The sequence below is a fragment of the Salvelinus namaycush genome, chromosome 1, assembly GCF_016432855.1.
Source record: "Salvelinus namaycush isolate Seneca chromosome 1, SaNama_1.0, whole genome shotgun sequence".
NCBI lineage: Eukaryota > Metazoa > Chordata > Actinopteri > Salmoniformes > Salmonidae > Salvelinus > Salvelinus namaycush.
The window spans coordinates 60,590,172-60,871,504 of record NC_052307.1 but is presented as its reverse complement, the minus strand read 5'-3'; the positions used below and the strand labels follow the sequence as shown (position 1 = coordinate 60,871,504).

The window sequence follows — 281,333 nt, the reverse complement described above, 5'->3', positions numbered from 1 at the left end:
ATGTCTCTGGGTGGGCCAGATTTACAGCAGTGGACCCAAGTCAGTCCAATGACAGAGCATTCTCAGCCCATCAGATTTACCGTCTGCACACTGCTCAACCCCTCATTATTATGGCCAATGAAGAAGCTGTATCAAAGAGAGCAAGCCCTCGTTGTAATGAACAACAAACATGTAACATCCTGGTATTGTTTTCCTTTTAAGGTTATTGATGATGAGAGTTCAACAACCTTCATTTGTTCCATAGATGATCTGGACATAAGGAGAATGGAGCTGTTGTCAGCGATTGGGTGCAGAGATGTAGCGGAGTCAGGCGCAGGACACAGTTTAGAGTAAAACAACTGAGTTTACTCAATAAAACAAACACGCAATATTCCAACAAGGAAAATACAAAACTAACACCTACAACAAATCACTAAGACACCAACAATCACGGACAGAACAGAAAGGTATGCCAGAGGGTTAAATAAGGAACATGATATGGGAATTGAAACCAGGTGTGTGTAATACAGACAAAACAAAACGAAAATGAAACATGGATCGGTGGTGACTAGAAAGCCGGTGACATCGACCGCCGAACACCACCCTAACAAGGAGAGGGGCCGACTTCGGCGGAAGTCGTGACAGCTGTTCTATACACAGTGCATTCGGAAAGTATTCAGACCCTGTAGGAGTAAATGAGACACATGGATAACATATAAAGGCATAGGACAGCTGAATATTAAAAAACAGACCACATGAAGAGAAGAGACACATAGTCTGCTGATTCCACTAGAGATACACATACCAGAGAAATATGCGCTTAGGGCACCTGGACACACTAGACATATAGTCTGCTGATTTCATTAAGAGACACACATACCAGAGAAATATGCGCCTAGGGCAATTGGACACACTAAGGATAGGGGAGAACAGAACAAAGAGTAGATTGACACAGTAATGAAAGGGAGAGACACATGGTCTGCTGACCTGACACACTAATGATAAAAAGACCCATAGTCAGCTCCTTCTAAAAAGAAGGCTTATAGGATAGAATCTGCTGATTCCAATAAAGGCAGAACAAAGAGTACATTGACACATTAATGAAAGGAAGAGACACAGAATTTGCTGACACACTAAGATAGAGGGTCCGGCCACCATTATAAACTAATTGAAAGCAGATATGGGCGTTATTGGGCGTGAACAAGCAGGAAGCCTGAACTAAAAGATAATGGTGACGAATGACTTAAGGGAAAACTTCATTTGCATGTGGGATGGACATAAACGCTATGTGTGTATAAATATAAGAGCCAGGGCTCTGGGAAAGTGTGTGTTCCGCGGGACATTCCAGCTTGCTATACAATTGTATTAAAAGCATGTTTGATTTCACAAGTTCTTGTCAGCGTTATATTTGAACCGATTGTCCACGACATAATTTGGCGAGCTTAGCCAGGAGGGACAGGGACTGCGGAATGGCGTTCAGGGCTGGAGATAGTTTCTTTGGACAATCTTGCAAACACTATGGCCACAACTATGAAAAGGTAAGCTTGTTCTTACATAGTTGAAATGTTTGTATGGATTGCTTCAGAGATCCTGTCTCAGCGAGAGGGGCGCCATGTAAGTCTCTCTTTCAAATTTCCTAAAAAGAAACCAGTAAATACTAAAGAACTTTTGAATTCAATGAATTTGCATGTATGTGTGATTTGGGGAATTGTATTAAATATAAATGTATGCGCATGTATAGAGACTGAGTGAATAGGCGCTGTGAACTTTGCTTGTGTTGGGTGTTTAGCGGAGCATGCGCTCGTTCTGTGGGTCGTTCGAATGTGTAGCTTAAATAATGCGGTTGTTTGCGCTATCTGGCTGAGATGGTTGGCTATAATGTGGGACAGCCCATACGGTCAAAACAGATAATGTAGGTAGAAAATCCTGTGATACCTCTTCAATAAAATTAGTAGAAGGAATGCTTGGACAGGTTACTTATGAATAACGGCTCTAAAAATAATAGAGAACTGCATAAATAAGTAGTTAGGAAGCCACGATACCGCTCTTTAAAAAAGGAACATTTTTAAAGAGGTCTGCTTGGGTGGGATATTCACGGCAGAAGAATCTGTGGGTGAATATTTAGTAAATAAATATTTCATGGCTACCGCCCCAGAACGGGGGACTGAACGGATGAATATTTAGAAGGCAGGAAGAACGTTAGCCCGATTGTGCGGCGTTCAACTGCAAGCGAAATCCTACGAATAAGAAACGCTCCGTCTAGCTAAACGGGGGTTTGTAATTCAGTAGGTCACGCCACGATATTGCTCTAATATAAAATAGAGATCAGTACGGGGTGGGTGAATATGATATGAAGACAGGCTGATCCGATTAGACAGTAGTCTCGTCATATTGTAGAAATCCTAGCAGTCTAAGGCTTATGTAGAGGAAGTGAATTAGGTCAATAAAGAAAGACTGTAAGTTGTTTTGAGGTAAAAACAAAGGGATTGAATGAACGGATGAAAAATAAAAGGATGAATGAAAATGATTATAAGAAATGAGTAGATCTGTGTAAAAATAGAACATTAGGAAGAAAGAAAGGACAGGCTGTGTGTGTGTAGGCAGAACGTCCAGAAGAGGGAGCGCGCAGCCCTCCTGTGACAGAGTAAAGAGTTAAAGAAGGGTGCCGTTAACTGCTATTAGGCAGAGGGAACGAAGTTAAGAAACATCGAAGTAAAATAAGTTATAAGCAAGGATAAAAACAATGATGTGATAAAGTGGTAAGAGACCGCGGTAAAAATAACAAAAAGGTGTCAAAACAAATAATAAATAAAAATACTTAAAAAGGCGTTAACCGAATAGTATAAATACGGATAGAGCAGTGGGTAACAAAAGAGAAAACAGAATCGCCAATAAACTGAAATTGTACTATAACGTTAAAACGAATCTAGGTTAGCTAAGATAAAGAGTGATAACTAGGTAAAATCCAGGACACATTAAGAATTCATAAACAGTGTACACGGAGTAAGGGGAAAAAACAGGCGCTAGTCACTCTGTGGTCACAGAAACTACGGTCTAAAAATAGTCTGAAGGACAGAGAGGGGTGTAAAAAATACTGAGGCTTGCCTCACTAGTAAATTGACCATAGGATCAAACAATAAGAATATAGAGAAGAGGTAAGAAAGTATAGACAAAATAAATAAATAAAGGTAAAAGTAAGACGTTAGATAGAGATCTTAACGGAGCGGGCAGTGGTCCCGTGTGGCTCAGTTGGTAGAGCATGGCGCTTGCAACGCCAGGGTTGTGGGTTCAATTCCCACGGGGGGACCAGGATGAATATGTATGAACTTTCCAATTTGTAAGTCGCTCTGGATAAGAGCGTCTGCTAAATGACTTAAATGTAATGTAAATGTAATCTTAAAAATTGATTAGAACTGTAATAACAGAACAAACCAAACAAATAAAATGAATAAATAATGATATCTGTAAAGGGAAAAACACAGTGATATTTGAAGTACTGTACTAGAATAAGACATTAAGTCATCTGTAGTATTCAGAAATAATGTCTGTACTATATAGAGTAGGCTTTGATAAGAGAAATTAAGTGATGTGACAAATGAATTATTAATTGGAAAGGGGATTAGCTCTACCTCGGAAAAATAGTAAATAAAAGGTGTATAATACATGGGAGTATTTAGGAAAAATAAATAAATAAATAGTGGCATGAAAACAAAATGACTGTTTCCATAGCATAGAGAGATGAGGGATTTTTTTTAAAGCCATGGAGTCACTGAAAGAAGCGCACATTAGTTCTACCGAATTCGGATTGAATATGAAAAAACTGGATAATAGGGGACGCCATTACCCGGTAACATTCTATCATCAGAAAATACATTACGATAAAAGACAAATGTGGTTCCACTTGTCCTCGTAGACGTGCGGGTGATTAGCAGAACTATTGACAATATCTAAGAACAAATAAGAATATAGCTCCCTGTTTTGGATATGGGTATAGCGGGTATGGGGAAAATTAGTGTAAGGTGACACTAGAACTTAGTGCAATAGCAGGAAATGTCGCTCTACAAGAGTTTGTATCCTTGTCAAAATAACAAACAACTAATTGGTTTGAGGTTAGTAGGTATGGAATTTTCACTTGGCGGTGTATAGTCTCTGATTGATCAATGAGTGGTTCATAGAGATTACAGTTTATATGTGATGGAAAAAGTATTAGATCATGTTTTTACCTAACTTCTAGTAGAGTACCGATGGAATTTTAATTATTAGACATTCTATACCACAATTCTCTGGAACTGTTAAAGACGTTTATAGAATAAAATCTATGTATAAGTAATACTATTGTTTTGCTGATTAAAAGGTAACATTGTGAATATTAACGATATGTACACTTTCTTTTCCAGAAAGAATAAGAAAAAAAAAAAAGGGTTTTAATCTTCTCTGGTCAAAATGTCATTGGAGACTGCATTACTGTGGAAAGCAGTTAATTAAAGTCAGCCTCTTTAAAAAAAAAAATATCTGGATAAGGCTAAAAAATGGAGTTCTGGATAAGTGAGTCCAGTCCCTTTGTGTTATTGGCCTATGGTTCACTAGTAAGTACACCATATACTGGGAATGAATATGCATTAGTAGATTTATTGAAAGGGTATTTCCCAATTCAGTTTCAAATTGGGTATGCAGAAGGATGGAAATGTTTTTTGAAAAATGTATTTAAGGTGTTTCTAAAGAAAGGGGAGTGGAAACATTTGAATGGTGTCAAAATGCCCTGAATCCTAAGAATTTCCTGTGAAAGACTGATCACCTTCACTAGAAATTGTTGGAACAGGTGGGATTTAATTATAAAATAATTAAGAAACACCAGACTCAATTCAAAGTGTATAATTACCTTGAAAAAATATCAGTTCCCTGGGGTTATGGTCTTTGGGTAAATACACAAATGTGCTTTGTTCACTCTGCATATGAAAAGTGATGAAAGTTACTCCAAAGGGTTTATTGGAGTGTGGGTCTCTGTGAGGGTTATGTTGATAGATACATCATCTGTAATTCATCTGAGAGATCACCAGTAGAATAAGGGAGTTATCATGGAAGGTGACGTCAGAATGCTTTAAGGCATGGGAGAGAATATCACCACAAGTGGGTGTGGAGCTCAAACCCACCCTAACCGACTGAATAGTGAGGGACAACTGTGTCTGATGACCTGTGAACTGTATCTAAAAATAGACATGCTGAAATTATATTTGTTGGGAGAATAATGACTTAGAGGAATTGGGGTACTGACCTTTTATTACCAGGCCACTCATGAGAGAAAAACTGAGACAAAAGGGCTATTGGAAAATAGATAATACTGGTATTTAAAGTGTTTAGTATAAATGTTAATTATTAAAGGGATGTTGTGTATTGAATAGATAAGGTCAAATTTGAGTTAAAGTAAACACTAAGGACTGTTATCCTGAATATTGGGTTGGAAAATGTATTTAAAAAAGAACTGTTTAGTTATTTGGATATAGAACTGTTTAAATTTAATAGGCCTAAGAAAGCTCTGGAAACTAATCCTGAGACAAGGAGGTTGACAAAACTTACAGAATATTAGATAAGGTTTTTTGTTTCTTTTGTTTTATAATGTCATTGGAATTGTAATGATAAAAATGTTATAATATAATTGAATAAAAAGGTAGTCTGTTGTGCGATGATACCCAATGATGAAGAAGAAAGAGACCAACAATAACATTGGCATAGAATTACACGGATGGACATTTTCCCCAGGTTTAATTACATTACAAATAGTGGTAATTTATTGCAAATGAGTAGTTATTATAATTTCTTTTTCTCTTTTTCTCGTTTGGTCAATTTATTTTTGTTTTGAGGAACATAAGGTTGTGTATATGTTCCTGAGGAGGGACTGATACTGATATAAATGATATATAAATTGACTTAAGAATGTTTTAAGTATGTATCAAACAATGGCTGTTATGGGTTAGGGGATATGAGGGGGCTCATAAATGAAGGTAATGGTAGTGAAGGGGTGTTATTTCTAGAAACTATGTATAAAAATAGAGATAATTCACAGAAAAGGAAAGACAGCTGGCTGTGTAAAATATAGGGACAATTCTAAAGTAAATAGAACAATTCACATACCTAAAGTATGGTAAAAATAATAAGTGGTGGCATTTTGAACACTAGAGCAAAAGTTTAAGAAACTTATGACTTAGTTTTGATAGGATTGGATATTAATCCAACTGGAAGACACTTGACTGATTACATGTTATTGTACAGCAGTTGCTGTAGGGACCATCATTTGACTATCATTATGAATATTTCTGTGGCAGGAGGCCAGGTATTTGAGGCAGAATGTTTACATAGGGCTGTTATTAAAAATTAAGATTTAGTGATCTTGCTATAAGAAGAAAGTCTGTTGTCAGGAAATAACCCATGTGTTAGTGTGTATGTCCTCAGGAAAAAAAAACAGCCAGAAATGGAAGGGCTTGGGCTGCATTCTGGAGACTGAGTGTACATCAAGATACACCAGGCTGGTGGTATACTTCTTACAACACTGCAGTGGTAAAGATCTTCATGTCTCTCTTTGATGGGTGCATAAGTCTCACAAGAAGTGAGGTCCAGCTGAATAATGGGTGAGCTTGAAAACACCATGACAGAGGACGTGGAATCAGAGAGAGAGAGAGAGAGACTAGATTCCACTATAGACATACTGGGTTGAGTTTGGGGGCTACTTGTTTCATTTTTTAATGCATCATGTGAAAAAGAATAGATGATATGATATTATACTCTAAACAAACATGTTAAAGGAATTGATGTGAAAGCATATACAGTGTTGAATTACGTCAAGAAGAGATAATGTTGATTAAGGTTATGCACATGATTATCAGTTGAAATGGAGCAGATGGGAAACGAAGTAAAAAATGACATGATTTGGGAACACCTCTCAGAACCTGGGGCCAAAAGGGGAAGACTGGGTGGAAGCATGAGGAAGCTTTTTAGGGCTTTTATTTTTGTGGAGTCCAGCAGAAAAGTATCCTGGAGGCATAGAGTCAGGTGAAGAGAGAGTGGGAATTGTCATGGTCTCAGATTTCAGTTTTCATGAATATATTTATGCATAACACATAACATTGTCAATACTGTTATGCTTTGTCTGTTGTTTTCCAAGTCTTATGTTTAGGAAACAAGAAGGAGAGGGGTTCGTCAGCTTCAGCTGGAATGTCAGTTTGTTGTGTGATGAGTGATGGAAGTAAGAGGATGTATGGTGCAATCATAGAACAGAGGCCATAAGTCTCTAAGTATGAATGCCTCACAGAAAGAAGGCAGAAACCTGAACCAGGACGAGAGGTTCCGCGTCTGATGATCCAAGGGGACCAGAAGGACCTCTCCCAGTGACACCAGGAGATCTAGTCCACGTTCGAGTGTTCCGGAGGAAGTGGGATCCACCGAGGAGAGAAGGACCCTATGAGGTGGCCAAAGCAACAAGAACGGCCGTCCAAGTGAAAGGAAGCCAGACGTGGTACCATCTGAACCACTGCACCTGAGTCCCAACAGAGAGAAGGACACAACCATATAGAGATGAGGACACAGAGGATGCTGATTCACCAGGAGGGAGCCCGGAGGGAGCAGGAGCAGCGGAAACGATTGATTCACCAGGGAGGAGCCAAGAAAACAGCAAATCAAGTGAAAGCCAAAATGTGACAGGTGCACCGACTAATGCACCCAGAAGAGGAGGAGAGGCCTCACAAGGAACAGAATGAGAACATTTCTTCCCTAAAATTGAAACCCTTCCAGATGGAAGCTAAGTCCTGCCTGAGGAGGGAGCCTCAGGTGAAGAAAGAGGAGGAAAAGTCCCGCAAGCTGAAGAAAATTGGGATTTCCCCACAATTGACTTTTCCTTTACAGACAATTGAAGTTAGAACAACAAAAGAATAATGACATTGACATAACAGAAGTAACAGTGAATGCTAGTATAGAAACAACAGACTCACGCACAATCAAGACGTATGGTGGAAGCAGGAAGAGAAGAAAGGAATCAGCCGAACAATCCAAAAAGACTGACAAGGTTAGAATCTCTGTTCCACCTCAAAACAGAAGCAGGAGAACTGAAGTCTATCTCAATCATAAGGAACAAACCCTTACCGGAGATGGCACTCTGTGGATGGACACATCACCAAACAAAGGGACAAGTCGTTTGGGATCCGAAAGGATGTGACCTGACATTAATCAAAGAAAAAGACGAGAGGGTGCTCATCATGAATCAGATTGAACCAGTTGAAGGTGAATAATTAATAGTTGAAATAACAAGAACAACAGTGACCGAAGGGAGTAGCACCACGGTCATTAAGATTGATCCTACCCCTGCACTTGAACAGGAAGAACCTGTGACAACAACAAGGGTGGCGGCTGCTGTGACGACCACAGTAGCTACCACTAAGATGACATCGACCTCCCTTACCAAGCAGACCACCGTACCCACAAAGCAACCTGAGACATCAGAGTCAGGATAATTTTTTACTGACATTTGGAACTTTCTGATAAACTCTAATGATCTACCTCAAGATAAGAACATTGAAAAAGCGACAGAATTAGATATATCAGAACCACTCAAGGACACCACACGAGAAGAAGTAGTGAAGAAGGAGTGATACGAATGGGCTAAGTATACGGCAAACAAACACAGAATGGACAATTGTATTTTGTGTAGAAAATCACCTTTGTCTGATCTTTTAATAGTCTCTGAACCAGCATCATTTAAAAACTGTGTAAGTTGGAAAAATGACCATTGTACCAATAGAAAGTATTCTATTTCCTTGTGTGACATAAAATGTAGGATTGCTCTGGGTAAGCATTAGGGGTAAAACTATGTTGAATGAGACCATGCTGGGAGACAATGATTGTGCTGCCTATAACATTAGAACTGAATTAACTGTACCTCAATTAGACAGAGGTACCGTGGTTAAAGGAAAATATGAATGTTTTTACAGACACCACACCGAAGGAATTGATGTAGGAAACACCACTGTAGAAGTGATACTATTTGGGTGTTAGAGAATGTGGGAGTTCGTAAAAGTAATGATAAAGGGTTGATTATGAATAGAAAAGAGTTGTGTGGTCACATAACTCAGGTTGCGCCATCTCTTACTATGTTGAAAAATCAAGACAGAGGTATTGCTGATTGTTCTTTACACACATCTCTTACTATGTTGAAAAATCAAGACAGAGGTATTGCTGATTGTTCTTTACACACATCTCTTACTATGTTGAATGTATTGTCTGATGGATGGATTGGTGTTTGTGCCTTAGTTAGAGCAATTAAATAGGTTACTATTATTAAATCACCCCATGATGACTATGTAAAACCTAGAGTTAAAAGGGCTTATGAGAAGGATCCTGAGGTATACCTTAATGCAATTGGACTGCTTAGAGGTGTACCTCGGGATTTCAAGGCCAGAGATGAGGTTAAATCAGGATTTGAATCTATATTCTTGTGGATAACACCAAATAAGAACTTAGAGTGGATTAATTATATATACTATAACCAACAGAGATTCATTAACTATACTGACTCGGCTCTAACGGCGTTGGGGGAACAGGTACAGGCTACCAGTAAAATGACTTGGCAAAATAGACAGGCTCTCAATTGGCTCTTAGCGGAGAAGGGTGGAGTTTGTGTCATGTTTGGGGATGACTGTTGCACCTTTATTCCCAATATTGCTATGGCCAAACTCAAAGGATTACGAGCAGAAGTAAAGGCTAATGCTGGTTTAGACTCTCATGTAGGCGATTGGTTGGACCTAGCGTTAGGAAAGTGGGGAGCCATGTTTGCTAGGATGGCCATCATGTTGGGAGGAGGGTTATTGGCTCTGGGTATTGCATTTTGTTGTGTTATACCCCTGGTAAAGTCAATTGTGGTTCAGACAACAGTTAAACAGATGTCTGTAAGGAGAGATGACCCTCCTGTGGTGATTGATCCTGTACCGGGTAGCCCAGGCAAGTATACTAATAAGTATGGAAAGCCTTGTAATGCGGTTGGAGGACCTCTTGACTGCCCCTTTGGTAACCCTAACTGTCTCTATGAAGTGATTGGGGGAGGGTGGTCATGCGTGTCACGATTTTCATAAGGATGGTTTCCATGTATATGTTCAATTACCCAGTTCAGATGAATGTTTACTTATACATGTTCACAAAAAGTGTCATTTGCGTCACAATTGCAAGTGGTGTACAAAAATTCATGAGGATGGTCATAACCATCACCCAGAACCTTTTTTCTGTGCCAAGTGTTAAAGAGGAGATTGTCTTATTTGTAAGGATGAGGACTGTGCTCCTAGATAATGGGGTTTTAGCATTTTTATTTTGCCTAATGCTTTGTGTTCTTTGTATGTTTCTTTGAATTTTTAGATATATATATTGATGAATATATATATTTTCTTTTAATTAAAGTTAGTTTTGCCTTCTAAAAATAGGATCATTTTACAAAAACATGTTAGGTGACAGAGGGTATTCCGGTTACAAGTGTATATGGACCATGTCTTTAATCATCTAACAAAGGTTGGTAGGTGTCTGCAAGGGAGGATAATGTTGAAATGTTTGGTCTAGTTAGGTTTTCTTTAATGTTTCTGATTGGATCTTTTACTCCTATTTCACATTAACAAATTGGAGATGTTTGGTCCAGTTGGTTTATATGTTTTACTTTGTTTGTTTATTTTCTTGTCCATCATAGGTATTCTCATTTACCATTCCAAAGTCATATTTGCATAATATATGTGGCTAATTAGCCCCAGAGGAGGGAATTTGTAGGAGTAAATGAGACACATGGATAACATATAAAGGCATAGGACAGCTGAATATTAAAAAACAGACCACATGAAGAGAAGAGACACATAGTCTGCTGATTCCACTAGAGATACACATACCAGAGAAATATGCGCTTAGGGCACCTGGACACACTAGACATATAGTCTGCTGATTTCATTAAGAGACACACATACCAGAGAAATATGTGCCTAGGGCAATTGGACACACTAAGGATAGGGGAGAACAGAACAAAGAGTAGATTGACACAGTAATGAAAGGGAGAGACACATGGTCTGCTGACCTGACACACTAATGATAAAAAGACCCATAGTCAGCTCCTTCTAAAAAGAAGGCTTATAGGATAGAATCTGCTGATTCCAATAAAGGCAGAACAAAGAGTACATTGACACATTAATGAAAGGAAGAGACACAGAATTTGCTGACACACTAAGATAGAGGGTCCGGCCACCATTATAAACTAATTGAAAGCAGATATGGGCGTTATTGGGCGTGAACAAGCAGGAAGCCTGAACTAAAAGATAATGGTGACGAATGACTTAAGGGAAAACTTCATTTGCATGTGGGATGGACATAAACGCTATGTGTGTATAAATATAAGAGCCAGGGCTCTGGGAAAGTGTGTGTTCCGCGGGACATTCCAGCTTGCTATACAATTGTATTAAAAGCATGTTTGATTTCACAAGTTCTTGTCAGCGTTATATTTGAACCGATTGTCCACGACAACCCCTTGACTTTTTCCACATTTTGTTACGTTACAGCCTTATTCTAAAATGGATGAGAACGTTTTTTCCACTCATCAATCTACACACAATACCCCATAATGACAAAGTAAAAACAGGTTTTTAGAAATTTTACATTTACATAAATATTCAGACCCTTTACGCAGCACTATTTGGGGAGTTCTCCAATTCTTTTCAGCAGATATTCTCAAGCTCTGTCAGATTGGATGGGGAGGGTCGCTGCACAGCTATTTTCAGGTCTCTCCAGAGATGTTCGATCTGGTTCAAGTCCGGGCTCTGGCTGGGCCACTGAAGGACATTCAGAGACTTGTCCCGAAGCCACTCCTGCGTTGTCTTGCTGTGTGCTTAGGGTCGTTGTCCTGTTGGAAGGTGAACGATGGCCCCAGTCTGAGGTCCGGAGCGCTCTGGAGCAGGTTTTCATCAAGGATCTCTCTGTACTTTTAAACCTGTTTTTGCTTTGTCATTATGGGGTATTGTGTGTAGATTGATCAGGAACATGATTGATTTAATCCGCACTCTACGTCCCTGGTTAATCAGAATATACTGTTGTTTACAAGACATTTCAGCATTTAGGTGGGTAAGATAAAACAGGACACCCCTGTTTACACAATAGTTACACCTTACACTTCACACCAGCATTGTGTGAAGCCGTTATGAACTCGTTTGTCCTGAGTCTGCACAACTCTGCCAGGACCTAGGATCAAGGGAGACACTCAAGTTTTTTAGTACTATATCTCTTGACACATTGATGAAAATAATCATGGCATCTAAACCTTCAAGCTGCATACTGGATCCTATTCCAACTAAACTACTGAAAGAGCTGCTTCCTGTGCTTGGCCCTCCTATGTTGAACATAATAAACGACTCCCTATCCACCGGATGTGTACCAAACTCACTAAAAGTAGCAGTAATAAAGTCTCTCTTGAAAAAGCTAAACCTTGACTCAGAAAATATAAAAAACTATTGGCCTATATCGAATCTCCCATTCCTCTCAAAAAAACAAAAAAAAGCTGTTGCACGGCAACTCACTGCCTTCCTGAAGACAAACAATGTATATGAAACGCTTTCTACTTTTAAACTCAGACAAAACAGAGATGCTTGTTCTTGGTCCCAAGAAACAGAGATCTTCTGTTGAATCTGACAATTGATCTTGATGGTTGTACAGTCTTCTCAAATAAAACTGTGAAGGACCTCGGTGTTACTCTGGACCCTGATCTCTCTTTTGACGAACATATCAAGACTGTTTCAAGGACAGCTTTTTTCCATCTACGTAACATTGCAAAAATCAGGAACTTTCTGTCCAGAAATGATGCAGAAAAATGAAAAATACATGCTTTTGTCCCTACTAGATGAGATTCCTGCAATGCTCTACTTTCCGGCTACCCGGATTAAAGCACTAAATAAACTTCAGTTAGTGCTAAACACGGCTGCTAGAATCTTGACTAGAACCCCAAAACAATATCATATTACTCCAGTGCTAGCCTCTAAACTGGCTTCCTGTTAAGGCAAGGGCTGATTTCAAGGTTTTACTGCTAACCTACAAAGCATTACATGGGCTTGCTCCTACCTATCTTTCCGATTTGGTCCTGCCGTACATACCTACACGTACGCTACGGTCACAAGACACAGGCCTCCTTACTGTCCCTAGAATTTCTAAGCAAACAGCTGGAGGCAGGGCTTTCTCCTGTGGAGCTCCATTTTTATGGAATGGTCTGCCTACCCATGTGAGAGACGCAGACTCGGTTGTTATTGAAGACTCATCTCTTCAGTAGGTCCTATGATTGAGTGTAGTCTGGCCCAGGAGTGTGAAGGGGAACGGAAAGGCACTGGAGCAACGAACCGCCCTTGCTGTCTCTGCCTGGCCGGGTCCCCTCTCTCCACTGGGATTCTCTGCCTCTAACCCTATTACAGGGGCTGAGTCACTGGCTTACTGGTGCTCTTCCATGCTGTCCCTAGGAGGGGTGCGTCACTTGAGTGGGTTGAGTCACTGACGTGATCTTCTTGTCCGGGTTGGCACCCCCCCTTGGGTTGTGCCGTGGCGGAGATCTTTGTGGGCCTTACTCGGCCTTGTCACAGGATGGTAAGTTGGTGGTTGAAGATATCCCTCTAGTGGTGTGGGGGCTATGCTTTGGCAAAGTGGGTGTGGTTATATCCTGCCTGTTTGGCCCTGTCCGGGGGTATCGTCGGATGGGGCCACAGTGTCTCCCGACCCCTCCTGTCTCAGCCTCCAGTATTTATGCTGCAGTAGTTTATGTGTCGGGGGGCTAGGGTCAGTCTGTTATATCTGGAGTATTTCTCCTGTCTTATCCGGTGTCCTGTGTGAATTTAAGTATGCTCTCTCTAATTCTCTCTCTCTTTCTCTCTCTTTCTTTTTCTCTTTCTCTCTTTCTCTCTTTCTTTCTCTCTCTCGGAGGACCTGAGCCCTAGGACCATGCATCAGGACTACCTGGCCTGATGACTCCTCTCTGTCCCCAGTCCACCTGGCCGTGCTGCTGCTCCAGTTTCAACTGTTCTGCCTGCGGCCATGGAACCCTGACCTGTTCACCGGACGTGCTACCTGTCCCAGACCTGCTGTTTTCAACTCTCTAGAGACAGCAGGAGCGGTAGAGATACTCTGAATGATCGGCTATGAAAAGCCACTGTGATTATTATTATTTGACCCTGCTGGTCATCTATGAAAATTTGAACATCTTGGCCATGTTCTGTTATAATCTCCACCCAGCACAGCCAGAAGAGAACTGGCCAACCCTCATAGCCTGGTTCCTCTCTAGGTTTTTTCTTAGGTTTTGGCCTTTCCTAGGGAGTTTTTCCTAGCCACCGTGCTTCTACACCTGCATTGCTTGCTGTTTGGGGTTTTAGGCTGGGTTTCTGTACAGCACTTTGTGACATCAGCTGATGTAAGAAGGGCTTTATAAATACATTTGATTGATTGATTGATTATGAGGTTCCACCAAATGGGTCTCCCCCAAAACGAGCCAGTTCATTTTACAAACGGATCCATAGTTAATTATGTTAAAGCAAGAATCCTTAGTGGCTTCATCAATTTTTGGACTTAAATTAATGATATATATATACCCATGAATTTTTGAAGAATATAAATTATAAATGCATCCTGAACTGTTATACCCAATCAGCACCTAAAATATAAGCTTGTTTTACTCCAATGTTTGTAAACAACATAATTTTAAACAAACAATGTACTGCCTCAAAACATGGTTAAAACTATACATTTGATTTGGATGGTCAGTCCTTCCATCCATAGCTCTATCTATGCAATTGAGAGTGGTTACATTTCTCCAGCTCCATCCCTTTTTCTGAGGGGCAAAACAGGGGCGGGTAAGACGCTTTGTTATTGTTCTCACTCTCTCTCTCCCCTTCCCCCTCTCCCTGTGACAGGGAAGTCTACTGCCCTCATTTCCAGTAACACTTGGCATGTTCTTCAACTCAGTAATAACCCTGTTTCTTTGTGTATTTAGAGCTATACCTTGAAACTGAAGTAAAACAAGAAGTCTGAAAGCGCACACCTTGGTAGTATCTGTGTGACAACGCTTCTCTCACTCAAAATGTTCTTAGGTTGACAGTTTGTTCTTTGGATGAAATCCCACTACTCAATGGCCAAGAGAATGTGTTCGATCTGATTTGCTATGTTTGTTTTTCCTGGGTCTAATCTCCATAAGCTTCCTGGAAGACCAGAGCCTGTTTTCTCTCAAGGTCTGAATGGTGTCCAGTCAGGAATTCTCCTTTACATTAGAGGCCTGATTCAGTCACTCTCCTTCCCCTACTTTCTGCTTCTGTGTTAACCTTCCTTTCTGGATATCATACTGAGATGTCCAACATCTTGTGAAAGTAATCCTTTATGAAGTTCATTATATGTGATGGATTTCAACTTCTGGAAAGGTACAAGAGACAGCTGGTTGGAATACATCCCTGTCAGAGGGTGTAGGCATGCATAAAACATATTCCTGCTGATAGATCATATTTCCCACTCACTGAGCACACACTGGTTGAATCAACTCTGTTTCCACATCATTTCAATGAAATGACGTTGAACCAATGTGGAATAGACATTGAATCGACATCTGTGCCCAGTGGGTAGGCTTTAATAGACATTTAGAGGCAGTGCTTTCTCTGGGTGAATTATAGTTTAGCAAGACTGCTTGGTATTCTGTTTTTCAAACCGTAGCAACAAGGCCCTTGGGAGAAATACTCTCTGCTCTTTCTGAATTACATAACAGGTTCTTATCAAACTGCCCCAATATTTTAAACGCTTGAGTGCTTGTGAGTAAAGGCCTGACCACAAAAGGAAAGCTTTGACCATTTCAGATGCCATGATGTACTAATGCTTTGACACAAAGCAGAATGAAAACATCACAGCCCATAACAAAAACATATCCCAGCTGAAGAACTAACGTAGATACCTGTTATATTTGTGTAAAACACTTTTAAGCTCAAATGGAAGGAAAACACATGCTGTATGGGTTTTCATCCAGCACTACCTCCAATTATACTCGTTCAGGACCATGGACAGCTCCTAATCACATGTCTTATGTTTCAGTAAAACCTCAAATGAAAAACAACATTTCCTGATTAGATTTGCCTTTTGACAAAGAACAGGCATGGAGTTAATGAGATATACTGCTGATTATAGGATCTCTCTCTAACCTAGCTAAAATCTCTCTCTCCCCCTCTCTCCCACCGCTCTTTCTCTCTCTCTCTTTTCCTCTCCCTCTCTCTCCCCCATTCTCTCTCTTTCTCTCTCTCTCCCCCCGCTCTCCCCCGCTCTCTTCATAATGTAGATCTGTGTGTCGGGAAATATGTAGATGGCTAGCCGCGTCTAATTTCTCTGTGATGCTGGGGTTTTGGCAGGGCTGTAGTCGAGCCCTCTGGGTTATCAGTGGACCTCATCCTTACACTCGTTTAACCAAGCCCACGCTGGAGAACAGCCAGCATGCTAGGCTGTCAAGGCACTAGATTAGAATGCAAAACTGGAAGCTCTCCTATAGTGTGAGTCAATCAGTTGAACATATTCTCATTGTCAGTCAGTCACCCAGCCAGACAGTTTATTAGGTACAACCATCTAGTACCGGGTCAGACCCCCTTTGCCACCAGAGCAACCAGAATTCTTCGGGGCATTCTACAAGGTGTCGGAAACATTCCACAGGGATATTGGTCCATGATGACCCGATGGCATCACGCCATTGCTGCAGATTGGACGGCGGTACATTCATGCTGCGAACAGCCCGTTCCATCTCATCCCAAAGATGCTCTTTTGGGTTGAGGTTTGGGGACTGCGCAGGTCACTCAAGTAAACTGAACTCGCTGTCATGTTCCAGGCAATGTTTTCAACTCTTCAATTGTCCAATGTTTGTGATTACGTGCCCACTGGAGCCGCTTCATCTTGTTTTTAGCTGTTAGAAGTGGGCCCGGTGTGGTCGTCTGTTGCAATAGCCTGTCCGTGACAAGGATCAACGAGTTGCGCATTCTGAGGTGCCGTTCTGAACACCACTGTTGTACAGCACTGTTATTTGTCTGTTCGTGGCCCGCCTGTTAGCTTGCATGATTCTTGCCATTCTCCTTCAACCTTTCTCATCAAAGAGATGTTTTCACCCTCAGGACTGCCGCTGACTGGATGTTTTTTGTTTGTTGCATCATTCTCGGTAAACCCTAGACACTGTAGTGCATGAAAAGCCCAGGAGGGCGGCCGTGCTGTACATAAAAAAACTGTCTGGTGACTTGTACAGTATAGTCTAGTCACTCAACATATTACGGCCTGTCAGTGTCAGATGAGTTATGGGAGGCAGCATGCAGAGGTATGTATGACAGTGTGGATGTGCACACATTGACTCAGAGGAAAGTAAGGTTGGGGAAGGGCAAGGGGTTGATGGGATGTGTGGATGGAGGGACAGTGAGGACAGGTGATTTGTCAGTGTTTGTCAGTACGACTAATCAAAGAATTGCTGCTGTAGCACTGTCGTGTTGCGCCGCTGCAGTCCCACCCTGCAACCAGGCAGTCCATTACCTGAAGTGCTTGGTTCCTATAGTGGAGCGTTTCAGCTGCATGTGAAGGTATTGATTGCCCCTCGTCCATTACCTGCAGAGGTACGACCATTTCATAGCTTTCCTGGGTGTTGTAATGTTGCTGGGGTCAGTGAATATATTCTTACAGTGTTTGTGTTTGTGTGTGCAGGTACAGTATGTGCGTGTTGAGATCACCTGCTCTCATCAATGTCTGTCTGATGTGATGAACATGGTATCACTACAGTAAATACACAATTTGAAATGCATTAGTGTTTATTATTACTGCCAGACTCATTAACACTACATCACTCACAGGAGTCTGCTGAAGGGAGGAACGGAGCAAATGGAATGGCATCAAGCACATGGAAACCATGATGTATTTGATACCATTCCACTGATTCCGCTCCAGCCATTACCACGAGCCTGTGCTCCCCAATGAAGGTGCCACCAACCTCCTGTGACACCACTGTCTGTTACTAATGGCACCATGAGTGGAACATATTGGGATCCTTGTATTCATGCTGACTCACTCACAGCTAGAGTGAGTAAGATTTAGAAATCTGTTCATTTCACACAGCAAATAAACTTGAAACTCGACACTTGAAACATTCTGCCATATACATCCAGGTAAGCAATAATGAACAGCCCCTAAAGAAGACAGATAGACCAGCCTCATCATTAATGTGCCATGGTCCTAGTTGATAGTGGCCTGTATTTCACCCAGGGAGAGTTGGATGGATGGTGGGGCTGAGCGGGCCTGGGGGACACCTGCAGGGGGGACGGAACTCTCCATAACCTGATGACTGGTGCTCCGCAGGGCCCTTCTTTACCGCTCAGCCTCAGCCTATAGACATAAAACTGCACCTGCCTTGAAGCACAGCCCACAAATCCCCCTGGGATCGATGGGAGCAGCCCGTCCCTGATCCTCTGTCATCAGGGAACCTGATTTAGAGGAGGTAGCCTCCTTGGGGACCGGAGCCTGTCTTACACAATGTACATGGACCTTAGGTCCCATGCAGCCATCAAATGCAGTGAAGGTGAATTCTGGAAATCCGCTGGATTTAAACATGTAACTAATTGTAAAATATTGTATGTTTTTTTTTTCTCTAGCAAATTAGGGTCTTTGCGTTATACTGGTAAAGGGACAAAAGAGTAAAGGAAGCTTTAATTAACTCTCACAGGTGGAATGGAGCAAAGTGGCCCAGCGGTCTCTCATGCCTCACTCTCACGTACATAGGCCACATCAGGCTGACAGGCCAAGGAGAGAGATTCATTAAGAATCATTAAACTCATTTGGGATAGCCTAATGATGGTTCCTGATTCAGCACATGCATTTCAAGGACATTGACATTGTCAATGAGAAAATGTTCATTATCAATGCAGTCATGCATAAGAAGGACGTTGAACACTAATCACTTATGCAGCATTATTTTAATTCAAGGAATGTTTCATTAATAGATCAAATTTTATGTTGAATAAAATAGAGTATTGTTGTTAACTGCGAGCTGCTACAGTAGTAAACTGATCAGATGATGAGGTGCCTGAAGCTATATGTGGGATAGCCTATTTCCTTTCATTTTCTCTCCAGATGATCTCATTGTTTTCTAAATTTTGTTTATGCTGCTAGTCATGCTAAAACCTTGTGCTTTGTATCACAAAACAACAAACGCCAGAGTCTGGTTGTCATACAAATTCTTTAGAAATGTTTTGTCTTTGTTTTGTTGAAACGCCAAACTGTTTTAGGCCTACTCAACTTTAAACGCTGTTCCTTGCCAAGCACCAGTCTGGGTACCAGACTTTTTAGCTAACATTCCACTACTTATACTACAGAGTTGGCCACAAGGAATGTTAGCTAAAAAGACGGGTACCCAAGCTAGCGAAGCGACGATCCAATTATCGTTTATCCATAGTTTGCGTTCCTTTTTGTTGGTTTCCCTCGTTTAGGGGTGTTTTCAGATTCTCTTGGAAATGCTCAAGTTTATGCATATGTCTTTGTTTTAATAAATGTGTATGTTAAAAATGTAAATGTATTGACCATTGTTGTATGAATTGAGCAATAGTACTATATCATTGTTTATGCAAATTATAGTTGAGGTGTTAATGCAGCCAGGTCACCACCAGATCTAATGCAGTATTCAACATTCGTCCAGGTCCCCAGGACGTTGGGAGATACCTTCAATACCAGCCACTAGGGGCAACCGTGAACGCTATTACCAAGTAGGCTTGATGTAAGCCGCGAGTTCCGGCTCTGAGGATTGCAAGTTCAATCCCAGTGCTAGGCACTCATTTTTAAGCCGCGAGCCAGCTCCGAGGATCGGAGGTTCAATCCCAGTGCTAGGCGTTCATTTTAGTTTTTTTGTTTTAACCCTAAGTCAAACCTTAACCCTTACCTTAACCATTTGGAATGAATGCCTAAACTTAACCATCAAAACTCAACGTTTATGGACAAACGTTGAATACTGCAGTCAAACCGTGCATGAGATCTTGTTGATTTATGGCTTATGGCAGGTAGGGCAGGTCTTTTTTAAGATGCCCATTCTCCTCATTCATGAAGAGCTGTTTGTCTAGATAACATGTCGTTACTATAACTCTGCCATATATTCAGTCTGTATGTAGCCTCGCTACTTTTATAGCCTCGCTACTGTATATAGCCTGTCTTTTTACTGTTGTTTTATTTCTTTACCTACCTATTGTTCACCTAATACCTTTTTTTGCACTATTGGTTAGAGACTGTAAGTAAGCATTTCACTGTAAGGTGAAACACCTGTTGTATTCAGCGCACGTGACAAATAAACTTTGATTTGAGATGTGTGAGTTTATTGATACTTCATCAGTTAAAGATGCATTTAGCCTTTTTTTCACTCAAGGTATTATTGCCATTGGCCAACTCTTTATTATTTCTGCAAGTGACGTATTTTCACAATTTAGACCATTTTTAAAAAAGCAAAAAAAAATCAGCATGTGTAAAGACCTATTTTGTAAATACAACTCTGGATCTTGTCTTCTCGTCACCTCCACTGTTAAATACGCTAAATTCCCAATTTTTTTGCCTTGACCCGCCGACACTCACTCAACTGTTGTTGCTTCAGACTTACTAGGATGCTGGGTCCTCTAGGGGTATTCATGAAGCTCGGAATACCTTGGAATACCTATATTACTGACATTTACGGTATGTTATTGAGCGGAATATGTGTTTTACTACTGTTGTCACCCTCTGGCTGTCCATGCGTGACTGTTTGTGTGTAAATGTGTGTGTGAGAGTGACTGTGTGTGTGTTTATGCTTGTACATGCATGTACGTGTGTGATTAATTACCTGTTCTGAATGGGACAGAGGCAGATAGAGCTCTTCATTGCTTAACCTCAGCTGTCTGAGGACGAAGACATTGCTTTGATGATAGAAGAAATCACAGGCTATTGGCCTACCCATAACATCACAAGGTTTGCAGTTCTTTAACTTAGTTTATTTAGACAGTGTATGAAGATGAAGTTGACAGAGAAATCAGGAGGAAGGCCTTCACAGGGCATGTTGCTAATTATGATGGAGTTCAAAACACTGTGTGGATCTAAGCAAAAAAGGTCTAAATGAGGTATGAGCCTGGGGCCAGAGTGGGGTCACACTTTACCCCCTCCCTAGCAAACACAGATGATTAAACTAATTGTATTCTAAACTTAAGATCATGTTTAGTTGATTATTGTTGTGTTAGCTGGGGCTTGGACAAAAGTGTGACACCAATCAGACCCACAAGGACTGGAGTTGCCCATCTCTGGTCTAAATCATCGGGATGTAGGACACAGCACATTATCAGGGTTGGATAATGGCATAGCTGGAAACATCTGGGATGCTTGGGTGAATTTGGTCCATGCTGTATATGTGTGACTGTTGTGGTTGTTGCCCTAATCGAACCCAGGCAGATCCCAGTGGAATCATCTGTCTGGGGGGGACAGGACTGATGCCAAACAGAGATTAGATACATCTGGAGGAAAACATATACTATCAATCATACACTCCAGGAATGGATGTATACTATTACTGAAGTGTTAGCAGGTGGTCTGGAGAACCGACGTTGCCTGAAGAAATGATATGCACCGCTGCACTTTATCTACTACCACAGAGCTACATTTCATCACTGACAACACAACCTAGAGGAATAGGAGTCATTATAATGTGGGATGGATCTGGCCTCCACAGTGTGTTTGGGTGAACCTTGACATAAAGCTTTAAAACACAAAACCAAGGCTTGGCAGATCGTTGGTGTGCTTGGCAAAGGAATATTGCTTTACGAAGATCAAGATTGGGTTTTACGAAGTGCTGCTAACCCTTAATTGGGTTTTGGTTGTATTTGCACTTTCTCACCCACCATTATTCATGTTCCTGTGATGGAGAGAGAACAAAGAGTTGTGTAGAACAGTATCGGACAACTGCAACTGGAGTCAGCTCTTAATCCGTTTCATGGGGATCTATGAAAATAACTGTAAAAATATATTTCAATTTATATTTTTATCATGTTTGAGGGCAGACCCAGATGCAGACAGAGTCAAAGTAACAAAAGTTTATTACTCTAACAGGGGGCAGGAAAAACGACAGGTCAAGGGCAGGCAGAGGTCGGTAATCCAGATCAGAATCCAAAAGGTACAGAACGGCAGGCAGTCTCAGGGTCAGGGCAGGCAGAGGTCAATAATCCAGTGTGAATTGACAAGGTACAGAACCAGGGCAGGCAGAATGGTCAAAACTGTGAAAACAGAAACTATAAACAGACAGGAGCAAGGGGAAAAATGCTGGTAGGCTTGACGAACAAAACAAACTGCAACAGACAAACAAAGAACACAGGTATAAACACACTGGGGATAATGGGGAAGATGGGCGACACCTGGAAGGGAGTGCAGACAAGCACAAAGACAGGTGAAATAGATCAGGTTGTGACAACTTTACTGAAGTACATATGCAGAATAATAGATGCTCTCCTATAATTTTCTACAGTGCATTTTAATGACTGCACTCAACTTCTAGGTAGCACTACACCAGTTGAGAGAACACAGGTACTTACGATGAAGTTGGGTGAACTGGTCAAAGTCATTATCACAGTGTTATGTTACAAACAGATGGGTCTGGGTATTTCTATATCCCCATAGGAACTCTGGACCACTGGACCAAGAATCTGGAGTAACACAAACCTTAATTGAACTGAAACATAGATTGTAATATTCCCCCATGACTGACCCACAGCAGCTGTCAATGATGCAACAGTATCTTTTTATCTACTTGTTTACAGTTAACAAGGGAGTGTGGTTAGTAGGAATCTATCCCTGACATCCTCTGGACAGTGTTTCATCATCTTTGTGATTCAATTTGGTGTCCATGTTACCCTTCCCCAGGGAGGTGTGATTGGAGAGGTGAGGCCCTCTGTTAGCCACAGTGAGGGGAAGACCGCAGGCAAAGCCTTCTTTAGTTATCTCATCAGTACAGACTGGGTTGGCTACACTATGTGAGTGATAGCTGTGGATCTGGACTGACCACTAATGATGTATGCCAGAGAGAATCAACTAACCATACAAAGCATGTCATGGGGTTTGGTTTTCCCCTAAACAACCACAGTCACCAACAACAACAAATGCAACGAGTTTCTCCTTCCATGTCCTGTGAGTCATTATCCCAGGCTTGATGCTAATGTTGGCTGTTTACTCTCAAGTGCAGGTGGAAGTCATTCTCTCTATATTTAATTGCATATGGTACATGCCCTTGTACCTCAATTTATTGCTTTGATTCACTTCCCCATTTAATTCAGCTCACGTCCATTTATTCTTCCAATATGGAGACATTTGCCTCAATGAATACTAATTCTGCTAGCCTCGATTCATTATAGGTTGGAGACATTTCCTCCATAAAATCTGTTTTTAATGTCCTCTGTCCCTCCCACGATTTCTTGAAAGTTCTAATATTTTATCCTGTGCTTATTGATCTGTCTGTGACATGGAATACAAAAATCCCAGTGTTGGCTCTTGACCAGAGATGGGCCAGGGCTTCAGCAGCAGTCTCCTTGGCTTGGGTCATGATGTGTTGGATGCCTGTCATCTCCTAACCTGCTAGGTCCTCCTGCCAATCAAGAGGTGAATTACCTGCTGGTTTGCTGATGTGGAGGACATCCAAGTCTATGTGGTTGTCTAATGTAAATAACAAGGGTCCGTCTGGAAGCAATGGAGCCATTTGGCCAGACATTACTCAAAATAATAATGTTATGAAATACCTGATGGCTTGACTATGTTTTTATCCATGTTGTGTTTACCCAACTAAAGACAAAAGTTTCCAGTTTTTTAACAAAAATGCCGCAATGAGAAGGTCTTAGGATGAACCAAATGATGAACCACATTGACTGAGGCATTCAACCATACCAAAAGAAGCAAAGTACAAGAGTACAAAAGAACCATACAGTAAGCAATACATATCAGAGCACATGCTGTATGCAATGAGAGAACAGTGAGAGACCATAACCATGAATCATCAGTACCGGTGATGAATGTTCTCCAGTGAGAGACTGACGGCCTGAGGTCACTAAATCTACTCTGTTCCACTTTGAGGATTGTCGTGTCTGTGACTATCATTAAATGTGAAGACTGTTATTTTATCAAATCAATTCTCTACGTGTAATTATTATTACTTGATTAAACTAATCATGTAAACTTTAATTAACTAGGAAGTCGGGGCACCACGGAAAAATTGAGTTTATAGAGTCTCTATTTCCCGAATCGACTCTTCAGATATTTTCATATCTTATCAAAACAGTCGGTTATTAATGAATTATTATTACCTCATCAGTTCACATTACTGAACGTCACAAAACCCTTGGATATCTGCACGAACCTTAGCCTAAATGATGAATCAGCGATATGCAAATTGGCTTAATTATTTATTTACTAACCACCTAAATAATCACAAAAATACATAACAAACAAACGTAGATATTTGGGTTACTACATGATACAAAGAAAAAGTCCTTAGCGGACGAAGCCGACAAAGGAAAGGGGTGGGGACTGAGAAAGAGCAGGAAAGACTAAAAGGATTCACGACACACAGGTGATAATTATATTCACTGAAATGCTAATCCTTTGCACATGAACGGCCGCTCATTCGAGAATAATTGCAATGTATATATTTACGCCCGTATGTTGTTGTCTTCTCTGTTGGAATCGCCGGTCCGTCTGCTGGAGAGTCAGTTCATCAGAGAGTCTCTGGTTAACTTCCCCAGAAGTCACAATGTCCTTCATGGTTGTAGCTTTCTCTGCGGATCTGGATAGTGTCTTTTGTAATGGATACCTCAGACCTACAGATGGTCGTTGCATAGAATATATGCTTCCGCGGTTGTCGGTATTCTCGTACTAGACTTGCGTAATTTCCAGCTGCCGACTAGTAATTATACGTCTAGGATTTGCTCTTATTCTGTAGTGATCGATAGTCTCAGAGTTTAACCTGTTTGGGCTGCAGCCCGACACCGGTACACTTATGACAACATCCAGCTCAAGTGCAGGGCGCGAAATTCAAAAGATATTTTTTTTTAAATATTTAACTTTTACACATTAACAAGTCCAAGACACCAGATGAAAGGTACACATCTTGTGAATCAAGCCAACATGTCCGATTTTTAAAATGTTTTACAGGGCAGACACAATATGTAAATCTATTAGCTAACCACGTTAGCAAAAGACACCACTATTCTTACTCCATCAGTTTATTACTCCATCAGTAGCTATCACAAATTCGACCAAATAAAGATATAAATAGCCACTAACCAAGAAACAACTTCATCAGATGACAGTCTGATAACATATTTATTGTATAGCATATGTTTTGTTCGAAAAATTTGCATATTTCAGGTATAAATCATAGTTTACATTTCAGCTACAATCAGAAATTGCACCGAAAGCAGCCATAATATTTACAGACACCAACGTCAAATACCTAATTACTCATCATAAAACATTTCTGAAAAATACATAGTGTACAGCAATTGAAAGACAGGCATCTTGTGATTCCAGACAATATTTCCGATTTATTAAATGTTTTACAGCGAAAACAAAATGTAGCGCTATATTAGCGTAGCCACAATAGCCAGAAACACTTGGGCGCCCACGACCAGTTCACATGCACGACAGATATTAGAAATAGCATCATAAAATGTTTCTTACTTTTGGTGATCTTCCGTCAGAATGTTGGACAAGGTGTCCTTTGTCCAGAACAGTCGTTGTTTTGATCTGGAACGGCAAATATCCCTCTTCATTTAGCATGGGCACTTGCCAAGTGGCACGGATCACTCCAACGTCAACAAAGTCAGAGAACGGAACACGGCAAAACTCCCGAAAAAATTTCAATAATCTGATTAAACTATATAGAAAAAACATACGTTACGATGATATGGTCACATGTATCAAATAAAATCCGAGCCGGAGATAGTTGTCGTCCATAACGGCAGCAAAACAGAAGGCAATCCCACTGTCCAAGTCGCGTGCTTCAGAGTACCGGAAATGACGGTCACGTCATACAAAGAGCTTGTATTCCAATTCAGATGAAGATAAACACAAAATGTCTTCTCTCACAGCCTCTTGACACCCAGAGGAAGGCGTATGAAGTGTACGTAGACTCTTACGTATCATGACCATGTATAGGCAGGAAGTTGAACAGAGCATATATTTCTGACATTCCACTTCCTGGTCAGGAAAAGTGCTGCAGAATGAGTTCTGTTTCACTCAGAGAAATAATTCAAACGGTTTTAGAAACTAGAGAGTGTTTTCTATCCAATAGTAATAATAATATGCATATTGTACGAGCAAGAATTGAGTACGAGGCCGTTTGAAATGGGCACTATTTAACTGGCTACTCAATACTGCCCCTTGCAGCCATAACAGGTTAACCATTTCCAGCCGTGTAGCCAAAACTACAGCTGTATGGTCTCCGTGGCCTATAGAGTTGTAGTTCTTAACCATTTCAACATGTAGCGTCAGCTCTATATTTTCTGGTATAATGATTTATAGAATTGTAACCATTCCAACTTGGGGACCCCGTCCCGCCATTCTCTGACTTAATGTAAATTTTGTAGGAAGTGGTTTTCTACTCTGTGGAAAAAGGGGCGGTTCTATGACGCCTAATGTGATGTCTGGGCTCAAGGGGATTGTGGCCACTGAATAGTCAAACTTTATATGAAAATCCATATTCTCATTTAGAAGGTTAACATCACATTACATCCTTTCACAAATAGTTTCATGTTTAATCACATACGTTTCACAATACTTAAATGTAAACCTGGCAGCTGGGAAATGTACACTTTAAGAAATACAGATGTGTGTTTCCTGTCCTTCATGAGATCACCAAATGAAACACACTCGACATTACTGTCCCTTAAGTGTCCACGGACCATTCCCACATTCTCAAAAATAGAAATATTGTTCAATTATTCTAACTTTTGATGTCCAAGGGTCTCTCTGTGTTCCGCAGTTTACACTCCATTCTCGAACACTACAGAACATAGGGGCAGCGTATTTTATGACCGACCATAAAACAGTTGACTTCCCACTCTCCCCCTGAGAGAAAGCACGCTGTAGAGCGGATCCACTGTAACCTGATCCTTCAGATCGTCACAGGAGAGTTATGACAGTCCCCCTCTGGTGGATGCGACTTGGAAGGATTCTGCAAGTTGCAAACCAACATAAAAATAACTACCATGTGATGTTCTGGTTGTGGATCATCGTTGCAGTCCCCCTCTGGTCGATGCAGGTCGATGCCTGGAGGTCAGTAAGAATTGATGTCGACCTCAAGACATATATTAAGGGGACCTGTAGTAGTTTTACTACACGTCAATGCGTCTTACACTATTGTAGCGGTGATATGTATGATGTTATCAACGGAGGAGCTAACCTCACGATGGAAGTACTCTCTAAGCACTGAACCAGTCGTACTCGGTGTGATTATAGTTCATGACTTCTAATAACTTTCCTCCTGAATGGAGGGTTCTATTTATTAGTGGCATGTGTGTTAACCATCAGAAGAGTGTTCTGGAGATTCCCTTACACGTGTTGTAATCTGAGTGACTACTAACTCCTCTGTCGCTGTTATCAATAGCAATTTGATTTGTGAGGTCTCTAATCCTCTTACTGATTGTTGCTGGACTGACTGTGCTGGCATTGGTACTGGTACTCTAGGGGATCCGTTATCCTACTGATTTCTTCTGAAATATTATCCTACCGGAACACATGATTAGAGAATTTTACTAGTTGTCTTGTAGTTGAACCTATACATGGCAAGGCGTCACTATTTTTGACATTTGTTTTGGAGGTGGAACGACCAGTGTGGTACACCTCAGTAATATCTTAGATGTGTTCTAAGATTATCCCTGTCTAGGGGCATGTCTGCTCCTCACTGTTCTCATAGGGGAGTTTATAACTACATTTGTTTTCTGCCCTGGCGACCTCGTACGGTGTTGCATGTAGTCTCGACCCCCCCCCACCAGCGTCAGTCACCACAGCATCTGCGTGTGGCAACCTCTTCAGTACCTGCGAACTGAGACAAGGATATCGGTCTGTGATATCGCAAAGTGTTTCACCAGTGGGAGTCATCGGGTCAGTTGTGGGACTGGCACCATTAGTGTCATTGTAAGGGGTGACAGTCCCCCACAAAGCGGAAGATGTATCATCGGAAGCAGAGTACACTCTGCGCTTCAATGATTTACTTGCTGAGACTGCCGCAATGCTTACGGAAGTGTACGAAGGGCAGCCTCCCTATAGAAGTTCATCTCAACTACAGATTTGCACGACTGCAAGGAGGAGGGAAGTTGCTCATTCAGACTGCTGGCTCGAAAATCATGAAATAAATGGTCAATCAGGTTTGCTGATTGAATGTGTTGAGATATCGTAATATTTCCTTGGATCGGATTCTGCACCAAGAGGTTTCAAAACGTCTTTTTCCAAGGGGGTAGTTTCGACAAATACTCCTCTTGGATGACTGCGTTGCAGCTAGCGTTAGGGGGAGACAGTGTGGTCGGTGGGGAAGGCGCTGTGACCTGTGATCATACATGGTTGGTTTTCCAATCCATCAGTGGGAGTAACCGATCCATCAAGTTTGCTCAGAGTAGCAGGGGTTCAGATTCGAGGCTGGTAACATACACAGGGTGAACGAGCGATACGTCCTGGAAGTGTAGTTTCAGCATGACTCTCAATGTGAGAAGCGAGGTAGTCTGAGCGAAACCTCAAAGTGTAGTGTCGCATTGTTCCACTTTTAACCAACGTTTAGTTGGCTTCAAAGTCCTTTTGAGATCACCGAACAATGTTTGAGAGATGAGCGATATTTTCGCACCCGAATCATTTAGGGCATGACAAGTTAAGCAGTCCTCCAGGTATGGCCGTTTAGAGTTGCATTTAGTGGACATATTCCCCACAAAGTGGTTGTGTGGTTGTTCACAACGACGTGATGCGCAATTTCTGTTCAAGGTGAAGGCAGATCAACTTTTTGGATTTTGAGTTGGCTTGGCTTTAGCGAAGCTTTTGACCTTTTTCTTCGCAACCTTTGTTTCAGAGTCTTTAGACAAAGCCTGTGGGCTTGTTTCTTGATTGAGTGGGCCTTAGATATGGTCTTGCGGGAGAAATTAGATTTTCAATGTCCTTGCTAAGGGTGTTAATTCCTGCGGACCTGGTGTCTGGAAATTCCCTGTCTAGTCCTTGTGACTTATCTTTTACCCTTTTCTGAATTTTTTCTCACTTTAGTTCTTCACATAGTGGAACTCCTAGAGAACAGCATTTCACTGTAAGGTCTACACCTGTTGTATTCAGCGCATGTGACAAATAAACTTTGATTTGACTAATATCTATCCTACCCAGCCTTTCTAAGGTCTTTGAAAGGCAAATTAACAAACTTGGCTTACTGACCATTTCGAATCACACCGTACCTTCTCCGCTATGCAATCTGGTTTCAGAGCTGGTCATGGGTGCACCTCAGCTACGCTCAAGGTCCTAAACGATATCATAACCGCCATCGATAAGAGACATTACTGTGCAGCCGTATTCATCGACCTGGCCAAGGCTTTCGACTCTGTCAATCACCACATTCTTATCGGCAGACTCAACAGCCTTGGTTTCTTAAATGACTGCCTCGCCTGGTTCACAAACTACTTCTCTGATCGAGTTCAGTGTGTCAAATCGGAGGGCCTGTTGTCCGGACCTCTGGCAGTCTCTATGGGGGTGCCACAGGGTTCAATTCTCGGGCCGACTCTCTTCTCTGTATACATCAATGATGTCGCTCTTGCTGCTGGTGATTCTCTGATCCACTGCTGCTGGTGATTTTCTGATCTACGCAGACAACACCATTCTGTATACTTCTGGCCCTTCTTTGGACATTGTATTAACTAACCTCCAGACGAGTTTCAATGCCATACAACTCTCCTTCCGTGGCCTCTAACTGCTCTTAAATGCAAGTAAAACTAAATGCATGCTCTTCAACCGATTGCTTCCCGCCCCTGCCCGCCCATACAGCATCACTACTCTGGACGGTTCTGACTTAGAATATGTGGACCACTACAAATACCTAGGTGTCTGGCTAGACTGTAAACATTTCCTTCCAGACTCACATTAAGCATCTCCAATCCAAAATTAAATCCTATTTCGCAACAAAGCATCCTTCACTCATGCTGCCAAACATACCCACGTAATACTGACCATCTTACCGATCCTCGACTTTGGCAATGTCATCTACAAAATAGCCTCCAACACTCTACTCAACAAAATGGATGCAGTCTATCACAGTGCCATCCGTTTTGTCACCAAAGCCCCATATACTACCCACCACTGCGACCTGTACGCTCTCGTTGGCTGGCCCTCGCTTCATACTCGTCGCCAAACCCACTGGCTCCAGCTCTTCTACAAGTCTTTGCTAGGTAAAGCCCCGCCTTATCTGCCTTATCTCAGCTCACTGGTCACCATAACAGCACCCACCCGTAGCACACGCTCCAGCAGGTATATCTCACTGGTCACCCCCAAAGCCAATTCCTCCTTTGGCCGCCTTTCCTTCCAGTTCTCTGCTGCCAATGACTGGAACGAACTGCAAAAATCACTGAAGCTGGAGACTCATATCTCCCTCACTAGCTTTAAGCACCAGCTGTCAGAGCAGCTCACAGATCACTGCACCTGTACATAGCCCATCTGTAAATAGCCCATCCAACTACCTCATCCCAATACTGTATTTATTTATTTATCTTGCTCCTTTGCACTCCAGTATCTCTACTTGCACATTCATCTTCTGCACATCTATTCACTCCAGTGTTTAACTGGTGTATTGTAATTACTTTGCCACCATGGCCTATGTATTGCCTTACCTCCCTTATCTTACCTCATTTGCACACACTGTATATAGACTTTTTCTACTGTATTATTGACTGTATGTTTGTTTATTCCATGTGTAACTCTGTGTTGTTGTATGTGTCCAACTGCTTTGCTTTATCTTGGCCAGGTCGCAGTTGTAAATGAGAACTTATTCTCAACTAGCCTACCTGGTTAAATAAAGTAGAAATTAAAAAAAAAAAAAAAAAAAAAAGTTAGTTTTCAAACGCAGTTCCATAGCTAGCAGGATTTTTCCCTTTTCTGCATTTGTCATTAGTTTTCCGGTTCTCTCCACCTGTCCCTTTATGTCTACCATTTCCTGCTCGTGCTTCAGTTGTGCACTGCGGTATTGGACCGATGCCTATCGTGGAATGCAAGACATCAGGGCTAAACTGGACAGAACCTTTACGCCCGATGGTTGAGACCTGCGCCCGATGGTTGATTTTGGAGAGCATTTTTCGCGATTTCTACTGTTTTTCCGCTAATGGCATAGTTAGGGTTGGTATCGCAGCTGAGGTCAGAGATCAATCATTTTGTGGGTTGATTTGAGGGTTCACTAATTAACGGGGGAGTGGGGACCACCCTCTGATAGCTTGCACATTATTACAACATTTGAGAGGAGAAAAAGGTTCCTATTTTTCCAAAGTTTGGTTTTGGATTTTTTGGAAGCTGCAAAGACTATTTTAATCTATTTATAGACGTTAATGAACCATCAGTACTGTATCAGTAATGTGGGTGTTGGACGTGAATGAATTTGCAAAAGCAAATTGACTTGATTAATCAATTATAAAAATTAATCATACTTGTATAGGCAACTGGGAATTAAACTTGAATTAACCTGAGAAGTTGGTTCATCTAGGTTAATATGGGAAAGTTTAAAATGTCTTATTTAATTGGAAGAACCTGAAAAGGTATGTTCAACAATTTAACTTATTATATTGAATGAGACGATGATATCCAATCAATTGAGATTGTCTGGATTATCATAAGTGTAACCAGTAGAGCAAATGTTATGGTACATTCACCACTAGGTTCACTTATCCCAAAGGCAGAAGCCACATGGGATTCCCGTGAAGGCGGGACTTCCGTCAGTACTGGGGGTTTGTACTGAATGAGCTTGGCAAAAGCAAATTTTACTGATAAATCAATGTCAATGATAAATCAAACCTGTATAAGCTATTTGGGAATTAAACTTTAATTAACCTGACAGCCTTGTTGATCTAGGTTAAAATGGAAAAGTTAAAATTGTCTCATTTGTAGAAACCAATCACTTTGGATATTATCTAAAAGGTCCACCTGAAAAGATTTGTTAGACAATTTTAACTTCTTAGTTAAAATTAAGTGACATCAGTTTAAATTGGTTGGATAACATACAGTGTACCCCTTTTCAATAGACGTGAGCATATGGTCGATGTCACATAGAACTAATTATTATTATTTTAAATTATATAACTGCCGATTCTTCACCACGAGGGGTCACTGATCGCAGAAAGCTGAAAGCAAACGGAAGTAAAGAGAGGCGGGACTTCCGTCGCCCAAAGCGGTGGAATTTCAATATGACACAGAAAAAAACAAAATGGCTGCTCAACTTTGTTAGCTCTAGCATCTCGTGCAAGGAAATTCTACTTTGTACACTTTCAAGCATAACATAGGATCCCCTTAAACAAGGGAGTAGTTTAATCACATACGTTTCACAATATTTAAACGTGACAGCTGGGAAATGTACACTTTAAGAGATACAGTTATGTGTGTTTGTTGGCCTTCATGAGATCACCAAATGATCTCTGTGTTCCACAGTTTACATTCCAATCTCGAACACTACAGAGCATAGGAGCAGCGTATTTTATGACCAACCATAAAACAGTCGACTTCCCGCTCTATGAGAGAGAACACGCTGTAGAGCGGACCCACTGTAACCTGATCCTTCAGAGTGTCACAGGAGAGTTATGACAGGATTTTTCAGGGCCAAGCTGACGAGTCCGTCTTATCATTTTTGACAGCGTCCGTGTTCCATAGTCCTTTGCCCTGTCTGTGTGCTGGGTGGAGAGGTGTCGTACTGCTAAGCAGTAGAGGTAAATTGTATGCGTCACACAGCTCTCTGGGCTCCAGATGGTGAAGTGATGCCCCCAGGACTCACAAGACCCACATGACTGGCCTCTCCTCCTCACATCCTCCACTGAGATCTGAATTATATGTGGAAAATACTATCTGCCACATATCGTTTCCCAGCATATTCACCATATGTTCCTGCCAATCCCTGTTGCAAGGCCCTCAACACCATACCGACACACTTAGACACTCTCTCACCAATGCAATAACACAATAACACTAACTAAAAAATACTCACACAGCTTTCTTTTTAAATGTTTTTCGGTTCAAGTCAGTGGCTTTGTTTCAAACATTTGTCAGCAAGGCTGTTCACTTGGAAATGGAAATCCAAAACAAAAGTTATCATGAAATGACTCTTTGTGCAGGCCTAATGATACATTAATTTGGGCTGCAACACAGGGGATTTCACTTCCCCGAAGAACACGTCCCTTACAGTTTTGAAACTGCAGTAAAAGTGCAGTAACTGCAGTCGACTGTGGTATTTTGGACTACAATCTTTTTTCAGAAGGGATGAAACACTGGTGATCTGGTGTATAATGAAAAGTAAGGCTTAGCGAGGCGCCGACAGAGATGGCCGCCTCGCTTCGCGTTCCAAGGAAACTATGCAGTATTTTGTTTTTTTACGTGTTATTTCTTACATTGGTACCACAGGTAATCTTAGGTTTTATTACATACAGTCGGGAGGAACTACTGAATATAAGAGCAACGTCAACTCACCATCATTACGACCAGGAATATGACTTTCCCGAAGCGGATCCTGTGTTTTGCCTTCCACCCAGGACAATGGATCTGATCCCAGCCGGGGAACCGAAACAACGACGCCGTAAAAGGGGCAAACGAAGTGGTCTTCTGGTCAGGCTCCGGAGATGGGCACATCGCGCACCACTCCCTAGCATACTACTCACCAATGTCCAGTCTCTTGACAACAAGGTTGATGAAATCCGAGCAAGGGTTGCCTTCCAGAGAGACATCAGAGACTGTAACGTTCTTTGCTTCACGGAAACATGGCTCACTCGAGAGACGCTAACGGAGTCGGTGCAGCCAGCTGGTTTCTTCACACATCGCGCCGACAGAAACAAGCATCTTTCTGGTAAGAAGAGGGGCGGGGGGGTATGCCTTATGATTAACGAGACGTGGTGTGATCATAACAACATACAGGAACTCAAGTCCTTCTGTTCACCTGACTTAGAATTCCTCACAATCAAATGTCGACCGCATTATCTACCAAGGGAATTCTCTTCGACTATAATCACAGCCGTATATATTCCCCCCCAAGCAGACACATCGATGGCCCTGAACGAACTTTATCTGACTCTATGTAAACTGGAAACAACACATCCTGAGGCTGCATTCATTGTAGCCGGGGATTTTAACAAGGCTAATCTGAAAACAAAACTCCCTAAATTCTATCAGCATATCGATTGTGCTACCAGGGCTGGTAAAACCCTGGATCATTGTTATTCTAACTTCCGCGACGCATATAAGGCCCTCCCCCGCCCTCCTTTCGGAAAAGCTGACCACGACTCCATTTTGTTGCTTCCAGCCTACAAACAGAAACTTAAACAAGAAGCTCCCGCGCTCAGGTCTGTTCAACGCTGGTCCGACCAATCTGATTCCACGCTTCAAGACTGCTTCGATCACGTGGATTGGGACATGTTCCGCATTGCGTCCAACAACAACATTGACGAATACGCTGATTCGGTGAGCGAGTTCATTAGAAAGTGCAGCTGCGACGTTATACTCACAGCAATGATTAAAACATTCCCAAACCAGAAACCGTGGATTGATGGCAGCATTGCGCGAACCACTGCTTTTAACCAGGGCAAGGTGACCGGAAACATGACCGAATACAAACAGTGTAGCTATTCCCTCTGCAAGGCAATCAAACAAGCTAAGTGCCAGTATAGAGACAAGGTAGAGTCGCAATTCAACAGCTCATACACAAGAGGTATGTGGCAGGGTCTACAGTCAATCACGGATTACAAAAAGAAAACCAGCCCCGTCACGGACAAGGATGTCTTGCTCCCAGACAGACTAAATAACTTTTTTGCTCGCTTTGAGGACAATACAGTGCCACTGACACGGCCCGCTACCAAAACCTGCGGGCTCTCCTTCACTGCAGTCGAGGTGAGTAAAACATTTAAACGTGTTAACCCTCGCAAGACGGCATTCCCAGCCCCCTCCTCAGAGCATGCGCAGACCAGCTGGCTGGTGTGTTTACGGACATATTCAATCAATCCTTATCCCTGTCTGCTGTTCCCACATGCTTCAAGAGGGCCACCATTGTTCCTGTTCCCAAGAAAGCTAAGGTAACTGAGCTAAACGACTACCGCCCCGTAGCACTCACTTCTGTCATCATGAAGTGCTTTGAGAGACTAGTCAAGGACCATATCACCTCCACCCTACCTGACACCCTAGACCCACTCCAATTTGCTTATCGCCCCAATAGGTCTACAGACGACGCAATCGCAACCACACTGGACAAGAGGAATACCTATGTGAGAATGCTGTTCATCGACTACAGCTCAGCATTTAACACCATAGTACCCTCCAAACTCGTCATCAAGCTCGAGACCCTGGGTCTCGACCCCGCCCTGTGAAACTGGGTACTGGACTTCCTGACGGGCCGCCCCCAGGTGGTGAGGGTAGGTAACAACATCTTCACCCCGCTGATCCTCAACACTGGGGCCCCACAAGGGTGCGTTCTGAGCCCTCTCCTGTACTCCCTGTTCACCCACGACTGAGTGGCCATGCACGCCTCCAACTCAATCATCAAGTTTGCGGACGACACTACAGTGGTAGGCTTGATTACCAACAACGACGAGACGGCCTACAGGGAGGAGGTGAGGGCCCTCGGAGTGTGGTGTCAGGAAAATAACCTCACACTCAACGTCAACAAAACAAAAGAGATGATTGTGGACTTCAGGAAACAGCAGAGGGAGCACCCCCCTATCCACATCGACGGGACAGTAGTGGAGAGGGTAGTGAGGTCTGCACAACGCATCACTGGGGGCAAACTACCTGCCCTCCAGGACACCTACACCACCCGTTGTCACAGGAAGGCCATAAAGATCATCAAGGACAACAACCACCCGAGCCACTGCCTGTTCACCCCGCTATCATCCAGAAGGCGAGGTCAGTACAGGTGCATCAAAGCTGGGACCGAGAGACAGAGAGAAAAACAGCTTATATCTCAAGGCCATCAGACTGTTAAACAGCCACCACTAACATCGAGTGGCTGCTGCCAACATACTGACTCAACTCCAGCTCACTTTAATAATGGGAATTGATGGAAATTGATCAAAAATGTATCACTAGCCACTTTAAACAATGCCACTTAATATAATGTATATGTATATACTGTACTCTATATCATCTACTGCATCTTGCCATCTTTATGTAATACATGTATCACTAGCCACTTTAAACTATGCACTTTTATGTTTACGTACCCTACATTACTCATCTCATATGTATATACTGTACTCGATACCATCTACTGCATCTTGCCTATGCCGTTCTGTACCATCACTCATTCATATATCTTTATGTACATATTCTTTATCCCTTTACACTTGTGTGTATAAGGGAGTAGTTGTGGGATTGTTAGGTTAGATTACTCGTTGGTTATTACTGCATTGTCGGAACTAGAAGCACAAGCATTTCGCTACACTCGCATTAATATCAGCTAACCATGTGTATATGACAAATAAAATTTGATTTGATTTGATTTACAGTAAGTGAGGGACTTCTATTGCAATCTCCTGCCTTTTTATTGCTTCTTACTATACCTATTAAGCTGTACTGCAGCAGACTTTAACAATACCTTGATTGACAGAGGGAAAGGTTTACATGAAGTTTGATCTCAGGGTTGGCTCCTGTCTTGCTCTCTCCTCTCTGATGCTGTGAGTTTCCTGTGAGTTGGTGGAAAAGTGGCGATGTGCTTAAATGTCAGCTCCACAGTCATAACTCTCTGGCCAGGCCTGAGTAAGCACTCTCCTCTGTGCCTGCCTGCTCTTTTCATTTGCAGGTCTACTGCCTGGGGCCTAGCTGGGGCATGCAGGCTATGATTTAGATGATATTTGTGCTCTAAGCTAATTGATTTAGGATGGGCCTCCTTCCCCTATTGTCAGGCTATCAGGTCCTCTGTCTGGTCCTGTAAAACTGCATTAGCATATAACTGATTGATTGGCAACACCGTCCACACTCCTCTCTGTGCACTCCTATCCAGCAGCAGCCCATCCCTATAGCCGGGCCCAGTCGCCACTGCCCGGCAAGAGAGTAAATGGACTTTGGCTGGAATCTGATTAGGCAGCAGTTTACTTGGTTAGTGATAGAGGATCAGGAGCAGCAGGGAGAGCCCATTAAACAATGCTGATCCTTCGATAACCCTTATCCAAATAGAGCTGCAGAGCACAGTCCATTTATCCATTACACTGGTGGTGGCATCATGAAAAATGCATTATGCATGTTTTAACCAGTCTTTATACTCTGACATTGTATTAGGTGGGATAACAATAATATGTACATAAATCTTTGCTCTCTAGCTTACTGATGGACTCACCATACAGATTACTGATCTGTTTTTATTTGCCATGTACAAATAAAGGCTAGCTTACCAAAGCTATAAGCTAGCTAGCTCACCAACAGCTCTCCTTCAGCCCTGAAATGTTCAAATCAAATCAAATGTATTTATGAAGCCCTTCTTACATCAGCTGATATCTCAAAGTGCTGTACAGAAACCCAGCCTAAAACCCCAAACAGCAAGCAGAAAACTGCAGCTCTGAAGAGGTGTCTGGTGGTTGGCACCAGCTGTAGTGCCACTGCAGTTCAAGGTGACAGTCTTTAGTTATGTACTTTAACAGAGTAACAGTCCTCTGGGGGGCCATTTGGGGAAGCACTTAAGCCGACCGGGTGATACTTGGAATGATTAGTGGGTTTTTACTCTAATTGTATTTTTGTTGTTGCTATGCTTGTGTAATATCAGTGCCTTGAGTCATCTCTTTAAAACGTTATTTACCATTTTAATGCTCTGTGGATGATATTCTCAGTGCCAAATCACTGCAATAACTTTCTCATAGATAGATAGCATAGTACTTTAATTCTTATGTCCATCCAGAATTTTGTTGCCTGCGATGACTTTGAATAGTTGGGATGTAGCTTTTCTCTTTGTTGCCATTCATTATATGGTAGCCAGGTCTAACCCATGTATACTTTCCCAATAATAAGAAAAGGGGGATTCAGGTCAATGAAAAACGACTTATCTAGACAGAAGGCATAACTTACTTATAATCTGCTGTAAGCTGTTAAGGAGCATTTTGGTCCTAGACTTGGCTCTCCGGTACCGCTTGCCATGCGGTAGTAGAGAGAACAGTCTATGACTAGGGTGGCTGGATTCTTTGACAATTTTTTGGCCCTTCCTCTGACACTGTCTATTATATAGGTCTTGGATGGCAGGAAGCTTAGCCCCAGTGATGTACTGGGCCATATGCATTACTCTCTGTAGCGCCTTATGGTCAGATGCCGAGCAGTTGCCATACCAGGCGGTGATGCAACCGGTCAGGATGCTCTCGATGGTGCAGCTGTAGAACTTTTTGAGGATCTGGGGACCCGTGCCAAATCTTTTCAGTCTCCTGATGGGGAAAAGGTGTTGTCGTGCCCCCTTCACAACTGTCTTGGTGTGATTGGAGCATGATAGTTTGTTGTTGATGTGGACACCAAGGAACTTGAAACTCTCGACCGGCTCCACTTCAGCCCCGTCAATGTTAATGGGGGCCTGATCGGCCCGTGTTTTCCTGTAGTCCACAATCAGCTCCTTTGTCTTGCTCACATTGAGGGAAAGGTTGTTGTCCTGGCACCATACTGCCAGGTCTCTGACCTCCTCCCTATAGGCTGTCTCATCGTTGTTGGTGATCAGGCCTACCACTGTTGTGTCGTAAGCAAACTTAATGATGGTGTTGGAGTAGTGTTTGGCCACGCAGTCGTGGGTGAACAAGGAGTACAGAATGGGACTAACCACACACTCTTGAGGGGCCCCAGTGTTGAGTGTCAGAGTCGCAGATGTGTTGTTGCCTACTCTTACCACCCGGGGACGGCCCGTCAGGAAGTCCAGGATCCAGTTGCAGAGGGAGGTGTTTAGTCCCAGGGTCCTTAGCTTAGTGTTGAGCTTTGTGGGCACTATGGTGTTGAATGCTGAGCTGTAGTCAATGAACAGCATTCTCACATAGGTGTTCCTTTTATCCAGGTGGAGTGAGATTGAGATTGTGTCATCTGTGGGTCTGTTGGGGTAGTTGGGGTAGTATGCGAATTGGAGTGGGTATAGGGTTTCCCGGGATGATGGTGTTGATGTGAGCCATGACCAGCCTTTCAAAGCATTTCATGACTACCGACGTGAGTGCTACAGGGCAGTAATCATTTAGGCAGGATACCTTCGCTTTCTTGGGCAAAGGGACTATGGTGGTCTGCTTGAAACTTAGGTATTACAGACTCAGTCAGGGAGAGGTTGAAAATGTCTGTGAAGACACTTTCCTGTTGGTCCTAGCATGCTTTGAGTACACGTCCTGGGAATCTGTCTGGCCCAGCGGCTTTGTGAATGTTGACCTGTTTAAAGGTCTTGCTTACATCGTCTACGGAGAGCGTGATCACACAGTCGTTCGGAACAGCTGTTGCTCTCATGCATGCTTCAGTGTTGCTTGCCTCGAAGCGAGCATAAAAGGTATTTAGCTCGTCTGGTAGTCTCGAGTCACTGGGCAGCTCGTGGCTGGGTTTCCCTTTGTAGTCCGTAATAGTTTGCAAGCCCTGCCACATCCGACAAGCGTCAGAACCGGTGTAGTAGGATTCAATCTTAGTCCTGTATTGACACATTGCCTGTTTGATGGTTTGTCTGAGGGCGTAGTGGGATTTCTTATAAGCGTCCGGATTAGTGTCCCGCTCCTTGAAAGCGGTAGCTTTCACACACCCGCCCCTCGTCTTACCAGATGTAGCTGCTCTATCCTGCCGATGCACGGAAAACCCAGCCAGCTATATATTATCCGTGTCGTCGTTCAGCCACGTCTCGGTGAAACATAAGATATTACAGTTTTTAATGTCCCGTTGGTAGGATAGTCTTAATCATAGATCATCCAGTTTGTTTTCCAATGATTGCACGTTAGCCAATAGTATGGATGGTAGTGGAGGTTTACTCACTCGCCTACGAATTCTCACAAGGCCCCCCCACCTCCGCCCCCTTTTTCGCCATCTTTTCTTCACACGAATGACGGGGATTTGGTCCTGGTTTATCCAGTATATCCTTCGAGTCGGACTCGTTAAAGAAAAAATCTTTGTCCAGTTCGAGGTGAATAATCGCTGTTCTGATGTCCAGAAGCTATTTTCTGTCATATTATGTACAAATTTAGTTACAAACAATATGAAAAATCTAACAAAATAGCACAGTTGGTTAGGAGCCCGTAAAACGGCAGCCATTAGGTATCAGGTGAAGTGGATCCTGATTCAGAAGGTCGGGTACAGTACCATTACAGCTGGCTCTATATCTGTCACTGTTGGCCAAGTGATCTGGGTGTTTTCCTGAGACATGCTGAAAGCCTGATGATAATGGGTAGGTGGTTGAGCTCCTCTATGACCCTTGCTCTCTCACAAGCCTCTCTCATCCAGTTCTGGAGAGCTCATCACAAACACAGGGCGCTCCAAGGGACTCTGAGTGGATTTTGAGTGAGATACTTTGTGCTTTGAGTATAAGGGGACACACTGCACTCAGGTCAGACAGTACCATTGTGATACTCCCTGGAAAACAGTGGCAATTGTTACTGAGTAAATAAATAAATATAAAAACATACAAGGTACGTTGTCGTTGCATGGACAAGCAGCAGGTCATCTGGAGTTCCACACTCCACAGAGTGGCAGTTAGTGTTAGAATGTATTAGAAGTAGAACTAACGCCCTCAGGAGTCTACTATTTCAGGGCATGTCAGATCTCAGGAACACAAACTGGTTCTGTATTTACATAAGTAGGTGAAAGATATTCTCATGGTAAAAAAAGGTGTCTGGAATCCTGACAGTTCTGGGTCGTGTTCAACTATATTTCAAAATATTTTGAAGTCCCTGGGACAAGATATACAACAGAGGCTAAGGCAGTTAACCCACTGTTCCCCGGGCACCGAAGACGTGGATGTCGATTTAAGGCAGCCCCCCCGCACCTCTCTGATTCAGAGGGGTTGGGATAAATGTGGAAGACACATTTCAGTTGAATGCATTCAGTTGTACAACTGACTAGGTATCCTCCTTTCTCCTTCTCTTACAACCTGCATTGTTGTACTCACATATAATCACATTTACTGAGAAAAACCTTAACTCGCTCAAGGTCAGGTTTCTTGCCGAGTAACATGACAGCAAGACAGGCAGTGTCCATTCTGCCAACATGAGAGGCTGCATGCCTTCTCTCTAAATCATGCTAGTTCATTTCCATCAATCTTATTGCCTGGTGATGTACAGCCCTAATGAAGCCAGACAGCGCTGCCTGGTGGTGCTCCCGTACTGAGAGTAAGAAATTGAAAGCCTCTCTGTAAATGAGCTGCCATCTCTTTCACCAGACTGATGCACAGTACAGGCAGCAGCACCACGCCAAGCCTGGGATTTAGCAGGACACACTTGTGCCGTGTGTCCTGGATGCCGCTGCGTGCTCTCTCTTGGACTCTCCCTGGGAGACGTATTCTCACTGTTCCCCCAAAGAAAAATGGATATTGCTCCTTCTTGTTGTTGGGAATGGGGCTGCCTCCTGTGACAAACTGCTCTAGAATATGCAGTCAGCAGGACAGGCCACAGTAATTAAGACTGAAGTTTGAGGAATAGCCTTTGTGATCCACAGTCAGACCTCGAAACACCTCCGGTGATGAGAAATCATATCTTTCCCCCAAGGAGTTTAACTTTGTGTGATAGAACAGATTTTTTGTCTGAATGATGATCTTTAATCCTTTAGTTGTGGCAGATCCTGTTGATGAATACAGTCTCCTGAAGGTTGCACTGTAGACTCGATGTGCCAAATGGATGAACAGGGCAGTTTTTCCATGTTATAAATTCCACTTACTGAGACTGAGCCAGGTCATTAGCTGTTTATCAAGAACGATACTGGCACCTATTTCAAAAACAGCATTTTAGTTACTACACACAAGCGAAGGGAATTTGCGGTACCAAAAAGAGTAGGCCAGCAATAAGTGTGTTTTCATCCGTTTCTTATAGGCTGGTGGTGAGAAAAAGACCTGAGCAGGAATCGCAGGCCCTCAATAACATTTTTTTTTAAGCAAGCAGTACCGGGCTTTGTCATAAAAAATAATAAAGACCGTAAATGCTGGGGTTGTGATTTGCACGGCCTGTCCAGGCTGAAATGAGGAGACGAGTGTCTGTGTTTTAATGAACTTCTCTCTCTTCCGGTACGCACAGAAGCCCAGTATAAATCACCAGAGACAACACCAATCTGCCTCTTTATTAGAGCACACCACGCACACCCTTTGACAAACTACACGTCAGCTCCTCAGTCATAAAGAAAGACATTCATTTTCTTTTGTCTGCACTGACGGTCTCGCAATATAATATTTTTATATTTTCTGCTGGCTCGAATTGCCCTAAAAATGACATGCTGATCTGGAGATCTGCTGTTGTTGGGAAAGAGGTGAGAGCTTTATGTTACACACCACAGGAAAAATAATACATGAACAGCATATAAACCAACACAGTCATGCATATATTCTAACAATGAATGGTTCAGTGGTTTCATGGTGGTCACATGCAATTACGGTGTGCTCAGGAGAGGGAGAAATATTGCTATCATATAAGCGGTCTTTTAGTATAGGCTGGGTGGTGGTGGGTGGGGTGGGGCATTTTCTTTGCTGCTACAAATGTGATTAAGTGGGAAGAGGCAAAATGGATCATGTGAGGTGAAATGGCTTAAGCATGGTGTTATATTGGTCTTGTTTGGTTTAAGAACATTGTCGTCACAAGCCAAGCAGAGGAGTCCGATTCCTGAACAGTGGCCCTTACTCTGCGATCAATGGGGAGTAATTACATGGTAACAAGGAGTGAATATTATTGATTTGACCTGCAACTGAAAAGTCACCCCGTAACCACAGGTCAGCTCTAGGACTTGTCAGAGAAAGATGGGGTGAGAAAGGGATAGAGAGGGATAGAGTGCTGACCATGAGAATGAGAGACTAAGCACATGATGCCCCTGTGATACAATATAAAGATGTATTTATAACCTACAGATTTCAAATTTTATTGGTTCATGCATTGCAAAACTAGACAGAAAAATACCTTTGGCTTCACCTTCTGCAACAAATAATGTCACCTTTTCTTAAAATGTCATCCATGTACTGCCTATTTTCTAAATCGGTAGAAGACCATCACCCAACAATGACCCAATCCTCCTACATTTGTTTTGTTTAATTGTTTTTTGTTTGTTTTGTTTTTAAAACAACTTTGAGATTCTTCTTGTAATGAAAAGCACAATATGTATTCTTCTTCTTCTTATTATTATTATGTCTCTGGAAAGATCAGTCAAATGTGAAAGACAGGAAAGAAATCGATTATGACATAAGAGGAAAATTGTTCCATATACACTGAGCGTACAAATCATTAAAGACACCTCAGCTTTCCATGACATAGAAGGTATTGACGACCTCAAATACCACCAAAATAATGCATATTTTTGTAACCTTTTCCGACATCAATGAAGCCTTGCAGTACTTATTGTATATTGTGTCATAATATCAGGGTTCAGATGGACCTGCAAACTGTATTGTTAGGGGATCTGATAAACCACAATTAGACAATGGGAAATATCATTATACTCTTGGGTAATGTATTTATTTTTAGGGCAATATCTGTAAAAATGTTACAAATAGGGAGGTTCAAGACCTTCGTAAGACATTACAGTAAAATGGAGGGATGTATTGAGAAAATAGCAAATGGCATTATACTGGGAAAGGTGGGTTAATCTGTGGACATCGGAGGGTTGGATTTACAATGAGAATGAATGGTGGATTGGCCACTGTTGGTGAAAATCCAGCACTTGCAGGAAGAGGAAATTAGAAATATATGTATCATTATATGTACCGTACATGTGAGCGAAAATAGCTGTAAGTAGCAGAAGAAGTATTGCTGCTGGGCGGTAGGGTTGGTAGGGTTGGGAAAATACAAAAAATAAGGGGGATTAGAAATTATATAAACTATTACATTTATAAAACCCCAAATCTATCTGCAATATTAAAGCTGAGATTCTCTTGAAAGGTACCAATATTATTTTTGTGAATAGAGATGAAACTAAAGGAAAATACAAACCCCTACTTCAACTGACACATAAACCCATGTATAGTTCTGAGACCTGCTCAAAATGAATTATTATCTGACCAATATCCTCACCTCTTCAGCCCATTCATCTCTCTCTCACACACACATACACAGCTTTTTTAATGTGAATTCTCTGGACTTTCCCCCTAACTCCTAACCCTAAACCCTGAACCTTTAAGTCTAAAATATAATTTTAACAAATTCAGGACATGGATTTGATCTTGTTTTCCTACTTTTTCAGGACATTCTGGTGACTTGTCAGGAAATTCTGGTCCTGATAATGTAGAAAAACATGTACACACACGCCAAGGACCACTACCACCCCCATTCCCTTCCCAAAGCAACAAAAATAAATGATCCTGTGCACTGAGCTGGAATCGTGGCCTTTGCAGAGTCTCCTGAGTGACCTGCCAGAGGGGTCGTGGAGTTCAGGCAACCTTTACATACCTTCTGTTGTCCTCACTTGGTGTTCTGTGGTATAAGAATTGGGGCCTTATGTGGCTTTTGGATCCACAGACTTACCCACTGTTCACCTGGTTACCTAATGTCAGCACAATCAAAAGTCTTACCATGCTTGGGTAAACACACAGGTACTAAGTGTTAGAAAGTTTAACAGCTGAGAGATGTTAATCACAAAAGTGTAATGTTCAATTCAAAAATTGCTATTCCAATCAATAGGAAAGCACCACGGGAGTAGTAAGTAATGAAATGTAGGAATGGGACCAAGTGTGCTTATGCTAATTATTCATCCCCCGCCAGCCACATCCACTCCAAACCCATTCAGTCCCTCTCCAAATTAATCAAGATCAATTCAATCTGCCCAGTGATTTAGGTAGTGTGATTTTGGACACAATATGGCTAAGCTGTAATATATTTACGATAGGGTTGATGGTTATCTATGGATGGAAGCAACTTTGTAAATACATTACACACAATGTCACTAATGAACATACAGTATGTCAGCACACTCACACACAATCGAAGCCTATGATTCTCAATGACAAGTGACGCAGCACCAGTTCAGAGCAGACATGGGAGGTGCTGTTTTTAATAAGGCTTGCCTGCATTCAAGCCACTATTTCTGTGAATGATGCAACTGCAGTGTTGCCATAACCCCAATCACACAGCCATCCCTCACCGGCAGACACGAGGTTGTAGCTATTTCTAAAAATGCAATCTCCCTAAATCCCAATCTGCATCTGAGGATAAAGATGGATCATGGTGTCAATGAGCACTGACTCCAGACAGAAGAGGAGCCACAACAGGCTGGGGATAGTGGCATGTGGAGAACAACAATTCAGACAGCCTCTTCTCAGGGTCACCTCCATCCACTCCTGCCCCTCTGGAGAGAAAAAGAGGACTTGTCATCGTCCCCTTCAGCTGCTAATGACTAAAGCAGTGTGGAATGCCTTAGTTTTGTAGGCTTCCTGTGCATGTGATTTGGCAGGTATTTGTCAGAGGGCCTGCTCCTTCTCTAGTGATGGCCATTTGCCTTTCCTATTACAGGATCTTGAAAAATACAATTGGTAAATTTGAAGTTTATGGAATATAATGTTGGTGTCTACTACCATCTGGTGGCCAATATACTTTGCCACTAGTTCGGTAGTGGCAAAAATGAATGCCGAAGGACACTGAGTGTACAAAACATTAAGAACACCTGAATCCAGCTATGATTCCTTATTGATGTCACTTATTAAATCCACTTCAATCATTGTAGATGAAGGGGAGGAGACAGGTTAAATAAGGATTTTTAAGCCTTGAGACAATAAAGACATGGATTGTGTATGTGTGCAATTCAGAGGGTATGGTAGTAGAGGCCAGGCGCACCGGTTTGTGTCAAGAACTGCAATGCTGCTGGAGGTGCAACTCAATATTAGGAAGGTGTTCCTAATATTTTGTACACTCAGTGTTAGTTGCTGCTGAAAAGTGGAAAGCCCATCTTCCATAGGGGAACATAGCCTATATAATTTCAACGACTTTCAATGATTTTCTGAACTGAAATTTACATTTTATTAAATTAAGTAAACCCAAAACAGTTGGGTTATGTGGAAATCACCTTGGTCTAAATGTAACAGATCTCAGGGGTTTAGTCTGCTCATGACTGTTGCATGTGTCCTGCACTGCAGTGCTCATGTACTCACAGTTTCCGCCTGGGTAGTTGTTTGGGGTGAAGAAGGGCCACAAGTAAGTTTATTTCTCTTGAGCTGTAGGGCAGGCCTTGTGACAGTGTGATTGGAGCTGACAGCACTGCATTCTCCTCGTTCAGTCAGCTGCACTCGCTCATCTCTCGGTAACAGGCTTACTCCTCAGGGATTGCCTTGATTGCTTACTTTTAACGTTTGGCATGCTCAATGAATCCCATTCTGGTTGTCCAGTTGAATGAGGCATTTCTCATCTTCCTCTCCTCTGACTGGATCTCCCTCTGTTCAGCCTCATCTCCCCACACAGCTGCCATCCTTACAGATGAATTGATAGGGGCTCATTGCATCCTGATAGTTCCAAAGATTCCATCCATAAAAATAATAAAATGTAGTAATTTAGCAGACACTCTTATTCAGAGCAACTTACACGAGCAATTAGGGTTAAGTGCCTTGCTCAAGGGCACATTGAATGATTCAACCTAGTTCTTGTGGAATCCAACCAGCGACCTTTCAGTTACTGGCCAAATGCTCTTAACCGCTAGGCTACCTGCCGCCCCATCCAAATTTGCAGAAGACAATTCACATATCATATCACTTGCGCCTGTCACGAGCACATTTAGCATTATATTGACTGTAAGACATAATTAGCTGACGATCAGACTACCATCACCCAATAATTAAGTCCTGGTTCATCATTCTTTCACTGTCCATTTAAGTGAGGAGTTGGTGTCATGAGGAGTTGGTGTGACTAAATGGAGAATTACAATGCAGAGGATCAGAGTGTGTAATAATCATCAACACCAAAACCTGCGGGCTCTCCTTCACCGCAGCCAACTTGAGTCAAACATTTAAACGTGTTAACCCTCGCAAGGCTGCCGGCCCAGACTGCATCCCTAGCCGTGTCCTCAGAGCATGAGCAGACCAGCTGGCTGGTGTGTTTACGGACATATTCAATCAATTCCTATCCCAGTCTGCCGTTCCCACATGCTTCAAGAGGGCCACCAAGGTTCATGTTCCCAAGAAAGCTAAGGTAACTGAGCTAAATGACTATCACCCCGTAGCACTCACTTCCGTCATCAGGGCGGCAGCGTAGCCTAGTGGTTAGAGCGTTGGACTAGTAACCGAAAGGTTGCAAAATCGAATCCCCGAGCTGACAAGGTACAAATCTGTCGTTCTGCCCCTGAACAAGACTGTTAACCCACTTTTCCTAGGCCATCATTGAAAATAAGAATTTGTTCTTAACTGACTTGCCTAGTTAAATAAAGGTAAAATAGAAAAAAAACATGAAGTGCTTTGAGAGACTAGTCAAGGATCACATCACCTCCACCCTACCTGACACCCTGGACCCACTCCAATTTGCTTACCGCCCCAATAGATCCACAGACAAGACGATACTGCCCTAACCCGTCTGGACAAGAGGAATACCTATGTAAGAATGCTGTTCATCGATTACATCTCAGCATTTAACACCATAGTACCCTCCAAACTCGTCATTAAGCTCGAGACCCTGAGTCTCGATCTCACCCTGTGCAACTGGGTCCTGGACTTTCTGACGGTCCGCCCCCAGGTGGTGAGGGTAGGTAACAACATCTCCACCCCGCTGATCCTCAACACTGGGGCCCCACAAGGGTGTGTTCTCCGCCCTCTCATGTACTCCCTGTTCACCCATGACTGTGTGGCCATGCATGCCTCCAACTCAATCATCAAGTTTGCAGACACTACAGTGGTAGGCTTGATCACCAACAACGATGAGACGGCCTACAGGGAGGAGGTGAGGGCCCTCGGAGTGTGGTGTCAGGAAAATAACCTCTCACTCAACGTCAACAAAACAAAGGAGACTTCAGGAAACAGCAGAGGGAGCACCCCCCTATCCACATCGACGGGACAGTAGTGGAGAAAGTGGAAAGTTTTAAGTTCCTCGGCATACACATCACGGACAAACTGCAATGGTTCACCCATACAGACAGCGTGGTGAGAAGGCGCAGCAGCGCCTCTTCAACCTTAAGAGGCTGAAGAAATTTGGCTTGTCACCAAAAACACCCACAAACTTTTACAGATGCACAATCGAGAGCATCCTGTTGGGCTGTATCACCGCCTGGTATGGCAACTGCTCTGCCCACAACCGTAAGGCTCTCCAGAGGATAGTGAGGTCTGCACAACGCATCACCAGGGGCAAACTACCTGCCCTCCAGGACAACTACACCACCCGATGTCACAGGAAGGCCGCCAAAATGATCATCGACCACCTGAGCCACTGCCTGTTCACCCCACTATCATCCAGAAGGTGAGGTCAGTACAGGTGCATCAAAGCTGGACCGAGAGACTGAAAAACAGCTTCTATCTCAAGGCCATCAGACTGTTAAATAGCCATCACTAACATTGAGTGGCTGCTGCCAACATACTGACTCAAATCTCTAGCCACTTTAATCATTAAAAATTGGATGTAATAAATATATCGCTAGTCACTTTAAACAATGCCACTTTATATCATGTTTACATACCCTACATTACTCATCTCATATTCATATACTGTACTCTATACCATCTACTGCATCTTGCCTATGCCGTTCGGCCATCGCTCATCCATATATTTATATGTACATATTCTTATTAATTAATTTACACTTGTGTGTATAAGGTAGTTGTTGTGAAATTGTTAGATTACTTGTTAGATATTAATGCACGGTCGGAACTAGAAGCACAAGCATTTCGCTACACTCGCATTAACATCTGCTAACCATGTGTATGTGACCAATAAAATTTGATTTGACATCATAACGTTTTGTTAAGTTGAGAAGCTACTCTTTGAGTTCAGTTTATCCTTTGCTAAAGGAATAAACATTTAACTAAATATAGTAGTACACTTACATCTTCTGGTGCAAGGGCATAGCTACAATAATGTAGGAACAATCAGCTGTATGTAGGACAAAGTGTTTTCTCAACAACTCAGTCTTAAAAAAAAAGATGTCTAAAGGTGAATTAAAGACCCCCTAAAAAGTCAGACAGCTCTCTCATCAGCAAGCCAATCCAGTTAGTTTTCCATGGGTTTGCCTTGTCATCAATTACATTATGAATATGTTTTTTGGGCCTAAACTTCCACCTGGAAAAGGACTACCTTTGGCCAGCTACACGTTTACAATTCTAGTGACAATATGCTCCAGGTAAGACATTTACATTTACATTTAAGTCATTTAGCAGACGCTCTTATCCAGAGCGACTTACAAATTGGTGCATTCACCTTATGATATCCAGTGGAACAACCACTTTACAATAGTGCATCTAACTATTTTAAGGGGGGGGGGGGGGGGGTTAGAAGGATTACTTTATCCTATCCTAGGTATTCCTTAAAGAGGTGGGGTTTCAGGTGTCTCCGGAAGGTGGTGATTGACTCCGCTGTCCTGGCGTCGTGAGGGAGTTTGTTCCACCATTGGGGTGCCAGAGCAGCGAACAGTTTTGACTGGGCTGAGCGGGAACTGTACTTCCTCAGAGGTAGGGAGGCGAGCAGGCCAGAGGTGGATGAACGCAGTGCCCTTGTTTGGGTGTAGGGCCTGATCAGAGCCTGAAGGTACGGAGGTGCCGTTCCCCTCACAGCTCCGTAGGCAAGCACCATGGTCTTGTAGCGGATGCGAGCTTCAACTGGAAGCCAGTGGAGAGAGCGGAGGAGCGGGGTGACGTGAGAGAACTTGGGAAGGTTGAACACCAGACGGGCTGCGGTGTTCTGGATGAGTTGTAGGGGTTTAATGGCACAGGCAGGGAGCCCAGCCAACAGCGAGTTGCAGTAATCCAGACGGGAGATGACAAGTGCCTGGATTAGGACCTGCGCCGCTTCCTGTGTGAGGCTGGGTCGTACTCTGCGAATGTTGTAGAGCATGAACCTACAGGAACGGGTCACCGCCTTGATGTTAGTTGAGAACGACAGGGTGTTGTCCAGGATCACGCCAAGGTTCTTAGCACTCTGGGAGGAGGACACAATGGAGTTGTCAACCGTGATGGCGAGATCATGGAACGGGCAGTCCTTCCCCGGGAGGAAGAGCAGCTCCGTCTTGCCGAGGTTCAGCTTGAGGTGGTGATCCGTCATCCACACTGATATGTCTGCCAGACATGCAGAGATGCGATTCGCCACCTGGTTATCAGAAGGGGGAAAGGAGAAGATTAATTGTGTGTCATCTGCATAGCAATGATAGGAGAGACCATGTGAGGATATGAGGACTGTTTACTGTCACTCAGTCACCACACAGAAAGACTGCTGTGACCAAATGTTTCAAAGTTGTCTAAGTGATTTACTTATTTATATATTTTGGTGTTCTAACCTCCGCCCCTCAACTGAGCACGCGCTGGATGCTGGGATTCTGTACGCTCGGGAAAACGCCATCTTTAAACCCCAGAAGAAATCACAATTGAACGCCGGGGATCAACGACACACTGTGCCTGCGTTGGTTTACAATTTTGCGGGCATCATCATGATCAGTTTGTTGACCAGCGAAACAAATAAGCAACTAATTGAAAGAACTGTAAATACTCAACCAAGCCACATTGTATGGTCTTAAAATTGTACTTTCAGAAGGCTAACATCAACAACAATACTAGCTAGACGGAAAGACAACGGACGAGTAATCAAGGCGTTGTTATTGAGCTAGCTAACTGTTTGCTTGTTTCCATTGGTGGCTTGTTAGCTAGCTTGCTAACCTGTCTTGGAGGCGGTTTGACATATACATTACGTTGTTTTAAAAGGCTTGATTTGGGACTCGACTGCGTGGCTGCAGTTTTAGTCCCGACTTCACTCCTCCCCAGCGGCCCAGCCGGAGATGCGTGGAAGATGTCGGTTTCGGGGCTAAAGGCCGAACTGAAGTTTCTGGAGTCCATTTTTGATCCAAACCACGAACGATTCAGAATTATTGACTGGAAGCCGGATGAGCTAAACTGTCAGTTTAATGTGACTGGAGAAAAACTGTTGATTATACATTGCAACATTACGGTGAGTAGGGAAACGAGGCGACATGGCTAACTAACGTTAGTTGGCTGGCTAAGTACGTTAGCTAGCTAACGCGGTAACTTGTTACAGTAGGTTAGCTCAGAACACTCAGTGTTTTAGCCTGGCGGCGCGGGACAAGCGAACGGACAGATGGTTAAAGAAACACTCAGCAAATTATGGTCGGTCGAACGTTAGCCAGCTATCATTTAGCTATGCAATGTTTTTGTTTGTGACTTTTGTTTATACTTCTAACGTTAGTACGAGTCCCAATATTTGCATGTTAGCAATCTAGCTAACGGTAACTGACTTGTTTCTAATATAGTAACTTAGTATGAGTAAATATTTGCATATTACTATTGTAGGTTACGTACTTAACGTTAGCTAGCTAAAATACTGAGACAAGCAAGTCTGTTGATTTTAGCCAAAGAGTTCTGAAACTGGCATGCACATTATGTTAGGGCCTGGCCTAGGCTAGGCACGCTTTCTGCGTCACTGATGAACATTGTTAACGTTAGAAAATGCGGAAGTGTAGATAGCTAACGTTAGTTGATTGTCAAACAAGTTCGCTAGCTAACGTAGTGGTTGTTGTAATAGCATGCTTCATGGTCAACGCAATAAGGTCTAGCCCGTCAGTTGTCACTGATAACACTAAGTTAACTATACTCATGACGTCAGTAAATAATTGCTAGCTAACATGATTCAACAGCATCACTTGTCAAACAGCTTCTGGTCTTGTCAAAAGACCGTGGTCTGCCAGCACAGCTTTTAGCTGTATGCTGTTGGTTTGTATTTTTCAATTTGCTACATTCGTTTGACCAACATACTGATTGAATTCAGTGCTCTTAACGTTACTTGGCTAGTTAACTTTCTATAAGGAATGGGAAATGGCCACCATCACATTCATTTAGCTTCCGGTAATGTTAAGTAGTAATCAGATATTTATTTTGTTTCTAAAATGACTTGAGATTTCCTAGATTTATGATTCAGACACAAACCAATGTCACACTCCTGTTTCATTTCAATGTTATTGTTCCAAACAATTATTACATTTCTCAGCATTATAATGCAGATTTATTTTTGTTTGTTTTGTTTCTCTCATTCTCATTGAAACCCATGTATCACAGGAATCGTACCCCTCCACACCTCCAATCTGGTTTGTGGACTCTGATGACCCGAGCCTGACACAAGTGTTGGAGCGCCTGGAGGATGTCAGAAAGGGCAGCACCCTGGTAATATCTCAGCCCTACATCTAGTACAACTAACAGTTGATGGTGGAGTGTATTCTTCTGAACATTTTGTCCTTTTCGTCCTCATGCAAAAACAGCAGGTTACCTAAACTAGCAGTCCCTTTTAATGGGCAAGGCTGTAGCTCAGCAGGTGCATTCTCTGTGCATGATGTCACAACGCCGGCCTGCTGAGCCAAGCCATCAAACGAAGGGAGATTATTGTGGTGCTAAATCATTATTTGACTAATATTTCAATCCCAGCCTTTGATCTAGTATGTGAATGCTTTGGAAGGAGACTTCCCAGTGTTCAGATAATGAAACTGGATTATGACAATATTTTTGAAGTATTTGTTTACAATTACAATTTTGTCGTTTAGCATATGCTTGTATCCAAACTAAAACAACCATATTATAAGACATGAATAGTAATCAAATAAACGTCAACTAAGTGTTATACGGAGCAGGAGAAACTCATTTTTTGGCCTATCACATCTCTTCTAGTGACTAATTAACCATACCTGTATTGGTGTTGTTGAGTAAAGCAGTTCTGATAGGAGAGTTGAGTGACAGCTGGGTTATTTTATACTGCTGTTCCAACCTGTCTTGGAGGTTAAAGGGAGATGAATGTCAGACCAATTCAGGGAGGTACTCTGCTGCAGGACAGGTTCTCTGCCTGTTTCCTCTTGTCTTAGTTTCAGCTGTTAGGCAGCTGAGGTTTCTAAGTGTTTTGAAGTCACCCTCATGTCACTCAAACATCATAGGACAGCCCTCTGTCATGTTTGGTATGAGTGTCGAGCGTGCCTCTTTGTGGAACCGGAGGGATGGGTTTTCTTGACACACACTGTCACAGTTTCAGCAGGCCAAAGGACCTTGTCGTGTGAATTTTGAGATTAAATCAAACTTTTTGTTACCTGCTCTGAATGCAACATGTGTAGACCTTACCGTGAAATGCTTACTTACAAGCCCTTAACCAACAGTGCAGTTCAAGAAAGAGTTAAGAAAATATTTTAAAAATAAACTAAAGTTACACCAATAAAATAACAATAACGAGGCTGTATACAGGGGGTACCGGTACCGAGTCAATGTGCGGGGGTACAGGTTAGTCGAGGTAATTTGTACAGGGGTGAAGTGACTATGAATAGATAATTAACAGCGAGTAGCAGCATTGTAAAAAACAAATGGGGGGGGGTGTGTCAATGTAAATAATCCGGTGGACAGTTTTATGGCTTGGGGGTAGAAGCTGTTAAAGAGCCTTTGGTTCCTAGATCAGGTGCTCCGGAACCGCTTGCCGTGCAGTAGCAGAGAAAACGGTCTGACTTGAGTGACTGGAGTCTTTGACAATTTTGGGGGGTTTTCCTCGGACACCGCCTAGGATATTGGGCCTGGATGACAGGACGCTTGGCCCCAGTGACGTACTGGGCTGTACACACCACCTTCTCTAGTGCCTTATGGTCAGATTCCTGAGCAGTTACCGTACCAGGCGGTGATGCAACCGGTCAGGATGCTCTCGATGGTGCAGCTGTAGAACTTTTTGAGGATCTGGGGACCCGTGCCAAATCTTTTCAGTCTGCTGATGGGGAAAAGGTGTTGTCGTGCCCTCTTCACGACTGTCTTGGTGTGTTTCGACCATGATTGTTCATTGGTGATGTGGACCCCAAGGAACTTGCAAAACTCTCAACCCGAGCCACTACAGCCCCGTCGATGTTAATGGGGGGCCTGTTCGGCTCGCCTTTTCCTGTAGTCCACAATCAGCTCCTTTGTCTTGATCACATTGAGGGAAAGGTTGTTGTCCTGGCACCACACTGCCAGGTCTCTGACCTCCTCCCTATAGGCTGTCTCATCGTTGTTGGTGATCAGGCCTACCACTGTTGTTGTCAGCAAACATAATGATGGTGTTGGAGTCGTGTTTGGCCACACAGGGAGTACAGGAGGGGACTGAGCACACACACCTGAGGGGCCACAGTGTTAAGGATCAGCGTAGTAGACGTGTTGTTGCCTACCCTTACCACCTGGGGGCGGCCTGTCAGGAAGTCCAGGATCCAGTTGCAGAGGGAGGTGTTTAGTTCCAGGGTCCTTAGCTTAGTGATGCGCTTTGTGGGCACTATGGTGTTGAATGCTGAGCTGTAGTCAATGAACAGCATTCTCATATAGATTTTACTTTTGTTCAAGGGCAGTGTGGAGTGCTATTGAGATTGTCATCTGTGGGTCAGTTGGGGTAGTATGCGAATTGGAGTTTACCCTATGGTATCTGGGAGAATGCTGTTGAAGTGAGCCATGACCAGCCTCTCAAAGCACTTCATGGCTACATGAGTGCTAAGGGGCAGTAATCATTTAGGCGGGTTACCTTCGTTTTCTTAAGCACAGGGACTATGGTGGTCTGCTTGAAACATGTAGGTATTACAGACTCGGTCAGGGAGAGGTTGAAAATGTCAGTGAAGACATTTGCCAGTTGGTCCGCGCATGCTTTGAGTACACCTCCGCGTAATCTGTCTGGCCCAGCGGCTTTGTGAATGTTGACCTGTTTGAAGGTCTTGCTCACATCGGGTACTGAGAGCGTAATCACACAGTCATCCAGAACAGCTGGTGCTCTCATGCATGCCTCAGTGTTGCTTGCCTCGAAGCGAGCATAAAAGGCATTTAGCTCATCTGGTAGGCTCGCATCACTGGGCAGCTCGCGGCTGGGTTGTATTTGTAGTCCGTAAAGTTTTCAAGCCCTGCCACATCCTACGAGTGTCAGAGCCGGTGTAGTAGGATTCATTCTTAATCCTGTATTGACGCTTTGCTTGTTTGATGGTTTGTCTGAGGGCATAGCAGGATTTCTTACAAGTGTCCGGATTAGTGTCCCGCTCCTTGAAAGCGGCAGCTCTAGCCTTTAGCTCAATGCGGATGTTGCTAGGTAGTTAATTTAAACCGACTTATAGCAGTTTATTGCGATTTTCTGGGATTTCTTTGTCATGCGCTTTCACGAGTTGGACACCTCTCCAGTTGGTGGCTAACATTAGCGGCTATTTCGACCGGACAAGAGGACATCTTTCAACCCAAAGACGATTGTTCTGGAGAAAGGACACCTTGCCCAAGATTCTGATGGAAGCTCAGCTAATAGTAAGCAGTCTTTATGCTGTTAATTCGTACCTATGTTGACAAATGTTAAATAATAATTCCGCCATGAATTATGGGGCGGTCTCGCTTTAGCGCACGCTGTATTGCGCAGTAACGTTAATTTTAAAAATCTAACACAGCGATTGCATTAAGAACTAATTTATCTTTCATTTGCTGTCCAACTTGTATTTTTTAGTCAAGTTTATGAATAGTTTTCGATTAGAATAGGTGCCTTTCCCAAGATTTCTCCTGACATTTTCTTTGCAGCTTGGCTACTTTTCTCATTGTATAACCACGATTTGTGCCGCTAAATATGCACATTTTCGAACAAACTCTATATGCATTGTGTAATATGATGTTATAGGACTGTCATCTGAAGAATTCTGAGAAGGTTAGTGAAAAAATTAATATCTTTTGGTGGTTTATACGTAATGGCTATGTTTGGCTTGAATCAATGCTGTTGTGATGTTTGCTATTGTGGTATGCTAATATAACGCTATATTGTGTTTTCGCTGTAAAACACTTAGAAAATCTGAAATATTGTCTGGATTCACAAGATCTGTGTCTTTCAATTGCTGTACGCTGTGTATTTTTAAGAAATATTTTATGATGAGTAATTAGGTAATGCACGTTGCTCTCTGTAGTTATTCTAGTCGCTTTGGTGAGAGTTGTGATGGTGGCTGCAATGGTAAACTATGATTTATACCTGAAATATGCACATTTTTCTAACAAAACATATGCTATACAATAAATATGTTATCAGACTGTCATCTGATGAAGTTGTTTCTTGGTTAGTGGCTATTTATATCTTTATTTGGTCGAATTTGTGATAGCTACTGATGGAGTAAAAAACTGGTGGAGTAAAAAAAGTGGTGTCTTTTGCTAACGTGGTTAGCTAATAGATTTACATATTGTGTCTTCCCTGTAAAACATTTTAAAAATCAGAAATGATGGCTGGATTCACAAGATGTGTATCTTTCATCTGGTGTCTTGGACTTGTGATTTAATGATATTTAGATGCTAGTATTTACTTGTGACGCTATGCTAGGCTATGCTAGTAGCTTTTCTACTGATGGGGGTGCTCCCGGATCCGGGTTTGGGAGGTGTTAGAGGTTAACACCTATAACGAATAAAAACATGACCGGAGATATAGAACTGCTAAAACGAAAGCTTTTCAGGACGCCATTCTGATGTCCCTCTTGCGCCAGGCGCCCCGTTGAAAAGAACGGTACTTCCGTTCCATGAGCTTTTATAGTGCCCCAGATTGTGCAATCCACTCCATTCAAATTCTCACCGCTTACTGACATCTAGAGGAAGGCGTATGCAGTGCATGTAGCCCCATAGCTTACCTGGGGACTTATAAACTGACCCCAGAACAGGGACCTCGATTTCAGAAATCTCACTTCCTGACAGGAAATGTGCTGCAGAATGAGTTCTGTTTCACTCAGAGAAATAATTCAAACGGTTTTAGAAACTAGAGAGTGTTTTCTATCCAATAGTAATAATAATATGCATATTGTACGAGCAAGAATTGAGTAAGAGGCAGTTTAATTTGGGAACAAATTTTTACAAAGTCGAAATGGAGCCCCCCTATTGACAAAAGGTTTAAGCCCTTTTTCTACTTACCCAGAGTCGGATGAATTCATGGATACCATTTTTTTGTATCTCTGCATGCAGTTTGAAGGAAGTTGACCTGCTGACCTGTGTTAGTGCAAATGCTAGTTAGCAGTGGTTTGCGACGCTACCTTCAATTTCCTTCAAACTGCACATGAGCTCATCTGACTCTGGGTAAGTAGAATAAGTGCAAGATTTGGCAATTAAGCCCTATCCCTTTAAAGACCTGCTCTGACGACTAGCCTAAGTATTTTTTATACCTCTCTCTTTGGGCTGGATGTGTCAATGTGCAGTTCATACATGCATCATTTATGACAAGAATTACTGTCTTACCTCAATTAGCCTACATTTTGTGTCGTGGTGGTGGAGGTATCTTTGGGCCAGTCTTCAAAATCAAATCAAATTTTATTAGCCACATGCGCCGAATACAGTGAGATGCTTACTTACGAGCCCCTAACCAACAATGCAGTTTAAAAAATATACAGATAAGAATAAGAGATAAAAGTAACAAGTAATTAAAGAGCAGCAGCAAAATAACAATAGCGGGACTATGCACAGGGGGGTACCGGTACAGAGTCAATGTGCGGGGGCACCGTTTAGTTGAGGTAATATGTACATGTAGGTAGAGTTTTTAAAGTGACTATGCATAGATGATAACAACAGAGTAGCAGTGGTGTAAGAGGGGGGCAATGCAAATAGTCTGGGTAGCCATTTGATTACGTGTTCAGGAGTCTCATGGCTTATGGGTAAAAGCTGTTTAGAAGCTTTTTGGACCTAGACTTGGCGCTCCGGTACCGCTTGCTGTGCAGTAGCAGAGAGAACAGTTGCCATACCAGGCAGTGATGCAACCAGTCAGGATGCTCTCGATGGTGCAGCTGTAGAACCTTATGAGGTTCTGATGACCCATGCCAAATATTTTCAGTCTTCTGTTCAGTCTCCTGAGGGGGAGTAGGTTTTGTCGTGCCCTCTTCTTGCGAGCACGGGGTAGCCTAATCTTAGTTTTTTTAAATGACGATAGGCTATCGCTATCCTTTATCGATAACCCTTTTCAGACATAATGGAATGTGGTCCCTTGAAAGCGCTACAGCTTGTTTGTCTGTCTATTAGGGTAGGCTACACTACGGATTTTTAAATGCTGACACGAAACCTTTTCTGGAGATATGAATGGGCATTTTACTTGTCTGTAAAGGAATGAGGCTTCTGAAGTGGGACTAACATCCATTGCTAGGCAACCAGAACTATCAATTAAACAATCTTGAGCTGCTGCCTGCTTGGAGACCAATCTCTCCTAAAAAAGTACTTTAAGGTTTGTTAAATACCGTGACTTACCAAGACCTTTAGTAGAAATTAAACACCTCTATCAACCATACTATATAAAATCAAAACACAGCAGCCCATCAATCAGCGACGTTTGTTGTTAGGGAAAAAATGCAGAACATTTTATGCCGGAGCAGAATTTAACAGTCACATTTTACACATTTTCTGTAAAGGTACCAATTGTCGCTATTGCTATGTTACTGTAGCTGTGTTCTAAGTCTGTAAATGGTTGCAGTAGATAACTTCATTGCCTGGCCCTAGGAGTCATGCATATGTAATAGGGCTGTTATTCTGCATTGTAAATTGTGGAATATTTATGACTTTCTGATAACCAATAAGAAATAAATAATTGCAGTTTTTAAACGTTAAGGAAAATTGTCCATTTGTCACATACCTAGTGCACTTATATGCACATATGTGACACAGTACGCACCTTTCAGGAACCATTTGTTGCTTGTGAGCTCTACTTTGTGTATTCATCAGTCCTGGAGAATCTCTTTAAGATCAGCATTACAAGGTATATTTGTTGCAAACAGAGTGAGCAGTGGCACAAATGAGAGCCATGAGCACACAGCCACTGCCTGCTCCTCTCCCTACAATGCAGTGGCGCGATCCCTTCTATTTCAAATGGTGTCAACATTTTCATTCATTTTGGAGTAGAATGTATTTTTGAAAAGTCATCACAAGTGACCACTTTTATTGATTTTATTTAACCTTTATTTAAGTAGGCAAGTCAGTTAAGAACAAATTCTTATTTTACAATGATGCATAAACCCTCCCCTAACCCGGCCGACGCTGGGCCATTTGTGCGCCGCCCTATGAGACTCCCGATCACGTCCGGTTGTGATACAGTCCGTGATCGAACCTGCGTCTGTAGTAATGTTTCTAGCACAGATGCAGTGCCTTAGACCGCTGCGCCCTTCGAAGCCCTTCTCACAGTCGTTCTACCCGAAAAAATCTCTCGGGGGCATGCCCCCAGACTCCCCCAGCAAAGAGCAAGCCCCCGCACCCGCCCCCCCCATTTTACCACTGCTGAAAGAAATCCTAGGGGAAACACTGAGTTCTCTGTAGGCTATATCGGCTTATGTAACTACATTCTTTGACCCAGCCTACTTAATCACACTGCATGCTCTGTTTGTAGCCCACCAGATCTGCATTTTATAGTGCTCTTATCAGAGATATCTGTGGTGATTAGATTTTTCTCTGTTGCACCATGCATTATACAACATTTTCACCATGTACGGACCAGGCCTACATTCAGGAGAATACATTTCTTCTATAGCAATACTGAGAAGCTTGCAGAGGTACACATTTCTGCACTAAGTTACTGTTGCTAAGGTGTCTGACATTCCCTGACACAATCTTACCTTTCATGTTGTCTGTGAAGGTGTGCCGTGGTGAAGGTACAATGCAGTGAATAAGTATTTGCCCCCTTTCTGATTTTCTGTTTTTGCATGTTTTCTTACACTGAATGTTATTAGATCTTCAATTAAAACCTAATATAAGATCAAGGGAAGTTGTGTTCAAATAACAAAAACTTTATAATTATTTAATGCATTTATTCCACAGCCAATGCCCTGTGTGGAGAAATTATTTTTCCTCTTACAGAGTACCTGGTTGTTCCTCCTGCAATGACTGCCACCTTCTATGACTGCAACCAACAACTACAGGAAGCATTTGATCAGTCTCTCGCATCAAATTTTGCCCCACGCTTTCATGTAGAACTGCTTTAACTCAGTGACCTTTGTGGGTTTAAGTCTGCGCTTTGACTAGGCCATTCCAAAATGTACAATTTGTAGATTTCCATTTTTCTGGTGAAAACCAAACACTGCATTCCACAATAAGAACCTCATAACAATGATCAAGTGTGGTGGTAGTGTGTTGGTTTGGGGATACTTTGCTCCCTCAGGACCTGGATGACTTGCAATCATTGAAGGAACCATGAGTTTTGGTCTGTATCGGCGAATTCTAGAGGAGAATATCAGGCTGTCTGAGCATAAGCTGAAGTGCAGCTGGTTTATACAGCAAAACAATGATCAAATAAACGCAGTCAAGTCTACATCAGAATGGATGGAAAAAAAACATATTTGAAGTTTTGTAACGGCCTAGTCAAAGTCCAGATCTGAACCCGATTGAGATGTTATGGCAGGACCTGAAACGAGCAGTTCATGCTCAAACCCACATGTCGCTGAGTTAAATCAGTTTTGCATGGAGTGGGTGAAAATTACTCCACAGCGAAGTGAGAGACTGATCAACAACGACTACAGGAAGCGTTTGTTTGCAGTAATTGCAGCTAAAGGTGGCACAACCAGTTATTGAGTGTAAGGGGGAAGTTACTTTTTCACACGGGCATTGGGTGTTGCATAACTTTGTTTATTATATAAATTCAATAAGTATATTTTTTCGCTCGGGTTCCCTTTATCTAATATTAGGTTTTGGTTGAAGATCTGATAGCATTCGTTGTAAAAAATCAGAAAGGGGTCAAATCCTTTTTCACGGCAATGTATCTGTGACATGACTGTGTTGTGTTATCTAGTGCTGCTGCCTGTGCTCCCCAACTCAAACTGTGCCTGCTGGTACTGTCCCTCGGTCCCCCAGCTCCTGCAGCAGCTAAAGCGGCTCATCTGTGACCTCTGTCGGCTGTACAACCTGCCCCAGCACCCAGATGTAGAGATGCTGGACCAGCCCCTCCCTGCCGGCCCTGTAGGACAAGACCGAAAGGTAAGGCCCCACGCTTTCATGTAGAACTGCTTTAACTCAGCAACCTTTGTGGGTTTAAGTCTGCACTTTGACTAGGCCAATGTCCGCTCAAAATGTTTTCTGGTTTTCAAGTACTACTAGGCCTGTATATTTTTCTGTTGGAGGGCATTGAAGTAAAAAAATAACCATAGAGGCTTTTTCATGAAGACCATCTCCTTTCACATACCTGAAGTGAGTCATGTGCCTAATCCCTTTGTTTAATTTTATTGTCGAAGCTACCAAGGAGATTGTAGACACCTAGCTGATGAAAGGGTTTAAAAACCTGCATGAAGAACCTAATACAGTCCTGAAACCGTCCATCAGCACAGACATTAATGATTAGTGCAGAGTCCCGGGGATGGAATCAATAGACTCTTCCTGTGGGAGGGGACAGTGGGAGGTGCTAGCATAATTTACCTCGTAACCAATGAACACACAACCGTAGGCTACGGTTGTGGCAGGTAGCCTAGTGGTTAGAGCGTTGGACTAGTAACCCGACGGTTGCAAGATCGAATCCCCGAGCTGACAAGGTAAAAAAAAATCTGTTCTACCCCTGAACAAGGCAGTTAACCCACTGTTCTTAGCCGTAATTGAAAATAAGAATTTGTTCTTAACTGACTTGCCAAGTTAAATAAAGGAAAAAAAGTCTACTTAGGAATTAGAATGACTGAAGCAGAGGTTGAATGTTTAATAGTAGCAGCCTGTACAGTTGAGGAATGTTGTTTCTGACTACCCAGAAACTCAATTACTGGTTTTGCACATTTCGGAACATTCCTACAAATATCTCTACCATTTTTTTGTTAGACTATAGGCCTACATCTAACTTGCTAAAGCAATTGGCGTCACTGAGTATGGCATGTTAGGAATGAGATTGAACTGTCTGTGAACTCTTTCTGTTGTGTTTCTTTAGCATGGGGTCACAGACGAGGTCACGTCCGAAGAGGAGGAAGAAGAGGAAATGGGGGAGGTCCTTATCCCTTTTCAAATAAATGTCATTACATATAGCGCTGCACATTACCATGCTGATTTGAGCTGAGCCATGCTGGATGTCAAGCTCGACTAGATAGTCAATACCAATCACACATATTTGCATGTGTTAACTTGAAGTAAAACATGTCTTCTAATGCTCTTGTCGTTGTGCCAGCAGGACATTGAAGACCTGGACCACTATGAGATGAAAGAGGAGGAGCCAGTGGATGGGAAGAAGTCTGAGGATGACGGCATCGAGAAGGAGAACCTGGCCATCCTGGAGAAGATCCGCAAGAACCAGAGGCAGGACCACTTGAACGTAAGTGCTCATTCGGTAAGGTGACATTTTATACGCTTTTGGGGGATGCATGGGGAATATATCTGTCGTTAGGCCTAGAACAGTTTACTGGACCCAGCACTGTTACACTGGGATGTCTAGTGACCCTTTATGATATAGCCAATGTGCATGCATCTAACCAGTTTTTCAGGTGTTTCTGAATGGAATGTATTTTCCACTTATTTTCCATCAGTGTTTTAATCTGAGGGAATTTCTTACCAATGCAGTACACCCATATTATGCTGTTTAGGACTAAATGACAGTAATTAGTCATTCTGATAGTAATCATGTTATCTAACATTTACCCATGGCTCTCTTAATTGTTGCTTTAGAATACAGCTGTTTCCCCTAAGGTCTGAGAGCAGCTCTGAGAGACTTATAAATGAGACACTCTTCTCTCATCCTCCACAGTCCCTACTGCATTCAATGGCTCAGCTCTTCAAATCTATCATTATCGCAGATGAGAGCCTTGCTATGGAACCTGTGAAATTCTCCCCATATACTGTAGCGAACTGTATACTGCCAGTTAGTTCTGAAGCATTTTGTCTCTATGCTGATCAATAACTGTTCATTTCTAGGAGTTTGTAGACTTTTTATCTAAATGCAGAGCTATTAGCGTATTTGAGCTGGGCCTGTAAACATTTGATTTAATCTTTGCCGTCAGTGTCTATGTGCATTATTATCCCCAATCGTTGAATGTGCTGTATGTTTGAGTATCGGTGTATTACCCTGTGTGTATTGTGTGTTGCAGGGTGCGGTGTCTGGTTCAGTGCAGGCCTCAGACCGCCTCATGAAGGAGCTCCGGGAGATATACCGGTCCCAGAGTTACAAGATGGGTACGTACTTCACTGCGGCAGCACTAGAAAGCTCTTCAGATATGTTGCAATAAAAAAAAAAGACAGTTTGATTCCGATTGTCACTTACCAGACTATGCATTCTCTTCCAGGTATCTATTCAGTGGAGCTGGTCAATGACAGCCTGTATGAATGGCACGTCAAGCTGAGAACGTAAGTAACTAAAGAGGGTGGTTAAGACTGGAGGAAGTTAACAGGAAGGCTGGATCTCAGGATGAGGGTGGATAATGCCTTATCGCATTCACTGCTCTTTCGGAGTTGACAGTACTGTGTAATTCTAGCATGTGGCTGATGTATTATGATGCGCTCTATTTGCTCAACAGTGTAGATCCAGATAGTCCCCTGCACAGTGACCTGCAGGTTTTAAAGGAAAAGGAGGGAATGGATTACATTCTGCTAAACTTCTCATATAAAGTAAGTACCAATGCTGATACTAGAAAGCAAAGCCAGTTTGGTAGTGTTGGGTGTTCTCATTTTAATGCTATTTTGTTCTGTACCTGCAGGATAATTTCCCCTTTGATCCACCATTTGTACGAGTGGCTTCTCCTGTGCTGTCTGGAGGGTGAGTTCAGTTCACTGCGTATGAGGGGAATGGTTTTGTTATTTCTGCGGTGTTTCCACTCTGACGGAGTTGCTCCCCTCACTTAACCAGGAAGGGCGGTCTCTTCTGGTCTAGACATTGTCAGCAGCCAGTGAAAAGCTGAATGTTAGAAGTGGCAGTTTAGCTAAAAGGAGATCATCTGTGCTTGTGGATAAGAGATTTATTTTGGTGTTTTGATCACCTTTTATATCTACATATTCTAATATTTTTCTTTCACCTACTGTCTTTAAGTTATGTTCTTGGAGGGGGTGCCCTGTGCATGGAGCTTCTCACAAAACAGGTATGTTTTTATGCCACAATGTCAGTTCAAAACTTGTCCACTGTCATTTCACAGTGGAGGTAAATGCTAGTGCATTGATGATGTATCGCCACTTGATTTCAGGGCTGGAGCAGTGCCTATTCCATAGAGTCTGTAATCATGCAGATCAACGCCACTTTAGTCAAGGGAAAAGCCAGAGTGCAGTTTGGAGCCAATAAGGTAAGCATTGTTTGTTTAAGCGGGCAGAGAGCTTTGAAATGTGTTAACATGATGCATACAACAGGGTGTATTGACATGGATAAAGGGGTGAGCTGTGTGTGTGTGGTCAGCTGGTCCAAGCTGCTCTATGGAAATGAGGTATCTATAAGCCCCCAGCACTTCATTTAAACAGTACGTTGTTACTTAGCGCCGCTGGGACAGTGCGGCGCTTATGATCTCTTAATGCTGACACTTCACATCAGTCCACTTCATGCTGTCATTTCTCTCCCTCTTCTCTCAGCACATTCACACTAGTCTGGCTCTGGGATCCCAGTAGAATTCGGCGCAGACCAAATGACAGGGATATTTATAGACAAGCTGCAGTTTCAAGGAATCTTGGGCGCTGCTGTATGAGAATCTGTTCTTTAAAAGTTAGGATCTAACCTTGTACACCAAAGAAAGACTTGATACTCAGCTATGTTGATTTCAAATCTTGTCTAATGAAAGTGTTTATCATATCTGTCCTGAGGTTACTAAAGTTGGGTAGGTATGGTTAATAAAATGCTAGAAATGTACCTATTAATCAAAAACATAAGAATACCAATGTTTCTGTTACTGGGTTGATAGGACTCTGACTTTTCTTTTTTTTATAAGAGCCAGTTCCCCTCTGAAGCTGAATTTTATTACCCTCACACTGGAGAAAATAGTCCCAGCTCCCGGCTCTTCAGAGATTTTCCCCACACGGTTCGACACGCTATTTATTATGGTGCGATTAATGGTCACCCGCGGTGCGTGCAAACGTAGCATGACAACAGATCGAGCGGCAAAATTCTCTGGGGGAAGTTGATGGAAAGGCATCCACTGTGCAGTCAGACTTCATCAAACTAATTCACTTGTACGTGATGGTGCTTAGTCCTGAACCTTTACACTGCTTGGGGCATTCATAAGCACAAGTTTGATATAGGTGTTGTTTTTGTTTCAGAACCAATACAATCTTGCCAGAGCACAGCAGTCATACAAATCCCTGGTCCAGATCCATGAAAAGAATGGTGAGTGTTACCATGTCCAGTTACACATCTTGTATCATATTTTACCTTGAAATTACATCCCTCCATACATCAGTCAGTGGTTGGGGAAATTCAGTATATATACAAAGTATGTGGACACCCCTTTATATTAGTGGATTTGGCTATTTCAGCCACACCCGTTGTTGAAAGGTGTATAAAATCAAGTACGCAGCCATGCAATCTCCATAGACAAACTTTGTCAGTAGAATGGCCGTACTGAAGAGCTCTGTGGCTTTCCAACGTGGCACCGTTATAGGATGCCACCTTTCCAACAAGTCAGTTTGTCAAATGTCTTACCTGCTAGAGCTGCCCCAGTCAACTGTAAGTGCTGTTTTTGTGAAGTGGAAACGTCTAGGAGCAACAACGGCTCAGCCGCAAATTGTCATGCCACACAAGCTCACAGAACGGGACTGCCGAGTGCTGAAGTGCGTAGTGTGTTAACATTGTCTGTCCTCGGTTGCAACACTCACTACAGAGTTCCAAACTGCCTCTGGAAGCAACGTCAGTACAATAACTGTTCGTCAGGAGCTTCATGAAAAGGGTTTCCATGACCGAGCAACTGCACACAAGCCTAAGATCCCCGTGTGCAACGCCAAACGTCGGCTGGAGTGGTGTAAAGCTTGCCGCTATTGGACTCTGGAGTGATGAATCACACTTCCAACTGGCAGTTCGACGGACGACTCTGGTTTTGGTGGATGCCAGGAGAACGCTACCTGCCCGAATGCATAGTGTCAACTGTAAAGTTTAGGGAAGGAGGAATAATTGTCTGTCTGTTTTTCATGGTTCAGGCCCGTTAGTTCCAGTGAAGGGAAATCTTAAAGCTACAGCATACAATGACATGCTAGACGATTCTGCCTGATCTCACTAATGCTCTTGTGGCTGAACGGAAGCAAGTCCCAGCAGCTGTTCCAACATCTAGTGGAAAGCCTTACCAAAAGAGTGGAGGCTGTTACAGCAGCAAAGGGGGAACCAACTCCATATTAATGCCCATGATTTTGTTTTGCAAAATTTGACGAGCAGTGTCCACATACTTTTGGTCATGTAGTGTATTACAAGCTCCAAGAGGGTTTCATATGGCAGCTACAGTGATTTGTTCTTAGGTCAAGATAAAATGCATCCAACTCTTTGATCAATCCTACTGTCTAGGATGAACTGATTGTGTTTTGTTCAGTATAACTGAGTGTACTGTCTCTTGTCTGATCCTTGTAGGCTGGTACACTCCCCCTAAGGAGGATGGTTAAGAGGACCGTTGCCATGCCTCCACTGGGACCACATGTCTTAGGAGCAAACCCCCCCCCCCCCCTTACTTTTCTTTTCCCTCTCTAACTGGAGTTGGTTTCATTGGGAGTTTGATCCCCATTCTGTCACCATGAGAACCAGCCAACCAATGGTTAAAACCCCTCACTGACCAACCACCTCATCCACTTCGCAATAGGAGATCCACCCTCTCGCTATTTATCTTTCTCTCACTTGTGCAATCGCTCCCTCTGTGTTCTTCCTCTGTTACAATCTCACCTTTAATCCCCTGAGCATTGAATTAGCTCCATATCTTGTGCAACTCCCTTAAATCCTACTCTGGGCAAGCAAAGAATAGCTTACTTACTGCCTGTGATTTCGGGTCAAGGTTGAGGCATGGCTTTTGCTAGTGACTGAAGCTGTCCGTCAGTCGCGTGACTGGGGCTGAGATTCTCCGGCCACAGACTGGAACAGAGAATGACAGGTGACATTCCCCTTGTGACAGTGGAGGCTGGGATGGACAATGAAACACTGGTAGTGGGAATGAGCACCACCTCACTCCACATGGATGGCCTCTGTCATATCTGTGCTTGTGTATCTGTATATTGCCAAGATTCCTCCTTCTGGAATAACATGTCCTCCTAAAGCTAGCTTCCTTAAAAAACGCCTGGTCTACAAAAGCCAAAGGCCCTGAACGGAGAGAGGAGAGCTATAGACTCCGGACCAAGGTGGGACTGAGACGGCTAAATGGAGGATATCCTGTTGAGCACAAGAGGTGGAGGCCGTCTCCTCAGGCTGCTTTTGTAAATATGACCAGGCTTAGCAAAAGCAGGTTGGATTTAATCACTGTAATGTAGTTGAATTTAACTCCATGTAAAACTTGTAAAGTTGTATTTCTGAGACTTGATTTAATTGTTTTTAACGTAACATTGTGTGGGTTTTGGGGTTTGAGCGGGCGGAGACTGCGTTAGTATACCCCTGGCTATAGCAGGGGCATCAATTTCTCAAGGTGTATTTCAGACGTAGGATAAGAAAGCATTTGCTTCATGGATACTCTTGCAGAAGTTAAAAGGAATACCTTTTAAACCATGTTTTTATGTAAGCATAATGACTACTATTGTTTTTTGTTTTCCTGTATAAATTGAATTACTTTTGTTAGTGGTTTCATATGTTCAAGTGACACACCATTCCTTTTACTCAATGACAGTGGTGGTTTTTGGGCTTTCCAAATATGCTGGCTAATTTCCCCGGTGACCCAAACTTGATGAACCTTTCAGTAAGACTATGCACACAATCGTTAAGAGGTAATATGTACACACAATAATTTCAAAACGGCTCAGTGCAGTCCCCTGCTTAATTTGAATCCATCGCCTAACTAGCTTGTTCACACTCCCAGATCGCCCATCCATGCCTCATGGCTGCAGTGGACTTCACGTCCTACCACATGCTCAATAATAAAATATTTGTTGATTTAAAAAAATATATATATTTTCAGGTCTAACTGTAAGGTGTGTAGTAATGCCTTCAACAAAAGACTGAGCCCCACTCATTTCCATCCTTTGCCTCCCCTCTCTGGTACCTTGTTTTCTATCTGATTATTCACTTATGACCTGACCTCATGATCTTGGTTGTCAGTGATGGAAGGAACTTTTTCAGAGGAACCCCTGACTCATGACCATCCTCAGCACTGTCAAACCTGGAGCATGCCAAGTCTTAGCTATTTGAATAATATGCAGAATATTGTGTGACGCATTTGATTTAATGTTATTACACACATTAATGTTTTTTTTTTGTGGGTATTATCCACATTGTTAGAAGTATGTTGTCGCAAAAACCAGCATAGGAACCAGCTTGTTCCTAGTAAATATTCCGCTTTTTTTGTTCAATGCTGTAGGTCAGCCCAACACACTAACCTCATCCAGAACTCAGTCACCCTAATAATGGGCATATAATGTGTAATTAAGCTCCATCTACCTTGTATTTGTTGTAAAGTCAGCCACCCCACCTGTATAACAATGCATCACGTTCTGTCAAAATCAAAATGGTGGCACTGAATACTCATTTAGAGGTTTATTACTATTCACCCAATATGGTGACTGACTTTATTACCAAATATGTCTACTACACATGGATAACCGTTGATCTTTGTCATAGCCGTTAGATATTGGTACCAAGTGTGCCACACCTTTCCCACATGGCTGACCTCATTGTGAACATGCCCTGGCTAGAAACTCCCTCCCTGTGTTCTCTGGAGAAGCAAACTCAGGAATACATAGCTACTGCACACTTGACTTAGCAAGGGATTGCTTCACAAATGTCACAAGATGCAAGTTTTTTTTTTTTTTTTTTTTTTACGTTTACTTCCAAATGAGTTTCCCCTCCTATAATTACAGTAACCATTGGCTTGCGCGCTCTCCATTTGGCTTGTCTCTATCTTTTTAAAGTAGTCACTGGTAAGACTGTGGTAACAGGGTGGAGTGATGAGGTGGGAGGGACATGCTTGCACTGATATAGGCCCCATATATCTCATTCAATCCCTCAGATCAGTTTTGTGACGCAGAAAGGTGAACCAACGCTTTACCTCACCCATTTAAGCTCATTGTCTTGGGTCGTTGTTTCTAATCTAGGACATCATCGTGATCCTGTACGTCCTGGTTTTGTAGTGTTTTGCATGTAGATATCTTTCACTCTAGGGACTAGGGGGTGTGTGTGTGGGGACTGGACAGTTTTGATTTGTCAGGTTGGATCATTTATATTAGTTTGCAGAGGTCGGTAGATGCTGTCTGTAAACCCCATCTCTGGGAACAGATTATTTTTTATAGATTCATGTAGGACTGACTCACCAGATCAGGTTAGTTCTTAAGGATACCAATTTCAAAAAGGCTGTCCAACAGTTATGGGTGTCCCGCCCGTGTGTTAGAAGTATGAGATCTAAAACAAATGGACTACTATACTATTCTGTCCGCCCCAGAGCAGGACTCCAACTGTTACTGTTTAAATCCCTGTGCCATCAGAGCAGATGTCAAATGGGCTTTTAACTCCGTGGAAGGCCCCATGTCTGTTCTAATGTCAGGTGTGCAGTGAATTACAGCTCTTATACAGATCCAGACCAGTTGTCTGACTAACAACCCAGTGCGTTGGGAGATTTTGGTTTGAGACCTGAAACTAATTATTGGTTCCTTTTTTCTGGCTTCATTTTGTGATTGGCGATTGAGCGGGTTATAAAGTTATGCGCTGTTAGCATGCTTTGGTTTTATTTTGTTTTTCATTGCAAGGGTCATTTTGACCATGTACAGTAATTTGTAAACTTGCATCAAGTTTATGAATAAAGAATTTTATTAAATACTCCTGTGTACTATTTGATATGTGATACAGAGCTGTATAAATCTTATATAGGACCCTCTGCTTAACTGAAACCAGGAATGGTTCTCTAGCTCTAACCAGAAGGACAGAGGGGAATGGCTCCCTGAGTCCTAAAAGCAATGCTTTGCTCTTCCATTAGCAAATGTAAATCACACGATCTGGAACACTGATTTGGGTTTGGATGGCTAGTATGGCGATACCACTTCAGTAGATGGTGGTTTGATGACTTCAATACATATCAGGGATATCTGGTGCAGAAAATCCATACAAATAGTTTCACTGTTTATGTGTCTTCTCTCTGGGTGCAGCAGATTACCACTAGAGGGTGCTGGAACATTGTTACAGAAATTCATTGATACATCGCATTCTGATATTATTCAGACCCCCTTTTTCCACATCTTGTTTCGTTACAGCCTTATTCTAAAATGTATTAATTAGTCCCTCCTCCCCCATCTACACACAATACCCCATTTCAAAGCAAAAATACGTTTTCTGAAATTTTTGCAAAACACCCCATTTACGTATATTCTGACCCTTTACTCAGTACTTTGTTGAAGCAGCTTCGGCAGCGACTACAGCATCAACTCTTCTTGGGTATGACGCTACAATCTTGGCACACCTGTATTTGGGGAGTTTCTCCCATTTTTCTTCTCTGCAAATCCTCTCAAGCTCTGCCAGGTTGGCTGGGGAGTGTCGCTGTACAGCTATTTTCAGGTCTCCAGAGATGTTCGATCGGGTTCAAGTCTGGGCTCTGACTGCGGCACTCAAGGACATTGAGACTTGTCCCAAAGCCCCTCCTGTGTTGTTGTGGCTGTGTGCTTAGGGTTGTTGTGCTATTAGACTGGGGAGAAGGTTCACCTTCCGAGGTCTTGAGCACTCTGGATGGAGCAGGTTTTCACCAAGGATCTCCCTGTACTTGCTCCATTTATCTTTCCCTCGATCCTAACTAGTCTCCCAGTCCCTGCCGCTGAAGAACATCCCCACAGCATGATACTGCCACCACCATGCTTCACCGTAGGAATGGTGCCAGGTTTCCTCCAGACATGGCACTTGGCATTCAGGCCAAAGAGTTCAATCTTGGTTTTATCAGACCAGAGAATCTTGTTTCTCATGGTCTGAGGCCTTTAGGTGCCTTTTGGCGAACTCCAAGTGGGCGGTCGTGCCTTTATGATCGTGGCCAGAAAGCAGCCACTTAGTAAAAGGCCTAATTGGTGGAGTGCTGCAGTGATGGTTGTCCTTCTGGAAGGTTCTCCCATCTCCAGAAGAACTCTGGAGCTCTGTCAGAGTGACTATCGGGTTCTTGGTCACCTCACTGACCAAGGCCCTTCTCCCCCGAATGCTTAGTTTGGCCGGGCGGCCAGCTCTAGGAAGAGTCTCGGTGGTTCCAAACTTCTTCCATTTTAAGGATGGAGGCCACTGTGTTCTTGGGGACCTTCAATGCTGCAGAAATGTTTTGGCACTGTATATCTGTATTTTATCCATATGTTAAATTTGGAACATTCTCCCGCAGTAGCTGTTTTCATGATTTGATATTTTGACATGAATATGTCTGTTTGGCTCATATTCCCTCATCAATACTTTGGAGTCATACAGTGGTGGAGTGAGTTGGCAGGGTTTGAGCAATCCCATAGATGAATTCTGATGTAAAAGCCAAATGAATCCCTATGGGTTATTACGGGGAACATTGCTGTAGTCGTAGTAAAAACGCGGTTCTTTTTCTCAAAGACAGTCAAACAACATCCTGCCCTCTATACTGGTCGCTCTTCTCATCCCTGCATAAACAGTTATGGTTATAAGCCACTCAAAACAAGTACAGACATTGTGCATTTGGAAACAGAGGCACCGCTCACTTAAGTTCTACCCACATCGATCTCAGAGCATGCCAAAGACATTGAAACTACATTTTCCATTATAAAACATTGATAGCTTTAATCATATGTCTGGATAGTTTGTATGCAGGGCAAGCAATTCTCTGACTGAAATGAGGGAGGGTGGAAAGGAGGGCAAGACAGATGAGAAGTAGAGAGCTCCACGGTTCCCCTAGCAAGGCTAATTGCCTATTATTGAAATTTATTTTTGAGTCATTTTTTTTGTTGATCTGGAGTCTTGGCTGACTGCCCTCTGGCTGCAGTGGAGAAAACCTCATTACCTGACTCTGGCCATACTCTGTGGCTCCTCAGCCTGTCTCCCGGCTGCTTGCCCGGCTCCAGGTCTGACAGGCCAGTCTGGAGAGGGACAGCGAGGATGGCTTTGAGGGGGTGGAAGGAGAGTTTGTCACTGTGATTACCTCTACGGAGCCTATACTGAGACTGGGATAATGCTGGCTTTTCCTTCATCCCAAGGCCAAATCCTAGTACACACTGCAGTTTGCTTTGCACGCAGAATCCATTGTAGTTGATTGATAGCCTGAAGCTGAACAGTTGTCCATCAGAACTCGACATGCACCAGCAGCCTTCCATCAGCCAAATACACAAGCATCACCCGGAGTCAGGGACTATATCAAAGCCATAGTGAGGATTTCATCTGACATACTTGTACATGTTCTCTAACTCTAGTCTACTCACTGTTCAGCATCCTAACCCTACAGATTGTGCTGTCCACATGTTCCTCCAAATTGAGTCTGGAAAGAGATGCCTTCACAGGTTATCTGACTTCAGAAGCTGCCTGTGTTGAGCATTAATCATAAAACATTCTCCTCCTAGTATCACGCCCATGCTAATCTTTTATTAATTTATTTTTATTTAATCTTTAACTAGGCAAGGCAGTTAAGAACAAATTCTTATTTACAATGATGGCCTACCAAAAGGCCTCCTGCAGCGATGGGGGCTGGGATTAAACATAAAATACGAGTATAGGACAAAACACACGAGACACCACAACACTACATAAAGAGAGACATAAGACAACACAGCATGGTAGCAACACAATCAAGTGTAAAGTGTCTGGTTTGATGAACTATGAACCTGCTACAGTATATTGTGCACTAATATGCAGTGGTCTTGTGATATGTAAGATGGGCTCCCTGTTAGAATAAATTGGAGACACAAGCAGACAAAGGTCAGTTGTAATATCTTCTTCCTCTGAGGTGAAGCAACAGGGTTAATGAGCAAGGAGCCAATCACAGTGGCTCTGAGTGACCTGCTGCTGCAGTGGAAGAGCTGGGAACCAATCAGACACAGGCAGGTGTCACGATCATCCCCACATATCATACAGCCCCAGTTAACTGGAAGCATGTTCTAGTGCAAAAGCCTGAGGTATCTATAAAACAAATGTAACATTTCTTGACTAAACCATCCCTGTCACATAAAATGGGGATGGAGGAGAAAACAAGACAAGTGATGAGTTTAAGATGGCCAAAGGCAATGAATGTGGAATTTAATTGTACCTTGAATTGAAGTAAACTGTCAGAGATGATTTGGTCATTTGTCTTTATTCTCTGAATACCAAAGTCCCTGCAAGGTGGACATCTATAATCATTCACAGCCTAGGGCTGTATGCTGTATACCAGTGTGTTGTAATACTGCTAGTTGATTGACATGAAGATGATGCATTCGTTCAGAAGTATATCTATGTGCAAAATGCGTATTGTGTTTCTAGGGACAAGCACTTGAATTGTCGCATTGGATGGCATAAACTCATGTTTAGTCTGGTACATTTGTCCTGAGGGAATGGACCAGATTGTTTTAAATAAAGTTAAAGTCAGGTCAGCCTGACCTAACCAGGGAATGGTCTCTGCTTCTTTCTGTCACCAGGAGCACTGTACTAGCGCCTCAATGTCTCAATGCACCCCTGATGACAGACCCCCTCAAGGGCTTGGAAATAAATCCCAGGAGAATATTGGACAGATGCCTGGGACACAACGCTGAATTTCAATTGAATTGTAAAGCATGTCCTTTCTCTCTCTCTCTCTCAAACAGCGTAGGCTGTTTATATTCTCTATAATGGTGATGGTTTGGCCTGGAGAACACAGTGGGCTGCTTATTTTCAGTGATGAGAGGCAATGCTACAAAATGTGTGAGATTTATATTCATATTACATGCTTTCACACTACAAAGGAAGAGAGCTCATTTTATTTCATTGCAACTATTCAAATCAGCATTTTAGGGGCATGTAATTGCAGGCAGCACCGCAGTGAGAATGACCTTCACAAGCATTTTCCATGTTGCTTTTCATAAATTTACTTCAAATGTATTCACGGTCTGCCTTTCAGACTACCACAGAGTCACAATCAGGATATAGGATGCATATATTACAGTAAAAGGCCAGCCTGGCAATCCAATTCTTTCCGGCTTGAAGTCTTTGGTAAATATTAATGGTGCATCCGCCTGCATTTCACTCTGTCTTCTGGAAGTTTCAAAGTTATCATCACAGACTAGTAACCTTTCAGGGAATGTATCCAGCCAGAGACATATTGGTCCATTCTCTTTCCACTTCCCCTCCACAGAACAGAATGCAAAGTATCTTACTAATGATGAACTACTTGCCTGTTTTAACTGTCTAGCAATGCACATGTTTCACCTCAAGACCATGCAACATTTCCAGAAAGATCGGAAATTAACTAAAATAACAAAAACTGTTAATTTACCCAGATGACCGCACCATCATCTTGGGTGACATTTGGTTTCTCTGAGGTGGTCTTGCATGTCAGATCAGAGATAGAAGCTCAGTTTGTCACAGTGATGATGTGCCTCCTTGCACAGGCTTACATGGACCCTAAACTAAATGGATATCCATTATAGGGGGTTATGATTCATTCTTGATGCTTACTCAATATTGTGTGTGTGTGTGGCGTGGGGTGGGGGGGGGGGGCATTGTAGCAGAAAGTCCACCTCAGACCGAACAAGTTAATGGACAGTGAAATATATAAATTCATTACTGTAAGATGCTCTGGATAAGAGTGCCTGCTAAATGATTTTTTAAAATGTATTATTATTATCCTTGAACACTGTAAGTTACTGGCTGCACCATTGTTTGTATGAGAGAGCAGAATTCAGCCAGTGGGGAGTGAAGGTTATTTACCTCTGCTATAATGCATCAGTGCCCTGCCTTGCACTAGCACAGTGGTTCCCAAACTTTTTATAGTCCCGTACCCCTTCAAACATTCAACCTCCAGCTGTGTACCCCCTCTAGCACCAGGGTCAGCACACTCTCAACTGTTGTTTTTTGCCATCATTGTAAGCCTGCCACACAAACACTATACGATACATTTATTAAACATAAGAATGAGTGTGAGTTTTTGTCACAACCAGGCTCGTGGGAAGTGACAAAGAGCTCTTATAGAACCAGGGCACAAATAATAATATAATAATAATCAATAATTTTCCTCTTTATTTAGCCATCTTACCTATAAAACCTTATTTGTTCATCAAAAATGTTGAATAATTCACCACAGGTTAATGAGAAGGGTGTGCTTGAAAGGATAAACATAACTCTGCAATGTTGGGTTGTATTGGAGAGAGTCTCAGTCTTAAATCATTTTCCACACACTGTGCCTGTGCCTGTATTTAGTTTTCATGCTAGTGAGGGCCGAGAATCCACACTCACATAGGTACGTGGTTCCAGAAATCTGGCAGTGGCTTCTGATTATATTCAATTTTCACAGAACCGCTTGTTGCAATTTCGATGAGGCTCTCTTGTTCAGATATCAGTAAGTGGACTGGAGTCAGGGCATGAAAGGGATAATGAATCCAGTTGTTTGTGTCGTCCATTTTGGGAAAGTACTGTGCACCCAGCTCACTCAGGTGCTTCGCTATATCACATTTGACATTGTCTGTAAGCTTGAGTTCATTTGCACACAAAACATCATACAATGATGGAAAGACCTGTGTGTTGTCCTTGTTAATGCAGACAGAGAAGAGCTCCAACTTCATAGCCTCAATTTGTCCCGCACATTGAATATAGTGCGGAGAGTCCCTGTAATCCTAGATTCAGATCATTCAGGCGAGAAAAAATATCACCCAGATAGACCAGTCGTGTGAGAAACTCGTAAAGTAAAGAGAACTTTAAGCTTGTCTCTCAATTTAAAAAAACATGTCAATACTTTGCCCCTTGATAACCAGCGCACGTCTGTATGTTGTAAAAGCGTTACATGGTCGCTGCCCATATCATTGCATAGTGCAGAAAATACAATAGAGTTCAGGGGCCTTGCTTTAACAAAGTTAACCATTTTCACTGTAGTGTTCAAAACGCCTTTCAAGCTGTCAAGCATTCCCTTGGCAGCAAGTGCCTCTCGGTGGATGCTGCAGTGTACCCAAGTGGCGTCGGGAGCAACTGCTTGCACAAGCGTTACCACTCCACTACATCTCCCTGTCACGGCTTTTGCACCATCAGTACCGATAACAACACATCTTGACCACCAAAGTCCATTTGATGTCACAAAGCTGTCCAGTACTTTATAAATAACCTCTCATGTTGTCCTGGTTTCCAGTAGTTTGCAAAAGAGGATGTCTTCCTTAATTGACCCCATTAACGTAACGGACATATACCAGGAGCTATGCCAGGCCCGCCACTTCTGTTGACTCATCCAGCCTTAACACATATACAGTTGAAGTCGGAAGTTTACATACACTTAGGTTGGAGTCATTAAAACTTGTTTTTCAACCACTCCACAAATGTATTGTTAACAAACTATAGTTTTGGTAAATCGGTTAGGACATCTACTTTGTATATGACACAAGTAATTTTTCCAACAATTGTTTACAGACAGTTTATTTCACTTATAATTCACTGTTTCACAATTCCAGTGGGTCAGAAGTTTACATACATTAAGTTGACTGTGCCTTTAAACAGCTTGGAAAATTCCAGAAAATTGTCATGGCTTTAGAAGATTCTGATAGGCTAATTGACATCATTTGAGTCAATTGGAGGTGTACCTGTGGATGTTTTTCAAGGCCTCCCTTCAAACTCAGTGCCTTTTTGCTTGACATCATGGGAAAAACAAATGAAATCAGCCAAGACCTCAGAAAAAAATGTGTAGACCTCCACAAGTCTGGTTCATCCTTGGGAGCAATTTCCAAACGCCTGAAGGTACCACGTTCATCTGTACAAACAATAGCACACAAGTATAAACACCATGGGACCACACAGCCGTCATACCACTCAGGAAGGAGACGCGTTCTGTCTCATAGAGATGAACTTACTTTGGTGCAAAAAGTGCAAATCAATCCCAGAACAACAGCAAAGGACCTTGTGAAGATGCTGGAGGAAACGGGTACAAAAGTATCTATATCCACAGTAAAATGAGTCCTATATCGACATAACCTGATAGGCCGCTCAGCAAGGAAGTAGCCACTGCTCCAAAACCGCCATAAAAAAGCCAGACTATGGTTTGCAACTGCACATGAGGACAAAGATCGTACTTTTTGGAGAAATGTCCTCTGGTCTGATGAAACAAAAATAGAACTGTATGGCCATAATGACCATCGTTATGTTTGGAGGAAAAAGGGGGAGGCTTGCCAGCCGAAGAACACCATCCCAACCATGAAGCACGGTGGTTGCAGCATCCTGTTGTGGGGGTGCTTTGCTGCAGGAGGGACTGGTGCACTTTACAAAATAGATAATTTCTCCCTCATGATGCTATGTGGATATATTGACGCAACACCTCAAGACATCAGTCAGGAAGTTAAAGCTTGGTCGCAAATGGGTCTTCCAAAAGGACAATGACCCCAAGCATACTTCCAACGTTGTTGCAAAATGGCTTAAGGACAACAAAGTCAAGGTATTGGAGTGGCCATCACAAAGCCCTGACCTCAATCCTGTAGATAATGTGTGGGCAGAACTGAAAAAGCGTGTGCGAGCAAGGAGGCCTACAAACCTGACTCAGTTACACCAGCTCTGACAGGAGGAATGGGCCAAAATTCACCCAACTTATTGTGGGAAGCTTGTGGAAGGCTACCCGAATCGTTTGACCCAAGTTAAACAATTTAAAGGCAATGCTACCAAATAATAATTGAGTGTATGTAAACTTCTGACCCCTTGGGAATGTGATGAAAGAAATAAAAGCTGAAATAAATCATTCTCTCTACTATTATTCTGACATTTCATATTCTTAAAATAAAGTGGTGATCCTAACTGACCTAAGACAGGGAATTTTTACTAGGATTAAATGTCAGGAATTGTTAAAAACTGAGTTTAAATGTATTTGGCTAAGGTGTATGTAAACTTCCGACTTCAGCTGTAATTCACTGGCTTGTATGCGAAGCAGTAATTGTTTCAAAACATCTGCCATGTCACTGATGTGTCGTGAAACAGTGTTGTTTGATGAAGTCATTGTCTGTATAGTTTTTTTGGCCTTTTCCCCCTGCATTGTCCCAGCCATATCCGCGGCAGCAGGAAGAATTAAGTCCTTCACAATAGTATGGGGCTTGCCTGTCCTAGCCACTCGGTAGCTCACCATATAAGACACTTCTAGACCCTTTTTATTAATGGTATCTGTTGCTTTTATACATGTCTTACTACTCGAAAGTCATATTTTTTCTCGCTCAAAAAACTCTTGTGGCTTATTTTTAAAATTGTCATGTTTCGTTTCTAAATGTCTGCGCAAAAGTGAAGGTTTCCTGTGAGAGAGTAACGGTTAATGTGATTGGATGTTAATTATTTGACTCGGCTACCTGTATTTGACATTGTGTTGTTATTTCGCTGAACACTAGATGGTTTAATTTTATTTTTGGCAGTGAAACGAGGCTACTCATGCGAGGAAAAAATCCTCACCCAAATGTAGCCCCATTGAAAAATATTTTTCGTTTTGAAATTTTGTTTGAAAATGCGAAGTAAAATTTTTTTTTTTAAATAATATAATAATACTTTTATTTTTTATTTTTTAAATGTGAATCACATTTTTATTTGGCGTATCCCCGACGGTATTGCGCGTACCCCTGGGAATACATGCACTAGCAGATCAATGAGGAAAGCAAGGATCTCACTGAAACAGACCATCTATCGTATTGTGAATCTTAATGTGCCTAAACTACAGAGCAGAGTGATGGAACTGACTGATCGTCCTGACATTGATTTTAACTGGAGATACTGTCTCTTCTCTCACACAAAGCGCCTTGTGATAATTTGTAAGAGACAAGTAGTAACAAAAAAATGTCTTTCCTTCCAGATTAACACAAGAATTGTGTGCAATTTTTTTCTAAGGAACAGTTATTTAATGTTGTTTTTGTCTTATTTTATTAACTTTTCTATCCATGTTAGGTGATGATGAGAGAGTTTTTGAAGAAGTAAATTGAGGGACACTCAGAATGTGGAGTGACCTGGATCCTCTCCTCCCATTTAAGAGTGGTCTGGCCTCAGGTCTCAGCCAGCAGCCTGGTCCTAAGGGAGCACCCTCCCTGTGTTTCCCTAATGAAGGACAGCATCTGGACCCTGGGCTGCTTTATGGCTCTATCAGTTGGAGGCAACATAGGAGGGGAGGAGGAGGAGGAGGAAGCAGGTTGAGGTTGGAGGGTTGGTGGGGGTAGATGGAGCCCATAGGGTCTTTTTCTTCCTCTATTTTGAGAAGCAGCAGGAGAGAGATGAGGAGCAGGAGAGATGTTCATGTCTGCTGGCCGATTGCCTGAGGTGAGGTGCACTTCCAGGGCTGATGAATGGGATGGCTATATTGGTTAAATTGCCTCTGTCACCACCAGAGGGAAAAGGATATAAAAAAAAGAGGACTGCGGTATTCTCCATCATTTACAAAGATGAATGATATTTAAATTAGTGGATTACAGTGAAAAGAGGAAGACAGACATTTTGGACAGGAAGTAATGACTATTGTGACACATGAGACAGGTGTAACTGGCACAAAGGTGTTTATTTGCAATGAATACTAACTACTGAACAGCCTGGATTTCCTGGATCATATTATCTAGAAACCACCATTTATTTTCAGATACAGTTTTTTTATATGTAGGAAGTAATATAATAAAAGAAAACTAGAATCATAAATGTGTCATAAGTGTTACAGTATGGACACAAGGCTATGTGACATAACTGTTGACCAGGGATGAATGGCATATGTGCATTGGACACCCAGAGATACAGCACAGCACCGTAAAGGAAAGGACAAGGTAAAACAAAGCAAAGTTATCTTTCTTACTCTCTCTCCTCTCCGCAGTGAGATTCTTTTTTTAAAGGATCATTGTCTGTCTGGCTGAAGCCAGAGGGTAACAGCACTCTGGAGAGATAAGCCTGTGTGCCATCAGCAGGTTGCCTGTGATAAGCATCTTGACAGTGTCTGCAGGAACTTCCTGAGGAGGATACATGTGGTATTACAGAATGTCGGACAACCTCTGTTACCTGCAGATAAAGGCCCCATTCTATTCCTCCCATTCCGTCACACTGGCTGGCAGAAAAAGCAGTTTGACAGTCTTTCAATTAAGCCTGTTATCATTTCTCACAGCTAGAATGCTAGAGCGGGAGACCGATATGCTGAACGTTTATGCTGTACCATTTGTTATTGTACAGACTGTAGACACATAAGACATTCTTAGTATTTTCCATATCCAACATTATCGTGTTTTCAGTGACTGGTAATGCAATATGCCCACAACACAGAGAGAAGACATACATTACCTTGTGTTTCCTCCTGCACCCCAATTAAATGGAGATTCTCCAGGCTGTGTTAGTTAAGCATGAAATATGTTCCCATTAGATTGTTTCTCTGACAACCCAGCGGAGACACTTCATTTTCAAATACATATGAATTATGCCCCTAAATAGACGTGCTTTGAAGCCTTGGGCGAGATAAAAGGAGATGAGGCTGGGCCAACTTCCTAGAGCCAGGAGTCAGTCATCAAACTCAAGAGTTCATTTCGGTTCACAAAGGGGGTCCTCCTTCACTGGTGAAAGCAGTCGATAGAGCGTCGCTCCTCGAACAAGAACAATCCCATTAAAATCTCCAGCTGTCGAGTGCATCTCTTTGACATTAGCTAACTGGGTTGTCATGGAAACAGTGGCTTGTTAGGGATGCTAATGCTCAGAAGCCTGCTGGTTTTAACACCAAGGGGTATGTATGGTTATATCTATTCATCCCATTACATCCACCACCTACTGGAAGTAGAATCCTGAAAATAGTGTAACCGGGGACACCAATTATTAAGATAAGATGGCATATAACTGTATAATAGATGACACATTGCAAAATAAGCCATGCAATGTGTCTCACCACAAATCTCTTCAGCATCTGTGATACATTCACCACAGGACGCATAGAACTTTAAATAAAGGTCCCTGTGGCGTAAAGCTAACGCGTCTACTCTATTGCACATGTTACCGGACTGCCTTGGATGATTTCGCCATCTCTTTGATAGCATGACTTGTAGGCGGATTCGACAGCCCAGTGACTTGAAAATGTGTCATGACTGACAGATGGTATCGTGAGGATCAGGCACACATGCGTCAGAGTCATATACCATCCATCTATGGCTCTGACATGCATGACTTTTCTCCTGTCGCTTTTCCCTTAAGGCCATGCAAGGCTGCTGGTGAAGATGCATTTTTTGTCAGATGTCAAGGTGTGAAAATAGCACAGTTGAGTAACGGCAAGCAAATTCAAGGTGCTCTAACAGTGACACACGTTCTCACTCGTTATCCAGTACAATATGTGTGTGTGTTCATTCAACAATTCAGCCATTAGAATGCCTCCACCATTGCACAACTATTGCAACTTCAATCAACAAGACATTCCAAAAGCCACTTCCAAAATATCACTCAACAAGTAACAACTTCAACAGCTGTCTTTGGGAGAGGATGGAGCAAAGGTTATGGTAGATGTGGTGATGGTGAGGATGTGCAGTGTAGCCTTTCTTTCTGAGGAGAAGGAAGGAGAGAGGATGGAGAGATTGACTGCTTTTAGGGTGGATGGCTGCCTAGCTCGCGTCCCTGGATGGCCCCCATTGTGAGAGGAGAGGTGGAGGGCCTTCTTAACTCTATGGGATTGGTGTCCCCTCCGCGGGACGGTTGAGCTAACGTAAGCTAATGTGATTAGCATGAGGTTGTAAGTAACAGGAGCATTTTTCAAGGACATAGACATGTCTAACTGCACTGTCCAATTTACAGTAGCTATTACAGTGAAATAATACCATGCTATTGTTTGAGGAGAGAGCAAAGTTATGAACTTGAAAAGTTATTAATAAACCAATTATGCACATTTGGGCAGTCTTGATACAAAATGTTTAACAGATATACAATGGTTCATTGAATCAGTCTAAAACTTTGCACATACACTACTGCCATCTAGTGGCCAAAATCTAAATTTGTTTGGTCCCGGAATGATACATTATGGCCTTTCTCTTGCATTTCAAAGGTGATGGTACAAAAAAACACAAAAAAAACGTTTTTTTTCTTTGTATTATCTTTTACCAGATCTAATGTGTTATATTCTCCTACAGTAATTTACCATTTCCATAAACTTCAAAGTGTTTCCTTTCAAATGGTATCAAGAATATGCATATCCTTGCTTCAGGTCCTGCGCTACTTGCAGTTAGATTTGGGTATGTCATTTTAGGCAAAAATTGAAAAAAAGGGCAGATCCTTAAAGGTATCTTAACTTTTACGAGTATAAAAATTGGGTACTTTTTCCACCACTGGCGATTTACAACTTGATTTACAACTTGTTGATCAATCCAATCAAAGCTACTGTAGATATAACGTGATTTGACATTGTTATATGTGGCCAATGACCTTGAGCCTTCTTGGATGGGCACTTCTAATGTAATTCTATGGCAGCACCCAAGGGGCTCGAATTTTCGAAGTCTCCCCGTAGACTTGGCGGTGACGTAGTGTCCCCATGAATGACAGAACACTGAGCCAATCACGGTGAAATGCTCCGTATTTTCTGCTGGCTTGCCCCACCACCACAGAAAGCACTGAGCTAGGCTGAAACACCTGCATTTTGGAGTTACCTTACTCAAGAAAACAAAAAAGAGACCATGTTTGTATGCAGCTTTATTAACTCAATTATATCTTTTTTTACATTGTTTGCAAACTGATATGTGACACGTATTAATGCCAAAATAACATACAAAACAGGCATGCCCAAAAAAATGTGGGGCTCAATGCCCTGAATGACTGGTCGCCACTGGGTATAGATACAGGTTCTCAGTGATCCACTGCGTTCTGAGGTATAGATGAGGCTAAACGCTGTATCTACCTATGAGAGCACTTTGATTTGTGTCCAAACAGGCAGGCAGGCAGACGAGAGAGAGGAGAGACCAGCTCTGACACTAAATCACCTCCGCACCCACAGGGCTCTGTCGGAAGACAGATGAACTGCCAATCCTCGGACGGCAGAGGCAGGAATTAGCCTGCACTCAGCTAATTATACGAATCACTATGAGCGGGTCATTAAATATAGGATAAATCTAACATCATGTGCGTTACTGTGTCATCCATCAGGCTCCTGCCATCCCCTCTCCCTTCAGCAGGGTGGAACTCATGCAGATCCATCAGCCCAATGCATTGGAAACCATAGATTGTCCCATTTCACAACAATGGGGGAGGACGGGTTTTATAAGATGGCAGGGATGCCCTTGGTTCGTAGAGTTTGATACTTTGTGAGTTAAGCAGTAAATAATGGCCAGTAGCAGGCATTGAATGGATGTTTCTGGCTCACTCATTCATACAGTTTCCGAACTGCTGTAGCAGCCCACTTAATAGAAAGTTACTCAAGTAAAAGTGAAAGTCAGCCAGTAAATTACTACCTGAGTAAAATTCTAAAAGTATTTGGTTTTAAATATACGTAAGTATCAAAAGTAAATGTAATTGCTAAAATATACTTAAGTATCAAAAGTAAAAAGGATTTAAAATGTCTTACGTTAAGCAAAGCAGACGGCACCGTTTTCCTGTTTTCAAAATGTACAGATAGCCAGGGGCACACTCCAACACTCAGACATTATTACAGATAGCCAGGGGCACACTCCAACACTCAGACATTATTACAGATAGCCAGGGGCACACTACAACACTCAGACATTACTACAGATAGCCAGGAGCACTCTCCAACACTCAGACATTATTACAGATAGCCAGGGGCACACTCCAACACTCAGACATTATTACAGATAGCCAGGGTCACACTCCAACACTCAGACATTATTACAGATAGCCAGGGGCACACTCCAACACTCAGACATTATTACAGATAGCCAGGGGCACACTCCAACACTCAGACATTATTACAGATAGCCAGGGTCACACTCCAACACTCAGACATTATTACAGATAGCCAGGGGCACACTCCAACACTCAGACATTATTACAGATAGCCAGGGGCACACTCCAACACTCAGACATTATTACAGATAGCCAGGGGCACACTCCAACACTCAGACATTATTACAGATAGCCAGGGGCAAACTCCAACACTCAGACATTATTACAGATAGCCAGGGTCACACTCCAACACTCAGACATTATTACAGATAGCCAGGGGCACACTCCAACACTCAGACATTATTACAGATAGCCAGGGGCACACTCCAACACTCAGACATCATTACAGATAGCCAGGGGCACACTCCAACACTCAGACATTATTACAGATAGCCAGGGGCACACTCCAACACTCAGACATTATTACAGATAGCCAGGGGCACACTCCAACACTCAGACATTATTACAGATAGCCAGGGGCACACTCCAACACTCAGACATCATTACAGATAGCCAGGGGCACACTCCAACACTCAGACATTATTACAGATAGCCAGGGGCACACTCCAACACTCAGATATCATTACAGATAGCCAGGGGCACACTCCAACACTCAGACATTATTACAGATAGCCAGGGGCACACTCCAACACTCAGACATTATTACAGATAGCCAGGGGCACACTCCAACACTCAGACATTATTACAGATAGCCAGGGGCACACTCCAACACTCAGACATTATTACAGATAGCCAGGGGCACACTCCAACACTCAGACATTATTACAGATAGCCAGGGGCACACTCCAACACTCAGACATTATTACAGATAGCCAGGGGCACACTCCAACACTTAGACATTATTACAGATAGCCAGGGGCACACTCCAACACTCAGACATTATTACAGATAGCCAGGGGCACACTCCAACACTCAGACATTATTACAGATAGCCAGGGGCACACTCCAACACTGAGACATTATTACAGATAGCCAGGGGCACACTCCAACACTCAGACATTATTACAGATAGCCAGGGGCACACTCCAACACTGAGACATTATTACAGATAGCCAGGGGCACACTCCAACACTCAGACATTATTACAGATAGCCAGGGGCACACTCCAACACTCAGACATTATTACAGATAGCCAGGGGCACATTCCAACACTCAGACATTATTACAGATAGCCAGGGGCACACTCTAACACTCAGACATTATTACAGATAGCCAGGGGCACACTCCAACACTCAGACATCATTACAGATAGCCAGGGGCACACTCCAACACTCAGACATTATTACAGATAGCCAGGGGCACACTCCAACACTCAGACATTATTACAGATAGCCAGGGGCACACTCCAACACTCAGACATTATTACAGATAGCCAGGGGCACACTCCAACACTCAGACATTATTACAGATAGCCAGGGGCACACTCCAAACACTCAGACATTATTACAGATAGCCAGGGGCACACTCCAACACTCAGACATTATTACAGATAGCCAGGGGCACACTCCAACACTCAGACATTATTACAGATAGCCAGGGGCACACTCCAACACTCAGACATTATTACAGATAGCCAGGGGCACACTCCAACACTCAGACATTATTACAGATAGCCAGGGGCACACTCCAACACTCAGACATTATTACAGATAGCCAGGGTCACACTCCAACACTCAGACATTATTACAGATAGCCAGGGGCACACTCCAACACTCAGACATTATTACAGATAGCCAGGGGCACACTCCAACACTCAGACATTATTACAGATACCCAGGGGCACACTCCAACACTCAGACATTATTACAGATAGCCAGGGGCACACTCCAACACTCAGACATCATTACAGATAGCCAGGGGCACACTCCAACACTCAGACATTATTACAGATAGCCAGGGGCACACTCCAACACTCAGACATTATTACAGATAGCCAGGGGCACACTCCAACACTCAGACATTATTACAGATAGCCAGGGGCACACTCCAACACTCAGACATCATTACAGATAGCCAGGGGCACACTCCAACACTCAGACATTATTACAGATAGCCAGGGGCACACTCCAACACTCAGACATCATTACAGATAGCCAGGGGCACACTCCAACACTCAGACATTATTACAGATAGCCAGGGGCACACTCCAACACTCAGACATTATTACAGATAGCCAGGGGCACACTCCAACACTCAGACATTATTACAGATAGCCAGGGGCACACTCCAACACTCAGACATTATTACAGATAGCCAGGGGCACACTCCAACACTCAGACATTATTACAGATAGCCAGGGGCACACTCCAACACTCAGACATTATTACAGATAGCCAGGGGCACACTCCAACACTTAGACATTATTACAGATAGCCAGGGGCACACTCCAACACTCAGACATTATTACAGATAGCCAGGGGCACACTCCAACACTCAGACATTATTACAGATAGCCAGGGGCACACTCCAACACTGAGACATTATTACAGATAGCCAGGGGCACACTCCAACACTCAGACATTATTACAGATAGCCAGGGGCACACTCCAACACTGAGACATTATTACAGATAGCCAGGGGCACACTCCAACACTCAGACATTATTACAGATAGCCAGGGGCACACTCCAACACTCAGACATTATTACAGATAGCCAGGGGCAAACTCCAACACTCAGACATTATTACAGATAGCCAGGGGCACACTCTAACACTCAGACATTATTACAGATAGCCAGGGGCACACTCCAACACTCAGACATCATTACAGATAGCCAGGGGCACACTCCAACACTCAGACATTATTACAGATAGCCAGGGGCACACTCCAACACTCAGACATTATTACAGATAGCCAGGGGCACACTCCAACACTCAGACATTATTACAGATAGCCAGGGGCACACTCCAACACTCAGACATTATTACAGATAGCCAGGGGCACACTCCAAACACTCAGACATTATTACAGATAGCCAGGGGCACACTCCAACACTCAGACATTATTACAGATAGCCAGGGGCACACTCCAACACTCAGACATTATTACAGATAGCCAGGGGCACACTCCAACACTCAGACATTATTACAGATAGCCAGGGGCACACTCCAACACTCAGACATTATTACAGATAGCCAGGGGCACACTCCAACACTCAGACATTATTACAGATAGCCAGGGTCACACTCCAACACTCAGACATTATTACAGATAGCCAGGGGCACACTCCAACACTCAGACATTATTACAGATAGCCAGGGGCACACTCCAACACTCAGACATTATTACAGATACCCAGGGGCACACTCCAACACTCAGACATTATTACAGATAGCCAGGGGCACACTCCAACACTCAGACATCATTACAGATAGCCAGGGGCACACTCCAACACTCAGACATTATTACAGATAGCCAGGGGCACACTCCAACACTCAGACATTATTACAGATAGCCAGGGGCACACTCCAACACTTAGACATTATTACAGATAGCCAGGGGCACACTCCAACACTCAGACATTATTACAGATAGCCAGGGGCACACTCCAACACTTAGACATTATTACAGATAGCCAGGGGCACACTCCAACACTCAGACATTATTACAGATAGCCAGGGGCACACTCCAACACTCAGACATTATTACAGATAGCCAGGGGCACACTCCAACACTCAGACATTATTACAGATAGCCAGGGGCACACTCTAACACTCAGACATTATTACAGATAGCCAGGGGCACACTCCAACACTTAGACATTATTACAGATAGCCAGGGGCACACTCCAACACTCAGACATTATTACAGATAGCCAGGGGCACACTCCAACACTCAGACGTTATTACAGATAGCCAGGGGCACACTCCAACACTCAGACATTATTACAGATAGCCAGGGGCACACTCTAACACTCAGACATTATTACAGATAGCCAGGGGCACACTCCAACACTCAGACATCATTACAGATAGCCAGGGGCACACTCCAACACTCAGACATCATTACAGATAGCCAGGGGCACACTCCAACACTCAGCCATTATTACAGATAGCCAGGGGCACACTCCAACACTCAGACATTATTAACAGATAGCCAGGGGCACACTCCAACACTCAGACATTATTAACAGAAGATGCATTTGTGTTTAGTGAGTCCGCCAGACGAGAGGCAGTCGGAATGACCACGTGTTCTCTTGATAAGTGTGTGAATCTGATAATTTTCCTGTCCTGCTAAGCATTCAAAATATGAGTACTTTTGGTTTTCAGGGAAAATGTATGGTGTAAAAAGTATAATATATTCTTTAGTAATGTAGTGAAGTAAAAGTCAACAATATAAATAGTAAAGTAAAGTACAGATACCCCAAAAAATTACTTAAGTAGTACTTTAAACTATTTTTACTTAAGTACTTTACACCACTGGAAATCGTAAATTCAACAATGAGTGGTTTGGAAGGAATCAGTGGCTAACTGTGAGTTCAAGAACTCGGGAAAAACGAGCTTCGACTGGGAAAATACATTTTGAACTTTCATCCAACTCGGAATTGTAAATCGGGAACTCGGGCCTCTTTCTAGAACTACGACCTGAAGATCACTGACATCATCATGATTTGACCCTTTTTTCCCCAGAGTTCCCAGTTGTCTTGAAAGCACCATAAATCCAGAGAATGCCAGACTTTGATGACAAAATTTGCCCACAAAAGACTGCCGCGCTACCTTCCTGTTCAAGTGAGCACAGCACAACAAGGTGAGTCCAAAAATGTCTTCTATGCTGCTGGATAAATTATGTAATATGCCAGGGAGATATGTATACTGTAGCTAAGAAAGTAATACTAAGCGTATGTTGTGTAGTAAGCTGTTAGTAGCCCATGTGCCTCACCCTCGTAATTTGGTATATTTTCCCCTCTTAATTTCGCCTACTGTTCTGACGCACATGTAGCCTATAAACTGTTTTTGAGAAATGTAATCATTGAATATTGTAAGAGCTTTCATTGTCTGCTTATATGCCCCCTTTATTTATCCTACAGTTCTGACTTGGTGTACAGGGAGAACACTAAGAACTGCCCATGTTCTGAATTCTGTCGCTGTACATTTCAAAGGTGCTGAACAAATAGTTATATTGACTACGTCCGTCCTAGCTCGCTCATTAATGTCTTTATCAAAATTACAGATTGCCTCCTATCTGATTGTCGTCCCATTATGCCATAGTTTGTAAATCTCAATTGTCAGTAGAAACCACATTTGTTTAAGCAAGTCAGCCATATCAGCTATGTTTTTTTAAGGCAGTAACTGAGGCTGAATGAACTGTTTCGCTGCCAGATAAGGCTTCGCTGATAGCCAGGTGTAGCAGTGGTAATATCATTTCACAAGGCGAGACCCAGATGCAGACACCGGACGCAGATGGTTGGAGTCTAAGATGTTTAATAATCCAAAAAGGAGTAGGCAAGAGAATGGTCGTGGACAGGCAAATGGTCAAAACCAGTTCAGAGTCCAGGAGGTACAGAGTGGCAGACAGGCTCGAGGTCAAGGCAGGCAGAATGGTCAGGCAGGCGGGCACAGAGTCCAGAAACAGGCAAGGGTCAAAGCCGGGAGAATTGGCAGGAGAATGGGAAAAAACGCTGGTTGACTTGGAACATACAAGACGAACTGGCACAGCGAGACAGGAAACACAGGGATAAATACACTGGGGAAAACAAGCAACACCTGGAGGGGGTGGAGACAATAACAAGGACAGGTGAAACAGATCAGGGTGTGACAGATAAGGTTTTGGGACTGCTGTTGGGACTTATGTAGACCCTAACAGTTTGTGGGCACCGTTTGTCACCATTATAGTGCAATTCATGTATTGTTAAGTGTTGTGTGATGTAGTTGCTTTGCTGGCATGCATCCCACGTTTTTTTCCCCCCACCAAGATTTACATGCAAAAATCGTCACTGTCTATACCACAGGACCCACTGGGTCTATGTCAGTTTATGTTAGTCTGTGGTTTGATCTTTGACATCCAAACAGACAGAACCAGACAGGGCGTCTAGCGGTTAGAGCGTTGGGCCCGTAACAAAAAGGTCGTTAGTTTGAATACCTGAGCCGACAAGATGAAAAACCTGTCGATGTGTGACAATAAAACATAAAAAAATTAATTAATTACCACCTGACAGATCCAGCTTGTTGCCCACTATGGCTTGGTCGTTGATGTCTCACATCCTGGGTCATGCCCACTCTGACTGCTACCATTCCATCCATGATTCATCTGGAACTAGTTGCTTTTCCATCAAGAGCAGAGCAGGCCTGCTGGATATCTAGTGCTCAAAGCCCTGCACAACTGTTGCCTATGAGGAACAAGGACTTCTCTATGTCGTGGAGAGACGTGAGCGGTGTGTGGACAACATGCCTCAGACGTGTGTGTGCCCACCATCCCGCTGCCATCATGGCCTCCCTCTTGGCGTGGCAAGAAGTTGGAAGAGCAGAATGAGAGCCAGTCTAATGACTCGCCACTCTCCCCCCCCGCAGGTTGTGTTAATGACCAGTTCCTTCTTAAGTAGGCTATCTATATGCAACGTCTGGTCTAATGGATTTCCACATTATTTATTGATAATGTATTAATGTGCTGCACTGATGAGGAGAGTGTGCCACTGACACCACCATGCTGAATGACTGGTGTAGACAGAGATGTACAGAGGTGACTGGCTGAACATGTGTAACAGAGGTATAGGAAACCAGTTAGCAGACATAGTAAATGTCACACCCTGGCCTTAGTTATCTTTGTTTTCATTATTATTTTAGTTAGGTCAGGGTGTGACATGGTGAAGTATGTGTTTTTGTATTGTCTAGGGCAGGGGTGTCAAACTCATTCCACGGAGGGCCTAGTGTCTGCAGGTTTTTGGTTTTTCCTTAGGCCCTAGGCCCTAGACTCTAGGGTGTTGTTTGGTTTAGGGCACAGGTGTCAAACTCATTCCACGGAGGGCCGAGTGTCTGCGGGTTTTCGCTCCTCCCTTGTACTTGATTGATGAATTAACATCACTAATTAGTTAGGAACTCCCCACACCTGGTTGTCTAGGGCTTTATTGAAAGGAAAAACCAAAAACCTGCAGACACTAGGCCCTCCGTGGAATGAGTTTGACACCCCTGGTTTAGGGGGTTAAGTAGAGTAGATGGTTTAGTGTTCAGTGTAGGTGTCTAGGAAAGTCTATGGTTGCCTGAATTGGTTCTCAATTAGAGACAGCTGGTTATTGTTGTCTCTGATTGGGAGCCATATTTAAGGCAGCCATAGGCTTTAGCTGGTTGTGGGTAATTGTCTATGTCAGTGTGTAGTGGTCAGTGTCAGCACCATTTTGTTTATATAGCTTCACGGTCGTCAGTTTGTTGTTTTTGTTTCATTCGTTGCTCTTCTCAAATAAAAGAAGAATGTATTTCTCACACGCTGCGTTTTGGTCCTCTCTACAAAGTCAAGACGATCGTGACAGAATTACCCACCAAACCAGGACCAAGCAGCGTGAAAGGATGGAACAGCGCTTAGTGGAGGAATGGACCCGGGAAAAGGATGAGTGGAGAACAACCTGGGAAGAGATAGACAAGTGGGCGTGCGATCCAGAGAAAGTGCCGGAGCCTGCCTGGGATTCGCTGGAGCAGTGCGAGGAGGGTTACAGGATTATGGAGCTGGAGAAAGGAGCACGAAGGCGCGGTAGGAAGCCCTCGAGGAAACGCCAAAAATGTCTTGGGGAGGGGCTCATGGGGAGTGTGGCGAGTCCAGATAGGAGATCTGCGTCAACTTCCCGTGCTACCCGTGAGGACCCTAAGAAGGAACCTGAGCCAGTCGGGCTGATATTGGAGGTGAGCAATGGGAATGATACAGAGACTGTTAAGGATTTATTGGGGAGGTTGGAGGAGAGTGAAATGAGGGAGCTGCTGTGTTGGTGCGTGAGGCACAAAATCCACCCGACAGAACGTGTGCGGGAAGTGATGTTACCTGAGTCAGCTCTCCATGCTCGTCCTGAGGTGCGTGCTAACCGTCAGGGAATGACAGTCCCACGAACCAGGCCTCCTGTACGCCTCCCTAGTCCTGCACCTCCTGTAGCAGTTCCACGTGCTAACTCTCCTGTGGCAGCCCCTTGTACCAGTCCTCCAGTTCCGGCACCACGCACCAAGCCTTTTGTGCGTCTCCAGAGTCCAGTACGTCTTGTTTCTCCTCCCCGCACTAGCCCTGAGATGCGTGTCCCCAGCCCGGTACCACCAGTTCCGGCACCACGCACTAGGCCTAATGTGCGTCTCCAGGGTCCAGTATGCCCTGTTCCTCCTCCCCGCACTAGCCCTGAGATGCGTGTCCCCAGCCCGGTACCACCAGTTCCGGCACCACGCACTAGGCCTAATGTGCGTCTCCAGGGTCCAGTATGCCCTGTTCCTCCTCCCCGCACTAGCCCTGAGATGCGTGTCCCCAGCCCGGTACCACCAGTTCCGGCACCACGCACTAGGCCAAATGTGCGTCTCCAGGGTCCAGTATGCCCTGTTCATCCTCCCCGCACTAGCCCTGAGATGCGTGTCCCCAGCCCGGTACCACCAGTTCCGGCACCACGCACTAGGCCAAATGTGCGTCTCCAGGGTCCAGTATGCCCTGTTGTTGTTCCCCGCACTAGCCTGAAGGTGCGTGTCCTTAGCCCGGTGCCTCCAGTTCCGGCACCACGCACCAGGCCTACAGTGCGCCTCATCCGGCCAGAGCCATCCGTCTCCCCAGCGCCATCTGAGCCATCCGTCTCCCCAGCGCCGTCTGAGCCATCCGTCTCCCCAGCGCCATCTGAGCCATCCGTCTCCCCAGCGCCATCTGAGCCATCCGTCTCCCCAGCGCCATCTGAGCCATCCGTCTCCCCAGCGCCATCTGAGCCATCCGTCTCCCCAGCGCCATCTGAGCCATCCGTCTGCCCCGAGCCATTAGAGCCGCCCGTCTGTTCTGAGCCGTCAGCCAGCCATGAGCGTCCAGAGCCGTCAGCCAGCCATGAGCGTCCAGAGCCGTCAGCCAGCCATGAGCGTCCAGAGCCGTCAGCCAGCCATGAGCGTCCAGAGCCGTCAGCCAGCCATGAGCGTCCAGAGCCGTCAGCCAGCCATGAGCGTCCAGAGCCGTCAGCCAGCCATGAGCGTCCAGAGCCGTCAGCCAGCCATGAGCGTCCAGAGCCGTCAGCCAGCCATGAGCGTCCAGAGCCGTCAGCCAGCCATGAGCATCCAGAGCCGTCAGCCAGTCATGAGCTGCCCCTCAGCCCAGAGCTGCCATTTATCCAGAACTGCCCCTCAGTCCAGAGCTGTCTCTCTGTCCGGAGCTGCCCTTCAGTCCGGAGTTGCCCCTCTATCCTGAGCTACCTCTCTGTCCTGAGCTATCTCTCTGTCCTGAACTACCTTATCCCGGTGCTGCCCCTTGTCCCGGTGCTGCCCCTTATCTTAAGGTTACCATTTAAATTAAGTGGGTGTAAAATGAGGGTGGTCATTCTAAGGGGGAGACGTAAGCTGGAATTGACTATGGTGGGGTGGGGACCTCGCCCAGAGCCTGAGCCACCACCGTGGTCAGACGCCCACCCAGACCCTCCCCTAGACTTTATGCTGGTGCGCCCGGAGTTCGCACCTTAAGGGGGGGGTTATGTCACACCCTGGCCTTAGTTATCTTTGTTTTCATTATTATTTTAGTTAGGTCAGGGTGTGACATGGTGAAGTATGTGTTTTTGTATTGTCTAGGGTGTTGTTTGGTTTAGGGGGTTAAGTAGAGTAGATGGTTTAGTGTTCAGTGTAGGTGTCTAGGAAAGTCTATGGTTGCCTGAATTGGTTCTCAATTAGAGACAGCTGGTTATTGTTGTCTCTGATTGGGAGCCATATTTAAGGCAGCCATAGGCTTTAGCTGGTTGTGGGTAATTGTCTATGTCAGTGTGTAGTGGTCAGTGTCAGCACCATTTTGTTTATATAGCTTCACGGTCGTCAGTTTGTTGTTTTTGTTTCATTCGTTGCTCTTCTCAAATAAAAGAAGAATGTATTTCTCACACGCTGCGTTTTGGTCCTCTCTACAAAGTCAAGACGATCGTGACAGTAAAGTACTGTAGTAACTCTCTTTAAAACGTGCTGTAATCCCATCCTGGATATGGCTTTCTCTCTGATGTTGTTTTCAGCCATGGCTTTACTGTATACACAGTGTCGTTAATGCAGTTAGCTGTCAGCTCTTTCACCTTGAGGTTGCCCTCTGGACGCAGCATATGTCCCCCTGAAAGTAGAGCTTGGTTGTTGTGAGTGGAGCACCTACAGTATGAGCTTCTACTATGCAGCTTTCCCTCTCTCTCCTCCATCACATAGAGAACCTAATCCACTGGCCATGCACTCCATTTCCTGTCATGACCCATTCGGGCCGTGTGTGTGTGTGTGCGTGCGTGCGTGCGTGGACTGGGGGACACACACACACACACAGGAATGAATGGTAGTGGGAGGCACAGACAGTGAAAGCAGCTCTATCTAGATGACACTGATTATTATCCATGTTTACGCCATCCTGCACCCCTTCCCTCTCTCTCAGACCTGATATGTGGGGATAAGCGGTGAACAGAGATAAACGTATCCTGCTCCAGATTCGATTACAGCCATATTGTTTCATCTCCCCATTAAGTGTATTTGATTTCCAGGGGGTGGGGTACAGAGTGGGCCTGGGATGCGCTGTGGCAGCGATGGGGGCTAGGGGGCACCTCCGGTGGGCAGCAGTTATGCCTGGGAAGAGTGGTGAAGTGGGGAATGCTTACAAAATTACAGAGGGGACTTTGTTAAACCTCATTTGTGGAAGAGGTTCCAGTGTAATGCTCAGAGACCACTATTAATTCAGTGATCTGGCCTGTAGAGATAGGAGGATTACACCACCTAGCATGACAGTGACACACCACTGACAGAGAGGCTTTGTAGGATCGGCCCACTTATTAGGAGAATACTTTCCCTCGACAGTCCTCTGATGGTTGAGGTTAAGAGGGTCACTGTTTGGGTGTTAAGTGAAAATAGTACAGTACATGTAGGGAAACCCACCCATCACTTGTAGATGGTACAGGGCCTTCAGAAAGTATTCATACCCCTTGACTTTTCCCACATTTTGTTGTGTTACAGCCTGAATTTAAAATTAATTAAATTGAGATTTCTGTCACTGGTCTACACACAATACCCCATAATGTCAAATTGGAATGTTTTATGAAATTTGTACAAATTAAATAAAAATGAAAAGCTGAAATGTCTTGAGTCAAATAGGTATTCAACCCCTTTGTTATGGCAAGCCTAAAGTTCAGGAGTAAAAATTGTCTTAACAAGTCACATAATAAGTAGCATGGACTCAATCTGTGTGCTATAATAGTGTTTAACATGATTTTTGAATGACTACCTCATCTCTGTACCCCACACATACAGATAATTGTAAGGTCCCTCAGACCAGCAGTGAATTTCAAACACAGACTCAACCACAAAGACCAGGGAGGTTTTCCAATGCCTCGCAAAGACAGGCACCTATTGGTAGATGGGTAAAAATGTCAAAAATCAGACATTGAATATCCCTTTTAGCATGGTGAAGGTATTAATTACACTTTGGTTGGTGTATCAATGCACCCAGTCACAATAAAGATACAGGCGTCCGTTGTAACCATGTTGCCGGAGAGGAAGGAAACCGCTCAGGGATTTCACCATGAGGCCAATGGTGATTTTAAAACAGTTACAGAGTTTAATGGCTGTGATAGGTGGAAAACTGAGGATGGATCAACAACCTTGTAGTTACTCCACAATACTAACCTACCTGACAGAGTGAAAAGAAGGAAGCTTGTACAGAACTAAAATATTCTAAAACTTGCATCCTGTTTGCCACAAGGCACTAAAGTAATACTGCTAGAAAGAATTGAACAAAATTAAAACACACTCATTCTGGGCATCACTCAGGTTTTCATGTTCAATTTACTGAGCATCAAACAGACAAACTAGCAATATGTACTATCTTGTCAGTCATAAATGATCTTCTCTGTAATGGGAAGCTGGAGGGCGTTTTATGATTGATCTTTAAATACCTCGAGCAGGTCTCTTTCAGAGAGACATTTTGTTTGAGTTTACATTGTGGAGTATGGGAGGAAAAAAGAAAACATTGATTTGTTGTCAAATAGAATGAAGCATCATCAGACCTTTCAATCAGCAATATTTCAGGTGTCAGTTTGCATCATTGGGTCTGTGGAGTGTGTGTGTGTTCAGTGGAGAGAAAGGATTTTGAATAAATAAGGGCCATGGGACACACACACACACACACACACACACACACACACACACACACACACACACACACACACACACACACACACACACACACACACACACACACACACACACACACACACACACACACACACTGACGAGACGATGGGCAGCTCTGATATTCCAAACACAGGGCTCAAAGAGTGATGACTGGTCACAGCCCCACCAGCGCCGGCTGCACGCACAGGAAAATGGGTGCGAGTGTGTGTGAAAAGATCTATTAGTAGTTGTTTGTGTGGTCTGGCCTCACATGCTAACAACAAACATGGGTTCTTCATGTGAGAAGTGAGTGTATGTGCATGCAAGTTACATGGCGTGTATCATGTATGCCTTTGTGAGAGGGTGAGAAAAGGAAACTGTTTGTGTTGTGTAGACCAATCTCCCAGTGTTGCATTGTATATATATATGTGTCTTGTGTGTGTGGGCATGTGTGTGGGAATGTGTGGTAGATAAATATGGTTGATTAACAGAAAGCTCTCCCTCTCCTGGTGCAAAGGAGTGACCACTGCTATGTGTCCTCCCTCAGGTAGGCAGTGAGAGAGGAGAGAGCAGCTTGAGACAGGCCTATAGAGTAGAGCAGCAGAGGAAGATGGAGAGGGACCTGCTCTGTCTTTGGGATGGTGAGTTGACTTTGGGGCCCAGTGATTAAAGGAGACAGAAGGAAGCATACCTGTATATGTCATTTAACAAGGGTGTCAGATTATCGAACCCCAGATAATTGCTACCTTATTAATCTTAGAATAAGGTAGACAGAGCTAATTACACTGCACTTGAAGAAGAGTGACGCTGACCTCTGATGTTGCTTATGACATCATGCATGCAAGGGGATTTATATGTTCTAAATGGGCTTTTACGCCAGATGAAAAACCTGATGCCCTGACTGTTTAGTCAATTGCCAATTTCAAAGAGTCACATTCATGAGATTGCTAATAAAAAAGGAAGGACTTAATAAAAAAAGGAAAGGGTACAGAAGGCTGTGATGAATATATATCATTATTGATAGGCCCTGTCAAAGCATGCATTACATCACTCGTTATCCATTGGGTTGGCCATTATTCCACTGGACTGAATCAATGCAATGAAAGTCCTTTGTATGCCCTGCTTCTATTTGATATTGGTCAGTCCTCAGAAATACTGCATCACTTGTCTTGTTATAATGGGGAAATGTAACGTTTTGTGTTTAATTCATACTGTATGTCATTCTCTGCATCTATTATCCCTGTGGAAGCTGAGCCTCTGTTCTGTTCATATCTTCCCCTTGTCCCACTTTGTTGTGTGACATGACGCAATAACAATCTCTCAGAGCAGCCTGTGAGGATAATGACATTTCCATTTCCCCACCAGAAGAGCAGGAGTCAGATAAGGCATATTGGGGTTAGTATGGGCCACGGACCTGAAGATTTGATGGCTGTCTGGAGTGGCTCGTAATGAGACTGAAGCAGTCAAGGGGCGTGGATCCGTAATGGAGATGTGTGGGGACAACGGGAGGTAGTTGCACGGCACACAGGGGAAAAAGCAGGAAGCTACCTCTCAGTCATAACTTTCAGAGCCACCATCTCCCTGTAGTCAGGAGGATGATAAAATTGATTGCCCTCCTTGCAATATAATGGTAACAGTCACTTTGGGAAACACTTTGCTGCAGAACATCCAACTCTCCATGGTCCAAAATTGATTGTAAAACAGCAACCTGCTGACCTGTTGGTAATGGCTGGGTGTGCCTGCCTGGGTAGAAATGCTGACTCTGGAGGATAAGATAATTAAAACTATTAGGAGAACTGGCCACTGAATGACAAAAACCTTAAATTCGCTCAACTAAATCAACTGTTTACCCTTTTTTTCTAGCTGATACGCTTTTACACTGCTTATATTTCATACAGGTACTAGCATGCTAACCAGATCAATACAACGTAACTTATTTACATTGTTCCGGTGTTTGCTTGAAAGAATGGAAGAGGTTGGAGGATGGAGGTTGGAATAGGTTAGGGTCATTGAATGGGTCTACTCAACATGCAGAACATCCACCTATATGTAACATCCCACAGTGACACAGTCAGGTAGGTGCTGTCTGCAAACACATGCTGTACATGCAGGTGCAGTTGCTGTTCCTCCACCTGCCTAATATATTCTGTAAGACTTGTCTCCTTCACAGAGAAGGAACAAGGACACAGAGCCACACTCTTAGAAAAATGCTGCTATCCAGCAGCATACCACCCTGCAGCCCACTGCTGGCTTGCCTTTGAAGTTAAGCTAAGCAGCGTTGGTTCTGGTCGGTCCCTAGATGGAGGCAGTCTTTCCTCTGGTCTAAAAAATATATAAAAATTCCCTAGGGCAGTGATTGGGGACATTGCCCTGTGTAGGTTGCCGTCATTCGGATGGGATGTTACACGGGTGTCCTGACTCTGTGGTCACTAAAGCTCCCATGGCACTTGTTGTAAGAGTAGGGGTGTTAACCCTGGTGTCCTGGCTAATTCCCAATCTGGCCCTCATACCGTCATGGCCACCTAATCATCCCCAGCTTCCAATTAGCTCATTCATTCCACCTTCTCTCCCCTGTAATTATTCCTCAGGTTGTTGCTGTAAATGAGAGTGTGTTCTCAGTCAACTTACCTGGTAAAATAAGTTTTTTTAATTTTTTTAAAAGGGTTCTTCTGCTGTCCCTGTAGGAGAACATTTTGGTTCCATGTAGAACCCTTTCCACAGAGGGTTCTACAGTTTAAGTCGGAAGTTTACATACACCTTAGCCAAATACATTTAAACTCTGTTTTTAACCATTTCTGACATTTAATCCTAGTAAAAATGCCCTGTCTTAGGTCAGTTAGGATCACCACTTTATTTTAAGAATGTGAAATGTCAGAATAATAGTAGAGAGAATGACTTATTTCAGCTTTTATTTCTTTCATCACATTCCCAGTGGGTCAGAAGTGTACATACACTCAATTAGTATTTGGTAGCGTTGCCTTTAAATGGATTAATTTGGGTCAAACGTTTCGGGTAGCCTTCCACAAGCTTCCCACAATAAGTTGGGTGAATTTTGGCCCATTCCTCCTGGTGTAACTGAGTCAGGTTTGTAGGCCTCCTTGCACGCACACGCTTTTTCAGTTCTGCCCACAAATGTTCTATAGGATTGAGGTCAGGGCTTTGTGATGGCCACTCCAATACCTTGACTTTGTTGTCCTGAAGCCATTTTGCCACAACTTTGGAAGTATGCTTGGGGTCATTGTCCATTTGGAAGACCCATTTGCGGCCAAACTTTAACTTCCTGACCGATGTCTTGAGATGTTGCTTCAATATATCCACATAATTGTCCTCCCTCATGATGCCATCTATTTTGTGAAGTGCACCAGTCCCTCCTGCAGCAAAGCACCCCCACAACATGATGCTGCTATCCCCGTGCTTCAAGGTTGGGATGGTGTTCTTTGGCTGGCAAGCGTCCCCCTCCCCCTTTCCTCCAACATAACAATGGTCATTATGGCCAAACAGTTATATTTTTGTTTCATCAGACCAGAGGACATTTCTCCAAAAAGTACGATCTTTGTCCCCATGTGCAGTTGCAAACCGTAGTCTGGCTTTTTTATGGCGGTTTTGGAGCAGTGGCTTCCTCCTTGCTGAGCGGCCTTTCAGGTTATGTCAATATAGGACTCGTTTTACTGTGGATATAGATACTTTTGTACCTGTTTCCTCCAGCATCTTCACAAGGTCCTTTGCTGTTGTTCTGGGATTGATTTGCACTTTTTGCACCAAAGTTCATCTCTATGAGACAGAACGCGTCTCCTTCCTGAGCGGTATGACAGCTGCGTGGTCCCATGGTGTTTGTACTTGCGTACTATTGTTTGTACAGATGAACGTGGTACCTTCAGATGTTTGGAATTTGCTCCCAAGGACGAACCAGACTTGTGGAGGTATTGGATGATTTCTTTAGATTTTCCCATGATGTCAAGCAGAGACACTGAGTTTGAAGGTAGGCCTTGAAATACATCCCCAGGTACACCTCCAACTGACTCAAATTATGTCAATTAGCCTATCAGAATCTTCTAAATCTTCTAAAGAAATTTGCTGGAGTGGTTGAAAAAAAAGGTTTAATGACTTCAACCTAAGTGTATGTAAACTTCCGACTTCAACTGTATATGGAACCCAAAAGAGTTCTACCTGGAACCAAAAAGGGTTCTGCTATGGAGAAATCCACAGAACCCTTTTAGAACCCTTTTTTCTAAGAGTGTAGTTGCCAACACCAGATCTGAGACATACAAGCTGTGTGTCTAGCTCAGCCCTGGTGCCAGACCACCTGTGATTCTTCCCTATGTGGTTACAGAGACCAAAGAGAGACCAGTTCAAACAGAGGGATATGCCTCATGAAGGGCTTAGCCAGAATGTAATCTTTCTCCATCCACACACCTGCCAGGTACAAACAGTCTGCAGTCATGTATTTCAGTATTTATTCCATGTATTTTCATAGTAAGGGAATATAATATGCTTATTTTCCTCCTGGCTCCCCTGGCTGTGCCTGCCCACCTCGGCTCTCTTTCATACCCCTCTTCCCCCAGGACACAGAGAGATCCAGACTACAGCAGGCGTCTGCTCTTCTGACTGCACCACACCACACCACACCACACCACACCACCAACTGGATGTGAATGTGTGTGTGTATGTGTGTGCATGCGTGCATGCAAACTTCCAACCAACAGTGCCTCAGAGTTGTCTAAGCAAAGGGAGGGGAGGGGAGGAGAGGAGGGAAAGAGGGAAAGAGGGTGTGAGCGAGGAAACAGACTGATATAGGAGGGGAGATGGGAATGTCTGTGGAGAAGGTCATGCAATAAAACATGTCTGCCTGCATTTAGACACCACTCTGCACACCACTTTTCAAATGCCACAGACCGGAACTATCATGAGCAGGCAAGACAATGAGGAGTCACACAGAGGGATCAGCTAGCCCACGTGGTCTTGGGTGAGAGAGATACCAAACTAGACATGTCTCTAATGCCCTCCCTGTGATGTCTCATACTTACAATGCATACCACTCAAACACAGTGTGAATCTAATATCAGTGTCTCCTTTCGAGCTGGAAACAGTACACTGTCTATGTTTCTTATGAAACTGTGTTAACATTGTCACTCGCTTTGCTTAAAAACTTCTTGTCAATAGGGGGGCGCTGTTTTCACTTTGGAAAAAATCGTGCCCAAATTAAACTGCCTCGTACTCTATTCTAGATCATACAATATGCATATTATTATTACTATTGGATAGAAAACACTGTGAAGTTTTTAAAACTGTTTGAATTATATCTGTGAGTAAAACAGAACTCATTTGGCAGCAAACTTCCATACAGGAAGTGAAAAATCTGAAAACGAAGCTCTGTTTCAGGGCCTGCCTATTCAACTGGCTTTTATTTATCGATATGCATGCACTTCATACGCCTTCAACTAGATGTCAACAGGCAGTGGAAGGTGGAATGGGGTGTCTAGGTTGATCTGAGGTCGAATAAGAGCTTTTGGAGTGACAGGTCCGGTATTTTCTTTGTCTTCGAAGGCGCGCTGGGGAGCTCGACATTGTCTTCTGAAAAGCGTTTGGTATACACGGCGAATATCTCCGGCTCTGATTTTATTTGATATATATGATAATAACATCATAAAGCAGGTTTTTTCAACCGAGTTTTATCAGTTTATTCAACGTTTATTGGGACTTTTGGAGTTTTCCGTTCTTTGCGCCAAGAGAGGATGGGAATGTTAGCAACCTTGGCTAGCATTGTGGGGCGAATTCGACAGAAGAAATGGACATTCTAAAACCAAACAACGATTTATTCTGGACCAAGGACTCCTTGTACAACATTCTGATGGAAGCTCAGCAAAAGTAAGAAAATATTTATGATGTTATTTCGTATTTCTGTGTAAAATGTTGACTCCTATTCTCCGCCGTGTTGGTGAGTGCTGTCTCACAATAACGCAAGCTGTATGTTATGGTAAAGTTATTTTTTTAAATCTAACACAGCGGTTGCATTAAGAACCAGTGTATCTTTCATTTGCCATACAACAAGTATTTTTATGTAAAGTTTATGATGAGTTCTTTGGTCAGATTAGGTGAGTGTCCAAAATATCTCCGGAGATTCTGGTGAATCGTTGCTACGTATTCACAATGTATAACCAGGATTTGTAGCTATAAATATGCACATTTTCGAACAAAACATAAATGTATTGTATAACATGATGTTATAAGACTGTCATCTGATGAAGTTGTCCAAAGGTTAGTGATTAATTTTATATCTTTTGCTGGTTTTTGCGAAAGCTACCTTTGCGGTGAATAAATGCGTTTGTGTGTTTGGCTATTGTGGTAAGCTAATATAATTCTATATTGTGTTTTCGCTGTAAAACACTTAAAAAATCTGAAATATTGGCTGGATTCACAAGATGTTTATCTTTCATTTGCTGTACACCATGTATTTTTCATAAATGTTTTATGATGAGTATTTATGTATTTCACGTTGCTCTCTGTAATTATTCTGGCTGCTTTGGTGCTATTTTTGATGGTGGCTGCAATGTAAAACTATGATTTATACCTCAAATATGCACATTTTCGAACAAAACATAAATGTATTGTATAACATGTTATAAGACTGTCATCTGATGAAGTGGTTTCTTGGTTAGTGACTAATTTTATCTCTATTTTGTCGGTTTTGTGAAAGCTACCTATGCGGTGGAAACATGGTGAAAATATGCGGTTGTGTGTTTGGCTATTGTGGTTAGCTAATAGAAATACATATTGTGTTTTCGCTGTAAAACATTTTACAAATCGGAAATGATGGCTGGATTCACAAGATGTTTATCTTTCATTTGCTGTATTGGACTTGTGATTTCATGAAAATTATATTATATGATATCCCTGTCCCGTTAGGCTAGGCTATGCTAGTCAGCTTTTTTGATGAGGAGGATCCCGGATCCGGGAGAGAGAAGCGGTAGAGGTTAAAAACCTCCTCCTCAAATATCTATTTTCTGTTGTATTGTCTGTTGAAATGAGGAGGCATATAAAGCCCTGTGTCCTTGGCTGTCTGTACTGTAGTGTGGTGGTCTGTGAGGTATGAGGCAGAGTGTTACAGAGCAGGAGGCTTGTGTCAGCTTCACTTACCTCCCATCACCAGGTCTGGTAATTACACCTGGAATTGGGGGAACCAAGGTATTTACTCCCTCATACCCCAATTTCACCACACGCACGAGCGCACACACACAGACACACACACACACACACACACACACACACACACACACACACACACACACACACACACACACACACACACACACACACACACACACACACACACACACACACACACACACACACACCATCACCTCTTTATACTACCTCTGTTCTATTCCCGTTTTCTCATTTTCCCTCTCTCTCTTTCTATTTCCTGTGACTCCCTCTATGTATCCATTAGGTGTGACATTCCATTCAGCTTTTTAATCACCTCTCTCAGCTTTGTCCTTCTGGAGCCAAATCACTTCATAGACAAGGGTCATAAAGCCCATACGTGCCCCTGTCCAGGAATACCTGGCTGTCTGACGCACCCAGACAGAGGCAAGCATGCATAGATACACACACACTCACATACACACTTTAACATCTTACAACCAAACGAAATTCATGAACGTTGACGAAATCTCAACACATGCACACACATTGACAGTGAATCCCGTTGTTTCCATGATCCATCCATACTGTTTACAAGCTGACAATAGGCCTGTCTGTTCTCCACTTTTCAGCCTGGACAGCATGGCTGTTGTGACAACTGTCTCCCATCCCCATTGGCATATGTGTTCTTTAGACCTTAGAGTGTCTGACAGAAGTCACTAATGCAGAATGGCCAATATGGATGGCTTTCAGTATGAAGTGTCTCTGTGGTGCAATGGGGGGAGTCAAACATATGCATTTAAGTCTCAATCACACAACCCCTCCACCTCCATCATCCGCCCTCTGAGCTGAAGTGCTCCGTCAAGTCTGTGTTGGTGGAAATCACTCTCCTCTCACCAAAGGGGATGTCTTTGCCTGTCCTTGGAAGAGAGCAGTGAGCAGTCAGGGATGGAGGGAGGCGAGTGGAGGGCGGGAAGCAGGGGGCGTTGTGGGCTGTGGGAGAGGGGTGGGAGGGGGTCTGGGCTGTGCTTCAGGGACGGGGGCATTTGTATTCCTCTCTCGCCTGTGACAGGGTGGGGAAAGGTGGGGCGATGGCAGCGTGAGACGCAGCGGGGCTTTGGCAGGGCTCTGGAGGTGATGAAATCAAAGACACAATGCTACTGTGGTATCTCACTCCACATTTGCGTGAGGAAATTGTGCGTGTGTGTGTTTGCGTAGCAATGCACATGCCCCGCCCACCTGAGGGTCTGTCTTTTTCAGCCATCTATTTGCTGTATTTGAGCCAGTGGCGGTTGGCGAGGATTTTTTTTATGAGCATGGCCTTATTTCTATTACAACATAATGGATGACTGTCATTCATATTCCATTCACCCAGCTCAATGTAACATCAATAGGTTTAGGCTACTAAACCCTATACCCATCATGAGGTTGCTACAACCTAGCCTATGAATAACAGTTTACAACGTAGGTGCACAGGTAGAGAGAAAAATGTGAGTAATCAAGGTGACAGACAGTGACACATTCAATACCACCTTGCACACTCTTGCCTACATCTAGCTGGTTTAAGGTGTAATCATTAGTCCAACAGTTGCAAACAAGTTTCTATTAGACAAATTCAGGCATGTTAATCCGAGTTTCTTTCAATTTGCTTCCATTTAAGAAAATAATCTGCGAAATGAATATACCATAGCTAAATCAATACACCCCTGATCACATGCAAGTTCACTTTCATAGCAGCCATATACAAACAGCATGACCACTTTTCTCGTTGTATAATTCCTTCTTGCATGTATACAATCTCCTGCTCTCACATTTTCCATTCGCTTCTGGACTTCATTGCACAACAGATCAGCTGTCTGTGACCAGACGAAAAAACCTTTCCAAGCCAAACCTTCATATCATAACCGCTAACCACTACACACAGCCTACATTGTTGTCACCTTATTAGCTAACGCCATAGTCAACATAGCTACTAGAACTAAACCATTAATAAACCCGCTACAATCATGCAGTACAGTGGACAGCCAGCAAGCAGTTCAGCAGTTACACCGGTGGCAATAAATTAATAAAACAAAAAGCTTCCCTTGACTTGGAAGTGTTCCAGTGTTGGATAGCCATACGCAGCTAGCTAACATAGCATCCCTCTCTGTTTGAGCCAAGTGTTTGAGTAGGCTAAACTAGCTAGCTGCATTCGCTAGCTAAGTGAAGGTGAAACAAATTGAACAAAATATAGCTAGCTTTCTCTCTCTCGTGATTCTACTTAATTTTTAAAGAAATTAATTTGTTCAACACTGTTCAGCTATTGTCTTTCTCTCTTTGAGTCAACTAATTACCACATTTTATGCACTGCTGTGCTAACCATATGTAGCTTATGCTTTCAGTACTAGATTCATTCTCTAGATCCTTTGATTGGGTCGACAACATGTCAGTTCATACTACAAGAGCTCTGGTTGGAGGACGTGCTCCGGAAGTTGTCATAATTACTGTGTAAGTCTATGGAAGGTAGTGAGAACCATGAGCCTTTCTAGGTTTTATATTGAAGTCAAAATTGAAAAAAAATATCTGTCCTCCAGCTACACCATGATGCTACCCTACAGAGTGCTGTTGAGGCTACTGTAGACCTTCGTTGTAAAACAGTGTGTTTTAATCAATTATTTGGTGAATTTAATATATTTAGTATAGTTTTATCTAAAAAGGATACTTTTTGTAATGTTTCGTTGTTTAAATGTTTATAAAATTCACTGAGGAGCCTCCACTGGTTTGAGCGGTGCAAAATCCACTTGCCACTTAAAGCTCGCTGGATTGATTGCTTTAATTTTACTTTTGTGACTCTTTCATACTCTTGCTTGTGCCTGTCGTTTTCTCCCGTTAATATTACGACCGCGGAAATGTTAGTAATGACCTGTCAAACACACACCGGAAATGGCTGAAATGGGCTCAATTGGATACATTGGCTTTCCATTGCATTTACAAGAACGCTAAAGCTGGATTTAACGCACTGTTTCAACGCTCACGTCACAAGAAAGATCACTTTGTTTTGATGTGTGTTCATGTTTTGTGGAATTGAAAAAAGTAATAATTTAATACAATTGAACTGAATACAAATTAGATGCGCTGAAATGAAATCAACTTTATAAAATGAACACTCGGATGATAATAATATTATGTACGATCTTGCAAACAATGTAAAGTATGTTTAGATAGGTGTAATCTAGAGCCAAGCGTTTAGATTTTTTTTTATCTGAGGGTATCCTGCTATTGACACACTTGTTGAATTATCCAAGAGAACGTGACAACAACAGTAATTAATGAGGCAGTCTTGACAGCGCAATTGAGTGCTGGTAGGGTAGACAGAGCAAGTGTTTGGTGGTTGAAGCCTTGTTCACCCCATTATGTTAAATTATTTATATATGCAAATACACTGGTGTGTTTATGCAAACGAGGCTCATACAGTGCATTTGGAAAGTATTCAGACCCCTTGACTTTTTCCACATTTTGTTACGTTACAACCTTATTCTAAAATGGATTGAATAGTTTTTTTCCCTCATCAATCTACACATAATACCCCCTGATGACAAAGCAAAAACAGATTTTTAGAAATGTTTGCAAATGTATTAAAAATGTAAAACTGAAATATAAAATATTCAGACCTTTTACTCAGTACTTTGTTGAAGCACCTTTGGCAGTGATTACAGACGTGAGTCTTCTTGGGTATGACGATACCAGCTTGGCACACCTGTATTAGGGGAGTTTCTCCCATTCTTCTCTGCAGATCCTCTCAAGCTCTGTCAGGTTGGTTGGGGAGCGTCGCTGCACAGTTATTTTCAGGTCTTTCCAGAGATGTTAGATTGGGTTCAAGTCTGGACTCTGGCTGGGCCACTCAAGGACATTCAGAGACTCGTCCCGAAGCCATTCCTGCATTGTCTTGGCTGTGTACTTAGGGTCGCTGTCCTGTTGGAAGGTGAACCTTCGCTCCATTCTGAGGTCCTGAGTGCTCTGGAGAAGGTTTTCATCGAGGATCTCTCTGTACTTTGCTCCGTTCATCTATCCCTCGATCCTGACTAGTCTCCCAGTCCTTGCTGCTGAAAAACATCCCCACAGCATGATGCTGCCACCACCATGCTTCACTATAGGGATGGTGCCAGGTTTCCTCCAGATGTGACGCTTGGCATTCGGGCCAAAGAGTTCAATCTTGGTTTCATCAGACCAAATAATCTTTTTTCTCAAGGTCTGAGAGTCCTTCAGGTACCTTTCGGACAATTTCTTCGACCTCATGGCTTGGTTTTTACACTGTCAACTGTTAGACGTTATATAGACAGGTGTGTTCCTTTCCAAATCATGTCCAATCAATTGAATTTACCAAAGGTGGACTCCAGTCAAGTTGTAAAAAACATCTCAGGGATGATCAACAGAAACAGGATGCACCTGAAATCAATTTTGATTCTCATAGCAAAGGATCTGAAAAGGTATGTCAGTTTTTTGGGGTATTGTGATCAAATCAAATCAAAATTATTTATACAGCCCTTCTTACATCAGCTGATATCTCAAAGTGCTGTACAGAAACCCAGCCTAAAACCCCAAACAGCAAGCAATGCAGGTGTAGAAGCACGGTGGCTAGGAAAAACTCCCTAGAAAGCCCAAAACCTAGGAAGAAACCTAGAGAGGAACCAGGCTATGAGGGGTGGCCAGTCCTCTTCTGGCTGTGCTGGGTGGAGATTTAACAGAACATGGCCAAGATGTTCAAATGTTCATAAATGACCAGCATGGTCAAATAATAATAATCACAGTAGTTGTCGAGGGTGCAGCAAGTCAGCACCTCAGGAGTAAATGTCAGTTGGCTTTTCATAGCCGATCATTAAGAGTATCTCTACCGCTCCTGCGGTCTCTAGAGAGTTGAAAACAGCAGGTCTGGGACAGGTAGCACGTCCGGTGAACAGGTCAGGGTTCCATAGCTGCAGGCAGAACAGTTGAAGAATGTGATGAGAATTATTTTATTTTTTTGTTCATTTTAGAATAAGGCTGTAACGTAACAAATGTGGAACAAGTGAAGGGGTCTGAATACTTTCTGAATGCACTGTATAATTTTATTGATGTAAACACAATACATATATATATATAAAAATACCTAATACAATAATACATTTTTTATATGAGTGCATTCTAAAATGTTTTGTTGTTGACATTTTGCAACACATTTAATGCCTGAATTTTCACTAAAATCCATGAACTCTATTCATTATTTGTCCATGCCAGTAAAGAAATGTATGTGCTATAATTCAGTCAATATCTGATGGTATATTACAATTCAAAACGTTTGGAGTATCTTCATCCATTTTCCAACTGTTGCATTTATTAGAATTGTGTTTAAAATCTTTTAGCAATTTTGATGACCGTTGCTATTTTGCGTGTGTTGAATAAATAATGATAGAGTCATTAAACTTGATGTTTGAGACAAGTAGCAGGTGGTAGGTGCACTGACCTGGAATAAAAGCAGAACATAAATGTTCTATAATAAGGACAAACCATTAACTAAATAATTTGTACCAAGGAGAATGTACATCATTCTCAGCATGTAAATGAAGGCTTTATAGTAGGCCTACATTAACCCATTTAGCTGATGACTGTCCTGAATGACTCACAGGTCAATATTCATACTAATAGACACCCGCTCATCCTCTGCTGTTCACTAAAATCTTTAATCAGTCTTTTAAATGGAGCTCTTCGTACAATGATCCCATCACTGATGAACAGGACCTCACACTAGACTCACACTAGACTCAGAAGTGGACAATGTACAGTACCAGTCAAAAGTTTGGACACACCTACTCACCTACTCATTTTACATTGTAGAATAATAGTGAAGACATCAAAACTATGAAATAACTGATATGGAAGTGTTAAAACAAATCATTCTCTTAACCAGCTTCATGAGGTAGTCACCTGGAATTAATTTCAATTAACAGGTGTGCCTTGTTAAAGGTTAATTTGTGGAATTTCTTTCCTTCTTAATGCATTTCAGCCAATCAGTTGTGTTGTGACAAGGTATGGGTGGTATACAGACGATAGCCCTATTTGGTAAAAGACCAAGTCCATATTACGGCAAGAACAGCTCAAATAAGCAAAGAGAAACGACAGTCCATCATTACTTTAAGACATGAAGGTCAGTCAATACAGAAAATGTCAAGAACTTTGAAAGTTTGTTCAGTGCAGTCGCAAAAACCATCGAGCGCTATGATGAAACTGTCTCTCATGAGGACCGCCACAGGAAAGGAAGACCCAGAGTTACCTCTGCTGCAGAGGATAAGTTCATTAGAGTTACCAGCCTCAGAAATTGCAGCCCAAATAAATGCTTCACAGAGTTCAAGTAACAGACACATCTCAACATCAACTGTTCAGAGGAGACTGCGTGAATCACGCCTTCATGGTCGAATTGCTGCAAAGAAACCACTACTAAAGGACACCAATAATAAGAAGAAACTTGCTTGGGCCAAGAAATATGAGCAATGGACATTAGACCGATGGAAATCTGTCCTTTTGTTTGATGATTCCAAATTTGAGATTTTTGGTTCCAACCGCCGTGTCTTTGAGAGACGCAGAGTAGGTGAACGGATGATCTCCGCATGTGTGGTTCCCACCGTGAAGCACGGAGGAGGAGGCGTGATGGTGTGGGGGTGTTTTGCCACACACACACACACACACACACACACACACACACACACACACACACACACACACACACACACACACACACACACACACACACACACACACACACACACACACACACACACACAGAGAGAGAGAGAGAGAGAGAAATGTGATACTACGTTGAGAGGAGTGTAGGTGTAAATATGGGTACATCAGACAGCTGTGTAGCTAGAGTGGTGAGGGCTAGTGGTGTGAGACCAAGAAATCATGAGGAGCTCACAGGGAGGGAGAGGTGGAAGCAGGGTGGTGGCCAGGGCAGCAGGCCGAGTGTATTCAATGCCGAGTGTATTCGAGTGTGAAAATGTGTGGATGTGTTTCCATGCCTGCACCTGTGAGCAAATCCGTGGGTGTATGGGTGTGTAAGTGTGTTTGTGTCTGTTTGTGTGTGTCCATGTAGGTCTGTGCACTCCTAGCAGGTGCAGTGTGGTGAACTCACAGTGTAGCAGTGAAACAACATGCCAGTGCCCTGTCTGGAAAGGTCATGACCTTTGTGATGGTCTGTCAGTAGAGTAGAGAGAGCAGGCCGGGCTGAAGGAAGCGCAGCGGACCAGGTACAGTCTGACACATAGAGAAAGAGAGTTAATTAACATGCAGACAGAAACACAGGCCATTGTCAGAGAGAGTGGCCGTATAATCCCCCACTCTGTCCCCGATGCCTGGGCCCATTATCTGATGAATGTTCAAAAGCAAACGACTGTGCCTTTATAGTAGTGTATGATTGAAGTATTTTTTCCGGGAAGCTCAGTATTACTCACATTTAATTTATCCCCTTATATCATTTAGTTCAATTAAATATATTGTGCATGGATAGCTCCCTTGGGGATAATTTTTATCACTGAGTGCCAATTGTGCTCACTCAGAGAGGACAGGGGTTGTGTCCTGAGGACAGCAGGTTGGCTTCGTTCTCAAAGGCAGTGGAGTATTCTACTGAGTGAGTAAAGTAAAGGGTCTATGCTCCCTATGGAGGGCATACTATATGGATATAATCATGAGGTTAGTTGGTGCTGGGTAAACAAACAAACAAGCAAACAGGCTCTATCTCTTTCTCTCTTCTCCTCTCTCTCTCGCTCTCTCCCTCCCTTGAGGACTGTTTTAGTGTTTAAGAGTGGAGGTTCAGACAACGGTCTCACAGAACTATAGTATGGGGAACTATCTGTCACATAGATTAGTTCCTGGGGGAAGAGGACATGTTTTTGTCCTTCTCTCTGTGTAACGGTCTGTCTAACTGTCTTGTGTGAAGGTCAAGCCAGTCAACACACATTTGTGGTCTGCATCTTGCTCTTTTCCTCACACACTTTACCATAGGTTATTATTATGTAAAGTCACACACAGTCCTTGAACTGAAGCTGAGTATTACCTTTAGTAAAATCCAGAATGTCTGCTGCTGTAATTAGCTATAATAGGTGGAATACGTGATGTCATTCGATGAAAGGATTCTCTGCAGGTTAATTTTATACACAGCTTCTGACACTTTCTGTGCTTGGACTCCTCTATGGAAAAGCACTTGTAATAGATAAATGGGTACAATTGTAAACTGTAACTATGAAACTCAGAGTGCTGACAGAAAATATTCTGTTATCCTCCGACTGGGTGTAACAGGCCTAGAATTACAGCAGCCCCTAGTCAGTATTCAGAGAGAGATGTGTCTGAGGCAAAGCTCAGTCACTGGTGAGAACTGCCTGGAGCTCTGTAGTCTTTACTGCTCACGTCTAATAAATGCTGCAAGTTATGGCTGAGGTGGCTGTTCCCCAGTAAAACTAGACCTAGTTTGCAGTGAGGAAAGAGGAATACATGTGTGTGCATGTGTTTTCAGGCAACAGGCACCCACACACACAGTATAGAAATAGGTTTTACTCAGGTTACCAACAACTTTTTATCAATCAACTGGCGTAGTCGGCTATTCTCTTTGCCATGTACACTCTTAGATAAAAAGGTGCTATCTTGAAACTAAAAGGTTATTTGGCTGTCCTCATTGGAGAACCCATTGAATGACCCTTTTTGGTTCCAGGTAGAACCCTCGGAGGAAAGGGTTCTCATTTGGGGACAGCCGTACAGCACTGAAGCAAGCTCTCTCTCTCTCTCTCTCTCTCTCTCTCTCTCTCTCTCTCTCTCTCTCTCTCTCTCTCTCTCTCTCTCTCTCTCTCTCTCTCTCTCTCTCTCTCTCTCTCTCTCTCTCTCTCTCTCTCTCTCTCTCTCTCTCTCTCTCTCTCTCTCTCTCTCTCTCTCTCTCTCTCTCTCTCTCTCTCTCTCTCTCTCTCTCTCTCTCTCTCTCTCTCTCTCTCTGACAGACAGACAGACAGACAGACAGACAGACAGACAGACAGACAGACAGACAGACAGACAGACAGAGTCAGTCAGTCAGTCAGTCAGTCAGTCAGTCAGTCAGTCAGTCAGTCAGTCAGTCTGTCTGTCTGTCTGTCTGTCTGTCTGTCTGTCTGTCTGTCTGTCTGTCTGTCTGTCTGTCTGTCTGTCTCGCTCTGTCTGTCTGTCTGTCTGTCTGTCTGTCTGTCTGTCTGTCTGTCTGTCTGTCTGTCTGTCTGTCTGTCTCGCTCTGTCTCTCTCTGTCTGTCTCTGTCTGTCTCTGTCTGTCTCTGTCTGTCTCTGTCTCTCTCTGTCTGTCTCTGTCTCTCTCTGTCTCTCTCTGTCTCTGTGTGTGTGAACCTGAGCTCTAATAGCCTGCTGAGGAAATACTCTCCGGTCGGTGAGGGTCAGCAGTTAGACACAGGTCACTGCCTCTGGAGTTCAGTCATCAAGAAAAGGTGCCTGGTTCATCTCAAAGTTTCACAGAAATAATGCCTTTACTCCACCACATAACAGGTTTCCACTCTTTGTTCCTAAGACTCTCCAACAATTCTGGGAAGTAAAGTCGATAGTCCTAAAAAGCTACTGGCTATGTTCCTCTGAGAGGTTCCTGAGTTGCCAGGGATTAATTGACAGGGTACGTTTCCTCACTGCATAAGCAGTACACTGTCTTACAGCAAGACACTTTAATTCTCAATGTTACCATACCAGTTGCTACTCTTTTATTGCACATCTGTATAAACTGCTGTAAATGCTGGCTTTTGTAACATCATTGGAGCCCATTTCATTTGTAAATGAGTGTAACAGAGTGCGTTCAGTGAAGCATAACATTGCATGGTTTAAAACACTTATCAACTGTACAACTGGCAAACATCCTACTTAGTATTCTACACATGACATACCATCAGATATACATGTTTAGGAAGCTACATCATTTTTTAAAACACATTTTCAAACCTAGGTGTTTCTATCTAATGGGTGGCCTGTGATAGTTGGTGGTAAATTGAGCAGGACTAGTGAAATCACCTATCTGCTGTGCAAGTCATAAGATAAAAAGTTTAGCCTGTGCTGTGTGTGTAATGAGCCTGTCGTTATGGTCACTAGTGGCGAGGCATCAGCCACCGAGCGGCCCGGACTTCCCCGACATCCCCCTGTCTCCCAGATCACACTTCACACATCCATTATCCTCAGCAACTAATTTTCCCTCCAAAAACGACACTTCTATGGAGTCTCAGAGATTCGCTCCCGTGCGTTGACAAACCCGCAAGGAAATGACTTATTTATCATTCACGGCTGGGTGATTACTGAGAACTCGCTGTCTCTCTTAGTCTTTAGATGGGGTCTCAGAATTCTCTTTTTTTCTTTTATTCTTTCAGTTTCTCCTAGTAACACAAAACTGGGATGAGAAGCACGTTCCCTTGATAATTTCCCAGGGGTGAGGCCCATTGAATACTGCTGGGCTGTCTGGATAGTTGGTAGAGGTACCCAAGAAGCCTGGGTGGCACATGAAATCTCAACACAAATGTTTTCAACACATAATTCTCTGGAACTTTGGGACAGGAAAATGAGGGAAGTTATAGCAAATGTCTCAAATTTTTACCGGAAGCATCAAATAGGGTCTGTTTCATAGTGTTCAGAATCACCTTGTTGCTGTTCTCCCAGATAGACTCCAATAATATTTCTCTACCAGGAAGGTTATCAATGCTTTCATTTACCTTGGAAGAAAAATGAAGATTGCAATTGTCTACTTTCAGTCCAACTGGTGGTTTTGCCTAAAGAAAATAAGACTAACAGCCTCATTAAATGCACTGAATCAATATGCAATTAAAAGACAAACAAGGTATTGATAGTATACTAAAGACTGCTGAGAATCGGGCAACCAGGACATTGAAAACACAAGTGAGAAATCCATATATAATTAATAAGATCACAGACCAGAGTAAGCGATCCCTAACCCCCCGTGGCCACCCTCACAGTCACAAACATTCCAAAAACCAAATGTTTTCCCCCCATATAAATGTTACACAATTTGTCAGATATTGGTTAAGTACAGGATTTGGACTCAACCAAAAAGCTAACTTAATTCTAAAGGGGATGGAAAGCCTTCCAAACTTGTGTCAGTTCTGATGCTGCTTATCACTGGCTCTGCCATCATCCTGTCAGCCTCACACCCACGTGGGGACTGATGGGAGGGGCTGGGAGGGGATGGTCCCCATGTCTCAGCAACACCAGAGTCATGAACACTCCATTCCTCACTCCAGCCTCCATTCCAACAGAAGTACACCCAGGGAAGGAAATAGGTTGACATTAGGGTGAAGAGATCTCAGTCTCAAGGGAATGGAAAGTACTACACTCTCTCTTTTAATGGCTTTTGATATCAACACCGTTTGAAGACCCCAATCAGCCCAGTCCGCCGTGGCACGTGCAGGGACACTGCAGATGCATTAGCATGAAAAAAAACAGCAATATGACTGAGACAAAACAACAGGGTCACATTTCTCATTTTCTATTGCCCCAAAACTACAGAAGCTGGAGCCCATTTCCTAGAAAAGCCCCCTGAGACAGTCCATATTGGCCCTCTACAGCTTTCCATATGAGCATCTATTACAATAAATACTTTTCCTGCATCCCCCAGAACAAAGCTAACATCTCAGATAGGCTGGTGGTGCTGTAACTCTGCTGTGAGTGTGTACAGACTGGCAGTAAAGACTGACGATTTGACCTGATATTTAAAAAGACACAGTTCAGTTTACCTGGACTGTCTGTCAGGAACTGTTGCCATCATAAAAATGCATTACAGCAAATTAAGCTGGAAGAGGGGAAGAGGGTGGTTCACTTCAGCACAGTGTCTGTCTTGCAAGACAATCAACATGAATTTAACCAACCCAACGGCAATTCTGACTTTGATAATTATGCTTATGAATAAATAAAATTGTGCTCAAGGTGGGGCATGACCGACATAATGATAATTTTGTTGATATGAGCACGGGAGAAAGAGTAAAAAAACAAGTGATGGAGATTATGCAAAGCTAGCTAGTCCATTAGCAGGTTCAAAGAGATGAGCAGAGCTTTGACCCCCGTATGGTGTGTAAATATGGTGACACATACCAGCCGTGCATTAGAGAACGGGCAAGGAGGCGGAACAGAACAGAAGAGAGAGAGATCTGAGCTGCCTGTAAACTTTCATTTGTCAGTGGCTATTGACTCTGTCAGGCTGAGTGGGGAGGCAGGGCTGTGGACCATCACAGCTGCATCAGGAGCTCCCACAGAAATACACAGACATATGGTAGCATCAGCCAAGAGTTACACTCAGGTCACTCAAGCCAGGTCAATGTTCTCTATCCAAAGATAGATGCTGAGTACATCTAAGAGCCGTGGACTTCTTGGAGCAGGTTATATTCAAATGGACCACTGTACTTTTCATTTCAGCTCTTCAGAAACACAGATACCACATTTCCCAATGCTCCAAAAATGTTTGCCAGCCTGTAAACCACACAGCTGAGAAACTACTGACAGGGAGATATGTCTGCTGTCTGAATCCTGTGGAAATGGGTAACATACTTAGGAGTTTTCAATAGGTAACATGTCAACCTCTGTGTTACATGTGCCTGGGAAAATATATGCCTGGCACACGCCTAGTGGCACGAGGATCAGTAAATAGAGAGACATCTAAATAATTGACTAGATGGAAGTTGTACCCTGACACTGCTGCTGTCATCTGATATGTAAAGAGGGTAAGAGAGTGTGAGTGAGTAAGTGAACGTTCACAGTCAGCCCACTAACACCCCTATGAGATAACAGCAAAATCATAGTCTGCCTGAACAAAGCAATACTCAATCAGGAGGCATCAAAGCCAAAGGAACTGCACAATATTAAGAAATGCTATAGATGGAAGTTAAGTAGTCTAGAAACCTACCAAAGAACAATTAGGCAACAACAAATTCAATCCATTTTAGACAACTTCATGGACAAAACATTTCACTGTAATAGTGAAGGTGTAAACTTGGCAGTAGAAATCCTAACAGTATATTTGACCTTTCAGCTTCCCTATCAAACAATGACAAATGGTTTGATGAAGAATACAAAACCCTAAGAAAGAAATTGAGAAACCTATCCAACCAAAAGCATAGAGAACCTGAGTCCACGCCTTCACTATTATCAAGGCACAAGGAGAGACCCTAATGCAGACACAGGAGGCAGATGATTAGAGTCTTACAATGTTTGATAGGGAAGCTGAAAGGTCAAATATACTGTTAGGCTTTCTACTGCCAAGTTTACACCCCTGGAGGGGGGACAATAACAGAAACAGGTGAAACAGATCAGGGCGTGAACACTATGGTGAATCACTAAAACAATACAGAAATACACTACGGAAAAGATGGAACAGAACATCAGAAATCAGCTTAATGTAATTGAAGAATCCATAGAATCTAACCAATTCTGGAAACATTGGAACACACTCAACAAAAGTACTAGTACTAGTTACTAGTTACTTCCGGCGCCGACAGAGATGGCCGCCTCGCCTCGCTTCGCTTCGCGTTCCTAGGAAACTATGCAGTATTTTGTTTTTTTACGTGTTATTTCTTACATTGGTACCCCAGGTAATCTTAGGTTTCATTACATACAGTCGGAAGGAACTACTGAATATAAGAGCAACGTCAACTCACCATCATTACCATCATTACGACCAGGAATATGACTCTCCCGAAGCGGATCCTGTGTTTTGCCTTCCACCCAGTACAATGGATCGGATCCCAGCCGGCGACCCTAAACAACGACGCCGTAAAAGGGGCAAACGAAGCGGTCTTCTGGTCAGGCTCTGGAGACGGGCACATCGCGCTCCACTCCCTAGCATACTACTCGCCAATGTCCAGTCTCTTGACAACAAGGTTGATGAAATCCGAGCAAGGGTAGCATTCCAGAGAGACATCAGAGACTGTAATGTTCTTTGCTTCACGGAAACATGGCTCACTCGAGAGACGCTAACGGAGTCGGTGCAGCCAGCTGGTTTCTTCACACATCGCGCCGACAGAAACAAGCATCTTTCTGGTAAGAAGAGGGGCGGGGGGGTATGCCTTATGATTAACGAGACGTGGTGTGATCATAACAACATACAGGAACTCAAGTCATTCTGTTCACCTGACTTAGAATTCCTCACAATCAAATGTCGACCGCATTATCTACCAAGGGAATTCTCTTCGACTATAATCACAGCCGTATATATTCCCCCCCAAGCAGACACATCGATGGCCCTGAACGAACTTTATCTGACTCTATGTAAACTGGAAACCACACATCCTGAGGCTGCATTCATTGTAGCTGGGGATTTTAACAAGGCTAATCTGAGAACAAAACTCCCTAAATTCTATCAGCATATCGATTGTGCTACCAGGGCTGGTAAAACCCTGGATCATTGTTATTCTAACTTCCGCGACGCATATAAGGCCCTCCCCCGCCCTCCTTTCGGAAAAGCTGACCACGACTCCATTTTGTTGCTTCCAGCCTACAGACAGAAACTTAAACAAGAAACTCCCGCGCTCAGGTCTGTTCAACGCTGGTCCGACCAATCTGATTCCACGCTTCAAGACTGCTTCGATCACGTGGATTGGGATATGTTCCGCATTGCGTCCAACAACAACATTGACGAATACGCTGATTCGGTGAGCGAGTTCATTAGAAAGTGCATCTGCGACGTTATACCCACAGCAACGATTAAAACATTCCCAAACCAGAAACCGTGGATTGATGGCAGCATTGCGCGAACCACTGCTTTTAACCAGGGCAAGGTGACCGGAAACATGACCGAATACAAACAGTGTAGCTATTCCCTCCGCAAGGCAATCAAACAAGCTAAGTGCCAGTATAGAGACAAGGTAGAGTCGCAATTCAACAGCTCATACACAAGAGGTATGTGGCAGGGTCTACAGTCAATCACAGATTACAAAAGAAAACCAGCCCCGTCGCGGACCAGGATGTCTTGCTCCCAGACAGACTAAATAACTTTTTTGCTCGCTTTGAGGACAATACAGTGCCACTGACACGGCCCGCTACCAAAACCTGCGGGCTCTCCTTCACTGCAGCCGAGGTGAGTAAAACATTTAAACGTGTTAACCCTCGCAAGACGGCATTCCCAGCCGCGTCCTCAGAGCATGCGCAGACCAGCTGGCTGGTGTGTTTACGGACATATTCAATCAATCCTTATCCCTGTCTGCTGTTCCCACATGCTTCAAGAGGGCCACCATTGTTCCTGATCCAAAGAAAGCTAAGGTAACTGAGCTAAATGACTACCACCCCGTAGCACTCACTTCCGTCATCATGAAGTGCTTTGAGAGACTAGTCAAGGACCATATCACCTCCACCATACCTGACACCCTAGACCCACTCCAATTTGCTTACCGCCCCAATAGGTCCACAGACGACGCAATCGCAACCACACTGCACACTGACCTAACCCATCTGGACAAGAGGAATACCTATGTGAGAATGCTGTTCATCGACTACAGCTCAGCATTTAACACCATAGTACCCTCCAAACTCGTCATCAAGCTCGAGACCCTGGGTCTGGACCCCGCCCTGTGCAACTGGGTACTGGACTTCCTGACGGGCCGCCCCCAGGTGGTGAGGGTAGGTAACAACATCTCCACCCCGCTGATCCTCAACACTGGGGCCCCACAAGGGTGCGTTCTGAGCCCTCTCCTGTACTCCCTGTTCACCCACGACTGCGTGGCCATGCACGCCTCCAACTCAATCATCAAGTTTGCGGACGACACTACAGTGGTAGGCTTGATTACCAACAACGACGAGACGGCCTACAGGGAGGAGGTGAGGGCCCTCGGAGTGTGGTGTCAGGAAAATAACCTCACACTCAACGTCAACAAAACAAAGGAGATGATTGTGGACTTCAGGAAACAGCAGAGGGAGCACCCCCCTATCCACATCGACGGGACAGTAGTGGAGAGGGTAGTACATTTTAAGTTCCTCGGCGTACACATCACGGACAAACTGAATTGGTCCACCCACACAGACAGCGTTGTGAAGAAGGCGCAGCAGCGCCTCTTCAACCTCAGGAGGCTGAAGAAATTCGGCTTGTCACCAAAAGCACTCACAAACTTCTACAGATGCACAATCGAGAGCATCCTGTCGGGCTGTATCACCGCCTGGTACGGCAACTTCTCCGCCCACAACCATAAGGCTCTCCAGAGGGTAGTGAGATCTGCACAACGCATCACCGGGGGCAAACTACCTGCCCCCCAGGACACCTACACCACCCGATGTCACAGGAAGGCCATAAAGATCATCAAGGACAACAACCATCCGAGCCACTGCCTGTTCACCCCGCTATCATCCAGAAGGCGAGGTCAGTACAGGTGCATCAAAGCAGGGACCGAGAGACTGAAAAACAGCTTCTATCTCAAGGCCATCAGACTGTTAAACAGCCACCACTAACATTTAGTGGCTGCTGCCAACATACTGACTCAACTCCAGCCACTTTAATAATGGGAATTGATGGAAATGTATGTAAAAATGTAACACTAGCCACTTTAAACAATGCCACTTAATATAATATTTACATACCCTACATTACTCATCTCATATGTATATGTATATACTGTACTCTATATCATCTACTGCATCTTGCCATCTTTATGTAATACATGTATCACTAGCCACTTTAAACTATGCCACTTTATGTTTATATACCCTACATTACTCATCTCATATGTATATACTGTACTCTATACCATCTACTGCATCTTGCCTATGCCGTTCTGTACCATCACTCATTCATATATCTTTATGTACATATTCTTTATCCCTTTACACTTGTGTGTATAAGGGAGTAGTTGTGGAATTGTTAGGTTAGATTACTCGTTGGTTATTACTGCATTGTCGGAACTAGAAGCACAAGCATTTCGCTACACTCGCATTAACATCTGCTAACCATGTGTATGTGACAAATAAGATTTGATTTGATTTGAACAAACAACCACACCACGAGATATCTATCCAAAACAGAGATGTGTGGATAAACCACTTCTCCAATCTTTTGGCCTCTATAACAAAGAACAAACAGCAAAAACATATACATGATCAATTACAAATCTTAGAATAAATTATTAAAGACTTCCAGAACCCACTGGATTCTACAAATACATTGAATGAACTACAGGTCAAAGTACAAACCCTCCAACCCAAAAAGGCCTGTGGTGTTGATGGTATCCTACATGAAATGATAAAATATACAGACCACAAATTTCAATTGGTTATACTTAAACTCTTTAACATCATAGCTCTAGTATCTCCCCAATATTTAGAACCAAGGACTGATAACCCCAATCCACAAAAGTGGAGACAAATTTGACCCCAATAACTACTGTGGGATATGAGTCAAGAGCAACCTTGGGAAAATCCTCTGCATTATTATTAACAGCAAACTTGTACATTTCCTCAGTGAAAACAATGTACAGAGCAAATGTCAAATTGGCTTTTTACCAAATTACCGTACGACAGACCACGTATTCACACTGCGCACCCTTATTGACAAACAAACAAACCAAATCAAAGGCAAAGTCTTCTCATGCTTTGTTGACCTCAAAAAAGCTTTTGACTGAATTTGGGTCTGCTGTACAAATTGATGGAACGTTGTGTTGGGGGAAAAAACACAACATTATAAAATCCATGTACACAAACAACAAGTGTGGGGTTAAAATTGGCAAAGAACACACACATTTCTTTCCACAGGGCCGTGGGGTGAGACAAGGATGCAGCTTAAGCCCCACCCTCTTCAACATATATATCAAAGAATTGGCGAGGGCACTAGAACAGTCTGCAGCACCCGGCCTCACCCAACTAGAATCTGAAGTCAAATGTCTACTGTCTACTGATGATCTGGTGCTTCTGTCCCCAACCAAAGAGGGCCTACAGCAGCATTTAAATCTTCTGCACAGATTCTGTCAGACTTGGGCCCTGACAGTAAATCTCAGTAAGACAAAAATAATGGTGTTCCAAAAAAGGTCCAGTTGCCAGGACCACGAATACAAATTCCATCTGGACACCGTCGCCCTAGAGAACACAAAAAAGATACATACCTCGGCCTAAACCTCAGCGACACAGGTAACTTCCACAAAGCTGTGAACGATCTAAGAGACAAGGCAAGAAGGGCCTTCTATGCCACCAAAAGGAACATAAAGTTTGACATGCCAATTACAATCTGGCTAAACAAATCTTGAATCAGTTATAGAACCCATTGCCCTTTATGGTTGTGAGGTCCGGGGTCTGTTCACCAACCAAGAATTCACAAATATATCCTCTGTGTACAACGTAAAACACCAAATAATGCATGCAGATCAGAATTAGGCCGATACACGCTCATTAACAAAATCCAGAAAACAGATGTTAAATTCTACAACCACCCAAAAGGAAGCGATTCCCAAACCTTCCATAACAAAGCCATCACCTACAGAGAGATTAACCTGGAGAAGAGTCCCCTAAGCAAGCTGGTCCTGGGGCTCTGTTCACAAACACAAACAGACCCCACAGATCCCCAGGACAGCAACCCAATTCGACCCAACCAAATCAAGAAAAATATATAATTACTTGACACATTGGAAATAATTTTTTCAAAAACAGAGCAAACTAGAATGCCTTTAGACCCTGAACAGAGAATACAGAGTGGCAGAATACCTGACCACTGTGACTGACCCAAAATTAAGGAAAGCTTTGACTATGTACAGACTCAGTGAGCATTGCTATTGAGAAAGGTTGCCATAGGCAGACCTGGCTCTCAAGAGAAGACAGGTTATGTGCACACTGCACACAAACGAGGTGGAAACTGAGCTGCACTCCCTAACCTCCTGCCAAATGTATGACCATATTAGAGACACATATTTCCCTCAGATTACACAGACCCACAAAGAATTCAAAAACAAATCCAATTTTGATAAACTCCCATATCTATTGGGTGAAATAGCACAGTGTGCAATCACAGCAGCAAATGTGTGACCTGTTGCCACAAGAAAAGGGCAACCAGTGAAGAACAAACACCACTGTAAATACAACCCATATTTATTTATTTTCCCTTTTGTAGTCCCTACAACACTGTATATAGACATTATATGACATTTCAAATGTCTTTATTCTTTTGGTACTTGTGTGAGTGTAATGTTTACTGTTCACTTTTTATTGTTTATTTCACTTTTGTTTATGTATTTCAGTTGCTTTGGCAATGTAAACATGTGTTTCCCATGCCAATAAAGCCCCTTGAATTGAATTGTGAGTGAGTGAGTGAGTGAGTGAGTGAGTGAGTGAGTGAGTGAGTGAGTGAGTGAGTGAGTGAGTGAGTGACTGAGTGACTGAGTGAGTGACTGAGTGACTGAGTGAGTGACCAATGAGATGGAATGGGATCATAAGACAAAACTAGAAGTGAGAGTGATGCTAGGGGAGGATGAGCTGCCGCAGAGGGAGAGTCAAACCTGTACAACGTCACACAAGCAAATGGAGAGCCATCCCCTTAAGTGAGTCACCCTGTGGATTCTACCTTAAATTAACACTGTTTAATGATCTGTACTTCTTTCATATGATAGGCCTATATGATTTCCGAGGGTGTTTGAGAAGCAACCTAATACCCCTAAGAAAAAGTAGGCCATCCCATCAGCTAGTCCTAGTGTTCTACTTAGGTCTAACGTATGGGATTATCACTTCAAAAAGCAAACATCTGAAGCATTTTAGATTGCAGAGAGGCTCAGGAATAATATTTGACTGTGAGGGAGATTTCTCACGCAAATCTTCAAGAGAGGAGCCTTATTGAAGATGGGAGAGGATTTTGTTATTAGAACATTGTGTGCCTTTGGAGGATATTGAACCTCACAGATAGTGGTGAGAACATGATGAATAACCATAATCAGAGCAGTATCTAAATATAGACCCCCATTAACCAGCTGGCCTTCATAAATGTGAATAAGCCATCAGGTCAAATGGGATAAAAGATTGACAGGGCTGAGAGGCGAACTGAGAGACGGACATGGTGGGCCCAGCAATGATTCATTGGGTCAGAATGGTGTGCATCTCAGACTGTCCACCTAAAATAATGTATTGGCACTGTGATGTGGGCCAATTTTTAATTGTACATTTTTTAATTTCACCTTTATTTAACCAGGTAGGTCAGTTGAGAACAAGTTCTTATTTACAACTGCGACCTGGCCAAGATAAAGCAAAGCAGTGCGACACAAACAACACAGAGTTACACATGGGATAAACAAACATACAGTCAATAACACAATAGAAAAATCTATATACAGTGTGTGCAAATGTAGTAAGATTAGGGAGGTAAGTCAATAAATAGGCCATAGTGGCAAAATAATTACAATTTAGCAATTAAACACTGGAGTGATAGATGTGCATGAATGTGCAAGTAGAGATACAGGGGTGCAAAGAAGCAAAGAAATAAATAACAATATGGGGATGAGGTAGTTGGGTGGGCTATTTACTGATGGGCTGTGTACTGTACAGGTGCAATGATCGGTAAGCTGCTCTGACAGCTGATGCTTAAAGTTAGTGAGGGAGATATAAGTCTCCAGCTTCAGTGATTTGTTCCAGTCACTGGCAGCAGAGAACTGGATGGAAAGGTGGCCAAAGGAGGAGTTGGCTTTGGGGATGACCAGTGAAATATACCTGCTGGAGTGCGTGCTACAGGTGGGTGCTGCTATGGTGACCAGTGAGCTCAGATAAGGTGGGGCTTTAAATAGCAAAGACTTATAGATGACCTGGAGCCAGTGGGTTTGGCAATGAATATGAAGCGAGGGCCAGCCAACAAGAGCATACAGGTCGCAGTGGTGGGTAGTATATGGGGCTTTGGTGACAAAATTAATGGCACTGTGATAGACTACATCCAATTAGCTGAGTAGGGTGTTGGAGGCTATTTTGTAAATGACATCGCCGAATTCAAGGATCGGTAAGATAGTCAGTTTTACAAGTGTATGTTTGGCAGCATGAGTGAAGGATGCTTTGTTGCGAAATAGGAAGCCGATTCTAGATTTAACTTTGGATTGGAGATGCTTAATGTGAGTCTGGAAGGAGAGTTTACCGTCTAACCAGACACCTAGGTATTTGTAGTTGTCCACATATTCATAAGTCAGAACCGTCGAGAGTAGTGATGCTAGATGGGCGGGCTGGTGCGGGCACCGATCGGTTGAAGAGCATGCATTTAGTTTTACTTGCATTTAAGAGCAGTTGGAGGCCATAGAAGGAGTGGTGTATGGCATTGAAGTTCGTCTGGAGGTTTGTTAACACAGTGTCCAAAGACGGGCCAAAAGTATACAGAATGGTGTCGTCTGCGTAGAGGTGGATCAGAGAATCACCAGCAGCAAGAGCGACATCATTGATGTATACAGAGAAAAGAGTCGGCCCGAGAATTGAACCCTGCGGCACCCCCATAGAGACTGCCAGAGGTCCGGACAACAGGCCCTCCAACAGGCCTTCCAATGAAAACAGAGTACACATTGAGAACAAAGAAAAACTGACTAACAAGTGGAATAACACTCAAGGTACAGACAATTCAATTTGATACCATTATTTCACATTGAAGCAACATAAAGACTTTCTCAAGAAGGTCAAGCCAAGCAACACCTGTTTTCATTGTATATAGAACACATCTGAGATGACTCCATAATAAACTATATATGAATATACTTTTATCTCATTCCTCGTACCTATGTACAGCTGGGCCCAGGCAGAGAACAACACATGAATCAGAGTAGTAATCTATCCCTGTCCGCCCTCACGGAACAGGAAACATTAATACTGCATTTCATCTCACCTGCTAGGTGGCTCTATGGAACTAGTGGCTGCAGGTGACAGCCACTGTGATGTTGAATGAACTGCTGGAGCCACCTGCCTCTGCCCTTAGCTTGTGATGGTCTGTGTTTCTCTGGTCTCCACGGTGATTGACAGGTATGGGATAGCAAACAAAGCAATGCAATCAAACAGCGAAAGCGGACGTGTGGGACCTATCTGCGTGCAACAGGATCAAATAAGACATGAACTGCACTGCAATATTGATGCTTTACTGGAGAAACAGTGGACAAAGAGATATGACACTCTTACCTCTCTATGTATGTTGTGCTAGGTTGGAAGTTGGAACCACAGGTTTATATCATGTTTATATTTATAGCCTCAGTCGCCTGACTTGATTGATGAGGCAGACTTTGTACAGAGAATATGGAGAATATGGAGAATATGGAGAATATGCACAGCTGGAGAATGTAGACTGTCCAGATGCTGCCCTCCTCTCCATGACTGATGTTTAGAGTGGGGGGCTAGCTTCGCAGAGGTCATTGGTTCAAATCCCGCTGGGACCACAAACACATAGTACACATGTAAGTACTCACTGCACAATAAGTCACTTTTGATAAAAGCATCTGCTAAGCAGCTTACATTATTGTATTACATCATTAAAGCTGGTTACAGATCTTGGAGTGAGAATGATAAGTAGCTGACTGAGACTGTTGCTAAGACTGGTCAAGACCTCTTGGCCTCTGGGTAGGCTTAGCAGTTGTAGGTGTTGGTGGCCAGTGCCTTACTTGACCCAGTACTCATGACTTGTTTGTATGAATGCAGTCAGACCAGTGGAGGGTGAAGTGAGATTTGTAGGCTTCAGTGTTCACCTGATATAGAAATGTTTATGAATTATTGATGTTTCTGAAAGAGCTCAGTTTACTAAATGAGAGTATGTTGTTGCATGACTTGAAACTGAAATGCCAGTGACAATACCCAAGGTACTGTAGGTAGGAAAACAGTCTGATATTCAGTGTGTGTGTGTGCGCGTGTGTGTGCCTGTCTGTGTGTGTGCCTGCATGCCTGTGTGTTCTCGTAGCAGGAGATATAAAGCCTATCAACATAAAGCAGGCTCTGTACTGTAATCTCCCTCTCCCTCTGACTTCTCCAAACACTTACCTTACCTTCACATCTGTGTGAACATGGGCTTCACAGAGGAGCTTAAGAACAAAAGCATAAACTGTGTGTCAGAATGGCTCTGTCTGGAATGAATCAATACCTCAAGACCATTGATTTTCATTTTTATCCATCTAAATGCAAACCCATTCATAACACGTTTCAAGTGTTACAGGGAACCTATGAGTAATTCAAATGTACTGTGGTAGAAATTATAGGGCAATCAAAAACATGTTTTTAAAGATTTATAGGGGGTCTCTGAAAATATCTCTGAAATACTCAAATATACTCTATGAAAATGTGAATCATATTAATGATCTAATTTTCATGAACTAGCCCACTATATTTTGATGGGTCAGCATTTAGGCAGCATTTAGACAGGCAGCCCAATTCTGATATTTTTTCCACTAATTGGCCAAATTTGACCAATCAGATCAGCTCTGAAAAATATCTGATATCAAAAGACAAATTAGTGGAAGAAAGATCAGTATTGGACTGCTTGTCTAAGCGCAGTTGAAGTAGCCTAGCCCTAGATAATTGTTTATTTATTATGGATTTATGCTGCATTCGTAAAAAAGTGTGAGGTGGGAATTTACCAGTTGTGAAGTCGTAAATGCAATCGCGTGCTTTGAACTCGTTGAGAAATGTCAATTGGCTAATGGCCAACCAGCTGCATAAACCAGAAAACTAAAAGTACAGCTATCATGATTGTAAATAAATAAGTGTTAACATATATTTTTAAAATAGATTGCTTTTTATAAATAATAGACAACTAACGTTAACATTTTATCTAATTAGCAGTTATTTAGCATGTTAACTAACCTTAACCCTTAAACTGAACTCTTAGCCTAGCTAACATTTAGCGTTAGCCACATAGCTAATATTAACCCTGTAGGATTTTTATTTTTGTAACGTGTTGGAAATACGTACCATTGTACAAAATAGATGGACAGCCACAATTTAATACATACCAAATGAAACATGCTAAATGGATGGATTTTCGATATCGTTATCTACCCCTGAGTCCAGGTCACCGATTAGCCTATGGGTTTCCATCAACTTTGTTGATGTGCGGGTACAGCGTATTTTATGTTCTGAAGAGACCATTATTATTATTATTATTGCAAAACCTGTCGTCTCAATGCCTTACAACTTGAGGTCCAAATTGCCCGTTACCTAGCAGAAAATGTGCAGTTCCCAAGGTAAAGTTATGACTGATGCTTTGATATTTATGGTAGGCTAATTGTGAACTGTAATTGGTTTTACTGGGGTACAAAAATATTGTCATTCTTCATGTGGCAGTCTGTTGTTGAGGTAATCAAACATTCTTATTTGGCTACTGTGAAGGCGCACACACTGGGATATTTCTAGCCCTTATGTCCTTGGGTTCTCAAGAGCTAGGATATTTACTTATGTTCAGTAGACATTTCACTTAATTTATGCCCATTGGGTATTAAATAATATTATGAATGCCTCGTCTTCCACATCTTAATCCAAAATATAAACTGCCATTTTAGTATTTGTAAATATACTTTATAACAAACCAAGTGACGGGCTACTGTTGGGCTGAAATAAACTCACAATTGTGCTTTTAAATGTTGAATAGAAGGTCCAGACCAAGTCAGAGGAGAATGTTTCCTTACCAGGAAAACCTGCCACCTCATATAGCCTGAGGTCCAGGGTGCCTTTGGGAAATGCAGCAAAAAAACTGAACAACAACGCCAAAGGAATTAAAACAAATGTAAATATGTATCTTTTTTTTAAATTAAAATGTTCATTACTGCAGTGTGGTTCAGTTTTTGGTGCATCTTTGAATAATTGTGTTTTATTTTCCCTGAGAAACAGATGGGTGTTCACGTCAAACCAGCTCAATGTAAGCAGAGCGCTACTGAAAGTGTCCATGTTATTTCAAAGGAGGACAAGGAGAGCACTGGGGCTGGCAACTGTGATCTGGTCAGACAGGTGAGATTTTAAGGAGAGAAGGTTGAAGCAGGGCTTGGCTGTAGTTTGATATACATCACTACTCTATGTAAATGTCTCATGTTAATCCAATATGCTAAAATCTGAGTTGTCATCTCTTCATGGATGTTGTCTCTAGTTCAGCTTCACAGAGAATTCCATCCACTTCTCTATATCATGTTCTTTAGGCCAAGCCCATTCCAGCTGCCCCTGAGTAGCCTCAGAGCCAAGAGGCCACTTGGGCCAAGGGGCTCAATGTGCCAAAGGCCTTCTCACATGCCCTGCTCAACATCCCAGATGTGGACTCTGCAGATGCAGGTGCCTCCTCGCTGTGTAGTGACTGAAGGACTTTTATGCTCATCTAAGGAACCTGGAGGTTTTTAAATTGGACTCAACTCTCTTGTTTGTTCTGAGCCTAATTAAATGTCATGTGATTTTTATTTATTTGGGTTGTCAAGAAGCGGGAACACCTGTTACCCTTTTTCACTACGTTAACCATTATTATTCAAGATCCTGTGTCTTGCCACAGACTCCTCTCTTAATGTCTGACTGGTTGCCATGGCTATCAACCCTATCTGGAGGGTTGTGATGTGACTGGGAGCGTGTGGAGTATTCTAGTTGACTGGCTGGTACAGTTCAGACTGCACCAGGATACCCTCTACATGACTGTTGGGATCATTGACCACTTTCTCCAGGTATGGATTGTTTTTCCTCTGATGGTCAGACACATTTATTACTTTTATTTGTTTTCTCGTTTGCTCAGGACTATCCAGTGCCAAAGAAGTCTCTGTCACTGCGAGGCTCATCGCTTACAAGTACGAGGAAATTGCTCCTCCCATGGTGGAGGACTTTGCCCATACAACAGACTTCACATATTCCTGTGCTGAGATGACCATTCTGAAAGCATTGAACTATGAACTGGGATGACCACCACCAGTTCACTTTCTAAGGAGATCTGCCAAAGTTGAAGGTGAATTTTTGAAGTTGAAAATGTAATACACTTTAGTTCTCCTGAAGCGAACTCATCCAATTTGCTTCATGCTGTAACTGACAGCCTTGTTTTTTGTATTGCTTAATTGTACTTGCTAACCAGCTATTTAAAAGTTACCATTGGTTCAGAGCCACATGGCAACAAATGATATTGCATGCCAGTACAATCTATCTTCCAGCTTCAGCCTGTTGGTTATGGGCTGGCTAAATACCTGCTGGAGCTGACCCTTCTGGACTATGCCTCAGTTCACTATCCCTCACCTTCATGATTCTGCTGGTTATGAATGGGTCAGTAATACGCAACAAATATTTAGACTTATGTGATGTGTATGAAACTAGACACTTAACCCATAGTCATTAGTTTTCTTTGGGTTATGATTCCTGATAAAGTTAGTTATGGAGTGCTTTGTGTCAACAGAACAGTGTTTAAGTTGTCACTGAATTCATTAATGTTTGCCCCATAGACCCCAGCCCTGCAGCACTACATGGGCTACACAGAGGTCTATCTGCTACCTGTGATGCAATGCATTGCCAGATGCTGGAGCACTTGAATGATGGCAACATGAAACAGTTGGTGAGCCCAGCCTTTAGATGACTTCTAGCCCAGCGATGTACTGTAGGGCCACATGGCAATGTTTAACTGAAACCCTTTTTTTTTCTCCTCCAGTCAATTAAGCAGAAGTATGACAACGTCAAGCTACTCAGGGTCAGCTGTCTCCCAGAGCTGGCATCTACCAGGGCGTACGCCTACATTAACAAACTGGCCAACTCTCACTGTTGACACAAATGATTTACCTCATGTTTTTAGCTCTTTTTTTAGAACTATTTTTTAATAAGTCTTTAGTTTTCAATGGTTTGTCTTGATTTTAAAAAGGAAGAGTGATATGTTGTCATGGTATTGCAAAATGGTAAGCACCACTTTGGCATCCACAGCAGACTCATGCATGGGGGTGTTTAACTAAAAACGAGTGGTCAAAGTGAAACAGGGATTGGATGGGATAAAAGGAATTACTCCACCCACCTTCAAAGTGTATGGCAAGATTTCAACGAGGGGAATACAAAAATCTATTTTCTTCAATGCGTGGCGCTGCTGCCTCCCCCAGGGGTCTTTCAGGGTTAAACTCTTAGCTGCACATTGTGCCCCTTGCCTGGGGGTGTGGAGTTAATAATTATTTCTTCATAAAAAAATACTGCTAATGTGGGCTGTTGCTGTGATGCTTCGCCATCTAAAGGAAATAAGACTTGTCTGCCCTCTGATTGCAAAGTCAATTAGTTTACCACATGATCTCAAGGTCCCTCTGATAGGGGAGCAGACCTAGGAGAGACTTAGCTTTCTTCTCTCTCTGCCTGTTTGTGGTGATGCAGTTCCATTCATTCCATTGTCCTCCAAGTAATGCTGAATTGCCCCTATACTACGGTCTGCTCCTCAATTCATCCACCTTGGTTGGAAAGTGAGGTAGGGGCAGTGATCCTTTGGCAATGCAGTTTCAGACAAGTACACACAAAATGCAATTTACTTAGTGTGATAGTGTAGGAGTTTCAGTTTTCATTAAATACTGGTTCTTACAGATTATATTCATTACAGATTTTCCCCTCTGTGGGAGCATAGCCCAATGCTCTAGTCTAAACTTTTCTGTAGGGGAGGGATTTGTGGAGAGACTAGAGTGCCTGCACTAACCTCTTTCTCCTCACTGGTCATTTGCAATGCTTCAATGGCCACCTGGAGATGAAAGTGGTGTAGTTTGCATGAGCAGGGGATTTTGCCCTTCAGTCCAACTGTACTGTAATTGAACAATCCTTGGTCTTGCATACACATGGACACTTGAAGAGGGACAAGGAACTTCCATGGTACTGAATGAAGGCAGCCTACCTGTACTTCACATGATTCTCATCCACATTATAAATCATTGAAGGAGCCTTTTTGGCCTTGTGGTTGTGTAGTCTACAGTTTGTCATTGTGTATTGCACTTCATTTGTACACTAGTTGGTACTGTATGATGGGTCACTGTCAATAGGCACACAGGTGACCAGGAAGTAGAAATGCACAGGTATGCAGTTCTTAGTATGCTCGCTGTTTGCACCTTGGAACAATTATATGCTCCTACAGTAATCAGGTCTGCCTGTATGGAATGGATTTTAAAATTATATATTTTTCTCTGCTTTTAAATGGGCAGAAGACCCATCCAATACCTACCACTAAATATCAGTTTTGCACGCGTTTTTAAACATTTGTAATCCCACGTGTTAGTGGCTCAGGGACTTTTGACTAAGTTATCCACTACAACAGCATATTATTAGGGAACAAATAAGGAACATGTAATGACCTCAGGGATATTACAAGTAAAACCAAGCATTTAGTAGGCTAAATTAACAGTCCGGTAGGTGGCAGTGATTGTTCTCAGGTAGGAGGACAGGGAAACGTATCCCACGCTTGCAAAAGCGCTCTCCCATGTTGCGTAGCGGAGAGGACTCGCCACAGCCAAAGAGCGCTCTGCTGTCAGAGCGAAAGTGTCAGAGTTGCGGTAGCTCAGAAAGTGCATGTGGCTGCGTTCGTCAGTGGATACTGCGCTGACCAAGAGGAGTAGGAGCTGGATAAACATTTCAGAAGCCAGTCGAGGTGACCTATAGAAAAACAACGCTTAGGAAAACAGGAGGCTATTGTCAGGAAAGGTGCAACGAAATATTTAAATAGACTTGTGAGCAATGCACTGGCAGCATGGCCAGATGGTTCAGGGAACACCTAGGATTCAAAACTACCAAAGCACCACCTCCGGCGCCCCCGAAACCAGACTACAGACATTGTCACGCCGCTGTGACCGGTACGCCTGGCTACCAACAACCAAGCTTCGGGGCCACCTCTCTTTATCCAAGCCCCGCACAGCCGGACATTCTTGCTGCTTACAAACTACAAAAGGAACTGGACTTCGAAGATCCGTACACAGGAGGAAATATTTCGTTTGGAACTGGTCTGGGCTCTGGGGGGTCGCCGGACTTAAAGTATGTGTCACCAAAGCACCGGCTTATAAAGGTGGAAACAATCGAGAAAAGCAACTCTGTTCCGGGCAGCGGTATCGTAGGCCAAGCTGTTGCTGTTGGGAACGTTAAATCTCCCACGTCACCGCCTCCTGAAAAGGAGAATAAAGAAAAGGTACGTTTTTTTTTTTTTTTTTTTGTCTTAGCCTGCCTCCAATATCCCACACCAGTAACATTGTGGCCTATGCAGCGTCATAGCCTACACAACTTTGAACAAGTCTAAATTGCTTAGATTTGTTTTTAATGTAAAATGTTACAATCTATCAACCTAGGTTCAATTAAAGAGATGGTTCCGTGGTGGTCCCGTGTGGCTCAGTTGGTAGAGCATGGCGCTTGCAACGCCAGGGTTGTGGGTTCATTTCCCACGGGGGGACCAGGGTTCAATTCCCACGGGGGGACCAGGATGAATATGTATGAACTTTCCAATTTGTAAGTCGCTCTGGATAAGAGCGTCTGCTAAATGACTTAAATGTAAATGTAAATGGTTCAATTGTTGTGATGTGGTCATTTTCACTATTCAAACACATTGGTAACCATTGAAAGTGGTGGATCAGATCATGTTACTGTAGTGAGGACTTACTCAAACAGGGAAGGGATAATTGAAACTGGCAGGACTACACTGAAAAAAATATAAATGTGACATGCAACAATGAAAGATTTTACAGAGTTCATATAAGGAAATAAGTCAACTGAAATAAATTCATTTGGCCCTAATCTATGGATTTCACTTGACTGGGAATACAGATAACTTTTAAAACAATGGGGGCATAGATCAGAAAACCAGTCAGTATCTGGTGTGACCATCATTTGCAGCATGACACATTTCCTTCGAGTTGATCAGGCTGTTGATTGTTGTCCAACTACACTTCAATGGCTGTGTGAAGTTGCAGGATATTGGTGGGAACTGGAACATGCTGTCATACATGTAAATCCAGAGCATCCCAAACATGCTCAATGGGTGGCATGTCTGAGTATGCATGCCATTTTCCGCTGTCAGGAGGTGTGTACAGATCTTTGACATGGGGTCGTGCATTATCATGCTGAAACATGAGAAAATGGTGGGTGGATGAATGTCACAACAATGGGCCTCAGGATCTTGTCATGGTATCTCTGTGCATTCAAATTGCCATCGATAAAATGCAATTGTGTTCGTTGTCTGTCGCTTATGCCTGCCCATACCATAACCCCAGCGACTACCATAGGGCACTCTGTTCACAACATTGACATTAGCAAACCACTCACCCACATGACGCCGTACGATTCTGAGGCCGGTTGGACATACTGCCAAATTCTCTAAAACAATGGATGCGGCTTATGGTAGAGAAATGAACATTAAATTCTCTGGCATCCACTCTGATGGACATTACTGCAGACAGAATGCCAATTACACGCTCCCTCAACTTGAGACATCTGTGGCGTTGTTACAATTCATATTTTAGAGTGCCCTTTTGTCCCCAGCACAAGTTGCACCTGTGTAATGATCATGCTGTTTAATCAGCTTCTTGACAAGCCACATCTGTCAGGTGGATGGATTATCTTGGCAAAAGAGAAATGCACACTAAGGGATGTAAAATACATTTGTGTACATTTTTGTGCGTATGAAACATTTCTGGGATCCTTTATTTCATCTCATGAAACATGGGTCCAACACTTTGTTGCATTTTTGTTCAGGTTAGTTCTTTTCAGGTGTTTGTCAATGGCTGGGTCAGTCAGACAGACAACAGCTGCACAGTACATGAGAACTCTAGCTCAAATCTTTACTGACACATTTGATTACATTGGATGAAGAAGTGTAGTAGCCTGCATGTCGGTAGGTGAAAGGAAGATACATGCTGTCTTCAAGCATGAAGTTTATTACAATATTTTAAACTCTAACCTTTCAGTGAAATGGATAGTTCTGTATGTTGGCAAAGAAGCCCTTAATCGTCTTTTTCCCCACAGTCAGATGAACATGTGGATCCCATTTTTATTTTTTATTTCTTTAACCTTTATTTAACTATGCAAGTCAGTTAAGAACAAATTCTTATTTACAATGTCTCTGCTTCCAGTATGAAAACATTCCAATGCCATAAAATGGGGGTACAAATTGGCCAAAACCATTTATTTTATTTACCCTAAGCAAAATAGCCTACTTCAAGTACACTGAACAAAAATATAAATGCAACAATTTCAAAGATTTTACTGAGTTACAGTTCGTGTTAGGAAATCTGTCAATTTAAATAAATTAATTGGGCCCTAATCTATGGATTTTACTGGACTGGGAATACAGATATGCAACTGTTGGTCACAGATGCCTTTAAAAAAAAAGGTAGGGGTGTGGCTCAGAACCTGTCAGTATCTGGTGTGACTACCATTTTTACCTAATGCAGTACAATTTATCTCCACCGCATGGAGATGATCAGACTGTTGATTGTGGAATGTTGCCCTACTCTTCAATAGCAGTGCGAAGTTACGGGAACTGGAACATGCTGTCCATCCAGAGCATCCCAAATACACTGAATCGGTGACATGTCTGGTGAGTATGCAGGCCTTGGAAGAATTGGGGCATTTTAAGCTTCCAGGAAGTGTGTACAGATCCTTGCGACATGGGGTCGTGCATTATCATGCCGAAACATGATGGCCGGGGATGAATGGCACGACAATGGGGCTCAGGATCTCGTCACGTTATCTCTGTGCATTCAAATCAATAAAATGCAATTCGATGTCCGTAGCTTATGCCTGCCCATACCGTAACCCCACCGCCACCATTGGGCACTCTGTTCACAACTATGAAGCAAACAGCTCTACCACACGATGCCATATGCTTTCTGCCATATGCCGGTACAGTTCCTTAAATTTAAGATATTACAATCTGTCCACCTAGGTTCAATTTATGAGATGGTTCAATAGTTATGTGATGTTGGCATTTTCACTATTCAAATGCATTGTTTACCATTGAAAGTGGTGGATCAGACCACGTTCCATCATGTGGGGACTTATTCAAACAGGAAATGGATTATTGAAACCGGCAGAACTACACAGTGTATATTTCACTGTTCTCTCACACCTTTGAACTGGGCCTGTGTGAAGGTGCCCAAGTGCACATTTTCAAATAATCCAGACCAGGTTCATTCAACTCTCTGCTCACCAAGAAAAATCTACACTTTTACAACTCTGTCATCTCTGTACCCTAGTCTACTCTGTCCCCGTCATCAACAGATTGTGTGTGGACCAGAGACCGATGGGAAGAATGCTTGCGCAGTCAGTCAGTGTACACCACGTGCCTTGAAGCCTACTGCTTTTTAGGAACACACACTGGTTCATTGGAAGAAACCTGAGACATTCAATGTCAGTGAGGTTAAGGAAGACCGTGATTCTGTTTATGAATGTACATGCCTCACCCTCCAGCGCAGGCAGGGGAGGAGGACCCAGGAAAAGCACAAGTGTGTGTGTGTGTGTGAGAGTAAAAGTGTGTAAATATTTCTCAACATTGACAACACCCATACTGCATAACTCAGTCTGCTAGTCCCTGTTCTGAAGCACTAACTAATCACTTGTTGCTAGGTATTTGTTTACTCAACCTTACTACTTCAGACAATATCATAGTAGTTTAGTTAGAGCACAGCCAAAACCTTATGCAAGTATGCAAAGTAGTGCTGTGCGTTTACAATTCTGTTATGAAATTCCTTAGTCCCTTAAACAGGTTACTACCTCTCCACACCTCCTGTTGTAAGGTGCAGTCTGTTTAGTGTTGAGGGTGCCTGCCTGCCATTCCATAGGAGTTTTTCTATTTCAGTTCAACTGGTGGTCATTAAAATATACCAGTAAGCAGTGTCGTGCACCAAAGGAACATGGCAATTGGCAAGTCATTTAAAAGCTTGAAAACCTCCATATAATAATTGTACAGTAATTTGTGTATTCAGAAATTGTCTTTTAGTTTCTCGTATGCAGTTGTCATCACATTCAACAATGCAGGGTTTTTGGAATTTTATGATTAACAATGTTCCAGAGCTGACCAAATTAAAATAATTGGAAACTGAAGATTGTTTCCTCACAGCAACTGACTGCTGTTGGCTAATTAAATGGATTACTGCTGTCTCCTGTTAATTGGGCTTATTTTGATCTTGGTAGTCAATTAGGGATGGAATTCTCAAGCAGGAAAATACTGTTGCCTCTGTCCCCCCTTTTTGTTGTTGTTGAGGTGCACTGGGCACATGTTGGAGGAGCTGGCAGCCAGGCAGATTGTTCTGTAACATGGTTTAAAAATGTTGCACTCTCAAACATGAACATAATAATATGCTGAAATTGTATCACATCCATGTGAGGGGTGGGTGAGTTAGAGGGATTCTGATTCAGAAGACTGGATTTTCATTTAGTACTGTGGTGAAATGGGAGGGGGGGGTTAAGTAATAATGAGAGCAGACCGTCGCCACGAGTTTCATCACTAGGCAACACAGGCCTTCAACCTTACACGTGCTGGCTTTTCCAACAGACAGGCCAAGGTAATGTTGTCAGGTACTGTTCCAGAAGGATCTATTGTCTAGACCCTGTAGGGTCTGTCTGCTGAGATGCACAACTGACATTGGTGTAGTGAGAGTGAGAGACCCCAAGTCTGATGGTTATGAACAGACATGTAGAATAGCCTATTCCTTTTCCAGTGGAACTACCTGTAGAAGCAAATAGGCTTATCAGGTATTACACTGTATGTATTACACTTGTTGTGGATGTGTTTTTCGTAGACGGTCATCATAATTTGTATCAGTTTTGGTTGTCACGGTGAGGATTTTCTAATATAATACCACTAGCCTCTGCCCTTCAACGTTTGATAACGGAATTACAAAACAAATCCTCACTGTTACCAAACTTAGTAACTGCACTGTTCTTCAAGTAAATGTGTTTTTGTAAAATGTTCAGTTCAGTCAGTTGTATGGTTTGTGTAACTTTGATTGGTTTTTGTTTGACATACATGTCAACGTGTATCTCAGCATCACCCTGTTACTGTGGAATTGGCCTTTACCAACAACCAGATGTGTAAAATCCTTGCTGCACCCTTACTGTGAGAACATATGATTTTCAGCTGGTTTCTCAGTAAAACGGTATGTGTTCTCTGTTCAGATACAGAGGGGTGGTGTAGACAGGCCTTGAGTGTCAGGCAGTTTCATCTGATGATAATGCTGAATTTCCAAACAGCCTTGTTCTGACATGTGCTGTTATTTATTAAGATATTTCACAGTTTGTAACGTAGTGGCATATCAAGGCATGTATTATTCTTAGTTTAGGTCTACAGCATATCAAAGAATGCTAGGATTCTGATCTTAAATACATTTCTTCCACTGAACATGATCTATTGTAGACCTCACAATTTATGGACACTATACAGGAACTGAATCGGCTAGTCAATTGTACTGGCTGGAGTGAAGTGTTTGAATGCTGACTATAGGGAGAGAGAGAGAGCTAGGAAGAGAGGACCACACCACTGTCTTGTTACAACCTGAACCCCATTGATGTTTTAATTACTTGACTAGTGGATGCTAATTATATAACTGCTTACCTAATGCTTGTGCTGCCAATAGCAGAGTCTATGCCGTCTAGTGTTTTGTCTAATCTTAACCCTCCAAAGCTTTTTCATTCAGTTAAATGGGGGGGGGGGGGGGGGGGTGAAAGCCTTAGTTCATCAATGATACAATGTACTGTATGGTGATTACATGAAACGTAGGCCTCCCCCATTATTGTCCATTTTGATGGACTCTATGGACTTTCTTTTATGACGACGAGCACGTAGAAGCCAGCCACAGGTAAGAGCACCAGCTTGATTGTTTATTTTTTTTATATGTTTTCCTGTTTTATAATGACAAGACCTTCATGGTAGAGGGAGATGATCAATTATTATCCAGCTAATTTAAATGCTCTCATCATCGCTCTTCCCCCTGGCATGGTCTCGCCTACTCGACTCGGCACTAACTTCTCAAGGACACATGAAAGTGATGACAGGCACAACTTATGAAATGTGTAAACAAAAGTGATAGTGCATAAGTCTCCCTTGTAAAATCATGTGGCTAAATATATTGCTGTGTGGCTTTATGAATTCATAAACTGTCCTAAGCACCAGGGTTGCTCTGGCCTTGAGACCCTATGCAGCAGTGTTTTAGCCACGTTATAGTTCCCACCATGGCCCACGGAAGCAGTTGAGTGAATGGGGCCTCTTGAGTCCATAAGCCAGTTTCCGTACACTATGTGTAGAATCATGCAGTATAGGATCATAAACACAATACAGGCAGCTGTCCCACAGCCAGCTGAGACATTAGATTTGACAGATTTATTTAATGGTTATTTCCCTCTTTTCCTTCTATGTACCTTATGAACCGCTGAGTCAAAGGCTGTTAAAAAGTCTAGTGATGCATTAGCAGCCGGGGAGACCATGGCTTATTTATTTTGTCATTAACATATTTTATTCCTGTCCTTGAGACCGATTCCTGTCTCAATTGCCAATCTCGGTTGTTCATCTCAAAATCCCATTTTCACTCTTTCAGATCACATCTCAGCTGCCTGAGACTCCCCAGCCCAGATCACATCTCAGCTGCCTGAGCCTCCCCAACACTCCCCAGCCCAGATCACATCTCAGATAATGGAATCAGAGCAGGCGCTGTGAGCCAATCAGGTGTTGTTTAGCCAAGTCCTTGAAGGGACAGTTGTGTGTAATTAGCTTACGAGTAGCGTCTCAACAGCGTGTGGGGGTTTGAACCGAGGCTCTTTAATTTCCCATGAAATAGACATGCTACAGCTTTACCGCGCGTCCCTTTGTCTTTGGCTTTCTGTTCCAATCTGATTTTGTGTGTGTGTGTGTTCTTGCGGTGGTTTTTCCTCCAGCAGCAGTCTCTTGGTGTGTGTATGTGGGTAAATCAAAGCTGTTTGACTGGCCTATAGATTAGCAGTGCTTGGGGTTCTGAACTTTCCTCATCTTCATTCCCTCACTATCTCAGTCTTGCTTTAAAGCCTTGACTCTGGCAATCCTCTCTTCAGGGGGATGTGCCTAGCTCTTTGTTGTTCTGTTTTCTACTCTGCTCCTCTCTCAGTCCTCGTAGTGATAGGAGAAATGTCAGACGTAAACACTACCGGGGCATCTGACCTCCTGGTGGACGGGCACCAGAATCCATCATGTGATGCGTGGGTGTCTCTAGACGTATGTGTAGTCTCATACCTGTCTTACTATCAGATGGAAGCTGACAGGTTCTGATAGCTGGCTTTAGCTGAATGTCAGAGCGTTACAGGAAGTGCACTTCTCCTCCCACTCCCACCTCCACACAAACACACGCCTGTTTACTTACACTGTATCACCAAGGAAGACGTCTGAAAGGAATTGCATTGTAAGTGTCGAACCTGAAAAGGGTTGTATTGCTGCTTAATTGTCTGCTCTGTGAAAGTCATTTCCAGATGTAACACCCATGGTATGTTAAATGTTCTCTTTCATTCTTAAAGGGATATTTCTGGTACACATGGAATATGGTCCAGGCAAACAGAGTAGAGGGCACAGAGTACAGTAGGCCTATAGAGTAGGAGTTAAAACATGCTGACCCTTTACTTTGAATGCTTAACAGAGTTTTAAGAACGCAAATGAACTATACAGTTAAATTATGAGTTCATGATGACCAGAGAGTAGTGATGCACCGATATGTCATTTTTGGCCGATATCCGATATTTTCCTTGCCAAAAAAAAACACGATACCGATATTTAAAATTTTAACGGCCTTTTAAGCATTTTAGTACAGTTATAGGCCGGGGTTGGCCGTCATTGTAAATAAGAATTTGTTCTTAACTGACTTACCTTGTTAAATAAAGGTTACACACACACTGGCCAAAAATGTATTTTGTTGGCATTTACGTATGTCCCCATTACCAGTAAAACATAATCAAAACCTATTTCTTCACTTTATTTGCTGTGCTGTATTGTTGTTCAGTCGTTTCATTCTCAACCTCGATTTCTATGGGACGCAGTTTGGGGGTTTGCGTGTAAAGAAATATACTATTTTGCACTATTTGATGTGTCAAATAAGCTTGTTGACTAATCAGGACCTGAATATAACCGCAAATTCCACTATTGTGCCTAATACTTATTGTGGCTAGCTTCACAACACACAACCCGGTCAGGTCGAGCCTCACTATCCAGATGTAGCTAGCTGACTGCTTACAACGTTAGCTTTGGGCAACAGGGTTAAGTAGCTGGCTAGCTTTTTATTTTCATGAACTGAAGTTCAATTTCAATAGGGGAACATCAAGTGGCAACCTAGATAATACTTACTCACAAGGAATCCTAAATCATTGCTAAGAATAATGAAAATGACTGCAGTTTTTGCTGGTCATTGTTTTCAGGCTGGTTGTATTCGGTGCTAGCTAGGTACCAAGCTAAAGCTAGCTACTTCAGAAGTTGTGGTCGAACAAATTATGCTTTATTATCAACGTGGTATCGTAAACACATTGTTCGTGACTGGTGTTTGCTTGTTTGCAGACTTTTTTGTACGGCTTTGACAGTGCTACTGTATCTTTTTTGACATGCAAAGACCCAAACAACGTTCCATAGTATGTATGTACAGTTGAAGTCGGAAGTTTATATATACCTTAGCCAAATACATTTAAACTCAGTTTTTCACAATTCCTGACATTTAATCAAAGTAAAAAAAATCATTTTTTAGGTCAGTTAGGGTCACCACTTTATTTTAAGAATGTGAAATGTCAGAATAATAGTAGAGAAAGTTATTTATTTCAGCTTTTATTTCTTTCATCACATTCCCAGTGGTCAGAAGTTTACATACACTCAATTAGTATTTGGTAGCATTGCCTTTTAAATGGTTTAACTTGGGTCAAATGTTTCGGGTAACCTTCCACAAGCTTCCCACAATAAGTTGGGTGAATTTTGGCCCATTCCTCCTGAGAGCTGGTGTAACGGAGTCAGGTTTGTAGGCCTCCTTGCTCGCACACGCTTTTTCAGTTCTGCCCACACATTTTCTATAGGATTGAGGTCAGGGCTTTGTGATGGCCACTCCAATACCTTGACTTTGTTGTCCTTAAGCCATTTTGCCACAACTTTGGAAGTATGCTGGGGTCATTGTCCATTTGGAAGACCCATTTGTGACCAAGCTTTAACTTCCTGACTGATGTCTTGAGATGTTGCTTCAATATATCCACATAATTTTCCTACCTCATGATGCCATCTATTTTGTGAAGTGCACCAGTCCCTCCTGCAACAAAGCACCCCCACAACATGATGCTGCCACTCCCGTGCTTCACGGTTGGGATGGTGTTCTTCGGCTTGCAAGCGTTCCCCTTTATGCTCCAAACATAACGATGGTCATTATGGCCAAACAGTTACATCTTTGTTTAATCAGACCAGAGGATATTTCTCCAAAAAGTACGATCTTTGTCCCCATGTGCAGTTGCAAACCGTAGTCTGGCTTTTTTATGGCGATTTTTTTTTTTTGAGCAGAGGCTTCTTCCTTGCTGAGCGCCCTTTCAGGTTATGTCGATATAGGACTTGTTTTACTATGGATATAGATACTTTTGTACCTGTTTCCTCCAGCATCTTCACAAGGTCCTTTGCTGTTGTTCTGGGATTGATTTGCACTTTTCGCACCAAAGTTCATCTCTAGGAGTCAGAACGCGTCTCCTTCCTCAGCGGAAGGACGGCTGCGTGGTCCCATGGTGTTTATACTTGTGTACTATTGTTTGTACTGATGACCGTGGTACCTTCAGGCGTTTGGAAATTGCTCCCAAGGATGAACCAGACTTGTAGAGGTCTACAATTTTGTTTCTGAGGTCTTGGCTGATTTCTTTTGATTTTCTCATGATGTCAAGCAAAGAGGCTCTGAGACTGAAGGTAGACCTTGAAATACATCCACAGGTACACCTCCAATTGACTCAAATTATGTCAATTAGCCTACCAGAAGCTTCTATAGCCATGACATTATTTTCTGGAATTTTCCAAGCTGTTTAAAGGCACAGTCAACTTAGTGTATGTAAACTTCTGACCCACTGGAATTGTGATACAGTGAATTATAAATGAAATAATCTGTCTGTAAACAATTGTTGGAAAAATGACTTGTGTCATGCACAAAGTAGATGTCCTAACCGACTTGCCAAAACTATAGTTTGTTAACAAGAATTTTGTGGAGTGATTGAAAAACGAGTTTTAATGAGTCCAACTTAAGTGCAGGTAAACTTCCGACTTCAACTGTATGTATGTCGTGAAGCTAATAGCAGTCACGCTATTACTGTGTAACTCCGTGTCACGAGAATTTTTATCCCAATGGTTGAACTCAGCTATCACTATAGCTTTGACCAATTCCCAGAAGTTTGTAAGATCCTGGTTAATAGAAGAATTTGACAGTCTCAGAATTCTGCAAAAGGTTAGTTCTTTATTCAGAGAGTACTCTGAAGTAAAAAAATGCAAACAGTCATTTTATAACTCTCACCCACACACACACACACACACACACACACACACACACACACACACACACACACACACACACACACACACACACACACACACACACACACACAGTTTATCACTTTTCTACCAGGTGGGCACTTTCTAGCCGTTCCTCTCCTCCCTAGATTAGAGGGGCCTTGTAAGGGCCCTCTTTCCTGTTGTCAGTTTTCAGAGTTTTAACAAGTCGACAGTTCAGTTGGCCTTGAATGTCTCAGCTCTACCCAGCTCATATTGCAAAATAGTAACACAATGGTCCAGTCACACACATTATGGAAGTATTACTCTAACACATTTCATACAATTATATGAATTCAGGGTGTAATCCTTTAGTCATTAATTTAAACATATACATTCCTTTATCACTCCGGTAGGCAACATCTGAGAAATAGCTTACTTGGTAGTGTATACCGGTGCTCAGAGAAAGGTTGATTGTCAAGTGCAATGAATTCCATTATCTTGGCTTTAATGGATTTCGCATTTGCGTTGTCTCACTGAAATGTTCTTACTCTTTCAAATGACTGCTCGACTTGATGACTGCTCGATCCACACAGCAGACATTGTGGGCTAGGTTAGGAATGCTGTGTTGCATGTGTAGCGCAAAATTTTACATGTCGTCATTACATCATGTACCTACGTTATATAGGAATGCACGTCAGCGTTAAACTAGACATCGGCCGATACCGATGTTGGCAGTTTTAGCTAATATCGTCCAATTCCGTTATGGTCACCGATATATCGTGCATCCCTACCGTAGAGCCTAGATAGCGATACTATGAATACTTTCCACATTATGATAACTGATTTTTTTAAAAGTTGTTGGTTGCTATGGATACACTTCCCCATAATTACAGCTGAGCCTGGTCAAAGATGATTGCTTTGGCGCAGCATCTCCTTGTAGTCCAGTTAGAGGACTGTTGGGTAGTTATCAATCATGTTATTGTTCTCTGAAGTGTCCAAGAGGGCCATCCATTTGTTGAACTCTTCAAGGTATCCCAGCTGCCTTGGCAACTGGCACTATTGTTTTCCAGCAACAGATTATCAAGCATTTCCAGGTGGACTGGGCAGCCATGTGATTTTTTTTTTCTTTCTCTCCAAACAATACCCTTCTGTGGTATTTTATGGGTGTATCATATTCTGTCCTTAACAGTTGCACAGGGAATCAGTGAGTTAGTTCTAAATTCCTATGGCCCAGGCAGGAATCCTGGAAGAGCTCTTTAGGAGGAAGGAACCTCTGCTGGTGCTGGGCCAACAAAGCTAACTTTATTTACACCCCGCCTCAACCCACCAGGATGATGTCATTCTGCATGGGGAAGATGACTACACTACATGATGACATGGAGGAATCACATGAGGACAAAATTCAGATGTGAAATGTTGATCTGGTCAGGAAAGAGATTATGCATTGATATTGAAGTGGACTGTTTATAGAGGTTTATACAACTTTGTAATGACATTGAGTGTTTTTGAAAGCTGAATGATGCATAGCATACCTAATACTCAAAATACTGAGTAGCATATGGTGTATGATTAGAGGTTTACAATGGGTTAAGAGGAGTCTTCACCTGCTTTTAGCGGTTAGAGCGTTGGGCCAGTAACCAAGCAGTCTCTGGTTCGAATACCCAAACTGACCAGATGAAAAATCTGTTCCCTTGAGCAAGGAACTTAACCCTAATTTGTTCCAGGGGCTCCGTTCTACTATGGCTAACCCTGTAAAACAACACATTTCACTGCACCTATCTGTTGTAAGTCACAATAAAACATTTTGTTGCAAAACATTTTTTTTGGGGGGTGGGGTTACTTGTTAACCAATTTAACACGATGGCAAAGTTTTAATGAATTAACCCCCATGTACAATTCTAGTCCTGAGATGTGGAAACAGTGGAATTAAAACATTTCCCTTATCTTTGTTTTTCCTGAAGAGGGTTACTGTAGCTGTTCCACTGTGTATTTCTCTAGGCTTTCAGCTGTACAACCTGTATGGAATCCAACAGGTCACATAATACCCGGCCCTGTATGCAGGCAGTTATTGGCCACTGTAGTCAGGAGAGTTGTCTGTGGACACATGGCACTGTTTTGTTTAATTACACAGTGTAGTAGAGCCTGTAAGGGAAGTCCTGGTTGGTGAGCACATCATCAGACACAGATTAAAAGGAAACAAATTGAGCCCTGATGTTTCATGCCATCCAGGGCACGTACAGAAAGCCTGCGTGAAGCACTGGTATTTTTAACCGCCCCACTGATAGCTAACAGTAGGAAGGCCCTTAACCTCAACTCTGAGTACACCAAACACTGCTGCTCTCCCCACGTAGTTGGCCATATCTGACCTATGCTGGGTTTTCTGTGTGTAGAACATAGGAATTATCCCATGGTATTTTAGATATAGTGTAGAGGGGAGTTAAGCTGCTCTGTTTCTGTATTTACTATCCGGGAGGTAGAGTGGAGCTCTTTAAGGTCTGTGCCCTTCCTTGACAGTGGAGCTGACATGACCTGTGCTCACTGACAGGTGCTGAGGCTGGAGTGTGTGTGTGTGTCTACCAGTGGGGTCGTGGTCTCCATAGACACGGGCACCACTGGGGAACTGGCCAAACCTCTCCTTATAGACTGGATGGGCACTGATGTCTCTCCTAGGCTTCGTAGGACACAGATCTTGTTCGGTGTAGGGTTCGAGAGTTTGCCCTGCTGTTTTCCCTTCCATAATATCCTATAGTTACTACTGCATGACATGTAACAATGTTTTATTACTCTGTCTCTAGGTGTAGGCCTAATATAGTTCAGCCACCATATAAATTGCTTGGTGCAGTGATTGGACCAAAGGTAAAGCAACCAGGCCACTGACTGTCTGCTTTTGTTTGGTGGAAAATAAGGAACAAGAGGGTTGCTCCAGGATTAAGGAAGTGCTCCCTTCCTGACGGGAAGTGTTTACAACTTGGTGACATTCCCTTTTGGCTGGGCAAGTCTACGCTAGCTCGACACTCTCAAACAGTCTGGGAATGTTGACTCTGCTCTCACATCTGTGTTAAAATATAACCAGGCAGGGTTAATATTTCCTCATGTTGCAGCTTGAGCAAACTGGCAAGGGCTTTGTGATTGTGACATTGTACTGTGTCAATACAAAGCTGTGGTGTCATGTTCTGTTAGGGACCTCCTAGTCAGGTCAGGCTGCAGTGAAGTCCGTGTAAAGACTCCTTCCCTCGCTCCCTCTCCTGCTATGGGAGGTGGAAAGCCCCGTAGCGATGGCAGGGTGACATAAGACTCCGCCCTGCCTGCCTGCAAGTTCTATTGTCAGTCTCGGAGCTGTTGGGTTTGACATGCTGCGTTCTGTGTACACGCTCACCACACAAAGGCTATCTGAGGCCACGTCGCTTCCGACCGCAATCAAGTCATCCTCGTCACATCAAACTTCCCTGCTTTGTTTATGTACAGCTGGCTCCCGGGCCTGCCTCATTTTGTTTTCCCTACTGTCTATAAATCACACACCCAAATCAAGGTCATACTCACTGGATTCACATTGTTGTTTTTATGTCAAGCCCTACTTTTCGTAGTTATGTCATTTTTGTCTCCTCTCTCTTTCTCTAGCATAGCAAACCACACACTGATCACTGCACCTGCACATCTGTAAATAGCCCACCCAACTACCTTATCCCCATATTGTTATTTATTTTTGCTCTTTTGCACCCCAGTACCTCTACTTGCACATCATCTGCACATCTATCACTCAAGTGTTAATGCTAAATTGTAATTATTTTGCCACTATGGCCTATTTATTGCCTTACCTCCCTAATCTTACTACATTTGCACACACTGTATATAGATTTTTCTATTGTGTTATTGACTGTACGTTTGTTTATCCCACGTGTAACTCTGTGTTGTTTTTTGTCGCACTACTTGGCTTTATCTTGGCCAGGACTCAGTTGTAAATGAGAACTTGTTCTCAATTGGCCTACCTGGTTAAATAAAAAATTAAACTTTATATAAGGCTGTTTCTCCCAAACACAGCTACTGTAGGTGTGTGTGCCTCAGCCTTTTATGCATCTAGTGGACCAACAACAAGCCCATTCCTCCTCACAACTTAACCACTACTCCCTCTTCTTTAAATTCAAAGAGTCATAAATCTATTTCAGAGGGAAAGAGAGCAGAGAAAGGAAATTGGATTTTGTCAAGCGTATCCTCAAGTGTTAATCTTGAATATCTGTTGAATATGAAGAGAGCCTGAATGTGGGCCAGCCACCCTCCAGCCGAGGTCCTCAGTATGCTATAAGGGCTCTCTGGAGAGAAGGTAGGACTTGGTCCCACTTGAGTGCACAGGGAACTGAAAGAGTCAAAAAGAGACATTCTTTCATAGAAAGGGATGATCGGCTAAAAAAGGGAATAAAATAGGGGATCATCCGGAAAAGGTAGAGTACAGCAGGTATTCCTGTGAGACTAGGAGGATGGTGAAGCATTGTGCTTGGGTTTCTGGCCTGACGTTAGGTGATATTACATTCGAAGTAGAAAAGCACCTGTTCAGGCCCAGTAAGCTCAAATGAAATAAATGGTTTATAAAAATCAAGAAAAGGCTCCGCCTCAGTGAGTAGCCTGCTGCTCTGCTGTGCTGCGTGCCTCTTGGCTCGGCATTACGCAATATGTTTTGTGTCACTCGGGTTTCTAGAAGCTTGGAATGAGAATAGAAAGTGCTTTTAAAAAAACAAACAAATACAGAACAAGTTTGTGCAGCAGCTCCCTCGTAACATTTTTGAGGATCCATATGGCGTTGTCAGAGAAATGACCTGTGACCTTGAGTCTCACTTCAGGGATAAAGAGAAAATACATAAAGCTGATACTGTGGCAGACTTGCAGTGTAACATTCTTTTGTCACTAACTTTCAGCGGCAGTGGTAAAACATCCTCACAAATGTAGAATGCATTGTTCTTAATCCTGTTTTTTTCTCAGCACGACATGCCGTGAAAGTACAGATCTTCAGTAGAAGCTAGGTCTGTGATTATCATGAGCGTATCATCCCTCCGTAGATGATCAGTAGGATTTAGTGCTCCCTTAAACCTTGTGTTGGTGTGACTGTAGTGTGGCTCTCCTCCGTGGGTGTGGGAAAACATGACTCCTGTGAGGCCTGAATAGCCCTGCCTGCTGCATAACCTAGTTCCCACTCACAAGTGTAGGAGGGGTACACTGCACACAGCTGTGTGATGTACCTATTCTTATCTCAAGGAGAAGTGTCTAGTGCTGTTCTCTTTTCTCCCATTTATAATGCAGCTCTGTTTTTCTCGCTGTAACACTGACCCGTGTTACAGGGTATCCGTGTCACTGTCGTTGCGTTTTGGAAGTGTTCCCATGCAAAGTATATGACCAATGACGCACTAAACCACTTCTCCATGTGCCAAAAGAGCGGGCTTTTCCCGACTGGCGTGTGAAAAGCCACCCCACATGTGCAGCAGCCCAGAGATCTAAAGAAGCCCGTTTTATGTGGTCTGAATCTTTAAGGAGACCAAAAAAATAGGTTAACATGGGAAAGTGTGAGCTGTGCTTTGAACAACACAGATGTGTGACTGGGGGAAAGACGGAGAGACACGTGAGAATGATGGCTGAACACATTGGAGTGCAAAGAAGGGAGATGCTAGAAATGATCCCCTCGCCACAGGGAGCATGCTGGTTGAAGTAGCATGTGTTGCACTCTTTCCTAAATCCTCACTCCCTTTAAAGCAAGTCATCTATGACTGGGGAAATGCATGTTTGGGCGATGTTGGGGAGAATGGAGGTCTAAATATGTTTTCTTTTGTACCCAGTGTCACCACATGTACTAATTATCTATAATCTGAACAGCAGAATAGGGTCTTGAACGCTGAGTGTGCTTTTATCTCTAAATTGTTTCTCTACAGGTCTTCCCTAGCCATTAATATTTGTCTCTTTTTTTCAGTCCTTCCTAATTATGCTCGGAACATTGACTTTGAGAGGGCTTTAATAAGGCTAAAAGCAAAGCTGACAAATTCATTCAGTTGCAAGAAGACAAACATGATTTCGCTTTACTTATGAGAAGTGCTCTCCTCCACTTAGCGTTGCTCTAGCTTCTATTGCTTGTGACTGATTGAAAACAATGGGCGCTCATGGAAAACATCATTTGATTAGCTAGCAGCTATCTTCCCTGGTTCTTAAGTAGGCATTCAGGGCTGGCGTTGCAACGTCCTTGTCGAGGCCCATAGAGCCACAGGCTGATTCCCAGGCCAACAACCCCTGTCTCTTAGGAGATGTCGTAATAAAGTTTCATTAACGTCAGAGCTGTATTGTGGGAAAGCTCCATCTATACAGTCTTTTCAGAGGAATATAGCCCCCAGATGGAATCATGCTTCACAATCGGGTTCCATTGAGTCCTAACCAGATTTCCTCTCCCATCTGTGAATCATACAAGTATCTTATTGATAGTGGCTGTATTGTGTCAACAACAGAGGTTGCAATTGGTTCTGCTTTAGTAAATTGCCTTGTGGCAATGTTTGATGGCAAGCTGTTAGCTTCAGATGACTGGCACTGAGCTGAGTGCATGTATCCTGTATTTCTAGTTGAAGATAAGTTGGAGCAGTCAGAATTCAGCAATAGGCAGTGTGATGTTATGTTGTTCAATTTCCCTTTTTTAACTGAATATTTGTCTAAACAGCAGCGTAAACATATGCTGGGCAGCCTATTCCTCTCCCGCTCCTTATCCCCCTCTCTAAGATGGTTTTCATTAGTTCTGATATCATTTTTTTAAACTTAAGAACAAAAGAGCCATGGCAGCAAAACAGAGCCCTTTGAAACGCCCTAATTCAATCGAGCAGCTAAGCCCTGAGTTGTATTAGGTTATCAGTGGCTCAAATCCCCTGTGGCGTGGAGACATAAATCACAAATGCCAGTCCCTGTTTTTCCCCTTTCCCTCCATTCCTCTTGCCCCCCCCCCCTTCTCTAGCACATTGACTCTTGTGGTGGCCTGGTAGGGGGAGAGGTGGGGGAGGCTTCAGCCCCCAGTAGCTCTGACATCCCTCATCCTTTCTGGACCAGCTGTGACATTTGTCACATTTCTCTGTAACGTCTCCACATTACATTACTGTCACCAGTCGTTCAGGTGGCTACTCAGATGGCTGGCAGGGAGGCTGGCTGTCATATTAGACATGCACGCGTGCACACACATGGCTATCTGGTGCATCCAGCAGCAGTTTACTTGTATTATTTTTTTTTTTGTGTGTTTATAGTTTGAGGAGTTGGATTTTGCTTATGAGATGTCAATGACGGAATGGCATATTTAACTAAATAGTTTGGACGTGGGGGAAAGCTATAAATTGGTGCAGCATACTGCCAAAACCCTATCATCCTATACGATGACCACAAACTAAGACTTTAATGTCCTCCCTTTTATGGCCCCAGATGCTCTATATGATAATTGCCTGTTAGATCCACTTGGTCTGCATGTGATGGTGTGGGAGAAGGAAGATTGTGTATTTTCCTAGTTCTAATGGAGGACTGCAGCCCAATTGAATTGTAATCTCAGAAGCTCTCTCTGTGCTAACTGTGTGGAATGCCAAGTGGCAGGTGCCTGTTACACTCTCTCTCCTTAGCTAATGCTCACACTGATTCAAAATAGACTTCATTCCTTGAGAGCTGCAATGTATTTTTAAGCAATGTGGGGCTATTTCTCCTACTATGGCTGCCTGGCTATCTAAGCAACTGCAGGTGTAAGACATGGTGAACCTGGTAGCTCAGCACGACACCCGGCTGGGAGTCATTTAAGTATGTTCTCACTGTGCTGCTGCAGTGTAGTGATATGTCCTGACTGCTTCCGGGGGGCGAGATGTCATAAGCATACAAGGTTGCTTTGTGAGGCTACTCACAGCTTACATCTCTGCTTAGAAAAGCTCACATACAGTATAGCACTCTATATAGAAGCACTGCAGTATTGCACTCACTGTGGGTAAATTTGACTTTCATGACAAGTGTGGTGGCTTGGCTGTAGTCCTGACACACCCTGACATGCCAGCAGACAGATGGTGGGTCCTCAGGCAAGCAGGCCGCCAGGCAGGGAGGGAGGGAGGGAGGGAGTGAGGCGGGCTGGCAGAGAGGCAGGCAGGGAAGCTGGCAGGCGGTCAGGGAGGCCCCAGGAAGGCAGGTAGGGAAGCAGACAGGCAGAGCCTCGTCTCTGACGTTCCCCTCTCTCCTACTCCTCCAGCTGGTTAGCATTAGTGCAGTGTGGCAGGACCTTCACAGAGGAGGGGTAACTCCCCAAAACACTCAGACTAATTGATCCCCTCCTCCCAAATACTAGTGTTAGATGTGGCCCAAGGCAGGGGAAAGTCAACACCCAAGTAGTGTGGTAACTGCCAACTTTTACTTTCATTTGCACTGAGTTGTTTGCTTGTTTCCCTAAATTAATTTTCTCTGAATAATGGATATGGAACTGTTAGATTGATGTGGAGAAATGTCAAATGGAATGTAGTTTGTCCATTCCATTGCTTTTGTACATTTTTAAGACTGTTTCTTGGTATCTTAGGCAGAGAAATCGCTGTCGACACATAAATTAAAATCTCTGGAATTTAAAAAAAAGAAAATATGAAAATCTGGGGGGTAGCTAGTACTAAGTGATAAGGAGAGGTGGTGGGAGGCAGGAAGCTGCCATCCAGAACCAGCCTCAGTATCAACCTCAGCTTCAGGCTCCAGAGGACAAGCAGAATGGCTCTCCTCTCTCCCTCAGCAGCAGCAACATTACCAGGTGCTAAAAAGAGCTTTCATTGGCTGACTGTGAAAAATGATTGAGCGAACAAGACCCGTCACAGGGCTAAATATACAGTATGTCTGGCTTGATTGCAATGTTCTTTTCCACTTCGTTTAATACATAAATCTTTTTTGGTCCCTGCTGTTTGATGACAGGACCACCCAATCCAATATAATGTCTGTGGTCACAGCAGCCATCCACTGTTAAGCTAGCTACAGCTTTGTGGCAGTACACTAACAAGGGGAAGGTGTAGAATGAGGACGTACGGTAGAACTGTCCTACTGTCAGGTATCGTGCCCTCTCTGAGGAGGACATGAGTCGTTGAATATCTCCTACTTCCATATACACTGAGGTATAGTAAGTATGGGGTTGAAGGCATGCCAGTCATAAGGCATAGTTTCCCTTAATTACTAAACCAGGCTTTCTCTGCTGTGTTTACCACGTGGACACACAGACGGCTCCTGGCATACACTGCTGCAGCTTAATGCACTGAGGTTCTCTCTCTTGCTCTCTCCCACATGGAATGTGTTCAGTCAGACTGGGTTGCCAGTGCTCTGGGCTGGCTGTAAGTACACTCTCTGTTTTGGTCAAGATTACTTAGTATCTGGTTTGGGCTGTGCTACTGTTTCCAGATGGACACAGACCCAAGGTGATATATCGTGTGAAGTGGATAAAGATACTCCATGTGAGGGGAAACATGCCATTTGTAACTGTTGAATACTTCAGTGTCAGGGACAGGAACATCTGTAACCTGACTGGCTGAATTGAATTAAAGTTGTGCGGGAGATGTATTATATTTGTGGTAGAAAAACAAGCCAAAAGAGTGTTTGCATTGGATGCATTTCCTCTTTTAATATCACAGAAGAAAAACAGAGGAGGAACCCATAATTACGCTGTGGCAAACTAGTCCTACTTATGTTATGTCCCGAAAACGGATGGAAAAACAGGAGGCAGGCCATCGGTGTATAATACACGGTAGCCAGTATGAAGCACATTTAAGGGTCTTTAAAAACAAAACCTGTCTAGTGACTAATCTACCAATTTTTGTGTAGATGATCTGTTGGAGCATATACAGTCGTGGCCAAAAGTTTTGAAAATGACACAAATATGAATTTCCACAAAGTTTGCTACTTCAGTGTCTTTGGATATTTTTGTCAGATGTTACTATGGAATACTGAAGTATAATTACGAGCATTTCATAAGTGTCAAAGGCTTTTATTGACAATTACATGAAGTTGATGCAAAGAGTCAATATTTGCAGTGTTGACCCTTCTTTTTCAAGACCTCTGCAATCCGCCCTGGCATGCTGTCAATTAACTTCTGGGCCACATCCTGACTGATGGCAGCCCATTCTTGCGTAATCAATGCTTGGAGTTTGTCAGAATTTGTGGGTTTTTGTTTGTCCACCCTCGTCTTGAGGATTGACCACAAGTTCTCAATGGGATTAAGGTCTGGGGAGTTTCCTGGCCATGGACCCAAAATATCGATGTTTTGTTCCCCGAGCCACTTAGTTATCACTTTTGCCTTATGGCATGGTGCGCCATCATGCTGGAAACGGCATTGTTCGTCACCAAACTGTTCCTGGATGGTTGGGAGAAGTTGCTCTCGGAGGATGTGTTGGTGCCATTCTTTATTCATGGCTGTGTTCTTAGGCAAAATTGTGAGTGAGCCCACTCCCTTGGCTGAGAAGCAACCCCACACATGAATGGTCTCAGGATGCTTTACTGCTGGCATGACACAGGACTGATGGTAGCCCTCACCTTGTCTTCTCCGGACGAGCTTTTTTCCGGATGCCCCAAACAATCGGAAAGGGGATTCATCAGAGAAAATGACTTTACCCCAGTCCTCAGCAGTCCAATCCCTGTACCTTTTGCAGAATATCAGTCTGTCCCTGATGTTTTTCCTGGAGAGAAGTGGCTTCTTTGCTGCCCTTCTTGACACCAGGCCATCCTCAAAGTCTTCACCTCACTGTGCGTGCAAATGCACTCACACCTGCCTGCTGTCATTCCTGAGCAAGCTCTGTACTGGTGGTACCCCGATCCCGCAGCTGAATCAACTTTAGGAGATGGTCCTGGCGCTTGCTGGACTTTCTTGGGCGCCCTGAAGCCTTCTTCACAACAATTGAACCGCTCTCCTTGCAGTTCTTGATGATCCGATAAATGGTTGATTTAGGTGCAATCTTACTGGCAGAAATATCCTTGCCTGTGAAGCCCTTTTTGTGCAAAGCAATGATGACGGCATGTGTTTCCTTGCTGGTAACCATGGTTGACACAGGAAGAACAATGATTCCAAGCACCACCCTCCTTTTGAAGCTTCCAGTCTGTTATTCAAACTCAATCAGCATGAGAGTGATCTCCAGCCGTGTCCTCGTCAACACTCACACCTGTGTTAACGAGAGAATCACTGACATGTCAGCTGGTCCTTTTGTGGCAGGGCTGAAATGCAGTGGAAATGTTTTTTTGGGATTCGGTTCATTTGCATGGCGAACAGGGACTTTGCAATTAATTGCACTTCATCTGATCACTCTTCATAGCATTCTGGAGTATATGCAAATTGCCATTACAAACTGAGGCAGTAGACTTTGTGAAAATGTATATTTGTGTAATTCTCAACTTTTGGCCACGACTGTATATGCCACCTTCCTCCTGTAAAATCATCCACTCCTCTTACCCTACTCAGCATTCGCATCATCCAAGGTGAACTTTTCACTCTTTACTGCTATGCACTTTGAAAGGTTTCAGTTTTGTATATCGTGTCTTGTTCAGTGAAATCAAAACTGGATCAGAAGGAGAAGGACGGTGCTTTCCCAGGTGGTGTGAAAGCCTGGAGTTGGGGAAATGCTTTAGATATGGATCGTACTGTACTGGATTCCTCGGTTCCCAATTAAAGTCCCCGCCTGGGAGGCTTGGCAGGTGTCCTCCCCTGTGGGCTGTATTTCTGAGAAGGGTGTGGAGGAAGGGCTGTGGTTGTTTTTAAGGACAGTTGGTTGGTTGGCGGTACAGCCATGGCATGCATTAGTCCAGTTCACCCTAGGATTGCCCAGCTCTGTCCACTAGATGACTGAAGAGCTTATGTAGGATGACACCAAACCCCTTCCTGCTAAAGTATGACTCATGGGGTGTAGTGCCAATCGACTCCTTTCCTGTGTGTGTGTGTGTGTGTGTCTGCGTGTGTGTACTTCACTGCATGTGTGTGATTGTCTGTGCGAATGTGTCCTGTGTGTGCTTGTCAGTGTACAGTATGCTTGTCTGCACATTTTGTGTGTGTGTTGTAGGTCTCCATTGAGTTGTTTCCCAGATTTTAGACCCCCCCCCCCCCCCCCCCCACTCCTCCAGTCCGTCTGTCTGCCCGCTGGGTGAACAGACTGGCACCACTATTGATTCTCTAGAGTCCCAACTGAAGATAGCCCATGTATGTTCACCTCCTGGTACTGGTAGTAGCCAGTCCAAACCCCCTCTAGTCAGCTTTTCTCTTTGGAATCCCTGTCCAACATGGCAGAAGGAAGAGAACTTGAAATATTTACTTTATCTGGAAGAGAATTCTGTATGTGAAGGGGAACAGTTTTCTTGGGCCTCAGGAAATTGCCCTGGCCAGAGATGCTGAGACTGTGTGTGGACGGTCAATTTGATACCCTAAGAGTTGGCTGTATTTCTGGGGCTCAGGACAGGATGTCCACTTAATTGTCAGCTTCTGCAAAACATTCTTAGTAAAGAGAGCAAGACTGCAATTAGCCATGGCTCGCTGCCAAATCCCTGTAAATCTGCAGAATTGTTTCTCTTTAAGACAGTTTACCAGTTGTGGGCTGTCCTCTTTTTCTCCCCGCTCTTTGAAAAGCAGGCACTGTCAGAGTACCACGGTATAATTAGACGTAGCAGGGAGCATGAAGTCTAAAGAGGAGATGGTGGAACTGAGGCACACGGAGAAAGATGCTGTTATTTATGTCTTTCTTTTTCTTTTCTGTCTGGGTGTTGTGACGTGTGGAGATCACATGTTCCTGCAGAGCCCAGACTGGTACTATCACTAATACTGTCACCTCCACTCCTCTCCTAAGGTTCCAGTTACATTTTCTCCTCGTCTCCTGCCTCTGCAATGTAACTCCCTGGGTTCCGGAATGTGTTGTGGTTTTAAACAGAGCAGTAAAATGTATTCTAATCTTTTCTCACCTACTCTCATTCCCTCCCTCTCTCTCTCGCTCTCTCTCTCTCCCTACCCCCCAGCTCATTATCCTGGATGACTATGCAGACCCGTTTGATGCGGAGCAGGACGGGGGGACCCAGGCCACCACGGAGAAGGTGACCCAGGCCAGCACAGAGAACGATGGCTACATGGAGCCCTATGAGGCCCAGAAGATGATGGCAGGTAGATCAATACTCTGTTCTCCCCTGGGCTCTTCAAACCTCGGCACATTACATTTGACATTTTAGTCATTTAGCAGACGCTCTTGTCCAGAGTGAGTAGTGAGTGCATACAATTTCGTCAGTTATCAGTTGCCACCTTCATTCGTCTTTCCAGACGTTTGGGTGATGGGATTCCTGCATCCGTCTGGTCAGCCGTTGAGGACTTGTGGCTTTGTAATTGGAGCGACTGCCTGCCCGTCAGAGATCCCAGTCTACCCTAAATTTTCCCGTAACCCTGGGTGGGGGCTCTAACCGGGTGCTGTCAGCCAGAGCCAGCTGAGCCCGAGGGCAGAGGCGTCCCTCTCTGAGGTAATATGCAAGGCAGAGCAAAGCAATGCTACCTCTTACTAACTCACGCTAACTCACCTCTCTGGTTGGGTTTAGTGTGGCATTTTTTTTTTTTTTTTATTATTTTTTATCCCATTTTCTCCCCAATTTTCGTGGTATCCAATCGCTAGTAATTACTATCTTGTCTCATCGCTACAACTCCCGTACGGGCTCGGGAGAGACGAAGGTTGAAAGCCATGCGTCCTCCGAAGCACAACCCAACCAAGCCGCACTGCTTCTTAACACAGCGCGCCTCCAACCCGGAAGCCAGCCGCACCAATGTGTCGGAGGAAACACCGTGTACCTGGCCCCCTTGGTTAGCGCGCACTGCGCCCGGCCCGCCACAGGAGTCGCTGGAGCGCGATGAGACAAGGATATCCCTACCGGCCAAACCCTCCCTAACCCGGACGACGCTATGCCAATTGTGCATCGCCCCACGGACCTCCCGGTCGCGGCCGGCTGCGACAGAGCCTGGGCGCGAACCCAGAGACTCTGGTGGCGCAGTTAGCACTGCGATGCAGTGCCCTAGACCACTAGTGTGGCATTTTAATGACTACTGCCAGACCTTATTTGTTGGTCAACTGTCTGATATCTTGGATTAGCCTCCCATTCAACCTCAGCCTCTCTGTGGAATAACAGGTTATGTCTAGTAATGCATCTTAGCCTTCATTATGTCTGCATATGGAAGCTGCTTCTTTGTTGACAATTAATTAGTATGTCACTTGACCTTATGTCACTTGACCTTATGTTTGTTGGCTTGCCACTAATTAACTTGGTCAGATGGCCACATGGCGTGCTACATGACGGATGCGGTAGACCACAAATGATCTCTGTGGAGAGCCGGGTATCAGAAATACAATTGAAAGCAGTTGTTTTGCTCTTTAAATAGACAGAGAATACATTCTACTAACAGATAGGTCATGTGAACACAACCTCCCCAGTTAAATACATCTTCACAAAGACAGACCTTTAGATTTCATTTATTCTTTGAGCTAGTCATGTTTGGTGACAACCGTACTGCTGTGAAGGAAGACATGGATTTGAGACAACAATAGTCTGCTAATGCTAGGATTCAGCAAAAACCCTACTCACCACAACTTTGTCAAAATGAACATAATTATGCAGTGTGCGAAGACAGAACAACATCAACAAAGAATATAGAAAACAAGCACAGAATTCCAAGATATTTAAAGGAGAATCTTGCGGTTAGCATATTCCCTCACTAAATGAACTTTGGACCAGTCACCTGTGGTATGTTCCATTAGGGATGTCAAGGCTCAGAAGACGGGGCGTTTATTTTATTCTATAAGAGATTAGAAGGTCCTGACCTCTCTCATGTTGGCTTCCATCTTCATCCCCCTCCCCTCAGCCGCCCTCTCTCCACAGTGTAATGGCTTTACTGTCGCCATCACTCTTCTCTTCTGATCCATACCTTGACGACAAGCTAGAACACTGACCTTTTCTCTCACTGCTGAATATTAAGGTTTAATGTGACCAGAGACATCTGATTTATGGTCTTTCCTACCCATGTGGATGAAGCTTAGAGGACCATAATAAAACAGGGTCATAACCCTGACAGGGTTCAGCTATAAATTCCTTTTTTTGTTGCATTTTGAATCAGAAACCTTTTATTGCCAAACAGCAAGGTTGATAGGAATGTGGATTGCGAGCAATCACATAGTAAGACATAATAACGCAGCGTGAATAAACTTTACATCAGTAAATATCTGTATGAATATCCTCGGTGTATAACGCATGTCTGTGTACATCATTAGATCTGCATAAGATTGGAGATCCTTTCAATATACATTTTACTAGTCTACCATTTTATATTTTCTCATTCATCATGAGAAGGTATCACTTGAGTAATAAAGCTCCCTGTCTGTAAGGATCATACAGTTTTACTGACGGCCATGTCTATTTCTGCTGTGTTCAGAGACTCTGGCATATTCCTTGTAGTTTATTCTATTGATTGCCAATTCTAGTTTTGCTGTTGTGTTGACTGAGCTGTCAGGGAGCATTTGAAATGGTGCTGTTCTGTGGATTTATTCAGCCCACTTCTGCCATCCTGTTGACAACCACAGTAAACTAGCAGAGCACTGAAGGACAGATTCACGCTGATTGTTTCATCAAGCAAGTGTCAAAAAGTACACTTTGATTCACACACACACACGCACACACACACACACACACACACACACACACACACACACACACACACACACACACACACACACACACACACACACACACACTGGATGGCTGTATTGGCCCCATTCTGTCTATGGACAGTGTAATTATTGTGTTCCCCCTGATTGACCAATGTCCTGCCAAGGCTCTGGCACTGGCAGTGTTGAGCATATTTGTCAGGCTAGCGTTCTACAATTCTGTGGCGAGAGAGGAAGAAGGAGAGGGAGACGAGCCACTGCCCAGACCTCTAAAGTATGGCAGTGGAGGGATTTACTGGAGTGAGGCCTGGTCAGAAATTGTCTCTCTCTGTGTGTGTCCAGACTGAAATAGGTTTTCCCTGGCAGTGTGAACCTCTGCATTGTTAACAACAGCAGAGCCTGACTTTCTCTCTGTCATCTCCCAGCTCTGATCTGAATGCTAGCTAAGGAGAAGCTGTTGTATCTGTGATGCTGTACAGGCTCAGTCCACTGGTAATGGACCTCACTGATGTGCATCGATTGGCTGAAATACCCAAAACAACAACTGGAGTTCTCCTATTTATGGTTTTCTGTCAGAGCACGTTTTTAATTCACACCGACCACATTTCTATAGACTGTTGAAGAGCTGTAACGATGTACGCTGAGTGTCAGGAAGCAAGCTCAGAGAGTGAATACATTTAATAAATAAATGAACAAAACAAGAAACACAAACAGCGCACCGACATGAACCAGAAACAATGACGACTGGGGAAGAAACCAAAGGGAGTGACATATAAAGGGCAGGTAATCAAGGAGGTGATGGAGTCCAGTTGAGTGTCATTATGCGTGTAACGCTGGTGACAGGTGTGTGCCCTAACGAGCAGCCTGGTGACCTAGAGGCCGGAGAGGGAGCATACGTGACGAGCATTGGGCTTATCTTCACATAAAAGCGACTAATGTTTAAACCTTCATAGGCGTGTGAATCGTAGTTTCATATAAAATGTGTATCTAATTAATTAGAGACACTGGATCATTGATAAATCAGATTCATTTCTCTTAGTATTGGTAGATTGCTCTCCCCCTCCTCGCTCTCTCTCTGCTTGTCGACACCGCCTCTCTGCAGTCTCAGGTTTCTCCATAGATTGAATTTGTCTGTGCCACTCAAACCCGGAGTCTCTTCACACACCAGACACACTCACAGGCACACAGACTCACAGGAACAAACTTTTAAAGGAACTTTTATTGTCTGAGATACATCTGAGTTTTACATTTTATTCATTCAACTTGAAAATGACAGTTTTGACACACAATTACTACAAAAGGAGAACATAAACATTACCGTAAATGAACACGACAGAGCATGTTTAAGCACAATTAATTTGTATTATTAATTTGTGTAATTAAGCACTAGCACTGATGTCTTCGTTAATGACGTCCTGGTCGAGAGTAGTTGACCTGAGTTTAACTTAAGTTGGGTTTCAAGTTTTAGTTAGGTCTAGGGCGATTTCTCACAGGACCAGAAATGCACTTCGCTGCATGGTGCATCATGCCAGCTTTTTCTACAGAAGAAGGACATGGCCATTGCTCAGCGCAGTCTTAGATGACTATTAGGCTGTCGACTTGCCCAGTACCCAGTGGTAAGCGATCAACCCAATTCCAGACCCCCTCTTCATCTCTGTCCGTCAGACCAATCCAGACTTCCCAGAATCCGTTGACAAATACCTGTTCCTCTCTGCTGTTTTATGACCACCAGCTCAGCTCCTCTCCTCACAGTCCTGTCTGCTCTCCTCCCAGTTTCTCTTCTCAGTAGAGATGTAGTACAAACTGGATTTAAAACGCCTCCATCCCAGGCTTGTTCAGCTCCAGTACAGGGAGCTCTGTCTGAAGACCATCTCGCTCAACCTGTAACTGGTCTTTTACTTTGGTCCTGTTGATGTAGCTAGTCTCTGAAGAGTCTCTGTAGAGGAGACGCAGGGTGATATTGAAACAAAGCAGCCAGTCTGTACAGTCGTCTTCTCCCTGGGGTGGTAGACATCACCTGGTTGTTTTCTGCAGTTCTGGTCTTCATGTGTACATCCATTCTCACCCGTTCAAGAACGGCTTTCATATGCCTCATTGAGTTCACCATCGGATTCATCATTCCCTGCACTGACAAACTCTGCCATCTCCAACTATACCTGTTAAAGTCTTCCTCGCTTTGAGATGCTAGTGTGTGTTTGTTACGGCGTGTTTGCCCAACACTAGACTGTTCTGAATGTTTTTTTTCCGGTACCTTCTTATAACCACAAGATGACAGGAAACTGTCGCACCAGGAAGACCATGGCAGCCATGAGCGTGTGGTGGTTTGAATGTTTCCATGCCACCTCTGATGCTAGCTTGTGCCCTGGTTTCTGTGCTCTGTGTGTCTGCAGTTAACTCTAAGCCCTTTACATTGTATTGCTAACTTAACTCTGCTTTCATTGAAACATTTTCTTCATATGCGCACTCTCTCTCTCTCTCTCTCTCTGGCTCCCTTTGTCAGGCCTATTATTTTAAATGGCTGTATTTCTGCTGCAGGATAAGTAGTGTTAACCTCTATGGTCTTCAACAGACGGCGAGAACAAAAAAATGCGTTCATTTTAATGGCCTCCTGAGTTGTTGATGTTTAGCATTTAGGAATCAGATTGATAATTGCGTAGCCTAAAACACTGAGCAAAGTCATTTGTTTGCCTCAAGTGATTGTTTGCTATAACCACTGTAGGAGTGAGTGTACATTATTACAGTCCTTGTTTTAGTAGATTGTCTTTAGTTTGTGGGTAAAATGGTGATGACTAATTTTGAAGTGGGCTAATAAGACATAGTAGTTTGCTGGATTTGTGATGCCATAATCCTTATGTTTGACACACACACCGTGTGAAATGTATGATGTGCGGCCTTGGTAAAGAGTTGGTTATTACACAGGCATTTTTCTAACTGTTACGCTGACAGTGTGTGTGTGTGTGTGTGTGTGTGTGTGTGTGTGTGTGTGTGTGTGTGTGTGTGTGTGTGTGTGTGTGTGTAAGGTGTAATCCAGCCCTCTCCCTGGAGTCTCCCCATCTGATTTATGAACCTGCTGGAGGTGCTTGTCACGGCTTACTAACCTGTAAAGCCTGAGCCACAATCTCCTCTCTGTTTTTACTGGCTTGGCTTACAGCAGGGCCTGCGGAAGTCTGCAGAGATACTGTGTATCACATTGCCTCTGTGTGTGTTTGCAGTGTGTTGCGTCTGCAGAGGCGTGTGTTTGCAGTGTGTGGCTCTCTGAGACGTTGACTGGTAGGAATGTGCTGGTGTTTCCTGGCTGTTCAGCCACGCTTATTTATGTTGGGCCTGTGTGCTCGTGTGTGTGCTCGTGTGTGAGTGGATGGGCAAGCCGTGCAGCAGACCCCACAGTCACACACACACACAGGCGTTCTAAGCTGTCAGCTGGGCCATTCTTCACGTACCCCAGCACCAGCTAATTACAGATGGGGCAGCCGGAAGATGGAATTGCGGATTCTCTCTCTTCCACTCCCTTCCTCTCTCTTTTCCTCTCTCCTTTCCTCTCTGTTACATTGTTGTATTTGTTGAGACTTGCAGTCAGGGCCATGCAGACAGAGAAGGCTGGGTCTATACTGCAGGGCTGTACTCTTCAGGCCATTTCTCAATGCCTCCAGTAATAGACGTGACACTCCCTGAGTGTGTGGGCAGACACACTCTCACACACACACAACACCCCCAACCATCACACACAGGGGCCCATCCTTCCCAGCCCAATCCGTCAGTCATATGAGATTTTTCCCACAGTGTGTGGGAGGCATTGTGCAAACAACCGGCATGACTGGGCTGTGATGAGCAAACACAGGCAGACGTGACCAGTACCCACCACCACCCTGAACCCTGGGCTGCTACAGGGCCAAAGCACATCACCTCAGGTGAGGGGAAACCGCGCCCCCAGGCCTGAGGAACATGACAGAACTGTTCCCTCAGGTGTGAAAAAGTTTGAGTCTCTGTGGTGAATTTACGACACTCTGTGTCAACCAAAGCAACCTCACTGTATGGTGTGTCTTTCCGTATAGTTTTCATCCTCACTTCCCAGTCATACCCACCTAGTTATCTAGTGGACATTGTGAATGCAGCAGAAACGTTGGCTTTTTCCACCATCCTAGCTGGCACCTGCTTTCACCTACTGCTCATAAATCTCCATCTGGAACATGCTCAATCACTCACTCAGTGCTGCTGGGAAAAGTTTCCTAATGCTGGCACAAGAGCGTCCCATGCCAACCAGATGTGTTGTGGTTCCTACTGTGGGTTATTAATCCAATTACTCACTACACACCCACACAATGGTGTGGCTCACTACTACCCACTCAGCTCTATGGAGGAGGAGGGCACTGTTTTACAGCCAGAGATATTGCTGGCATGGCGATATGTCAGACTGGGATACCTGCACATTGCTGGGTGTTTCCCCACAGTACATCCCTACCTGTGGCTTTATTTATTGGACCACTTACAGGGGAGAGAAAGGAAGAGTGCTATGCAGAGTGGTTTCCAATAGCTTTTTCATATGGGGGGAAACTGACTCAGGGCTATGAGAGCTAGGCTAGTAGTACATGCGTCGGCACATTTCTTGGCCCGTAAGCTGGTTTTGCTCCAAGCTGAAACTTGAGGTATATCCTGGACATGTACAGACAGTGCTAAACTCTTGAAAGGGGGATTTTCTCAGCTTTGCACGATGTGTTCTGATTGTATGGAAATGGGGATTTGAGTGTGTCCTTGTTTTCTGATTTCATGGTGTTATTTTGTCATGATCCTCTCCTCCAGAGTTTGACATTGCGGTCTTTTGATGTGTGTCATGCAAAATGTTGAGAGCTTGTCAGGATAATTGTCTTGCCGGTACAGAGGCCCTGGTACTTAAAGTACACAGCAGTCACAAATACAAGGCTTTCTCTCTTCCTGGTTTCAGACTAGACCTGTGGTGTAGAAAGGGTTACTGCTGCTGTGTCTGTGTAGTCCACCGTTCTGTGGCCTTGGTGCTGAGGGGTAATTTAGTAAGGCCAGGGAACAGGAAGCGTGGGAGGCGGGAGGTGGGGGCAGAGCGACGTCCAGGCAGAAGGACTGACGATTTATTGATGAGATGAGAGGTCTCGCGCTGGCAGGCAAGCCGTTAACCCCCCAGCTCCACCCACTCACTTACTGTCGCTGGCTCAATGTGCTGTTCTATGATTTTATACACGGCCGTCCACTCATTTTAATATCCACCATGGCATTTACGTTGAATCCTGATGCCATAGTTGGAGAGATGACATTATAGTGGTAGTCTCTTGGTAATGAAGGGTGTAGGTTTCTGTCAGGTTCTGTGGATTAGATCCTGATTTAATTTTTATACATTCCACAAGCAACTTGAGCCAATGATCAATCCTTCAACAGCGACATCTAGGATTTCCACAAGTTCCATCTACACCTGCATGTGTTCAAACGGCAAGTCCTGTAATGTTGCCTAGAGTGGATTTGTTGGTTTGGACTAGGGCTGTGATTGTCAAGCAAATAACTGCTGCTCTCACGGTAATTGATTGTTAATTAACATAAACACGTGTAGCATCTCCTGGCTTCCACGCATAGCGTCCAAGCCACTGATGCAGACCTTAGGAACATCTACATTTTAAGAAGTCTAATAAATCCATGTAATATAGCCTACACCATCACAATAAATCCATTATTTATTTTAGAAAGGTCTAAAGAAACATGATATGAAGAAAATGTAGTCTATTTCAGAAGAACAGAATAGCATACTATGAGTTGTCCTTATGTTAGGCTCTGATCTAGCTATGCCATATGGCTGTGGGCTACACTAGTTCATAGCTGAATCAAAATAGAAAGGATATTTTCTCCAAACGATTTATGAGGGAGTGCGCACGTGCGGCTATTCTATGTTGAGCGGTTAACAAAAAAATTGTTGTGGTACAAACGTGGGGCTATATGTTTTGATTTTTAATACATTCTAAGGCTGCATGATCAACAGAAATACTCATCATAAATGTAGATGATAATACAAGTTATACACATGGAATTATAGATATACCTCTCCTTAATGCAACCGCTGTGTCAGATTTCAAAAAAACTTTACGGAAAAAGCAAACCATGCAATAATCTGAGACGGCGCTCAGAACTATAGTCAAATTAGCCGCCATGTTGGAGTCAACAGAAACCAGAAATTACATGATAAATATTCCCTTACCTTTGATCTTCATCAGAATGCACTCCCAGGAATCCCAGGTCCACAATAAATGCTTAATTTGTTCGATAATGTCCGTTATTTATGTCCAATTAGCTACTTTGGTTAGCGCGTTTGGTAAACAATTCCAAAGTCACAAAGCGCGTTCACTAAAACGTGATGAAATGTCCAAAAGTTCCGTAACAGTCAGTAGAAACATGTCAAACGATGTATTGAATCAATCTTTAGAATGTTGTTAACATCTTGAATAACGTTCCAACCGGAGAATTACATTGACTTCAGATGAGCGGTGGAACGGAGGTCCTCCTCATGTGAACGCGCATGGTGAAAGCATGGTCACCTCATGGCAGTGGTGACTAATTCTCCTCTCATCCGGCCCCCCTTCACAGTAGAGTCATCAGACAAATTTCTACAGACTGTTGACATCTAGTGGAAGCCGTAGGAAGTGAAAACTCATCCATATCTCACTGGGATTTCAATGGGAGCTTGGTTGAAAATCCACCAGCCTCAGAATTTCCACTTCCTGTTTGGATTTTTTCACAGGTTTTTGCCTGCCATATGAGTTCTGTTATACTCTCAGACATAATTCAAACAGTTTTTAAGAAACTGCAGAGTGTTTTCTATCCAATACTAATAATAATATACATATATTAGCAACTATGACTGAGGAGCAGGCCGTTTACTCTGGGCACCTTTCATCCAAGCTACTCAATACTGCCCCTGCAGCCATAAGAAGTTAAACAAATCTTATCAAAACATAAAAAAATGAGGTTTGCGACTGATTTAAAAAGTAATGCGCTGTTTCTTGCCTTACTGCACACGCTGGGCATCATTCACAAGTGATAGGCTAATATTGTCACCTGCCAGACTATTCTTAATTTAGTCTTGTCTTTACATGTATGTGTCAAATTATTTTTCATTTAGAATGGACCATTATCATGCACCTGTCTTGGAACAGGGGGAAAAAATACATGTCATCAATACACTTAAATAGCGTATGGAGGAGTCTTTTCCCATGGTTAATTTTCATGCCAGATAGGTAGGCTATACTCCTGTTGTAAAGCAAAGCAATGTGGTTAATATTAGGAAAGTTGAGAAATAAATATAGTAGGCCTAGCCTATAGAAAGCTGATTGGATCCTCCTCTTTTTAATAGAGGCCATCAAAACTCACGCAATTGCATAGCCTATAGAAATGTTGTGCAACATGAGCTCATGGGCTCTTTGATTTGATTTTTGATTACATTTGCATTGATGTTAGAGGGACAATTGAGTGTGGAGTAACAGGCAGTGAGCAAGTTTGGTAGGCTACTAATGACCATCAGCAGCATCAGAGTCTAGTTACCGTGACTAAATTGTCACGTGGATTTGACTGTGGTCATGACTCGTGACCGCCGGTGTGGTGGTAATACGGTCGCCGTAACAGCCCTAGTTTGGACTACTGTGTCTGGTTTCACTAACTGCTGGGGAGAGTTAAGCCACATCTGACTACTGCAAGCCATGCTTTGCCACTCCTACCAGAGGCATGCCCCTTCACCAGCCTAGCACCATGTGGCCTCTCTACCACAGCCCCAAACCACAGAGTGCTGGTTACAGGCCCTACCTTCCCCATCCCTCCTCCCCCCTCTTCTCCTCCTCCCCTTGACTCCCTGTCCACAGGATGTAAAAGCAGCCTCTCTCCCTGACTAGGTACTGGTGGCACTGTGAATTTACACTGGCCTGTTAGGACACGCACGCACACACTCACACCACACACACACTCTCACACACTTGGGCTGGCTGAGCTGTAATACCAGGACGGGAGTAGAGTAGAGGAAGTGGTGGGTAGCCAACTGCCACAGTTAAATAAAGGTTAAATAAAACAATTAGAAAAATATATAAAAAAGGCCCTGCTGTGTTGGTGAGGCAGGCAGACTGTGCCAGGTGCAAGGGATGGATGCATGGGTTGGCAGGCTGGGCGACCATCCGTCATGCCTGGGTGGGCAGAGACAGTGCTAGGTGGGACGGGCAGCAACTCCAGCGCAGGTTGGTGGTCTTTTAAGTCATTCATTTCTTCTCTAAGATGAATGGCTCCATTAATCCCTGTCAGGGCCACTGCAGAGGAGAGGATGGCCTCCTGCAGGATTTACACTCGCTATTTACTGTCTCCTCTCTGTTAGCTCAGCTGATCAGCCTGCCCTGCCTGCCTGCCTGCCTGCCTGCCTGCCTGCCTGCCTGCCTGCCTGCCTGCCTGCCTGCCTGCCTGCCTGCCTGCCTGCCTGCCTGCCTGCCTGCCTGCCTGCCTGCCTGCCTGCCTGCCTGCCCTGCCTGCCTGCCCTGCCTGCCTGTCTCACAATGTGGATTTATTCAGTCATGCTTTTAAAAGACAAAATAGTTTGAAAGAGAAGCTGCAGGTCATTTGATGTGTCAAGTATCAATTTCCCCATTCTGTCATACTGATGGGCCCACAGTCATCCCGGTCTGTGGGTTTCCTGCAGTCAGATAGTTGACTTGATGGGGTGGTTTGGTCAGATTTGGCAGGCTGATCTGCTGAGTGAAGGAGCTGGTTGGTTTGAATGGAGAGCTGTGTTTCTGCGGTGGTGGTGGTGGTCGAGCTGCATACGCACACAGGAAATCAGGGCTGTTGGCACTCTGGTGTGAGAGCAAACTCTATTAGGTGTGACTGTGTTGGAGAAGGCTAGAGAGAGCTACAGCTGTTGAGCACCATGAGAGCGACAGACAGACGGAGGTAATGCAGAACCGTGCCCAGACATCTGAGAGTGTGCTGGGCTCTCTGCCAGCGTTACGACAGAACTATACCATTACTGCAACGTTTACTGCATCTCAGTCTGCAATAGGCACTCTAAAAGCAAGACATAGGATCATTTTCATCCCTGGATCCATTTAAGCCCAAGACGCTGCCTTTGATTATCATAACCCAAATTTGATCCCCTCACTTCACCCTTTGTGCTTTGGGGACCCCCAGTGTGTGTGATGGGGCTCGGGGCTGGAGTGGTGAGTGAACTGTAGTGGAGAGGAGGAGAGTGGTCGTGAAGGAGTGGGCCTGTCTGCTTGCCTGTGTGTCTGTCTGCATGCCTGTCTGTCTGTCTGCGTAATGCAGCAGAGACAGCAGTCTAACTGCAGGGCTGGATGAGATGGGTCTGAGGGCCAAACACACTGATGAAGCTGTCATCATAACCCTGAACCATCTCTCTATTCTTCTCCTCTCTCTCTCTCTCTCCCAATCCCTCTCTTTCTATCAATCACTCTCTTTCTCTCTATCCTTCTCCTCTCCCTCTCTCGCAATCCCTCTCTTTCTCTCTATCCTTCTCTCGCCCTCTCTCCCAATCCCTCTCTTTCTCCCTTTCTCTCTTGCTCACTCTCTTCCTTTTTCTCTCTCTGTACTTCTCTCCACCCCCACCCTTACCCCCATCTCGTTCTCTCTCCTCTCTCTAACACTCATTCACTCACTCTGTACAGGAGCTAGAGAGTGATAGGCTTGCTGTGATAGAATGACTTCTTTATACAAGTCTTGTTGTCTTGTAAAATAATCCAATAGGCCTTTTCTCCCTCCCAGAGCAAATGTATCTATGACATTTATTGACCTTCTCTCTGTTTGCCTTCTGCTCTCTCTCTATCAGGGAAAACACAACTACAGTTGAAGTCGGAAGTTTACATACCTAGCCAAATACATTTAAACTCAGTTTTTCACAATTCCTGACATTTTATCAGAGTAAAAATGCCCTGTCTTAGGTCAGTTAGGATCACCACTTTATTTTAAGAATGTGAAATGTCAGAATAATAGTAGAGAGAATGATTTATTTCAGCTTTTATTTCTTTCATCACATTCCCAGTGGGTCAGAAGTTTACATACACTCAATTAGTATTTGGTAGCATTGCCTTTAAATTGTGTAACTTGGGTCAAACGTTTCGGGTTGCTTTCCACAAGCTTCCCACAATAAGTTGGGTGAATTTTGGCCCATTCCTCCTGTCAGAGCTGGTGTAACTGAGTCAGGTTTGTAGGCCTCCTTGCTCGCACACTCTTTTTCAGTTCTGCCCACAAATTTTCTATGGGATTGAGGTCAGGGCTTTGTGATGGCCACTCCAATACCTTGACTTTGTTGTCCTTAAGCCATTTTGCCACAACTTTGGAAGTATGCTCGGGGTCAATGTCCATTTGGAAGACCCATTTGCGACCAAGCTTTAACTTCCTGACTGATGTCTTGAGATGTTGCTTCAATATATCCACATCATTTTCCTACCTCATGATGCCATCTATTTTGTGAAGTGCACCAGTCCCTCCTGCAGCAAAAGCACCGCCACAACATGATGCTGCCACCCCTGTGCTTCACAGTTGGGATGGTGTTCTTCGGCTTGCAATCCCTCCCCCTTTTTCCTCCAAACATAACGATGGTCATTATGGCCAAACAGTTCTTTTTTTTTTCATCAGACCAGAGGACATTTCTCCAAAAAGTATGATCTTGGTTCCCATGTGCAGTTGCAAACCGTAGTCTGGCTTTTTTTATGGCAGTTTTGGAGCAGTGGCTTCTTCCTTGCTGAGCGACCTTTCAGGGTATGTCGATATAGGACTTGTTTTACTATGGATATAGATACTTTTGTACCTGTTTCCTCCAGCATCTTCACAAGGTCCTTTGCTGTTGTTCAGGGATTGATTTGCACTTTTCGCACCCAAGTGCGTTCATCTCTATGAGACAGAACGCGTCTCCTTCCTGAGTGGTATGACAGCTGCGTGGCCCCATGGTGTTTATACTTGCGTACTATTGTTTGTACAGATGAACGTGGTACCTTCATGTGTTTGGAAATTGCTCCCAAGGATGAACCAGACTTGTGGAGGTCTAGAATTTTTTTTTCTGAGGTCTTGGCTGATTTCTTTTGATTTTCCCATGATGTCAAGCAAAGAGGCACTGAGTTTGAAGGTAGGCCTTGAACTACATCCACAGGTTCACCTCCAATTGACTCAAATTATGTCAATTAGCCTATCAGAAGCTTCTAAAGCCATGACATTATTTTCTGGCGTTTTCCAAGCTGTTTAAAGGCACAGTCAACTTAGTGTATGTAAACTTCTGACCCATTGGAATTGTGATACAGTGAATTATAAGTGAAATAATCTGTCTGTAAACAATTGTTGGAAAAATGACTTGTCATGCACAAAGTAGATGTCCTAACCGACTTGCCAAAACTATAGTTTGTTAACAAGAAATTTGTGGAGTGGTTGAAAAACGAGTTTTAATGACTCCAACCTAAGTGTATGTAAACTTCCGACTTCAACTGTAGATTTAAACATTTACTCTTCTCTCTTCTCTATAGGCAACTGTCTATTGCTGACAGTACCACTCATTGAACATAAATGACACGTGGCACACATTATATGTGTATGTCTCATTGGTCGTATCTCTGTCCTCCTGAAGCGACAAGCCACCAGTCATACTAGTAAGGCAATGACATGCTGAGCATTCTGCTAGCTAATGAATCAGCTCAGTGAAATCCTACTGTATGAGTGCAGAGGAGATTACAACCCTACTGGAGCTGTATACTTCAATGACTAGGAGCAGTTGGGCAATAAGCAGTGACTCATAGCATCATGCACAGTGTGTGTATTAGTAATTCATGGCCTTTGTCCCCTCGTTGCGTTTTCCATCAGAAATAATTAAACGGTGGAAAGTTTGACTGACTTCTGAAGGCTAAATAAGAACTCAGTTGAGTGTATCCTCGCTGTTAGTGTGTGGATGCCGTGGGGTTTGGTTCAGTCTCTCTCTCTACCAGTCTTCTCCATCTCTCTGTGTTCTTATTCCGCTGTGTTTTTATCTTCGGAGGACACATCTTTTCTTTTGTTTTTACTGCTTTCATCTACATATACACACATATACACACATTTTACATAAGCATTTCACGTACATGGCACCTCTATATACAGCAATCACATAGCAATAATACATTACCGAACATGAGCTCTTTAATCCCAGCCACTCTCAGCCCATCCCACCGATCACCATAGACCACCCTCGCTTGGTTTCCATGCTTGGTTTCTGACTTCCATGCGCTTGGTTTCCATGTTTCCATTGGTTTCCATGTGCCATATACAGTCATGGCCAAAAGTTTTGAGAATGACACAATTATAAATGTTCACAAAGTCTGCTGCCTCAGTTTGTGATGGCAATTTGCATATACTCCAGGGAGGTGAAGACTTTTTGAGGATGGCCTGGTGTCAAGAAGGGCAGCAAAGAAGCCACTTCTTTCCAGGAAAAACATCAGGGACAGACTGATATTCTGCAAAAGGTACAGGGATTGGACTGCTGAGGACTGGGGTAAAGTAATTTTCTCTGATGAATCCCCTTTCCGATTGTTTGGGGCATCCGGAAAAAAGCTTGTCTGGAGAAGACAAGGTGAGGGCTACCATCAGTCCTGTGTCATGCCAACAGTAAAGCATCCTGAGACCATTCATGTGTGGGGTTGCTTCTCAGCCAAGGGAGAGGGCTCACTCACAATTTTGCCTAAGAACACAGCCATGAATAAAGAATGGTACCAACACATCCTCCGAGAGCAACTTCTCCCAACCATCCAGAAACAGTTTGGTGACGAACAATGCCTTTTCCAGCATGATGGAGCACCTTGCCATAAGGAAAAAGTGATAACTAAGTGGCCCGGGGAACAAAACATCGATATTTTGGGTCCATGGCCAGGAAACTCCCCAGACCTTAATCCCATTGAGAACTTGTGGTCAATCCTCAAGACGAGGGTGGACAAACAAAACCCACAAATTCTAACAAACTCCAAGCATTGATTATGCAAGAATGGGCTGCCATCAGTCAGGATGTTGCCCAGAAGTTAATTGACAGCATGCCAGGGCGGATTGCAGAGGTCTTGAAAAAGAAGGGTCAACACTGCAAATATTGACTCTTTGCATCAACTTCATGTAATTGTCAATAAAAGCCTTTGACACTTATGAAATGCTTGTAATTATACTTCAGTATTCCATAGTAACATCTGACAAAAATATCTAAAGACACTGAAGCAGCAGACTTTGTGAAAATGTATATTTGTGTCATTCTCAAAACTTTTGGCCACGACTGTATTTTTCAACTGTGCTGTGATGTTTAACATTCATTTGGAACCTTTCTAATCGCATAGTATCCACAGATTGTGAGCTAAAGATGAAAACCTTTCCTTCTAGTGTTATTATATTACTGCTTGATTGACTATGTCTTTCTAATTCGTCCAACACTACTATTTGTAAGGTTCATTTTAAGTGAATGTTGTGATTTAAAAAAAAAAACATCTTTGGTGAACCTGTGACCAGGAACAAGCTACATAGGGGCAATACCAGAATAAATTATCTAGTGATTCTCTTCGCAATGAAATCTACAGAGCTGAAATTGTTGTATGCCCCATATATATAGCTATCTGTTGGTGGCAAGAATTTTCTATAATTGAAATAGAAAAACTCAAAATGTTGAATCAAGTGTTGTTTTTATCAGTTCATATGCTATGAGCCGTGGAATCGGTACATCGAACATCTCTTCCCATTTATTTTGCAACCTGTATGGCGCCGCAGTCTTTTTCCTCCTCAAATGAAACTGCCATTTTTTTTTCTATTTATGCCAATCCTTTTCAGCCAATTTGTATATTTTAATATATGGCAGACAAACACGTTCCCTACCTTCTCCCTCTTCCACTTGCCGCCTCCATTTTTGAGGTAATGCTGGTTGTAACTTTGTAGCTTTGGATTGAGCAGACATTCCCAAATATTTTCGATAGCTGCATATGTGACATACCTTTTTCAATCAATCAATCAATTTTATTTTATATAGCCCTTCGTACATCAGCTAATATCTCGAAGTGCTGTACAGAAACCCAGCCTAAAACCCCAAACAGCTAGTAATGCAGGTGTAGAAGCACGGTGGCTAGGAAAAACTCCCTAGAAAGGCCAAAACCTAGGAAGAAACCTAGAGAGGAACCAGGCTATGAGGGGTGGCCAGTCCTCTTCTGGCTGTGCCGGGTGGAGATTATAACAGAACTATGCCAAGATGTTCAAAAATGTTCATAAGTGACAAGCATGGTCAAATAATAATCATGAATAATTTTCAGTTGGCTTTTCATAGCTGATCATTAAGAGTTGAAAAACAACAGGTCTGGGACAGGTGGCGGTTCCATAACCGCAGGCAGAACAGCTGAAACTGGAATAGCAGCAAGGCCAGGCGGACTGGGGACAGCAAGGAGTCACCACGGGCGGCAGTCCCGACGCATGGTCCTAGGGCCCAGGTCCTCCGAGAGAAAGAAAGAGAGAAGGAGAAAATTAGAGAGAGCCAAGATTTTCAAAATGTTCATAAATGACAAGCATGGTCAAATAATAATCAGGAATAAATCTCAGTTGGCTTTTCATAGCCGATCATTAAGAGTTGAAAACAGCAGGTCTGGGACAGGTAGGGGTTCCATAACCGCAGGCAGAACAGTTGAAACTGGAATAGCAGCAAGGCCAGGCGGACTGGGGACAGCAAGGAGTCACCACGGCCGGTAGTCCCGACGTATGGTCCTAGGGCTCAGGTCCTCCGAGAGAAAGAAAGAGAGAAGGAGAAAATTAGAGAGAGCCAAGATTTTCAAAATGTTCATAAATGACAAGCATGGTCAAATAATAATCAGGAATAAATCTCAGTTGGCTTTTCATAGCCGATCATTAAGAGTTGAAAACAGCAGGTCTGGGACAGGTAGGGGTTCCATAACCGCAGGCAGAACAGTTGAAACTGGAATAGCAGCAAGGCCAGGCGGACTGGGGACAGCAAGGAGTCACCACGGCCGGTAGTCCCGACGTATGGTCCTAGGGCTCAGGTCCTCCGAGAGAAAGAAAGAGAGAAGGAGAAAATTAGAGAGAGCCAAGATTTTCAAAATGTTCATAAATGACAAGCATGGTCAAATAATAATCAGGAATAAATCTCAGTTGGCTTTTCATAGCCGATCATTAAGAGTTGAAAACAGCAGGTCTGGGACAGGTAGGGGTTTCGTAACCGCAGGCAGAACAGTTGAAACTGGAATAGCAGCAAGGCCAGGCGGACTGGGGACAGCAAGGTGTCAGCATGCCCGGTAGTCCTGACGTATGGTCCTAGGGCTCAGGTTCTCAGAGAGAAAGAGAGAACGAGAGAATTAGAGAGAGCATACTTAAATTCACACAGGACACTGGATAAGACAGGAGAAGTACTCCAGGTATAACCAACTGACCCTAGCCCCCCGACACATAAACTACTGCAGCATAAATACTGGAGGCTGAGACAGGAGCGGTCAGGAGACACTGTGGCCCCATCCGAAGAAACCCCCGGACAGGGCCAAACAGGAAGGATATAACCCCACCCACTTTGCCAAAGCACAGCCCCCGCACCACTAGAGGGATATCCTCAACCACCAACTTACAATCCTGAGACAAGGCCGAGTATAGCCCACAAAGGTCTCCACCACAGCACAAACCAAGGGGGGGCGCCAACCCAGACAGGAAGATCACGTCAGTAACTCAACCCACTCAAGTGACGCACCCCTCCTAGGGACGGCATGAAAGAGCACCAGCAAGCCAGTGACTCAGCCCCTGTAACAGGGTTAGAGGCAGAGAATCCCAGTGGAGAGAGGGGAACCGGCCTGGCAGAGACAGCAAGGGCGGTTTGTTGCTCCAGAGCCTTTCCGTTCACCTTCACACTCCTGGGCCAGACTACACTCAATCATATGACCTACTGAAGAGATAAGTCTTCAGTAAAGACTTAAAGGTTGAGACCGAGTCTGCGTCTCTCACATGGGTAGGCAGACTGTTCCATAAAAATGGAGATCTATAGGAGAAAGCCCTGCCTCCCGCTGTTTGCTTAGAAATTCTAGGGACAATTAGGAGGCCTGCGTCTTGTGACCGTAGCGTACGTATTGGTATGTACGGCAGGACCAACTCGGAAAGATAGGTAGGAGCAAGCCCATGTAACGCTTTATAGGTTAACAGTAAAACCTTGAAATCAGCCCTTGCCTTAACAGGAAGCCAGTGTAGGGAAGCTAGCACTGGAGTAATATGATCAAATTTCTTGGTTCTAGTCAGGATTCTAGCAGCCGTATTTAGCACTAACTGAAGTTTATTTAGTGCTTTATCCGGGTAGCCGGAAAGTAGAGCATTGCAGTAGTCTAACCTAGAAGTAACAAATGCATGGATTAATTTTTCTGCATCATTTTTGGACAGAAAATTTCTGATTTTTGCAATGTTACGTAGATGGAAAAAAGCTGTCCTTGAAACAGTCTTGATATGTTCGTCAAAAGAGAGATCAGGGTCAAGAGTAACGCCGAGGTCCTTCACAGTTTTATTTGAGACGACTTTACAACCATCAAGATGAATTGTCAGATTTAACAGAAGATCTCTTTGTTTCTTGGGACCTAGAACAAGCATCTCTGTTTTGTCCGAGTTTAAAAGTAGAAAGTTTTCAGCCATCCACTTCCTTATGTCTGAAACACAGGCTTCTAGCGAGGGCAATTTTGGGGCTTCACCATGTTTCATTGAAATGTACAGCTGTGTGTCATCCGCATAGCAGTGAAAGTTAACATTATGTTTTCGAATAACATCCCCAAGAGGTAAAATATATAGTGAAAACAATAGTGGTCCTAAAACGGAACCTTGAGGAACACCGAAATGTACAGTTGATTTGTCAGAGGACAGACCATTCACAGAGACAAACTGATATCTTTCCGACAGGTAAGATCTAAACCAGGCCAGAACTTGTCCGTGTAGACCAATTTGGGTTTCCAGTCTCTCCAAAAGAATGTGGTGATCGATGGTGTCAAAGGCAGCACTAAGGTCTAGTAGCACGAGGACAGATGCAGAGCCTCGGTCTGACGCCATTAAAAGGTCATTTACCACCTTCACAAGTGCAGTCTCAGTGCTATGATGGGGTCTAAAACCAGACTGAAGCATTTCGTATACATTGTTTGTCTTCAGAAAGGCAGTGAGTTGCTGCGCAACAGCTTTTTCTAAAATTTTTGAGAGGAATGGAAGATTCGATATAGGCCGATAGTTTTTTATATTTTCCGGGTCAAGGTTTGGCTTTTTCAAGAGAGGCTTTATCACTGCCACTTTTAGTGAGTTTGGTACACATCCGGTGGATAGAGAGCTGTTTATTATGTTCAACATAGGAGGGCCAAGCACAGGAAGCAGCTCCTTCAGCAGTTTAGTAGGAATAGGATCCAGTATGCAGCTTGAAGGTTTAGAGGCCATGATTATTTTCATCATTGTGTCAAGAGATATAGTACTAAAACACTTAAGTGTCTCTCCCGATCCCAGGCCCTCGCAGAGCTGTGCAGATCCAGGACAGCTAAGCCCTGGAGGAATACGCAGATTCAAAGAGGAGTCCGTAATTTGCTTTCTAATGGTCATGATCTTTTCCTCAAAGAAGTTCATGAATTTATTACTGCTGAAGTGAAAGCCATCCTCTCTTGGGGAATGCTGCTTTTTAGTTAGCTTTGCAACAGTATCAAAAATAAATTTTGGATTGTTCTTATTTTCCTCGATTAAGTTGGAAAAGTAGGATGATCGAGCAGCAGTGAGGGCTCTTCGGTACTGCACGGTACTGTCTTTCCAAGCTAGTCGGAAGACTTCCAGTTTGGTGTGGCGCCATTTCCGTTCCAATTTCCTGGAAGCTTGCTTCAAAGCTCGGGTATTTTCTGTATACCAGGGAGCTAGTTTCTTATGACAAATGTTTTTCGTTTTTAGGGGTGCAACTGCATCTAGGGTATTGCGCAAGGTTAAATTGAGTTCCTCAGTTAAGTGGTTAACTGATTTTTGTCCTCTGACGTCCTTGGGTAGGCAGAAGGAGTCTGGAAGGGCATCAAGGAATTTTTGTGTTGTCTGAGAATTTATAGCACGACTTTTGATGCTCCTTGGTTGGGGTCTGAGCAGATTATTTGTTGCGATTGCAAACGTAATAAAATGGTGGTCCGATAGTCCAGGATTATGTGGAAAAACATTAAGATCTACAACATTTATTCCATGGGACAAAACTAGGTCCAGAGTATGACTGTGGCAGTGAGTAGGTCCAGAGACATGTTGGACAAAACCCACTGAGTCGATGATGGCTCCGAAAGACTTTTGGAGTGGGTCTGTGGACTTCTCCATGTGAATATTAAAATCACCAAAAATTAGAATATGATCTGCTATGACTACAAGGTCTGATAGGAATTCAGGAAACTCAGAGAGGAACGCTGTATATGGCCCAGGAGGCCTGTAAACAGTAGCTATAAAAAGTGATTGAGTAGGCTGCATAGATTTCATGACTAGAAGCTCAAAAGACGAAAACGCCATTTTTTTTTTTGTAAATTGAACTTTGCTATCGTAAATGTTAGCAACACCTCCGCCTTTGCGGGATGCACGGGGGATATGGTCACTAGTGTAACCAGGAGGTGAGGCCTCATTTAACACAGTAAATTCATCAGGCTTAAGCCATGTTTCAGTCAGGCCAATCACATCAAGATTATGATCAGTGATTAGTTCATTGACTATGACTGCCTTTGAAGTGAGGGATCTAACATTAAGTAACCCTATTTTGAGATGTGAGGTATCACGATCTCTTTCAATAATGGCAGGAATGGAGGAGGTCTTTATCCTAATAAGATTGCTAAGGCGAACACCGCCATGTTTAGTTTTGCCAAACCTAGGTCGAGGCACAGACACAGTCTCAATGGGTATGGCTGAGCTGACTACACTGACTGTGCTATTGGCAGACTCCACTAAGCTGGCAGGTTGGCTAACAGCCTGCTGCCTGGCCTGCACCCTATTTCATTGTGGGGCTAGAGGAGTTAGAGCCCTATCTATGTTGGTAGATAAGATGAGAGCACCCCTCCAGCTAGGATGGAGTCCGTCACTCCTCAGCAGGTCAGGCTTGGTCCTGTTTGTGGGTGAGTCCCAGAAAGAGGGCCAATTATCTACAAATTCTATCTTTTGGGAGGGGCAGAAAACAGTTTTCAACCAGCGATTGAGTGCTGAGACTCTGCTGTAGAGCTCGTCACTCCCCCTTTCATATTTTTTTTTCTTCTTTTTTCGTACTGTTCCCCCGTGGAAATCGAACCCACAACCCTGGTGTGGCAAGCGCCATGCTCTACTAACTGAGCCACACTGGACCACCCCATAATATTAACCATAATATGGGTTGTAATATTTGTTCAACCTTTTCTGAAGGATAAAATTGAAGTTGTAACCAGCTTTCTATGGCTTGTTTAAGAAAGGGCTAAACTTTAAACAGAGTTTCATTTTCAATTAGTCGGAAATGAGATGTTGTAATCTGAATAAAGGAAAAACGGCCGTTTTTGAAAAAAAGGATGAGCCTTTCTTAATAATCTACTGGAGAACAATTTTGGGTTTAAGTATAATTGATGTATGAGTGAAGCTTTTAGTCAGATATTTAATGCTTTAATATTTATAATGTAGCACCCCCAAACTCATATTCATTATATAAATATGCACGTTTAATTTAGTCTTGTTTAGCATTCCAAATAAAGTGAAATATTTTTTGCTCATATGATTTAAAAAATGAGTCATCTGGAGTAGGCAGCACAATAAGTAAGTAAGTAATCTGTCAGGACCAAAGAGTTAATCATTGTGATTTTTCCGTATTTCACCTCTCCATGAGTCTTATTTATTTTTGCAAACTTTCTATTGAAATTGGTTGTGGTAAGTTCATTTTGAGATATGAATACCAAGTATGTCTACATCACTATCCGCCCATTTTATTGGTAAACTACAAGATAGTGTAAGCATTTTGTCATAATTAGGTTTTAGTCCAGAGAGGCTCGAAAAGTGATCAAGATCTTCAATGAGACTGTGCAGGGATCCAGATTGTGGACTTAACAAAAAAACTGGAGACTTCAGCATACATTGACACTTTTGTTTCTAACCCCCTGATGTTCTTGTTGTATCTAATTTTAATAGCTAGAATTTCGATGGCCATAATAAATTGATATGGAGTCAGCGTTCTTTTACTCCTCTTAAAAGCTCTACTTTCCAAGAAGTAAACATTTACTACTTTGCACCTGGTTTCCTGTACATAACTTTAAGCCATTGTATAAGAGATTCACCGAAATGAAAGTAGTCAAGGCATTTATATAGAAATTCTAGTCCTATTTTATCAAATGCCTTTTCAAAATCTGCTATGATGACCAGGTCTGGTATCTTTGATCTTTTAATGTTCAATTGTTTCAAGTAATTGTCGTATATTATCTCCAATATATCGTCCATGTAAAAAACCTGTCTGATCAGGATGAACAATATCTAGTCAAATCTATTTTTATTCTATGTGCTATGCATTTCGCCAGGATTTTCGCATCACAACATTGAAGTGTAAGAGGCCTGGATGTTTATACTTTCCACATGGGTCCTGTTTCAGAAGTAATGAAATCAGACCTTGTTGAGTACCTGTCTATTATTTTTATAGGAGTAATTCAAACATGGTAATAATGGATATTTGAGTACATCAAAAAAGGTCTGATATACCTCTACTGGTACACCTTCAAGTACTGGTGTTTTTCCACACTGAAAAGATTTTAATTGCCTCAAGAATTTCCTCCTCTAAGTTGGCATTCACACAGGTCTTTCTGTATGTTTGTTAATTTTACATTTATTATTCTAGGAAATAAATCCTTGCAGTTAACATCATTCAGTGGAGATGGAGGAGACTGAAAAGAAAACAGATGCTTAAAATATTTTGCTTCCTCTTTCAAAATATAATTTGGTGAATCATGGATGAGTTTCTGTCAAATCTTTTTGGTAGCATTTCTATGTTGAAGATTCAAGAAAAATCTAGTGCATTTTTCAAAATGTTCCATCCAATTCGCTTTATCCTCTACCGACCACCAAACCCGGATCCGGGATCCCCCCCAGCATAATTGCTGACTAGCATAGCCTAGCCTAAAGTTACAGGGATATCATAAAAAAAATTGTTCATGAAATCACAAGTCCAAGACACCAAATGAAAGATACAGATCTTGTGATTCAAGCCGTCATCTCTGATTTGTAAAATGTTTTACAGGGAAGACACAATATGTAAATCTATTAGCTAACCACTGTTAGCAAAAGACAACAATTTTTTTACTCCACCATTTTCTTACTGCATCAGTAGCTATCACCAATTCGGCCAAATAAAGATATTGATAGCCACTAACCAAGAAAAAACCTCATCAGATGACAGTCTGATAACATATTTATTGTATAGGATAGGTTTTGTTAGAAAAATTTGCATATTTCAGGTATAACTCATAGTTTACAATTGCACCCACCATCACAACTCGACTAGAAAAAATACAGAGAGCAACGTGTCTTACCTAATTACTAATCATAAAACATTTCTTAAAAATACACAGCTCACAGCAATGGAAGACACAGATCTTGTGAATTCAGACAATATTTCAGATGTTCTAAGTGTTTTACAGCGAAAACACAATAAATCGTTATATTAGCATACCACATGTGCAAACGTTACCAGAGCATCGATTCAAGCCAAAGAGAGCGATAACGTAATCATCGCCAAAATATATTAATTTTTTCACTAACCTTCTCAGAATTCTTCCGATGACACTCCTGTAACATCATATTACAACATACATATAGAGTTTGTTCGAAAATGTGCATATTTAGCCACCAAAATCATGGTTAGACAATGACAAAAGTAGCCCAGCTGGTCAGAAAATGTCGTGCGCCATATTAGACAGTGATCTTGTCTCATGAAAAACTATTCATAAACTTGACTAAAAAAATATAAGTTGGACAGCTATCGAAAGACAAATTAGTTCTTAATGCAATCGCTGAATTACATTTCTAAAATTATCCTTACTGTGCAATACAGGGTTCGCCAAGCGAAGCTATACAAAACAAAATGGCGGAATATGCGTTTAAATTTTTTCGACAGAACAACGATTTATCATCTTAAATATTTCTTACTATGAGGCGATCTTCCATCAGTATCTTGGGCAATGTATCCTTTCTTGGGTCTAATCTTCTTTTGGTCGAAAGATGTCCTCTTGTCCGTCGAAATGCCCACTAACGTTCGACCGGGACCCCGAAACGTGCCCATCGCTTCAAAGTGCAACACAAAGAAATTCCTCAAAATCGCACTAAACGGATATAAATTGCTATAAAACGGTTCAAATTAACTACCTTATGATGTTTTTAACAACTATACCGAGTAAAAACATGACCGGAGAAATATTACTGGCTAAACAACCATTTGGAAGGAGGCAAGTCCGATGTCCATCTTGCGTCAGGCGCAGCCAGGGAAAGAATGCTAACTCCACGTTTTGGTGTTTTATAGTGGCTCTGATTGCGCAATCGACTCCATTCAAAGCGTCATCACGTACTGACATCCAGAGGAAGACGTAGGCAGTGTCTGTTTCTCCATAGCATTTACAGCGACTTTAAAACTGACCTGGGACCAGGGGCCAACATTTCTAAAATCTCAATCCCTATCAGGAAAAGTGCTGTAGAACGAGTTCTGTTTCACTTAGAGACAAAATTCCAACGGCTATAGAAACTAGAGAGTGTTTTCTATCCAATAATAATAATAATATGCATATTGTACGAGCAAGAATTGAGTAGGAAGCCGTTTAATCTGGAGCCCGATTTATGCTAAGTCGAAACAGCACCCCCTATATTGACAAGAAGTTATTTTTGTAATAAATTACACTTGATCGTTCTTGAATAAGTTCCTCCAATCCTTTTTGTTTTTCCTCTAACCTATTTTGTGCCTCTAGTACAGTTTCCATTACCATCGACCTGCACTGTTATTTCCTCTTTCCTTTATTAGTTTTATCTCTTTTGACCTAAACTGCTTTAGTTTTAATGGTGAGTATTGTATTGAATGGCCTCTAAACGTACATTTTAAACCTGTCCCGTACAACAAGGGGATCTGCTGTACCTATGAATTATTTTATCTTAGTTAAGAACAAATTGTCATCCAGTAGGCTTTGATAAAATTTCCAATATCCCCGTCCACGTGAAAATTCTGTAAGAGTTATTTGGAGGAAAATTAGATGGTGGTCTGATCGCATTGAGTCTCCTATTAATACTTTTTAAATGTTTGATGCCAGCAAGAATGAGACCAGGAAGTAGTCAAGTAGTCATTCCGCTGCGTTTTCCAAACATCTTATCAATCAATAGCTGTGGAGTGAGTCTGCATGCCGGGCCGTGCGGCATGGTGAGGCGCAGGCTGCCTGGGCCTGATCTGTAATTGCTTTCTGCACAGCGACTGTTAATTGTATATGGTGTGACGGAGGGGGTCATTAGGGGACAGGAGCAGAGAGAGGGCACCAAAACTCTGTCACCACTAGACCAGAACAGGGAGGGAGGGAGGGAGGGACAAAAAACTGCAATAACAGAGGAGAGTGGTTATCAAGCCACGCAAACATTGTATTTGCCCCTACTGGGCGCCGGTGTGTGTTTACATTTTTTTTTTGCTAGTACTGAGAGAAAGAGACGCATGAAGGTTGGAGAGCGAGACACAGCCACGGGGAGCCGCATAAGTTATTAATGTAAAGATCTCCTGCTGGTTGGAATCTAATAAACTGCATATGATTTGACTGTCTGAGAGATTGGTTGTCTGGATGAGGGAGGGAGGAGAGACTCTCAGGTCACGTGGTTCCAGGCCCCTTTCTGGGTAATTGACTCATGCACAGTATTGACTTTCTGGTTAAAGTGATTAAGGATGCCCTGCCCAGACTGGAGCCCAGTGTCAGCCTCCTGGAGGTGGGCTGGGGACCTCACAGAGTGACCTGCCCTGGATGAACCTGTTCTAGGCCACAGCCAACACTGGCCACACATCAGTCAAACCAGGGAAATGTCACTGGCCATATTGATTCTGTGGGGAGGGAGCAGGTCATGGTTGGGGCCCTCTCTCTGTCCATCTCCTACTGTTCTCGTCTGATAGTGACTGGAATGACTGGTGACTGGACTGTCATGGTGGATGTGGATGGCTGTAGCCTAGCTTCTCTCTCCCTGAGTGGGGTGGATGGAGAGAGTCTGGGGGTTAGTGACTGGGTGCGAAAGCTGGTTTCCCCCTAGAAGCCCTCTTTCTTTTGGATCCTCTGCTCTCCCTGTACCCCCACCCAGGGGGCTGGCATCAGACTCAGACCACCATGGTGCTGGGGAGCCTTCCAGACTCAGGCAGATAATAACTTCTGACAGGCATTCTAAAAACAGAGACTGTATTGATTTTTACGAGAGAGAGAGAGAACATGATAAACACAGACATGATAAACAAACAATACTGTCTACCACCCTCCGGATGTGAGCACTCCACATGTTGAGAACATGGTTCAGTTTGACATCGTGTGTATGTGCTTGGCCGTGTGAAATCAGAGAGACACAGTATCTATTGGCTGAGTCATCGAGTGAATGGACATGGGACCTCGCCACTTAAGCTGGCAGCTGAGCAAGCAGGACTGCACACACACACACACACACACACAAACACAATGAAGAGTCCTGGAACAGGATGAACATGAAGCCATTCTGCTCTGCATTAACGTCGGAGCGTATTTGCGTTGCGCAGCACTGTCAGACCGGATTATATTTGGCCGTGTGCGGAGCGGAGCAGACAGTGGCTGTCTTGTCAAGCACACAAAACTCTGGGGAATAGATAGGAACACAAGTGAAGGCTGGACGTTAAATATCACAGCAGCTGAACTGGGGACATCTCCACTATGTGCTCTCAGTGATAGCAGAGAAATATCACGCCTATGACTGACTGCTTTACACTGGAGTGGCCACTGTTAGCAGGAGCCGACAGACAGGCAGTTGATAGTCTACTGGGGGGGGGGGGAGATTTTAAACTTGTGTGCGTTTAATATGCTGTATGTGTTTCTGCATGTGTTGGCAGTCTGTTTTTGTATTCAAATTATATGTAGGCATTGTGCTGGCAGTGTGTTGCGGTATGTTGCCATGCATGTATGTGTTGCCAGGCTTTTCCTTGGCTCTGTGAGATGTTGGCCATTGCTACAGTACAGAGTACTATCTGGTTCTCCTATAATATGGGTGCCTGGTAAAGATTAAGAACTTTCTGTTCATTAGACGTGTAATATATAGGTAATCGTTAAGTCATTAATGATTGACTCACTTGTTTACTCAATGCAGTGTCACTTCATGCTTTAATGATCCACAGTCTTCTGTATAATCACTGGTAGTGATAGCAGCTCCTACACTGACTGCTTGTCTTGTTTTTTTATTAAAGTTTGAAGTGAAGGTTAATGAAAAAAAAAAACGTTTATATTCAACGATTCTATTCTCAACGTTTTGAGCCACTAGAGAGTAAAACATTTAGTTGAATAGACAATTATAAAAGTGAATGATTATCATTATCTTGCTAATGTCCAGAGGTCCACACGTTCTTAAGCCATGTCTGTCTGTCTGTCTGTCTGTCTGCTGCACCCCCCCCCACCCGCACCCCCCAGCCCTAGCTAACCCACGCAGGGCCACAGATGTCTAGGCAGCAGCAGTCGCAGTGTGCACCCAGCCTCCCAGGTCCCCCAGTACTCCATCAGCAGGCCCACATGTCACTACTGTCACCAGGCCTTGCAACACCATCAACACCTCCCAGGGGCTCGCAGCTCACCTGCGGGCTGCCAGGGCTGCAGCCAGGGTCGTGTTCCTTAGGGCACACTGTAGCAAAACGTTTTGCAACGGAAAATAGAAGTGTTCAGGTATTCCCTCACTAGGAACATTCCCTCGCTGGGGTCTCCCCAGGGTCGTCTGGAGCCGGACTGTGTGGTCCGGTCGGGAGTTAGAATTCAGGATGATCACTGCCAGAGCCCTAGCCTGGCTGGAGCATATGGTCCCTGTGGTCGTCTGAAGTGAATGAGTTACCTCCTGAATGGTGCCCCCACAAAGAAGCCTTTGTTGGTCATGTGTGCTGTAGGGGTGGAGCAGTAGCCCTCCTCTGGTAGCCCAGGCCTGGTCACTCAGTGGGCAGTGTGGAGGAGAGCTGGAGCCAACAGCTGGCCTATTCAGAACAGACTGTCCGCCTGCATGAAGCCCTCTTCTCCCATCAGCCACCCCCGCCCCTCACACAGAGGCATGGAGACTTAACCCAGCGTCCCCTTCCCTTTCCTCCGCCTGCTTGTCCCCAGGCTGCTCCCCAGCTTGGAGAGATGGAACAGAGAGAAGCAGTGGGAGAGGGAAAGACACACAGTCAACTAAGTCCTCACACTGGATAAGATGACAGAACATACCTCAATATCTAGAACCACAAACTTTTTGGTTTTGTTTTGACTGAAAGGTTTTTCAAGTTTGTCTGAGTTTATGAATGTGTCTGTGATTGCGTACTGGACTTCTCAGAAGTTATCAGGGGAAACCTTAAGAGGACAATCCGTCAGCATCTGGTGTTGTTTATAGAGGGGGGAGGGTGTGTGGTAGTTAAAGCTCCCTTTTAAAGCACTAGTGAAACGGGAGGGAGGGCTAATGTGATTAGTGTGTTCAGACTAGGGAAGAGATTGAGGGGCTGGGCCGCCGCTCCTCTTTCATATGCTTTTGAAAATACGATTACAGCATCTGGCCAAGAACTGTCTGACGTGTGTGTGTGTGTACACGGTTTACTTTCGTAGATCTACGTGCGTTTGTTTTTTGGGGCAGCAGACTCTTTTCATTTCATTACACCCAGAGAGGAAGTCTGTCTTGTGTAGTGCATTTCCTCTTGGGGAGCCAGAGTAGCTTGCCATGCAAGAGGGGCCAAGGCGCTCTTTTTGACTGTAGCTAGCAATGACATTTGAACTTCTGTATCCAGTGTTCTATGCCTGTTTACAAATACTAGCTATCTAGCTGGCTACATGTCAGGCTAGTCTGGTGTTATATTCTTTACAACACAGCTTTTTTTGCAACAGAAGCAGAAACAAACATGTCTCTTTATGAATTGCAATTGCTGGAGTTTGAGCAAAAAGTGCTTAAACTGCTCTTACTACTGAGGAGGAGAAGGGGGGGGGGAAGCTGAGAAAATGAAAAAGTTAATTCACTGAACACTACGAGGGGGCAATGGAGAATACACGTGTCTTGTCCGACCTGTGAAGCATTGACGAGGACAGGTATTATTTTCAATACTTTCGCATGTCTGTTGCCAGATTTGACGACTTGCTTCAGCGGTTTTCCCCTCACATCTCGCACGAGAGAACTCAAAGCTCGCCTCTAATTGCTGCAGGAAGGCTGTCTGTGACCCTTTGCGGTGTCTGCCACTCGGCAAAAACCAAAGTATCGCTGTAAGTTATAAGCTCGGAATCTTGACAGTTTGTGCCATCGTTACGGAAGTATGCCACTCTATCTGTAATGTAAGGAAGGAGGATTTCGTTGCTTATTCCTCCGTGGCAAAATGGGCTTCACCATTATCAACGTGGGAGCAAATTCTGCTCCCAACTCATTGTAGTCCAGCTGCTGCTACCAAGGACAGCGTGCTTGCTGGGGAACCCATATTTGGGGTGAGACAGGGCTCTGTGTAGAGGACTCACTGGAGAGCGGATGGAGCACTGATCGATGGTCCTGTGAAAGTACATCATCATGTCACTGACAAACGGGAGACATTGATCAGCAGGAATAGACACCGTCCATGGTACCATGATGTCATAGATAGCCTTTACTGGACACGGCTGCTGTTTTTAACTCCTGCTGTTTCTTTAAGTCATCCACCCGCTGCATAATGTCAGTGTCCAAAGGATCCTCAGCTGTCTTCCTCTTCCAGCCATTGGAGTTAGGTGTTGGTAAGAGGGGTCGGGGAGGTGATGATGAACCAAGGGGCAATGAACCACCTGTAGATGGGCCTTCACCCCCCCCCAACACCCACAAGCAGATGGCGAATAAATTGCAAGAGATCTTAAAATATCTCCATGGGCTCCTTTTTGAGTTAAAGTGCTTACTCAAAAGAACTGATTTCACAAACATCTCAGTCTAATTAGCACACCCACACCACAGTGTCTGTTTTCAGATGTTTGAACTAACCCTGCTAATCATTAGAACAACACATGCACTGAATATGTCCCACTCACAATGTTCTAACTACACCTGTAAACAGGATCACACACACTGTACAAAAGGACTCGGCTGCATGACGAGTACATACCGCATTTGGCAAATTATTGGTGTCGGTCTGACGATGTTTCACATAAACACGAAGCCAATCCAGTTGTCGGACAATCGTGGCAGCCCTATTCCTCAGCTCCTGCACCCTTTTCTCCATGTTTCTTTTATATCAGTTTCAGTGTTCAAATTTTGTGATATCTCCCTCCTGATTGATGTCTTTTGCGTGCTTGTCCGAATATAACCTCATTAAAGGGTTAAGGTTCTCGTGTGACGCACCTCAAAACTGAACAGAGCATAGACATAGTTGCACCTATCAAGTATCAGAACATCCAAATCTTCTGTGTTTATACCACAAGGGATCCCAGAAAAGATGTGATGTAGACACAGGGGTGGGACTTCTGTTTCAAAATTCACTCAATACTGCCCCTCAGTCTTCGCAAGGAATGATTTGTCGGGTCTCAATTTCCAGGTAGAAAAAAACGTATTCGAATGACAGAGCGTTTTACAAGGAGCCGCCCCTATTGTGACGAAAACGACATTTCAACACAGAGCTACGCTCCATTGGCCCTGTTTGCTTATTCTGTGTCGACCCCTTTTAATGTACATTGTCCTACCTCCAGTCCTGTCCCTAACGTACCAGAGTACACTCAGCAGCTCACAGAGCCACGGTGGTGCATTGATCCATGTTGAGATGGAGAGGGGATGTCAGGCAGGCTTCAGACCCCTGAGGGGTCCACTGAAGGGCCACGGGTCGGATCCACTCGAGGCTCACAGCTCCTCCTCATTAAGGACCCATTCTATAGACTACAGCCAGGCCCAAACACAGTAAGCTGTCTGATTGCCCCAAGTGGGGTATTTCCTGGTCTGAGTAGTGTGTGTGATCAGAGCTACTGCTACTGCTGCTACTGAGTCATTAGCATGAAAATGAGCTCTCAGCCCATGTTAGCAGTGCTCCTCAGAGAGCCTGTAAATTAAAATAATAAAGAACATAAACACCATTGGCCAGGACATTAACACCATTGTGCTGTTCAGTGTGAGTAAGCACGCTGGGAGATTGGTTAGGAGGTTACAGCCACGTCAGGATAGGGCTGATAGCAGCTCTGTGGGGGAGGGCTTTGGGAGGGTTTGGGTGGGAAGGGGATTTGATGAGTATTGATACGTTGTGAAATCGTCATTCACAGTTCTGCACAAATTCTACTCCATAACTTCACTTAAAGCCATTTCAAAGATAGGACTTGTATAATAAGGAATACATGTCATTTTCTGCTAAATCTCAAAATCCTGTAGCTTGGAGTTTTATCATTACTGCATGTCTAGGAAATGGAGAGGTGCTTTACAGAAATGTACCACCGCCCCCTCTGCAGTACTGGACCACCTCGCTATTAGTTGAAACACACAGAATACTTAGAAGCTTGTTCTCTCTGGCAACAGCAACTCCTGCTTGCTCTCCCACTAGACTAGAGATCCTTATGGAGGTAGGGATTATGCAGAGTATCGCAGGCTAACAGTGGAGACAATGTGTTTGTGTCTGTGTGTGTGTGTAGAGGGATTAGGCAGCCACTGTACTGTAGCCAACCCACAGTGAGATGTCTATGTCTCAGTTCTATGGCACTACTGTTCTCGGACGGTTCAGGCGTGACTCCCTTCTTAGATATTTTAGGTTGGGGTAGTTACTCTTTTCAGTTTATCATTGTGGTAACTGGAACTTGTTTTTCATATCGATATATCTACATCTATTTTAGAGTTCAACAAAGAGGGTTGCCCGTTTTTGTTACTGCAGGCATGTCTAGGTTATAGTCCCTTACCAATCTAAGGAACATGCGAAAGCATTGGAGAGTACTGTAATTGGACTCTCTGGGATGTGAATGATGATGTGCCACACTGTAACAAACCACCACTCTTGTCTCCAGCCTTCAGCCTCAAGCCTGTATAAGGCTGGATGACCTACTATTTTAAGCCGAGGCTGTGTATTTTGAGGATGGGGATGGGAGGGGGTGGAAGAAGAGGGTTTGTCTACATTCAGCCACTGCAGTATATTTGCAGACCTATTGGCTCTCCTTTGTTCTGTATTTCCACTCCAGCATCCCTGGAGAGCTCAATATTGTCCTATATTTATCAACGTGTTCTCTGAGTTTTCCAGCCGTGGCTGACTTTTATCTCACTCACATCTCCCCGCCTGGCCTCCGTAGCCGTGAGGAGATGGAAACTGTGACTGTTGCAAGGGATCCATCTGAGTGGCCATTGAAATGCATGGGGCTGTGACGTCAGGTGGGCAGAGCGTTTATTAACCAGCTGAATGGCACCATTACTGAGCTGTGTGGAGGCGTGAGGTCAGGCGACTGTGTCCCTGTGTCAGTGAGCGTGTCAATAGAGACTGAAGGCACAGGCGGGTAGAGGCAGAGGCACCCGCCCCCCCTCGGTTTCCTGATAAAGGAAGCACACTCACAAAGTCAGACGGAGCCAGACGCATCTAAGGACTAGCCCTCCCTCCCTCCCACTCGCTCTCTTTTCATTCCTCTCCATTTATCTCTCGCTCTGTCTGTCTCTGTCTCTTTGTCTCTCTCTCTCTGTATGTGTGTCTCTGTATGTGTGTCTCTGTCTGTGTGTCTCTGTGCCACGTATCTTCCCTGTTCTTGTGATTACATAAGCACTAGACCTCTTCTGGCAAGTGGTAGTTTAATTGAAAAGGAGATCCGGGGTGAAAACTCCCATTTCTATTCAGGTCCCGGTTCTGTGAAAGCAGGGAAATGTACCAGTGGAAAGAAAACGAAATGTACAGGGAAGCCAGTGGAGGAAATAGGTCAGGTTCTTAAAACAATGTGAAAGAGGAGAGTTTGACATACAGCCTGTCTCTAAAGTTCCTGTAATGATTCTGGCGAGGTACTTCTTTTCAACCTTAACAGAGTTACATTGCCAGAGGCGCTTTATGTGGACCTGAACAGTAGCTGCTGAAATAATGTGCAATAAATTGCTCCCTTGTGTAGAAACCTAAACAACAAGAGCACTGAACCATGGTGCAGTGAAAGCAGAATATTGGGTATATATGAGCGGTAGAAAAGTCAGAGCTGCGTTGTGTGTTCTTGTAATGTGTTTGTGTGCACATTATCTTCACAGGTTCCCTAATGATGTGTATACTGTGTATTTATCAATGGAAGCAGCTAGTGGAGATGACAGGTGTTGCAATTAGGACACTGTGCAATACATCATGTACTTTGAACATTTTGACTGTTTTGACACAACACTCTAACACATTTTAAGAATGGGCCTAACTGATAGTGATATACAACCAAAGCATTTGTTCCACAATATTGGATGTATCCATCCAGCCTTCTCCTCCTCAGAATAACCTCTCATCCACGTTAGCTTTTAGAGTCCAGGGCATGCGTGTGATGGTCTTCCTGGTATATCCTGACCTGAGCACTATATCTCTGCCAACACACTGTCTGATGTGCACTAATAGGGTTGCCCGGATACTGGCAGCATGACCGGAATGGCACAGGATCTGGAGCAGCTGATGGAAGGTCTTCTGGGATGTGGGTACTGCAGATAGTGCAGGGCTGCAGACTGAGGTCCACAGAGACCAGAGGGGCAGCTGCATTTTAGTGTAGACAGTAGTCCACGCAGCAGTCCTATTAGTCTCTACACACAGCACCGGACAGCAGCACGGCACACAAGATCCAACAGAGACATTATTTATTCAGGAGAAAACGGGGGCCTACGAGGTTATAAGAGCCTTGACAAAGTCAAAAGGCTGATCTGCCTATTAGTTGTCTTTGATCACTAGTTAATGCATAATTAACATCTAAAGGCGGCTCCTGCAAAGTGTAAAATCAGAGTTGCATGGAGCTCTGAGGAAAATGCTTGCCTTGCTGAAATGTTGGCAGTACTCTAAAGAAAGGGAGGTGGAGAAAGGTAGAGTTCAGATGTGAAATGGCGGCAAGTGGGCCGATGCCCAGCTTTTGCTCCTGTCTCTCCCTCTTTGCCTCAGTCTCAGTGTACAGTGCTCAGTACCTGACAGGGCTTTCTGTCTCTCTCAGATCAACAGGCTCAGATATTATGATTCAGACAGTGTGCTGATGGGGGTAAATTGCAGTCTTCTAAGCCGAATCCTAATACCGCTGGCCTTGAGTTTCATTGTCTCACGAAAATATCAACATTGAAGGAAGAGGGGGGAAAATGGTGACTAGCTTCCCTATGATAGTGTCCAAAAGCAGATAAAGCACAGGGGTTGAGACTCAAGGTAGGTCCCACAAGCAGAAGATAGTGTGAGATTACGAAGTAATTTACCACACACACACACTCATTCCTGCTGCTTTGTGTGAGAGAGGGCACATGGTCTGCACATCCCTACCTTACCTGGCTAAACGTATAGTATCCTTATGTCAGCTGCTTGGCCAGGCAGCAGCTCCCCTCACTTCAGATGTACAGTTGAATTCGGAAGTTTACATACACCTTAGCCAAATACATTTCAACTCAGTTTTTCACAATTGCTGACATTTAATCCTAGTAAAAATTCCATGTCTTAGGTCAGTTAGAAACACCACTTTATTTTAAGAATGTGAAATGTCAGAATAGTAGTAGAGAGAATTATTTATTTCAGCTGTTATTTCTTTCATCACATTCCCAGTGGTCAGAAGTTTACATACACTCTATTAGTATTTGGTAGCATTGCCTTTAAATTGTTTAATTTGGGTCAAACGTTTCGGGTAACCTTCCACAAGCTTCCCACAATAAGTTGGGTGAATTTTGGCCCATTCCTCCTGATGGAGCTGGTGTAACGGAGTCAGGTTTGTAGGCCTCCTTGCTCGCACACGCTTTTTCAGTTCTGCCCACAAATTTTCTATGGAATTGAGGTCAGGGCTTTGTGATGGCCACTCCAAGCCTTCCCCATTTTCCTCCAAACATAACGATGGTCATTATGGCCAAACAGTTCTATTTTTATTTAATAAGACCAGAGGACATTTCTCCAAAAAGTACGATCTTTGTCCCCATGTGCAGTTGCAAACCGTAGTCTGGCTTTTTTATGGCGGTTTTGAAGCAGTGGCTTCTTCCTTGCTGAGCGGCCTTTCAGGTTATGTCAATATTGGACTCGTTTTACTGTGGATATAGATACTTTTGTACCTGTTTCCTCTAGCATCTTCACAAGGTCCTTTGCTGCTGTTCTGGGATTGGCACTTTTCGCACCAAAGTATGTTCATCTCTAGGAGACAGAACGCACCTCCTGAGCGGTACGACGGCTGCGTGGTCCCATGGTGTTTATACTTGCGTACTGTTGTTTGTACAGATGAATGTGGTACCTTCAGGTGTTTGGAAATTGCTCCCAAGGATGAACCAGACTTGTGGAGGTCTACAATTTTTTTTCTGAGGTCTTGGCTGATTTCTTTTGATTTTCCCATGATGTCAAGCAAAGAGGCACTGAGTTTGAAGGTAGGCATTGAAATACTTCCAAAGGTACACCTCCAATTGACTCAAATGATGTCAATTATAGCCTATCAGAAGCTTCTAAAGCCATGACATTATTTTCTGGAATTTTCTAAGTTGTTTAAAGGCACAGTCAACTTAGTGTATGTAAACTTTTGACCCACTGGAATTGTGATACAGTGAATTACAAGTGAAATAATCTGTCTGTAAACATTTGTTGGAACAATTACTTGTGTCATGCACAAAGTAATGTCCCAAACCAACACAGGAGATCTGCTCCAGAGTGCTGCCTGTAGGAACAATCTCTTCATATCAGGGAGAGACCTTGCCAGCTCTGCTGAAGGGCTTGTAAAGTCAACTTGAAAACCATAGCATGTCATCAGCTCTGCTTCATCGAAGTATTCCACGGGAAAACATATCGGTCATGTAGCAACAAAAAAAAGGTACAACCCTCAACTGACTGATAATTCACATTTTCACTGGCTTTGCCACAAAATGCAACATGGAGCTGACAGTGTAATGCTACAAATCGCTGTCTAGGGCCTCCATACGACACTAATCTACACTCGTCCTCTGAATCCCCTCTAAACTTTGTACGACACGTGGCTGTATTTAGAAATATATATATATATATGTATATATATATAGCTAGTATGTATAGAGCAGAAATGTATTTGGAGATTAATACTCTGTAGGAGATTAATACTCTGTAGGCCCAGCCTGAGAGGGGTAATTGAAGTGGGATGTTAAGAGGCCATGGACAGAGAGAAGAGTGCAGTGGAAGGAAGGCACTGTCATTACCCTGGCCATCCCTCCATCCTTCCACAGCATCAACCCCTGGTCAATTAAAACTCCAATTACCGTGTCTGAGAGAAGTAACGGAACCCCAGCTACTTAACATTCTAATGACACGCACCTATCTAGTGAATTGACATTTCATTAAAATGTTTTGTATTTTATTACAGTGAAAATGACATTTTAATACGCTTTATGACTGTGGTCAGGTGCTCTGAATGCACAATAGGATCCTGAACAAAACGGAGAGATGAGTTCAAATGAATGAGACTGAGTTTCTGCTCTCTTGGAGTCTGAACTCGTGTGGAGGGGAGAGAAGCAGCGGCCCGTGGCCCCTGCTGGCAAAACAAAGTATTAGTGAGTTTTAACATCATCTGGGTGAGGATTGTCTAATTCAGATGTGTCACAGAGTTGGGTCTCTGGACGTAATCAGTATTTAAACACCATGAAGCTGACGGATTAAAGCAGACTAATTTGGGGAAATGATAGGCCAGGCTGGCCTCAGTCAGCCTCACTGGTATTTCTCATTCCACTACAGCTCTACCAACCGTTCTGCCCAAAGAGGGAAATGTGTTCCTGATTTAAACTCTTCTTTCCCACAACGGGAATATTTACATTCTCTTTTATTGGCTTGTAAAGCAGAACTATTAACTATTTTGAAGGGAAAGTCTCGGTCTCTAACCAGGATGCAATATAATTCACCTAACCCACAAGTGCATTTTGATTGTTGAATTCACACCAATAACATGATTTATGGTTGGTTAAAAACAGGTTATCAACAGAGCCTATGGATCTATTCATGTTGGACTACTCATAAAGTATACTACCAGCACTGTGCCCATTGAAGTAAAGTCCTCTGCCCAAAATGGCTTGAGAGGGGCTTTGTCAGTGGGTTCTAATTTCCCATGGCTCCCTCCATTGAACCTCATGCTGTTCTATTCTAGTTTTAAAGGATACTTGTGTCAATGCCAGTCCTATCCTCTATGATTCTCATCTACTCTGATTAGGACGTGCTGGGAGGGGAGAGCAGCTTGTCTGCTCCTAGAGAGCTGCAGGTGGCATGGGGAGCAGGAGCTCACCCTCAGTCCCTGGCCTGGCATGTGAATACGAAGCCTACAGGCACCAGTCAGATGTTTAACCTAGCAGAGACCTGCCCTGTGGAGTGTGGACACTAGCCCTCCTGCTGGTCTCCTAGTCAGCCTCTTCTACAGACCCATGGGAACAATCAGTCTACTGAAACTGCAAATAGACTAAGTGATGACAGCCAAATAAGTGATATTCCCCTCAGAATTCTAACACAGAAAAATGCAACTGCAATAAACTTAACCGAAGGGTGCCTTTTTTGATTTTGCATTGCATTTTGATTGTCACTCATTTCCTCTCTTAGCATCACACAGAACTGTATCGGTCCTCCCATTTCTTAGTGAATTAACATATTTCTTCAGTGTTGGACAGAATGGTGTAATGTGTGCAGTAGGATCATTAGGAGTGAGAGAGGGATATAAGAGGGCTTGAGTGACCAGCCACACCACAGTCTGGTTTCCATCAGTCTGACTGGGATGGCAGCTTGGATGAGACAAGCTGCCCAAGTCCATTAACGCAATCAACATTACCGAAAATCACACACACACTTTTTCATTTCTGATGCAATTAGCCATCTGCTTTGTTCTAATAGAGGAACTAGCTTGGCTTTTAAAAGCGGTCAATTTGGCCCAATTGAAGGAGGAGGAAAATCAGCCTGTCACTTATTGAATGTCAGGAGACAAGTCATTATGACATGTCTGGTGCTGATTTCGTCATTCAAGTAATTCACTGCATGAAAATGAGCAAATCTGTAGTATTACCGAGAACAATAGTAGCTAATATCATAGAGGGAATGTATTGCTTTCATCATTTTGATCACGTGTATCGCTCTATCACTCGTACTCATGCTACTTATAAAGATGGAAAAATACTCGCGTAGTTTTAGCTGTTCATGTTTGGGCCCAAGGCTGTCATTCTCAGTCTTTCTGCAGTAGACGTCAGTCAGACATGGCCCTTTCTCCTTAGCGCAACAATGTGGATTGCTTCCTGCTAGCGGGCTAAATTGGCTGACAATTTTTCTCCCTCAGATGTCAAACTCGACGCCATAACTCTTGTGAATGCCTGGCATATCCTTTGTCATTGTCAGAGCTCAAGGAAAAGGGGCTGCCTCAATTTCGCAATATTATAAGTTACACACGTCTCACACCTCTTAAAGATGTCCTTTACCTCAATCTGAACATAGCGTATGAACTGCATTCACCCACCGTAAAGGAAATGATTAAATACATTTAAGGCTCCCTTGGCTTCTTGGAAGACGTGCTGTAAGTAGGCCAGCTTTTCAGGCCTGTTTCTTTCTCTCTCTGCAAAGTCCCCAAACCCAGCAGAACATGTTTTTATTTTTTCAATGTGTACTTTAGCTTTTCTTGTAGCTTGTCAGCCCAAGGTTTTCAACTTGATCAGATAGATGAAGGCTGCTTTCTCTGTTGAATTATCAAAGGACATCTGTTGGAGTTCTGGAGTCACGAATATACCTCTGTCGTGTGTGCTGTGTGAGTGTGTATTTCAGACATGTCAGAAGTTTGGGGCTTTTCGATTCTTTTTGCTTCCTGTTTTAAGAAGAAACCTTGGCTTTGTTTCATGCTGAGGAAGTCAGTTTATTTTTACAAGCATTAGCAGCGTTTCAGCTGCCTGCTGGGAAGTATCTATCTACACACAGAGGACATGATCCAGCACACTGCAGCAGATATATTATACCTAACTAATGTGTCTGGACAGGCTCCTTTTCTCTACAGAGGTGTAGGTGAACTCTCTCAAAACTATAGTGTTCCCTAACTAGATTACGTGATTGGCGTCTCGTACCTGAAGTCCATTGTGTATAGATGCTGAGGTTATGTTCGGTCTTTATGGACTGCCGAGTGGCGCAGCGGTTTAAGGCACTGCATCTCGGTGCTAGAGGCGTCACTAAAGGCTAGATACTGGATTAAGGTTCGATTCCAGGCTGTATCACAATCGGACCGGCGTCGTTAGGGTTTGGCCGGGGTAGGCCGTCATTGCAAATAAGAATTTGATCTTAACTGACTTGCCCAGTTAAATGAAGGTTAAATATAAAAAATAAAAGGTCAAACCAAGTAATGTCTTCAGATGACAGAATGAGGTGTCTCTCTGTTAGTGTGTATGGTAAAGCAAGGGATTAGGAGCAACAGGTTACTGCAAATCTCTGTCTTGGAACATATATGAATCCAGTATCTAGCCTTAATCCAGTATCTAGACTTAGTCCAGTATCTAGCCTTAATCCAGTATCTATCCTTATTCCAGTATCTGCAGTATCTTTAAAATTTTGTCAAACTCCCACCCCTACTGTGCATTACATTGCGGTAATGACGTTGTAAAATAAGGGAATGTTGGATCGGCACGTTATTCCACTCTAGTAGACATCCTCTGTGTCCCTCCTGCAATCAGTGTTGTAAACACTGCGGCACTCTTTGCCAAAGCACCTCCACAGATGGCTCATGAAGCACTACGAGTTGTTTTTCCTGTTTATTCAGCAATGCTTGCCGTCTCGGTAATCAAATAGCTTCATTACAGCAATTTGCACTCCAGCATTCAGGAGATTGCGTTAGCATTATTCTGTAGATGCTCGTTCTGCGCTGGTCCAAGCTGTGTTAAATTAGTCCCTGAAGTAGCCTACAGCGCTAGCCAAGCCCTTAACTCAATCATGACTCCAAACACATCAAACTTTCTGAAAATGTAAATGTAATTTCTCAAATACCTGTTTTAGATGCAGCTGTCATAAAAAAATGACCAGAATTTCTCTAGGCATATTATTAAGATGTCGTTGTCATTAGATTGAGGTCGTGGCTACATGGTTTTCTCCATGACTGGTCTTGGTGGCAGTACTGTGGTGCTCAGCCAGGCGGCCCGGCAACAGCCTCCTCCCTCCTTCCCAATTACTCACCCCTCAGCCCTTGCGCTGTCATCATCTCCAGGCTTATTCACAGCACTGACCTGTGACTGGGACAGATCACTTCCTGCTTTTATACAATACTATACCTCCCCTGCCCTCTCATGGGGACTTTCAAGAACACTTCAAAGCCTTCTTTGAAAGCACACTTCCCAGGAAAAGAGTGCTCTCAACCACAGAGTGTGTAGAATGGAACACAATAGAGGAGAAGTAGGGAGGACCTCATGTATAGCGTTATGAACTGGAAGTGTGTGCTTCACCTCTCTGGCCCTCTGTCTGTGTGTGAAATGGGTCCCATCACGTAGTCTTGGGAAGATGAAAGCTGTCTGGTGGACAGACTCTCTATAGACTCTCTCCCTCTCACACAGACCCCCTCCTACCCTTGATCATTCAGTATTCAGTTCTTGCTTTCATTTGCACTCCTACAAGGTTATTCTGAATCCTAACATTATTTCCTGAATTCTTAAAGGTCCCTTAAAAAAATCCAATAACTCAAAAGGTGACGTTTCCCATGTGACTGGTATAACTGACCCCGGGCATAAACAAACAACAAATCAAACGTATGATTCATGATATATGACCACTGATTTGCAGGGTGGAAGTTTGAGATGGATTTTCCCATGGTATGATAATTAACGATGAACTTCTGTGGTGAGCTCGCTGAGTTGACCTTTGCAATAGAAGAGAAAAAGGACTGGGTTTGGCAAGGTGGCTTAGCTACCCTTTTATTGAGCCACCATATCTATTATAAACTCATTGTACATACTTAGTTCCATAAAACTGCTCTGACTAATTCCTCTGTTTTTTTTTCTCCTGATCATCAGTAGAAGTTTGAAGCTGTTACATTATCAAAGGATGAAGGTAATGTTTGATGATTTTTAAAGGGGATGGATTAAAGAGACTGTGTTAATTGTCTACAGTCAGTAATGGATGGGTGGGCAAACAGGATATGTATAGGTAGGCCCAGTGGAAATGATGAGATCAAAGCTCTCTATGTTTCAGAAGTGATACTGCACTCTCACACTACCGTGTCACATTTTTAACTCACCAGCCAATGTTTGACTTCCTGCAATTCTGCAGCGGGTTCCCAAATATCCTTTTAGTAAGGTTGCATTAGACCTGTGTTTGTGTGTGTGTGTGTGTGCCTGATTGCATGTTCCATACTGCTCCAAAAACCCTGTGGGAGAGGACATGTTAATGTTAATTGGGGATAGAAGTGAAGGAGAGGGACATGAGTGAAAGGAACTAACAATACCAGAGTATCACTCCCGCCACTGGTGATTTCATCCTGGCAGACAGCCATGTCTTCCTGTCACAGGAAACCCACAAGCGTAATTGTCATTTTTATCAGATGGAAGAAGAGCAGCTCCAGTGAGTGCACCTTCTATATTTAGCAATAATGTTATACACATTTAATTGGCACTTTAGCAGGGTGTGAAATTAGCAGTGGCTGACTGACTGACGGCAGGTTGTAAAGAGTTGTGTGTGAGAGAGAGAGATCTTCATATAGACTTTCCATCTTTAACTATGTGACATGCTGCTTGTAAAAGAGACGGTGGAGTGTTATTGGGCTCCACATACAGCATAAAGAGAGAGAGTGCTGTTGGATCACACCGATACACATGTCCTATACTGATATAATGGCATGGTGAAGGAAGCCTATTAAGCAGATACGCCAGTCTCATAACAGGAGCTCACTTATGACTATATTAAACTATACAGCTTTTACAGTAGTTAGTTATCATTAAGTGTCTTGTAGCTAAGACTCTAAACCTTCTGTGTTCATATAATTGTTTTCCTGCAGATTAATGTTCTTCTGTTATTTCTGTCTGTTTTTGAATCAGCTTCATGGTAATCTGTCCTCATATGGTTTGGTGTGTAGTTTGAGAGCCCACAGTGTGGCAGATGGTGGATTATCCAAACAAGCAACCAAATTACCCAAGATCACCCTGTGTGCCTGTGTACTGTTGAGAGCAGCGGAGGGCCACAGTCAAAGTCCAGAATGGGAGCCAGTGGGTCAATTGGCAGAGGACTGCTCAATATGGAAGGCTGCACTCTCTCTCGCGCTCTCTCTCGCGCTCTCTCGCTCTCTCTCTCTCGCGCTCTCTCTCTCTCGCGCTCTCTCTCTCTCGCGCTCTCTCTCTCAGGGTCTCGCTCTTGCGTGCTCTCTCTCGCTCTCTCCTTCTCTCGCTCTCTCCTTCTCTTGCTCTCTCCTCTCTCTCTCGCTCGCTCCTCTCTCTCTCTCGCTCGCTCCTTTGCTCTCGCTCAGTCTCGCTCCTTTGCTCTCGCTCAGTCTCGCTCCTTTGCTCTCGCTCAGTCTCGCTCCTTTGCTCTCGCTCAGTCTCGCTCCTTTGCTCTCGCTCAGTCTCGCTCCTTTGCTCTCGCTCAGTCTCGCTCCTTTGCTCTCGCTCAGTCTCGCTCCTTTGCTCTCTCGCTCAGTCTCGCTCCTTTGCTCTCTCGCTCAGTCTCGCTCCTTTGCTCTCTCGCTCAGTCTCGCTCCTTTGCTCTCTCGCTCAGTCTCGCTCCTTTGCTCTCTTGCTCCTTTGCTCTCTCGCTCCTTTGCTCTCTCGCTCCTTTGCTCTCTCGCTCCTTTGCTCTCTCGCTCCTTTGCTCTCTCGCTCCTTTGCTCTCTCGCTCAGTCTCGCTCCTTTGCGCTCGCTCCTTCGCTCCTTTGCTCGCTCCTTCGTTCCTTTGCTCGCTCCTTCGCTCCTTTGCTCGCTCTTGCTCCTTCGTTCTCGCTCCTTCGTGCTTGCTCCTTCGCGCTCGCTCTCGCTCCTTCTTGCTCCCTCTCGCTCCTTCGTGCTCGCTCCTTCGCGCTCGCTCTCGCTCTGTCTCGCTCCTCTCTCGCTCCTCTCTCGCTCCTCTCTCGCTCCTCTCTCGCTCCTCTCTCGCTCTTCTCTCGCTCTGTCTCGCTCCTCTCTCGCTCTGTCTCGCTCCTCTCTCGCTCTGTCTCGCTCCTCTCTCGCTCTGTCTCGCTCCTCTCTCGCTCTGTCTCGCTCCTCTCTCGCTCTGTCTCGCTCCTTCGCTCTGTCTCGCTCCTTCGCTCTGGCTCGCTCCTCTCTCGCTCGCTCTCGCTCTTGTCTCGCTCTCGCTCCTGTCTCGCTCCTTCGCTCTCGCTCCTGTCTCGCTCCTTCGCTCTCGCTCCTGTCTCGCTCCTTCGCTCTCGCTCCTGTCTCGCTCCTTCGCTCTCGCTCCTGTCTCGCTCCTTCGCTCTCGCTCCTGTCTCGCTCCTTCGCTCTCGCTCCTGTCTCGCTCCTTCGCTCTCGCTCCTGTCTCGCTCCTTCGCTCTCGCTCCTGTCTCGCTCCTTCGCTCTCGCTCCTGTCTCGCTCCTTCGCTCTCGCTCTGTCTCGCTCCTTCGCTCTCGCTCCTGTCTCGCTCCTTCGCTCTCGCTCCTGTCTCGCTCCTTCGCTCTCGCTCTGTCTCGCTCCTTCGCTCTCGCTCTGTCTCGCTCCTTCGCTCTCGCTCTGTCTCGCTCCTTCGCTCTCGCTCTGTCTCGCTCCTTCGCTCTCGCTCTGTCTCGCTCCTTCGCTCTCGCTCTGTCTCGCTCTCGCTCTGTCTCGCTCCTTCGCTCTCGCTCTGTCTCGCTCCTTCGCTCTCGCTCTGTCTCGCTCCTTCGCTCTCGCTCTGTCTCGCTCCTTCGCTCTCGCTCCTGTCTCGCTCCTTCGCTCTCGCTCCTGTCTCGCTCCTTCGCTCTCGCTCCTGTCTCGCTCCTTCGCTCTCGCTCCTGTCTCGCTCCTTCGCTCTCGCTCCTGTCTCGCTCCTTCGCTCTCGCTCCTGTCTCGCTCCTTCGCTCTCGCTCCTGTCTCGCTCCTTCGCTCTCGCTCCTGTCTCGCTCCTTCGCTCTCGCTCCTGTCTCGCTCCTTCGCTCTCGCTCCTGTCTCGCTCCTTCGCTCTCGCTCTGTCTCGCTCCTGTCTCGCTCCTTCGCTCTCGCTCCTGTCTCGCTCCTTCGCTCTCGTCTCGCTCCTTCGCTCTCGCTCTGTCTCGCTCCTTCGCTCTCGCTCTGTCTCGCTCCTTCGCTCTCGCTCTGTCTCGCTCCTTCGCTCTCGCTCTGTCTCGCTCCTTCGCTCTCGCTCTGTCTCGCTCCTTCGCTCTCGCTCCTGTCTCGCTCCTTCGCTCTCGCTCCTGTCTCGCTCCTTCGCTCTCGCTCCTGTCTCGCTCCTTCGCTCTCGCTCCTGTCTCGCTCCTTCGCTCTCGCTCCTGTCTCGCTCCTTCGCTCTCGCTCCTGTCTCGCTCCTTCGCTCTCGCTCCTGTCTCGCTCCTTCGCTCTCGCTCTGTCTCGCTCCTTCGCTCTCGCTCTGTCTCGCTCCTTCGCTCTCGCTCTGTCTCGCTCCTTCGCTCTCGCTCTGTCTCGCTCCTTCGCTCTCGCTCTGTCTCGCTCCTTCGCTCTCGCTCTGTCTCGCTCCTTCGCTCTCGCTCTGTCTCGCTCCTTCGCTCTCGCTCTGTCTCGCTCCTTCGCTCTCGCTCTGTCTCGCTCCTTCGCTCTGTCTCGCTCCTTCGCTCTGTCTCGCTCCTTCGCTCTGTCTCGCTCCTTCGCTCTCGCTCTGTCTCGCTCCTTCGCTCTCGCTCCTGTCTCGCTCCTTCGCTCTCGCTCCTGTCTCGCTCCTTCGCTCTCGCTCCTGTCTCGCTCCTTCGCTCTCGCTCTGTCTCGCTCCTTCGCTCTCGCTCTGTCTCGCTCCTTCGCTCTCGCTCTGTCTCGCTCCTTCGCTCTCGCTCTGTCTCGCTCCTTCGCTCTCGCTCTGTCTCGCTCCTTCGCTCTCGCTCTGTCTCGCTCCTTCGCTCTGTCTCGCTCCTTCGCTCTGTCTCGCTCCTTCGCTCTCGCTCTGTCTCGCTCCTTCGCTCTCGCTCCTGTCTCGCTCCTTCGCTCTCGCTCCTGTCTCGCTCCTTCGCTCTCGCTCCTGTCTCGCTCCTTCGCTCTCGCTCCTGTCTCGCTCCTTCGCTCTCGCTCCTGTCTCGCTCCTTCGCTCTCGCTCCTGTCTCGCTCCTTCGCTCTCGCTCCTGTCTCGCTCCTTCGCTCTCGCTCCTGTCTCGCTCCTTCGCTCTCGCTCCTGTCTCGCTCCTTCGCTCTCGCTCCTGTCTCGCTCCTTCGCTCTCGCTCTGTCTCGCTCCTTCGCTCTCCCGCTCTGTCTCGCTCCTTCGCTCTCCCGCTCTGTCTCGCTCCTTCGCTCTCGCTCCTTCGCTCTCGCTCCTTCGCTCTCGCTCTCGCTCGCTCCTTCGCTCTCTCTGTCTCGCTCATTCGCTCTTGCTCTGTCTTGCTCCTTCGCTCTCGCTCGCTCCTTCGCTCTCACTCTGTCTCGCTCCTTTGCTCGCTCGCTCCTTCGCTCTCTCTGTCTCGCTCATTCGCTGTCTCGCTCCTTTGCTGTCTCGCTCCTTCGCTCTCGTTCCTTCGCTCTCGCTCGCTCATTCGCTCTCTCTGTCTTGCTCATTCGCTCTTGCTCTGTCTTGCTCCTTCGCTCTCACTTGCTCCTTCGCTCTCTCTGTCTCGCTCATTCGCTCCTTTGCTGTCTCGCTCCTTTGCTGTCTCGCTCCTTTGCTGTCTCGCTCCTTTGCTGTCTCGCTCCTTTGCTGTCTCGCTCCTTTGCTGTCTCGCTCCTTTGCTCTCTCGCTCCTTTGCTCTCTCGCTCCTTTGCTCTCTCGCTCCTTTGCTCTCTCGCTCCTTTGCTCTCTCGCTCCTTTGCTCTCTCGCTTCTTTGCTCTCTCGCTCCGTCTCGCTCCTTCGCTCCGTCTCGCTCCTTCGCTCCGTCTCGCTCCTTCGCTCCGTCTCGCTCCTTCGCTCCGTCTCGCTCCTTCGCTCTGTCTCGCTCTGTCTCGCTCTGTCTCGCTCTGTCTCGCTCCTTCGCTCTGTCTCGCTCTGTCTCGCTCCTTCGCTCTGTCTCGCTCTGTCTCGCTCCTTCGCTCTGTCTCGCTCTGTCTCGCTCTGTCTCGCTCTGTCTCTCTCCTTCGCTCTGTCTCGCTCTGTCTCTCTCCTTCGCTCTGTCTCGCTCCTTTGCTCTCGCCCTGTCTCGCTCTGTTTCGCTCCTTCGCTCTCGCTCTGTCTCGCTCCTTCGCTCTCGCTCCTTTTCTCTCCCGTCCTTCTGTCTACTGGCACTGTCTCCATCAGTACAAATTGAATCTGGAGTGGAGACAACATGATTGTTCTTGTCTTTGTACAGTGACAGAACGGTTGTGATGAATCTGAAACGATTCTTAGAGCTGGATTGAGAAGGAAATGTAGCTAGACTCCTCCTTCTCTCAGTCATGAGACAACATGATCTACGGTGGTATGAAGGGCATTGCTAACCCTCTTGGTCCCGCTCAATGAGGAAATAGTAAAAAGTAGAAGTCATCTCTGTTATCTTATGATGCATAACTTCTTCTTGAGGAAAGGCAAATTTACTGTTTCTAATCAGCTTCATGACTCATATTTCTAGGAAGCTGTGATGCGTCACCTCTTGGAAACAGTCAGGATACCAAATTCCAACATTGTCACAGGACAGTCCTTGATGGTGATAAATGTGCCTTTCAGACCGAGCCACCCTCTTCGTTCAGAGTGATCAAATGCCTTTGCCTTAATTGAATTGCCCTGTTTGCATTACATGTGAGTGTATCAGTGCTTCACCCAGAGGGGACGGCGGATTTTCAGTCTTCACTCTGCTCAAATGGACCCTGAATAGCTATTGAAGGTTATTCATGTGCAGGGGGACTCCAACGAGACAGCCATTCAGACCAGGATCTTTTAATGGAACAAAAAAACGCTTTATGCAGAGAGAATAGACCCCGACCTGAACCACACATCTTTTGATCCATGCTATTGTTCAGGAGAAGCCCTGGCTGGTCAAATCATCAATACTTCCAGTGATATTTGCCACTCTAGTCCTTCCCTTTCATCTGTCCTGAGGCTTCATGTCTCAAATATTGCCTGGATAAAGGTCAGCCATCATTCAGCAGCTACGACTGTGTTTGCTGGGGCCACATCCTTTGCTGTGTGTCCACAGGAATTCAGACAACAGGAGAGGAAAATGTCATTACACAAGGAGCGTGATAATCAGATGGCAAGGGCACTCTGCACCTCCTCTAGGAGATTTAACGCCGATGGTACACTGTGTAAAAGGTTTAACCTGTTTCACAAAAAGTTTCTCTGTGCACTCAAAGGTGCAAGAACCATTTTCTTCGACAGGGGTTTTGTTGGAATACAGCGAGAGAATCTGAGTTGGGATTCATGAGTTTGGCTCCTCCCCTTCCTGACAGGAAACTGGGAGCTTCCTGTGTCTCAGCAGGAAGTGCAAGAAGTCAGTGGAGTCTTTCATCTACACACCCACAGGACTGGTGGCTCAGCCCACTCTACAGACACACACCACACACACACCTAAACCTGTGAAATGTGAAAACTGCACTCTAGTAAGCACATTCGTTGTCATACATGCTCGCCATGAATCAAAAGCACATGTTTCCTGGCACACAGAGCTTCCTTAGTACTGCGTTCTGCTACTACTTGTATTTCTATCAAAAATAAGTTCCTCTCAGCTACTTGAGGCCTTCTCGCAGTGAAAATGTGGTTTATACATTTATGGAATGAGAGAACATAGTTAGGATTACATGGGTCAATAGTTAGAACCACAACTGTACATACCACTCTGCTCTGATTAGGAATATTAGATATTTTGCCACCTCACCAGTATGGAATTCATTGCATCCCCCGAAGAAAATAGATGAACGAGAGAATATGAGTGAGGGAGGAAGGGAGACGTCAGGTAGAAGAATGTGTTAGTTAGTAAGCAGCTCTGAGCGGGATGGGTCTTGTCTGCCCACCCCTGGCACACTGTGGGTGGAGAAATGGGGAGGGCGTGTGTGTGTGCACCAAGATTGAGCAAGTATGTGTGATTGCATGTGTGTTTTCCTTTCCAACTGTGTGTGGGGTTGTTTGACCGGGACCTTGGCCAGCTGAGAATAGATGCCCAGACCTACTGGTGAGGAATCCAAAACACCCCCTCCATCTGCCACTCCTCTCATTCACTGAATACCAGGCGAGTAGCAGATACAGCCTGCCTCTCTGAGGTCAGGACAACAGGGCAATTGCATGGTATTTTAGAACTCTCTAATGGAAGGGTTTATCATCTGAGGTGAAGTGTGTGTGTGTGTGTGTGTGTGTGTGTATTTAGGGTTAGTTTATTATGAAATAATATGATAGGTTGTGTAGTATCATGGCATGTGGTATTCTGTTCGTATCACGACGTAGGCAGCAGACGGCTTCAATCAAAATGTGCATTCCCTTACTCAACCACCGTACTCTCTCAACCAAAACTCTATTCATCCTGTCTTTCTTTTGGTTCTGCTTGTATCTACATTTTGTGAAAGGCAGTTTGGCACAGATGGAGACATTCCTGTTGAAGTGAAGGAGTGGGCCAAACCACATGCAGGAGGATTGTACTGCTGCTACAAGCAGTGTATACAGTGGGAGAGAGAGAGACTTGGTTGGGTACATAACTCCTGTCAGTTTACCATCTCTTTTCCCAAAGTCTTGTGATTAGTCTCTGCGTCATTGTTGACTGCAGTTCCAGTCCATTCCTGATCAGCTCCAACTACTGCTCTCCTCCCTGACTACTCTACATGTTCAGTCTCAATGACAGGTTTACATCGCAATGAGACGATCGATTCTGATTCAGTTTGTAAGGTCAGCGTTCTCCAGAGAGTACTTTTTCTAACAGCTGCGTATATTTACCACAGTGACATCTGCAGTGGCTGAGAGAGACCGGTTAGGGAAGTGTGTGTTACTGACAGCGTACAGAAGTAGGATGACTTCCAATGAGGTGAAGGGAAATACTGTTCACGAACGGGTCCTGACCCATGACGCTACCTGATCCTACCCATGAATGGCATCACTAACAACCTCCATGATATTGTTGACGTTACATCTCCACATCGATCGTGTCCCGTTCTTCCCATCTTCCTCAGTGTTTTTCCGCATTGTAAATAATGGATGAGACGAAGGTTATTCACTCAGCATCATTCATGTTTATTGGGTTTCTGTTTTATTGGTTTGGGATTCATTGGTCCTCCAAAGGGGCTGATGTTCCCGACACCCTGTGACTCAGAACTCCTGATGGTAATGGATGTGGCTGATGTTAATGAGGGTGCCGCGTGACACTGCCTTTCCAAAAACAACGGGCCAGCAGAGCAGAACAGAGTCGAACCGACCTAAATGGCCCATACTTTCACTAGAGGTGCTTTTAGGGGAGCTGGGAATGGCACAGCTCTCCATGCCAAGCTCCAGCCTGCTGGTGTAGTGTGGAGGACAAAGCCCACGTGGCCACAGCCATGGTGCCCAGCCAGCTAGGTAGAGAGGCATTGTAAAATACACAAGCATGGGGTTTAACATAGCCTGGCAGGCAGACTGTTACAATACTATAGCTTCTGCACTCTGTTCATTATTACAGCCTTGGTAGGATTTATATGATACTAGAATAACGTGATGCTTTTTGACATGAGATCCTATCACAAAATGGATTCAAAAGAAATATGCTAAGGCTCAGCTCTGTGATTAGCAGTGCCTTTGTGAATGTAAACCTGCTCTGCTTTACACAGCCTCTATTAATGTAATTCATAGGAAATGTGGGTGTGAATGTCTGACTATAGTTCTGTGGTGTTAGATGAGATTCCTGCTATATCTTAATAGAGGAAATGAAGAGTAAGATCCCATTTCCAAGGAGAACTATGACTTTCTGGGCTGATGAATTAAATATGCTAATGCTTTCATTTGGGGCTCAGATTGGCATGGCGGTGACGAGAAGTGACTTGACCCTGGTCACAGAGGAATAAGACAAATCTTTAGCTATAATCCCTGTCATTTGGGCTGTACAGTACTCAAGCCCATCAATCAACTACCTCTGGACTGCTCCTGCACTTAAAATGTATATTGAACTCTACAAACATGCATTATGTCACACCAACTAAAACAGTATAGTGAAGGGTTAGGTCTAGCCTATACTATTTAATTGGGTAAAAGTCAAGTTAAATGTTCATATTTACGTAGGACTTGCCTTGTATTTGTTGGTTGATGACTTTTGTTTACAAGAAGAGCCCATTCTGTGCATAGAGAACCCTCGGGAGCGATTAGCATTTTGTTTACGCTTCTTGACTTTTGCTTTGTGTTTTACTCATTAAGGAAAATGAGCTCTCTTTTATGTTCTCATTCCAACAATATGCAAATAGCGTGAATATGTAAGTGGGAGGAGGTTCATCTGAGGGTAGACATCCTTTATGAACTTGACTGACATGTTGTCTACTCAATGTTGTCGGCTCTTTTTTGGATTCAGTTGTAGTCTACCGTCACTTCTCAATCGCCATTCCCAAGCTGATTTACAAACAAACTGAGTCACTGTGTTCTGGTCTCTCACCAAGGAGAACAATAACAAAAATCGTATTAATTCATGAGTGACTGTCAGGAGTTCTGAAGTGCTTTCACTACTTTTCAAAAGCTAAACCATTCCTCCTTTTAATTGTTTTTGTTTTGTTTGCTCCACAGGAGGGAGTTGCACAACAGTAACTGATGAATATATTTCCCCCATGCAATCTAAAAGCCCTAAAGCTCTGATTTATTATCAACATCAGTCAGTGATTTTCTTGTAGCTTCTTATCCTCTGTGATTACAATGTCTTTATCTTACTTGTGTGGCATCATTTGGTTTATTCTGGGACCACTCTTATCTGCCTTCTCTGATTGTCTGAGTGTTTGGTGGTACAAATGACCCGTGAATCACCCGTGAATCACCCGTGAATCACCTGTGTACTGTAGTCCCGGTTGAGACTTTATCCTCTGTCAAGTGCAATCAGGCTGAGATGAGATGAGTAGCTGGGCCCTGGCTCCCCCATCCTCCCCCCAGGCCAGGCCTGATCTAATGGGAGCAGAAGGGGACAACACCACCACCACCACCACCACTGGGTCCAGTTAAAAGACAGGCCCTTGTCGGCCGCCAAAATAACATGGAAGGAGAGGCATTTGACTGGCAGCATGTTATCTATCATTTATAAAGATGAAGGTGATATGGTCCACTGTTGATGGAGAGGTGCCAAAGCTATAATCTAGAACAGACCGATACAGAACCCTAGGAAGAGTATCAGGGGTTATCTGTGAGTCGAACAGGACTTGCTGAACACAGAGAATGTTTCACTTTCTCTGGCTTCAGAAAGACCGTTGTTGGCGGTAATGTTATGTTTAATACCGCCAAAGGGAAGGGCAAAGGAAATCACATCATGATGGAAACACAGCAAGAGCTTACCGTGGTTATCCACCTCCACAGTATGTAAATGACCTGCTGAAGGTCGACCCAGCCTAGAGTGAGGTCATTGGCTGAATGGCTGGCTGTGTAACTATTTGTATTGTCAGAGAACTCTGTTAATCCATGTTCCCCTGAGGGCGTCCATGTCCTGTATCAATCTACAGGGGGAAGTATTGGTAAACAGGTCTCACTGTTGACTTGTTGTTTACTAAAAGCCTTTTCCAATAAATGGGAGGGATCAATACCATGCATTGTGTTGACCAGTGTTTATATCTGCCTCCAGGGTTCTGCTGCTCCTGTTTTCTGGTTCATTGTGGGCCTAAATGTTGAAGTGGGCTGTGTTCAGTAGGTAAAATGGAAGAAAAAGCTCTGAAACGAACAGAAATGCTCTCTTTCGTTTTCTGTTATGAACATTTAAAACGTTTTGCTACGGTGTGGCCTAATGAGCAAGACACTGGTGTTACTTTTCTGATTTGTTACAATTCGGTCCTAATGTTGTTGTGGACAATGAGTGTGATAGCATGAGAAATAACATTCAGAAATGGCATGAATGGAGGTGTGGCAGTGGTTTATTTTCAGTTCCTCATGTGGTGTGTATGGGCCATTTATATCTGAGGTACCTATTATTACAGGTCAGTGTTGTTCTGTTGTCACGAGAAAGGTGGTGGCGTGGTTCCGTTCCTCCTGTTGCCACGGGTACTAGCAGCGGGTGTGTGAGATTGTGAGAGTGTAAAGAGTGGCAGCGCTTCCACACGCTTCTACACTGAGAGACAGGCAGCCTGAGGAGGACAACACTCTCTGTCTGTCTGCTCGCCACAGTACCGAGGTGATGAAGCTTAATCTCCAACAGATTTCTCCGCTGCTGCCTGCTTTGTTGTGCTGGAGGCAGAGATTATCGGATTAACGCACAATAAGGAGAAAGATATTTAATTTGCCAATTGCTAAAGAATAGCAATTTCCTGGCAACAGCCAGAGACGAGGAGAGAGAGAGACTCCCATTTAGAGTCCAGCTGGGTTTTGGGTTAATTTGGCTATGAACGATGCAGATGATTGTCAACGGAAGTCGTTAGAGATTGGGGCTAGAAGAGACCTCTTCCTCACCCACCCACACACTCACTCTTTCTCTTTTTGGGGGGGGGGCTGACGGTCTGTTGCTGGAGACCTGGCCATCATTGGGCAGCGGGAGGGGCAGGTCAAGTGGCTATTCATCACAGCAATGTCCACGTGTCATCATCCGGCCTCTCCTCCACTGGCTGATCCCAGGGAAAGATTAGCAAGCAAAACCACATCTGGCCTTCACACTGCTCTTAGCCAATGGCTACTCCTCTGCTACTCTCCTCCACTCCGCTCCCTGGTCCCACCCCAGCCTTCTCACAGGAGCTGAACTCTGGGTGCACTCTCCTCTAATCCTGAGCCAGTCTTATCTCAGCTCAGGAACAATTGACACACAGAGAGAGCAGCAGGCAGCCCCTACAGCTATTCAGAATGGAGAATTTTACAAAATGACTCCAGCTACTGTAGAGCCCACAAAGTGTGGTGTCAGGCAGGCTGCCTCAGAGCTCAGACTTGTTGTCACTGACTCTATACGTCCTGGTTTCTCAATCCCTGTAAACCCGCCTGGCATCAAAATGTAATCCCTTTTGATGTGGATGAGGCAAGTAAATCAACAGCAATGAACCCAATGAAAACAAGTCAGGGTACCAGAGTACATGCTACTGTTTTGTCCATAGCGTGATGAACAGTACAGTCTATCTGGTGGTTGTGTGCCTGCAGATGTATATGTCATGTAGCCAGAAGCCAATTTTTTGTTGTTGTTGAGCATATGGTCAGGGACCCGAAAATAATAAAAAATAATTTGTAGACTGCAAATTGACCATAATAATCCCAAACAGATATAATATTTGACTAAAACATAATCATATCAAACTGCTTACATTTGTATACGATCATATGTGTGTCTCTATGCGTGGGAATATTTGGGAACAGATTTGCAAAATTAAAATCACTTGGAGCTGAATTCCTGGTGCTTAGCAGTAGCCTATGTCCAACATTTTTTTTAAATATAATTTGCTCAGAAAACATGGGGGGGGGGGGGGCAAATGAAACCACGGCCTGCGGGACGCCAGTTGGGGAACCCTGATGTAGGTTGACTAAACAGGGCACCTTTCCAAGCCCAGGATCCCATCCATCTCATGTTAATGAGCCTTCACCACAGTCCTAACGAGCTGTAGTCGCTGCTGTGCCCCGTGTAGGAATCAATGCTGCTGTCCGTGCTGTGGCCGGAGACTGGGCAGTCATTTGCATAAAGGGGGCTAGGGACAGACTGTTAAACAGGACAGGGAGGCATCAGTAGATCAGTAGGCATCAGATCAGTTCTGTTCTGTCGTCTTCCCCACCATGCAGCTCTGTACTTCTGACATTCATCATCCCATGCTTAACCCCAGATTGAGCTAATTACTGATTGGTGCCATTGCTTCGTAATAAGCCTAACAATCCTTTCATTGTAATTGGACGCTTCATTTTGGCTTATCTGTATTGTGTTGGGGATTTGACCTGGCGGTGGTTTCTGGTGCTGCTGGATGGATTGTGATGTTAGGATTTTAGATGAGAAACAGTGCAGCAGATTACAGCCGTGTGTTACGTTGGACAGTCAGTGCTGTGCGAACCCTCCTGGGTTGTATTTGTCCTCAGATGTATTTGGTGAATTAACAGTTTGAAGGTACACAACAGTCTATAAATACAAATAAAGGTTCCTTAGGGATTACAAGTTGCTGTTTTCATGCCTTTGTAGGATGAAATAGTATGTCTTGTACTTTAGGATATGAAAGGAACTTCACTTTTACCTCAGTAAGCACTCCGTTGTATGCGCTGGGAGAGATGTTTTGTCTTTGGGCCAACTTAGTAGACGAGACAGTAGCCTGATATTGCTTTAAAAACCAAAGTAATTCCGCATTTGTTTTCATCAGTGTTGTGTTGAGCCTTCAGGTGACGGCTGCTCATGTACTGGTGGAACACCGTGAGTCCTTCACTGTTTTTCTCTTTCTCTCCAACTGTCTCTCTCTTTCTCTTTCCCCCCTCTGTCATTTTCTTCTCTGTGTACATCTCCAGGCCAGTGAATCCATATGCATATCAGTGCATTCAGGGAGAAGACATCTCCTCCTCAGCATCTCTTACCTTCCCTCTGGCCACCTGGGAAGCAGAAAATAAACACACACGTACACACTTGCAAAAAAAGAGAGGGTATTATCTGTGACTGCCTGTGCTATTCTTCATTTAACCCACATTCAAATGACCGTGTTATGATTCGTTTTCCCCACCAGCACCCTATAAGGATCATGGTATGGTACCAGCTGTGGTTAAGCCAAAGGTTCATTATAGGCATAATGTGTCATCATTCTGAATGCCTATATCCTATCTGTGAGTAAACAGTTGACTCTCTAGCTAAGCAGTTCTCTGTCCAAAACTGTCATTGCCAAGTGAAGATTCCATAATATTCCGGCTGAAACACGAGTGGCCACGGCTTCCAGTTGCAGCAAGGCATGTTTACAAGGAAGCAAACAGCACAACGAAAGAGCAGCAAGACCCACAATACTCACTCCTCTCCAGGCCAATAATGAATAGGACGCTTGATTCAATCTGCCTCCAGCCTTCCCAAAAGTATGTCTGAGGCGCTGGCAGGGGCTCTGAGTAGGCTACCCACCACAAGCTTGGCACAGTGTGAGTGAGGAGCAGAGGGAGGACGGACAGCATGGCTGCTTTTGTTCCTTCTGCAGGAGGCAGATAAAGGAGACACACTAGTGGTAGACGGACAGAGACACACTAGCTGAGTGGCAGGAGAGACACACATTGACTGGTAGACCGACAGAGAGACACACACACACACACACACACACACACACACACACACACACACACACACACACACACATTGACTGATAGACCGACAGAAATACACACACATTGCCGGAAAGACCGACAGAGACACACACACACACACATTGACTGATTGACCGACAGAGACACACACACACACATTGCCTGAAAGACCGTCAGAAATACACACACATTTTGCCGGAAAGACCGACAGAGACACACACACACACACACACACATTGACTGATAGACCGACAGACACACACACACACACACACTGACTGGTACACCAACACACACGCACACACATTGCCTGAAAGACCGACAGAGATACACACACACACACACACACATTGACTGATAGACCGACAGACACACACGCACACACATTGCCGGAAAGACCGACGGCGACACACACACATTGACTGAAAGACCGACACACACACACATTGCCAGAAAGACCAACAGAGACAAACACACACATTGACTGGTAGACCGACACACACACACACATTGACTGGTAGACCGACACACACACACACATTGACTGAAAGACCGACAGACACACACACACATTGCCGGAAAGACCGACAGACACACACACACACACACACACACATTGACTGGTAGACCAACACACACACACACACACTGACTGAAATAACGACAGAGATGCACACACATTGCCTGAAAGACCCACACACACACACACACACACACACACACACACACACACACACACACATTGACTGAAAGACCGACGGACACACACACACATTGACTGAAAGACCAACGGACACACACACACATTGACTGATACACTGACAGAGACACACAAACATTGACTGGTAGACCAACGGACACACACACACATTGACTGATACACTGACAGAGACACACAAACATTGACTGGTAGACCGACAGAGACACACACACACACACACACACTGACTGGTAGACCGACAGACACACACACACACACACACACACACACACACACACACACACACACACACACACACACACACACACACACATTGACTGGTAGACTGACACACGCACACACACTGACTGGTAAACCAACACACACGCACACACATTGCCGGAAAGACCGACAGAGACACACACACACACACATTGCCGGAAAGACCGACAGAAACACACACACATTGCCGGAAAGACCGACAGAGACACAAACTCATTGCCGGAAAGACCGACAGACACACACACATTGACTGGTAGACCAACAGACACACACACACACACACACACACACACACACACACACACACACACACACACACATTGACTGAAAGACCGACGGACACACACACACATTGACTGAAAGACCGACGGACACACACACACACATTGACTGGTAGACCAACGGGGACACACACACACACACACACACACACACACACACACACACACACACACACACACACACACACACACACACACACATTGACTGAAAGACCGACACACACACACATTGACTGATAGACCGACACACACACACACTGACTGGTACACCAACACACACGCACACACATTGCCTGAAAGACCGACAGAGATACACACACACACACACACACACATTGACTGATAGACCGACAGACACACACGCACACACATTGCCGGAAAGACCGACGGCGACAGACACACATTGACTGAAAGACCGACACACACACACATTGCCAGAAAGACCAACAGAGACAAACACACACATTGACTGGTAGACCGACACACACACACACATTGACTGAAAGACCGACAGAGACACACACACATTGCCGGAAAGACCGACAGACACACACACACACACACACACACACACACACACACACACACATTGACTGGTAGACCAACACACACACTGACTGAAATAACGACAGAGATGCACACACATTGCCTGAAAGACCGACACACACACACACACACACACACACACACACACACACACACACACACACACACACACACACACACACACACACACACACACACACACACACACACACACACACACACACACACACACATTGACTGAAAGACCGACGGACACACACACACATTGACTGAAAGACCAACGGACACACACACACATTGACTGATACACTGACAGAGACACACAAACATTGACTGGTAGACCAACGGACACACACACACATTGACTGATACACTGACAGAGACACACAAACATTGACTGGTAGACCGACAGAGACACACACACACACACACACTGACTGGTAGACCGACAGACACACACACACACACACACACACACACACACACACACACACACACACACACACACACACACACACACACATTGACTGGTAGACCGACAGAGAGACACACACACACACACACACACACATTGCCGGAAAGACCGACAGAGACACACACACACACACACATTGCCGGAAAGACCGACAGAAACACACACACATTGCCGGAAAGACCGACAGACACACACACATTGACTGGTAGACCAACAGACACACACACACACACACACACACACACACACACACACACACACACACATTGACTGAAAGACCGACGGACACACACACACATTGACTGAAAGACCGACGGACACACACACACATTGACTGGTAGACCAACGGACACACACACACACACACACACACACACACACACACACACACACACACACACACATTGACTGAAAGACCGACACACACACACATTGACTGATAGACCGACACACACACACATTGACTGATAGACCGACACACACACACATTGCCGGAAAGACCAACAGAGACACACACATTGCCGGAAAGACCAACAGAGACAAACACACACATTGACTGATAGACCAACAGAGACAAACACACACATTGACTGATAGACCAACAGAGACAAACACACACATTGACTGATAGACCAACAGAGACAAACACACACATTGACTGATAGACCGACAGAGACACACACACATTGACTGGTAGACCGACACACACACACACACAATGCCTGATAGACCGACGGAGACACACACATTGACTGATAGACCGACGGAGACACACACATTGACTGATAGGCCGACGGAGACACACACATTGACTGATAGACCGACGGAGACACACACATTGACTGATAGACCGACAGGCACTGATGGAGCAGTGACTCACAGCTTATTGATTTCAGAAGCTTTTCAGACTGTTTCCAAATTTGGAATCAAGAAGAAAATAAATATTGAAATATTGAATATAGTTCTGCTTCTCTGAGAGACACGAACAAAGATGCATGGTAATTTCACCCTTTTTTCTTTTGTAGACTGCTACATTTCGACTCCAATTCCACTCTTTCTTTTGTACTGATTACATGTCTAGCAAGTGTTCCTATTGTATCCCAAGGGCAGTGGAGTGTAGAGAAGTGACCACCTACATAAAGAGATCCTTTAAAACAGAGAATGGCTGGCTACAGAGGTCACACACTTCTTCACACAATATGATATGGAATATTATGTAGTTGGCTGTTGCAAGTTGATTGAAGTTCAAGTCGTGCTCATTTGTGACATGTCTGATTTCGCTGAGCACATTAAAAAGCAGCCTTGTGGAGAGATTCATGGAGATATGAGCTGGTCCAGCTGCTTCTCCTGTCATTACCTCCACCCCTCCAACTCCACCCCTCGAATGCGATACTAGACATTATAAACTGGGTGGTCGAGCCCTGTTAATTTGGCTGACAGGTATATCAGACCGTATGACAAAGACAATGTATCATTTGCAGTAATTCCACATCATGAGAGATATATGAAATTATAGTCAAATTGGTATGACATTATAAGCGTTGTAATGCATTGCCTCTTCAACTGAACCCTTGTACCACCCTGCCCGTGTTCATTCCAGTCTCAGGTTCCATTCCATCCAGACTGACTCCATTATGTGTCTATTCTCTATGGGGTCTGAGGAACAAAAGGCAGTGAGACCTCCTAGCACTCACAGCCCTGCTCACAGCAGACTAAGCCAAGTGCATCGCTGCAGTGTGCCGACATGGGTCAGGGAGCATACACCTCCAATTGTCAGCCAGCTCTCAGCCTGACACATAATACCTCTGGGTGACACACAGATAACTCAAAGCCCTCGGTGCCACTGCCGGCACTTGATAGTCTGCTACTCTGCTCAGCATTCACAGCTAGGCCACGTCAATATGAAAAACTGAAATTAAACGGGGTAGAAAATCCGCTGGCTACGGTTAGATAGAGACACGTCTTGGCACGGGAGCTTTGTTAATCAACCTCTCTCTCGCTGTCTCTTTGTCACTAAACAAGCTCGACTGAATGCTTTGTTACAGGTGGCCAGTCTTCAATAGCCTTCCTTCGCATTCATAAGCAGCTGAACGCCAAGACTTGACTGAAACAATGGCTTGTTGGGAAGAGAAAGCAGTTCCCTCCCAGCTCCATACGTCTTGCTTTAAAACAACCTGAGTTGGCTACAATATGCCTGTTACTTTGGTACCACTTCATCTTGACTAGGGTCTTCAATGGGGGACAGCAGAATCTTGCTTAGTGAAGACTGTCTGCTGACCTAACAATACTCATCCCCATGCATACTGAATAGTATCGGCTTGCTCTGGAATATCAGACGATTAAAGCAATGAACACACTGTGCAATGTAACTAGTGGGTAGTACAGCATACATCCTAGTCTAGGCGATGTACTATCAGACTTCTTTATGAATGATTCTTCGGAGGAGCCGAAAGACTAAATCCTTGAAGCATGGGTACTTCCGCTCCATTGTTTTCCAGGGGTGTAAAGTCAAACACATTTAATCCCTCACTTGTGCAGAGAAATCCCCTCAATCGAGTCCAGATAGACTGTTATAGACTGTGCCCTTCCAAGCGCTTCATAGCAGCAAATCCTCTCTGGAGCTATAGGAGTGGGCGGTCCAGGCAGTAGTCAGCCAATAGTCACCCAGAGATTATTGGCTGTTTGCTCTTTCCTTTTTTATGTGATGATATGATGCCCTGGTTCTTTGAGAGAGAGAACGATGCTGTGGTAGCTAGCTTTCTAAAATCTTCTCCTGTCTAATGTATTCACGGCCTCAGGTTGGAGAGAGTGGAGGGAAGGGGGGAGGGGGTGCGGTGGGGAGGTGATGGGTCAGGTCTGCTGCCAGGCTGGTTTAAGATAATAGCTTTGATTTAATCCAGAGCAGCGTCCCCGCTCCCACCTCTTCCCCACGTACAGCCATGCTAATATGCCCAGAGGGTTCCTCCTTCAGTAAGTTGAAGAGGAGCCTCCTTGGACTAATGGCGAGCAATATCTTGATCTCTTTCCAATAGAATGAATCCTTTTATTTCACGAACCAGAGACGATAGAGAAAGGAAGGAAGATTCTGCTATCTCACCCCCCCCTCCATCTCTCCATCTATGTCACTAGCTCTGAACCTGAGTTGAGGCATTTAACCGACCTTTGACCTTAGCGTTTAGTTGTCTGTGCAGTCAGCAGTGCATGGTTATTAATCTCCCTGAGTTAGATGTGTCCTCTGTTCTCCTTAGTGAGTTCGCTACACAGCAACCTGTCCTCTAGTCAGTCTACTACTGGGTGAATGTAGGGTGTCAAAGGTCAATTCTGGACTACCTAGTAGTGAGAGTGGTCTCAGACCGACAGAAGGAGGTCAGGAGGAAGTGCCATCTGGAGTGGAACTCTCACATCCGGGGAGGAGAAGGGGAGTGGGGGTGTGGTGGGTGACCCCTGACCCTGAGCGGAGGCAGTGATGTCAGAGGGCAGAGGTAGCTATGCTCCAGCTGCGTAACAACTTGTAGCTCTGTTCCACCATCAAGCTAATCACGGTAATATAAACAGACAGATGTTACCCCTCCCAGCTCACAAAGCATGCCTCAACAAGGATGAAGGGAGGGGGGAAGAGGGAAAGAAGGAAGGCGAGAGGGAGGTGGGAGGGATGCAGTCCTGCTGGGAAAGCACTGAGGCAACGTGTCAAAAGGCTCCTGCCGGTTTCCGCAGCCCCCTCCCAACCCCACACAGAGTAGTCGTAAGCCTTGTTCATGGGCCTGGTGGGGAGTCTTAATACCCCTTCGACAGTTTATCCAAGGCAGCACGCTCCCAATTAAAGGGTCCTTCAAGCAAGATTTACTCCCCACCAAACCCCTAAACATTACACCCCCCCATCCTCCCTCAGTCCTCCGGCAGCCACCTCTCCTTCCCACTTTTCTCCTCTCCTTCCTATCGCTGTTGATTCTTCTGGCAGGAGGTGGGCACTCATCGCTCTAGGATCTCACAATGCCAAGACTTTTAAATGTGAGATCAAAGAGGGTGAGAGTTTGCCTAGCGCACGATTACATTGGAAATTTCTGGCAACCACCACCGGGTAGCTCCATTAGGCTCCGTGCTTCTCTCATTTTTCCGCAAGAGCTCCCTTGGGCTGCAAGGCAATTATGCAGTGGTGTGGCAAAATATTTCATTCTCCTCACATTGCGTTACTCTATGGTGGAGTTTGCTGCTAACAGCTTCATACGGCCCAGGAGGAAGGGAGCTGGTTGCTAACGTCGTCCTGCTACTGGAAAGACATGGAGATGGGATGAGAGGGGGGGATAAGAGAGAGGAGGGAGACTTCTCAAGGGCATGATGGGCTGCTCTCTTTACTCACTGGATAGGTGGGAACACTATACATTACTGCATAGAATTTGCATTTATACCCTGCCTTATGTCATTCATAAATGTCTCAGAGCGAGGGAAAGATACAGAGAGGAATGGAGAATGTTGAGAGTAATGGAGTGGGGCTAAGAGGGTGACGGTGAAGGAGGGATATATAGGTGAGAAGATGGGGAAGGGCATTCTCCTGTCGTTCTGTTCTGTTCCGTGGTGCCCCAGGCGAGGCTGTTTATAGCTTTGGTGATGATGACGCCGTTCTGCATGCAGACAGCCAGCCAGGCAGGCTATGCCGTGCAGTCACAGGTGCTCAGGCCCCCAGGCTTCTCTCCTCTCTCTTCCTCTCCACACGCTGTCAGCTCATCATCAGCTAGAGCAGGCTTTCATCACACCCAGCTCCCAACATGCACACAGGAGGCCCTGCTACACCTCCTATAGCTCTTAACCTGGAGCTACTGCTACTCACTATGGGTCATAGTCTGAGACTAGAGCTTTAACATTATGAAGCCAGAGGGTGATCAACATACAGACTCACAGATACCTATTAGGGCTGGGCGGTATACTGTATTTTACTATATATTGATGCACGGACCGGTTTGGGTTTTTACTTTACCTTCTAAAACAGTATTTTAAGGAGACTGAAAAGATTTAGCATGGGTTCTCAGATCCTCAAAAGGTTCTAGCTGCACCATCGAGAGCATCCTGACTGGTTGCATCACTGCCTGGTATGGCAACTGCTCGGCCTCTGACAGTGCGAACGGCCCAGTACATCACTGGGGCCAAGCTTCCTGCCATCCAGGACCTCTATACCAGGCGGTGTCAGAGGAAGGCCCTGCAAATTGTCAAAGACTCCAGCCACCCTAGTCATAGACTGTTCTCTCTGCTACCACATGGCAAGCGGTACCGGAGCGCCAAGTCTAGGTCCAAGAGGCTTCTAAACAGCTTCTACCCCCAAGCCATAAGACTCCTGAACAGCTAATCAAATGGCTACCCAGACTATTCACATTGCCCCCTCCCCTCACCACTGCCACTCTCTGTTGTCATCGATGTATAGTCACTTTAATTAACTCTACCTACATGTACATACTACCTCAACTAACCGGCAACCCCCTATATATTGTTATTTTTTACTGCTCCTCTTTAATTACTTGTTACTTTTATTCGTGTACATTTTTAAACTGCACTGTCGGTTAGGGGCTCGTAAGTAAGCATTTCACTGTAAAGTTGTACCTGTTGTATTTGGCGCATGTGACTAATAAAATTTGATTTGAATGTTTGGTTAACAAGAAGTTAAACGTGATACGCCAGTGTGTAACGTCCATTTTTATAGTTTACTCTTCTACTTGAGTCATCCCTCCGCTCTCTCCACGCACACCTAGTCCCACCCTGTCACTCAAGGAGCGGTTTTGTTGTTGTTTGACCACGATACACTTTCGTTCAGTCTGCATGGGCAATGCAGCACATGCAACAATGTTGTTTCCAATTTGATCTTAATATAAATCCACAAGCGTTCTATAATTACAATATTAGTTTGTTTCTTACATCTGCAAATAGCTAGTTTGTATTTTCTTAGCAAGTTAAGCTAAATCTTGTTAGCCACTAATGCTAATCGCTAGTTAGCTAACTAGCTAATAAAAAGTACTGAGTCAGAGCAAATGTAGCTAGCTAATACAGCCTGATACAAGTGCTGGTGGAGGCCTAAATCATCATGTTGTTTGTGCAACAGTATCTTCTAAATCAAAGAGGAATAGGCGAAGCATGAATATGTTGGCTATATGAATAAAGCTTTAATGTAGCCAAAGATTATAGGGTCCCCTAGGAAACACGGAACATCACTTTGGTTCCTAACCTGTCACAATAACTCGTCCATGGCATATTCATTCGTTGTCATGTCAAACAACACTGTATTCAAAGTGCTCACAATTATTTATATTCTAACTATAGAATTATAATAAACATTTCCATGATTCCAAAAGTTTACCCAAGTGTTTTGATCTAAATCGCAATTGCAACATTTGGTTAAAAATAAGGCTTAGTATTTTTGCCCATATCGTGGCAGTGTGGAAATGATCTCAAATGAGTGCAGGAAATCATTTTAGGTTGAAGTTGAATTGAACAGAATAAAACAATCAGAATGGAGACAGACCCATTGAAATCATTTAGAATATATGTGTTGCCTCCCTAGGGTCACGCACTACTCATAAATAACATTTTCAACTTTTATTAATCAAAAACATAAAATACCGTCAAATTGTAAAAAATACCATGATATGATATTTTGGCCATATCGCCCAGCCCTAATACTTATAGACCTGCCTCCATCACACACAGGCATCTGTAGCTGCCTCTCCTGATCATGTGTGTGCTGCTTGGCTATGCTAATCCCTGTTAGCAGGTATAGAGTTTGATTAGGATCCACACAGCAATAATTAACATGGCTGTTGGTGTCCCATGTTTGGTTCTTCTCCCTCTCCTGGGTCCCAGGGGGTAGGTACGTAAAGAGACAGCTGGGTCTCACTGCCCAAGGATAGCTGCATTTAGCCTACCTTGGAACATAGCTGTCTTAGTGTTGTATGTAGAGAAAATGATATTTTGGAGGTGAAACTGCTGATAAAAGCTGTTGGTTGGATTGTTAACATAAATATTCACATATACAGTCCCTTCGTATCGTTTTACCTTTACATCCACATTGACAGTCTATTAAATCTAACCCTCCTCTCCCTCTTCTCCTTTGCCAGAGATCCGCGGTGGCCGGGGGCCTAAGGAGGGGTCACTGAGGTCGCTGCCCCTGTACGACACGCCCTACGAGCCAGCTGAGAACGGAGGGGACTCAGACGGCGAGCGTCCCCGCTGCCCCAGAGAGAGTCGGCTGCCACAGGACGACGAGAGGCCCCCGGAGGAGTACGACCAGCCCTGGGAGTGGAAGAAAGAGCGCATCTCCAAGGCTTTCGCAGGTACGAGAGCACGTATGTAACACTCCTCTCCTCCTGCTCTACGTCCCCTACATTACTGTCACTCTGTGTCTGTTCTGCTGTCCCTCTCCATCCCACTAATTGACCAGGTACCCTTTTCCAGCATTAACCAATGTGATTACTGGTTCTTTCGTGGTTCCCGGTATCTTATCTTCAGAAAGGCATTGTTAATTTTAATTTCCTTCCCCCTCGTGAAGCATTACATCAAGTTAATTTGCAGGTGTCTGGTCTGCTGAGTGGGGCCTTTTTCTATGTGTCTGTCTAGTCTTTGGCATTTATTGTCATGAATCTTGCTCTGGAGGCAGCTCTGCAGAGTGTGGCTGTGCCAGCTAGTGACCAAAGTCATACCATCGGATTTTAAACATAACCCTAACCTTTCCTCTAACCTTAACCACACTGTCAACTGGACATTTTAGTTAAGACCAAAAAGCACATTTTAGTTTTCATACATTTTTACAATATATCCAATTTTGACTTTGCAGCTGTCCCATCTAGCGGAAGTTCCAGGGGAAGATTCATGACAATAAACGTCAACCTGCAGCTTGGGAGAGACCTATGGTGTTTGGTAGTCAGGGGAGCATGAGTGTGTTTGTGTGTTCTCATGCGTTCATATACAGTATACACTACATATACAAAAGTATGTGGACAGTCCTTCAAATGAGTGGATTTGGCTATTTCAGCCACACCCGTTGCTGACAGGTGTATAAAATCGAGCACACCGTCATGCAATCTCCATAGACAAACATTGGCAATAGAATGGCCTTCTTGAAGATCACCATGCCCCTATGCCAAAAGTCGGCGCAGTGGAAATGCGTTCTCTGGAGTGATGAATCACGCTTCACCATCTGGCAGTCCGACGGAGGAATCTGGGTTTGGAGAATGCTACGATAAGGCTTCCTGTCTGAATGCATAGTGCCAACTGTAAGGTTCCAGTCGAGAAATCTTAACACTATAGCACACAATGACATTGTAGTCAATTCTGTGCTTTTGGGGAGGCCCTTTCCTGTTTCAGCGTGACAATGCCTCCGTGCACAAAGCAAGGTCCATACAGAAATGGTTTGTCGAGATCGGTGTGGAAGAACTTGACTGGCCTGCACAGAACCATGACCTCAACCTCATCAAACACCTTTTGGGATGAATTGGAATGCCGACTGCGAGCCAGGCCTAATCGCCCAACATCAGTGCCCGACCTCACTAATGCTCTTGTGGCTGAATGGAAGCAAGTCAAAGCAGCAATGTTCCAACATCGAGTGGAAAGCCTTCCCAGAAGAGTGGAGGCTGTTATAGCAGCAAAGGGGGGACCAACTCCATATTTATGCCCATGATTTTGGAATGCGATGTTCGAGGAGCAGGTGACCACATACTTTTGGTCATGAAGTGTATGTGTGCATCTGCCTGTCTCAATGTCTCTCAATGTTACTAAATGTCGACTGTGGTTTAGAGAGCTCCAGCATAGCTAACACAGCCATAACTGAACAGGGCCGTTCCAAGACAAACTCTGGCTTTGGAAGACAAAGACAAACAAACAAAAAGATTGGTGGAAAAACCAACACCTTTTCTCGATTTGAAACTATACTATACCAAAAATTAAAAAATCCTTTAAAGGTTTTTTTCTTTACCTCTTCCTCCTTTTGTGTATTCTTTGAACAGCTCTGCTCTGTTCTGACTGCATTAGCTACAAGGGCTCTGTAAGTGGCAGTGGATCAGAACCAGAGACAAGGATGGACAACACCTCTAAATCCCTCACAGGTACCACTAACACACACCACCCGGGCTGGTCTGTCTCTGTCCCTCTGTTTCTATCTCTGTGTTTACTTAGTCTACGTTTCTCTGTTTCATACTGCTGGTCTCTTTCAGCTGTTAGGAAAAACGGATGTTGCTTTCTTTCATTCATGTCTCTCCCCTCATTATTTTGTCTTTCATCCAGCTCTAAGACGAGTTTATTAGGATGCTATTTACAAACACTCCTCTCACATTATTTCCTTTGATGGTAATTAATTTCATTTGCTCGGGATGTCAAAGTGATGTCTGCTGTGGGAGAACAGAGATAAGCGCGCTGAAGTTATCCTTCGAAGAGGAAGACTGGAGTTGCTTTGATTTATTGCATGTCTTCAACCTTTTTCTGTTCCATTCAGCCCATAATGATATCCCAGTGTTTGGTGGAGAGAGACTTCTCCTCTGACAATCTGTCATAAAACAGAGCTTTCTGAAAGAAGAATCCCTCCCTTCTCTCTTTCTCTCAGCGTGTGAAGACCTGGCTGCGAACTGACTCTGTTCCAGACGTCTTGATCATCAAAAAGCTCAAGAACTTTATATAAAAGGGCCCCAGCTCTAACACTGTCTATAGACCTAGGTCTTAAAGGTGACAGCTCTGGTAGACTTTAGGTCTTACGCGTTATCTTCAATATCCAGGCTGTTTGAAGATGAGCTCATCATTGTCAGAGCACTGTAAGAAGTGTGTCGTCATTATGCGACCCTGGCGACTGCAGATGGACAGGTTGAATGAGCCAGTTCCTCATGCTCAGCCAGAGGTCTCAGATCACCCAGGACAGGTCATCGACCCAGGCCAAGGGTCAGGACGATGGACAGTCCCTTTCTTCTGGCTGTCACCTTAATGACTTGTCATCTGTTACCATCAGACCATTGGGTGTGTTAGGAAGGTACTTTCCACCTAGCTTCAGATATTGTGTATATGATGTGTTTTATATTCTGTTGGCGAAGTTAAATTGTTTGCATTTTAAACACACATTTGCATAGATGAATAATGATATTGTTCACTTCAGATTTCCTCGTGGTTTCCAGCCGCTTGAAGATGCCACATAGATGCTGTTTATATTTAGACGTTTGTATGCGGAATTAAAGTGTCAGCACGAAATATTAATGTTTAATGAAGAACAATGCACCCCCCACAAATAGTGGAGAGTGGGTGTATAAGACATTTAAACCAGCCCCATAATGTAGCTACCTTTTATCTCTCTCTAGCTGAACGCTGTAATGTCATCTGAATAAAGCACTGTTTGTCTTCATTAGAGCTTTCTAAAGAACAGAACTGTAATGCTGCCTGTATGTAAACCACCTCCTTTCCTTAGCTGTCCCTGCCGTGTGGGGCTGCCTGCCTCCCTGCCTAGTGCATCCACACATACAGTACATGTTGTTGGTTTTACAGGTCCTCGCTTATTATTCACTGTTGGGTTATCTCTTGACAGATATGCAATGGAATGTAAATTCCCTCCCTTGTTAGGGTGTTGGGAGGTTGTGTACATGCCGTTCGGTTAATCACTCATCCTCGCTGCTCCTCCCCCCCTTCCCCCTCGGGCGTTGACTTTGTGATGGATGAGACGGGGGAGTGAGGAAGATCCATTCAAATTTGACCATATGAAGAGAGCCTCTGTGTGATAGGTGTTGGTGTGTGGTGGGTGATTTTGTGTGGCGAGGGCTTGTGCGGGTAAACACACTTGCATGTGTATGTACAGTACGTGTGTGTGTGTGTCCATGTTCAATATGCACACCACACACACTAATACACCCAGATGTTGAACAGGCAGCCATTGGAAATCTGAGTAGTGCCTCATTGTGTCTGGCTCGAGAGCCCGTACTTAATCTGTAGGCCCTGTTACTGGCTGTTAAACACCATTAAGTTGCCTGCTAGCCAGCGTAACCCAGTGCACTTACTGCAGGCGAGATAACAGGAGATGCTGTCAGAGCCCTAAGCCAGGTCCTGAGGAGCAACACACACCGCTTTATGGGTTTCAAGGACTTAATGACCCAGAGAAATCTGAAGCGCAAAAATCTTCTATTCTTAAGTAAATCATTGAATCAGTTTCGTTCCAGTAGTAATTGCTGCAGTGTGTTTAAAGAGGAGTTAAGAGTTGTTGGTGAGCCTGATCCATGCCCTGGCCCTATGGTTTTGTCTCTCTCTCTGTGAAAGACCTGTCCCCTGTTGATGGCCTGTCACTCCACAGTGCTTCACCCCCCCCCCACCCCCGGTCTGGCCTCCCCTCCGCTGCTCCACAGCTGATAACCTCCCTGACAGGCCTCTTTCATGAGCCTCAAATGGCTCCACTGCCTTTGAACGTGCAGCACGCTGCCTGTTATCGTTCACTCACACACGTTGGCCACCCAGCCCTAACCCCCACCTCCTCTCCCCCTGCACAGAGCGGGCGCTCTGCCAACCTGACCGTAGCTCTGCTCTCCCCTGGGAGCCCCGCTGGATGGCCAGCTGTGAGTCTAGGCAGAACGGGCACGCTGTCATCTCCCCTCCATCACTCGCTCGCTCACCTCCACTTTCATATTTAATAGGAACAGATTCTCTTCTTCACAACAGATAAGTGTTGGGAGAGAGGGATAGCGGGAGGTGGATGGTGATGCGATGGATACAACGTGCATTTCCTATGAGGTGGCATTTGGCGGTTTCTTCCACAATGAGCCATGAACTAGTAGCTTCTGGTGATGGTGATATGAGAGCATCTGCAAAAGCAATTTTTGTTTTTCTGAGCTCTCCTCCAGCTCCTAATAAATGCCATAAATATTGTAATCTACCAACTTATTTTGAATATGCATGCAATTAGCAGGGCAAATTAAGCAGAACTAAATGAAATGGCACAAGTAGGCCAGTGATTTATGTGGTATTGCTGTTAACACTGATGAAGTAGTGCTGCCTAATTAAAAGGACAAGGTAAACAAATACCTGTTGTAGAGACGTTTAAAAAATAATTGTCTAGAGCTTTATGGAATGTCTTTCTTGGGCTCTTTCTCGCCATCTCTGTTTCTCACTCTCTTTATCACCAGTCAAAAGTGGCACAAGACCGAACACACCACGTGACACAGTACCAGAATGTCACACCACAGAGCTGTCAGGGCAGGATGATGTCACAGGAAGCTATGTCATTGTGTCTTTCTGTTCCTGTCCAACAAGTCCTGGCTCTGGCCAATGTTCAGTCAGTCAATTGGTTAACTTCCCTCCTAAAATGCTCTCTCGCTCTGTGTGTCAACAGAATGTTTTGTGTACCGACATGGGCAAAGCTTATGTAATAGACTGATGGCGTATTGGTGAAATACCTCTTAAACACCAGTAATGTAGAGATATCCTTCTGTCGACAAGTCCTGTGCATACAGTAGTCATGATGATATGTGTGTATGGCATACCCAGTGGTTAAATTGGTATTTGGGAGGTGGGGGGGGGGGGGGGGGAGAAACACATGTGCTGGTCACATGTTTCATGAGCTGACATAAAAGATCCCATAAATGTTCCATACGCCCAAAAATGATATTTCTCTCACATTTTGTGCACATTTGTTTACATCCCTGTTAGTGAGCATTTTATCCTTTTGTCAAGATAATCCATTCACCTGACAGGTGTGAGGGGGAGGGGGGTATTTCTGTCTGTAATAAAGCCCTTTTGTGGGGAAAAAAAGAATTCTGATTGGCTGGGCCTGGCTTCCCAGTGGATGGGCCTATGCACAGGCCCACATGTGGCTGCGCTCCTGCCCAGTGTTGTGAAATCTATAGAGTAGGGCCTAATGAATTTTTTTCAATTGACTGATTTCCCTATATGAACTGTAACTCAGCAAAATCTTTGAAATTGTTGCATGTTGCGTTTATATTTTGTTGAGTATAATATACTAGCCTGAATATATACTGATAAAAGCACATATTACAGGTTGCGGATGGATCAAAAAAAAAAATGGGGGGGGGGGGGGGGGGGGGGGGGGCGGTGAAAGTGAGAAGGACATAAAAGAACATCCTACTCCAAAATGAATGAAAATATAATGATGCTGACGATATAATTTCCCATCCAGAAATGAGCCCAATATAACTTTATTATTCCATATGATCAGGCAGGTAAACTCAGAAAATAAAAGAAACGTCCTCTCACTGTTTTAAGCAAACTTAACATGTGTAAATATTTGTATGAACATAAAATTCAACAACTGAGACATACACTGAACATGTTCCACAGACATGTAACCAACAGAAATGTAATAATGTGTCCCTGAACAAAGGGGGGATCAAAATTAAAAGTAACAGTCAGTATCTGATGTGGCCACCAGCTGCATTAAGTACTGCAGTGCATCTCCTCCTCATTGACTGCACCAGATCTGCCAGTTCTTGCTGTGAGATGTTACCCTACTCTTCCACCAAGGCACCTGCAAGTTCCTGGACATTTCTGGGGGAATGGCCCTAGCCCTCACCCTCCGATCCAACAGGTCCCAGACGTGCTCAATGGGATTGAGATCCGGGCTCTTCACTGGCCATGGCAGAACACTGACATTCCAGTCTTGCAGGAAATCACGCACAGAACGAGCAGTATGGCTGGTGGCATTGTCATGCTGGAGGGTCATGTCAGGATGAGCCTGCAGGAAGGGTACCATATGAGGGAGGAGGATGTCTTCCCTGTAACGCACAGCATTAAGATTGCCTGCAATGACAACAAGCTCAGTCCGATGATGCTGTGACACACCGCCCCAGACAATGACGGACCCTCCAGCTCCAAATCGATCCCGCTCCAGAGTACAGACCTCGGTGTAACGCTCATTCCTTTGACGGTAAACGCGAATCCGACCATCACCCCTGGTGAGACAAAACCGCGACTTGTCAGTGAAGAGCACTTTTTGCCAGTTCTGTCTGGTCCAGCGACAGTGGGTTTGTGCCCATAGGCGACGTTGTTGCCGGTGATGTCCTGCCTTACAACAGGCCTACAAGCCCTCAGTCCAGCCTCTCTCAGGCTATTGCGGACAGTCTGAGCACTGATGGAGGGATTGTGCGTTCCTGGTTTAACTCGAGCAGTTGTTGTTGCCATCCTGTACCTGTCCCGCAGGTGTGATGTTCGGCTGTACCGATCCTGTGCAGGTGTTGTTACACGTGGTCTACCACTGCGAGGATGATCAGCTGTCCATCCTGTCTCCTAGTAGCGCTGTCTTAGGCGTCTCACAGTACAGACATTGCAATTTATTGCCCTGGCCACATCTGCAGTCCTCATGCCTCCTTGCAGCACACCTAAGGCACGTTCACACAGATGAGCAAGGACCCTGGGCATCTTTCTTTTGGTATTTTTCAGAGTCAGTAGAAAGGCCTCTTTAGTGTCCTAAGTTTTCAAAACTGTGACCTTAATTGCCTACCGTCTGTAAGCTGTTAGTGTCTTAATGACCGTTCCACAGGTGCATGTTCATTAATTGTTTATGGTTCATTGAACAAGCATGGGAAACAGTGTTTAAACCCTTTACAATGAAGATCTGTGAAGTTATTTGGATTTTTATGAATTATCTTTGAAAGACAGGGTCCTGAAAAAGGGACGTTTCTTTTTTTGCTGAGTTTGTTATTTAGCAATAATGATCACCTGATGCAGCTTAGTGGCTATAAATAAATAGGCTGGGGGTTGCCCATTTACCCCATTGGGCTAATCATTATCTAGATCACAAACTCTAAAGTCTAAACATTAGGCTATCTTGTTGCTAGTTATAGCAACATTATGACTTGAATGTCCCCCCAAAAAACATTCTACTGTCACTCAGCCAAACAAGGATGATGTACTGTGAATATAATGTAGACCTACCTATTACACCTGACCCGTGTTACATTTAGCCCCGCCCTTCCCTATGCATTCAATGACATTGGTGCTCACTAACGCGTATAAACCATCCATCTGCTCGCTACCGCGTATAAACCATCCATCTGCTCGCTAACACACATAAACCATCCATCTGCTCAAAACTCTGGTTCTAAAACAGTGCATTTTACTCATTTATTGGATTTGAGGAACAAGTGTAGCCTAGTAACACTAGAAAGCTCAGTGACGCTCCTCTTTTAACAGTGGCCATCAACTGCTTTCAATGGAGTGTGTGTGTGTGTGTGTGTGTCCCCCCCCCCCCCCCGTGACACTTCATTTAGAACTTTGTAGGCTACAGTGACTGAGCGTGAATGCGCCTTGAGAGGACTATTATTTTCTCGCATAGAATGCGACAGCCTGAACAATTAGGCTGAACAATTGAATAGATAAACTTTTCTACTATGGGGTTGTCTGAGTTTGCTGTTGCTTAGCCTACTTGTGTTGTTGGCTGTGGAAAATTACATGTAGACAACAGTTTTTCATTAGATAATTCAAATAGGCTAACGAAATGTACCGGGTCTCAGCTCCACCTGGCTCTCACTTGGATCATAGGTGCCTGGTCTCGGACCCGGTAGGACCCGGCACAATTTGACCCATGTGCATACCCACATGAAAAAATACTAGTTTACTAGGCTAAATTATACTACAGTACTTACTATAGCATTCTATAATAAACTGTGGTATACTGTAGAATACTATACACTGTAGTATCCCTCAATCATGTGTAATACTTACTATAGAATTTTGTAGTGAACTGTAGTACTACAGCATTCTCTGCAAGAAAAAACAAACACTGTAGCCAATACTATAGTAATGTTCACAAAAACACTACAGTCTGCAAAACACTACCGTTTTTTAAAACTATACTGCAATTCAGTAGCCTTGTGGTTAGAGTATGCGTCCTGAGATTGGAAGGTTGGGAGTTTGATACCTGGCCGAGTGATACCAAAGACTTTAAAAATGGTACCCAATGTGTCTCTGCTTGACACTCACCATTAAGGAGATAGATTGGGGGTAAGGCCCTGCGATATAGACTAGTGTCCTGTCCAGGAGGTGTACTTGTACATCAAGCTGCCTCCTGCTCCTATGAGCCATTCCGATTCGCCAATGCTTGTGCAAGGATAGTTACTATATACTACAGTGTTTAATTTGCATATACCCTGCTCATTCCCCTCCCCCATATCCCAATTTGTGCCACCAATAAGTGAGACACGTACATGCCAAGTATAGACCATATATTGTGTTCCCTACAGGTTACAGAAAGAGCAGAAGCTTGAACTATCCGTTCAGACCTCAGTACAACCTACCTACAGGTTATGGAACATTTGCTCAGTAGGTTTCCTAAAGCAGAAAGCCTCCACTTCTAAGTCAAAGATAATAAAACAAAAACACTTTAGTAAATAATACAGTATACTACGGCCCACAAAAACACCACAGTAAATACTACAGTTTTCAACAATCTGCAAAAACACTACATTAATTGTTTTAGTATATACTGCAGTTATTTTATTACAGTATTTATACTATAGTTAACTATAATTTATACTATAGTATACTTTAGTATTTACAGTTAACTAAAGGGAATACTACATTAAAGTCAGCAAAAACACTACAGTGAATACTATAGTATTTTTTCATGTGGGTCTGCTGCTTCCATCCAATATGCCCTGGAGACATCAACATTCATCCTGACTGAGAGATAAAGTCCTGAAAATTGGTAGAATGGACTGTATAGTTGTAGAGAGAGACTGTGAGAGACAGTGTAGAGCAGAGTAAACCCCAGGGGGGGGTTGTTAGAATGGGGTGAGCTGGGCTCTTTATCTTCCTCATAATGCTCAAGGCACCTCCACTGTCACGGAGTCCCACGGGATGTCATACTGAGTAAGAGAACAACCTTCTACCCATGATTAACCTCTTCCCAAAGCAAAACACATGGATCACTGTGGGGACATGTCAAAGGTGAGGCAGTGCCAACTAAAGGACCTGATGCCTGTCTGTGCCAGCCCAGTCATACACACACAGACCGTTCTATCTGCCACACAGTACTGCGCAGTATGTGTGACTTGGATAGACTGTGGATAGAGGCTCCAGAGATGTTTGAGTGCAAATGTCTTTGTGCATTCTCTGCTGTGTTTCAGCCTCTCTCATAACCTCAGCCTGAAAAATTAGGATGAAGAATTGGCCCCCATTGCTCCCCAGTCCCAGGCAGGTCACTTCACACTGTGTCTCAGAGCAGCGTGTCGAGGCCTTAAGATGCACTCATCCGTGCCGCAACATAACATCCAAGCCAAAATGTATTCAGAAAAGGCCCTTGGGCTGACAGAAAATTGAAACAGGTTATAGGGTAAGGGAAAAATCAGACACCTGGAGGTTTGAAGACTGCCACTGTACTTCTGCCACTTGAATCAGTTTACCTTTCTTTTAGAAGTGGCTGTGTGACAGCTCACCTCCACTTTTGCACTGTGCATCTGTGTAGAGCTGAGCTAAGCTGAGACTGACCTGTAAGAGTGGGCTTTTCATCCCCAGAGCAAGGCTGCGTAACACTGCAACGCCGGCTACTCCCAAAACAATTACATGCTAACCTGGAATGTGAAATGAGAATTAGACTTTTAATCGCTCAGCGGTGAGGCATCCCAAGGCAGGAAGTTATTATATTAGCTGCTAGTGCTCTGACCTCTGTCCCAACCCTATACCTCTGTCTTATTTGCCTTTTTCTGAGAACCAGGGATAACTCTCTCTCCTATTGGCTGTCATAGTGAGGAAAGTACACCATTAAAGTAAGGAAACTTCATTCCGAGAACACCATTCATAGTAAGGACTCCATCCTCATGTGAGCCCTTGTCATATCAACAGTCCTGCAGCCACATTACTCTCACCCTGCCACAACGGCACCAAGGCTGAGGTATTTAATTGCTTGTCCAAAATAATATTCTCTGTTTTCCCTCTTCATCTGCTGAGCTGATTCCCCCCTCCTCATTAGCATGTTCTGCACCCCAGCTTTTTCCTGCAGGCCAGAACAAGGACCAAGTCCATAATGTGTCCGTTCAACTCACAGAATAAAAGCTAGTTTAGCAGCCTATAAAACCTGGCAACAGACAGGCGTGAGTGAGCAAACTCCCAGATTTTTTAAACATTTTTTCATCAGCAGTGGAAATAGCAGTCACTCCACCTGAGGTGGGTGATTCCTAAATGAATGGCTTACTTGGCATGAGGATAGTAAAGAATTCATTGGAATAGGGGTTGAATGTCATTGTTTTTGAGACAATGGTTAGACCGGAATGTATTAGAGCTAGGCATTCTGTGGTGTTTTTTTCTACTTTCAACAATGCATCTTACTGCTTCTACTACTATTTTTATGAGGGCAATTCAATGATGAAACTTAACATCAGGACTCTATTCGTTTATCCAGAGAATGATGAGACTTGACAGGCAACATGTCATTCCTGGCTGTAGAACTCCCTCCTGCACAGCCAGTCCTGTTTCCCAGTGCACCATGTTTCTTTATTAGCCACTGCAGCAAACAGACCAGCAGCTCCCTGGTGGATAGGGAAATGCACTCCCCTTCCCGTCCCCTTATTTATCGAGCGTCCTGTGTTATTAAACAAGTGGGCCATTCCCAGTGAAAGATGGGCCGGCGCACCAGCACTCGATTTACTCTGGTAATACCCCCATCTGGACATGAGCGATACATTACTGAGGGGCTAGGTCTGCGGGGTGCCCCCCACCATTACAGTACAATGGATTCCACTGTGTCAGGCACCAGTAGAGAATCTTGTATATTGCCCTTTATCTTATTGTGGAGGCAGTTTCAGACGTTGTAACTCCGTTATGAGCCATACCAGAGCTTGTGTTGTCCGTGAGGCTATTCACACTAGCCAAGTCATGCTCAGGTCTTTGATTCTGTGTTTTAAAAGCCTCATTAGTAGCTCTCTTCAGCCACTTTCCCTGCTAAACCTGGAGCGTAATTAATGACTCTGACCTGCAGTTGAAAATTCCACTGGTTGACTCCTTGTAAAACGTCAAAGAAACATGTAGAGGCAAAGTGGAGAGGTCAAAGAGCAGAGTCTGTCTCTCTCAGGTAAACTAATACTCCTTCCTTTTCAGTCTTGCTCTCTCCTGGTTTTCCCTGCTGTTCTATTGACTATGCTGTGGTATACTAACCTGACATGTACCTGCATGGGATGCTACTGTCCAGCATTTCTCTTACTCTGCTTCTTCTGTGTTCCCCTTTCCCCTTCATCTCTCTCTTTATCTTTCTCTGCCTCTATCCCTTTATCTCTCTCGCGTTTTCTCTCTTCTCTCTCTCGCTCTACCTCACTCTCTTCCACTCCTTCCCTCTTGCTCCCGTCCTGGTGACCTGGGCTGCCTGCAGTAGAGATTAAAGTGATCAAGGATCTGCCGTGGCCCCCTCCTGTCGGCCAGCTCAACCACAGTCCTGCCCTGGCCCTGCTGGAGGGGGTGGAGTCACCCCCCGCTCTGCCCCCCCAGCCAGCCCAGCACTCCCCTGGGCACACTGCCTGTGACCAGCACCACCATGGTGGGTTTTGTTGTCCCTGTCCTGTCTGTCCATCCCACCACCATCAGAGAGGCTCATCCAGCGCCCCTTACCCCTCATCAACAATGTCCCCGTGTCTCTTTCTCTTGCCATATCCATAACCATATCTAATTTCCATGGCTCATCCTCCTCTTCCTCCTGTTCCCTGATAGGGTACTGTACTGGTGAACTGTCATTGTCTGTCAAAGTAGAGAAATTACAAATTGCATGGGCGACAACATACCATTCAATGTATGGCTTCTTTTTCATACAGTTGTAAGACAACATTCCCTTCACTATGACAACATATGAAAACAGTAACAGCCAGTTTACTGTGTGACCTCATTGAGTGAGGAGGAAGTGATTGATCAGCTCTACAGTATCTTTAAATCAGTTTGACGGTTCACATTATCTCTGTAATAACTGCCCTTTTCTATCTGGATTACATATGGCAGAAAATCACTATTACTAGCCAGGTTGTGTGGACGAAGGCTCATTAATTTTAATGATGCTGAATTGCCTTCTGAATGGGTAATTGGAAGTGTAGGTGACCCGTAATGCTATTGTCAACATAGGCATAACTGTTCCAAGGCAAGCATCCCCTTGCCCACTGCTCTTTATAGATCATTCTCTCAAACCCTTGATTAAGAACCCATTCAAATCCCAAAGTTTACTACTCTTTATTTTGGTGAGAACATCCATGTAGCACAAAGTGTTTGACCTTGTTCTTATAATGCTCGGTGACCAAATAATAACCCCATTTCCAGAGTTCTGGACTTGAGTCACATGACTTGGACTCGGGACTCGTCTTTGACTTGAGACTGATGACTTGAAATGATCTGGCCAGGTTTTGTAACGTTTTGTGACTCATTTCATGGCAGAGTCTCCTTGGATTATGCAACACGCAGCAAGAGACAGTAGCCGCAGCATTGCCCTCGCAAAAACAAAAATTGCAACAGATTGGCTAGTGAAACGCACACTTGGCCCTCTGATTGGACCAGCAAACTGTCAATCAACACAGGTCGGGTGCACTAGTGAACATATTTCTGATTTGCTGTACAGCTATAAAATCGGGTGCAGCACAAACAGCAAATTGTAGAAAGAGGATTGCCATAATAAATTGTTTGGTGATCAAGAATATTGACTGTTTACTTTGCAAGCTCACCAGGAATGGGGCATCGGGCAACAATTAGACCTACTAGTATAGGCCTCCTGGCCATTTGGTATGTCAAAATTGCTTGAAATTGATAATTTACTTATCAAGCTTGCATTTGTAATTTGTTAAAACGAATTATTACTGTGACGAGGATACACTATAGTCTCTCCACTTGAGCTCTCCATACTCCCGCCAGCGGAGAGTGCTTTGTTTTCTTGCTTTCACACGTTTAAATGCATATGTGCTAAATCTGTATTCCATATATAATCCTACAGTGTTTGCTAGCGTTTCATCATTCCGTTTATTGCTACATGTTTGATACGATCCATTTTCATTTATCATACAATTTCTTACCCTTTGAGTGGACGCGATGTTTGTGCACATGAACGTTCTCAAGACTCCTGTGGTTGAAGTTCTGTTTATTTAATTCAATGTATGGCTTCTTTTGTTCATATTTTCCGGGTTATGTCCGAGTTCCATGTGTGCCCTACTGTATGTCTCTGTCATTCTGGTTGTGCGTAATAGGAGCGTGCCCTAGTGCGCATAGAAAAGGCTACGTGGCCTGCGCGCCATGCTATGGAGACAGTACGTTGAATAAGATAAATAATTGTTTCATGTACGAATGGTGATGAAATTAATAATCATCAAGTCTGATTAAAACAAATGTACAAATGTAACAATGGATGTGGAAATGTCCTTTTACATTGTAGAACCAGTTTATTGGTTGGAATTGCCAATTGGGTAATTGTATGGTCCAGGGAGTGGTCAAGTCCTTATATGGACCTGCTTGAGCTCCTGTTAGATGGATTCGATTTGGTTTCTCAAGGGGAGGCTGTATTGTCTTGTCCGCTACCAATGTCCGTTCAGATAGGACAGGTTATGCCTCGTACAGAAGCTATTTCTTTTGGGCTGTGTATATTTGGTAACTCTACTTGTATATGTTGTATGATATGGGCTTTCACCATTGAATCCCTGAGACCTGTAAAATAAATCTACACTCTGAGCACGTCAACCTGCCTTGCCTTCTGCTGATGTCACGCCCTGACGACCGCTACAAGATCCCTATTTTACAATTACATCATCCAAATGTGTTGTAGACAAAACTATAAAAAGTGCTGTCTGGTAGCCTCAATAAATAGACAAAGATTTGCAGTCATCACATGTATAGATGCATTTTTAAATTGACTTATAAAAAAACGTGTCTCAACTTGACTTCCTCTTAGAATGCAGACTTGGACTTGACTCAAGACTCACCGACCCATTCTACTTGAGACTCACTTGAGACATGGACCTTGTGACATGAGACTTGCTTGTGATTCGATGAATAGTGTCTTGGTCCATTTCCAATTATGAAGCCTCCATGTGTTTGCCAATGTTTGCAGCTTTTCCACAGCTCTACAATCAGTAACTAATTATCCAGGGAGAGCGAGGAGAGGGACCATGTTTAGCAGAACTTATACTCAGGCTGAGGCTCTGTACTCCCCTGGTAGTGTAGAGGGGGTGTACTACTGTAGAGAGACCAATGGAGTCTGGGGTTTAAATTGGAAATGTGTTTGTCCTTCATACTGTTCTATCCATTCCATTCCAACCAGTACAATGAGCCATCCTCCCTCCACCAGAGAGCGAGCCAGTAAAATGAGCTGGCTGTGTTCTGAGGGTGAGGACAGGGCAGATGTTTGATTTATGCCCCATAATGCCTTGGGAATGGCTCCACTTCACCCATGCATGGGGTATGAGTGGGTTTTAGTGTGGCGTCTGGCTGAAAGAGGATCCTCTCTCTGTCTGAACTCCCACTACATTACATGGGTCAGATGTTGGATATAGAGACTGGGGGTGGAGGGCTCTCTGACCTTCCTGTGAGTACAATTGCATGCTTCTCACCTCCTGTCGCCTCTGGCTACAGGCAGGCCTCCACTCAAACAAGAGGACATAGTAAGAGTAGGTAGAAGTTGTTCCTAACCACTGCTACAGGGTCAGATGTTTTGACATCCTCCTAATGGTTAAAGTTGGGTGTAGGGTAATTAATCTGATCCTAGAACTGTTGTTAGGGGCAAAAGCCATTGCTCCTCCTGGCCCTAGCCAGGTCTCCAGGTTACAAGTGTTACCAGGGCCATTATGATTAGCTGTGTGATATGGACCTGGATGGAACAGCGCCCGGTACAGCCGAACAGAACCTGTCTCACCAGTTCAACATCATTATCATATTTAAATATTGCCTGACAGCCGTGACAGTACAGATATTACATCTACATATAAATAGAAGACAGAGTCCTTTGTCTGGATGTAATAAACAGCTTTTGCCTTTGTTTTCTGATGTGAATTGATTGTCTGGGTGTTTAGGCCATTCTCTTACCTTCTCCTCCCGTTGTCTCACTAGAATACAAAACAGTGTAATTAAAAGATATCCAGATTTCATTTTTGTTCAAGGAATCTGCGGGCTTTTAAGCCTTTGGAGGATTGTTCCTTTGTTTTTGGAAAAAACGTCGGAATACGTTTTGGGATTAGATAGAAAAATAACATGCCTTGATGTTGAACTCATCAGAGAATAAGACCATTGGGCTCAGCAAATGTGTTTCTATATAATCCTTTCAACAGATCCTTATTCGACTTCCCAAAGCACAATATTCTCTGGATGTCAACAGAAAGCAGTGGTTTTACAAGCTGCTCGTTCTCTCCCATGGCCTTGTATGGTTTCATGGTTTGATGCTCACAATGTGCCATGCATTTCAATGAGCGTTCAGACCTGTTAATCATTTCACACGTCAAGCTGGAAATCTTAATTGTAACCCTATAATACAGCAGTAGATCTCAAGCTTTCCCCACTGACCAGTGAACTCACTCTTTTGATGGAAGTACCATTAGTAAATGAGAATTAATTAGCTGGCTTAATTAGTAAATGTGCTGTGTGGAAGGTGGGTGGTTGTCTCAGTGAGAGAAGGCAGTAGTGAGTGGTTTTCAGCTTGCTGGATTCCTTTGTCGCTCTCTCTCTGCTCTGCTTTGCTCTAGGCATGTTCTGGTCCTCTAGATGTCCTTTTGACCTTTGTGGCCTGCATTTATCTAAGTCCCAGCCAATCAGCTCCCTCTCTCCATCTCCCTTCCTCTCTACCTCCATCCCCCTCCCTCCATCCCTGCAGCCTGTGTTTTGTTGGGAGCCTGTAGAGATAGGTGGAAGGCTGGAGAGGGTGGGCCCTTCAACCATCCATCACCGTCTGACTGACGGTTCAATCTGATACCGAGATTCCATTTGCTCTGCTTTACACGCCACAATACAGGTAGTGTAGACAGGCTGGCAGACACACACACAGAATGGTGTGTGTGTGTGCGTCCGCGTGGGTCCTTCCATCACTCTAACTGCCCCCCCAGGGCTCATTACCTGTGTGCCAATCCTCTCTTCAATCTCCTCTTGTCTGTCCTGAGTGTGAGCGGTGGAGAATGAAAGGGAATGAGTTTGGGCTGAGTATCGCCAGGAATCAGCCAAACTATAATACCACTGCAGCTCCAGCTATTGTGGGGGAGACGGTTGGCAATCATAGAAGACACGGGCTCTTCACACTCAAACAAATAAAATGGTTGCTCTTTTGTTGTTGTTAGTGGCTTACTCCTTAGTAATGCCTCTTTGAAGCTATGTGCGTTGCCTGTGAAAAGGCCTGTTCTGACGGTCGAGGTTGAGTGGTGAACGCCGCTGAGGATAGCCATTCACTCTGCCTAGGTGGAGGAGTCAAAAGCAAGAGAAGAACAATTATTTAATCACATTGAGCTGGTTCCTTGTGGATCTGATGTTACTGTAGATGTCAGAGTTTAATTGAGGTGTTTAGGAATTAGTATTAGGCGTAATTAAAGTGGGATTGAGAGCACTGAATAGGGCTCAGGTGAACGTCAGTCTAAACTATCATGATCAAACCAATAATAACAGACTTTAGTGTTGGTTCATATTACTTCATAGCCGTAGACATGGAATGGAGACAGACATTGCCAATGTCATGTACTGGTATGTGATAGAACATGCTCTGATGCTATCAGCTGTCTGCCACAGTGATGACAGATAGCTGACCGAAGGTTTCCTCACATGGGAACGCCTCGTGTTCTGATAATACTCTCACATTCACCAACACATACTGACACACTCATATAGCCAACACCAACACACACATATACGTTCAGAGCACAGGAGGTTGGTGGCACCTTAATTGGAGAGGACGGGCTCATGGTAAAGGCTGGAGCGGAATTAGTGGAATGGTATCAAACACATAGCTTCCAGGTGTTTGATGCCATTCCGTTTGCGCCGTTCCGGCCATTTATTATGAGCCGTCCTCCCCTCTGTAGCCTCCACTGTTTCAGAGATACAGGGGACATTGTTTTTTTTATAGAGATAGGGTTTTGTTTCATTAAAGAGGAAATAAAATATATAGACTACAGCAGTCCCTCTCCTGCTGTCTCTTTCTCTGACATTATTGCACAAACGTACACTCAGGGGAAGGTTTGCTGCAGAGCTACAGATTGGCTGTGTCCTGGCTGACAGGGTGAGGGGCTGCAAACACGCATCTTTTCCCACCCGGTCAGTCTCCATGGAAACCCTATCTCACACACATACACATATACATTAAACATATATAAAGGGAGCTACTTGTACCGTTTACAGAAACGGATTTGTGAGAATATATCCTCCATATTTGACTTTTATTTAACAACGGAGACTAGCAAAACAAATAATTTGGCCTCATTTATACTGTACAATGTGTGTCATCTTCAGACTCAACTATGTATTAGTGCTATAAACTGTATCATTATAATTTTGTATAGCCAAGCCATGGAACTGGTTTGAGTTTTAGAGCAATGCTTTAGAGGCTGTGTTTACACAGGCAGCCCAATTCAGATATTTTTTATTTTTGGCACAAATTGGTATTTTGACCAGTCAGATCTTTAGCCAATTATCTGGGCAAAACATGAGAATTGAGCTGCCTGTGTAAACGTAGCCTTAGTTTATTAAATTAAATAAGTACTTATTCACATGAACAATATAAATTAGGTTAAGGGGAGCCCCTGGTGGTCACTGGAGGAACAACATGATCATGTATGTGTGATGTAGCTTTGCCAGTGGTAAGCACATGCTGTGCATGCTTCAGGGATGCTCAGAATAGGTTTCTGCAGTTCAGTATGTAGCTTAGCATCAGGCAGACAGTTAATTGCTTCTAGTTGTGCATGTCAGGCATTTACATGAGGTTGTTTTCTAGAAGACATCTACATTTATTGATTCATAAAATATAAACAAACGCAACAATTTCAACGATTTTACTGAGTTACAGATCATGTAAGGAAATCAGTCAATTTAAATAAATTCATTAGGCCCTTATCTATGGATTTCACATGACTGGGAATGCAGATATGCATCAGTTGGTCAAAGACACCTAAAAGAAAAGTAGGGTCATGGATCAGAAAACCAGTCAGTGTCTGGTGTGACCACCATTTGCCACATGCAGCGCGACACATCTAATTTGCATAGAGTTGATCAGGCTGTTGATTGTGGCCTATGGAATGTTGTACTACTCTTCTTCAATGGCTGTGCGAAATTGCTGGATATTGGCGGGAACTGGAGCATGCTGTCGTGCACGTCGATCCAGAGCATCCCAAACATGCCAATGTCTTGTGAATATGCAGACCATGGAAGAACTGGGACATTTTCAGCTTTCAGGAATTATGTACAGATTCTTACGACATGGGGTCGTGTATTATCATGCTGAAACATGAGGTGATGGCAGCGGATGAATTGCACGACAATAGGCCTCAGGATCTCGTCACGGTATCTCTGTGCATTCAAATTGACATCGATAAAATACAATTGTGTTTGTTGTGCGTCGCTTATGCCTGCCCATACCATAACCCCACTGCCACCATGGGGCACTCTGTTCACAACGTTGATATCAGCAAACCGCTGGCCCACACAACGCCATAAACGCTGTCGGTCATGTGCCTGGTACAGTTTAAACCGGGATTCAACCGGGATTCAGCCATGAAGCGTGCCAGTGGCCATCGAATGTGAGCAGTTGTCCACTGAAGTCAGTTACGACAGCGAACTGCAGTCAAGACTCTGGTGAGGATGATGAGATGAGCTTCCCTAAGTTTGTTCAGAAATTCTTTAGTTGTGGAAACCCACAGTTTAATCAGCTGTCCAGGTGGCTGGTCTCAGACGATCCCGCAGGTGAAGAAGCCAAATGTGGAGGTCCTGGACTGGCGTGGTTACACGTGATCTGTGGTTGTGAGGCCGGTTGAACATACTGCCAAATTCTCTAAAACGAAATAGGAGGTGGCTTGTTGTAGAGAAATTAACATTCAATTCATTGGAAACAGCTCTGGTGGACATTCCTGCAGTCAGCATGCCAATTTCACACTCACTCAAAACTTGAGACTTTTGCTGTGTGACAAAACTGCACAGTAGCCTTCTATTGTCCCCAGCACCTGTGTAATGATCATGCTGTTCAATCAGCTTCTTGATATGCCACACTTTTCAGGTGGATGGATTATCTTGGCAAAGGAGAAATGCTCACTATCAGTGATGTAAACAAATTTGTGCACAACATTTGAGAGAAATAAGCTTTTTGTGCGTATGGAACATTTCTGAGATCTTTTATTTCAGCTCATGAAACATGGGACCAGCAGTTTGATACTTTTGTTCAGTGTATAATGGTGGAAGGACTGTAAGGACTCTCAATGTTACAATAGCTTTACAGAAAGTGAAACGCTATCATTTGACTGGAGGTGTGGTCTAGACTAGACACGCTTATTCCACCCCTCTCCATCGATATGTTGTGATTCCAGCAGCTCTTGTCTGTCTGTCTGTCTGTCTGTCTGGAGGAGCTATGTCCACTCAGTGAAGTTAAACCCAGGCCTGGAGTGAGATTAGCCCTTGAGATGAGTGGTGGCGGGGGGCATGCAATCACAACTAAGAGTATGCTAAATGAACTGCTTCCATCAGAGGCTCAACGTTTGATGTTGCTCCACTCCTCTTGAAGCCCTAAAGCGGTCTTCAGCATTCTGGCAGTGACAGACTGGCAATGTGTTTGATGTTGAAGGGTGAACTCCGTTTACTGCTGGGGGTAGCAAGCCAAGGCAATTGGAAATGGGGCTCTTTCCAAAGGATGGTGTGACATCAACTACAGAAATGACCTGTGGAGTAAAACAGCCCACTCTCCTGTGTCAGTGTCTCTGACCGCTGACCACTACCAGAAAGATCTGAGGTTTCAACTTCTACTCCTGGTCCCCTTCCACCGTCGGATCTCACATCAGACTGTGTAAATAGGGAGATTAAGTAGCTTGTTTCTGATTGGTCTAAAAGCAAATCTCTGACCTCTGACTCTGTCAGGGTCGTGTCACGATTTGGATGGATCACCTCCGATCCCCCATCAGGCCGAGCAGCAAAGCCCTGAGAAGTGCCAACTTCCAAGGGAGCCTGTCTATTCTCTAGTTAGTGACCTTGGCACTTTTCAAGGCCTGGCTCAATGATTAACCTGGACTAGTTTGTGCATGTTGTGTTTTCCCTCCCGTCTGGCATTGTGTACACAGTGTGGCTGGATTGATTTCTGTCTCGCTCTGCCTTCATCTGTGAAGTTCCTTGAGGGGGATGTGTTGTACAGAGTGGTGGGGTGTGTGTTTAAACACTGAGGCATGGCTGTCTCCTCTCATTAACACATCTCACTGCAGCACAGCCGGGAAAGACCAGGAGGAATCATGAAAATTAAGTCACAGCAGCTCAATGTTTCACAGATATGCCTGATGTTTTGAACACATGCTTCTCTGAACTCAACGCCACTTTAATTGAATTGCTTATAATTGATGAATACAGGAAACACAAGATGGATTTCAATGGTCAGATTGTTGAAGCTAGAATCCTTAGTTGCTACATCCATTTTAGACTTATAATGTAATGATATATACCCATTGATTCTTGAACAATATAACTTGTAAATGTGTCATGAGCTTAGTTCAACTGTCCCCCATCAGGCTCCAAAATATCAGCTTGTTTTTACTCTGTTTACAAACAATGTAAACAAACACCGAATAGCCTCAAAACATGGTTAAAACTGTAATTATGATGTCATAGATGGTCTGTCCTTGCATCCATAGCTCTATGAATTTGAGTGGTTACATTTCTCGAGGCCCGTCCCTTAGCTTTTTACAAAAAAGGAGGCGGGGTGTCCAATGTTCCAAGGCTGATATTTGAAATGTCTCCAGGAAGACCTCTATTGAGATGCTGTTGTATTGTGATACTCATATCTGGCTGTGGGTCTCTCCTTCATTTACAGTCCAGTTTGAAGGGGCGGAGAAGTCCAGAATGTCGCCCACCAAGGAGGGTAAAGGAGGGCGTCCGCCCCGCATCCACTCCAGTTGCTGTCTGGTCAACACCAAGATGAGCTCTCTGGACCACTGCAGTGCTGCTCTGGGGGAACGCATTGACCCCTCCTTGTCCCTGGAGAGCCAATTGTAAGTCATCCTCCCCTACTGTCTTTCTATCCACAGATCTATAATGACTAGTAATTCTATTCCTGTGATTCTCTCTAGGGATTTGGTACTTTTGTGTTGGTGCTTCTGAGGTAGAGCTGTGTGGAGATATTTGATTGTCTTTTGATGTTAGATAAGACACTTTCTCCACTTGAAACTCTGTTTTATCCTCCCTCTTCTCTCCGCCCTGTAGCTGGTACCATGGAGCGATCAGCAGGACGGATGCGGAGTCTCTGCTGAGGCTGTGTAAAGAGGCCAGCTACCTGGTGAGGAACAGTGAGACCAGCAAGAACGACTTCTCCCTCTCACTCAAGTAAGACCCTTCCCATACATACTGTCCACTACACACAAGTAATCAGTGTACAGTTGATGACACACCACCCTCTCACACACTAGAGAATATACAGCACCCAGTACCTACTGTGCCTTCCGAAAGTATTCCTACCTCTTTTGACTTATTCCATATTTTGTTGTTACAGCCTAAATTCAACATTTATTATTTTGATTGAATCCATTTTGATTGAATCCACATAATACCCCATAATAACAAAGTGAAAACATGTTTTTAAAATGTTTGCAAACTTATTGAAAATTAAATACAGAAATATCTCATTTACATAAGTATTCATACCCCTGTGCTATGACACTCCAAATTGAGCTCAGGTGCATCCAATTTCCTTTGATCACCCTTGAGCTGTCGCTACAACTTGATTGGAGTCCACCTGTGGCCAATTCAATTGTTTGGACATAATTTAGAAGGTAACACACCTGTCTGTATAAGGTCCCACAGTTGACAGTGCATGTCAGAGCTGTTCGTAGATCTCCGAGATAGAATTGTGATGAGGCATATATCTGGGGAAGGGTATAAAACAATTTCTAGAGTGTTGAAAGTTTCCAAGAGCACAGTGGTCTCCATCATCAGGAAATTGAAAACATATGGAACGACTCAGACTCTGCCTGGAGCTGGCCGTCTGACCGAACCGGGCAACATGGACCTTGGTCAGGGAGGTGACCAAGATTGGTGAAGTACTGTGGAGACTGTTGTCCTTCTGACAGGTTCTCCCATCTCAGCCAAGAAACTCTGAAGTTCTTTTCAGTGAACTTCAGAGTTTCTTGGCTGAGATGGGAGAACCTGTCAGAAGGACAACAGTCTCTACAGTACTTCACCAATCTGGGTTTTATGGTAGCGTGGTCAGATGGAAGCCGCTACTGAGAAAAAGGCACATGACAGAACGCCTAGAATTTGCAAAAATGCTGAAAGATTCTGTGGTCTGATGAGACAATTGTTCTCTTAGGCCTGAATACAAAGCGCTATGCCTGGAGAAAACCAGGCACAGCTCATCATCTGTCTATCCTCATCCCTACTTGATGGTGGCAGCATCATGCTATGTGGATGCGATTCAGCGGCAGGGACTGGGAGACTGGTAATGACAGAGGGAACAATGAATGGAGCCAAATACAGGCAAATCCTTGATGAGAACCATCTTCAGAGTGCAAATTACCTTAGACTGGGGCGAAGATTTACGTTCTAACAGTACAATGACCACAAGCATACAGCCAAAGCAAAGGTGGAATGGTTTCAGAACAAGAATGTGAAAGTCCTTGAGTGGCCCAGACAAAGCCGAGACTTGAATCACATTGAAAATCTGTGGAAAGATGGAAGGTGCTTCTACAAAGTATTGACTTCATGTAAATTAGAGGTTTCATTTTCAATAAATGTGCATTTCTAAAAACATGTTTTGACTTTGTCATTATGGGGTATAATGTGTAGATGGGTGAGAAAATAAATTGACTTAATCCTTTTTGAATTCAGGCTGTAACATGACAAAATGTGGAATAAGTCAAGCGGTATGAATACTTTCTGAAGGCACTATATACAGTATGACACACACACACACACACACACACACACACACACACACACACACACCACTGAGGGTGTTCACGGGTTATCATAGAGTAGAGTTCTATTGATAGAGTACCAGGTCAACACACAGTACAGCACCATTATTCTGCCTCCAGGAGTCTTCCTCACCTCCTACCTACCTGCTGACTGTCTCTTCAGTATGGTTATACACATCACCTTTAAGAACCCTGTCCTTCCTACATGATGCCCTCCCACCTCCACCAGGTAACATCTCTGGCCCCGCTGACTTGCCCAGAACTGAATTCATAATGCCCCCCTAGCTGACCTCTGCCCCCTGACTGTGACCTGTCTCCAGGCCAGCGGAGGGTCCAGGGGACAGGCCCTGATTTGTTTCGTCTGGTCTGACATTTGACTGGAGGGTAGCTTAAAGGGTCTCGCTGCACAGCTGGCATTCACCTCCACAGGGCAGTCACATCCCATCGACTCAGAAGGCTCTGAGGGCTCACACCACCGCAGGGAGCCAGCCAACTGATGAGTGTCAGCGGGCTGCCATTTCACCAGCACTCAGCAATACCTGGCTGAGAAAAACATTTCACCACAGGGGCAGAGAAAGTTCCTCTGATATGAGCTGCAGAGAGGATAACTGCTTGAGTTATGGCCATGGAAGACAGTTCTACAGTATTATTGTCACCTTTCTTCAGATACAAACTGGCATTTGTGTTCTTTTGTTAATCACAATAAAGCACATATCTGTCGATAAAGTCAGCGATAGATTAGATACGTTGCAGCGGGAGGAAAAACCGTTGCTGGTCCCAAGGACGCTCCTCGTCAGTCTGCTTTAGGCTCATCTCTGCTGGCAGGAGGAGATGATGCTGTCCAGAGCTGCTCCACTGCTCCTCACACTGACTGACTGCTCATTTCATTACCAGAGCTCTGGGACTCTGCTCTGGCCTGCCTGGGGGGACACACAGGGAATTAGACTGGTGGGCTTGATTGGACAGACAGTGCTGGGCCATTGGCTGGACTGTCTGGTGCAGTAGGCTGGTAGGCCTTATTGGATAGACAGGGCTGGGGTTGTTTGGGGTGACTTTTTTTAACTAGGCAAGTCAGTAGGCAAATTCGTAGGCAAATAAGTAGGCAAATTCTTATTTACAATGACGGCCTACCCCGGCCAAACCCGGACGACGCTGGGCCAATTGTGCGGCGCCCTATGAGACTCCCAATCATGGCCGGATGTGATGCAGCCTAGATTCGAACCAGGGACTGTAGTGATGCCTCTTGCACTGAGATGCAGTGCCTCAGACCGCTGCGCCACTCGGGAGGTTACTAGGACACGTCCCATGCTGTGTCTGAGGGGGTGGAGGAGAGCAGTGTTGATCTCCAGTAGGAGCTGTCCTTCTCAGTCAGAGCCCACGCACTGTGACCTTTCAGCCAGCAGCACTGAACCTCTGACCCTGTCAGTCCGGCTGCCTCCATGGCCAGTCACTGTAGTAGAAAGTCATATTGACTCTGAGTTCAAAGTTCAAACGCGTAGACTTCTGAGTGTGTCTAGGACCACCAATGTCCATCCCAGAATAATGGGACTAATCCAGAAAGGAGTGATGGAATGAATTGTTCCGTGTCTGTGTGCTTGTGAACCATAAATCATAGTTGTGTAAAAGGCTGTTTACAACACACTCTTTGTTGGACCTCCTGCGCGGATCAGTGGAGATGTCATCCACACAGGGCAGAGGGCAAAGGCAGGAAGGCAGATATTTCTAAACCGCTCTGGTGTGTGTGGTGGATCATGTGCCTGTGTCCTGCCAGCGTGACTGTGTTTGTTGTGCAGTACTGGTAGGAAGCAGAGGAGGTTGTAGGGTCATTCAGATCAACCCAGTAAACAATCAGCGGGTTGATTCATGGAGCCGGCAGTGGGGAGGGGGTGACACAGAGTTCAGTCTGCTCATGTTGGAGCCTCCTTCTCCTGCTTCCTAGAAACCTTTGTGGCAGAGGCTGGAAACCCAATGTTTAGGTCAGCTACTCCATCTTGGCAGATGCTGAAACCTCTGTGGCAGAGGCTAGAGACCCTGTGTTTAGATACTCCATGTCTGGAGCTGCTGAAACATTCATGGGGCCAATTCGGCGACACGTTTGTGCTTTGCATCATTGATGAAGGCCCAGACTTTCACTAACCATGAGTCTCGAGAGCCTTTTGACAGGGAGAGAGGGTACCTTGTCTCTGTCTCTGTCTCTGTCTCTCTCTCCTCTCTCCTCTCTTCTCTCTCCTCCTCTCTGAAGATGAGTGGTCTTTTAGGTGCATAAAACACATTTAGCCTTTCACTGGTCTCTGTCTCTCTCTCCTCTCTCTCTCTCTCTCTCTCTCTCTCTCTCTCTCTCTCTCTCTCTCTCTCTCTCTCTCTCTCTCTCTCCCCCCTCCTCTCTTCTCTCTTCTCTCTCCTCTCTGAAGATGAGTGGTCTTTTAGGTGCATAAAACACATTTAGCCTTTCACTGGTCTCTGAGAGGCGTAGCTCTCCCTCCTCCCCCTAGGGAGGGGTTTTACACAGCCGGGTTTACGGGCTGACTGAGGTAGAAAATAAACCGTTGATGAAAGAGGAAAACAATGATTTATGCAACAAAATGTGTTGATGCTATAACACATGGGAAACTAGAAAGCCTTGGAGTTGTAGAAAGAACAACAAAAGCTCTCCGTGTTGGCAGTTGAACTCATGTCAGGAGAGGCAAAAGTGTCTCAGAAAAGTGTCTCTTTGTCTTTCTTGTGAGAGACACCGGGCTCTCCCAGTGAGGGCTCTCCCAGTTTGTTATGGAGTGCGTGGTTCAGTGCAGTTCAGTGCACAGTTCAATGCGTTTTATTAATGCATGTTTTCTTGGATATTACCACAACTGGAATGGTTCCCAAATCAAACACAACAACAACACAGCTTTGTGTTTTGTACAATCTAGTTGACCTATAATGAGCAGCACCAACCACATTCTTGTTTTTAAAGTCACTCTAAACCACGAGGAACAGGTATGGTCATGTCCTGATCATGTTTGTAATCCTTCCAGTCAGACACGCTCTGTTTGTGGCTGCCGCAGTACGTATTAAACCGGAAGAATAGCTATTCAGGACATTTCATTGTCCCACAATGCTTCATAAGGTCATGGCTTTCTTTCTGGATCATTATCTTCTGTTGGGTGAGTTTGGCTTCTCTGAAGCCATGGATTTATTACATTGAAGCATCATTCGTGGTGCAGTCTAATATATGGGAGGTAGAGATAAACGATGACGGCTGTCAGCCTATTTCTCTGCTGTGGGGATGAGAGGGTTCAAGTGAAAGTCATAGACCCCGGTGAACAGGACATCAGACCTCCAGAGGGAAATTAATCCCGATTAGACAATAAAAGCGCACAACTAAATAGGATACGATAACAAACACAAAAGGTCCAGTCTTGTCAAAAATAGCCCTACATTTCTGTTATCAGACAGCAGTGAGTAGTGGTCTGTTGCGCCGCTGTCTCTGAGTCTCCACGGAGCTGAAACGCGATAAGCGTAGCTAAACGCTGACGGGTAAGGAAATCTTAGTTAAAAAATTATTATTATTCCTATTGATGTGTTTAGCTTTTTAAGTGGTGTGCTCGTGTAACCCAAGGCCTATCTCCTCAAGCTGTTGATGAATCAAACACACTTTGCCTTCAGAGTGGCCTCTCCTCTCCTGGCCCAGCTTAAGAAGCAGCAACACAGTGACTGCATCCCAAATGGGCACCCTAATTCCCTATATAGTGCACTACTTTTGGCCTAAGCCCTAAATGGGGAACAGGGTGTATTTTGGGATGTAGGCAGTGAACCGGCTGTGTGACTAGAGATATCTGTCCTCATCTACTCCAACCAATAAACTTTGATTTGATGAACATCCTAGTAATGACAGAGACGTATTCAACTGGAGGAGCTGGCTGGCTGATCAGGCTCAGTGATGGAGGAGGCTGAAACTAGCTGTATTTACTTCACTTTTATAGCAGCAGAGAAACCCTGCAGTCTCCCTCAGCTCTCTTATAAAACGATCATCCACCTCTCCTCACGCTAGATGCTCTCAATCTCCCTCGTTTCTTTTACGGTCTCTGTCTCCCCCTCTCCGACTCCTCTCTCCTTCTATCTCCCCCTCTCTAACCATACTTTTAGTGCAGAAACTATACATGTCAAGGCTGTGACTTGCCAGTCTTACAGCAGCAATGTGTTGAAGAGAAGATATGAGAGAATTCTTGTTGACTGTCCTTCATCTGCATTGGTCCTTACTAGTTCCACCGTGTCACACTAAGGTTTGTCTCTTGGTTCATGAACTGATGAAAGATATGACTTACAGTAAGTATTTGCCTCTGATGTTTTGAGAAATGTCATTTTTAATGGTTATTGTCCCTTAATTGAACCTGTTAAATTTCCTCTTGATCCTAATGTTCTCTCCATGGCTTTGTTTCTGCTGGTGTCTTGAGATAATATGGCTTCAGGCTTTTCAAATGTATTTATAAGATAAGGGAAGTATGGACATCTCATTTAAGATGCCCAGCAATTTGTGCTTTCTGCTGATAATGGACACACACACACACACAGAGACAGAATGGATAAGAAAACATATTTCCATCTTTGAATGCCACTCCCCTCTTATGGGAACAGGAAGTCATTGCAGTCCATCACTGTCTGGCTGTTATTCCACTGTTTTATTTCTGTTGACAGGAGAGGTGACACCTGCTCTGCTAAATATTGTATATATACTTTTCCTAACTGTGTAAGTCCTCCGGGTGAGCTGATTCTGCAGTATCTTTGGCATTGCACAATGCAAACAGAAGGGAAAAAACATTCTCTGGGACCATGAGTCTGTGTTAAAAAGAAAAAAGGTTTCTGATAAATGGTCTCCTGAGGACTTTTCCGCTAGCCCCTCTCCCCCTCTATCTCACCATCTCCCTCTTCTTCTCTCTCTCCCTTTTCCCCCTCTCCCCCTCTTCCTCGCTATCTTCCTCTCTCTCTTTCTCCCCTCTACCTCACCATGTCCCTCTTTCTCTCTCTCTCTCTCTCTCCTTCCCCTCTCTCTCTCACCTCTCTCTCTTCCTCTTCTCCACTCCTCCTTCTCCTTCTATGTGATCAAAGGCCTGTGTCACTGCCCTTTTCCCCCTCTCCCCCTCTTCCTCGCTATCTTCCTCTCTCTCTTTCTCCCCTCTACCTCACCATGTCCCTCTTTCTCTCTCTCTCTCTCTCTCCTTCCCCTCTCTCTCTCACCTCTCTCTCTTCCTCTTCTCCACTCCTCCTTCTCCTTCTATGTGATCAAAGGCCTGTGTCACTGCCCTCCTCCCTGCAGCTTCTGTCTAGTGCAGCATAATGGGTTTTATACAGCCACATTTCTCATTAAGACAAGGCTCCAGAGCAGGAGATTACTTAAGAGCTGTAAAGCACACAGATCCAAGGCTCCAGGCTCAGCCCTAGAAATACTGAAGGGAGCACAGCCCAGGGAGCTTTTAATTTGCTCTGCATTTATTAACTGGTGTAGCCTAAGTGATTCTTCCTGGCTGCTCATTAGACTAGTAGGACTCTCTACTTACTGTACATAGGAGCACGCAGTATGTGACCTGGGTTCTAACCCAGCCCTACTGTACTGCATCGGCTGGGAATGATCTGTCACACTGTACCGCTGGGAGATAAAGCATTCATCGTTTTTAGAGCTGAAATACTGTTTTCTCTCTCCTTCTAGGAGCAGCCAGGGCTTCATGCACATGAAGCTGTCGAGGACGAAGGAGAACAAGTACATCCTGGGTCAGAACAGCTGTCCCTTCGACAGTGTCCCTGAGATCATCCACTTCTACTCCAGCCGCAAGCTGCCCATCAAGGGGGCCGAGCACATGTCCCTGCTCTACCCCGTGGCCATCAGGACACTATAGTGACACGTCTTTCCCCAAAGGTCACACAGGGGTCAGGGGTCAGATGCCCTCCTGCCACCGCCCATGGGAAACCCTGTCACTCTGCCTTTCTCCTTCTGTCTGATTGGTCTGAAGGACAGAGTTCAAGTTGGCGGAGGAGGCAGGGATGATGATGATAACACAGCTCACCTGTCATCACCCACCTGATCCCAGACCAGCTATTAACTTTTTGTTTGTATTTGCTACAACATTATCATTGCATCATTGACTGACACATTATCTGCTGACAAGGATTGTTTGACTGATCCCACAGCTGCTTCCTCAACAGTACCACTCTACCAATCTCCTCCACACAAGACCTGTTCATATTGGATTTGGCTCCATGTTATGCTGAAAGTGTTTATTTAGTGAGGGGAAGCTAAAGATTGTAATGTCCTTTATAAAGGAAGTGTGGAAGGCACATTAATGTATTGGAGTTGGGTTATATATGGGCACTCTACAGTGGCCTGCAAACTCAATAAACCTGCCCTGTGTGAATACTTTCCCCATCAGTGCAACAACAGTTTAGTGTTTAAGTGCTGTACGGTCTACAGACTGACGTCTCTGTCTATTCCCGGGACTGCAATTTCTGATATCCTTCACCACGGGGGTCCCATTGGTAGGACAGTGTAAGTACAGCTCTGGTTTCACAGTCAGCAGACTGATATATGGATCACTATGTTACACAGCAGTAGCCCCATTGGCCAAATGAGCCAGAGATGGGCGCCTAGTCTCAAAATGGGCTAAATTACCTTCCCAATCCGCCATCGTAGAATATCTTTGTATGGGTAGAATGGAATATGCCTGCATTGTCTACCTCAGAAAATCAATTTCATTCGTGAATCTGCAGATCAATAGGTACAATGGGATTGCAGATATTGATCCAACCCCCACCATGCAACTCTGATTCCCAACAAATTGCATCTATGGTTTAAGAATATGTTTTTGCATAAACCAGTCAATCAGATAATGTTTTTGGTTCTTATTTTTAAAACTACATTTTACAGATCAGCATTTGTATGTATAGTCACTATGAAATTGTGTGATGTCAGTAACAAATGTTTGGTTAATGCCTTATAATGCATGGGTTGAATCAGTCGGATTAGATCCGCTGATTTCTAGAGTTCTGCTTCTTTCAACGATTGTTCTGTGACTGTAATTTATTCTGGGGTAATTCTTCTTATTACAGATGTGTTACCCCTCTCTGTGAAGGCCTGCCTCGCGGCATCCGGCCCTCACTATTCTCTGCCATGTGATCGTGTTTGGGCAGAGCCTGAATACCCTGGGCCTGGCCTCATATACTGTGGTGCTTCGCTTTGTGTTTTAGTCAGTTCTGCTTCATGTGTCCAACTGCCTCTGTGGCCTGACTCTGACTCTGAGACACTGATGAGTAATGGTGTCTCGTGACCAATGGGATTGTCAAGCCTCACATAATGACTGTCTGTAGAAACCCCATGGACCAATCGGAGGACTCCATTTTCCTGAATGAACTCAGACCTCCAGTCTGTCATAACCCATCTATTTGTTGTAATTATTGTTGTAATTACACACCTCAAAATTGTTTTTTTATTCACTTTACTCTTGATTTCCTCCATTGTCTCTGTGTTCTATCCTCTCTACCCACACGACCCTATCTTATTCTGGTACAGACCTTGAGGTTAGAGACATTGCTTGAAGCCTCTCTTTGTTCTTTGAGTTTGACTTCTCCCCTGAACCAGAGGGACTGACGTGTCCTTTAAAATCTAAATGTTAATAAGGAGAGTGCTGAAGCATGCTATGCAATCCCATAGCCAGTAGGTGGCATCATTGCAGATGTGGAAATCTAAGGCTGTCCTCCAATTGGCATTTCCAGAGAATTATATGAGTGTTTGCTGGAGGTGAATTGATTCTGTTGGTAAGATAAGGGAACAAGTAAAGTAGGGTTGCATACAGCAGCAATGGTTCCCAAACTTTTTTGGTTACTGTACCACCAACTGAATTTTACTCTGCCCGGAGTACCACTGAAGGACCCCCTCATGTGCATTTTACCAGTAGGCCTATGGTCTCATGAGTCTTCTCAAGGTACCCCCTGTGGATAGACCAAGTACCCTCCAGGGGTCCTAGTACCCCTGGTTGGGAACCACTGGCATACAGTATATGACTCTTCATGGCAGGTTTAGGAGTTTGTCAATGTCATGATTAGACTATCCCACACTTTCATGAGGTAACTGATGTTGACGGAGAGGGCCATTGTATGTAATGGAGGGAAATTGTGCTCACAATTTATTAATTAAATAAATATATCAGTACCAGTCAAAAGTTTGGACACACCTACTCATTCAAGGGTTTTTCTTTATTTTTTACTCTTTTCTACATTGTAGAATAATAGTGAAGACATCAACTATGAAATAACACATATGGAATCATGTAGTAAGCAAAAAGTGTTAAACAAATCAAAATATATTTGAGATTCTTCAAAGTAGCCACCCTTTGCCTTGATGACAGCTTTGCACACTCTTGGCATTCTCTCAACCAGCTTCATGAGGAATGCTTTTTCAACAGTCTTGAAGGAGTTCCCACATATGCTGAACAATTGTTGGATGCTTTTCCTTCACTCTGTGGTCCAACTCATCCCAAACCATCTCAATTGCGTTGAGGTCAGGTGATTCAGCACTCCATCACTCTCCTTCTTGGTCAAATAGCCCTTACACAGCCTGGAGGTGTGTTTTAGGTCATTGTCCTGTTGAATAACAAATTATTGTCCCACTAAGTGCAAACCAGATGGCGTATCGCTGCAGAATGCTGTGGAAGCCATGCGGGTTTAGTGTGCCTTGAATTCTAAATAAATCACAGACAGGGTCACCAGCAAAGCACCCCACACCATCACACGTCCTCCTCCATGCTTCACGGTGGGATCCACACATGCGGAAATCATCCGTTCACCTACTCTGGGTCTCTCAAAGACACAGCGGTTGTAACCAAAAATCGCAAATTTGGACTCATCAGACCAAAGGACAGATTTCTACCGGTTTAATGTCCATTGCTTGTGTTTCGTAGCCCAAGCAAGTCTCTTCTTCTTATTGGTGTCCTTTAGTAGTGGTTTCTTTGCAGCAATTCGACCATAAGGGCCTCTGAACAGTTGATGTTGACTTGTGTCTGTTACTTGAACTCTGAAGCATTTATTTGGGCTGCAATCTGACGTGCAGTTAACTCTAATGAATTTATCCTCTGTAGCAGAGGTAACTCTGGGTCTTTCATTCCTGTGGCGGTCCTCATGAGAGCCAGTTTCATCATACCGCTTGATGGTTGTTGCGACTGCACTTGAAGAAACTTTCAAAGTTCTTGAAAAGTTCTGCCTTGACTGACCTTCATGTCTTAAAGTAATAATGGACTGTCGTTTCTCTTTGCTTATTTGAGATGTTCTTGCCATAATATGGACTTATCCCTATTTGGTGAAAGACCATCTTCTGTATACCCCCCCACCTTGTCACAACACAACTGATTGGCTCAAACGCATTAAGAAGGAAAGAAATTCCACAAATTAACTTTTAACAAGGCACACCTATTAATTGAAATGCATTCCAGGTGACTACTTCATGAAGCTGGTTGAGAGAATGCCAAGCATGTGCAAAGCTGTCATTAAGGCAAAGGGTGGCTATTTGAAGAATCTCAAATATAAAATATATTTAGATTTCTTTAACTTTTTTTGGTTACTACATGATTTCATATGTGTTATTTCATAGTTTTCATGTCTTCACTATTATTCTAGAATGTAGAAAATAGTAAAAAATAAAGAAAAACCCTTGAATGGGTAGGTGTGTCAACTTTTGACTGGTACTGTGAATGTGTATACATGTGTGTGTGTGTGTGTGTGTGTGTGTGTGTGTGTGTGTGTGTGTGTGTGTATATATACAGTCGTGGCCAAAAGTTTTGATAATGACACAAATATTAATTTTCACAAAGTCTGCTGCCTCAGTTTGTATGATGGCAATTTGCATATACTCCAGAATGTTATGAAGAGTGATCAGATGAATTGCAATTAATTGCAAAGTCCCTCTTTGCCATGCAAATTAACTGAATCCCCCAAAAACATTTCCACTGCATTTCTGCAGAAGGCTTCAGGGCGCACAAGATAGTCCTGGCGCTTGCTGGACTGTCTCCTAAAGTTGATTCAGCTACGGGATCGGGGCACCACCAGTACAAGGCTTGCTCGGGAATGGCAGCAGGCAGGTGTGAGTGCATTTGCACGCACAGTGGGGTGAAGACTTGGCCTGGTGTCGAGAAGGGCAGCAAAGAAGCCACTTCTCTCCAGGAAAAACATCAGGCACTGACTGATATTCTGCCAAAGGTACAGGGATTGGACTGCTGAGGACTGGGGTGAAGTCATTTTCTCTGATGAATCCCCTTTCCGATTGTTTGGGGCATCTGGAAAAAAGCTTGTCTGGAGAAGACACGGTGAGCGCTACCATCAGTCCTGTGTCATGCCAACAGTAAATCATCCTGAGACCATTCATGTGTGGGGTTGCTTCTCAGCCAAGGGAGTAGACTCACTCACAATTTTGCCTAAGAACACAGCCATGAATAAAGAATGGCACCAACACATCCTCCGAGAGCAACTTCTCCCAACCATCCAGGAACAGTTTGGTGACGAACAATGCCGTTTCCAGCATGATGGCGCACCATGCCATAAGGCAAAAGTGATAACGAAGTGGCTCGGGGAACCACACATCGATATTTTGGGTCCATGGCCAGGAAACTCCCCAGACCTTAATCCCATTGAGAACTTGTGGTCAATCCTCAAGATGCGGGTGGACAAACAAAACCCACAAATTCTGACAAACTCCAAGCATTGATTATGCAAGAATGGGCTGCCATCAGTCAGGACGTGGCCCAGAAGTTAATTGACAGCATGCCAGGGCGGATTGCAGAGGTCTTTAAAAAGAAGGGTCAACACTGCAAATATTGACTCTTTGCATCAACTTCATGTAAGTGTCAATAAAATCCTTTGACACATGAAATGCTTGTAATTATACTTCAGTATTCCATAGTAACTGTTTGAATGTTAATAATTACCCATAACAGTAACATCCATAGTAACATCTGACAAAAATATCTAAAAACACTGAATGGAAATTAATATTTGTGTCATTCTCAAAACTTTTGGCCACGACTGTGTGTGTGTGTGTGTGTGTATTCAGACCCCTTCCTTTGTTAAATGTTGTTACGTTACAGCCTTATTCTAAAATGTTTTAAATAATTTAATAATAATAACAATCTACACACAATACCCCATAATGACAAAGTGAAACTTTTTTTTGTCATTTTTGTACATTTATAAAAAATTAAAACATACCTTATGTACATACGTTTTCAGACCCTTTGCTATGAGCCTCGAAATTGAGCTCAGGTGCATCCTGTTTCCATTGATCGTCCTTGATGTTTCTACAACTTGATTGGAGTCCACCTGTGGTAAATTGAATTGTTTGCACATGATTTGGCAAGGCACACACCTGTCTATATAAGGTCCCGTAGTTGACAGTGCATGTCAGAGCAAATACCAAGCCATGAGGTTGAAGGAATTGTCCGTAGAGCTATGAGACAGGATTGTGTCGAGGCGCAGATCTGGGGAAGGATACCAAAAAAATTCTGCAGTGTTGAAGGTCCCCAAGAACACAGTGGCCTCCATCATTCTTAAATGGAACAAGTTTGGAACCACCAAGACTCTTCCCAGCCAAACTGGGCAATCGGGGGAGAAGAGCCTTGGTCAGGGAGGTGACCAAGAACCCGATGGTCACTCTGAAAGAGCTCCAGAGTTAATCTGTGGAGATGGGAGAACCTTACAGAAGGACAACCATCTATGCAGTACTCCACCAATGAGGCCTTTGTGGTAGAGTGGCCAGACTGAAGCCACTCTTCAGTAAAAGGCACATGACAGCCCGTTTGGAGTTTGCCAAAAGGCACCTAAAGACTCAGACAGTAAGAAACAAGATTCTCTGGTCTGATAAACCCAAGATTGAACTCTTTGGCCAAGACTCACACAGCCAAGACAACGCAGGAGTGGCTTTGGGACAAGTCTCTGAATGTCCTTGAGTGGCCCAGCCAGAGCCCGGACTTGAACCCAATCAAACATCTCTGGAGAGACCTGAAAATAGCTGTGCAGCGACGCTCCACATCCAACCTGACAGAGCTTGAGAGGATCTTCATAGAAAAATGGGAGAAACTCCCCAAATACAGGTGTACCAAGCTTCTAGCGTCATACCCAAGAAGACTCAAGACTATTCTCTGCCAAGGTGCTTCAACAAAGTTCTGAGTGACGCGTCAGAATACTTATGTAAATGTAATATTTTCATGTTTTTTTTATTTGCAAAAATGTCTAAACCTGTTTTTGGTTTGTCGTTATGGGGTATTGTGTGTAGATTTGATGAGGGAAAAAACGATTTAATCCAGTTTAGAATAAGGCTGTAACGTAACAAAATTTGGAAAAAGTCAAGGGGTCTAAATACTTTCCGAATGCACTATATGTCTTAAGAATGTTCTTGTGTGGTAGAGATGAAACATAAAGAAGAGGAGGATCTTTATTCAGTGCTGCTGACAGATGCATGCTACTGTAGGCAAGGTCCCACGTACGTTGTCCACTGCCCAGAGGAACGCCTGGCTAGAAGGAGGGAGGAAGGGAGGGGACTCTGGAAGGCAAAGAAGGGGCTTTGTCTCAATCGGCAGACTCACTCTTCACATTGTCTCTCTCGGAACCTGAAATAGTCCTTCTCACCCTCAGAGAAGTGTGCGTGTGTTGCCATCAGCCATTGACTTACTCGGTGTCTCTCTAGCCACTCTGAGGTCAAGTGGTTTTAATGCTTTTGTGTACATTTTCTTCCCGTGTATGTATTCACTACTATAACATATCTGTACAGTCCCTCATCGCCAAATGTATATACTGAATGTATTGTATGGGGACATAGAGGCATCAAGTTTCAACCTAAATAAAGTAGAGTTTGAGTCCAAACCCTCTGTCTGTTGGCTTTTTCTTGATGCTGCAACAAACATGTTACAAAAAAAATGATAATCCAAACGATGTTTGGTAAATAACTCCATACCGTTGTGATTACCAGTTACCATGGTAAAGGTCTATTCAATGGTAAGTGCCATAGAGCTACTCTCTGTTGGTTGAATCAAGGACGGGGTATTGCAAGAATAGTAAAAGAGGATAAAGTCACTGCCGTCAACCTAGTAATGAATGGTCATCTGCTCCACCACACAATCCCAACCCAGTTCTCACTGCACACCGGCCGGCCATGATATTATAGTGATATCTTCTAATCAAATGGCTACCCAGACTATTTTCATTGCCTCCCCCTCCCTCCCCCTCTTTTACACAGCTGCTACTCTCTGTATAGACACTTTAATAACTCTACCTACATGTACACTACCGTTCAAAAGATTGGGGTCACTTAGAAATGTACATTTTTTGTCCATTAAAGTACCATCAAATTGATCAGAAATACAGTGTAGACATGGTTAATGTTGTAATTTACTATTGCAGCTGGAAACGGCTGATTTTTAATGGAATATCTACGGAGGCCCATTATCAGCACCCATCACTGCTGTGTTCCAATGGCACGTTGTGTTAGCTAATCCAAGTTTATCATTTTAAAAGGCTAATTGATCATTAGAAATCGCCATTTTGCAATTATGTTAGCACAACTGAAAACTGTTGTGCTGATTAAAGAAACAATAAAACTGGCCTTCTTTAGACTTGTTGAGTGTCTGGAGCATCAGCATTTGTAGGTTCGATTACAGGCTCAAAATGGCCAGAAATAAAGAACTTTCTTCTGAAACTCGTCAGTCTATTCTTGTTCTCAGACATTAAGGCTATTCCATGCGAGAAATTGCCAAGAAACTGAAGATCTCGTACAACGCTGTGTACTACTCCCTTCACAGAACAGCGCAAACTGGCTCTAACCAGAACAGAAAGAGGAGTGGGAGGCCCCGGTGCACAACTGAGCAAGAGGACAAGTACATTGGAGTGTCTAGTTTGAGAAACAGACGCCTCACAAGTCCTCAACTGGCAGCTTCATTAAATAGTACCCGCAAAACATCAGTCTCAACGTCAACAGTGAAGAGGCGACTCCGGGGTGCTGGCCTTCTAGGCAGAGTTGCAAAGAAAAAGCCATATCTCTGTCCAGTGTCTGTGTTCTTTTGCCCATCTTAATCTTTTCTTTTTATTGGACAGTCTGAGATATGGCTTTTCTAAGTGACCCCAAACTTTTGAATGGTAGTGTACATATTACCTCGACTAACCGGTGCCCCCGCACATTGACTCTGTATCGGTACCCCACTGTATATAGTCCCACTATTGTTATTTTACTGCTTCTCTTTAATTATTTGTTACTTTTATTTATTATTCTAAACCCATACTTTTTTAAACTGCATTGTTGGTTAGGGGCTCGTAAGTAAGCATTTCACTGTAAGGTCTACATCTGTTGTATTCGGCGCATGTGACAATTCAATTTAAATCCAATTTATTTGATTTAATTACCTAAACCAAGATCTGTACAGAGGAAATGTATTAATTGCTGTATATGCCAGACACGGTCTGAGTCAGTCTCTAGCGTCTTTCTTCGAGAGCATACTTAATTCATGAATTAATAAACAACTACAGGAGAGCTCTGAGAGACAGAGAACAGCGGTTGAGATTAGAGAGAACACACCCTGGGCTTTGATGGTGATGGTGCTAGAGAATCCTTCATTTAAACACAAACGCACAGCGTGGCTTTAACAAGCAGACCAGACAGACTGGGGATTCGAACCACGTGGCTTTGACGCTCTACTGTTGGAGAACACAGGGCCATATATATCTGTCTGAATGCTCAGTGTTTCTGCTCCTGAAAGGGAAGCAGTGTTAGTTAGCATGCTCCTCTCCCCAGCTCTCCTCCTGTTGCCTTCTGTTAGTAGGTGAGGCTAGATCAATGTGTAAACATCCTTTCAGAGCCTCACAATGGAGCCAAGCTGGCCTATAAAGTCTGCAGTGTTTTCTATTACATACAGCTTGTATGAAGAGACAGAGGACAGAGAGATGGATGTTACCACCGACAACCAAAAGCAATAAGGAGAAGGCAGGGAATGTGTGATCCACCTCTTTCGTGAAAGTGTGGAGAAATATTTTCCACGTAAAGTTGACATAACTGCAATGAAATAGTTAGTTGATACTTGAACAGAAGTGTGTTCATATACTCCTGAGAATCCATCCAAGGTGATTTAGGGTATTGCTGTTTTGTTTAGATTAACGTCTAAATCTTATTCAGACACTCTTATCGTTCTCTACCATACAGCAGCTTCATGGTGGTCCTTCCAGCTGCTCTGGAGAGATGTATAATTTCTAACCTTTCTCCCCCTGCTGCGATATCACCCTCTCCCAGGGATTAGACACCCACCAAGGGTTAAAACACCTGAGGAAATGCATCAAAGCGTCTTTTGGTGGACAGAAGAGCACCCACAGGCCTGAAAGACATGGCTTGAAAGCAGCAATGAATGCATCCATTCCACAGACGGATAGAAAAAATGGCCCTTGTCCATCACCAACTAATTTCATATTCAGCCCAGTCATGCCTGACAGAAAGCAATCTCAGGTAAACAGACTTGATGCTAATAACACATGAACTGCATCATTTAAAAAGACAAAAACAAAACTCCCCTCCAATTCCCTTCTGACACGTGTGAGGAGGTGACCCGAAGTGAAACCTGTTATTATTCTGCAGTCTCTGGCAGTTAGATGAATTTAGCTTTTACTCTGCTTTAAATGGTCTATTATGGCTGCAGAGTTTTCCACTGTGTAGTCATAGAGTATAATTAAGTAGGACTGTCCTAATCCATCCCTGAATCTACAGGTCAATGTTGTGTTGGACAATGTGGATAGTTCTGTCTGCTGCAGAGCAAAGCCACTATACTCAGAGACTGGTGGCTGGGTGTTTCTATGTAATTTATTGTCCTCCTTTTTGAATTACAGCTTCTTCCAACCAACTATGTTGTCGTAACAGTGGTTTAGATGAAAGAGAGCTGGAGCAGAGTGGCGCAGAGCTTGGAGCTGCTGTACTCCTGAAATGTCATTTTCTTCTCAGGGTCATGTGAACCAGCAATGAACCTGGGTTGAGTCGCTGTGTTTGCAGTCTGCATATAGTCAGGCATTCACAGAGCAGCAGAATACATGAGAGAAGAGGGGCTATATTGACCTAAGACTCTGGGGGACAGAGGAATGACTGTTCTCCCCTATTTCCCTGCATTTATTCTGTCCCTCTGCAGTTTTAGTCAAACATTAGTGACTCTACTGATTAAGTGCAGTTTCCTACCCAGCCAAGACATTGCCTTCATCCACAAATAACACCCTATTTGCACCCTCATCCCCCCTAGGTCCCACACAAGCCTGTCTGCATGGACAGAAGGGGGAGAGAGGTCACTATACAGCCACAGGTACAAACTGAACAGATCTGTCTGGACAGCACCTTCTTCTACCTCCATTTTGATGTCAAGCAGCACAGGGGGCAGACGAGGAAGGCGTTTCATCTTCTTTGCATTGTCCTCCGAGTGGAGAAAAAAAAGAGAACGAATGTGTGTAACCTAAATGTAGTGCAATGACAGCAATATGTGAAGATGTGCAATGTGATTACATATCCCCATCTGAATCAGATAAATGCGTCTCCATGGCAACCTCCCTGGATGTTGTGACAGTATATTGTTGGAGGTTTGAGGATGTGATGCTAAGAGGATAGGTCTGACATGGCAACGACCAGCAGAATAAACAGTTTCTGTTTAATAATCACAATACCTCTACCATTACAGTAATGCTTTTAACGTGATCTATCAAACAAAGAACACCAATATATTGTCTAATAAGCCTACAGTAAATCAATTCCTATGGTGCATCATTATTTACTTAAATTAGCTTGAAAGGCAATCAAATGTTGTATTAACCAATTGAAGACTCGACATAATTTGAAGTAGTTTTGAAGAGTCCAGGGGGAGACCTCACTTTTGAAACTCTGTAGGAGATATTCAGAGGGAAATTGCCCGCAGGTGTGCATGGCATGTAAAATGGTAATTTGGACAGAAAGACACAAAGCACTGTTTGGGTGCTGCGCTCATGAAAGGGCCGTTCACTGATTGAGCAGCCACATGCACCAAGAAGCAGTTCTAAAACTAAGCAGGGCAATTACTGAAGATTGAGAATGGTAGGGTGAGGGGGCACACAATTTGTCCTCTTCTTCCACAGCACCCCAATGGGAGACAATGAGACAAAGCAGTTCACAAAATGGGTCTGGTTGTTTAAAGAGCAAGCCCATTTGAAATAAAGAGCAAGCCCATTTGCTCGTAGCGACCGTGTTCAGCTCAGACACAATAACATCTTTCTACAGTACAATGTTTGCATAATGTCAGCTGTAAAAATGTAATACATCTCATACATGTTGGATGAGCTTTTTATCAAACCACAAAATAGTCTAATACTAGTATTTACATTGTGTTTATTGATCTGGCAGCCCAACTGAAACAGTTCAAACATTAGCTAGCCATATTTGTCAAATATCTACTTTCTACTTATTTCTCTATTGAATGGAATTGCACAGGAACTATGATAACTGGTTATACATTGCCACCTAGTGTACAACTGTATGAATTACAATTAGACTCAAGGGGTAGTCTCAACACTGCTTTCTTCCAATCCATATTTTATAGCAGATCTGAGTCAATGTTAGTGTCTGAAACAAAACGAAGATTTCTGGTAGAACACAGCCCTCTTTGATTATGTATATATATTCACACAGCGATGAGATTAAAGCCTTCAGGGGCTAACACCAACCCTCCTTTAAATGAGTCAGTCAGATTCAGGGGTAGATAAGGTACATGTTTATCTTTATTACAAGTCAAAAACAAAAAGAAGAAATGTTTTGCCAGCCATTTAAAGGTTGTTCCATTTAGGCTGTGTATGAAAGGGTAGAGGAGTAGTAATGAGGTCTTCATGTCTGAAGCATTGTGTCCATATAAGTGTCCATATCACAGCCTAATGGCAGAATGACCAGAGCCATCAGCTTGGGTCTGTGTAGAGACGTTTCCCCCTGCACTCTCCTCTCTCAGGGCCCTGGCTTGGCTCAGAGTCCTGGCCCTCCAGCGAAGATGAGCTCCAGAGCTGACTGAATGTCCCCGTCTGTAGCCTGCAGCGCCCGTAGCATCAGCTCCTCATCTTGGATCCCCATGTCTCTCAGCTGCTGCAGCTGGGACTGCCAACGCCCCTATAAGACAGTAGAACAAAGCTAGCCTTAAAACTACTGGCAAACAGACCAAAACACACAGTCAGAGACGTTGAAGTTTAGGCCGTCATTACTCCAGCTAGAGAGAGACCAAATAGAAACGCAGCGAGTGCCATTGCTCCAGGCATTATGATTAACAGCACAGCTTCTATCCACAGTGTTGTCCTTTAAAGGTCGAGACCTGTGGATCTGGTCTGTCCTCGCGGCTCCTGTAGCACAGTGAGAGGAGAGGGAATGAGAGAGTAGAGGAGAGGGGGAAAGGAGAAGAGACTGACCTGCAGAGAGGACATGCCGGACATGCTGGAGGCCTGCAGAGCCTGCTGCAGTGCCTGGCTGAAAAGGTCATTGCTGACAGGAGTCCCTGCTGGCGTGGGAGGCACTCCAGATGAGGGGTCCTGCTGCAACACAGAACAAAGGGCACGCAGCTAGAAGCGAAAGTGTCTGTTCTGTGTCACTGGTAGAGGAGTGTGTTTGTGTGTGTTGAGGGAGGATTATGGGCCATTCTTTACCTGAGCCCCTGCAGTGGGAGTAACAGCACTGCTCTCAGGAGTACTGGCCAGGGCCAGGGCAGTGGCCAGCTCACTCTGTGTTATGGGTCGAGGGCCAGTAGCTCCACTATGGCCAAGGGACACAGGCCGCATTCCTGCTGGGCCCCCGGTTCGATTGGATGGGCCTGCCGGATTTCCCTAGTTACACACATAGCAATGGTGTTAGCTATACTCCATCTATATTTACATTTTAATCTCAATCCAGCTAGATTGACTCACCGATTGGAAATCTTCATCATCATCAGACATGCCCTCAAACATAAACCCTCCTGCAGACAAGACAAAGCAAATGTCATACATGTTCCAGTCTTTGTGATGGTGAGTGACAGACCGATGTGGCCATTACTTGGTCGTGTCCAGTAGGGACTAAATGTTTTGAAAAATAATGAAACAGATAGGTGCTACCTGAACCTTGTGCAATAAGATCAGAGATTTTTGTTTTCCGTTGCAAACCATTCGTTTACGGTCTGCCCTATTGAACACGACCCTGTAGTGTTCACCAGTGTGATACTCACCTGGCATGTCACTGTAGGAGCTGGAGGAGACGTTGCGGGAGGAGCCGGCGCTGGACTGAGCAGGCATGCTGCCAGCCACTGAGTGGAGGACCAGGATGATGGCATTGACCAAGGCTGGGTGAGAACTGATCAACCTGCAAGGCAAAACATTTAATACTTTTGTATTATCCCTAATGTCACAAATCCACAGCATAGTTACTCATTCACAACATGGTATGACAAAGTCATTCTACAGTATATGGAACAAAAACACTTACACATCCAGCATGTTCGGGTCTGTGAATTGCACAAATAGATCTTTGTCTTGGAGCACTCCTGCAAGATTCAGAAGAATAGCATTGTAAGACATAACCTCCTTGGTGACATGGTTAGGATGATGTCACGTCATAACGGGCAGGGCTAATCAGTACTTGCCTAGCGCTACCGGGTCAGATCTCAGCCCTGGTGTGGCCACAATGATCTGATCTAGAGACTCCTTACTGGTCAGCATCTTAAACACCTGGGGAAGCAAATTAAGTTATATACAGTGGGGTCCGAAATGATTGACACCCTTGATAAAGAAGAGCAATAATGACCGTATAAAGTAAATAATTAAAATACTGAGCTATATTGTATGCTAAATAAAAATTGTGAAATTCTATTGTTTTATACTAATACAATTGCCTAGATAAATATATTCTTATTTAACAAGTAACAATCATGAATAATGATGAGTGAGATTTACAGAGGATCAAAGATCTTACCCCCAAGACATGCTAACCTCCCGTGTTATTGGTAATGGTGAGAGGTTAGCATGTTTTGGAGGTAGGATCTTTGACCCTATGCAACTTTCTCACTCATAACTATTCACAATTCATTCAGGATTATCCGTAATCATGATATAATCCACATTAATGTAGAAGTGTTTAGAAACATATTCTATTCTTATGTACAATAAAAAAGTGACTCCATAATGACACAATACATTATTTACCATTCATTGCAATTGGGCACAAAATAATCTAAAACACAACCAAAACAAACTGCAAATGCATCCAGCACGTTTGTATAGTCACAAGCTTGATGCAGTCATTGCGAGCTAGGAATATGGGACCAAATACCACACCTTTGACTACTTTATTTATAATAATTTTTAGGGGTGTCAATAATTTTGAACACTACCTTTTGAGAAAAAAGTATTACTAATTCAACAAACTATCTTTCTCTGACCAATTGTATTAGTATAAAATAATATAACTGTCCCATTCTTTTGAGCATAACATATAGCTCAGTATTTGAATTATTTATACTGAACAAAAATAAAAACCCAACACTTTCAAAGATTTTACTGAGTTACAGTTCATATAAGGACATCAGTCAATGTAAATAAACTCATTAGGCTCTAATCTATGGATTTCATATGACTGGGAATACAGATATGTTTATGTCGGTCTCAGATACCTTAAAAAAGGTAGGGGCTTGGCTCAGAAAACCAGTCAGTATCTGGTGTGACCACCATTTGCCACATGCAGCGTAACACAGAGTTGATCAGGCTGTTGATTGTGGCCTGTGGAATGTTGTCTCACTCCTCTTCAATGATTGTGCGAAGCTGCTGGATATTGGCGGGAACTGGAACACACTGTCTTACACGTCGATCGAGAGTATCCCAAACATGCTCAATGGGTGACATGTCTGGTGAGTATGCAAGGTGAATATGCAGACCACGAAAGAACTGGGACATTTTCAGCTTCCAGGAATTGTGTACAGATCCTTGCGACATGGGGCAGTGCATTATCCTGCTGAAACATGAGGTGATGGCGGCTGAATGGCAGGACAATGGGCCTCAGGATCTCGTCACGGTATCTCTGTGCATTCAAATTGCAATCGATAAAATGCAATTGTGTTTGTTGTCCGTAGCGAATGCCTGCCTGCCCATACCATAACCCAACGCCACCATGGGGCACTCTGTTCACAACGTTGACATCAGCAAACTGCTCGCCCACATAATGCCATACACGTGGTATGCGGTTGTGAGGCCAGTTGGACATATTGCCAAATTTTCTAAAATGACATTGGAGGCGGCTTAGGGTAGAGAAATCAACATTAAATTATCTGGCAACAGTTCTGGTGGACATTCCTGCAGTCAGTATGCCAATTGCATGCCCCCTCAAAACTTGAGACATCTGTCAGATTGGGTTGTGTGACAAAACTTCACATTTTGGAGTGGCCATTTATTGTCCCCAGAACAAGGTGCACGTGTGTAATGATCATGCTGTTTAATCAGCTTCTTGACATGCCACACCTGTCAGGTGGATGGATTATCTTTGCAAAGGAGAAAAGCTCACTAACAGTGATGTAAACAAATTTGATCACAACATTTGAGGAATAAGCTTTTTGTGCGTATGGAACATTTCTGGGATCTTTTATTTCAGCTCATGAAACATGGGACCAACACTTTACATGTTGTGTTTATATTTTTGTTCAGTGTATTTTACAAATTCACCATTGCTCATCTTTATCAAGGTTGTCAACCGTTTTGGACCCCACTGTAACTGAAATAATAGGATTTCTGATAAATACATCTGTCTACATTTTCATTCTCAACACCATAACAATGTTATTACCGAGTCTCTGTAGGTGGAGTTGGAGTGGAGGGCTGCCTGCAGCACACGGAACTCCCTGGCTGCAGTCGTCCTGTTCACTGGCTCTACAGACAAAGGGAGAAAGACAGGAGAGATAAATTACTATGGTTCTTTATAGAAGTAACCTTATAAATGGAAATGTCTAGTGACATGGCGCTTCTAAGAGGGTTAGAGTTAGTCTGCCAAAACCCACCTGGATTGATTTCTGGTTCAGGCCAGGTCCTTTTGAGGATGTGCAGGGTGGATCCTGGCTGGATCCCACATGAGTCTAAAGTCAGGTCGTCCTTCAACTTGCGACCACAGTGTACCAGCTCTGACATATGAAATTAAAACAACTTTAGACACAAATCATAAATAAGGTACAGAAGTCGGCTAAGTTAGTTGACATGTGAGTTGTTCACTTATGCAATGCAAACCTATGAGTTCGGGGTCCGGTAGGGAATCAGGAAGCTGTGCTGCAACGAGCTGTTTCAGAGTAGAGACTCGGTAGCCGCCGGGAGACACGTCTCCAGGCATCGTCTCAGGGAAGTGGAAGGTGGATTTGGGCTGATCCAACAGCTTCAATGACAGGTGCCACTCCGACATCATGAGTTGTTTCTAGACAGGAACACGTTACGACAATCTACATTGGTAACATAGTGAAGTTAGCACCACATTCACGAATCTAAAACTAGCTAAAGTTAGGAAAAGTAATGTCTAATCTTCTGATATGCACAGCTAACGTTACCGTTAGCTATTAGCCATTAAGCTAGCAAGCTAGCTATCGCTTCTATAATGCCACTAACATTAGGCATGAACATTTTTAGCAAGTAAAGACCGTTTGGATGACGTTTTCAAAAAGAACGTTCGTATGGCAGTCACTAAAACCTATTAAATCCACGAATGGATTTACATGAAACTCATTGCAAAATTGTACTGCAGACTCACGATTTGCTTTGTTGACACGATCTGCTTCCGTGTTATTCACGTGGTCCACAATCACGCTGACCAAAGCGGAAGTAATGGAATATACATGATGGCAACAATGTATTTTTTATTTTATTGAACCTTTATTTAACTAGGCAAGTCAGTTAAGAACAAATTCTTATTTACAACGACGGCCTCCTGCGGGGACGTGCTTGGGATTTAAAATAAAAAATAAATACAATATCAATATAGGACAAAACACACATCACAACAAGAGAGACAACACAACACTACATAAAGAGAGACCTAAAGACAACAACATAGCAAGGCAGCAACACATGACAACACAGCATGGTAGAAACACAACATAACAACAACATGGTAGCAACCCAACATGGTAGGAGCACAAAACATCGTACACACATTATTGGGCACAGACAACCGCACAAAGGGCAAGAAGGTAGAGATAACAATACATCACACAAAGCAGCCACAACTGTCAACTGACCATGATTGAGTCTTTGAATGAAGAGATTGAGATAAAACCACCTAGTTTGAGTGTTTGTTGTTGCAGCTTGTTTGTTGCAGCGCGACCCAGGGATGTGTGTGCTTTGGGGACCTTTAACAGAATGTGACTGGCAGAACGGGTGTTGAAATGTGGAGGAAGAAGGCTACAGCAGATATCTCAGATATGGGGGAGTGAGGCCTAAGACGGTTATATAAATAAGCATCAACCAGTGTGTCTTGCGACAGGTATACAGAGATGACCAGTTTACAGAGGAGTATAGAGTGCAGTGATGTGTCCTATAAGGAGCATTGGTGGCAAATCTGATGGCGAATGTATCATTTATTTGCTATCACGGTCCTTTCTGAAGCAAAATGCAACAACTGCAATGTAGATGTAGCAAATCTACCTTACTTTACCTTTTCTACAGCAATTTCAAGACCCTCCACACCCCTTGTTGCACACTAGGTCAGTTATTGGGGAAAGCCCAATAACTGCAAAGCCTACTTTCCAAACTTTCCATTGCCATTATCAAATTATTTTAACACTCAAACTTCCAACATATTTTACATGATTATTACCAGCTGGAGTCATTTTGCCCCCAAGATGAAACAAAAAACGGAATGATTTTTAGGCTTTTATCAAAACATAATTTGAAATAAAAATGTTTCTTGTTGTTGTTAGGAAATAACAATTAAATGTGATATTGAAAACGAAAGTAACAATTTGTAAGGTGATGGACTCTAAGGTCTTGTCAGGAGGGTGCGAAGCATCGGGAGTCAGACAGGATTCAGATGCAAGATTGTGTTATTCATTTAAGTGCAGAAGGGTTCATTATTTGGATCCAGCATAATTTCTCACACAGCTGAGTTCAGCAGAGCCCATCAAATCAAAATCAAACCATATCAAATTTTATTGGTCACATACACATATTTAGCAGATGTTATTGCGGGTGTAGCGAAATGACATCCTTTGAAGTGATAGTGTCTAATGTGTTCTTTGAGTATCAGAACGTAATAACAAAAGAGGAGCTGTTGAGGAGAAAAGCAGGAAACCTTAATGTCTCAAAATACCCAGATGACTTTTCCTGCTGAATGCATTGGCTCAGGATATTATTTCCAACACAGCTATCCAGCCTTCATGTCTGGGACAAAGAGTGAATATTATAGCAGTGTAAAACCAGCTCTCGTTGTTTTAGTGACATTTATTGCAAACGTCCAGTTCAACAATGGCATCTAGTTCATACAACACTATTGCCTGTCCAGTTTGTTATTTTCATCAAAGCATATGACCCTTCATCAGACAAAAATGTGTAATCAAGGTATTACACATATTATTATTAGCCTTAGTATATTCAGAACGATATAGTTGTGTATGAAAGATTTGAGATGTACAAAATATTATAGAATATGAAAATTGACGAGCACCACAGGTGTTTAATATACTGTATGCTTGCCTTCAACTTAAAGGGTTAAATAAAGGTTAAATAATAAAACATTTAAATAAAGGGTTAACATTACCCAGTGGTGGGTGTCGGGGGCAAACACTTTTCTCGTACGCGTGACATCATACTGGACAAAGCACCGTATGGGAGTGGTTTCTTAGAATCGAATGAATCCTGCTGAATGTAAGGTTTTTCAATTCATGTAGCCGAACTATTACTTTCTCAAGTCAAAAGGGTTGAACTATTAGCGCTTATTTTGTATAAGAAAGCACTGCCGCTGGATGGTTGGTGATTCATAAGTTGCGTTCCCCTAACATGGTAAGTTTTCACATTATTTTTTATTTACATTAGTCAAAGAAAATTAAGTGAAACGTGGTGTAACCATGTAATAAAGCGTCGTTTCGATTTTCTGTTGATTTTGAGAATGAGCCACGAACATTTCGTTGTGCTTGCAGATGTAAGCAACAGCTGGAGTGAATGAAGCAGAAACGCCGCATGATTGGATATATGGCTACTACTGCATCTTATTCGAACAATAGACAATGGACTCGTTTAAGAAACTCATTAACAATTAATACACTGTTAAGTAACTTTGATTTAAGTCTCAGTAAGTTAATGTCACAATGGCGGTGTTGTATATCACATTTGACCAAAGCACTTACCTAGATCTCTTCTTAAATGAAACAGACAAATTCAGGTAGGTTTATCGCCATTTCGTTCTGCTTGCTTCCATTTAAGAAATGTTTTTCAACGTAATTGGTGGAATGAGTACACCTCTCATCACCCGCACACACAGTTCACTTTCATAGCAGCCACATACAAACAGCATCATTACTTTGCTCATTGTATAATTCCTTCTCGCATCTACACACTCTCCTCCTCTCATCTTTTCCCTTCGCTTGTGGACTTCAGTGCACAACACAACAGCTGTCTGTGACCAGGTAATAAAACATTTCCAAGCCAAACCATAACCGCTAACCGCTACACAGCCTACGTCGTTGTCACCATATTAGCTAACATCATAGTCAACGTAGCTACTAGTAAACCCGCTACAATCATGCAGTACATTGTACAGTCAGCAAGCAATTTAGCAGTTACACCAGCGTGCCCTGGTGGCAATAAATGAATAAAACCGAAAGCATACCTTGACTTGGAAGAGTTCCGGAGTTGGATAGCCATAGCTAGCTAGGTAACATAAATAGCATTCCTATGTTAGAGCCATGTGTTTGAGTAGGCTAAACTAGCTAGCTGCATTAGCTAGCTAAGTAAGTGAAAGTGAAGGTGAAAAAAGATAACGAAATATAGCTATCTCTCTCTGATGCTCTTTCTTAATTTTTGAAGAAATTAATTTGGTCAAAACTGTTCAACTATTGTCTTTATCGCTCTCTTTGAGTCAACTATTTTTTCACTGCAGTGCTAGCTAGCGGTAGCTTATGATTTCAGTACTATATTCATTTTCTGATCCTTTGATTGAGTGGACAACAGGTCAGTTCATGCTGCAAGAGCTCTGATAGGTTGAAGGACATCCTCCACAAGTTGTCATAATTACTGTGTACTGTAAGTCTATGGAAGGTGGTGAGAACCTTAAGCCTCCTAGGTTTTGTACTGAAGTCAATCTACCCAGAGTAGATGGAAATAGCTGTCCTACGGCTACACCATGGTGCTACGCCTGAGAGTGCTGTTGAGGCTATTGTAGACCTTCATTGCAAAACAGTGTGTTTTTCATCAGTTATTTGATAACTTGAATATATTTCGTGTAGTTGTATGTAAAAAGAATAACTTTTTAATGTTTCACTATTTTTATTTATCTGAAATTCACTGAGTAGGATGGACCTCCCCTTCCTCCTCTGAGGAGCACCCACTGCTCCAAACTTAATTATAGACTGTAAAGCTTGAAACTGGCGCCGGAAGAAATGGCATCAGTTTTACGGGCGCCCAACCAATTGTGCTATTATGTGTTTTTTTCCCGCGTAATTTGTAACTTATTTTGTACATAATGTTTCTGCAACCGTATCTTACGGCAAAAAAAGAGCTTCTGGATATCAGGACAGCGATCACTCACCTCGGATTAGACAAAGATTTTTTCTACAACAAAGACGACGCACAAGACATTCTCCAAACACACCACAGGACCGACATCCCCGTTATTTGCAAGAGGAAGCGATGCAGGTACAGAGGACAGAGAGCCGGATGCCTGGTCAGGACCCGGAGAAGGCGACTGGGAAAGCTGCCGTTACCGTAAATACTACTCACCAACGTGCAATCATTGGACAATAAATTAGACGAGGTACAATCACGAATATCCTACCAACGGGACATCAAAAACTATAATTTCATATGTTTCACGGAATCATGGCAGAATGACGACATGGATATTCAGCTAGCGGGATACACGCTGCACCGGCAAGATAGAACAGCACACTCCGGTAAGACGAGGGGGGCGGTCTGTGCATATTTGTAAACAACAGCTGGTGCACAAAATCTAAGGAAGTCTCTAGATTTTGCTCGCCTGAAGTAGAGTATATTGTGATAAATTGCAGGCCACACTACTTGCCTAGAGAGTTTACAGCTATACTTTTCGTGGCTGTTTATTTACCACCACAGACAGATGCTGACACTAAGACCGCACTCAGTCAGCTGTATAAGGAAATAAGCAAACAGAAAACCACTCACCCAGAGGCGGCGCTCGTAGTGGCCGGAGACTTTAATGCAGGGAAACTTAAATCAGTTCTACCAAATTTCTATCAACATGTTAAATGTGCAACCAGAGGGAAGAAAATTCTAGATCACCTGTACTCCACACACAGAGACGCGTACAAAGCTCTCCCTCGCCCTCCATTTGGTAAGTCCGACCACAGCTCTATCTTCCTGATTCCTGCTTACAAGCAAAAATTGAAGCAGGTAGCACCAGTGACTCGGTCTATAAAAAAGTGGTCAGATGAAGCAGATGCTAAACTACAGGACTGTTTTGCTATCACAGACTGTAACATGTTCTGGGATTCTTCCGGTGGCATTGAGGAGTACACCACATCAGTCACTGGCTTTATCAATAAGTGCATCGAGTGACTGTACGTACATATCCCAACCAGAAGTCATGGATTACAGGCAACATTCACACTGAGCTAAAGGGTAGAGCTGCCGCTTTCAAGGTGTGGGACTCTAACCCGGAAGCTTACAAGAAATCCTGCTATGCCTTGCGACGAACCATCAAACAGGCAAAGTGTCAATACAGGGCTAAGATTGAATCATACTACACCGGCTCCGACGCTCATCTTATGTGGCAGGGCTTGAAAACTATTACAGACTACAAAGGGAAGCACAGCTGCGAGCTGCCCAGTGACACGAGCCTACCAGACGAGCTAAATCACTTCTATGCTCGCTTCGAGACAAGCAACACTGAGGCATACATGAGAGCATCAGCTGTTCCGTACAACTGTGTGATCGCGCTCTCCGTAGCCGACGTGAGTAAAACCTTTAAACAGGTCAACATACACAAGGCTGCGGGGCCAGACGGATTACCAGGACGTGTGCTCCGGGCATGTGCTGACCAACTGGCAGGTGTCTTCACTGACATTTTCAACATGTCCCTGATTGAGTCTGTAATACCAACATGTTTCAAGCAGATCACCATAGTCCCTGTGCCCAAGAACACAAAGGCAACCTGCCTAAATGACTACAGACCCGTAGCACTCACGTCCGTAGACATGAAGTGCTTTGAAAGGTTGGTAATGGCTCACATCAACACCATTATCCCAGAAACCCTAGACCCACTCCAATTTGCATACCGCCCAAACAGATCCACAGATGATGCAATCTCTATTGCACTCCACACTGCACTTTCCCACCTGGACAAAAGGAACACTTATGTGAGAATGCTATTCATTGACTACAGCTCAGCGTTCAACACCATAGTACCCTCAAAGCTCATCACTAAGCTAAGGATCCTGGGACTAAACACCTCCCTCTGCAACTGGATCCTGGACTTCCTGACGGGCCGCCCCCAGGTGCTGAGTGTAGGTAGCAACACATCTGCCACACTGATCCTCAACACTGGAGCTCCACAGGGGTGTGTGCTCAGTCCCCTCTTGTACTCCCTGTTCACCCACGACTGCATGGCCAGGCACGACTCCAACACCATCATTAAGTTTGCAGACGATACAACAGTGGTAGGCCTGATCACAGACAACGACGAGACAGCCTATAGGGAGGTCAGAGACCTGGCCGTGTGGTGCCAGAATAACAACCTATCCCTCAACGTAACCAAGACTAAGGAGATGATTGTGGACTACAGGAAAAGGAGGACCGAGCACGCCCCCATTCTCATCGACGGGGCTGTAGTGGAGCAGGTTGAGAGCTTCAAGTTCCTCTGTGTCCACATCAACAACAAACTAGCATGGTCCAAACATACCAAGACAGTCGTGAAGAGGGCACGACAAATCCTATTCCCCCTCAGGAAACTAAAAAGATTTGGCATGGGTCCTGAGATCCTCAAAAGGTTCTACAGCTGCACCATCGAGAGCATCCTGACTGGTTGCATCACTGCCTGGTATGGCAACTGCTCGGCCTCCGACCGCAAGGCACTACAAAGGGTAGTGCGAATGGCCCAGTACATCACTGGGGCCAAGCTTCCTACCATCCAGGACCTCTATACCAGGCGGTGTCAGAGGAAGGCCCTAAAAATTGTCAAAGCCTCCAGCCACCCTAGTCATAGACTGTTATCTCTGCTACCGCACGGCAAGTGGTACCGGAGCGCCAAGTCTATGTCCAAGAGGCTTCTAAATAGCTTCTACCCCCAAGCCATAAGACTCCTGAACATTTAGTCGAATGGCTACCCAGACTATTTGCATTGCCCCCCCTCCCCCTCTTTACACCACTGCTACTCTGTTGTCATCTATGCATAGTCACTTTAATAACTCTACCTACTAGGGATGAAACGGTTACCGGTTTCACGATAAACCGCAGTAAAATTCCCAGCGATTAGTATTACCGTTTCAAATTTTTAAAATTGTTTTGTGTGAAAACACAGCAGAGGGCATTGACAGTGCTCTGGGTTTTTTTCAGCCTTCTAAGAGGACCAAATCGGAAGTGGGGTCGTATTTTGGGTTTTACAAGAGTGCTGAGGGAAACTTAATTGAAGATGGTCACCCTGTCTGCAGAACATGCAAAAACAAATCACTGGGGCAACACTTAAAATCTCTTGAGTCAGCTTCGTGACCACCACGCACTACTTTATAGTGAATGCAAGGTAAGTTAACTTTTAGCTCAATGCATGATGGGGGGACTTCGGAATGGGGGAAAATGTCATGGTTTGTCTGTCTAACTTGATAATAGCTTGTTAATAATGTAAACTGAAGCTTTCAGTGTTACCTACTCTTGTAAAAACACTACACGTTATTATGCTGATGTATGCGTCGTGTGTCTGTAGACTCTTCGCCCATTGCACACGATAACACGTTATGTAGTTTAGTCACACTAGCAAAATATTATGTTAAATTAAAATCCGGCAGACGTCGACTTGGTTGTAAAAGTGTTCCAACAGGAGAAACACTATAAACTTCTATACAAGACTCCTGTATTTATGTCAATTGTTCGGCTCATTGCAATTATCACTGTCTTCATTTGTATTTATGCATGGGGTAATTGCATATACTCAATGCAACACAGAAGATAGACTGTGTGTGTGTGTGTGTAAGTGAATAATTAGAATTATAATGTAACAACACTAATAATAATAATACATTTTATATTCCCTTGTTTACAGAGTGGGCGTGCAGCAGGCAAACCCAGTGATGCTACTGGTCACTCCTCATCTACAGTTGTGACACAGACACTCGATCAAACATTTAAAAAGCAGGCTGCTTAGGCACCCACATCAAAAAATGCTCAAGACTTCACTGCAGCCCTTTCATATTACATTGCAAAGGACATGATGGCATTTCAAATTGTTTAGAGGCCTGGCTTTCTGAGGCTGATGGAGGTTGCCGTGCCTCACTACAAAGTGAGTGCTGCTAATTTTATTTGCTGTTTGTTTATTTGATTTGCTTACTTAAGGTTGTGTTCATTTAAAGCTGCACTAGGGAAACTTATACCTCTCATGGCCACATGGTGCCATCTTTAATGTTTATGTTATTATTTTAGTGTTTATGCACACAAAAAGTTCATAGTGCTGCTAATTTTATTTGTTGTTTGTTGGATTTCAATATAAAACTTGGTGAAATGATTTCAGTGTGGGTATCAGTACTTTTTGAAAATTTCCAGCACGTTTTAACAACACCTTGATAATACTGATAATAATTACTTGTTACTTTTATCTCTTATTCTTATCTGTATTTATCTGAAACTGCATTGTTGGTTGGGGGCTCGTAAGTAAGCATTTCACTGTAAGGTGAATACCTGTTGTATTCGGAGCATGTGACTAATAACATTTGATTTGATTTTGACATCTGTGCCCAGTGGGTGGTCTCCTATTTGTTGGAATCGTTGTGGTTGGAACTTGGAACACATAGCAGCATTACCCAGAGATGGGAGGGGGAAAATGTTCAAGCCCAGTGCAACATAGGGCAAACAACCTGGGTGATTATAAAGTATGATAAGGTCTTCTAGAACAGAGGTTCCTAAACTGTGGGGCGTTTAATGAACTTAGTCCATTTTTCAAGTTACTCCTGATAGTTTTAATAGTAGAATGCACAAGGTGCAATTTCGAATAGTAGAATGCACAAGGTGCAATTTCTAAATTGGGTAGTGCATCATCAGTCCCTCTTATCATGTCAGTCATTGCAGACCTGAGAGAGCTATTTATGACTTGTTAGAAATGTCCAGATCAACTAGGGGTGTTCCCCCATTCTGGAAGGGGGGTCTGCCTGAGTGAAAAGGTTTGGGAAACCCTGTTCTAGAATATGACAGGTAACCACCACCAAGAATGACACAATCTGCCTGGATGTCTAGGACTTTCAGTGACTCCCAAACAATGACATACTGTACCTACCCTATCATTCATTTCCCTGTAGCAACAATTTGTACTTTTACTTTGTCACTTTTTCCCCACTTAGAATCGGTTTTATCAAATAAAAGTTAATTCACCAAGCCGATGTAATGTCATTGTTGTTTTACAGAGGGTTACAATGCAATTATAATTTCTTTACCCATATCTCAATGTCTCAACTTTTATATAAGGCTTTGCTTTATACACTGCTCAAAAAAATAAAGGGAACACTTAAACAACACAATGTAACTCCAAGTCAATCACACTTCTGTGAAATCAAACTGTCCACTTAGGAAGCAACACTGATTGACAATAAATTGCACATGCTGTTGTGCAAATGGAATAGACAAAAGGTGGAAATTATAGGCAATTAGCAAGACACCCCCAATAAAGGAGTGATTCTGCAGGTGGTGACCACAGACCACTTCTCAGTTCCTATGCTTCCTGGCTGATGTTTTGGTCACTTTTGAATGCTGGCGGTGCTCTCACTCTAGTGGTAACATGAGACGGAGTCTACAACCCACACAAGTGGCTCAGGTAGTGCAGCTCATCCAGGATGGCACATCAATGCGAGCTGTGGCAAGAAGGTTTGCTGTGTCTGTCAGCGTAGTGTCCAGAGCATGGAGGCGCTACCAGGAGACAGGCCAGTACATCAGGAGACGTGGAGGAGGCCGTAGGAGGGCAACAACCCAGCAGCAGGACCGCTACCTCCGCCTTTGTGCAAAGAGTAGCACTGCCAGAGCCCTGCAAAATGACCTCCAGCAGGCCACAAATGTGCATGTGTCAGCATATGGTCTCACAAGGGCTCTGAGGATCTCATCTCGGTACCTAATGGCAGTCAGGCTACCTCTGGCGAGCACATGGAGGGCTGTACGGCCCCACAAAGAAATGCCACCCCACACCATGACTGACCCACCGCCAAACCGGTCATGTTGGAGGATGTTGCAGGCAGCAGAACGTTCTCCACGGCGTCTCCAGACTCTGTCAGGTCTGTCACATGTGCTCATGTGCTCAATGTGAACCTGCTTTCATCTGTGAAGAGCACAGGGCGCCAGTGGCGAATTTGCCAATATTGGTGTTCTCTGGCAAATGCCAAACGTCCTGCACGGTGTTGGGCTGTAAGCACAACCCCCACCTGTGGACATCGGGCCCTCATACCACCCTCATGGAGTCTGTTTCTGACCGTTTGAGCAGACACATGCACATTTGTGGCCTGCTGGAGGTCATTTTGCAGGGCTCTGGCAGTGCTACTCTTTGCACAAAGGCGGAGGTAGCGGTCCTGCTGCTGGGTTGTTGCCCTCCTACGGCCTCCTCCATGTCTCCTGATGTACTGGCCTGTCTCCTGGTAGCGCCTCCATGCTCTGGACACTACGCTGACAGACACAGCAAACCTTCTTGCCACAGCTCGCATTGATGTGCCATCCTGGATGAGCTGCACTACCTGAGCCACTTGTGTGGGTTGTAGACTCCGTCTCATGTTACCACTAGAGTGAGAGCACCGCCAGCATTCAAAAGTGACCAAAACATCAGCCAGGAAGCATAGGAACTGAGAAGTGGTCTGTGGTCACCACCTGCAGAATCACTCCTTTATTGGGGGTGTCTTGCTAATTGCCTATAATTTCCACCTTTTGTCTATTCCATTTGCACAACAGCATGTGCAATTTATTGTCAATCAGTGTTGCTTCCTAAGTGGACAGTTTGATTTCACAGAAGTGTGATTGACTTGGAGTTACATTGTGTTGTTTAAGTGTTCCCTTTATTTTTTTGAGCAGTGTATTTCTCCTTGAGGTTAGAGTTATCATCAGACCAGTGGTTCAATGCTGCGTTAGAGGACTGGGCTTCAGAACCACTGGTCTGATGATGTCTATCATATGACTGTCAGAGCAGAGCAGCTGGGCTTTCTTGGCAGGTACAGCATCCTGGAGGGATACGATAGTCTTTGATACTAAGCTGGCTAGAGAGGAAATTATAACCGACGTTGGGGAAAGACGAGAAATACTTGATACTTAAAATGGAGGGAAAAGCATGAGCAATATCAGACTTTTCCAGCAAACACCTTAAGTTTAGGTAATACCATTTGTGTACGTGATACCACAACCTATAAATCCACAACAAATGTAAATGGATCTGCTGAGTGAAGATAGAGTACAGATTTATTGCACTCGTTAGTGTACTGAAATAATTCCTGCCTTCCTGACCTCTGACATTAAGCTGGCCAAAATAAGCTGGGTAGCGCAGGGAGTGAGGAAAAAGGGGATTTACCAGTCCTGGTGTAGAATGTAGACAGCGGGACGGGAAATAACGTTGAGTAATTCAATACAAAAAATGGGAATGCCAGACAGCCTCGACAGACAGTGGCTTTCACACTGCGTACCAGTCATGTGTCAGGAAATCTGACTTGTGACTATGAAAAGCTCTTAGGTATGTCATCTGTTTGTCGTAATGTTTTCTATGCATGCCATGAGTGTATGTTATGACACATACAATGCATCAGCCTTGCCATGAATAACTTGAAGCCAGTGATCAGGACAAATATTTCTAGATAGTGAGCTCCCTAGTCCCTAATCCTAGCGTGCTAAATGAATTATGGGCTGGCCGCTGCTGCCTGCTGGACAGCTGTCCAGACCAGAGGGAGACAGACAGATAGACTGACAGACAGCCAGGCTCCAGGGAACAGTCCTATTATGGAAGTAGCTTTGTGTGGAAGTTACCTTTCTACCCACATCCTTTCTTTCTGCTGAGCTCATCTGGACACTTCATGGAAAGTCTTTCATCATAGGTTTTCATCTAAGCCAAGGAATTAAGCTGATGACCATAGCAGTGTTGATGTGAATCGGAACATTTGGCAATGCACAAACCTGGATAGTTGTAAACTGTTTGTAATTCATTTATTACAAATGCATTTAGCTCTCTAACTGTAAGAAGTAGGCTATGTTTACATAGGTTATGATTGAGTATTTGGTGGGGATTTGTTTTGTTCTATCTCAGTAGCGTTGTTAATAGCAGTACAAACCGAAGTGAGTGTCAGAGGCTTCTACTTTTCATCTTTGTGGACAGACAAATCTGGTCACCATAGGTGAAGACTGCATTAACCATACCTCTTAGTGTACTTTTGTGCTATCTGCTTATGTTGTAGCCTGCCTACCCACAAGCCACCTGATACCATGCCGTCATGTTGAACCCAGTTGGCATTACCCCTTATAGTCCTTATTCTCCCCTTACAGCCTCTCTCTCTCTCTCTGGGGGTTGTCAACAGGGTATGCTAGCTGTGTCAGGATTCAGGAAGGGAGGGAGAATAGCGGGCAGGAGAGGGCATGAGTGTTGAGGGAGAATACAGTACAGGATATACTGTATGCCAAAGGGAAATGAGGAGTTCAATAACAGAGCGGAAACAGATCTCTGTTTACCTGGCACAATATGCAATAGAATAACTATACACATAATTAAATTATATGTAGACAGTATCCTTTTAATCATAATCAGTATTGTCCAGTCTGTGAGGTCTGTGCTATTATAGTATACTGGATAGTTTTAGTATTTCATTTTTGATATTGCATGTACTTTCAGGGGCTTTATAGGAGTATTTCACTAGTTGGTCAGTGTCCACCCCTCCCGTCTATGTACAGGTCATTGTTAGTGCACACACACACACAATCCAGGGTTTCCGTTATGAAAACGTGGCCCCGGACATTTGACCTGCAGCATTTTAATTTACTGGACATTTGAGACATTTACCTGACCCATGTGCATTGGGTGCGCAACCTGATTAGGGCGTCCAACCTGAATAGGGCGTCCACTCCCGGTGCTCAGAATGACAGAAATCACAGTTAGATTACGGAATTTAATATTAACAGAACATGCAA

The 281,333-nt window shown here is 43.9% G+C and overlaps 4 protein-coding genes across 10 annotated transcripts in view; 3 read left to right on the top strand and 1 right to left on the bottom strand.

The window, feature by feature from the left end:
- Positions 1 to 50,833: 50,833 nt before the first annotated feature.
- LOC120046540 (ubiquitin-conjugating enzyme E2 Q2-like) lies at positions 50,834 to 70,313 on the top strand. 2 transcript variants are annotated; one of them, XM_038991877.1, is made up of 13 exons: positions 50,834 to 51,455; positions 52,577 to 52,681; positions 61,307 to 61,429; positions 62,358 to 62,414; positions 62,595 to 62,735; positions 63,505 to 63,589; positions 63,700 to 63,760; positions 63,931 to 64,021; positions 64,111 to 64,169; positions 64,440 to 64,488; positions 64,591 to 64,686; positions 65,648 to 65,714; positions 66,942 to 70,313. In XM_038991877.1, exons 1-13 carry the CDS (start codon positions 51,297 to 51,299, stop codon positions 66,971 to 66,973), a joined length of 1,125 nt encoding a protein of 374 aa, XP_038847805.1. In that variant the 5' UTR covers positions 50,834 to 51,296; the 3' UTR covers positions 66,974 to 70,313. The 2 variants fall into 2 exon arrangements, with proteins under 2 accessions (XP_038847805.1, XP_038847797.1); XM_038991869.1 differs by having other exon boundaries at positions 62,595 to 62,750.
- A 61,977-nt stretch (positions 70,314 to 132,290) lies between these two features.
- LOC120046509 (SH2 domain-containing adapter protein F-like) lies at positions 132,291 to 253,992 on the top strand. Of its 2 annotated transcripts, XM_038991807.1 has the most exons (7): positions 132,291 to 132,941; positions 156,231 to 156,372; positions 221,865 to 222,080; positions 223,749 to 223,847; positions 243,692 to 243,869; positions 244,081 to 244,200; positions 251,470 to 253,992. In XM_038991807.1, exons 1-7 carry the CDS (start codon positions 132,510 to 132,512, stop codon positions 251,654 to 251,656), a joined length of 1,374 nt encoding a protein of 457 aa, XP_038847735.1. In that variant the 5' UTR covers positions 132,291 to 132,509; the 3' UTR covers positions 251,657 to 253,992. The 2 variants fall into 2 exon arrangements, with proteins under 2 accessions (XP_038847735.1, XP_038847744.1); XM_038991816.1 differs by lacking the exon at positions 223,749 to 223,847.
- A 9,541-nt stretch (positions 253,993 to 263,533) lies between these two features.
- On the bottom strand, positions 263,534 to 268,607 carry LOC120046520 (ubiquitin-like protein 7). 4 transcript variants are annotated; one of them, XM_038991829.1, is made up of 11 exons: positions 268,561 to 268,607; positions 268,050 to 268,230; positions 267,827 to 267,946; positions 267,616 to 267,698; positions 265,427 to 265,511; positions 265,270 to 265,327; positions 265,013 to 265,146; positions 264,717 to 264,766; positions 264,459 to 264,635; positions 264,225 to 264,347; positions 263,534 to 263,931 (listed from the first exon to the last, which is right to left on the bottom strand). In XM_038991829.1, exons 2-11 carry the CDS (start codon positions 268,219 to 268,221, stop codon positions 263,791 to 263,793), a joined length of 1,143 nt encoding a protein of 380 aa, XP_038847757.1. In that variant the 5' UTR covers positions 268,222 to 268,230; positions 268,561 to 268,607; the 3' UTR covers positions 263,534 to 263,790. The 4 variants fall into 4 exon arrangements, with proteins under 4 accessions (XP_038847757.1, XP_038847783.1, XP_038847766.1 ...); XM_038991855.1 differs by having other exon boundaries at positions 264,225 to 264,344; XM_038991838.1 differs by having other exon boundaries at positions 268,050 to 268,255; positions 268,561 to 268,605.
- Positions 268,608 to 270,630: 2,023 nt separating this feature from the next.
- The window catches only part of LOC120046551 (CD276 antigen-like), a 79,641-nt gene continuing 68,938 nt past the window's right edge, over positions 270,631 to 281,333 (top strand). For both annotated transcript variants that reach the window (XM_038991900.1, XM_038991892.1), the window contains exon 1: positions 270,631 to 270,806. The gene's annotated coding sequence lies outside the window, so the exon portion shown is untranslated. The remainder of the gene's footprint in view (positions 270,807 to 281,333) is intronic.

Excerpts from the sequence above, each read along its gene's own strand:
- LOC120046509 (XM_038991807.1), top strand. The coding sequence starts at position 132,510 with ATGGCCAGATGGTTCAGGGAACACCTAGGATTCAAAACTACCAAAGCA. Across the intron at positions 132,942-156,230 it reads AAAAGGAGAATAAAGAAAAG|CTCATTATCCTGGATGACTA; the intron begins GTACGTTTTTTT and ends CCTACCCCCCAG. Across the intron at positions 244,201-251,469 it reads GACTTCTCCCTCTCACTCAA|GAGCAGCCAGGGCTTCATGC; the intron begins GTAAGACCCTTC and ends CTCTCCTTCTAG.
- LOC120046520 (XM_038991829.1), bottom strand. The coding sequence starts at position 268,221 with ATGATGTCGGAGTGGCACCTGTCATTGAAGCTGTTGGATCAGCCCAAA. Across the intron at positions 264,636-264,716 it reads ATGATGAAGATTTCCAATCG|GGAAATCCGGCAGGCCCATC; the intron begins GTGAGTCAATCT and ends GTGTGTAACTAG. Across the intron at positions 264,348-264,458 it reads CTCCCACTGCAGGGGCTCAG|CAGGACCCCTCATCTGGAGT; the intron begins GTAAAGAATGGC and ends TCTGTGTTGCAG.
- LOC120046540 (XM_038991869.1), top strand. The coding sequence starts at position 51,297 with ATGTCGGTTTCGGGGCTAAAGGCCGAACTGAAGTTTCTGGAGTCCATT. Across the intron at positions 52,682-61,306 it reads TCAGAAAGGGCAGCACCCTG|CTCCTGCAGCAGCTAAAGCG; the intron begins GTAATATCTCAG and ends TCGGTCCCCCAG. Across the intron at positions 62,751-63,504 it reads TGAACGTAAGTGCTCATTCG|GGTGCGGTGTCTGGTTCAGT; the intron begins GTAAGGTGACAT and ends TGTGTGTTGCAG.